Source organism: Anguilla anguilla, chromosome 18 (genome assembly GCF_013347855.1).
Source record: "Anguilla anguilla isolate fAngAng1 chromosome 18, fAngAng1.pri, whole genome shotgun sequence".
In the NCBI taxonomy this organism is placed as follows: domain Eukaryota; kingdom Metazoa; phylum Chordata; class Actinopteri; order Anguilliformes; family Anguillidae; genus Anguilla; species Anguilla anguilla.
The window spans coordinates 3,768,271-4,049,156 of NC_049218.1; the positions used below are offsets into that span (position 1 = coordinate 3,768,271).

The window sequence follows — 280,886 nt, forward strand, 5'->3', positions numbered from 1 at the left end:
CATATGTGTTTGTCTTGTTCTCAGTCCTTCAGTTTTTAGATCATTGTGGCGCAAGGAAAAAATATCTCAAAAATAAATTCGCATAGCCTATACACAACGATTACGCACACACTGTCTCAAGAGACAAATGTTTATTTAGCGGATTAAGTATTGCAATATGGTCGTTCTTCGGCTATTTTGAAAAGAACCAGGAATGAAAGGTCCTTCAACACTTAAGTGTGGATGCGCTTTGACCCTCTTCCCCCAACACTCAACTGCTATTACATTGTTCACTGTATTCAGCCGAATATATAACTTTACAAGTGACATACAAAATATTGTTTTGCCGTTAAAATCTGTAAATATTTGAGAAAAACGATAGACATCGTATTTGGATTGGAGAGGGAAATTTACTCCGTTACATATGTAAAATATATCGTTTGGGAAATTGCCGATTATTCCTCTGGAGAATGAGCTGTCCGCCTGCGCGTCATTTTAAAAAGGAGAATAAACTGTACTGGACTGGATTATTTCCATATTTCTGGAGAGAATAGAGGTACTGTAAGCTACCCACTATAAGTAGCACCTCTCACGTTCTGTGTCGCTATCAAACGTAATGGACTCCCAGTTCGAACCAGAGGGGAGTCCCGGTGGTTCTTTGATCCTGACGGATGTTGTCACTCAGTCTCCCGAAATTCCCTCAGCACTGCATTCCAACCCTGACTACCCACCCCCCACAAAACAGTGTCTGGAAAAATATATAATTGTTAAAAATTAAAATAAAAAATCTGGACTAGAGCTTTTCCGATTCATTAAAATAACACTTCACCTTCAACCTACATTACTGGAAGTAATATAAAGCAGAAGGTGATCATTTTCCCACGGTCCAATGTGTTTTGATGAGCCATTCCTCTATAAACACAAGAGTATACTTCTCAGCAAAGCGTACACAAGATCCCGGAAAGCTAAATTATCTAAATATCAGCTAAACAAATGAGACACTATAATGCGTCACAGCCCTGATCTCTTCTGGGTATAAAATCTGCTTGAGCTTTATTAAATGTAGCTGGATGTGAAAGTCTGACTCATAGGCAGAGTTTGATGTTTAAACGGGGGGGGGGGGCAGGGGGCGGGGGGGGGGGGCGGGGGGCATCTCCTAAGGCCTGACTGCTCCAGTCAGGCTGGGCTCACTGGGCTACAGTGGAAGCTCATGTTTTCCATCCTTGTGCCTCACCCCCCCTGTTCAGAACTAGCCCAGCACCAGCACATACCCTTCTGAGGAGAGAAACTCATTTCTGCTGCACATTTATTCAGGCACAGAACCCAGCTCCAAGATTTCATTCACAATTCACTGCTACTTTACATTTCTGTGGAACCTTACGTCATCAGACCCTGGTAATAAATCCTGGACCCTGTGTGATATTCTTTAACATGTGAAATCATGTCCTGCAAGCCAAGTTTTCCCTCAGTGAACAGACAAGGTCAATCTTTCCAAGACAATTTTCAATCGAATAGAAGTGCTGTGATTGTTTAAAGGTAACGGTTAAAAGTACACCATTGAGCATCGCCATCTTGTGGTAGTTCCTACAATATCTCTTCTTCTTTGCAGAGTATTTATTTGAATCCATTTTAACTCAGTATAATTGTAAAAGGTCTATCTAGAAAACGATTTTTCTTTAAATTTAACTACTCAAATCTTTTCAACCTTTTTGGAAAGCATTAATTAATATCTGGACTATTTCAAATCCCAATTTTACATCATTAAATCAAATAAATTCTAATCTTACAAAAATGTAATCCTCACAACAGTACACTGACTTGCCTCAAAATTACACCAATAAGGAAATGAGGTGTGATGTCACAGTGGGGTGGGTTCTCTGGGACGGCCATGTGATATCGCAGGTAGGTTACCTGGGAGGGCCCTTTGATGTCACAGTTAGGTAGGTTACCTGGGAGGGCCCTTTGATGTCACAGTTAGGTAGGTTACCTGGGAGAGTCCTGTGATGTCACAGTTGCGCAGGTTTCTTGGGAGGGCCCCGTGGTGTCACGGTTCGGTAGGTTACCTGGGAAGAATCTGTGATGTCAGTTGGGTGGGTTACCTGGGTGGGACCTGTGATGTCACAGCTGGGCAAGGTCCCCGGGAAGCAGGGGCGTGATATTCACGGGATAGGGATGTGACAGAGGACAGAGCAGAGACATGGTACCTGTGCAACACCAGCACTACGCAGTGCCTCTGAAGAACACCCAGGACATCACTGGAGGCTCACAATAGAAAGAATCATCAGGAACCACAATACTTGTATCCACCTAATGCTCCGATGACCTAATCTGTAGGTAAAAAGACCACAAGGTACAATTTAGTCAGAAAAATGATGAGCATTGTTGGGCTGAATGGCCTGTTCTCATCATTATGTTATGTTACGTTATTGCTGCAGTATATCGCACTGTATAAATGGATGCAATGCAACTGCTATGTAAAAAAAAGTGGTATAAGTCTCTCTGGATAATAGCGTCTGCTAAATGCCTGTGATGTAATGTCATGTATTCCTTTTTCATAGTTTCCTTCCTAGCATCTTGAGTCAAATCATCCTTGAACAAAATCCAAAGAGGAAATTAGATATAAAGTCATCAGAAAAGAAAAAAATAGTTGTACTGAATGTACTGAAACCATGCTCAGTTGAACATCCATGCACTTGAACACTGCCTTAAAGGATGAGCCACCCAAGCAATTTGTTTCTTCACTTCTGTAACCGGAGCGAACCCTCAGTTCCAGCTAGGACACTATTTTTTTTAAACGATCGGGTTTTAACTGTTCATCTGTTTATGGTAGCGGTTGTTTGGCGCGAGTAACGCCGGGCACCCACCGCACGCGTCGCGTAAGCGTCGCGTAGCAGCACGGCGAAGCAGCACGACGCGGCGCGTAGCGTGTCTCCACTGGTTCCGTTTGTGTCGCGCAAAGGCTTGCTTAAAGCTTTATATTCCTAGTAGCTCTCGCAGTCTGCAGTGGGATTACATCGTGTATTTCACGTTTGTTCACGACTGTTGATTATGGGTTAAGTGAATACTTTGGTGAGAGACCCTTTTCAGTTTGTTAATTTGGTAATATTTCGTTAACTCGTAAATACGTAAAAGTAAACGCTTTCAAGAATTACCATAAACTTAAATCGCAACGTAGCCTGCATAACAATCAAACTCAAACTGTATTCATTTATTTGCTTGGTTAACAAGCGTGCCAATTTCATGAAGAATATGTAATGATCATGATAATAATAAATAATCCGTAATCAACCATTGGGAATCCCCGTGTTGTCTTGTCATTCACGTCAAAACATTCATAGGATCAGATTTAGTAAAATCAGCTAATCATGAAAAAGACAGTAACAGTTTAATCTTGAAGGGATATGAACACCACAACGTCATGAACACCGGAAGCTTTGAAGTACAAGTGCAATAAAGGCTTGCTTACAACTTCATTTATAAAATAGGTGCATTTTCATCGGCAAGACCACTAAATAATCTGATTTTTTTAAAAGCTCTGTGGATTATCTGATTTTTATTAACAAGACCCTTTTGAAAGCACGGCGAATGAAGACATCGGAGAAGTCAAATAGGCTGAGCAATGGTTGGTTGAAAACTACATCCCAACACTAGAGCTAACAAACCCCTGCTCGGTGCATTCACTTCTACGTCATTCAATAGGCTACGTCTTTCTGTGGTGTATTTTCAAATTTACCCCACCCCCTCCGCAAAATAGACAGCGAAACTAAGTTTGCCTTTTCCCCAGGTTCCAGTTATTTATTTATTTTTACAAAACGAAAAGGCTTGTATTTTTTTAGCTGCTTATAAAATATCTGGGAGGTAACTAGGGACACATCCCCAGTAATATAAGGATGAAATATAAATCAGAGCATGTATACCTAGCATTTTAGAGCATATTTCTGTGTATAAACAGGCCAACGTGACGCGCGACAAGCCGAAAAAATAGAACAGAAGCGAAAAACTACGCTTCAGTTCGCTTGTGTCGCGCGAGCTTCGCAGCCGGTACGCGACGCGTTCGCATCTGGTGGAGACGACGTCGCCCGCTGCCGTTGTAATAACAGTACTTCAACTACGCTTCAGTTACGCGCGTAATACGCGCGTAGTGCGCTCGCGGTCGATACGCGTGCGGTGGGTGCCCGGCTTAAGCCTACGCCGCTTTCATAAATATAGTGAGCACCATTTATTTTTGCCGGTTTGCCAACTCAAACACATTCGCTACTCTGCATCTGTTCACCACCATAATGTACTGCAAATAACTTCAACATAGTCATCTGTTTTCAAACATTAAATTTTTTTTGGCATACCACGTTCAACAAACGCAATGTTAGGAGTTGCTACTGACCACTGTTCATTCCGTGTGTTCCATGGTCAAACTGGAATGACGTAATCCGAACGTCACGATTCTGTGCAATTTTCTTGGAAGCGCTGGACAAGAAGAATTTGCTATTTTAGACGGGGGGAGACCATAAAGTGTATTCGGTAATATTTTCTCGTACCCAATTAGATATATGATTATTAGATATAAAGTAGAAACTGATAATATATGTATAATTATTTCTTTGTGTAAACATGTAATGTCATTTCTTATGGGATAACTGAATATTGTCTGGAAATGGTATTGTCCGGATAATGTGTAGTATATAAGCAGTTCGTTCGCTGTAGTGAGGCTGGCAGTCGGTGAGTGTAGTTACACGGGTAGAATTGATGCGCTGATTCTTTTGTTTCATATGTATAAATGTTGGTATAATAGTTGGGGGCACTTTTGTAAATAAAACACTCCGCTTGGGTTGCATAAGTTTGAGTCTCATCGCCAAAGTTCACAGTAAAATCTGCCGACCGACCATCCTTGTAACCACTTCCTCAATCATCATCAGTACATTAAAGTTATATAAAGCTATTTAATGAGCAATTGGGTTCAATATGTATGCAATGTAATGAAATAGAAGAGAAAAACATTAAAATAAAATTTACAAAATTTGCTTGTTAATTTAATAGAACCACACAAGGATTTGTAAGACCACAGGAATTTTATGGTGAAATATATTACCACCAAAATGTGCAGTGGCTTATAATTACAGACAGCATAGCCAAACCAATTTAAGCATCTAATGAACTGTGACCTCTCTGTGCCAAAATCAGACTTGGAACAAGATCACTAAGCCAGTGAACAATGAATAAAAGCCAATGAGAAACATTGCTGCTAATTGACTGTTAACAGATGGGATACTTGCTTTCCCCAGTAATACGACAGACAAAGAGACTGGAGGATGAAGAGGCCAGGTGCATCCAGGTGAGCCTGAACATCAGATTTCAGACCTTCACATTTTCCTTTCTGTTTGGACCTTCCTATTTCATATGAGATAGAGATCTTACACGACAAATAACATGGCATGTATAGAAATCCAAATTACCAAAAAGTTTTTTCAAGCCACTTTCAAGAATTTCAAGTTTTCAGGCATTTTATGCTATAGCTTGTAAATGAATGTGTATGTAGTATGAATGCACACCGTCCAGATTTTAATTTTTAGTCAACCATTAATGTTATTTCTCTTCTTTTGTGGTATAAATCGAGGGTGGGAGACCGTTCAGTGTTTCCAAATTCATATTCTGTACAAATCAAGTAATTCAGTTTCGGGTTTATCCACTAGATGGCGACAAGAAGCTACGGTGGTGGAGACGATTTAGTTCACTCTACACGGTCAGTGGTTCCCAAACTCCGTCTCGCGAAGCACCATGAGTGCTAATAGCTCTCAGAAGAACCTATAATAACTTGTTAGATCTCACGAGGGAGTGAATGAGTTATAAGCATAAGCCAGGTCTGTGAGGTGCATATTGTGTCGTGTTCATATTACGTGAATTAGTATGTTAGAGTTCCAGTTGGGAATACTGTAAAAAATTAATTAATTAAAAAAAAAACATCAATTGCAATGTAATTCTTGCTGTTTTCTTAACCAACATATTGTAGGCCAGTAGCCCAAAAAACAATACGATTGCAAAGAGTCTAATTTACTGAGAATCAAGATCTCTTGGTAAACCGAAATCTGTGGAGCGATTCCTGAAAAGCAGGTCAAACTGCAGACCCCCGCAGGGTAATTCCTCTGTGATAACCACAAGCAGAAAAGGCCTTCACTGCACACCTGAGGAAGCCTGTGTCAATATTGGCAATACCATCATCTCTCCGATGTACCGAGAGTTTGCCGATTCCGCTTTGCAGATCACGCACAACGACTTAACAGACTTTGATTAGGATATCGGGTTTGAATCTTTTAAACGATAACGTAACAGGCTTGTGGAAGGAATGAACTGTGTGTGGTGTGGAGGCAAAAACGTTGGACAGAACTGAAACAGATATGCAGTACTTGCAAACGGCCTTTTGGATCCCTGTGGCTGAGGACCAGATTATTATTATTATTATTTTCTCACTCAAAAAAAACAATGATTAAATGTAATGATTGTTATTTAACGAGGGGCCTTTTGGACTGCTGCTATTTCATATCCAGTTTTGGTGTTGTGACAAGATCAAGACAATATTATATTACTGGCATTTAGCAGACGCTCTTATCCAGAGTGACTTACATAACTTTCGCACAGCATTTACATTGCATCCATTTATACTGCTGGATATATACTGAAGCAGTGCAGGTTAAGTACCTTGCTCAAGGGCACAACAACAGTGTCCTACCCAGGAATCGAACTTGAGACCTTTAGGTTACAAGACCGGGTCCTTACCAATTATTGCCACCAGCTGTCATTATTAGTGGCTCTATAAGCTAAGGCACGCTCCTGCGACTGCTCAGCTCTCAGACCAGGTGGTGGTGTAGTACAATGGGTAAGGAAACTGGTCTTGTAACCCAAAGGTCACGGGTTTGATTCCTGGGTGGGACACTGCCGTTGTAGCCTTGAGCAAGATACTAACCCTGCATTGCTTCAGTATATATCCAGCTGTATAAATGGGTGGATGAAATGAAAGTTTCCCTTTGTCTAATATTACATTTTGTCTAAAGATCTGAAACCATTCAGTGTGAAACATGTGCAATAATAGAGGGAATCAGGAAGAGGGGGTAATTTCTGTTTCTCTGCACTGTACACAACCCACCACTAGGGGCTCTCTGGACTCGCCGGTGCCCGGGAAAGCTTTCCCTGTTAGACCTTTTAAGCTCCGCATCCAGTCTGATCAGGCTGCACTAATACAGGCCTGAATCTGAAAGGGTTTGGGCATGCTGGCTTCCCTGACTGTTTACAATAATGGAAGCCAATTAATAATGAGTGTTGGATGCGTAATACCTGCCAACACCGCATAAGTTCCCAGTGTTTTCACTTGCTAATCACAACCAGGTCTCTATGCCTGATTCAGCTTCATGGTTCATGGTATACGGTTCATATGTGTGAGTCAAAAGCACTTCCTGTTTCTTGCTCCTGTGACAAATCTGTGGTGAATTTCAAAACTCGCCTTGCCTTTTTCTGAAAAACCCAACCTTTATTTCGAACAGACACGGATGATAAGTGTATAATTGCAAGGCTAACTCCTGATTATTTTTCACAGAACAGCCTTGCCTGCCCTTTAAGGTATTTCAGAAAAGTCACCATATTTTGAAGAGCACTGCACATTCGGGATTGTAACAAAAAAAAGGCCCTCCCCTGGAACAGGATTAGAGGGCTCGAAGAAGATTTCTCCCCAAAAAAACCCCCCATTCAAATCTTCTGTTCCTGGGGCAAGAGACTGAGGCCCAGGGTAGCTCTGAAATTCTTCACGCTTGATAACGACGGATCGATTTACAAGACAAGCTTTCGGACGAGGGACAGAGCTCCTTCCCGTCTGCTTCTCCGGGCCAGAGGGTACGTGCCTTGTGTCCCGTTTCATTTCGGCAGTGGCTCCCCAACCCTCCTCCTCAACTGGTTGAAGGTGGGGGGGGCGGGGGGGGGGGGGGGGGGGGGGGCGTGATTGGGGGTGTGGGACAAAATAGCCGAAGGTCAGAAGAGGGAGCCATCATAGCTGAGGTCATAACAGAGCTATCAGGTCACTGTTAACATGTGGGGGGGGGGGGGGGGGGGGGGGATGTAGGAGCTATCTAGAGGATGTGGGGCACGTTCGGCGCCCGTGGTTCACTTTTGTGCTTCAGATTCTCATAGCCATGACCACGCCCCTTTTGGTCACATGGTCTGTTGTTGGCCTTGGATCAGGAGACACTGATTAAAATGAAATGCTCTCAAGTAACATCCAGTAACATGTTGTTGGCCGGTTCCTCATTCCACGTGTCTCTCAATGTTTTCCTTCTTCGTTGCTCTTTCTTGGATTGCGGAGACGCTGCATCTTGTGAACACAAACAGAGCTAGTTACAGTAAACAAGAGTAATCAGCCAGCGCTGGTGTTGCTTACATTCTTCTGTACTCAGGCCAGGCCTGAACAGTTTAAATTTGTATCTGTGTACGTTGTCAAAACCTACAGCGGAGAAAAGAGAGGAGTCCACAACCATTTCTGTTAGTTTGGCACTCGACAGATTGCATAACTGCTGCTGCTTGTTGTGCGATGAAGGAGGCCAGTGGAAAGGCTAAAATAAAAAGCTAAAAAAAAATGTAAGAAAAGTTTAAGGATTTAAACTTTTCCCCCTTCAGTTATATATCTTGAGATCTACTAGAATGTGTGTGCTTCGAGATGAGGTCACCACAAGGTCACATGACACGTATGAAGTAAGCGGCAGAAATGTCAATATTGACATTCGGCATAGAATATCTCGGCCTTCCCTTGAAGGATATCTGGGATCTATGCATTGGGGAGTGACTCATTTTATTGTAAGTGGTGATGATAGTGTATCAATGACAGATAATGGCTATTCCAGATCAGCCAGGACTTCAGACCCTCACAGCCTGAAAGTCAGGTCAGAGTCATTTGTGGATGTCCGACATTCCCTTTTCGTAGTTTGTCGGGACAGGCCGATCTTTTGAATGGGTGTTCTCAGAAGAGAAAACATGCTTGGGTTATCTGCAAGGTTATCATTGAAACTCAGTAAGCAATAAACACATGGAAATGACCTGTTCACCTATTTCCATCAATGCAGTAACTCATTTGTTATTTCAGTAATGAACTCCTTAGGTATGTTTTTGCTGTCCATCAAGACAGGTATTGACCAGCTACTGATTCCTGTTACAACTGCCAGGCCTCAGTGTCAGTACCATTATTACCAGAAACGCACTTACCAAAGTTACCAAAGAGGAGTTCTAAGGATTTAAAAAATGTTGCTTAAAAGAAAGTGGTTCAAGCTGAGCTACAATAAGACTTGTGTCTGGAGGCGACACTTAAAATTGTATCTACATGTTACACTTTGCATAAACATTATTTAAACTGAAAAGGCGAAATTTTTCTCCCGAAATTGCACACATCAGCTATTGTTTGACTTCACACGCATCTTCACACAGGCAGAAAAGTTCTGTCTCTTTTTCATCCCTCCTTTCATCCCAAGCTTCTTCATCCCTTCATCATTTCTCCCTTTGCCTCCGTTCTTTAGCTCTTTTCATCTTCATAAGATCCCGGGGGCGACGCAGACGCAGACACAGACGCATACGCGCGCGTTTAATAACGACAGTCTTTCTCTTTGTCACCGCCATATCAATGCCTCCCTCTCCGTCATAAATCAGACCAAAAGCTGGGGCCCCTCCCCGTCAGTCTTTGATGAGAAAGGGACGAGCGTACTGTAGGAAGCGACGGGCGGAGCGCGCTCAAACAAGATGGCCGTTCACGCGCAGGCCGCCATCTTAGCGACAGGAGCTGAATAAGAGCGGGCTTGCTTGGCGGTGCACAGATGGCGGAGGTGAGGAAATCTGCTGCACAGAAAAACGTAAAGTAGATGAGGACTGAGCCTGATTCACCGACTGAGTTAGTGTGACTGGCAGCTTGTTTTTGTCCGTGACGTGATGAACCTAAGCAGGTGTTTTTTTAATTTTTAAAAAATTTTTTATTTCATAATATTACATATTTCGCTATTCTAGAGACCTCTGAATGTACAGTGTGTCAGCTGAAAAGTACCATCAACAAAGTACCACTTATTAATTCAAGAGACAGCTTTCGCTAAAATATGGATTTATTTACTGGAAGGCTACAATGCATGCCTATCTACGCCACAGCTATCTTGCTTATGACAATACCTCTGTCTTTTAATTATACTCTTAAATATAGGTTGGCATGTGGAAAAAGCATAATTTGTAGGATTTGTCTCCCCCAAGAAATGTTAGATATGTATATCAACCGTAGTATTGTTTTTCAGCTTGTAAAAAAACCCACATTTTAATGACTTCCAACAATAATACCACTTCTACTGTACAATTCAGCAAAGCTAAGTGCTAAATTGCATGTTCTAAAGACTCAGTATTTTTGAGTTGTATTTCCCAAGCTTAAAACTTCAAAAGTATCCAGTCCTTGGCCAGTAATAACATTGTTGGGTAAACAGTTTAAATCTGCTGATGGATGGCTCATCCTGCCAAAGCACTGGTCTAGGGCATGGATGGGCTCCACGGTTTGGTAATGAATTCAGATGGTGCCAGTGCCAACTGTGCCTGGCAGTGCCTAGACCTGGTTGTGCAGGCCGCACTGGCATGGCCCAGGTTTGCTGCCAGGCTGTGGGCCCCTGGTACTAAAATCAGGGATAGGAGAGTTTCAGTCAGCCAGGATGTAAAGAGGATGAACAACAGTTTAAATCATTGCTTCTGCTATAGTGTTTTAATGGGCACATTTCTCATATAATATAAAATCTGGGCTTTTGATGTCGGAGTAGAAATAGGGGTGGGGTTTACTATAAATGAAAGAATAAATGAGGAAAGAGAAAGAGAAAGGAACGTGAGGCTTTAGGCCATGAATACAAACAGAAGGAGAAAACAGGTCTTATCTGAGGGCTTTAACTCGTTAGTTGTTAAAATAAATACAAGACCCCTCCCATTTCATGTTTGTTTTCAAAAGCAGAGACACAAATACAGGTCAACGAAGAGGTCCAAACAGACTGAAAGGTTTTTTTTTTTCCCTCCAGAGAGGTTGAATAAACTTATTTGCGAATAAAAATCTAAATCAAAGGGCCTTTAAAGTTAACAGAATTCTCTACTTAAAATAAGGATATTTATAGCAAACCGATCGAATCAACAAGTGTTAAGTGAGCAAATCATTTTGTTGCATAATATTTTAAATTTAAACACCATAACATGAAAAAACGACCAATCAGATTGTTGAGCCATGGTGAAGGGGGTAGTGGCTGCCATGTTTAATGTTAGTTATCGGATGCTATAATCCTGCTTGCTTAGGAAGTTAGTTACATTTGCAGTCTATGGTAACCACATAGTAACCAGAAATTGGTAACCTTATCTGGACAAACCAATTCTGAATTGTGACATGTACAGAACAACAACAACAACAACAACAACAACAATAATAATAATACAGTTTATGGTGTCATAAAACGATGTGCCTTGTGCCAGTGTCTATATAGGGTTAGGGGTTCAAAGTTCAACAGACTCTGATACATCTGTGTAGCTCCAGGGGCCTCTGCCACACAAAGTCACATTTTTTAAAACATGCTCGCTTGGTGGAGTAACAGCGACGTAATCAAATCACTGAGATCATCTCCGCCAGGAGAGAAAGAGAGCGTGCGGTTTAACGAGACACTCCGGTCTCCACCCTCCCTCATCTCCGCACCCCATTCCGGTATATTCCGTGCAAGCTGGAAAGCCGATGCCTTCTGTTATCGGAAAACACGGCGGCTTAATCATGGCTTCAGTGTAAATAAAAAACAAGCAGTTTTGTGAAACAAGCGGCAATGCTGATAGCTCACACTGAAAAAAAAAGAAGAAGAAACATCTCAACGGCTGTCTGCTCTGTTCCCCCCAACAAACAAATTACACTTAATGAGTTATTCTTAGGTTGGTAAGCATCCAGTTCCTTTCATGTTCAGCCAGTAATTGTCTCAGAATGCTCCCGAGGAAATCGGGGCTGATGCGGGCAGCAGATACGCTCCCGGATATTGCCTCCCCCCCTGGTCGGCAGGGAAAACAAAATTCGGAAAACCGAGAAAACCCCTGACGTAGGCGGCGTTGCGGTTGGCTGTCATGTCCGGGGCCCCCCCAGTCGGTCGCTCAGTTGATGCCTCTTTTATTGTTTCCTCCTTAAAAGGAAGTGGAAACAAAGGTTTGTTTCGGGTTAGAGGAGCGTCGTCGGCCCTCAAGAGAAAACATCGGGCCTTAACGAAAAGCTGGGAAGCCCCCCAACCGAACAAACGTGCAGAGTCCGGCATAGGTTTTCCACTTTCCATCTCTCCGACCTCATTCAGGAAGATCTGAACCAATGACACATTCCATTGCCTTGACAAAGGAAATGACAAAGTAAGAGACACAATGAGCCAATGGGACAGCAAGATGTCTGAATGATGTCACCAAGACGTATCTGGAGAACTCCGTCAACATCTGTGAATAAAGTTAGGTTTCCCCCGTTCTGAAACTCTGTGTACTTTTAAAAGGATAAACTGAACCCAAACAGCAATGCCAGACACGAAGGCACTGCGGACCTCCAATAGGTGGAGACACGTTTAATTAAATAAATCATTCCTTAATCCGAACCAGATGTGTCTCTATCATTTTATCGGCAGAAGTAGAATTAATTCAACGCGAAGAACAGAACACAATTGGAAAGCGCATGTGGTTTTATTTACTCAGTCTCCTCCGGACTGTATTGTTTCAATAATATGCCAACATACACAGGACTGAAGTCATTTCTAAACATTTTTTTGGTCTCTGGTGCTACGCTCAAAAGTGAATTTTCTCAGGAGCAGGATGGACCAGGCTGATGTTAGTGATCCTTTGAAGATGCTTGATTTAGTGGGCCAGTCTCTCTCTCAAAAAAAGAAAGAAATAAATAATACAGGAACATTACGGGAAGGCAGGCTGAGAAAGCACAATGTGAGAAAAATATAGGCAGGAAGGAGAGGATATGAAATGAAAAGCAAAAACCGGAATAAGATGGAAATAAACATAGATCAAAACAGGGCGAAGACCAGAAGGGTATGCATTACTGCAAAACACAGGGTTAACGTGACAAAATAAAAGACACGACTTTGTGAGCTCAAGTGAAAACACGCCACTTGTGAGCTCTCAAAAGTCCCAAACATTCTCTCTTTCATCGCCGCGCACTTCAGACCTTTTATGTTCACCTGGTACCTGGCTCACCCGTTAATTAGAGATCGGCGGGGCGGGACCTCGCAGGCCGCGCAGGCTCGTACAGGCCGGGACGGGGGGCCCCTTCAGCGACCGTGTTTAGGTGCTCCCTTCTCCTCCAATATTGAAAAAAAAAAAAAAACATTTCCTCCAAACAACAGACCCTGGTGATTTCAACAACTTTACTGGTGTTACGCTGCTCTTCCATTTCTCTCAAGTCTGAGTGCGTCTCAAAAACAGAGAGAGCACCGTGTTTAGGGTCTCCCCACTCCACAACCGAACTGAATTGTTTTTTTCTGCGTTGAAGATTATTTATTTATTTATTTATTTATTTACTTACATACATATTTATATTTATGTTATCTTGATAAATTTGATGTATATTTAAAATGCAGCCAAGTTTCTCTGCTGGGAATATATGAAACACACACAGACAGTGCAGTTGTTGGCCTTCTTCAAGCAGGCTTATCAACACTCTGGGCAGCCAACCAAACATTTTCCTCGATTTTATTTTTGTGGAATATCTATTTTTGTTTTCCCTTTCGATATATTTGTTCAAAGTCCTTATCACTGTCCCTGGACACAGTTAGGAGACGGTACCATTGTCCCCATAGCTCCCCACCATTGATTTTTTTTTTTTACTGGCCTGTTCAGTTTATCTGTCCACCACCTTGTAGCTCTGACATGCTCTTCTGATAAATCCAATGAGGAAAGTGCACATGCTTAATAGCTCCTCACAGTGCACGCAGGCATGACAATATAACATTTTCAAATAAATAAGAAGCTTACGTTTCTGAAACAGATGGTGCCTTTAGAAGCTGAGTGAACCGTCTCCCTGTAAATCTTAGGTGATTATTGAAGCTAATTACAAGCCGCACTCTTGGCTCCAGTTGCAAAGGAAACAAAGGGGACACATATGGGGAAGAATGTGGCCAAAATCAACAAGGAAGCTTTACTCATATCTGCCACAGGAAGGGGGCCAGAGGGATTCTGGGCGTCTCCTATATGTCTTAAGTGCACGTGTCAACTTGTCCACGTGATGTCATGCCTGGAACAAATCTGACAAGAATTTTAGAAGAGAAGTCTAGAATGTGTTTCCCCGGCAGCACCTGCCAGTTATTAGCCTCTCGCAATGAAAATAAATTCTAGTTTCAGAAAGTCCACGAAATTGTAAGTCTGCCACATAAAAAAAAAAAATGCCTTCCATTCCATGTACATTTGGATATATTTAATTCGTAATGAAATCCAAATGGATATGCGTGTGACATCTTAACGGCAACACAAACAGTCAAACCACTCGAAATACAGCAAGGCTTCAGTAAATTCATAACCAAACAGGGGTTTGCATCGTTAACTGGGGTAATTAAATACATTTTTAATTTTGGCTTTGCATATCAGAAAGAATGCTCACACGGTATCTACAAGTAGCAGTGCAAGTTCGGGAAAATAAAATAGTGTATGATGTCCTTGAATTGTACCAAGAAGCACATACTACCAGACTAAAATAAAATATGTAAGTTGACATCCTTATGTTTTTATGATTTTTACATTATTGCCATTTGGCTGGCGCTCTTATCCAGAGTGACTTACAGGAAGAAGACAAGTGCATAAATCTGGGTTCAAGAGCAACAGTAACCCTAGATATGGGAGTGAGACCGTACTCAGCGACCACAAATATGAAGACCAACGATCAAATGTAAACTGGTTTAAAAAAAGTGTTTAAGAAGAGACCCTTATGGGAAACAAATTGCACGTTAAAAAACCACATGTCAACGCCCAACTTGTGAAGAGTACACATGTGAACTAAAAAAATTATCCCACGTGTAAGATAAGAGCAGAAAAGGTAACCTATGCTATTTCAAGTCACAAGTTTCATTTACATATGTGAAAGTTTGTAGTTCACATTTGAAAACGTTCCAAAAGATGCAAGTTCCACATGACTTCATGTGGCCAATCACATGTTAAAATGTGACATTTTCTTTTCACATGAGAATAGCAATTAAATTATTATGGAAAATCGCATGTGAAATTGTGATTTTTTTTTACATGTGAAGAGGCAATTTGCATGTGTTTTTTTTGTTTTTGTTTTTTTTGTATGGGAATGCATTCTGAAAAAATAACCCATAAGTGTGTAGGAATAAAACAGCATGGGACCTCCCCCACCAAGTTAATCAAAGTCAATATTACATAACGTTCCCGAAAAACAGTCCCGTGTTCAACCCCAAACTGATGCCTGCCTCTGAGATCCAACACCAACATAGCTCAGTAAAAACGTGCTATCGTTAGCATGCACAAGCGCATCCTCCCAGTGGAACCAGCGAACGGTATCTTATTTCTTTTGGCCCAGCGTCCTATCCGCACAGTTCTTATTTTCCACTCTTGTGACAATCCAGAGATTCTTCTGTAACGTCCCCAACTGTGACAGAGGACGCTCTGAGACCTCCAACAGCATGTCAGCAGCAACTACTGCGCATAAATCATATTTATTCGAAAATAGTGAACCTTTTCAAATGTTAAATTCCATTAAGTTGCACATTATAAACAGGAAGCATCTGCTGTCCATTCGAAAAAAGGTTGGGTCACCAAGAGATCGTTAGACAGGGAATTTGTTCCTGGCAATGGGACGTCAAACACATTTCACCAATCCCATCAAGCTGCACACAAGACAATGCATGCTCTTTCTCTGCAAGTCTTTTCCATCAAAGGTTTTTTTTTTTTTTTCCCAGGCTAAATTGCGAATATAAAGATAATGTTTGGTTGTATTACTGAAGGGCTGCAACAATAACAAAATCACATAATCTATGTCTTATTGGGAGCATCGTTTTTGGATTGAGAGGTCCCGCGCTCGGTGCTGCTGGCTGGTACATTCTCATTGTCCTGCCGTGGAAAATTGAGGCTGGGGTTGTTCTGTGCGTCCCTCTCTTCTTCACCTGTTGTTTCCAAAACATTGTCACAGAGCCCGTGGATACAGTTGTCTACATGATGTCTCGCCAGCCCTTCAAGGAATGCATTATATTTAGAATACCGTCCGTATTTAGCTTATCCCAGAGCCTCGTTTATTTTCCACACCATTTAGCATCTGCTGGGTTTGTTTTTTTCTTTTCTTTTTTTCTTTCTTTATTTCTTTCTTTTTTTTTTTGCCCAGAACAGTGAGAAAATTCATGGAAAACAGTTCTAGTTTCACAATACCCAATTAAGTATTCCTCCCACTCTTTCGGGTGGAGAGTGGTCTGAAGCATAAGACTCGGTATTGTGGCTGCAGTAAGTGTGTGGGTGTGCCCGCGAATTCCATTGATAGGAACAAAGACTTGTTTTAATCAAAGGAGTTTAATTGGGCCCAATAGCATGTTGCTAACTTGTTGCTATTCTGCAATGCTGAAATGTTTTCACAGTCGTTGCTATTAGTTTTTATTACTTTTATTAATTCTTTAGATGTGTTTGGACACAGTGAATGTTAAAGAGAGCGGCAGATACAGTAATTTTGTCAGGAAATTGATATTGATTCATGAATAGCAAAGTGCGTACTCTTTAATGGGTTTCCAATGGGGAGAACCTGACAAACTAAAGCATGGCTTTAAGCTTTTGAGAAAATGTACGCCACTATTTTGATGTCAGGTCCAGTTCCTTGCCTACCTCTTGGCAGGATGAATCATCAGATCCATGTTTCTCAGGCATTTCCTGGCATATGTTACTGTGAGAAATGAAAGACAGCAAGGGGCACTATTTCACTGTGACGGCAGCCCAGAAATTTTGGCCTCCTGCAAAAAATTCTTCGCAGTATTACTTCACGCCCAAAGCACGGATTTCACTTTTAAAATGTAAGACTTGGATCATGGCTAGCAGAAAATGACTTTACTACAAGAATCAATTACTCAGTCAGTCAATCAGTTGGTGAGAAAATGTGCCAAGAGTTATTTAATGTGACAGAGGGGACGCTACTGTCCTTAAGGCCGATTCCTCCATTTACACCCCAAACAAAACAAAAAAAGGGATCAAGCCTGGGGGGTCATTACCTTCCTGCTCTCCAACAGCCCCACCCCCCCACCCCACCCCACCCCACCCTTCATTCCTCTCAATCTCTCTCCCTCTTCCCCAAACAGCGACGGCCTCTCAGCCTCTCAGGACTGACAGGGGAGTTATACGCGGCTGCTCCCTCCCTCCCTCCCTCCCCCTCCCTCTCCCTCTCCTTGCCTCTCCCTCCCCTCCCTCCCTCCCTCCCCTCTCTCTCTCTCGCTCGCTCACTGGCAGGCTGCCACTCCGCCCAGCTGCTCTGTGATAGAGCAGCGACGCTCCAGCACGGTCCCTCACACGCTCTCTCTCCACCTTCCGCACCGAGGAGCTGAACTCACTGAGCAACACGGACGCAGCATGACCCAACACAGGGGCGCCTTCATACGCGCGACCACGCGCGCCAACAGCCGCCCTCTGAACTAACCGACTCTTCTTCCAACCCCGAAACCTAGAACCTGATTTTCAGACGTTTGACTGGAGCTGTACTATCTTTTTTTTTTTTAAAGTGGAGTACTGAGGAGCGTCTGACCGTTAAGGACGTGAAAAGGTATTTTCGAGATGAGTCGTCCCTTCTGAGAACGGGGCGTCGCGCTCAGTGTCACCGACCCACCCAACCTGCGTATCGGAGCGCCCCCCCGAGGATCCCACTAATGAGTCTCAAGAAGAGGCGAGCCGGCGTGGTGTTCAACTGGCACAAGTCCTTCGCTATCCTTGCCCCGTGGAGGAAAGGTACGTCCGCGCTCCACTTTTTCAAAATCGGTCCCTGCGCGTGTCTCCTGGAAGTGCCTTCTGGGATTTCGGAAAGGTATAACGCTACCTGAGGTGTGACAGGGCGCAGTTAATGTCATATACTGCTTTTAGGGGGGGGTCTGACGTTCGTGTCGACACTTCTGAAGGCTTTATGTCCATCAAAGGCATTTCCACACCGCGTCTAGAAACAACTGTTTGCTGTCAGTCGGGGGCATTTTGTCAGCCAAGGAGAGGAAATGGTACTCCAAAAAAAGTGCCTTTCCAGCAATCGCTGTGATGCGCTGTGATGCGTCTGTTGTGTGGTGTACATGCTGATGGTCGGAAAGTGTCAGTTTGTCTGTGTCAGTACTTAACCCAGGGATGGGATTCAGCCAGTAGTTCATTCCAGCATTTTCAACTGCAGCTGTCTGCTTGATTCTACATAGAATCATAGAGTATCAGAAGATTTCATTCAATACATGTTTTTTTATTTTGTTTTTTATTTTACATTCCTGTGGTAAACCTATAACGTAATTGAAATAAATATTTTAAATATCTTGAGGGAGAAAAAAAAAGTATTTCAGTACAGTGCAACACTGCCGGGGAAACGAGATGCGGTCCAGCGCATTTTTTTTTTGAATGCCGATATGTCCGTGAATATCGCGTCACCCCAAACGGAGAGGTGAGACGTAACAATTACAGAAACTGCAGCGCTTGTCATTTGGCGCGGAGTCCAGACACAACAAACCCCCGTTTGTTTACTGAAGTAAAAAACCAAAAAGAATTTAGTTTAAGAAAATATATATACACCGTACATCTTTGTAAACGTTGTCAAAAACATATCCAAGTGTGTTCGTATCTGTCTTAAACAATATAGGAATTTCCCGCTGGAAACAGTTTTGGTGTTTTATTATTAAGGGCAGTGGTTACAATGCTTTACTTGCAAAGCAACAGAACAGAAATGGAAAAAAAATTAGCGGCTAAATCTCATAGGAAAGGGAAAATGACATGCTTTTACTTGTGTTATGAATGGAACTGTCAAATACATTTTAGCCTGGAGAGGCATTTAACTCCTCCATCTTTGGCTATAGTGAGTACATATTGTATTAAATTCATCCTATTCCTATCATATCAGAATGGGAAGGGATAGCATGAGGATAAATGTGAAACACTGCTGTTTAAAAGCATACATAGGGCGCTAATAAAATGCGTTGAAATTAGGACTTTTTTGTACAGAACACAGAATGTGGAGGCACTTATCTTGTGTAAACTCATACTATGCTGTTTAGTAAGACAACTATTACTGGTTTCTCCGCATTCTCCGAAGTAGCATTAGCAAGACAGCAATCTTCATGGAGAGAATTGCTTGACCCTCCTTTGGAGTGGATGGTCTCCTTTTGATCCACACGCATTTGTTTGGTCCCATGAAACCTCGAGTTTCCAGGGGATTCCTTCAGGATGTGTCTGCACGGGACACTTTGCCAGCATTTCAGAAAGACAAATGCTGATAATGTGTCATCACCTTCCTGTGGCAAGTGAATTGCTGCAGCTGCGACGGTAGCAGGAGATGGGTTCTGTACAGGTTAATGTGGCAGATAACAATGGCATCAATGTTCCTTAAAAACTGAACTTTGGCCAACAGTAACACAACGATCCTTTTCTTTTGAAATGTACAAAAAAAAAACCTGACTCATCTCAAAAAAAAACAAAAAAAAAAAACAATGTGGCGTGACAACCAAAATAATGAAACACTTGGTAGTTTGAGTTAAACCTGGCCGTCAATCAAAAGATCCTTTTTTCTTAAGAAACACACATGTCCTCTGACTCAGAAGGTGAAACATGCAGAAGCATTGCACACAATGCATTCTTTATACCTGCAGTCAGAAATGATTCAGATATTGAGGAATTCGAACTTCCACCCAAGGGCAGGAAATATAAAAAAAAAGTGCTTTTAAATAAAAGAGAAATTGGAGAGAAAAAAAAAAATTCACAGGTTGCCGTGGTGAATTACGTGGCGACGTCATACATTTTCGGGGCCAAATGGGCATTGTCACTCCTTGCCAGCACTCCATTCAGGATTTGTTATCTGAGCTCGCTAAGCACTGTCTGACCCTGTATATTTCCAAAGGGGCTGACACAGTCCAGAAGCCAGGCTGATTAAACGCAAACCGCTGCATTCACCTGGCTAGTGTTGGACGTCAGACATCCCCTGGTTTTTATAACATGTCTCTATATCACGAAAGCAAAAAAAATAAAAAATAAACGTTTTATGAAATAGTAATTCATACATTTTGTTGGGATCTGTAAAGACTACTCTTGGCAGAATGATTCATTAAATGCTGGTAGGGGAAGTGTGTGTTGACCTTCTTAGCTGCAAGAGGCTGAAATTCATAAGTGGACTAAGCCCTCTACGGAAAACACTTTAGTAATTTATTTACGTAGCGAACTCCCCCAATATCCATTATTACCGATTTGTTTTTATAAACATTTTCTCAGATGTAAAATGGCTAACCTGAGCATTAAAACCTGCAACCTTCAGACAACAGCTGTACAGCTGCCTAAAATCCTCTGTAACTCAGCCATGCCGAACAGACTTGAAAAGAGTTTTCCTCCTCCGGAACATTCTTGCAGTATCCTGAGGCCCTGGATGATAAAGAGAGTGAGCCCTGTTATACCCCTGGATTGATAAGCTTCTTCGGGGAGCCTGTGATGGACGTCACGTCCAAGGAAGCGGGGGTGGGGGGGGGGGGTGGGTGCGGAGGGGGGGAATCATGTCTCCAGTCATGTTGAAAGACATGATAGTCCAGAGCTGCCCTGTTTTTCGGGGGCTGAGGAGAGAGGTGTGTGCCAGAATTTCACACCTCATCGCCTGGGGCATCTGGTTTTAATCATCCCAGCTGGTCGTACCAGGTTAGGGGGCCAGAAACCTGTTTTTTTTTTTTTTTTGTTTTGTTTTTTGTTTAAGAGACAATGGCACCCGTATTGCATATTTAAGAGAACCGTTATACCTTGTAATAGGCAGCACTTCACACAAGCGCATGCTCTAAGCACTTATTTCCAGTTTCTCCAGATACACCTAATGTTCCTCGTGTTGATTATCAGTCTTATCAGGCAACGATTCAACCTGTATAGTTGCTTGATTTACAGCTAACCTCTGGTTCTTGTTCCAGCTGATTCATTGCCTGCGTGTAGACACATCTGGAATGATAATAAATCTTTGTTCATATCCAAAAAATGTAACACCTTCTTTGTTCTGTACCTACATTGCGGTCTGGCTTCAGCGGGATACATACAGTACCATAGACAATATGAAAAAAAAACATTCCTATATTTAGAAAATATAAATCACAAATAAGGGATTCCTTCCATTATAAAAAGGTTTGTGCGTGTGTGTGTGTGTGTGTGTATGTGTGTGTGCTAGTGCTTAAAAATTTGTATTCCATAAGCCAAATCTTGTCTGTAGCACACACAGAAGCAGTCCCAAAAGTCTGACCACCCAAACGGCTAACACAGGACCAAATGTCGCACATGCTTCTTGGTCATAAAAATAGCTCATGATTGATTGGTGGGACTCAATCTATGACCTTTTGTCTGACATCTTGGGGCACTAGCTCAAATTGAATGAATGCCACAGGCAAATAAATACTATTATAATTGTATGGGAGCACTTAAACCTGTCCTGTCTGTTCAATTCTGAGGGTGTCTACCCTTTTCCCTCAGGGTAATGTTCTGTATACTCACACTAAACACTGTTAAGGCTTTTGGATAAAAAACTTAATCACTTAATCATTTCCATACGGAATCCTTCATGATAAAACCATTTAGCTAGTGTTTTTATCACAAAGTTATTAACTGCCCATAATTGCTTCTTGGTCAAGGTTCAGAATGACTTGATGTTATTATCAGTATTTTTATATTATTATATATCAATTAAATGTTCCAAATACGTAGCGAAATACAATGTTTAGGTTGCATGTATACAATTTTCTGACACTGTTTATAACCAAAAAAGTAACAGAAAGCACAGTTAGGTAAATATCCAAACGTCGGAAGTATTTTAATGCACTGCCGCTCCTCGTACTTTAAGTGCCCTGAACTCTTAGTGTCGTCTGTGGTTGACAAGGAGAGCTGGAGGAGTACAAAGAAAACGTCCTTCTCTTGGCACACAGCTGTCAGGTGACAGGTCGTTACTTGCTGCTACCATTCGCCTCTGTCTGAGTCCTGCTACATCTTCTGCTGGAAGCCTCCCAAAAATTAGGTGGAGAGGGACAGATAGACATCTTCCCCTATCGCTTGTAGATGGGCCACCCCCGCTCCCCACCCCCAGCCCCCCACCATCCCCCCCGCCCCCCCCGCTGGTGCGGCCAGTGTGTTTGTCTTGCGATAGGGAGTAACGAACGCTCAGGGCCGGGGTGGGACAGTCCCGCTGCCCCTTATCCTGAACTGTGACCACAGGCATTCACAAGTGCATCAGTGGTAATCCATCGCGCTCACTTAACCCCTCACGGGTTGAGTACCGTACAATATGGCCGTGTTGCAAAACAGCGTTACACCACTGTGGCAAGGCAGCAGCATTTCAACAGTCTCGACGGACTCGTTATGTGAATTGTTTCCGAAAAACCTTGTTTGTCTCAGTTGACCGGGTTAGAAAATGGTCGCCTTGTTAGGATCACGCACGCCTGTGCGCTCTGGAGGGGTGACTCAGTGGTGCTGAGAATGGGCAAGTCTGAAAAACTGACTCATTTTAATTACAGGTGGGGGACCTCGTCCGAGCACTGAGAGATCATGTAGACATCTGTTTGTCTGCGCACTACTGCAGGCGCTTGGCAACAGTACAGTGACATCACAAAGGGGGATTGTTTAGATACATGTTAAAATACAGGGGTGCAGATTAAAAGAATACATGAGGTGACCTCATGCCTTTGTTACAATGGTTACAATGTATCTTTATGGCTCAAAACATATCTTTAAAAAAAAAAAAAAACCTGATGAGCATCTGGTCTCAATCCATGTTTTGGTACACTTTGTGCATAATTCAAATGTAAAAAAAAAAAAGCAAAACTTGTAGTAGGAAAGACTGAGGGGTTGGTGAAGGGCTATCACATACTTCTCTCCAAATATTTTAAACAGATGAAGGGAGAGGAGGGTTGTTTTCTCGTCAGAATATGCGCTTCATTTCACTTCACCCACTGGAGTGTTTTCAGCCAATTCCTTGATGTTGTGAACTTCCACATTCTTGGTCCTCAGTGGCCATTCCATGTGGATACCGTCACTGTAAAATGGGCTCCATTGTCTTATTCTGCAGCTAATGGACAAAATGTGGCCTGGGATTTAGGATTCTCGTGGAGACACTTCTTAGAACTACACATGTAAAATGCATTATTTTACACTTTAAAACCAGTCGCTATGGCAACCTTCATAAACCTGAGTTCAACCGCTTCTCTGCTGCACTATAACAAAACATAAATGCGGTGTTTTATAAATAATCCTGATATATTGAAGTGGTCTAAAATAAAAAAATACAGACCTATAAATCACCAACTGCAGCTTTTTTTTATGGACAAACTGAACACCTTATTAGCTAATGACAGGCCAAGGCTTTGGGGAAACGAACATGTCCAGCCCCCTTAAAGCACTTGGGCTGTACCAGGAAAGGCGGGGCCAGGGCAACTGGGTAATTCTGCCACTCTCAGCTGCCACTGAAATAACGGGGCGGGGGCGGGGGGGGGGGAATATTTAGCTTTCTTTTGTTTTTCATCACATTCTTTTTTTTTTCTGGTCATCCAGTTCAGAATACCTAGTCATATTCCTGGGCTCATGCTATAGCTGGAACTTCCTCCATGGATTTTGGGAGAAGTCTCCTCCATTGTGTTTCCGGCTGCTGCCACTTGCATTTTGCTTTAATAATGCGATACCAGCATTATGTGGATATAACAAACAATAGAAACGGAAGTTAGTACCACATACGGTGATTGTTATCGATGGAATGTTATTGTGCTTCATGTTCAGAAAGCGCTATATCATTAATTATGTAGCAGCACAACGCATAGTGTGTGGCACAGATGACTTGAACTGCTCAGCACTGCATAAAGATTACGAACCTAGTCACATCAAGAAACTAATGTAAACCAGCCATTACATTTTTAGGTATGGCTGTGGGTCTCTTATCAATGTGGTAATATCAGTGATTTGAAACACACTGGTATTACCACAATATAATTTTTTACTAACAGAGACAGCCATTAAAACGAAAGGCTTCTTTTTTAGCACACGTGCATTTAAAATTGATCCCTCAAGAAAACAGAACTCGTGATCTACAAGTTAATTTTGGTTGCAGTTGTTTTTGGGATGCGGTGCTCACAGGGGTACTTGCGGAAATATTCAAAGAATGTTGTTTCTATGGAGCAGCTTTCATGGCTGATGTTGACATGTAACATTTTCAGATGTTATGGCCGAGTTGTTCCGCAAGGTAGAATTTTTTTTTTTTTTTTTTACAAGCCTTGTAAGTGAAGAAGCCTGGGAACATTCTCTCAATTACATTCCAGCTCTTTATAAAGTTTAATTCCCTCCAGTATGTAGCTGCTGACTTATTTTTTTCTAATTTATATATTTTTAAAATACCTATTCTGATAATGTATTCATAACTTTGGGCACTTGGAATGGAGCATTGTTCGAATTCCAGCTCACTAGGAGCTGGTGGCCATTCTGTTTGATCCTCCTGTATTTGAAGCCTGATCTTCGGTGATGTTAATTGAAAGCCCAAAAAGGATTTATACTCCAGATTGCATTTTCCCCTCACGGACATGAATAGAAATGCCAGCCATCAGCATTTCTTTCCCCACTGTTGACACGAATCGTTGTATTAAAAGGTCAAAGTGTTTAGTGCGAAGAATGTATGTATTTAATCGAATAATAGTGTTATTGACAGCAGTATGTGTCTCAGTGAGATGGGACAAAGCAATAACTTGGAACTATGGCAAGTTCAAGACTACATTTAGGACATTAGGATACGACACAACACACTCAGTTCAGGTTATCATATAAATATCTATATTTCTTTTGTATGTCCAACGCAATTATAAGAATGACAGATTTCTGACAGTGTGAGACCTATCTGACTGAGCCAGTTCTAGCATGCACTGGCCTGATAAAGCCAATTATGGGATATTCAGAACAGAACTGGTTGAGCTTATTTCTAACCTCTTATCTTCTCAAGATGTCATTGGCTTATCACAGCACAGGAAGCTACTGCGTTTAGGTGTAATATCTTTTTTTTTTTTTTTTACCAACTGCTAGTGTCTTTGAGGCATATCCTGAAAAACATGTCTTGTACAATGAACCTTGTTTCAGAAAGGCTCTGTGGTCTTACCAAAGCTACAACATCCATGCGTGCCTGTACACGCACCTGGTATGCCAACAAAAGCCACAGAGCTCTACTGACCCAAAGGAGGATGGCCCTTCAGGCCATCAGTCTCAGGCATTTCCTTGGACACATATTTTTTTCAAAGTAAGGGCTATCCTTACTGAAGCCCTTGGAGAGAAAGATACATATGTAGTGTTGAGAGAGAGAGAGAGAGAGAGAGAGAGAGAGGGAGAGAGAGAGAGAGAGAGAGAGAGAGAGAGAGAGAGGGAGAGAGAGAGAGAGAGAGAGAGAGAGAGAGAGAAGACAGAGAGAGAGAGAGAGAGAATATGAACCTGAACATGTGACTAATATACATGTCTATATGTATCAGTCACATATAGTCTATAGTCAAGCGACTGTGTTTCATAACTTCAGCAAGTGGAGTGTATTTAGCTAAAGCTGTACAACTTCAGACCTCATAATAACATCAAACTGGTGTGATTCCACAGTTAGGTATTGATTTTGCTCGCAGTTGGCATTTAACGGTTCGGAACTCTCATTCCAAGGTAATTTATTTCTTTCTACCTCAAACTCAAAACAAATTCGGAGAGAGTGACAGATCTTTCCTTTTGGTACTACAAGGTCACTGCGGGTGTCCAATGGTTATCATTCACAAGAGGATAACAGCTGAGTCCGAACAGCGGTACTGTATTTAACTTCTGACGACAGTGGAAATAACTGCAATGCACTGGAAGTTTCCTGTGTTTGGAGAAAACAGGAAATATATTCCCTGGTCTCTGTGTTGCGTGAATGCTTTTCAAGTACTGTAGTCTTGAAGTTCTTTTTTTTTTTTTCTCACGTGCAACACAAACGATTTAAGTGTTATGGAGAAAATCCCCTCGGTCAAGTTCAGTCCTACTAACCAATAACATTTGTCACATTTAAAAAAGATATACATGAACTAATAAAGTTTAGCTCTTGATGTGATTATTTATCTATGTGGTTCACATTCCATGCTAGGCGATGTCATGAAAAAATATGGGGCCACAAGCGAGTCAGGATGGGATTGTGGGTACGTCCAGCAACCACATATTAGCACATAACTTTGGCATATTTCTGTAGAAATGTGACCACTCTGTTATTGTATGTGTGTAACCTTTTCTCTGTCCATATGCATAATATGACAAACTTGAAGAGTGAAGAAAAAAATCACATTCATATCTTAGATGCCGATATCGGCAGACATTTTAAAGAGAAATGTTAAACGTTTCATAAATAAATGTTGCTATAATTCAAAAACGAAATTATGAACACATTTTCACCAAATATAATCAAGGCATATGACATTTACAGGATAGAGAATTTACCAACAAAGAGTACCTGAAAATGAAACATGCCAAAGAAATTATTTGAAAATGTAAATAGAATAAACAGGATAACATGAGAGTAGTTGTATATATCTGCTGTCAAAAGGTGACTAGTTCCATACTGTAGAGTTTTAGACAGGAGCATTACATCAAAAAAGACTTGGAAAACAAACCCATTGTTTTAAATAGGAAGAAACCTGGGTTGGATTAGGGGGTAGTATGACCTAACTAGACTGAAATGCTATCATTGTTTTTGCAGAACCACTACTCAGAAACGTTGTTATCACAATAGATTTCCCAGGAGAAATAGGGGTGCGCCTCCATTTTGGTCGACGTGATCAACACATTGAAATCAAAACAAGGGGTTTTCATTTTTAAATTATTTGGTGGGAAACTGAGTAATTCATAAACACAGATTTTAAATGAAAACCCTTAAATGCAGTTCAACAGTTCAGAAACAGTTTGGTTATGAGAACATCCCATGAAACATTAATGGCGTAATACTGTAACATAATTTATTGTTTGGCCCTTGCAAGCCAAATTTTGAGACTATTTCTTGTCCTTTTTTTAGGAAAGCCAATTCACATTACTTCCTGCTTAGCAAGCATTCATGTTTCATCTTGTCAACTGTACTTCCCTCTAATCAGCTTTGAGAATTTATCATACTGCAACACATCCTGCCAATTAGCTCAGAGAATTCATCATGCCAACAATGTTTCCTGCCAATCAGCAATGAGGATTCATCAGACAGTGTTTACACTTCAATAACCTGTTGGAGGACAACATTATGGCATTCTCAAATGTAGCCAGGGAGTGTCTGTGTGAAGTGGAGTTGTAAAAGTAGATGGCGGAGGCTAACAATGATCCAGTAACTGGGAAACATTGAACAAGACTTATTTTTCCCTCTTCAAAGGCGGAATGTTTTTAATAAATGTTTTTAATTAGGGAGGCCTGTCAAATCTTGAATGCAGTTGTTGAGTCTCACTGTTGCTCTATCAAGTTTCAAACTTTCCACGCAGGCATACATTTTAGCTAAAGGACAGTCTTACTTCACAAATTATGCTGTGTTAAAACAAGTGTTAAGCCAGGGATCCCAAACCCCAGTCCTGGAAGGCTGCAGTGTCTGTGGATTTTCTTACAGACAGCAGCTAATAAAAACATCAAGGTGTGCCGTCTTTATCCAATCAATGACTTAGCAATTTAAGTGAGGGAACACATCGAGAACCAGAAGACACCACAGCTCTACAGGATTTGGGATTGATCCTTAGGTCGGTGGATTCTTGACAGAGAGTCCAACACGATCCCATATAGTTCACTACGGCCAAAATGAACTCATTTTCTGATGACAGTTTGGAATAAAGGATTGAAACAGGTCATTTTACATTTAGCAGACATTCTGGAGTGACTTACCCACCTTACTTTTTTCATAGAATCAATTTTTTTAGCTGGATATTTTTTGTTTTTCGTTAGCAGATCAGATTAATTGCTCAAGTGTACCACAACAGCGGCTCATCAGATAATCGAACCTGCAACAACTGAATAGCAAGCCCAGTATGTACTCATTACACTACACTGCTGTCTGGTCACAACAACAAGCGCAGCCTCAGTGTTTTCAATAATAACAAAATGGTCTGATTGACAGAGAACAGGTATCAGATTGCCTTTCAGCGGGAAAGAGGAGATGTTCCATATGGGTGCTCTTCTGTAATGGTGCAAGACGGGACCTAACATCAAAGTCTGACAACCTGGTGTAGGACACTGACAAATAGAGTGTATCCACGGTTGCTTGTGTGTCTTAAGTCCAAAAAAGGCAGTTTTGTGTAAAACTAGTCTTCAGGTTTCAGCCCTTTTCCAAAACAGAATTTCCTCATGTGTTTCGGCTTGACTTTCTGACAATAGGTCTGTTTCATTCATGAAAAAAAACAGACATGTAATTGTGAGCTCAGCGAAGAAAAAAAAAACCCCCACTATCAACATGTTTATACAAGTGAACATTTTTCAAATACCTTAGAAGTTACAGTCTCCAAATCCCATCCTCCTTCCACACACCTTGCTTACCATAGAGATATTTTGTAATTACAAGTTTTTGTGAACGGCAGCACAACAGTAGTTTGGTAATAAAGGTGGATATTGAGGAATAGCCTCTTGAAATGTGTACAGGTGATGAGGATGAGTTTGCTATGGGAAAAGTCCACTTATTTTTTAGAAACTGGCTTTAGGATAATGGTAGTTTTACCTGCTGATCCCTTTTCCCAACCCTTCAATTTGCGACACAGCTCTCAAGCGTTTCCAGTTAGGCAGGCAGTTTTCAGTTTACCGCATTTCAACAGACAGTTAAATAACTAAAAAAAATACCAAAGGCATTTGGCAAGAATGTTGCAGTTGCCTAAGTAAACAGGACAGAACAAATACTGTGGAAGTAAAGATAAAATTAAAAAGAAATACAAGCATGTAAAGCACGGTACAAACATAGCTATATTTTTACCTTCTGCTTTTTTTTTTTTCACCGTAGGGAAGGGAGACATGGTCCTGGACGGAGAAGTAGTCCTAACGAAGATGAAAATCTTCAGTAACTTTCATGAGAAAACCTCCTGCTCTGAGGACTCTGTCTCGACCATCTCCATATCAGTGTCAGAACAGGACACCTCTGAACCCGCCAGCGCTCTGGACAGAAACGGGGTCCCCTCTGTGCCTCAACCAGAGCCATCGGAACCAAAGCCCGACTACCTGTCCGCGTTCTCTGAGCCCCAGCTGCCCAGGCTGTTCAAGTTTGAATCTGAGGACTCGGGGGTGGAGTTGGCCAGTGGGGCCAACTCCCCTTCCACCCCGACGGGCTCTGAACACAGCTTCGTCGTCCACAGCCGGGAATCCTCCTGCGACTCCCGAGACCTGAGCACTTCGGTGCCCTCCCACAATGCCCTGCTTCTGCTCGAACGGTGTCCCGAGACAGAGGAGGCGGAGGATTCGCCCCATCTGGCGGAGGAAGAGGGTCGCGCGGACGATTCGGAAGTTGGGTTGGGCTCTGAGAGCGACCCGTTAGACATTACCCTCGCCGAGGAGGTCAGGGATGAGAATGGCCCCAAAGAGGGAGCCTTGGGGGACACCGCTGAGGTTTGTGAGAGCGGCGCGGGGCTGGAAGCAGCCACACCGGAGGACGCAACGGAGGACAGCACGCAGCCAATGAGCTGCGAGTCCAGAGGGGCTTACGATGACATGACGGAGGTGGACTTACAACAGCAGCCGCTAAGGAAAAGCACCACGACTGACAGTTTGGACAAGTACATGGACGAGTGCTGCAGGCTAAGTGAGGTAAGACTGCGACACTGAGGCCAATAATTACACGGGTAGATTTGGTTTAATGCGGTGTTTGCCCAATCGTGTGTCATGGAGAGCCAAGAGAGTATGCAGGTTTTCAATCCAGCCAATCACTTCGCCTGCTGATTTTACTGATTAGTCACCTCCTCCTTGGCTGAATGAGTGTTAATTAGTGAAATCAGCAGGTGTAGTGATTGGTTGGAATGTAAATCAGCATCATATCACCCCTCCATGGCACATGATTGGGCACCACAGGTTTAAATGTCACAGATGCTACATGCGACTGAGATTTTGCATATATCGCACACACACAGAAAAATGTTTTGTTCAGTAATTAGAGTGTTTTAAATTCTAATAATGTATATGAGATCCCTGCTGGACTAGTGTGATTACAAACAGGAAGGGCTTCTCAAAAAAATAAAAACAGACGGTGGCTTCGGGTTCAATTATGTGCCAACATACACGTAATTTAATTTGTAACTAAATGCGTCTGAAACATAATACCTCTTTTCCACGTATCTAGAAAATTTGCAAACATGGCTGTGAGAAGCCTCGGAGACCGCCGATCTTGTGCAATACGTAGATTAAATCGGAACAAAGACGAGCGGATGACCAGAGTCATTCCACCCATAATGCACAGCAGGAGTTAATCCAGTGCTTAGTTCCTTTCGGTATCTGATGGGCAGCGATGGGTGACATCATGCCTGACTCACCGTCTTTGCTAGATGTGCAGTTAAGTGAACGCAGCCAAGGAGGGCTGTTGAAACTGCAAACAGGCAGGGATTGGAAGGAAAGCCCTTTTGGGTGGTGGACACCAAACATATTTACGCTCCCTGTAATTATCTTAATTGCTACCCCGGCCCATCCCTGCAGGACGGTCAAATGGCTGAATTTGCCAGAAGTGCCAGGAACTGGGAGCACAGGCGGATGTAAGGGGGCTGGGAAGGAAAGATGTTATATGGCTGCCTAATTTGTGACGGACTAACTCACTAGACTTTTAATAAATAAGAAAAAAAGTTATTTTTTAGAAGAAAAATTTGGAAGAAAAAATAAGTACAGAACATAATCCAGTTAGGCCCCTAATGCTTATTTTTTTGACTCATACAGCAATTACAGTCAACATTTTTGACTTGTTAGTCAAACAACATAAAACAAGTACTGCGTAATCCTGTCCTGTTTTCATAGGTATTGGGCCACCCCACAAAATGTTTTAAAAACAAGGCAGTAAATTCCACTTTGTATGAGATAAAGTGTTATAATTTGCACTGTCAAATATATTATATGTATGCCAGTATGTATGTATGCACACACACACCCTCACACACACCCACCCACACACAGCCACACACCCCCACACACACCCACACACACTCAAGTTTTATTACCCGTGTAATGAAAGGTGTATTCATTCAGAAAGGCAAGAAGAAACACATTCATGATGAATACTTGCCGCCGCAGAGCTTTGCGCTCGCTCATTCATGTTGCAGAAAGGGTTTTTTAATAATCCAGATGAAAACTACAGGGTGTACTATACCTGCACCTGCCAGCTGCACGGGCTGCCAAACGTAATAGCCTATTTGATGTCTGAGCATATTACGATGTTGTCTCAGCACGGCCTTTCATAACATACTATTTGCGTGTAAATTGATACTGCTCAGCCTCACATAGCATTAATCTGAATGGAAATGTAAGTGCTTTCATCATCAAAGGGGAAGCGCTTATCTGAGATCGAGCCTTTAGTGCAGAAAATTCGACTTGGTGCTCAACGGTGAGACGGAGACCGTCTTTGGCTCCAGAGCTGTGACCTCCTGTTTCTACCGCCTCTTCTTGTGCAAACTTGAGACTGTGAACTTTTAAAGGCAGCTTTTGTGGTCCTCGCTGAACTGAGATCAGATGAGTCCGAGTGGGTTTGCTGGGTTTGAACGTGGAAGTGAAAGAGGTGGATGACCTTGAGGATGACCTTGTCGGTCCTGTTGCATGCCGCTCTCAGAACCAAAGAGAAGATCTTAAGAGAATGCGGTGAGCTCAGCTTTTGACAGCAAACTGTGAAAATCTGTCAAAAATACTTCAACTCTCTGAAATAGATTTTGAAGTATCCATTTGTTTTTGAAAATGTTCACAGGGAACTTGTCACCTGCCATTTTTCTCTTTTTTTCCACAATCTGGAATGCCCAAGCAAGCATATTCGAAAGCATATTCGAAAGTCCACACCATCACAGCGATGTCCTTTGTAAGTCTGAGAGAGTACAGAGCAGCACCCAAGTACCTTGACGTGTGCGCCACCTGCCCACCCCTTGTTTTCACACAAAAAAGGCCAACCGCTGCAGAGCCAATGCACTGGAGGACAGCATTTCATGTGTAGCTGGAGCAGGCAGACTGCAGGTACTCAGCTGACCAGAGGTGGCGCTGTTGATAAAATAAGTCACTTCTGTGAGATCAGGCAGTGAATATCCTTCAGGTGAAACCCTCCCTCCCTCCTTGGGTGACACGGCAAGGCCAATCATGCATAATGCATTATGTGACTAAAGGACACATAGCCATTACAGCTGCTGGGCGCATCAAGAACCGTTGCTTTTAGGCTCCGACTGAATAATAATACTTACAATAATTCACAAATATATTAATAATACGTACATGTCTGGTTGAATCGAAGGGTGATGGTGCTGTAAACCAGGGGGGCCAATGTAAGGTCTACCTGCAGCCCCGGCTCAGGGGATGAAGGGCGTGGCGAGGCCAGGTGAAGGGCTCCCATGCACCCCACCTGTCTCGCAGCACCTGCTCATCAGCCCTGAGTGAGCGCTCAGGGGGCTTTGGCGATTGCCTGTGGAGTGACACCCTCTCACCTCTCTCTCTCTCTCTCTCTCTCTCTCTCTGTCACTCTCTTTCACTCTCACTTTCACTTTCTATCACACACTCTCCGGCTATATTTCTGTCCCTTGCTCTCTATCCCTCCAGCTGGTCTCTTTCTTCCCTGTCTCCCTCTCACTCTCTCTCTCTCTCTCTCTCTCTCTCTCTCTCTGTCGCCGAGTGGATGCAGCTCCTCCACCACTCAAGCCAGGCGGGCACTACCTGGGCGCACCAGGCAGGTGTCAAATTGCTCAAATTACTCACATATTTACCCAGATAAAGCCCCTTTGATACCGCTGGCTTTCGGGGGGCAAGCGGACGGGCGCTTCAGGGGGCCCCCTCTCTGGCCCACTTTTAGGGCGTAGTGCTGAAAGCCGGGCCCGGGCGCGGCAAAGTCAGGCACAATCATCACTTGTCACCAGAGCTAATAAGGTAATTCCTCAGCGGGCTAAATGGAGCTCTGTGGTCTGAGGGAAAGGGATATTGGCAGGCTCCGAAGCTTTTACCTCTTCAAACATGGCGACTTCAAAGGCCTCCTCTAATCTGATTGGTTTTTTTTTTTTTTTTGGACGGTATGAAAGCAGGAGGACACGGAGTCGTGGTCTGGTTGTGCAACGCAGCCCCTATCTGTCTCTCAGAGCCGGTGGCTTGTGCAACTCGCAGGACCTGATAGGGGGATGAAAGGAATTAAATCTGGTGCGAAAGCCTCCATGGGATTGCGCGTATATAAAAAGTTGGTCTTAGCAGTATTCATTATTGACTAATTGATAAATTTGTCACGTTAAAACACAGAAATAAATAGATGAGCCTCGCAGCCTTGGATCGAATCTGCACTGTGCCATTAACGACTGTGGCTGGTAGCCCCATGGAATGACTCACAATAGGCGATTACATCGTCCCAGGAAATGGGAAGGTTCAGTCGGATATGGTTCCATATTCATGGCTATCCAGCGACCCCTGCTGGTCGACCGGGCACCTGGAGATTGCAGCCAATGTCACATATGGAAGGTTCTTCCTCTGACTGTGATCTACACACTAGCTTAGCTGTAGTCTGTGGTGTGAAAAGAAGCAGCTGGTGACACCACGCGTTTCAGGGGAGAACTGTGGATGTTTACACACTCCTGAATCGGCTGTGGGGTTGGCGCATGTATGTGGCTGTGGTTGCAAACAATCGGCCATTCCGGTTTCGGGTGAAAACTGGATACGCTCAGCCCCATGTTGGGCACCAAATTCTTTTCCAAAACATAAAAACCAAATAAAACAAAACACCAAAACACAGTTTGGGGTGAAAATTTGATATGCTCAACCCCATGTTGTGCACCAAATCCTTTTCCAAAACATATTAACCAAATGAAACAAAACCCCCGAAAACAAATGATTTCTAAACAGGAATGCCTAAAGAGGGACAAGAGTGAAGGTAAATTTCAACGTGGGGACAGGACATTTATCATGTGGAGGTGTAAAGATCACGTCTGACTGTGGATGAATTCTTCCTTACGGGAGTCTCTGTGGGGGTATTTTTCACATTTCGCTGTAGGGTGGGCGTGCGGTGCAATGCGGAGCGTGGTGTCAGTGAAGAATGAGGACGGAGCAATAACTACTCGCACCCCCCCCCCCCCCCACCCTCGAGCGTCGGCTCAACCGAATTCCTCTGCTGCGGAACATAAACACAGACATATATATTATACATCTGCAGAGCTCAGGAAGACACATTCCACTCATTTGAGTAAATCCAATGATGGGGCGGGGGGTGGGAGGTGGCGGGGGGCGTTGGGGCGGGGGTGGGCCTGGCTGGCAGACCTGCCCGTACCATGATACACTTGTAAAGGTCTGATCTGAAAGCCAGCTCAGTTACAGACCTCTCTGAGCCTCTCCTCTCCCACGCCACAATCTGGAAAACTGATGGAAGCCTGATGATACCCGTCTACTATGTTTTTTTTTTTTCTGAAATCAAAAGTTTAGCCATGACGTAACAGGTGGATTCGTTGCAAGCTTCTTGCACAACTGTTTTCTTTGCTAGTGGGCAGCCAGAAATTATCAACACACGAGCCTGTGGGGGAGTGGGAACTGTGGAAAAACACTTAAAGGTGGGGAATGGGTGGGGGGGTGGGGAGTGGGGGGGAGGAGGGGGGTGCTGGCGTACTAGAGAAGGTCAGGATGAGCTATGTAACCACATTTTAGAGTGATGTAATCAAGTAGTTTCTGTGCAGGAAAAGCTCAATGCCCATTGTGATTTGGATAAGCATGTTTGAGCAGAATGTAAATCGATGGCATACAGTAGCCAGAAGTCGCTTGATTGGTCAATTTTAAGGGTTCCGGTGAAAGAAAGAACAGGTACTACATCGAGATGAAGGTGTATACAGATGACTGTTAGAACCTGTTTCTGTTCTAGTCTAGGTTCAGAAACGTCCTTTTGTGTCAACAATTACAGTTTCTGTAGTTGTGAGATTGTAGATTTCGCTGTGAACAACAGCACAAAACTTAGTCAACACCCCTGCTCCAGAGTGTTGGGGTGATGGAGTTTTTAGAGAGTTGCGTGGCAAGGCTACGGACATATTGCAAGAAGCTTTATCTCGACACACGCATTTCACATCTGGAGCCTCGTTCTTTCACAATATTGACACGTCATGTTTAGGAGGGAATTTTTTTTAACACGCGGAGAGTGGAAACATCCAGATGCATGGCCCGAGGACAACTCAGTTATTCCACACTCTATCCAGGGTGGATTATCAGTGTCTTAGCTCACATTGCTTCAAGTCAGACAACACTGAAGATGTATTTTTCTATTTTTTGCCTTCAATTCAGGTAGCCTGAGCTTACCAAGTGGAATACTGAGGTCCCTTCATATCAATTTTTCTTGATCTAGGCAAAATTAATTTCTTATCTCTAAGACTTTTTGCACGGTCAGAAGCCATCAGCCGGGATACAGTCTTTACACAACAGAGCAGGCAGAGAAGGAGGACCTCTGCTGCAGTGTAATGAGTCCATTATAACAGCTTTAGTACCTAGGTTTTGGATATAATCCTAAGACAGAAGAAGACTTGAAAATGTAGGAATTCTTTTCACGCGTTCTTCACTGAGAAAATGGAAGAATCCAAACCTTGTTAATATGTAAATGGCGAGATCTTGAAGGTGAGGTGACGAAAATGACAAAACAAGGAAACCAGTGAAAAAAACAAATAACTTCTCTTCCCAACATCAAGACTGAAATTGCAATAAATCCATGAAGAGGCTGACTCCCACACAGACTCAAGCACACCATAATAAGGTAGCCTCGAGGCTAAGGAGTTCACCCGTACGTCAGCAGTTCCCACGTCTGACCACCGTCTCTCCCCATGTCAGAAGGCAGGGGAAGCTGGGACAGGAAGGGAGTGGGACATTTCTGGACCCCCCATTTCCTCTTCTGTGGGTCACTGGGGAACCCGAGCCGCTGGCTGGGTCTTCCGTTCTTCACATCCAGGAAATTCTAAGTGCGGGCCCAGCTTTCCTGCGTCTCCAACCACGTGTCTGTATGTGTCACCTTCTCTGAATCGCCTCCTTATCTAAATTGCCCTTGCCCCCCCCCCCCCCACACACACAATACCCCTCCACCAGCTGCCCTTGAAAAGGTCCTGTTGATTGTCGTCCGCCCAACTGACTGTTTGAGTGAAAGTCATGTGTGGTGGGAGAAAAGACTAGATGATCAATGGGGTGCCAGATTTGAGAGTCTAGTCTCGGGGGAGGGGGGTGGGGATGGGGGGGATCGGGATCTGGTGTCGTTCTGGCTTCCATCTTTTTCTTTGTTCTTCATGTGAGAAGTTAAATGCTGCAAGGCCATAATGGGATGGATTCCAGCACGACTTGTTTAAGTCTGAAAGGTGCCTGAGTTTGGATTGAGTTTGCCACCTGACATGGCAAAAAAGGTGCTACCATTAAAATCAGTCAAAATGACAATGAAAGTTTTCATTTAGTTTTTTTTTATTAAATTTTTTTACAGTGAACAGGAGACTCTGTACAATGGAGTCTCACTGAATTTACACACAAAGGTTAGGTTATTACGTTCAAGCGGAAGAAGTATAGCGATTTACCATTAATCTTCATGTGCATTTCAGTATTTTTCACTGCGGTGAACGACATAGTGCAATCACTCTGGGGGGAAAAAATCAAGTGCAGGAGATTAAGAGCAGTATAAATAAAGGGATTACTAGTGGATCAATGGATATAAAACAAAAAAGTGAAGTAGATGAGAAGCATGTGGCATTTTATATGGTAGATACTGTTGAAACTCAATAGTCATCCTTAATAGCCACAAAAAAAAAATCCCTTCAAAGGAAACCTGTGGTCAGCTATCAGACCCTCTACAGGCATTTATGGGTTTGTTCCCATTGTCAGACCCCATGCTTCCATTAGCCAGATTCCAACAGGGCAACGCTGGCAAAGGCTTGTGGGAAAAAGAAAATAAAAAGACCTGATCTCACTTCCTGCTTTTGTTGGGAACCTCTTCGGAATGTGATGATTGTATAAATGTTTTCTCAAAATTTCCTTTTTTTTTTTTTTTTTTGTCCGTTCGTGAAACATGAACATCTGCGAGCCTTTTTGCGCCAAACAATGTGTGAGCTAAATAAATAAATACGCATAAGGGCGCCCAGATATTTTCTTTGTGTGCCTGTGTGTTCTCACCTCTTGGCTTTTAAATCATAAAACAATCGGTGGGGTTGACTCATTTCGCCACCCCATCCCGTTCACACACCGTAACCTCCGTTTCTGCAGGATGCCTATTTCAAAACAAGGAGGCCAATACTATTCAGCAGGAACCTAAAGTCACCGCGATGCCAAAATGCCAAGAGTTTGTTTGATGAATTGTTACAATTGCAAAGCTTTTTAAAACGTGCTGTAAAATGGTGACTTGACAGACTTTTCAGTTGGAAGAAGTGCCAATGGACTTGACCTCAAGTTCCCAGTGTATCATGGATATGCCTTAGTATGGTTGTTTTATAATATTTTCAAGGTTAAAAATCCTGCATAGTGTGCCTTTAAAAAGCCGTTCTATTTATGTTCCCCTTCTCAACTCAATCTTCATCTTCATCTTTCACTGGGAGTACCCTCTGTCGTCATAAATCCAACTTTTAAAACTGTACCATCTGCCAGCACAGTACATAAAGGTTATGTAAGAAAGTCATGAGGGGCCTAGACCTGTGATAAACCCTTTGTTTAAATTACATATAATCACCTTAGAACGTAAGATAACTGGTGAGAGTCGGCATGAAACATGCTGCCTCAAAAAAACAAAAAAAAACAATCAAGTAATCTGAAGGTGGTAGTGCAAAGTTTTTTTTATCTCCTTTCAGGAGTAATAAAACAAGAAAGGTCTAAGTTCTGCCTGTACACGTGATGCCATTTTGCAAGCTTCAAAAAAAAATTTGCAATGACGAAAGAAAAAAACGTGCCTATCGGCGAAAGTAAGGCACCAGGACCTAGTTACCCCCCAGTGGTGAACTATCGCCAACTATCGCCATGCTACGAGGGCCACATCTGGTTAGCCTACAGTCCCCGTTAATTTCCCAGAGTCAGTCCCAGTTAATTTCATGCCAGCGCCCGCTCATGATTTCAGGACAGAGGTTCATGCAATTGGAACAGCACAGCGTACATAAAAAAAAAACGACTAATGTAAACAGATTCAATTTTCCCTGAAAATAACAGAAAATGTTTATGGCTGTGACTCAGATAATATAGCATTTCATAAGCTAAAATTTATTATATGCATTCCATTACTGTCTACTTGCAAAAACAGTTATAGAGCTGGATATGATCCACAACCTATCGGAGTGGGCAGAGTCCTCTGGTCTGTCCTTTGAACTCTGCAAAAAGCCATGTGGCTCACGATGATTTAGGAGGATATCAAACATCGCATTGTGACAGGCCGCTATTGAGAGCGCCCCTATCTTCACTGAGAAACATAGAGGGCGACGAGATTTAGTCTAAACAAGATCCCACCTATCAGCAAGTAATGGATGTGTGATTTTAAAAACACTTAGCTGGCCTGTTGATTTCAGATGGTGTTGATAAAGTTTTATTTTATTTGATCTTTTGTGTTTGTTTCCCCAGGTACATCAAGCGAAATCCAACCCCCTGGGGTCGGGCCTGGGCTACCTGGAGCACATCTGCCAGCTGATAGAGAAGATTGGGCAGCTGCAGGAGCACAACCTTCGGCTCCAGAAACAGATCTGCGGGCTCCAGAAAGAGAGCAGGACCAGGAGAACAAAGGAGGTGAGATGAAATGAATGAAAATCCCACCATGACCGTACGGAAATGGAATATGTAGAAAATATGCATTTTCTGTTGCAACACTTCACAGCACAACGGGCAAATACCCAGTTAATGCTGTGTTTAGACATTGCAAGATTCCTTTTCAAAGGGTTACTACTGCAAGATATATTTATCTTTGCATTTATTGCAGTATATTCATTTACTGTAAGGAACCCTACGAAATATTTCCAGCATTTGCCCTGTGAAAAAACAGAACGCATGTGTTCAATCAAGTTTGGACATATCTTTAAAATACTCAAATAACATGCTTATTATAACATGCTTATTTTCCATGTAGCCATCGGTTTTGGTGGTAGCTGAACTAAACAGTGTCAAGTTGAGGACAAATATTTATGGAGGATTTATTGAATTTCAGGAAAAAAATGTTTGGTTCACTATTATTTCTACTTTAATATAGATTGGACCAATCAAAAAGCAGTCAAACAACTACTATTACTACTTGTAGTTTTCCAAGAATAGTCTTTGGTTCTCTTTTAACATATGACTGCGTTACACATATGACTGCAGTACCTGCTACTGGAACATCAGTGCCGATTGTGTAGATTCATGTTGAGAAGACTAAAGCTTCAAAACGTGTGATTGGCTGCTGGTTCATGTCCAGGTTGGGCCAATGCTTTTACAACCCCGGAGCACTGAAGTCATGTGCCCACGTTGTTGCCATGTAAACCCAGCTGCTTCTTTAAAGTGGATTCAGAAGTATGTGAGTCACACACAATGAGTGTCAGTCAACTATATAACAGCCAGAGCAGCTGTGCTTATCCCACTCCCAGTCGAAGCATGTGGTCTGCACGTTTCAGGCTGTCCGTTCCACCCAAGCAGTTCCACCGTTCCACCGTGGTGTTGGGACAGAAACACGCGATGTGTTGACATCAACTGATGATACATAAGCAGGCAGCGGGGGGTCTATGTTTCCCCGTGTATGTTGAGAGGGGACCTCATAGGGGCTCGTAGATTTCAGCCAAAACCCACATCAGAGCAGGATGCTCTGTAACAGCAGCGACAAAACCACCCACAACAAAGCCTCATGATGTCATCGCAGCTGCACCGCTTTGAAGAAGTCACCATCTTGGTTAACTCATATGGAAGTGTTGTTTGTCAGCTGTAGCTTCAAACTGAGCGTTGCATTTTAGACCAGCTATAATCCATTATCTATTTATGAATAAGATGGAATTAGTGCATTATTATTTCCAGTATTCTCTGGAAATAATAATGCACTGAGGACGGAGCCAAGAGTTGTATTTGAACCTGGAATTCGTCGCTGTTTATGCAACATTCTGGCGTGTTTTTGAAGAACAGTTCACAGTACGTTCTGCTAACAATATGGAGCATGCAAAAACAGCTCTTAGCTCTCCTCACACATTGTTTTCCTTTTCAAAAACAGGATGAAAAAAAAAGCCGGCTTTAAATGTTATCCGGGGCAAAGCCAAAGTGTGAAAAAACACTGGCTTTTCATCGCTTTTGTAAAGCGATGGCGGCGTTTTGTGGGCCATATTGTTTTCCACGGGCACATTTTAAGTGCCAGAGGGGGAGAATTTTAACACTTTTTGAATGGGGACTGAATGCCCCTTCAATGCACTTGAACTTGGTCCGTCACAACCTTTTCGGTTCCAGTTAAGCTTACGGGGGTGAAATGTTTTGGTCACAATTCGTGTTGACCGTTCATTTCCTCAAAGATTTTTCAAGTGGTAGAGATATGTGCACGCCGGCCTCATGAAACCCAAGACCATGAAATGAGATTTTTTTTTGTTAAATCTTTTGAACCTTTCACAACTACCTCAGGTGTCCTGCTGCTCTGGATTATCCCACTCCTTATCGCGTACGGGATAGTCACCCATTCCACACCTTTTATGGGACGAGCATCGCGTGAATTCACCGCCGAGGAGCTGTGCAGATGTCATCCCTTCTGTTAAAATACTCTGTAACAACGCTCAAGGTTTTCAGAATGCATTACAAAACCAGCGCTGTCAGCTGAGCTCGAGGACCGGAAAAGCCTTGCGCTGAAGCGGTGGGTGAGCCCAGCTGGATTCCTCACTTCAAAGATTTCAAAGAGAGGGGAAAAAAGAGGGAGAGAGTGAGAAGAGAGAGAGAGAGAGAGAAAGAGAGAGATGCCAAAATGTACTTGCTAAGACAGCCCTGGCTACTCCTACAAGAGAACCCTTTTGATTCTCAAGCTACACCGTTTTTTTTTTTTTCCAACTTTAAAAATCAAAATACATTTGCAGCAGCACTCTCCCACAGCCTGTGGAATGTGTTTTTATACTTTGAAACAGCTCTGAGAGTTGTGACTTTGAGTGAATACTACATTTTGGGCTGCTTTGACAGCCGTGGTTCATCTGTAACAGCAAGTGTCAGCTAGAGAGTGGTTATCTCTGAAACTAGATGTTCTGCGTCTGTTTTCAATAACGTTACTGTGTACATCAGTTTTTTTACACAGAGGAAAATCTACAAAGAGTGGAGTATCTACACATTGAGCTTCATTTTATAATCCATGAAATCAAGTGTTAAATACATACTTTGCAAACACTTCTAATAAATAGTCATGAACCTAATTATCCACCTGAGCGATAAGACGAGGAAAATTAAAAATGATTAACTCTCCAAAGGCTTGTGCGTTGAATGTTTGCCTTTCCTTAATTCAAAACTGCTATCAATACCTAAGATCAAAAGCAAAATAAGGCCTGATGTGTTTATTTGATTTACAGAGAACTTAAGGCCGGCCAGATTGTCTTTTAATTGCACGAGCAAGTCGAAAGTGGCTGGAGGGGGGCTCGCAAACAAAGGGCATTAAAGCAGGAAAAAGGTGTAGAAGTTAGACCACACTGCTTGAGCTCTCCGGGGCAGGTAATTTTACCCCGCTGAGAGTTTGTTCAATGAGCGACCCTAAAGCACTAAGACACAGATGACACTTCAAACAGGGGGACCCCCAACTAGAACGTGTCTGAACTCGTCAGTTAGACCTTTTTTCCCGACGCTCGGCACTCTCATCCTTAACCCTTTCATCTTTGGGATTTTTACCACCCGCAATTAAAAAAAATAGCCCTCGGAAAACTGGACAATAGCCACCCCACCCAGCTGCTCGTGGGATCAACTGATCGTGTTCCTTCAAGGGTCACCAATGTTTTCATTCTTCTCAGCCACTGAATGACACGCAGAATGTGCTGAGACACGGGGGGTGGGGGGTGGGGGTGGGGGGGCGATGGGTTATGAGGGTTTGAACCCTGCCCCATTCTTGAAGGTATTTTGAAGAGGACTGGTCATCGTGCCCAAACAAGATTCCCCTGGACCATGAGTGAGGAGAACCCTTGTAAAAATGTCTTTTCCGGGGCCATTGAAAGCCTTGCAGTAAAGTGGTCTGCTTGATTAACTTGTTTCATTCTGTGCTAAGTTGACAATCCCACGTCCAAAGCTGTCTGCACCTGTGGGGATGTTTCGTGGTTTGTAGGAAGTTCCACCACTCTGGGAAGCCATATGTTGAAGCCAATGACGTTCAACCTGTTAGCATGAAACACTGTGAGCTTGCTCCTGTGGAGGACAGCCAGACAGTGTGAGTAAGGGAAGCACCTGGCAAGTGATTCATCCAAACCCCCACACGTGCCGCCCCCCCCCACCCCCCTTCCCCCCACCCCAGCCCCCACACACACACCCAGGGGCCTGGTGTTGCTGCAGTGAGGGTTATTAGCGAACGGGACGAGGTAGAGTAACCTCATCCCAGCTGAAACGCCAAGACCCTACCCTGCTCCAGAAAGAGCCTTGCAATCCTTCCTCCAGTTCTTATAGTTTATTCGGGGATTCAGACTTAGCGGCTCTGTTGAGGGGGGGTGGGGGGCAGGGGGGTGACCTCACTCTCTGGAAGGTGGAGCGCCTCCTTTGTGCGCTAAGCACACACAGATGGGGGAGTGCCCCGGGGGAGAGCAGGACCACACCGTCTGGCCAAACTTAAGACTCGGGCCAAAACCGAATCCAAACCCCCAACCCCCTGCGTGGACCAGCGATGGCTTTTCAAAGGGTAGAGCTGGGTCAGTACTCCGCCGGGAATCGCAGACTTCATCAGAAGGCCCGTAAAACAAAAACAATCCCGCAGTGTCAATAGTCATCGTGTTCTGTATACCCCTGCTTTTTAAGCAAACGTGAACTTGGCAGCACAGTTATATAACAGCAGAGGGCCAGAGTAAAACAAACCATGGAAAACAGGGGGTTATTATATAAGATGTACAGCGGGAAAAAAATGTCTTGTTTCCTCTTTATTTTCTCCCTTGGAATCTTCAGTTGTGTCTCTCAAACCAGTCTTCGGCCTGAACCTGTGTGTGTGGGGCAGTGGAGATATAAAGAGCAGGCATTGCTCCAAATCACTCAACCGACAACCCAGGATTTAGTGCTGTTCAGAGGATTCATATATTTAGCGCTTACTTACGAGAGCTGTTGATCTGAGGACATCTGTTGACTCGTAGGCAGGAACTGCAGTTGTAACCCAAGAAAACCCTGGGCCAACGTATATACAACATAGCCATGACCAGGCCAATTACCCCCCACTGTTGTGAGCTACCAAGTTTTAAGTAGCCAATGACTTGGTAGGGGATTGAACCTGTGAATATGGGACCTGAACTTGTGCTTATAGCTAGTGCCTGTATTGAAGTGTCTTATGTACTGTAAAACACATCTACAGTAAAGGCAAGGGGACGTGACCTTTACCGCAGATGTGTTTCACGGTGCGTAAGAGGTAACCTCTCTACAAAGGATGAAAAACAAACAAACGCACAAGAGAGGAAATGACTTAATGCGCTGTCCTCAGTACGCGTTTTTCAAAACCGCCCCTTGAAGTCTGCAGATGGAGGGTTCATTACTCCCTCTTATAATGGAAATGCCCCAGATACCCCACAGTTACTCAGAAAGTGCCTCTTTCATCCACGGCCCGGTAACAATGGAACAGGAAAAAACATTCTTCCCTTTCAACTTGTTCCCATTGTGCTGGTCCATTGTATCAGCGTCACCAAAATGAAAACGTCCAGAAAACCAAACGGGATTTCAGAATTTCCCCATGAGCTGGTGGAACTGGCCCGCTCTTTAACAGCGGACGTTCAAGCACATGTCAGTGACTCAGAATGCCTGTCCGGCTGTCCGTTTGTGAACCTGACTGGTCTTGGAACGCAGCTGGTTTTTTGCATTCCTGATTTTTCTAAAAAAAAAAAAGTAATCAGAACCACTGAAGCCATGACCTGTAATGATGACAAGCAACAACAAAAAAAATAATTAAATTCTGTGCAATGGAGCAGAAAATAAACTTCAATAACCCTGATTCTCCAGAAAAAAAGGAATTTTTTTTCTGGCATTCTATTTGGAGATCCATGCCAAATAATGCTGGTGTATGACAGCCAAAGCACTTTTTAACTCCTGCTTGCTAACCAACAGCAGATGCTGGATCTTGACATCAAGTATGTACAGTTAGAGGGCATCCCTCTGAGGCTACGGAGGGAACAACAGATAAACAAACTCAGTTATGCCTAAATAGGCAAAAGTTTCTAAATAGAATTGCACAGACAGTTTGCACCAAGTCTATTTTGAATAGCATAGCTGTCCCTTGTTTGACTGTTGTTTGTGTCTTTTTGGGGAGAATTGGGGGCACAGCAACACCGCAAATGTTGCTGCACACCCCATCTCCCTCCTGATCTGATTTTAAGGAAAGAAAGACTGACTTTGTGCATTGATTACGCAATCTGTTCCCTGAGGGGGGAAAGTGAGAAATGAGCTGATTTTAAAAAATTTGACTTGCATTGAAAATGTCTTGCTTTTGCTCTGCTGTGCATGGTGTGCAAGGACGTTTGGGGTACGGTCTGGGTTAAATGTCCAAATAACAGATTGTCAAAACCCTAACTCTCTCCTCTCTCCCCCCCCCTCCCCCCTCCCCCCTCCCCCAGGACTTCTTCCTCCAGCACTGCTGCTGTGGGGCGGCCAGCCTGGCCTTCCAGGAGCTGAAGAGACACTCCAGGAGCGAGTTCTACAACATAAGCGCCTCCAACGCCACGCTGTCCGACCTGTCCACCATCCCGGAGGTCACCAGGCATCCCGGGACCAGGCATCCCGGCAGCAGGACCGGAACGCCAGGTGTGTGCACAACGGATCAATCCCCCGCTCATCTGAAAACCTCCTCGCTAATTCATTCCGCTTAAACTTGCACTGATTCGGGTCAACAATGTTTGTCTCTAAGTCTGGATTAAGAATAAATGCCAAAGTTGTTCAATAGAGAGAGTATGGTGAGTTAGTCTATCAAACACGTTATTGTCACCCATGTTTTGGTGCCTGTGGTTACCCTAATTATTTGTCTTAAATACTACCTGCTACTAACTAACTTAAACTAAGGCTGAGCTGAATAACCCCAATCCTATTCCATCACCATGCCTGCATTTCAATATTAGGTATACACAAGCATGGGATACTATTCATTAATTGCTTTCCTTCATTTATGAAACTTCCATATTTAAATATCTCTGCTATCCCTCAGTCTCTGATAACAAAATTGTACCATGAGAGGTTGTTCAGGAGGGGCATTGTGCCCATTTGAACAGATTTGTTGACCCCACTTTAGGTCTACCATCACTCCAGCTACCCTAATACCACCCCTCTCCCCATTTTATCAAAACTGTATGCACTTTCTTGTAGTTATACAACAGCCATTTACATATCTGTGTGTATATGTATGTGTATATGTGAATGTACACATACACATGTTTGTGTGTGTGTGTGTATTTGCTTCTAAATGAACCTTAGTAACACACCAAGCTCACTTTCACACAAACATATTAATAATGCCCTCCGGAGAGCCTTAGGTGTTATTTCACCTCACTTTCACCTTTGGATTCACATTCTTCACACCAGGTAGTCCCACCAGTGGTCCCACTGCTCCCCCGTCATTCCCCCCCCCCAAACAAAACGCTTTCTCGCCCGCTTGTTTTCGAAAGCGGCTCGTGTTCTCCTCAGGTGGGTGGACCAGGGCAGCCGGTCCCGTGGGACGGAGAATATTACCTTAGCGAGAGGGGAATTCCTGGTATTCCGTTTATTGAAGCAACACGCAGCGTCCCACGGATTCAGGAATTCCTTGCCCCCTCAGATTGGCAGGAAACCGGAGCTGGAGGGAGGGAAGCGGCCGTCCTCGCGCTAAGATAACAGCAACTGGGGGGGGGGGGGGGGGGGGGGGGGGGGGGGGGGGGGGTGAAGGGGGTGGGGGGAATGGCACAAGGAGAGGGGGGGGAGGGGTAGACGAGTGCAGGAGGTGATTGAGGTCCCCCAGCTCCGGGTGATTCATATCGCTGCATAAATTCCCCCCCCCCCCCCCCCCCCCAAAAAAACAAAAAAAAACAAAAAAACGGGAATTTCCATATTTCCATGTGCTGGTCTTCGGAGGCTAACGAGATGCTATCTTCAACTTTTGGGCATTTCAGAGGGGGAGAACGGATGCCACCCCGTTGTCCCGCTGTGGAGGAAAGGCTTGAATCGGAGGAGCTACACGGAGGGGGAGGCGCGGTACCTCAGCGACAGCACGGAGGCGCTCTCCGTTCCGCACAGGAGGGTGAGTAACACACCTCCCCCCCCAGGCTACACTACACTACACCCCTGATAAGCCAGAGCACACACAGGGCCAAAAACAGATACTCCCAAGAACATCCACTTCCAGTTCCCAAAACAGATACCACTTTTAATTTTCTTACAAGAGCAAAAACATTGGAGCGGCCATGGCTTGTGAGTGAACCAATTCTAATGATCGACAAGAAAATATTAGCCCATATTCCATTACAATGTGGTGCAGTAAATCTACATCATTTGAATTATTCGACATAATTTGTTAAGTTTAGCAAGAGTGATGTACGGCATATCTCCTACAAGAACTAATTTGGAACTCCACTGGAAAAGGCTATATTTCCCAGAATCCACTCAGTGATGTCTCTCTTCAGGCTGTTGAATGATGGAATTTGTCACTTTTTTCTTGGGTTTCTGCAGCTGAGTGAGAACTACACGTGGGGCAGAGTGAAGGAGCTGGTGAAGAAGACCAGGCTGAAGAACCAGAGCAGGCTGGGCCTGACGTCCAACTCCCTCAAGAGGTCCTGTCCCCAGCTCTACCGGTAAGTTCCTCAGTCAATTATAGCAGTCGTATTCCTCATGAAGCCCCGCCCCCCAGCTCTACTGGAACACACTCCCAACCAATACAACACTCTCATTCCCCCAGGGAATTTAAACATCACATTTCAGGGTATTTTCTTGGCTGAGAAAACAGTACGCTCTCAATACATTGTTGTAATGTTGTTTGTCTTCAACGAGCACAACAAATAAATAAAACAGGGCACCACATAGATAAGAGCAATTTTTCTGTGCAGCTGAGACATTGCACTTGGACACCATTGGAAGGGGGAGATTTCTTCGGTGAAGGGTTTTTTTGGAATTACGTGGGCAGCGCGTACCCGAATCCAAGCGGACGGGCCGCCTCTCCCATTGTTTGAGGTTTTTGGGAGTGGGTGGAATCCTGTGGGAGTCGAGGGGCTGATCGCAGAAACAGCCATCCCTCAATCCTCCGCCTCTCTAGGACCGCTGAGATACGGCCTCGCCTTCTCGCGCGGGGAGAGCTTGGCTGGAGGCCCAGAGAGGGATAGCGAAGGGGGCTGTTGTGTCAGCTTGGGAGGGGTTCGGGAGAGTTCCTGAGGATTGCTTTAGAGCAATCAGCGCAGATATGGCAGCTATGCGGGGCTCTCTGTCGAAGGAAGAGCCCCTCCCTCCCCAAGAGAGAACAGCGGGGGAGGAAATCCTCAGAGACCTTTCGGCGAGCTCGTCGTGCCGCTCCACATTTTTCACCTCCCTTCCCTCGCCCCGACTCGACAGGTTACTGTATGGATCTTTTGTTTGGCTTGAGCTTAGGCAACGTCATCATCATCATTCAAAGAAGGGGGAATTTGCGGCTGTGCTCGATAGCGCTGAGCTAAGCTCCCTGCCCTGAGATGTGGCCACACCCCTTTTTTTTTTTTTTGGACGGCAAAAACCCCCCAGCGCTGTCCATGATCTCTGATCAAGCTCTCGGACGGGAACACATTGACTTTGTTTACAGTAGGCAGGAATGCGAACCAAGCCCCGTTTTACACATCCGTGGGACACTCTGCAGTCCAGAACACTCAGCACCGAAGGGAACAGGTGCATGCCTCACTGACAACAACTCATGTCCCCGTGGCCACCCAGCCTTTCCTTGCAGAGATGAAGTACGGCGGTCGTCCAAGAAATAATGTTAGCCTGTCGAGCAATGAGATCCGCTCCGCACAGTTCATGAGTTCCGTGAGATCCGCTCCATACAGTTCATGAGTTCATGCCTACCTCTGCTCTTTATTTCATTATTTATTCAACAATATTTTACTTTATCAGACATTTTGATAAGGTCATGATTCATGACTAATCCATGTAGACATGTTTTTCTGGATGTACCATTGGAGCCACTTGGAAGCCCAGTTACATTTTAGTTTAGTGATCCTTAACACAGAACTACATGGGCCTCAAATGCCACCACAAGTTCAAAAACAAAAAGCAGGGTCCATAGGTCACATATTAATGGCAATTACTGTCAATATTTCATATTGTTTGCAGAATTTCAATTCTGTTTCATTTCTCTACAGCATACTTTGCACAGAGGTGTCCATTTGCATTCTCCCTGCCCCCTCTCATAAACAGCCAATCAGATCTCTCTCTCTCTCTTCCACAGGCCTGACCTGGGACCAGTGGACCTGCCCAAGAGAGACAGGAACTCCATGATAGCGCTGGGCCACCAAACCAAAGCCGAATTCAGTTGGCCTCAGTAGCCCCTAAACAGGTGAGTTACACCACATGACCACAACTCTCATTATGTCTGTGAGGCATGGTGGTGTGAAGGTGTTGTCATGGGCTGTGAATCCTGAGCTAGAGGGTTCACACCCCTTGAGCAAGGTACTTAACCTGTGTTGCTTCAGTATATATCCAGCTGTATCAATGGATACAATGTAAATGCTATGTAAAGAAAAGTTGTGTGAGTCACTCTGGATAAGAGCGTCTGCTAAATGTCTGTAATGTAATGTAATGTAATGTAACACCTGCTTCACTCAGATCCTCTTTGTAGCTGTTTATTATGCGTTATGATGCTCCCTATGCCACAGTGACTTTCAAAACGTCAGAGTGAAAGATTCACATTTTCAGCTTTGCAAAAATGTTCTTCATTTAGAGCAATCGGGAAAATGAAAGGAAGGCCAAGTAATACATTTTGGAAAGTATTCCAAGCGACATGAAGGATATTAAGCCACTGTTTGAGATGCAAATAAATAAAGCATAACTCTACAAGTATTACATCACATAATATTATATCGCAGTATTATCACTGGCAGTACATTAATGTATCCAACATAGTGTTAAGGGGGGTCATTACTGAGAGCATATATGACAGCTATTGCACATTTGAGACCCTTCTATATTGACCCTAATTGAGCAACCTTAGCACCCCCAGAAATTTAATTTTTCTGCACTTTCAGTTTCCTCCATTCTGAGAGAACCATCTCCTGCACCTAAAATGGATGTGGTTTTTCTATCTTTATTGCCTTTTTCATATACATAAATTCTCTTTATTATTATATACATGTATAAATTATCCAAGAAAGCGGACTTTCGCAGCAAAAGGGTGTGAGCAGTTATAAGACTATAAGACAGCTATAAAAACTGATAAGAGCCATTCTTATCTTACTCCTAGATTTACCTTTTTTTTCCTTCGAAAAATATACTGCTTGACCTTTATATTCCCCATCAGACAACGAAACAAAGTGCAGCATTATCCTTTAATCGACTCGTGGAAGCAGTAACTCGCAGCCGGAGCGATGCACCGCACGCTGCGCTTTGAACCAGTGTTTACCTTAGCCGCGAGGAGCGGATTTATAGTCGCGGGGTCGTGTTTTAAAGGTCTGGGGAAATAAAGCGGTGATACGATTTGGGCGAAGCTCATAACCTCTGCCTTATTTTTTTTTCTCAGTCGCACGCAGAGCGGATGGGCCGCGAGGGAGAGAAGGCAGTCCAGAAGACACGGGCCAAGTCAAGTCGTACGGAGGAAGGAAAGAAAAGAAAGGACGGAATGTGGGAACGATGGGAAAGCGTGTAAAGTAACACGTTTTAGAGAGTGAAAAAATATGTAAAGTCTACGAAGAAGAGTTACCTTAAAGCCAAGCACGAAGAGGGAAGGGGGGCTTTTAAAAACGAAGACCAGTTCATCAGAGGTTTTATTGTTTTATATAAACAGGGAAATTATGATGGTTTATTCCAAATGTAGAAGGTATACATACATGTATTACAGTTTTTTTTTTTTAATGACTTCTTGTTTCTAAACTTCAACCAGTATTTCCGGACACCCTGTATCGCACCACAGCAACATCCAGTCCTCAATATCGAGTTCATGTTTTTTTAAAAAGATTTTTATTCAAACTGCTGTGTTGTGTTATACAAATATAAAATAAGCCATAGAGCACACGATCTCTTTTACGTCTGAGCCATTTATTTTTTATATAGTCATACTTACAGCCGTGTGTATATAGTGTGAATGTGTTGAGGCATAATCTGAGTGGAGTCCTCTTCAAAACTCTCACGTCCAGTTTATGATATGCATGCACTTACCCTCTCAGTTGTCATTTCCTAAACACCGTCTGGCTTTGGTAAAACAAAACGACTATGGGTCCACTACATCCTACCACATTTGTTGGTAATTAGAGAGGCATGTGGATCTGATTCTATATTGTTCTTTAAGAAGCTTCCATACCACTATTTGGATCATGCACTTTATTCTGTGGATCTTTTTTTTTTTTTAAAACATCTGGGAGCATATTATTTCTGCAATCTGATGTTCTGATTATAAGATCAATGAGCTTTCCTTCTCAAATTCTGTCTGGCTCGGTTACACACTCATCTTTTGGATCGACTGCAAAAAAAAAAAACAGTAATAAATGTGTGTCCTACAAAACAAATGTAAAATCACACCAATGTATGATATGCTAATATGTGCATCCTTTATAAACGTATCATTTTTTATAAATTTGTATTTGGAGAATGAAAAGCCTGTCTGTTTAAGTGTACTGTCTCTTCAGAGTGATGCAAATCTGCTTTCCCAAATGTTTTTTTCTTTTTTTTTGCCATTTTCCAGTTTGATACAAACATACATTCACACCAGCATGAAACGAGGCAAGGAAAAAAACACAAAGCTCCTTCATCACAGGAAACTTAAAGAACGGAAACTGAGATCACATGTTTACGCCTTTGCCTCTTTAAGAATCGTGGTCACCTTTCTGGGACAAATACCCTTAATGTGACCTTCTAGTCTCAAACGCAATACATTTTTTTCTGAAACGGTTTTGGTTTACAATTGAAGTGAAGCTAGTAGAAGGGGATTTTTTATTTCAAGAATGAGAGGTGACAGTGCTTAAGAATGTATAAAACTCCAATTCAAACTATGAAACTGGTAATGACTGAGAACAGAGCAAAGGCCATGGCCTGTTGCATTCAGACAAACCCACTTGTCAACCTCATATTTTTTGCGGGATTTGGTTTCGCAGGTCTACATCTGCAGTTCAAAAAGTGCATTTTTATTTTAATGTTTTAAAAAGCGGAAGCCACATCACATTCAGAGGGACTGCAGATGTTCAAAGTTGGTCCCAAATGGCTACCACTATCATTACTGCCTCCTGTCCCTTTAAGCATATCTTGAAGTTGGACAGGAGTCATCCATCCAGATAAGATTTTTTTCTTAAAATCATTTACACCCTAAAAGGCATTCCTCTCAGCAGTCTGAGTCGAAGATTAGCATCAGAATGGTTTACATGTTGGCTCGCCACAGGAAGTGCATTAAGTTCCGCTAAATCCTGTTTAATCAAGCGTGAAATAATCCCTGTTTGCTTGAGCACAATATTGGAAACCAGCCTCGTTTAAGCTGTCAATACAACGGCCAGAGAAAATGACTTAGTTATTAGATAACATGGAAGAAGAATGTCTTCATTTGCATAGGCTACATTTGCCAAATAATTCTGCTTTTTCTTTTGTCTGGAAAACTCAGTTTACATATTTCAGGTACAATGTAATTTAATGAACTGAACCTTTAGTAATATACAGCATTATGATTTGAAACCATCATTTAGAATAGAGGGAGTATATATTGACATTGTCTCCCAAACACTCAAAAACAAAATTACGTTCAGAAAATTTTGAGCATTTCTCCAGCGTGAGTTTTATTTAAGATATGTGGCATCAGCGGGAGAAATGCTGGGTGCATTATGGAAATAATGAAACCAAAGAAATGGTTTGCGGGGCACAGCAGGCTAAATGCTCTAAGAGGAGATTTTGACTGTTATCCAGACTTCACTTTGTCACTGCTTTTTTTTTTTTTTTTGTCTTGTGTAATGACTTGAGTTTAATTACGGGCCAATACTAAAAGTTGCCTAGGAGCTAAATCTCCTCAAATGCATTCGACGAATTATGCCAGTCTCAATAACCCAGCAGCGAGAACCCTGGTACAGTAGTCTAGGATATAGTGAATGAGTACATACCATTATCCAGGGCTGATGGAGCCATCAGCGAACGCTGCAGAAATGCACTTTGAGCCTTAAGCCCTGTTAATCAAGGCTTGGATAGCAAGGCCGTAGGGTTACACGCCCTTGTGTAATATTTCGCACCATACCATATCAAGAACCGAGAGAAAGGGTAAATGAGAATGAAAGTGAACAGAGATCATTTTTAAACTGTAAAATTGTATCCCTTATATACGAAGCAGGTATGTATTGTTAGCCTGAGTGCATTGTAACACTAAGTTTAAAAGACATAAATCATACTGCATATTGTCATATTACATTCATATTGTATATTTATCTGTGGCATCTGAGTTTTTTTTTTCTTTTTTGTCCAGTTGAAGGATGAACAAGCAACTGTCCTGTTTTTTTACGCAATGTACACTCGAGCTAAAGAATGGAACATTACTATGTGCATATCACTACTCCAGAATTATTTTTCAAAAATAAAGTAGAAATATTTCTAAACTGCATCTGCTCTCGCATATTTTGCAAATCCTGCTTTTGAAGCACGTCTTCAACATCCATGCTAAAGATGACACAACAGGACCAAGGGCACTGTGTGGCCGAGTAGTGATCCGATAGCAGTCACCCAGGGAGGGAGGGTTTACGTTACGATCTCATTGTGCAAATGTGACTTCTACAGTCAGTCAAACGGCAGTTATTTCGCCTCTGCCAGGTGTGAACTAAGATTAAATCTCACGTGCAATGACTGTGCATATTGCAGATGGTGGGCCGCTGAGTGACTAGAATTGGCCCCATTCAGAATGCAACTCAGAAGCAGCTCTACTTGAATGCTTTTTTCCCCACACTTGTCAATTCCAGCTGCATTTCTGCTTCAGATGACACTTCCATGTGCGTATGTACATTTTTACATAATTTCATCTCAGTCAAATTCAGCGTCGGTACGTATAGTACGTACGTGGAAAAAAATGGCTTCTTCGACTGTGGAGAAAGCATCAAGTTGTAAGGGGGGGGGGGGGGGGGGGGACGAAGAGGAGTGCAAGCTGCTCTCAAATATATTGGGGAGTCATGAATAACGTACGTAAACAGCACTCTGTGACCTCAACCTGATGGTCCAGGGGAGACATATTTCTGCTCACACAGTGGTTCACATTTTGCAGCTGTCAGTGACTTCTATCTTCGATGTTTACCACCAACCTGCTGCAGTCCAATGAGGTGAAGCTAAACAACACTGGGTCTGAAATCACTGAGCTGCTTCTGGAGTTCACCTGTACGACCCTAATTTCCCTCAAAAGGGCAGTAATGGTGAAACCTTACTGGATGCTGCTAATCAGGGATGCCTAGGGATGGGCGGAAGTGTAGTAGATAGAGGGTAAGGAGCTGGGCTTGTAACCTAAAGGTCACAGGTTCGATTCCCAGGTAGGATACTGCCGTTGTACCCTTGAGCAAGGTACTTAACCTGCATTGCTTCAGCATAGATCCAGCTGTATAAATGGATACAATGTAAATGCTATGTAAAAAGCTGTGGAATTCGCTCTGCTAAATGCCTGTAATGTAACGGATGATTGTACTGGCAGTTCCTAGACCAGGGGTGCACAACTCTGGTCCTGAAGGGCCAGTCTGCTTGCTGACTTTTTGTTCCAACCAATTATCTCAGGTCTACCTTTGACAGCTCAAGCACATGCTGGTTCACTCCTGTAGGTGAACACAGTAAAACCCTTTGGGATACACTTGCAGTCAACAGCTGCAAATGTTTGCTCATAGAAATGCCAGATCGAGATATAATTCAGCTAACTAAATAAGAGCAGAAGCTGGAACAAATCCTGAAATGGATCAGTGGTTTAAAAAGCAACATTCTCCATTAAGGATGCTTAAAATGACCTACTCCCCAAAATTACTCTCCATCACCCCAAGACTTGGAACATTCTCCCGGGAACCCCTCTATATAGGGACTTGGAACGTGCCATGTCTGGTTCCGCAGTTCGGGGTCTAAAGCAGAAGGACGATGTGAATAATAAGTGCAGCAGAGAAAGAGATGTAGCTGAGCTGACAAACAATCACATGACGCGTTTACATATATCCCCAATAAATAAAAATGTGGAGGGAAAACTGCTATCACGTCAAAAAAATATATGTACATAAGTGTGCTAACGCTGTACGCTATTGCTCATGTTATTGTCGGTAGGCCTGCCACTACCTGAAGTGTACCGTGCCGGCCAAGTGGTGCCTTGAACGTTTAATTCTCAGTACTCATTCTAGTTGTTTGTCTCTTGAAGTTTTTTCAACAGTTTCAACCAGATTCTTACTCCTTCAATTGCTCTAGACTCACAGCCTCTTCGGCTACTGTAGGAGTCTTACAGACGGGTCCAATAACAGCCCTGTGGACATTTTAGCCCGGCTAGCGAGAGACGTGGCGCACAGGCCTAGGCTAACCGGCTTCAGGAAGAGAAACGAAACCGTGTGAAAAGCAAAACTGCGGCGTACAGGACAGATGACGACCAGTCTTAATGACAAATAAGACAACATGACCCTGAAAAGCAGTACTTCTTTTTAATCAAAGGGAGACGACAGCATCGACGGAGTGTTTGAACCAGCCGTAAGTATTCCTTCCACTAAATGCAATTTGTTGTTGTAAAAACTATATGAGAGCGAGGCATATTTTGAAAATAATGAATGGAGATTAATGGGGATTTAAGCGAATATTTAATTATTCGTTATTGTCATTTATCCTTGACTGCTACAACATTTGGATAGTTCATTTAAAACTGTTACTTGTTACTGTAAACAGTATCACTTCATGATAAATATTACATCCATTGGTCACTCTGCTTACTAACATCTTTTGTTTAGTTGGGCTGGTTTCAAAAAAACTTTGAGCTCTGGACAGTGGTGTTGTAGCCTAGTTAACACATTTGGTTTGTAATTATTGGGCTAGGGGTCTGCGTGAACTGGACTTGATGTGCATGGCTATGGACAACTGATACTTTATGAGAATTGTGTGTTTTGTGGTTGTTCCAATGACCTTCGGTGTGCACTTATTGTACATTGCCTTGGACAAAAGGATCCGCCAAATAAAATGTAATACAGGAGTAATGTGGGAGCACAGTGTAAAAACCTTTTTAAATTATTGTGAATATTTTTTTCTATAATTGCTTTGGTCTAGTCTATATCATATTTAAAAGTCATTATTTAGGTCTGTGTATCATGTGGATTTTTTTTTTCCAGCTGTAAAAATGCATGGGTTTATTTTTGCCTTTGTGCTAAAGCATGAATATTGTCCATGTCAAATAAACGTAGCGATAAACAAATAGATAGATGCTTGGTAGAAACCCCCCAAGCGGGCAGTCACACTCTTTGGTCCTGCTCTGTGGTCTAAGAGGCCACCCACAACTCTACACATCACTGGACTTGTGTGGCTAGACGCTTTGTACAGATGGCAGCAGAGTCCACGGGGGTTCCTGGAGAGCAGCTCAGGACTAAACATAGACTCAGGAATGCATGCAGGATTCACGGGTCCAGACATAGGAAAGGCACGCCAAAATCTCCAAAATCACAGAATTAATCATGAATTAATAAAAAAAAAATCCTAGCCCCATGTAAACGTTTCCTGCTTCTAGAATGTGCAACGTCCAAGCCACTTTACCTTTGCGCAGAATCGATGAATCAACCTTTGTTTAATTCTTTGAAGACACGTTGAGGGAACGAGCCCTTGTTTTACAAACGTGAAGAAGCTACGGAATACATTAAAACATACAACAGTAATAAAAACTGTAAAAATTATTTTTAAATAAAATAATAAATTAAACAGTGTTATTACCATTTTGTTATTTCTAACAATAATTACATATCAAAGAAATGGCTTAATAAAAGTTCACAATGGACAATTAAATTGAGAAATAAAAATAATTTATGAAAGCCGTTACACTCAATTGTGACTAAGGATGAGACTTTAAATGACAAAGTGTTTAAACGGAGTGAAGTTTCAGTTCCTTATGCAATATGAAATTATGTTCCTTATGAAGTATTCAATCAGTTATTTCTGATGATGTTTTGATGTTTGGTCAACCATGTGATCTTTAGTGACACCTTCTGGGAAGAAGTGGTATCACACCATTGCAGGTGTTGGAATCAGGGCATCGTAACCTTAACCAGGTACTTCTTTAAACCTTGGCCTCGATCCACATGACACCCCTCAACCCCTTATTTCCTACTCTATAACAGCCAAGGATGCATAATAGATGTTTATCAGATGCAGAATGGTAGTGAATTATTTTACATGAATAGCAAAGTAAATTGCATTCAAACAATTAACTGGAAGCACTGCTCTGGTACACCTGCCATAACCTGTCACAACATTGTATTACAGCTTGCAAACAGATATAACAATCATAATATGTGGCGTGAGAATTTATTTTGAAATGTCTCTTGTAAAATTCATTGCAATACTTGCATTATGGTGCTGTTTTTTTACATTTGCCCTGAGCAGTATGACTGTTTACGACAGATGTTGGACAGGTCTTGGCTGTGTTGTATAGGCTGTATTGGGCACAGTTCCAAGTACTGCAAGTTATTTGGAACACATAGGTTATGTAAGCATAAGAACATAAACATAAAACAAAGCCTGCTGCGATTGTCAAAAGTATGTTTCAGGCTAAAACTATCTTGTTTTATTATCATGAGTATCAGTACCCTTCAGTTTCTCAGTCATTATTGTACATTGAAATGCTGGACACACGGAAGAGGACATGTTTGTTTTTTTTTAAAAACCTGCGGTTGTGCCTTTGCTTCACGCGGTCCATAGTCCGAGGGGTCGGTTAGGAGGCTAGCAGAACGCGCTCGCCGCCCCCCCGTCTTCAGCACAATGAGCCCATTAAACATGTCACAGGAGCCCAGCGCCTGCATCTGGAGATAAAAAATGAAAAAAAAAAACGGCCAGGATCTCTGCGCTCCGGGGTTGACATACGGGGGGGGGGGGGGCATTGTTCTGATGGGTGATTTACAGCCGGGCCCCTCAGGACCCGGGTCCAGTTGGGTCGCAGTGCGGCCAGTTTTCTGGACCCGCCTTCGTAACCGCCGGCAGTTGGGAAATCGGGGGAGAAGCGGGAGATGGATGACTTGAGCGGGGGGGGGGGATGGGGGGGTGGACGCTGGCTGGGGGGGGGGGGATAAGGGGCCCAGGTGTGGTGCTTTCCTGATCGTGTGCCAGAGTCTCTCACTTACAGGGCCCCTCCAGGGGGGACGGTGTCACTGAGGACTCGACAGGCGTCTACAGGAAGTGCGCAATCAGTGATTGATTTTTCACAAAGACGGAACGAAATGTGAGAACATTTTTTTCTTCCTCGACCTGTACGTACGCTGAGGTGACCTTAATGTGAACGGGAAGTATGCAGCAAGGAATCATTTTTTTCTTCCCCCCCAAAAAAAACAACAGAACACAATGTGCAAGGAGTTGTTTGCTTTTACTTGTGCAAAATAAGTTCCCCTCTGGACAAAGCTGATCTTGAGACCGCTATTAATTATTGACTGTCATCCCTGTCATTAGTCATATAAATGCGCAGAACTGTTTGTATGGGGAACACACAGAACCGCTGGCATCATTGCGGATGTTAGGCTGGACATTTGAAGTCCGGTTTTTCAAGAAAGCAGTCGAGTGCAGTCGTAGCCCTGAGGCTCCCTGTGGACCTCCAGGAGCGGGGTGTTTTGGTCCTGACCATAGAGTGAGGACTATAGAGCGGGTCCAGAAGTACCATAAAAGAAGAAAAACCATTAGACTCACGTAGGAGACCCTCAGATACGGGCTGGGGTGGCTGCCAGCCGGGTAAAGAAAATGATGAAGAGGAGAGGTGGAAGAAGAGTGCCAGAAGAAGCAGTGACAGGAAAGCAGCGCAGTTTATATTTATGGTTTGCCAGTGTGGATTCAGGGTAGTAAGAATTTAATCTTCTCTTGAACTGCAGTTATAGAACTTTCACCATATGAACAATGCTACATTTTGTGAACTGGTTTTAATCAGTATTTACTCCCATGTATTACCCAGTCAGAATAGAGATACGCCATTCACTCCATCTATTACCCAGTTAGAATGAAGAAGTGCCATTTGCTCCGTGTATTACCCAATCAGAATAAAGATAAGCCATTCACTCTATGTATTACCCAATCAGAATAGACATGCCATTCTCTGTATCTATTACCTATATTAGGGTAGCATAGTGTGAGCCCTCACATGCACCTGCTTGATTCCTCCTAATTTCTGTATACTTGGCTTTGTGTAAAAATCCTGTGTCCCATAGGATTAAAGCAGTCCTTACATTACATTACAGGCATTTAGCAGACGCTCTTATCCAGAGCGACTTACACAACATAGCATTTACATTGCATCCATTTATACAGCTGGATATATAACTGAAGCAATGCAGGTTAAGTACTTTGCCCAAGGGTACAACGGCAGTGTCCTACCCGGGAATCAAACTTGCAACCTTGAGGTTACAAGACCAGTTCCTTACCCATTATACTACCCTGTCACCCAGTCCTCCGTGCAGGGTTATTATCCCTCCCTGCCGGATCCAGACGGATCTTTCCTGTGCTGTTCAGGAAGCCTCTAGTCCCCGTGCGTCCGATGATAAGCCGGGGCAGGCTTTCGTAAGAGGAGCGAGGCTCTGGGATGCCTTCGTCAGCCTTGGCCGGCGGTCACAACTTGGGACGACCGCTTACTGGCAGCCTGGAGCTCGACCTTGACCATGACCTTGAGGTCTGCTTCCTTCCTGTACTCTACCTGGCAGGCTGTTTTTGGGCAGAAGGGGTACCGGGAGCAAACGGTCACAGGAAGTCGGCTGCAGCTACTGCTGAGGCTCAGTGATCACAAAACCTGCAATAGCAGACACTTACTATTCATAAGGGAAATGACATACAGATATTGGTGTGCCATAAATTATTGACTAATAAATATTTTTAAAGCTGCACACAAACATTGTTGGTTTTTTTTTTTTTCAGAATTGCTTTCAGATACCTGTTCCAATTCATTTAATGTAAAAAAATAATTGGCTGTAAGGTTGAATTGATGTATGTAGATTTGCAATAAGTTGATTATATGGGCATTTCATTATGTATTAACGTACATTTAAATGATCTGTTAATCATTAAGAGCGCTCGTTTCCATCGTGAGAGGGCATTCTGTGTTCCTTTCCCTCATCATATTTGCTCTAGAAACGGCATCCCGACTTCAATTCAATGTAAATGTAAATCTTTCAAGTCATATGACAAGCGCTTGGTGGATTCCATTCATTGTTGAAAACGTTTAGGGGGGTAAGAGTATTTAGCTGGAATAACAGCATATCATTATGCACTAGCACCTCCTGCTGGTGAGTTGGGTGCCTGCAAGTCTGCCTGTTAAACTGTGTTAAGAACATGTCTTCCTATGACACTTCTCAGTGTGAACCAAAGTTGTGTGGATTTTTTTTTTTTTTTGCTGTAAAAAGCAGGGTTGGTCAATACCAATGGAATTCATTCTGTTTGCAAAATTGAAAAATGCTCATAATATTCTATGAGGAATTCACAAATTGAATTAGAATTGACTCCAACCCTGGTTAAAAGTATGTATACCGGTTTTCTTTATGTTGTGTGTATATCCCATGAATTACCACAAGAGGGTGTCCTCACTCCATTAAACAGGGGGACTGAGTGACTGTTCTTTAAAGGTAATCTTGTTTATAGGTACATTTCTGCTTGTAACCACATCTAGGAGTGATGTTGAGTAGGAAAATGTAAGTAAAATACATATATACTGTAAAAATATTATACATCAAATGAAAAATAACAAAATTCACATTATTTGAAAGGGGCATATAAAAAATATTTTCTGAAAGTATTCATAAAATACCTTGATACAGAAAATAGTTTACACTCGTATATCAAAATACTTTAAATGTTTATGCTGACATTATTTCTATGACTGTGGGAGTACCACCAGTAGATAAAAGCCAAAAAAAAACGTAATCACCTGGGTCCACTTTAGTAAAAGCTTTGGTTCTTTTATTATAAATACAAAATATTAACAATTAAAGACATGATGTTGATGAACATCTCATATTTACAAAAGCACGGCCTAATGCTACAGTAATTTGGAGAATTTCTCCAGTACCTTAACACTGTATCATAATATTGTTCCTTTCTCATGTAAATTCAGTGTAAACCAATCAGTATAGGCGTTTAAGGGAATTCAATGACAGTTCAAAAGGCCAAGTTGAGATTGTAAGGCCACTGAAAATCTTCCATTGAGATGAGAACGTGCAAGAGCGTTTATTATTAATAAAGTATTATTCAGGATTAGATTCCATGGTCTAGAAGTCCCATTACCCAGATCCCAATCCACTTCCTTATAATTTTGATCATCCGGGGGAATAGGAGAAAAAAGGGTTAGGCTCCAGAAGTGGTTGGTAAGTGGTTTTGATTTGTTTGAATCTGTAACACGTACTGTTTTGGTGCATTGGGGTGAGTGCTGGAGCTCACACGTTGTACATGAGAACACAAGAGAGCATGATAACCTGAGCATGCTATTCAGTCCACCATGGGTTGTCCTTTTTCCTGCAGTCTAGAGAGTACCCAGATAATGATTAGCCGTTCAGTGCATTCCCTACTACATGTAGAAAAGTCCAAAATTGATCTTACTGAAAAGCCTGAAATTTCTATTATGCACATCTAATTAATTATTAAAACTGCTGTACATGGTAGTGGTTTCTGAAGAGCCAAGTGTTCCAGGTCTGGATAAGAAGATCAGTCCGCATAATAAACAGGTAATATGCCAAATTTAAAATCAACCAGAGGTTCAGATTCAGCTTTGAACATAGATTAACAGATATATGACAGCTAGCTTTGATTGTTACAAAAAATAGTCACACTATATTGCTAAACATGAAGCATATGCACATGTACGCCTGCATCCAAGAATAAAATATTCACTGAATTCAAGGAATTATGCCAACAAGGAAATAAAGCCATTGCAATAATATAACATTAAAAAAATATGAACACCAATAAGTGCCAGTGGCGGGTTCTGGGCCACACATATGCTAAAGAAGTCAATGACTTCTGTGCACATATAAATGTGTGCCCATATGTTAAAGAATACAAATGCATTTGAGGAAGAACTCTCTTTTTTGATCTGGATGCAGTTATAGATGCATTTGCGTCAGAGTTACAGAGCTGAGACCATATGAAATGACAAACGACACGGATGCAGAAATGTTCCGATGCTGCTGATGCAGGGCCTGAGATTCAGGGATGCGGTAACTATGCTGCAGTAACTGTGCTGATACAGATTCATGCGGTTACTATGCCGATACAGATTAATGTGGTAACTATGCTGCAGTAACTACGCCGATACAGATTAATGCGGTAACTATGCTGCAGTAACTATGCCGATACAGATTAATGCGGTAACTATGCTGCAGTAACTATGCCGATACAGATTAATGCAGTAACCATGCCGATACAGATTAATACTTACCCTCTGTGTCCTGAGGCTAGGTATTTTGATACAAACATATTGTGTGAAAGCTTTCACTAAGAGGGTCGTCCCTGTCACTGTGGTGCTTGGAGTGATATTCTGTTACCCTGTTCCCCATCACTCCCACTTCTGCTCCGAACGAAAGGTCAGTATCTGCCTTATGAAAAGACGTCTTCTCAAATCCTTGTGTGTTGACCTCCCAGACACAGTTTAGGTCTCTCATTGGCTCATCCATGTTGGTTGATAGTTGTCCTCATCCAATGAGATGTTGCTGAGAGAAGTGCTGGATTGGAAGGTAAAAGCTCCTTCTTGGGGTCGGACTGTATGTGTGTGTCCAGGGGTCTCAGAAGTCCTTATCCCAGCCAGACAGTTCATCTGGGGGTTCCTCTGCTTCAGGGGGGAATATATCAAAATGGCTGTGGTCCAATGGGCCCTTCAGCTAGAAAGAACACCACAGCCGACTTGAAGTTAAAAAGCTAGCTAAATAAGTTATTCATATAATAAAATAAAACATTCCTTGAAATAATACGTGCTCACGTTTAGATTTGATAGTATGAACAGAGGAAAAATAGTTTTTGTAATTATATTAAACTTGATATGGTTTTATGTTTGTATATGTAGTTTCGCTGATAAGATCATTGTTGAAACATAAAGAGATAAAGCAAGCTTATGTAGCTTACTGTCACTGCATAACTGATACGGAAGCTCCTGATGCCCTGTCCCTTCTTAACATGAACATGGCATCTATCGTTACTCATAACAATTAACATTAACTGTCTCATAAACAATTTTTCATATTCATGAATTATGAATGGCATGAACACCGCTAATGAAGCTACCATCAAGTGTCTCTGCACGTAGTTACCCAGTTAATATATCTGTTTAACTGAACTTGAGTTCCACTTATCTTTATGTGATATGGGGTGTTTCTGTTCCAGGAGCTGGGTAAGAAATACTCTCTATGCAGAATGAAAATACTTCACCTCTCTCTTTAGAGGGGATGTCAGCTTCTGGCGTCTCAGTCCTTCCCAGTTGAATCCCTGGAACCACCTAGATAAATGGTAAATGGTAAATGGACTGCATTTATATAGCGCTTTACAATTGATGCCTGTCATTCGCCAGAGCAGTTAGGGGTTAGGTGTCTTGCTCAAGGACACTTCGACACGCCCAGAGCAGGGTTTGAACCGGCAACCCTCCGACTGCCAGACAATCGGTCTTACCTCCTGAGCTATGTCGCCCCATAAGGCAAAGAAAGCATCAGGACCCCGGTCTTTAGCCCTGACCCCAACCCGTCAAAGTGCAACATCCCCCTGTGACCTCAGTCAACCTCCTGAGCGCTATTTAACCACAACTGAGCTGGCTACAAATTAAAAATGGCAAACTGCAAAAACCCTTAACTACTGCGCATGACTGGAAGGAGACAGCACTGTGTGTATTTAGCAATGGACGCTAACACGTGTGCCATTAGTTTAAAAGCAGTGTCTTTAGCGAGAGACAAACAGGGGTGTTGAAAAAAACAGAGCGCTTTCGCGCCGTTAAGTGACCTGAAAGCGGACGACGGGAAGCGTCCTTGTCTCGGAAACATCCGGTTTTTCCACTGTTGTGTCTGCGTATTGTTCGGTGATGAGGACGGTGTGTTTGTAGCCTTCTCTCTGTTTTGTATTCTGCCCATTAAACCCTCTCAACACGTCCTGTCTCATCCCTCCTCTGCCATTTCAATTCAATTTCATTCAGAGGAAACATCACAGCTGCTGTGTTGCGTACAAAGCCCTTTAATACAACCAGTGTGCCATTGTTTCTTAGATTTCAAAACCCACATTAAACTGAACGAAACACCCTATGCACATGGTCAGGAGCTGACCATGAAAACAAAAAAAACATTTCATTTATTTTCACTCAGCAGGCCAGCTAACATTAGGTCATTTACCAATTGATAAATGATTAAAAATGCATATGCCTCCTGTTTTTTTTTTTGTTGCTACAGTTAAGAGTAGCCAAAAGTTCCTTAAATACAGCTGTATAGCAGCTTGTAGTGGGTGTTGGATGTAGGTGTGGACAGAAATCCGTTTCTGGGGATCTATTGATTGGGGGGTCCTCAGTCACAGGCGTGTGCATTTTAGGAGGCCTTGAGGTAAGAGTTTGGGGAGCCATGGCGCTTGGCTGTTTGGGTAATGCGGGACATTACTTGTGCTTCTTGATGTCGATGATCCCGTTCTTCTTGTTCCCCAGCCTCTCTGCTGGGTTGAGCCTGTGTGTGGGAGCAGAGAAACGCGTCAGACACTTTAAACCAGCTCTCAGATCTTATCTGAAAAGGGCCGATGTGGGTGCAGGTGTTTGTTTCAGCCCAGCACTACGACACCTCATTCAACTAATTGACCAATCATGGTCTTCAGTCAAGACCTTGATAAGTAGAATCAGGTGTCACAGTGCGGATAAGAGTGGACACCCCTGCACCACAGCCACATGACATCAGCGTAGGGTGCTGACCAGCCAGCAATTTCTGACAAAACTGGCTGTTTATGTACACTTTTATGTACTCTGTAAATTAAGTTACTGGGGCTAATATGATGCACAAAGCAAGCTGCACAATCCTGGCACAATACATAATAACACACATTAGAATGACACATAAAACCATGTGAAAAAAGCTTGAAATTATTCTGGAATGCAGTCTGTCACCAGCTAACATTGCAGAACCACAGAACCATGGAAATTGAAGGAGCAAGGTTCTGAAAGATGGATAAACAGATACTAAAAGAGAGAGAGAGAGAGAGAGACATGCAGACCTACTTCCTTTTACCTCAGCCAAATTTAGTTAGTCACACAACACTGTTGAGTCATCAAGGAAAACTGAATGGCATTTGTGGAGAAACGCACTTGCACAGTCTTCTGATAAGGTCCTCCGGTCGCTTGCTGATGCGCTTGGGAAAGTCAACTTTCTCAATCCCGTGTAGCACCGTGGTGTAGATTTTAATGGGGTCTGATCCAGAGAAAGGGGGGCTGAGGGGGAAAAAAATGGAAAAGAAAAAACGGTTCAGGTTTTAAATCAGTTTTATCCCCCTGATTTTTTCTCATTTCCTTGCGATTCTAAATGCCCATTCACATTTGGAGGCCCATCTCTCATCTTAGATCTTTCTCAGTTCTGGAGAGTTTAGTAATTTTAACAGTCTACCTGCTGAGTTGTGCAGTCACTGCACTGGATGCGAGGCTGGTGCAGGCAGAACGCAGTACCCTAATCGACCACAGGGGTCACTCTTGTGCAATGAGATGGCGACAGTCCCCCCTCCTTGTGGAACGTTATGACTGATGCGCCATAAACCATCATAATTTTTATGGTGATTGCCACTAAAATTATGGGATCGCACAATGGCAAAATATCTGGAAAGATTTATTTCAGATTATATAATCATCATGGGTCGTTGCTTGATTGGGTTCTCGACCTAAACTGTGAATTCAAAACAGCCAAAACAGACTTAGAAAATATCATGGTGAAAAGAGGCCTAGGTGTTTAATGAGGAGTACATCTATGAATAATTTATTATCAAAACTGCGGAGTTGTGAAACGTGGTCATATAGTCAGCCAGATGGATGCACAGAGAAGACGGTAAAGTCCAGTACTCTTCACCGTCTTCCCTCCACACTTTTCAACCCTGTTACCTTGGCAACCTCCTGTGATCTCAGCTGCATCGGTCGTGAATGGTGTCTTGATGGCTCATTCCAATTGGCTCATTTGGACTGAAGGGCCTGTACAGGCCACTGTCGAGAGCCTCTCTGTCATGCATGCAATTTCAGAGCATTGCCCACGCTGCTCCCTCCGTTGACTTTACACCGCCCTTGAAATTTGCCATAAAAACCGCCGTTGCTTGTTTACATTCTGTTATTGCTACACACAAGAGTCTCTAGCATTAATTCATCATTCGTTCCTGTACTTCCTCACTAGAACGACAATGAAATATCTCATGATTTTAGGACCCGTGTGTCTGTGCTGAGGGGGTGCTTTCCTACCTGCCCGTGAGCAGCTCAAAGATGAGGATCCCCAGGGACCAGCAGTCGGCCCCAAAGTCGTGGCCCTTGTTCATGATCACCTCAGGGGCCACGTACTCGGGCGTGCCGCAGAAGGTCCAGGTTTTCTTCCCCAGGCCGATCTTCTTGGCGAAGCCGAAATCCGCCTGGAAACACAGACCAACACGATCAACTGCTTCCTGATGATGTCACAGTGAGAATTCTCACGGGCTGCCTTAGCAGACCTTATTCGCCTTTACGCACGTAAACCACAAACTCTAGCAAAGGTCTGTTTTACTTAATGGCCTAACATATCTGTGCATTTTGGAAATGACAATTCTTGCAAGTTAAATATTCCGATAGTTGATTGCAATTATCCAGTAATTAAAGATTCATTGGGTTCCCTGATCTGAGAAAACATTGAGAATAAATTAAGTTAAAATTGGATATGAGACATGAATTAAATTCTATGAAAGTCTCCCCCTGCAGTCAGTATCTGCCGTGGTACCATTTTCACGTAGCCGTGACTGTCCAGTAGCAGGTTCTCTGGCTTGAGGTCACGGTACACCACCCCCCGTCCGTGCAGGTAGTCGAAGGCCTCCAGGACACAGCCGATGCAGAACCGAGCGACGGACTCCTCAAAGAAACTCCTGCAAGACACACAGCAGGGCAAATAGGCCGTAAGCTACATCCCTTCCCATACAGCTCACTGTTACGGTCAGCAAAGCCATGCACCCTGGAAGCCCTTATCACAGGGATCCCCCAACCTGACCTTGAAAACTACATGCTCTGGCTGGGTTCTTGTTGAATTTTTAAAATTAATCTGCCTCCTATCTAGCACTAAGAAACCACGTACGGTGAGTTACCTGTGCAGTCAGACACATCCATTCATCAAGTAAGTACTGAACAATCAGGAAAAGTAGCACACATTACAGCGGTTCTAGGTTGGAGATATTTTGGGCATATAGCAGACATTCTTATCCAGAGCAACTTGAATACATTACATTTCTACAGCTGTATATTTTTACTGAGGCAATTCAGGGTGCAAAAAGCAGTGTCCCAAATGGGAATCAAGTCCGCAAGCTTGCTGAGACGGGCCTCAAAAAGGCATCCATCCGTATGCATGCTGTATTTTAACTTAGGTAAATGTTTAAGAACGGGGGTTTTAATTTAAAGACATTTTAGGTAGCAAGCAGGTGAAAAAAGAATTGTGGGAAATTTTGTTCTTACAATGACTCTGTACTGAGGACAGCAGTACTATGGTTAAGCGAAGTGGGCCCAAAGCAATCACCTAATGGGCCGTCTTTGGCTAAATCTGCCGGCACTCCAGCGTCTTGCAATTGGGCACTCCAGTGGTCGGCTAGCGGCCGGACCATTAGCAGGCTATTTTCTGCCTTCGACAGCCTCAATTTGACCCGTCTATTTGTAGCCCTAACTGTAGTGCAGAGTGCAAAAAAGCTGGTTGGGTCGACAGCTGATGGAACAGCCGGTTTCTAATTGGGCCCCACTGCGTGCTTGCTAGCTGGGGTTTGTCATTTTGAGGAAAGCAAGAGAGTGCAGAGAATTAATGCTCTCTATAAAGTGGGGCTATCTGTCAATCAAAACAAAAACAAAAAAAGTCAGTTAATTTTTTAAAATTCATTCAGTTAACACATCAGTTAATTGGTATATTCATCAGATGTTGACCTTTCTCCGTGGTGTTTTTATTCCGGTTGTTCCTAGGAAATTCCTAAGTTAAAAGAGGGCGGCCTTCAGTGTGCAGATACACAGACTGAATTGCTCAGAACGTGGTACAGTTTTAAATCCAAATGGAATATGTGACAAAAGATTTCGTCAGAAGTGGACACTTAATGTGCAGCATACACAGGCAGACGGTGGGTGCTGTGTTGACCAGAAGGGGGCGCTGGTGTGCGATGAGATGCAAATCGAAGACCCGCAGAGATGCAATGCCCAATAACACACCCACTGTGACACTGTTGGCCTCAGCCTGGACACACTGGAATCATGGACCCCATCAACATTCTAGAACAGTGTTTTAATGGAATGTGAGGTACCTAGCAGCCCACACTGTGCTTGACTTCAACTCTCCTATGTTCTTCTAAATCTAAATATTTATTAAGTACTTATATTTAATGTCATTTTCAATCAAGTTTGTCGTTTTCAGTCAAGTTCAGTAAAGTCCTTTTTTCTATCATTCTGACACTGTACTTGTTTAAAAAAAACAGACTTTGTGACAGACCTGGGTCAAATACGTGTTAGTTTTGGATTCAAATACTTTTCTACGCTTTACTGATCTTGTCTAGTATATTGGAACCGATTAAATACTCTCAAAAAGTGCAAACCCCGCCTTCTGGTCATATTGGCAGGCTCAATTACACCAGGCAAGATCAATAGAGCACCGAAAAGTATTTGAATCCAAAACAAATTCTTTTTTTACATATTTGACTCAGGTCTGCTTTGTAATACTCTCGCTGTAACAGAAAGAAATCCATGCCCCCACTGCGTGTGCAGTAGTTTTGAGGTGCAGCGCTTTTTAAATTTATTTAAAAAAGAGACCTACACTCACATGTCCCTGAGCGTGCTCCACAGCTCCCCCCCGAGGCAGGCCTCCAGCAGCATGTACACGTACCGGGCGTCCCGGAACGTCCGGAATAACCTGGAATGGGAGCCGGAACGTCGCGTTACTAACGGGAGCAGAGCAAGACACTGAAGGGATTCCGCACACAAAGAGAGTGAGAGAGAGACAGCAGGGAGTCAAGTGTCAGAAGGGAAAATAAACAATTAAATTAACAATCAAAAAGTAATCCAGTAAAAAAAATTAAAAATAAATAAGCATAAATGGAAAAACAACCCGGCAAATCTAAACCTAAAATTGAAAATGGCGTACTCTCTGGAAAGGTGCCATCATGACGTGAATGCCTGAAAGTAGGCAGAGTCATTGGTGCATATTAGGACTCTGACTTTGTAAGGAATTTAGACTGTGAGTCAAGGGCTACTTTATACAGTAGAGCGTATATATATTTGAAATATAGGCATGCAAGTATTTCCACTTATTATAAAGGCACTGATGCCCTTTAAAAGTGTTGCTCACAGGACTAGATGTTGAGTTTAGCCTCTGTACAGGCTCTTTATTGCCACAGGATGAGCATGCGTTAAGCCTTGCATCCAGCTTATTTAACACCTTGAGCTTACCGACGTAATCGGCTGCAAGCCCAACCTGCACTGCTCGCTTGGAAAAGATCAGTCAAAGCTTTTTGTACATTTGATGTTCTGAGGCACTTTAAATAAGGTGACTCTTAAAACAATTTCTGTTGTGGCTCTCAGTTCCTTTGGGCAAGTTTGAGCCAGCTGGTGCCCCCTGGAATGCTTTCGATATATATGAGAGAGAGAGAGAGAGAGAGAGAGAGAGGTTGGGATGGGAGTACTCTTTGCCCCTGAGAGCCTTAGGAGTAGCTGTGGGGCGCTCTTTGTCCTCGAATGTCACCTGTCAGATAAATCACGGATGTGAGAGTGTGACATCACCGCCTTCTAAACTGCCTAGCAACACCCGTCTGGTTAGGAAGACGCATGAAAAGGAACCCCTTGGGTAAGGGAGAAGTAATTCCTACTTTGTGGTGAATGCCCTTTCTCAGTGCTTGACGTTGTGTCAACATCACTGTGAAATTGTAGCCGAAATGTATAACCCATTTCCCTTCCGGAATGATACAGATGGTGAAAGTGCCCTGTTTACTGGGTAAAAAGAAAAAATACCAAAATTGTGTGCTAACTACTTCCCCGGTGGATTGTCAGGTCCTTACATGGCATGCTTGGGTGGGCAAGGGCCCTAGCGCCCAAGTCAACCACATGCGGAATACTGCAGCTCTGCTTCAGTTAGAATGAGCCTATGGGAACACACATCTGTCTGTTACTATGCCAACAAGTAGTCAATTAGAGAGCTCGCAGCTTGGGGAGGTATCTTTGTTGATCCGTCCCGTAGCATTTCTATGTAGCAAAATCTGACACAGATCACCAAACATGTGCTATGCGTATGTTATTTCTTCTGTGAACAATATTTAATCTAGTAACTTGCCACATAATTAAGAACAGTTATAAACCCATTGTGGGAGGTAAGGAGAAAAAGAAAACGTAAAGACGGCTAAAACTATCCACTACAAATACTGTAAGGTATTGAATGTGCTACCTGCGTACACATCACTCACCAGAACATGGTCTCCGCACCTCTATCAATAGTAGCTGCCGCTTAGCAAGCTGTGGGACACAGTCTTGTCATGGCGGCTGTAAATATGAGCCTAAAACAGAGTGCCAGACCAAGAGCAATGCCCGATGCAGCAATAGACATGAGGATAAGGACTGTTATTTCTGGTGTGAATAAAACTGAATGTTACTCTGCCAAGGACTGATTCATTAGCGTATTTTCAAAAGGGAAACTGAAAGGGATGCAAAGTGTTCAGCTACGTCCGTCACCTCAATTCGCTCCGCCATTGTGCGAAACAGTTGGAGGTCACTCTTTTCGACAATGTATTATTCATTTGTTCCAACGTTACAATAAATATCAATTTTCATAATAACCACATGATGACATCCTCATCACAGCCTCAGCAATCCACAGTTGAGTCCTCCTTGCCTCAAATGCTCTTTTGTGCATTGTATGGATATTAATGAAAACGCGTTCATTCGACAATGCACAATACATAAATTATTTGTACCATTTTATATAACAGCGTATTCATACAAATCAACACTTAGTCTTCACAAAGGTGAAGTTTATCGTATACCCACCCCACCCCATCAATACCTAATGAGGACCTTCTCTAAAAAACATTTACCAAGGTGCTGAATGTGATTCAGTTGAATTAACCACAAAAATCTACTTTCACTCTTTAAAATTTTTTTTCTGATTTATCATTCACTCTCACTCCTTAATATTGACTTTAAAATGGAGGATACAGGACTTAGTCATTTGCAGATTCAGCTTGGCAAGGTCAATCCTGATTGCTTCACTAAATATCCAGGGACATACAGTAAGAGAAAATATGCACAGCTGATAAACCGGTCTGACCTGATGATGAAGTGCGAATTAGTCTGCTGCAGGATGTTCTTCTCAGAGTAGATGTGCTCCTGCTGTCTGGTCTCCACTATGTGCTTCTTCTTGATGCACTTCAAGGCAAATGTCGTGTCCTCGTCCTTCAGTTTCACCTAAAGGTGAAATGGGAACTTTGATAAGTAACAGGCACTTTCCCAAAGTCTGCCTCTTTGTCCTCTGGCATATTACATAAAATTTCACGTAGCGCTACTTTCCGAAATCTTTTACATTTTATGTCCAAAAAGTAGTTTACCTTTCAGTTGTCATGTATAAGTACATCTATTGAGAAGCCGAGGATATTTCTGTGCAAGAACTCCGTACTATTTTAAGTATTTGAATATAAACCTCTGGGAAAGTGAAATTACAAGTTTGTTACCCAAGAAAACACTTTCCTGGAAGATCACAGAAACAGCCCTGAAAAGACGTATTTGTAAATGATGGGCAATATCGAAAATTATATCTGGGTTTAAATTTTTAGTTTGTCCACTACCCAAGTTGTGTGTCTTCAGACATTTAAAAAAAAAAAATTCAGCTTTATTTGGCAGGACAGTGTAGAGAGACAGGAAGAACAGGGGAAAGAGAGAGGGAGAGACGCATGACAAAGGTCGCGTTGCCTGATTCAAACTGCCGATGTCGCGGCTCGTAATGAGCATGTGGACAGTGCTCTACAGGCTACGCCACGAGACACCTGTCTTCAGACATTTAACCAAACCACAAAAAAAGCATTTCTTTAAGAACACGTGCGGTAGCAGAGCACAAGGGACAAGCTCACCAGCTCCACCCGGCCAAAGCCTCCCATGCCCAGGGTGGCCACCACCTGCAGCTCCTGGAACGGCGAGCCGGCCGGCAGGTGGCATACCTTCTCCCGCAGCCTGTGGAGCTCCCGGCCCTCAGGAGAGGTGTCCACCTGCGGGGACTGGGGCCTGTTAACACAACCCAGCAAAAAAAAATGCAGTGTCACTTAGGGTCGGTCAACGTATCATTCATTAACTTTACATTTACATCACATTACAGGCATTTAGCAGACGCTCTTATCCAGAGCGACTTACGCAACTTTTACATTGCATCCATTTATACAGCTGGATATAAACTGAAGCAATGCAGGTTAAGTACCTTTCTCAAGGGTTCAATTTCCTACCCGGGAATCGAACCTGTGACCTTCAGGTTACAAGACCAGCTCCTTACCCATTATACTACCCTGCTGCCCACAAAGCTTTAAGTCTTTTAGTCTCAGGCTGGATAATAGATGTAGCCCTGTTGCATTTGTATTATTACTGAATGTTAGCAAGTCCGTCTAATATACTTAGGGCTTACTGGTCATAACAAACCTTTGTTGGGATAGTGTTGGGGAGCAACGGCCAATAATTCAAAACAAAGAATATAAGAAAACCTTTTATTTTCATTCATAACAACTATGTCCTCAAGTCCCTGTGTATTTGTACAAGGCACAAATTTCACAGGAGACTTAAGTTATGATCTACGGCCAAACAGACAGGATGTGCGCAGTGCGCCGTGTGCACTTGATAATATTTTGCCACGGAATGACGAAGCCCGTCACCGTGGGGATCTAGAACGTTCCGCCTCCGAGGGGATCTAGAACGTTCCGCCTCCGTGGGGATCTAGAACGTTCCGCCTCCGAGCCGCACTCACATGGCGTTCCTCTGCTCGTCGCCGCGGGAGAGCTGCTCCACGTACTCCCTCAGGTAGGCCTGCAGCTCCTCGTACGTCCCCACCATCTGGTTGAAGTTGCTGCAAAAAAAAAAAAAAAAATAGCCCATCACGTGTGAAACTATTACAAATTACAGGCATTTAGGAGACGCTCTTATCCAGAGCGACTTACACAACATTTTACGTAGCATTTTACATTGTGTCCATTTATACAGCTGGATATATAACTGAAGCAATGCAGGTTATGTACCTTTCTCAAGGGTACAACGGCAGTGTCCAACCTGGGAATTGAACCTGCGAACTTTAGGTTACAAGACCAACTCCTTACCCATTACTGGTACTACACTGCCACCTAACTAAGAATGCCTTGGTCCTAAAATAGAAACTTCTCTCCAGCTCCGTTATTCAAAAATAAACAAAATAGTGATTTTTTTCCCCTTAATTCTGAGACCGCAACTGTGGATTATTTATATTGCTTTTGTAATTATTAACATATGTACCTTTGGGGGGAAAAATTGACATTGTGAAAGTCCTTTTACTGACATTGTGCATAGGTTGATTTGGGGCTACGTTCAGTGTTGAGAGTCGTGCCAAGGCACACATTGCAGGAAGGTGACAGAAGCACTCACTCTCTGTCCACCACTAGGCACTGTGTGTCGTTCTCCTTGGAGATGATGTTTGCCGAGCGGACATCCTCGCTGCAAAGCAGAATTGTAATCCCAAAGTCACATTTACATAAATAAATAGCAGGCTTGGCCATCCGCTGGTATGCCAACTGTGGGTGGTAATGTGGCCAAGTTGCTAAGGAGCTGCACTGTATGGCCCTAAAAATCCATCTGCCTACACGGTTAAGGGATAAGAGCCTCTGACGTTCTATAGTAAACATATTACACAGTACGTTAAGTCTCACTGGTGTATCTACCATTGCAGTAAGACTGTGGTCTAAAACGATGTTTCTTTTTTACATCGTAAACAGGACACATTTGCACTCTTGCTATTAACTTTATATACCTCTCCGCCATTGGTGCAGAAACAGAATCAGTCGTTAGCTGTGACTTCCCATAAGGCTGAAGTTACAGTACCTGATGAGCGCTTTCTCCCCAAAGTAGTCCCCTACGCCCAGAGTCTTTATCTCCTGAGGCTCCAGGCAGCCCTCTGTGGTTTGCGTGACAGACACCTGCCAAAAGAACCGAGACCAGGTTTTATAACTCGCAGGTAGCAGGAACAAATCCCAGCTGTGGCTCTACTATTGTACCTTTTTTATAAAAAACATCTGAGGAGACTGCGTTAGTAAACCCTGCTGTTTCTCACTGCACAAAGGTGTCCGTTAAACCAAGGAGAAATATCATTTAATTACATTCCCTCAAGCAAATTTCTATGGCATTTTTACTGAAGGGAACTATTTTGTTGGGTGTAACAAGGGGAGCCTAATGTGCGTGGTGGTGGTGGTGGGGGGGGGGGGGGGTGGGGGGGGGGGGTAGTTAGGACAATTCCAAGGCCCCTGACTGACAAGGGACCTCAAAAATATTACAACATAGGATTTTCTGGGGTGGTGGGGCCCAATGTGGTGCCCCTGGATGCATAAGTGGCCAAAAATCAGTCTGGTAAGGGCAACTGATTTGTGCTTTTGTTGTGCCCTGTTGCCTTACCTGTCCTTTGGCTATAATGAAGAATGTGTTCCCTTCTTCTCCCTCGCGGATGATGTATTCCCCTTCATCAAAGTAGTCCTGACAGTAATGTATGGTAATCATTATCATGCAGTATACACATGTGCTCACAGTCGTGCACACACACACACGCACACACATTGATTTTCTCAAGACCAAAAAGAGTGAATAATTTTATTGAATTTTTTTTTTTTTTAAGTCAATCATTATATATTTTCTTAGATGAAAAAACACTTACCACTTCCAGACAGTCAACAATCTTTGCAAGCTTCTCCTCTGGCAAGTCTTTTAGTAGAGATACACTATAGGATTGGGCAACAGAAAATAGCAATTTATTACATAGTCACTCTAGATAAAGAAATATATTCAGAAAAAGAATGAAAAAGCATGCTTAAAAGGCATCAAGCATTGTACTGCAAGAAACCAAGGAATGTATTTTGTACCAATATACTATAAATCAGCGTTGTAAAGGCTTTTGATTTGATATGTGCTTAATAATCTCAAACAAACATGGCGACCACTCTCCCTGGTACAGAATAAGTATCTCTGGTTGGATTTACCTGCGCAGGAAGCTGAAGTATTCTTCATTTCGGGCCTGTGTGGACCTCATCATGATGCTCTGAAACATCTGTCGGTCCAGGGCCCAGATGTGGGACTGGTAAACGGCTGTCAAGAGAGTTCAGCATGCCAAAGACCTCATACACCACCAACTCTGCAGTACATGCAGTACATAGTAACACAGCACGATACATGATATACAATTAAACCATAAACCTGCCCAGGGACTACAGATGAAAATCTGGCACATTTACATGGTGCATCTAAGTTCTCATGTTCATTAATGTGCACTGTCCCTTTCTTAAATAAAATAAACCTTAAACCTTAATATGCTTTAACCGCATCCTAGGGGAAAAAAAATTCTGGATTTCTGATGTTTTTTTATTTTATTTTTATTCTACTTTAAATCATTTCGGAGAAATATAGAAACCAAAGAATGGCCTCTCAATATCCCCTGTTCATAAAATATTTTGGACACATGAAATATTAAGCTTTTGCCACATCATTTCTTTGTACATAATGTAGAATTTCTATATTGTTTTCCCAGTACCTTGATTCAATATTTGAACATAGCTGATGCACCATACAAACACAAACTGAAAATATTAATAGCAAAATGGAAATGACTCTGAAGACAATTCAGTGCATCAAAACTATATTCACCAACTGTGCTTATAGATGAAGGGAAAAAAGCAGTTTTAAAATATGGTTTAATTCTAAGCAAAGCATATGCAGGTATGGACTGAACACTCTTGAGATAAACTTCTCTGCTCACTGTACTTTGAAATGTAAATTGTAGTATTCATTAGTGGGTCTTCAAATATCCATATGACTGCTTTGATGAGCTGTGTGCTTGTGTTTCACACATGGATAAGCCACAAAAATCAAATGCCTCAATTCCCCTACACAGAATACACAACACGGGGGATTGCTTGCTTATGAATTCTCGCAGACAGACAGGCCACAGCTTGAGTTTAACCCTTAGTGTTTTAAGAGAAAACAACAGATCTGTTCTTCCAGGCATTCTATGGTGATAGGAAGAAGGCAAAACACTTGCTGCACATTTGCATGTATTCCTGTACCGGACACACGTTAAAACCAATGTACACAGCCATTATCACAAACAACACTGAGAGCAAATGCCCTTTAAATATTCCTGTCAGTTAGCAGGAAATGTAGGCCATGATTTGTGGACTGAATTGGTGAAATACCCCAAAAAATCAAGACACTTTAGCCCTCCAGGACTGCAGTCTCCTGCACTTATGTAGTTGTGTCAATGGGGGGGGGGGGATTATGTTACATTTAAAAACTATGGTATTTTTACTCAACCCCTAATGGGTGCATTGCAGGTCCCTCTCACCTTTGACTGAGGCGGTCCTCTTGCAGTTGTACAGTATGGCCAACTCCCCAAATGCTGTCCCCGTACGCATCTGCCCAAGTAACTTGCCATTCTGTATGACTTCCAGCAAGCCATCTACAGCATGACACAGCGATGTCCGTCAGGAATTCAACAGCACAAAGCATACAGTGACTTATATTATAAATCATACAATACAGGCCTTTAACAGTAACTTAGCAAGAGTAAACAATAACTGTAACAGTAAAATAGTAGTGAGAGCAATAGCAAATATCAGTAATATTAAACAGTAATAGAAGCAGAAACAGTAAACATGCTAACCATGGCAGAATCGTTGTCTAAGTGCATTTTTTTCTAATTAAATATTCACCAGCTCCCTGCCATTTGGTGCTGCTGCATTATACTGATCTGTCTTTTCTGAGGAATGCAGACGATATATCAGAAATGTGAAAGGCTAAAGAAGCCTTTTGAAAGTTAAAACCATCAAAAGTTGTATTTTATTAAATTGAGCATTCGTATACTGTGGTAAACATAGCGCAAAATGGCAGCTACTTCACCGTTTTAATGCACAGTGTGAACATAGTGTGTGAGGGCTTTTTTTTTTTCCTTCTTTTAAATACACGGTGTCCACCTTCCAGCAAGCAAAGCACCTATAGGACTGCTGTCAGAAACAGCAGTTGCCACGACAGCTGGTGGACCAACGGTCTAATAGGTGGTTGCTGGCTAGCACCACACCGACCCCAAGCACCATTGCATTTTGCAGTTTATAAGCGCAGGCATGGAGAGAGAGAAAGAGAGAGAGAGCGAGAGAGAAAGCGGTGTGAGAGAAGAATAAGAGCTCTATATATGACCTGCCAGCACGTAGAGGTGGTTCCCCGGCTCCCCTTCCTGGATGACCAGCTGGTCCTCGGTGTAGATCTTCTCGTACATGCAGTCCACCATCTCCCGCATGTGCTGGGGCTCCAGCTTCTTCAGGAAGTCGTTGTTCATGATGGCATCGTTGATCAGCTTTTTGGTGCTGGTAGTAGCAGGGGAGAGAGGAGAAGGAAAAGAACCACAATTTGTCAGTCCATGACTGTACAAAATGAGACACGCCTGCCCAAAACAGAATAGGAGAGACGCATGAGCATCCTGAATTTGCTTTCTGACATTTACTGCATAATGTGTATTCTGTAAATAAATCAACTTCTCATAATCAAGAGAATGCTGTACACTGGAGTTTGTGATGGGTTTGTTACTGAAGTGATCTAGCAGCTTTAGGTGTTCACCTTTGAAAGACCCCATTTCCCAATACCCCATTTTGTTATGCTTTGAAAACACTGTGTAGTGTCAAAGTTGGGAAAATAATGGAAACCATTGCTGTTTCAAAATTCATCTTTCTCCTGGGAAATCCAAATACATCTTCAAGAATTGCCCGATTAAACTGCCATTTTGTGAAAATGAAATTGTTGCAATTGCGTTTCCCTGCTTTCACATTCCTTGTGGTAATGGACGCTTAAAATATGCATAAAACATATGCACAAATACAGTATTGGGGGGGGGGGGGGGTGGTGCTAGTTTTTACAAGCTTGCCTATACAGTGCTGCGCGCAGTTAAAACTGATGAGCTCGTATGAAACTGAGACCGCCATCTTTAAGGTGGCTTGTTTTTACGCGGCGGTTCGCGGTGGAACAGGAGGCTTCTCATTTGCACATCTGAAAGAATGGGGAGAGATCCGCGAAGCTGCCACTTGTGAATGCATTAGTCTATAAGAGTAGCGGCAGGGCAGCGAATGCCTTGTTAATTAAAGCTGTAATTATCTACCCTATGCATATACATGGGACTGGCTTTTGTCGTCCCCTTCTACCTTTTCATTTCTCCGGGTGTATTATGTTAATATGAGCTTTTAATTCTTCTTCTGGTTGCTGCCACTACAAAGGCTTGCTGGGACCTTCTTTTTTTTTTACCCAGAAAAGGCAGTCACCCCAGTTACCCCAGTTACCCCAGCAGAAAGTTACTGTTGTAAAAGGGAAAAACCCCAAACAACATATCTACTCTGTGGGCATACCACTTAAAGAATGGAATATGCATATGCATATAGTTTTGAGGTGCAGACCACCACAGGGAACATACGTTTAAACAGAACCACCATAGCAAAAAAAAAAAAAAAACAGAAACCACCATTTTCAAAAAATTCATTTTTTCCCGCATTTTTTGTTATTTGCTGAACTCCTTGTTTGTAAATGCAATGGATCAATACTATGACATTGCTGACTTTGTGGCTCAAAAATATGTCTTCCCTTAGTGTGTGCCATTGGCATATTTGTCATATTGAATACATGAGCTTCAGAATACAGTTACGTCAAACAGCAAGTACAGATTAAAGAATGTGGTTTAAATTGTTGCTCATAATGACTGTCAACAGGTGGACTCTCCCTTTAAAATAAGTCTGCACACACTTATTAACCCCTAAAATATACATTTGACACATTGCGAACCCTGATTCAGCCTTGTGGGCAAAAATGTTGTTTTTTTTCCACACATGAATTAAACTAATTAACTTTTGGGGTGAATAATTGTGCTGCCTTATTTTAACTTCTTCGATTGTCCTGAGCAGAAAATAATTTTGTCAATATATGGCGACACTTCACAGTACGTGGCCAAATATAGCATGAGTAATGTAATGGTTTTTTTCTTTGAGGGGGGTTGGGGGGGGGGGTCCTGTCTTTAGTGTCATTTTGTTATACAGTGGACCTACACAGGGTTGAAGTTAGTGAGGTCCAAAGACGCATTTTACAAATCATTGCCACTTTATATATTGCAATGCATGTTATTTTAAATACATATCAATATATGTTTGATTTTTATATGCATGAAAAACAAATCCATATGTTTCCGATATATCATACAGGTGATTTCCGTTAGCCACGCCCCCTCACCTGGAGTCCTTGCGGACGCGCGCCCGCTCGAAGGACAGGTGCTGGGCCTTGAACCCGCCGCAGTAGCGGGCGGAGGTGGGCTCGGCGGACACGCCCTCCTTGGCCTTGAGCCGGCGGTGCACCTCCACGGCCACGCGGTGGAAGCGGCTGGGGCCCTGGTTGATGACGCTCAGCAGCCGGCGGCTGGGCCGCAGCGGGGCCGGCGGCGACCGGCCCAGGCTGTTGTAGCCGATGGCGTCCTGGAGCTTGTCGATCTGCGACACCTTGGCGGCGAGCTCCTTCCGCAGGGCGCGCAGCTCCTGCTCCCGCGCCCGCAGCTGCTCCTCCCGCTGGCTCAGCTCATCCTCCAGGCGCGCCACGCGAGCTTTCAGGGGCTCCGCTGCCGCCTCTGCCTCCCAGGCCGCCGGTTCCTTCAGGCTGGAGGCCATGCAGCTCTCCTCCAGTCGCGGGGTTTTGATCGAACCGTTGCCCATGGCGCGCCGTTGGCTGGACACCATAGGAAAGCCCTTTAAAAAATAAAAGGCACATCGTTAAAAAGGCATGTTATGTACTACAGGTATCAAGCAGTACTGTTGCCAGCAATAATGCTTTTTATTTGTGCAGTGAAAATCTCAAAGTGGTTTCCATGGACAACGTCATTGGTTTAAAATATATATTCATTTGTAGCCTATTAATTGTATCTATAATGCTAAAGCTAAAATAGTACGTTGTGTTTAGACAGAGATGAAAATCAATGTTAATACGCTAAATTTTGAAGCGAGAAAAATAAATAAGTAAATAAATAAATAAAAATTCATCTTACTAGGAAGCCTTCTAGCTTGTGGAGGATACCCAAAGGTTTTTATCATGGAATAGGCTATCAATGATTATGTAATGTGATCTAATGTAACAATTATCTAAATTTGCATGTGAGGAAGCGCACAAAATTTGCAATATTTTACCGAAACGTCCCGTACACTCAGTGTGTGTGAGAACTCTATAAGCAGGTTCCAAGGCAGATATCCCCCCCCCCCTCCCCCCCTTCACAGCGCGCTCTCTCAAACACTGCACTGTCGTAGTCACGCACAATTCATATAGACTGTGAGGAGAGAATAGCCTATATGTTGCCCCATTGCTCTAAATGGAAAACTCTACAGGAGTATATGTCCACTGGTTTTAATTCCAGTCGTTCACCTTAATTAAGTTGGTTCAGTTAATTGTTTAAATACATTAGCGAATGTGCAGTTAATTTTAAGATAACGCTGTTCGGCACAGGAACGGAAACCAGTACATTTTCAGTTTTACGAAATATGCTCATTTTTTTTGGAAATTCTGAAAAGTTGTAAGACCCGCGATAATAATTTGTCCAATCGATGGCATGGCAAAGATTTTGGGTGGAACAAAAACTAGGGGAACCCCTTACCTTCTAGGAACGGAGTTTCCTACCCATATAATAGGCAGTGTTATGAAAATTACCGATGCGTTTTTTTTTACGATCTTAAATACCAAATTCCACAAATCTGAGCCCAATGTTGATGTAGCCACTGCGTATATACTCATTGTTCAAAGAAGAGTTAAAAAATTTTTAAATCGATATAGCTACTTACGTCCTCCCGCTGTCGTTCACAAATTCTGTTTTATAAATCCATCCGGCTCTGCTGCGATATGATGTAGTCGACACAATAGTCAATGAAGGGTCAAGTTTTTTTTTTGAGAGTTTCTGGTAAGGAGCCTGTTTCCACTATTCCAACAAGCGTTAGCGAAGCTGTGAAAGCAGGTGCAAAAAAAAAAAACCAACTCATGTCCTTCTCAAGCAGGCGATTTTCTACGGGTTTGTCGCCTGGCAGGGAACAAAACCTGCGTGTGCTATCTAGCACCCCCTAGAGGAGTGAAAAGGAATATCAAATATATTCATCTCCGGTGTTCTGCTCAAATCCGCTTCTTATATTTTGCCGCTCCAGACTGGTACTTTAAAGTAAATTAAACGTCCTCTAATCTATAGTTTTTTTCGAGCAAAAGACGTAGGCCTAATAAATGTTCTGTATTGGGCTTCAAAATAGCATACCCATATTACACTCAGTGGAGTAACTTGAGCTAAAAACATTGTCTTTTTATTAGGCAACATTAGAATAATTAAAATTCAAATACATTGTCAACCCTTTTGGAATTATTGATATGATTTTCTCATTGCACATTGCATTTTCATATTTATTTGTTTCAGAACTTGGCATTCAGCGATTTACTCAGCTGCCTTCTCTGGTTAAAAAACACATTGGTAAAGAAAATACATTTCTGGAAAGGAAATAAAAATATTTCTATGTATATATTTACATTGGATTTGTTAAATTCTACATGCATCTAACAAAGATACATTTACACTGATTGAATTCAAAATTTTACATTCTTACTGATCCTCTGTCCTACCACTGAATTTGAATTGCTTTTTTTTTTTTTTTAATCTAGAAGGAAAGTTCCATTTGAACTTATTTTCCAGTACTGAAGAATCAGCAAAGCCAAAAAAGAAAGCAACTAACAATTAAATAGTTGTGGCTGTGTTGACAGGGCTTATAAAACATGTACCTTTTGAAATACTTTGGTTAAAAAATAAAAATGGCACCGTCTGAAATATGACAGTTTAAAAAAAATGTAAATATAATGAATAGTGCACTGTTTTAAACAACATAACAACAACATGCAAGTGATCGGCTGATCAAGAAATTGTCATCAAATGCATTGAAATAAATGCCCTCATTGTTTCTCAGTCAGTAATACTGAAAATTACAGTAATACAAATCATCACACAAACATTCAGAATATTACACATCTTCATCACAACACACATATTGTGTATTCGACTGATATTTAAGATCTAACAAAATACATACTTAGACAGTGGATGTCCTATAGAGTATTTAAATGCTTTGTTTTTTAAATAATTTACTCTATAGCTCTTTATATTATAGTAAAAATACAATAAATGTTTTTAATATACAAAATCAACAGCTCATTCCATTACAAATTAGAATGCATTGACAGACTGGCTTATAAAACACATTTCAGACGGGAGAAATATTTCCTATCATGAAGTTTACATAAATGATTTAATTAATATCGCATGATAGTAATTATTATACATAAAGTTGTTGTTTTTTCTGAAGAAACCAGTGTGTTCATCATAAAACAGAGTAAGCACACGTATAATGGCTACTGGTACCCAATGAAGCAAGACACTACTGCAGTCTTTTTCGACTGTAAATCATTGCTTTTCAAGTTCAACATCTTCAAATTCTACAAGTGTAATTTTGTCATTTCAATGCAATGCTAGTGTCTTTTCAATGGAATTTAGGCAGCAGACACACAAACTGACCTGCCCAAATGAACAATTTGCTAAATATTAAATCAAAAATCTAGAGTAAATAGATCAAACCAGATTTGAATTCAGATTGTCTGATAAAGAATTACATGAAAAACATATTGTACATACAAACAATAATTAGACAGAGACAATATCTCTTGTCCACAGTACATTATTTACAAAAGAAAATAGAATCTACATATCTAATGTCATACGATCTTCTATAGAGTCTTGGCAAGATACCAAATACTGCAATCGATGTGCAAATATCAATATCAGTAATAAGCAAACACGCCTTTATGCTTTCTGAAATTACAAAGATGTCCCTATATAAACTGCGCTAAGGCAATAGGTGACTGCTCATCTAGCTAAAGACATTTAAAAAATGATAAATCCAAATGGATCGTTTGGACTTGGGAACATCTTCAGTAAGTTAAATGTGTTTGCATGTAAAAGGAGTGCTCACTCAAAATGTGTGGGCAGAAGTTAAAAACATTTTTGCAGAGAAGAACAGTGCTTCATACTGCATGCACCGTCCGATGAGGTCTGCACTGGGATAATATAAATTAAAATGAAATTAAATTATAGTCAAAACATTATATTATGCACCTGTTTGCACAGTTTTCAAAGCACCAGTTATATATTGCATTAGTACAAATCAAGTGATTGCTCACTGTTGTACTTTGACTAAAGAAATGCAATAAATAACCATTTTGGATGGTTGAACACATGCCATATCCAGTAGGATTATGTTGGATACAGGAATTATAAATTAATTGTACATAGTATACTGATGTTTATCCTCTAACTACTTCTCCATAACATTGAAGCCCTTGTTATACTTTAAGGTTTTCAAAGAAATCTACAAAAATATGTAAATAAATTCTCAAAAGATATACCTCAAAAATGAACACCTACTTAAGGTTATTTTTTTCTTAAAATCATGTGTTGACTTTCGTTGAAACATACAGTAGTATATACTGCATATATATACTGGAGGAATTTGGGGGGTGGGGGGGGGGGTTAGGCAAATGAACTATAAAAGCAAAAGTGAAGCTTTGAGATTTTTCTGTAAATGAACTCTTCTGGCCATGTCGGCAGCTTGCAGCCCCCCCTAGGGGGCTGGCAGTGTACAATTACTCGAAAAAGGGCATTTGAATTTGTGACATGAAAATATGCTTCAAATGCATGCATTTGCAAAGCTGCCCCACCAAGCTGTGTAGAGCTCTTTTTCTGTTCACATGCGTCCATGCGGGTCCCTTGAAAATTGTGGAAATTAATGCCAAAAAAAAAAGTGCATCACAACTTTGATATCAGTCTTCAAACCATATATACATAGACAGTGTTATCAGTTGCATAGTTGTACGTGCATTTGAGTATTCAACATTGCTTTGGCAGATAGTGAGCTTGCGCAATTGCAGATCAATTTCTGCCATTGGCTACGCTGCATACCTGTGAGAACTGAACTTCCATTAGAACCAACGTTAGTGATTATGTGAAGGTCTTAATTTATCATCACTTATGCATCATATGACAAATATATTTTTTCTTTCTTTGTCTACCTTTGAAAATGATGTATGTGCTTTTATGTTCTACTGTACAAGTTGTAGTTGTATGAAAATATTTCATTGAGGAAACGGACAATCCGAGAACGTGATTCTTACTATTTACAATTTTCCTTGTTTTTATCAATACTGTCGATGCGCATTGTGATAAGTTATAGAGATTCACAATTAAATTATCATGAGATGAGGAATGCTTGAGTGGACATTGTTAATGCATTGCCTTTTAAACAAAAACCAAGTCAAGAAATTAAAACTGGTGAGAGTGATTGCCATGGGATATGAGGGTTTGGTGTGTCATTCTCTAGACCTCTCCTTGCTGAAGCATATTATTTCTCTGAGAGACATGACTAGATGCTCGCATAAGTTATATTTTGGTTAGATTATTACATATAGAAAGTGTCACACACACAAACAGGCCTTATGGTGTCTATTTTGATCTTTTCGTTTAGTTTAGGAAAGCCCTAAATCTAATTGTTACAGCCTCAGATGTGTATTGTAAGGTAAAGCACAATTTTAAAACATGTCTCTCTCTTCCAGCTGATAGCTTATCCCTTGCTGTGATAAGGTAGTTATTTTACTGGTTTATAAATATAGCTATGTCTATGCCTTCCCTGGTAAAGGACCATAATTCTCCCCTGGAATGGTCATGGGCAAGGCCAGCTAGTAGAGTTCCGGTTAGATTGTTAGTTAAAATATATATTTGGTGTTATTAATTTGGATAAGCTGCATATAGCTGTATTTTGGATAATCGCATATTGTTCTTAATGTTGTGGTTGATGTCACTCATAGGATTACTCCCGATTATAATGATATACAAATTCAAAAAGCAAATCAATATGTGAGTAAAAAATATGTTTCTGATGAGAAAACTGGTTACTGAAATGAAATCCAAATATACTACATGAGTGCCACATCACAGGAACATCTGACACATTCTTAGTGTTAGTAAGCACAGGCAGACAAATGCATGGTCTCTATATGAACTAGTGTTGTAAAAAAAAAACAGCACAGTGGCTGTACTTTTATGACTTGTTTACTTAAATGTAAAGCCCTTAAAATTAAACTAATTCAGTGACTTTCAAAATGAGCTTTGATAATGCAAAAAATATCTGACCAAGCCCGCATGCGATTACTTGGCTAATTTGTAAATTTGTGATTACCAAAAATAATTGTAATATATATTAACGCAGATGAGGTCTATCCCTCAGACACATACATATGTGTTTATGTGTAGGCTACAGTATGTGCATTCAGTTCCCATGCATAGTAGCTGCCGTTGATATAAATTCACAACATTCCAGAACACTCTTTTCTTAATGGAATCATTGGGGGTCCAAACACAGGGAAGCTACTATTTTCTTAAATACTAAAAAATGCTCGTCAACTTAATGGAGCTGGTAAACTCATTTAGCTATAGGGCGGTACAATCACCGCAAGTTAAAACCATAATTACGCTGGAGTGACACCTAATAAGTTATTCTCCATTGCCCTGCAGCGAGTTTCCAAAAGTATATAATTTTCACTGTTACTACCGCAAGGGAAACGACTGGACACAAGCATGTGTGCATATGAATGTACATCATACATAAACAAACAAACAACTCAACTGTATTTTTATGCAAACAGTGGAAGTGTCGTAGTGCACATTTTAAATACCTATGTATATATGTATTAATTCCTCAGTCATGTACACATTTGCAATTATGTTGGTAATTCCTTGGCCATGTGTATATGCATTTATGTTGATGTTACGTCACGTCCGGAGATAAAGGCACAGAGTTACGGCCTGATATCCCGGGTCAGTAACGGTCGGCAGTGAGAGAATCAAGTCAGGAATCATCAAAATCAGTGTCTGGTGGAAAAACCCCACGCACGCCATGAAGGCGCTTCAGTTCAGTGAGCTGCGCAGAATTCCGGGATCGCAGCCGTTAGCGTCGAATAAAAACAAACAGGAAGTACGCTATAAAAAAAGTTCATGTTTCTTTCACATAGTGAATAAAAATTTTAAAAAGGCATACAAAAACTCAAGAAATGTATCTGTAACCCCGGTCCTCGATCCCTTTTCATTTGTGATGTCTTCAACAGCCAAATGAATATAAGAAAAGAAAAGAAAAAAAAATGTCTTGAAGTCAATCTGCCCACTGCTGCCCCCCTCTGGAGAGTCCAGAATTACAGGGTTGTACATCCACTGGGTACATTTGAAAATCTTCAAAAGGGAGATAACCCAAAGATATCTCAGAATTTCTTCAAGTTTCCTCGCGCAGCATCAAACGGCTCCTTTCCAATCGATTCTTCCCGTGCCGTTACCTCTTGGCCAGGGAAATGGAGGCTCAGTGTCCCCCTTTTGAGGATAAAAACAAAGTTTATTTTTCAATGCCATCAACACTTTCCAAATGACCATCCTTTGGGGAAAAGCTTAAAGCAAATGATTTTCGCGTTTATTTTTACTTCATATGTGTGGGCCCGTAAGATGAATGGCGATTGAGATATCAGTCTCTAACAGTGAGGTCCACCACTGCTTACTGTATGATGAAAACAAATCCTAGTGGTAGGTATATAGCCTGAAGCAATGTGTAAGAAAGAAACACCATGAACTGAACATTGACAAGTTAGTACCAAAAAATACATGTATTTGGCTATTTTATATTTAACTGTATTTATTCAATGACTTGCCCAAATTCATCATCTTGCTATAAGCTTTGCCCCTCAGTTCACACCTTAATGATTATTTTTTAGATCCATCACATGCTGTTTAAGAAGTGGGACAAAAAATAAAAATAATAATTTTGCAGGCCATATGTAATAATATACCCAATACATTTTATGGGCGATACAGTAAATAGCTTGTTATATAGGTAGCTTTTTCTAGGGCATGTCAGAATGTTTGTTACAAAGTAAAAATGCAATTCATGTTGAATTAAGACATCAAGCATTAACTGTGTAATATAAAAAAAAATAAAAATAATGAATTAATGTTCCTAATCTTTTGTGAACTATTTCTGACTTCATGCCATGCCATTGTTAACTTTCCACATATACATGCTAGTTGTGGCGGTCAAATATCACACACGTGTTATGCAAAATGATTAAAAAGGGTTTCAAGGCTGTGTTGATTTAAATGATTGTTGAGTTACATGAAGCCGTCTTTTTTTACAGACATGGTAAAATTTTAATAGAGTGATTCTGAAAACATGAACAACAAGGCAGGTAAAGGCACTCGATGGTACATGACATTAAAGCACTCGTAAACAGCACACAGTGATAGTCTGACATCGTCATTAATGGCACTTTTCACAAGCTAAATTAAACACTGGATGGCAAGCTTAACTTTCCAAAACAATCAGCATTACTGCATTTCTGGAATATCTCAGCGAGGGACAACAAATCAAACAAATTCCAACAAACATTTAGTAATTTTCTGAAGCATTAACACAAGGAACCATGTCTACTACCGTTCCCTGGAAGTATCAATAGCTGTGAATAAGAAGTCTGAACTTTTTTTTACGAGATCAGCGTGTCCATAAATAGTTTTTTAAATCTGCTATTTCTAACATTTAAATAAGTGAATGAGGTACATTTGCGGCAAAGTAGCAAAACAACTGTCTCCACAGCTGGCCTGACAGTGAGCAGCAATTCCTGTTTTTATTTTTATTTTTTATTAAAAGTTCAGATTTCTTGTTACAATAGGTTAAATTCATTACATTACTTCAAAAACAAAACAAAACAAAACAGCAAAACATAGCAGTGCGAGAGCTTGATTGTTAAAAAGCAATACGTGCGCAGTATTTACATTAGACCACAACATGAGAGTAGTATCTAAAAAATGATTAGATATCAAGCCAGAGCTTATATGATTTGCATTAACGAGAATTGACTTTACTGTCTTGGTGAAAGAACAATAACCTCCAGATTTTTCTTATGTTAAATCCCTCTTGGTCAGATTACAGGGAAAAAAAACAGTCCAAGAAAGAGAACACAACTGCTTAAATAAATCCAGATTTAAAAACTATTGATAATAAAGGACTTTGGGCTGATTTAATGCAAACAAACAGGCCATTAGAGACCTCTACTGTGCGGCATCCTATTTGAGACAGGAGGAATTACCTCCTGTATACAGTGCACACACTTTAGAGTACATGTGAGGAATTAGTGTGGTAGAGCTCGCCAAGTAGGCATCAGCTGCTCAACTACCATCCATAATGAGCCATTCCTAAAGGCAGCAGGCAGAAACGCGGGTCTCCTGTGCTTAAGCTGAGCGCGTCACGTCCCAACGCCACAGAAGATTTTCCCTCGCCTCGTAAGCGCAGCCCATATGTTTTGGGGAGAACGTGACACCGAGTCGACCTTCGTTTGTCCTTCAGCGAGGGTTTTAACAGAGAAAAACTGAACCTTCATCTTTCCAGCCCCACAATTCAGTGCAGCGTGGTCCACAAAACAAAAAGAAACAAACCAAAAAAAAAAAACACTATGATACAATAAGTTAATAGGCAATGTCCCTTCACATTATGCACAAATATCATGCAAATGCAGTAACAGCATAGTTCTTCCTTTAAACAGACATATTAAAATAATGTATAGGAATATAAAAATCCATTACACAGTAAGAAAAACATTACCAGTAATAAAAAATAAACAGTCTGTACAAAAAGTCCTGCGCATTTTTTTTTTTTTAAATGTTGTTTTTTTTCTTTCTTTCTTTTTATTATCCGTAACAAGGGAGCACAATATAAAAAGTACAAAAATAAATATTCTATGTACAATCACTCATGCTTCTCCAGAATTAGAGTCACTGCAAAAGAAACAAGGCGAGAACAAAAGACATGTTAGTTCGTGCAATTCACACAATAGTGAGGGCTGTACAGCTTTCAAATAAGCACAATCTGAAATGAACTTCCCCTTACGTTGTTTCTGAAGCAAATACAAAACGATCTCAACAAGTAATTGATAATTGCTTTAGGAATGTTCTATATAGCACTGTCGATGTAGATAATGACAATATCGATAAACAATTATAGGTACTTTTTTATCTTGTATGCTTTTATTGAGTAACTTTACCAAATTAATTTAAATTATTTACACATTGTAGCCTCAAATGCCTGACTGGGCAAAAATGCATTGTAGAAATTCCATTAGTACGTTGAAATATGATGAAAAGTGCAGCAATTTAAATGTTGGCTTTGGTTAGTCCAAGCAAATCAAAATGCTGGTCTTTTAGGCACTTGTCAACACAAGATGCACATAAGTACACAGCAGAAGGTTTAAACATGCAGGTGTGACTTACTTTATTCCAACAGCCAGGTACAGGTAACCCATCCTCCCCCTGTGGAATGAGAGAGGGCCACAATCAATGCGCAGTTACCACCAATCAACACCAGGGGCCACTCAACACTGTTTTCTCAATCAGTATTGATTAAATTGTTTGTGTGTGTGTGTGTGTATGCGCGCACGTGTGTGTATGCATGCGAGTGTGTGTGTGTGCGCGTGCATGTGCGTGTGAGTGTGTGTGTGTATGCATGCGAGTGTGTGTGTGTGCACGTGCATGTGCGTGTGAGTGTGTGCGTGCGCATGTGCGTGTGTGTGTGTGTGTGCATGTGTGTGTTGTGTGTGTGTGCATGTGTGTGTGATTCTACAGTACATTTGAGGTACAGTATGTGAGGATGTGACCGTATGTGTAAACATATATTAAAGACTCAAATCCACTTTTGCTCAAGCAAAGCAGTGGTCACCATGCGTTATGACATGATATGATAACAGACACGAAAAAGCAATGCAGTTTTGAAAAAAACATTCCAGCCTTTGGTTTCATATAACGCTTAGCGGCATTATATATTGGAGTGAGATGAAATGAGATGAATCCCAAAGAAAATTATACATACTAGTGTCAGCCTTGCTGCCTGGCTGCCTTGCTGTGGACTAGGCCTGCGTTTGGCCTATCCAGTAAGGTCATTTCCCCGGGATTCATTTCATTTTTATTTTCACTTTCAACTGCTACATAGCTCGGTAATTATTTAGATTCGACCAGACAGATTTAGTCACCACTTGCTGACTATGGTCTGCTCCTTACCTGACCTAAGAGGTCATACAGGGGAAGCCTCCAGCTTCATCTACACCTGGGTTAATGCACTGTAACAGGGTGTGATGTATTCTCCTATTGGTCCCAAAAAGGCTCCACATGTCTAAATGGACACTTTAAAAATGGTTTGTCACCAATGTTTGGACATTTCAGTTTGTTGTTTTAACCCTGGTATTGAGGTCCAGACCAAATGACTGTGACCAAGACTGATCGGTTTCACCATGTACACCATGGCCCATGTACACTTTGGGCCTTTAATGAAACCCAGCCTAGTCGCTACAGTACATACTTAAATGACCTGTGCAAAAGTACACTCAAGAGTATGGGAGAAAATTGGAATAAGGAAATTCTAGCAGAAATAGTCACTTTGATCCAGCTGAAGGAAGCATACACCCTTCCACACAAATATGGCATGGATACTCACTCAACCTTGCCCTTGAGGCCAGTAGTACTGCTGGCTTTCTTTACTACCTGATAGTTAATTGATTGATTAATGCCACTGATCAACCAGAGATTTAACTCATCAGGTGTCCCAGGTTTGGAGGGGAAGAATGAAAAGCAGCAGTACTGCTGGCCTCGAGGGCAAGATTTTGAGTATCCCTGGAATTGGGTATGGAGTGGTTGTTAGGGTTACAGTTTCATCCAAGGTTAGGGCGGGATGCTTTGCCACTTGCGTCTTTAACGTAACGATGGTTACACGGCATTTTAGCATGCAGCTGTGGCACGCCTCTGTGTTCACTGGCTGCCATGGTGCCAAGAACATGGTGTTAAATTAACCATTAAAATGCAATGAAACTATGTGAAAGGTGTTGCTATATATTCATTGATTGTTTGAAGCGTAAGTAGTTCTACTGTTAGAGTTAGCAAAGGCGTGACTCATGGTTTAAAAAAAAGCATGTGTTATTTTGTATTCTTCCAAGCCTATTCAACAGCTTTCCAAAGTGTCAGGACAAACTGAGAAAAAGTTCAAGCAGATCTGCAACAGCAAAGCAATGTCTACATTCTTTGGGGGAATAATTGTATGTATTATTAATGTCAAGCTCCATTTAGGTATAAATGTTAAATGACAATTACAGATATGAGCTAGTTAAATCATCAGAAATTAAAATTCTTAATGTAAGGGATTCAATTTTATATTTCTAATGAAAACAATGAGTAGTTCCAACACTGTCCATTCCTCCTAGCCTCTGGGTGGCGGTAGAGCGAGTGAGATGTTAGGGAAGCCATGCTTGCGAGAGACAGAGAGAGAGAGGGAAGGGAGAGAGCACCATACCACAGGGCAAGGAGCATCCAGCCCGTCCAGGCCTGGCATGCCCGGATCACCTTTCTCCCCCTTAAATCCACGGAAGCCCTGTTCGTAAAATCAACCTGTATCAAAATCCACCCGCAGCCCTCTGCAGCCAAAACTGCAGTCCACAGGGAGGAGCTAAAACCTCTCGGGGGGCGGGGCCTGCAGTCGGTGCATGCTCAGACGTGTGGGCCCGAGTTGCCCCCCCCCCTGACTGACAGGAAAGAGGCTCACTGGGACCGGGAAGTGGGGATGTCAAGGAGAAGGCCAAGTCAAGGCCAGGCTTTGGAAAAGGAAATGGCCAGCACTCTGAAGTCAAGGGCTTGGGGCGTGGGAAGAATAATCGGTTATTTTGAATTCGTCATTTTAACCCAAACTCAGCTTCTGGTCTGCAGTGAATCCCATGTTCCTATCAGTTTTTGTCCTGAAAAGGAATCCCTCAGGCAAGTCGTGGTCCCTGGTGCTGATGTACAGTTTTCAGTACAATCCAGTATAACTAAAGAGTTAATAATCATAATAATAATAATAATGTCTAAATTGGCATAGAGATTGATGTATTTATTTAGAATAATTTGAATAAGTATTTGGTATCATATGTTCTTTCTTTCTTCTGGAATATGGCACTGAAAAATACACAATACAGCACACTCTGGCACCGTGACCTTCTGGGGTTTAATTAGTTCCACATCAGACACAAAAGGAAGGAGACTTCAGTAGGGAGCTTTTCAACAATATATGATATGTTTCAATAAATAAGATTTATCCAAATTATGCCTTAACAGCTTGTTTAACTGCAATGAAATGATATGCAAATTTGTGCGGTATCTAAAAAACCATCAAATGAAAAATGAGATTATATTTCAAAAACTGACACGCCAATTATATTGATATAATGGCATCTGAATTACAAAATAGCGCAATAGTGTCCCTGCTCCCCCCTAAATAAACAGAAATCCAAACACAACTGTTTTTAGATACCACTGTTTCGGATGCTAATAACGGTTTATTTTTTTCGTCGCGTGTGTCTTTGGGCCAGCGAACAGCCAGACCGCCAATAACGACGAGACCCACTGACTCTCCTTCCTTTTGTCTCCGCAGCTGCACATTGAACGAATGACATACCAACGGACAGGGTGCATCTAATCCAGGCGCTCCTTGGTCTCCCTTATCCCCCTTGGCCCCCCTGTTGCCTTTCTTGCCCCTCTCCCCCTGCAAACAGTGCATTCAAAAAGACAGGGTTAAGTCCTCCTCGCTCACGAACACATACGCAAATTAATTCTATTTTTTTTTTGTCGTCGAGAAAACAAAGATCCATCAGATCAACTCAATATCTGAATAGAATTCCAATGTCTTTATTGGGAGATACAAAAAAAGAAGGATGTACTTTTCTTTTGGGCTGAATAAAAACATTTGAAGGATAGCTAAAGAGAGGAAGGGGAGGTGACATTTAAAGAAAAACCGTAAGAATTTAGTGATCAGGAGGATTAAGTGGTGGGAAGCAAAGATGGTTTACCCGTTAGAAGTTGGGGGATACAGACCAATGCTATTGGTGAGTGGATACTTGTGATGTCATCGTGATTTTGACAAATAATATCTGATAACGGAATCATAAATCAAATAATAGGATCTTTTAGGAGTTCAAAAAATAACGTTAAAAAATTAAAACATTATGCAAATACTTACTGTTTCTTAGACATTTCTGTGGTACACACTCTGTAGCATATTTAAATGTTGTCCATGTCTGATTAAAGGGATATTTCACTTTGGCATAGACCTAACACAAGTAATTTTATGGAGCTTACCCCAGTCTATCTGCATTTCACAAAATTACTTGTGTTTTACCGAAGTGAAATATCCCATTAACATCAGCCTATGTTGAAGTGATCCATAAATATTGTGTTTGGAACACCTAACTCATTTTCATGTTAGACACTATGGTCCTCCAGGATTTTAGTCTGTAGGAACACATCAAAACCTTCTGGAAAAAAAATTATTTTGTTGCATAAAATATGAACTTACACTTCAAAAGCCAGCCAGCCCTTAACATTTTCTTCCCTCTCTTTTATATAGCGCACAATATAATTACAATATGGGAATGCCAAACAGCTGTAACCACTGGTTGGATCTGATTGTGCAATATATTATATAATTTCTTTGTAAAACGGTACTTTCCTTGGTCAAATTACAGGAGAGTCATTGCTTTACATACTTTCGATTATTGTATAAATTTCATATGTGGAATCTTCTAAGCTGAGACTAAGCTGTCAAAGCTATTGGGATTCTTGTATTAAAGCTATTTGGGCATGTTTTCAAATTTAAATGTTTAAAATGTGTTCATTATAGTCACATACACAGTGCCTATGCCCTGCAGGATGCCTTGCCTATGGTATAAGGTGTGAGATATGTAAGGAATGAACCACGACGGGCTGTCCCGTTATTGGAAATTAATGTACGATGGGGGTTAACCAGCCCCAAAGCACATTATTTTCCAATAACAGGACAGCCGGAGGCGTTTATTCTACTTATACAACGGGTTGTATAAAGAAAAATACACAAATTTTCACTAAATAAGTGAACAGATCCTTACATAGTTCTCAAAATGCATTTTCTTTGAAAACCAATAAATAAATACAAATGCAATCTGAGAAAACACACAAACAGGAAAGATGTACGGCCAAAAACAAGAGTTCCCTCATTCAACTGTCAGACAGTAACAGATCCACTCATCAAGGGCAAAGGTTTCTTTTGGGGTCCAGATTAATACTGAAAAGAAACTAAGAGGAACTGGGAGTATAATAAACCCAGCTCACGTGTAATGCTCTTACAACGTCAATTCAATGTTTTTTTTTTAATGTATTTATTTTTTAGGGAAAGTTTCTTTCTTTCCTAGATAATGTGAGGAGAACATTACACGTCAGCTGGGGTAGGAGATTAAAGCAGGCGGAGTGGGAAGGGAGGTTTTTTTTAGGGAGAGGAACGGGAAGGAGGAGAAGGAGAGGAGAGGAGAGGAGGATTAACCCGGACTACACATTAGAATGCAGAGGAGCAGGACACCAGAGGGGTGAGGGGGAGAGAGAGGGCGACCCCGGAAAGAGCCAGGTGACACACAGCAAGGCTGAGGGGAGGAAAAGGGGATAGGAAGACCTGCGGAAACAAAGGGAAACAGGAAACAGGAAAAAGGAAACAGGAAGTAAAAACAGCACTGCAGCGCCACACCCTGCATTCAGCAACAGCATCTATGCCTGGAGGCCACTTCCTCAACATTAAGACTAGCCTTGACTCTTAGTCTTCTATTTTCTTATTAAACTTTTTTCCATTGAGGGAAGGTCTTTTTGGACCACTAGAGATTCTTTCTCAAATTTTGGAACACTACCTGGTGCAACTCTCTTGTTTTATTTAATTTAATTATATGCTGTTTTACCTGCTTTATATGCATTATACAGACACTTTTTAGCTGTAAGGGATTTGTAAAGTGCACTTCAAAATGAAGGTGAATTAAATGAAAGTTGCATTATAGAGTTGTATTACGCTAGAGTAATACAACATTATAGTTTATTGTAGATCGGAGTAAATGTGAAAGGTGAGGCCAGTTGAAACTACTGACATAGGTGGGAGCAGCACGATTAAACCGATTAAATGTGTTAATAGGGATGGGAAAACACGCAGGCTTCAGGGAGAAGTGAGTTTCTCAATCCATCAAATCAATAAAAAAAGAGTCCAGCATCTTGTCAAAAGCACACACTTTTTATTTTGCAGGACCATTTTACCCAATGCAGTATCGGTGAAAATTTCAGTCATAGAGAATAAATTTGAGTGTGAAATCAAATGATTTCCATAATCTAGTAAGCAGGTGTTCTGTTGCGCATTTTACTTGCAAAATACAAAGCGGCGTAAATGGTCACTGCAAAACCAAGAGCTTCAACATGAAAATAAATGACATAACATAAAGGCCACATTTATTTATTTATTTATTTATTAAAAAGTTCTTCATTTAAAACAAAAACAGAACTAATAAGACCACTGATGAATTACTAAATTTGTCACTCTTGTGCACATGCTATAAAAAAAGCATATTTTCAATGGAGTAACTTGACATCAGGTTAAAATATGTCTTCAAGTTGAGATAACATGAGGATGTAGGGTGGGCTGCAACTCCTTAGAAAAGGCTCTACTATTTGTACTCTTACACACAACTAGTAGATCCTTTTTTTGGGAATTGGAGCCCATCCCATATCTTCATATGATCTCAGGACCAGTACTACAATTTACCAACAAAGGAATGGCCACTACTGATGTCATCAGTCCTCTTTAATTAAAATAAATTCAGATTTATTACTTGTTACTGAATAAAATAGTCAAATCCACTATGCTCCCATTCATTTCTCAAGACCTATGCCAACATGCTGAACAGAGCAAATTAATGTACAAAAGATATTAATTTCAAACGAAGCCAATCATAAACTGACTTTAGGCAGTCCCTAAAGGTGAACAAGTGAATAAAAATAATGATCTACAAGTAACAGCTAATGCAAAAAATGAAAATTATGCAGTAAGTATTAAATTCTTACTTTAAAATGTCTTTCAGATATGTCAGACCTTAACTTTAAAATCAAGAACCTATCCCATATAAACATACAGATAAGCCTCTCATAAAATGCAATATTAGGAGCATGGGGGATTAACTGTATTTCAGTCATCATTTTTTAGTTACCACGTTATTGATTCACTTGAATGAACAATAACATTGCTCTCCAGGAAAGAGTTAAATTTTAAAGAAGAATGCATATTTTATCTTACCCGGTTTCCTTTCAGTCCATGTGGTCCTTCTATACCCTTGAAGAAAGCAATAATAACACATTTGTAACTGTAATTACGTTTAAATATGAACACAACAGTAGACCATGTGGCTGTTGCTAATAAAAGTTGCATTACTGCTATTTGTGACCCCTGAAGCCTCATTTAGCTATAGCCATTTGCACTGGAATAATGGGGGCGGCATCTTGCAGAAATCATGCGTTGCATGCATTGATTTAAAAAAATAATTCTTCTGTATTGTTATAATGTCTAATGTTCAGGTGTTTCTGGTCATTACGATAATGAGGCGGGACTTACAGGGAGGCCTTGTGGCCCGATTGGTCCTGGAAATCCTGTATCACCTTTGATACCCTACATCAGAGATAAGAGGACAGTATAAGGTGTCTATTGAGAATGTACAAAAATAATACAGATAGTAGGGGCGACATAGCTCAGGAGGTAAGACCGATTGTCTGGCAGTCGGAGGGTTGCCGGTTCAAACCCCGCCCTGGGCATGTCGAAGTGTCCTTCAGCAAGACACCTAACCCCTAACTGCTCTGGCGAATGAGAGGCATCAATTGTAAAGCGCTTTGGATAAAAGCGCTATATAAATGCAGTCCATTTACCATTTAGTAATATATATATATATATACAGTATATATGTGTGTGTGTGCGTGTGTGTGTGTACGTGCAAGTGAAGTGTGCTTTACTGACGATTAACTTTAAACAGTTGTGCAAGTAATGGAATCTAGCAGCTGTAAATATGGGGACAGGGCCGAGGCCCTTGTGCACAGTTCTGTATGTTGACAGAAGAAGAAACGCTGAGATGCAACACGTGTTCAGTGCTGCGTCCGCCATCTTGTTCTCACCCTCTCCCCCTTTGGTCCTGCTGGCCCTGGAACCCCAACCGGTCCTACAAGACCCTGTGAAAATCAAAAGAGAGAACGCCCGAAAAATGACCTCGGCAGAAATGCTAGCATCTGAACAGTGGAGCTTTAGAGGGAAATATATGGAGGAATATTTCAGTATAAAAAAAAAACTATACTGCAGGTTAACAAGCTTCAGTTTGGGTTCTGCCAAGTGTTTTTGATTAATACTGGAGGCGCTTTTCCTGTGATCCACAGCAGTTTGAGCTGCACCACAGTTAATCTCCCAATACCACCCCACCCCCTCCCCAGATTGGTAGATTTATATTTTGCAACATTTTTGTTTGCTGTACGCTTATACAGGCTGGAGGAAGATTATACATTTACTGGGGGTTTTCAGACTTGTTGACCTTAAGCCAAACATAATTAAATAAAACTTGCCCTGGTTTCTCCTTGCTGTTGACAGAAATCAATGACAGAATAGTAACATTTTACCACTGTTCTTAACATTGCTCCTCAGGCGTATATTTGGCATGGTGTTAACACAACGTATACTTTGAACATGCAGACGTATCCCAGCATGCTCCGCTTATGGGTCATCGCAAAGGTCAGAGGTCAAAAGCTTTAAACTGCTGATGTCAAGTAAATAACAAAAGAGACACACACATCTTGAATGGACCTGCAAAGGCAAAGAGTTCCAACTTTGGGAACACCAAATTAGGCTACTGGATTCGATTTAAATAATTTGCTTTTATGAGCTAATTGAGTACATCGTGTTTCCAGCTTTTTGTTATGAGGAACTGGAAACCACTTAATGCTTATGTTCAACTTAAACGCAGAGTACAGATGTCATTTTCTACAAACTAATAGATACCAAGGTGCTCCCAGAGATGGAAGTAGACCATGCCAATGCATCTCCATAGAGAGTGTGTCCATAGAGTCAGACGTATAGAGTCCCCCCAGTGAACAGGGACTCGGACAGACCAAACTGTCGGGAAGACAGGCAGACTGACATGCACGCAGACAGACAGGCAGCCAGGCAGCAGAGGGAGGGGGTGGAGGAGAGGAAAGAGAGAGAGAGAGGTTTTGGTTGGGGGAGGGGAGTGGGCGTGCGAGGTATGGGATTGTGAGCCACTCACCACTGGACCCGGCCTGCCGTCTAGACCATGAGCCCCCTGGACAGCATGTACACAGTTAGGGAGCGGAGAGGAGAGATGGGCGGGGGGAGGACGGGGGGAGTGGGGGGTGGGGGGGTGTTGGGGGTGGGGGTTGAGATGGAGGTGAGTGAAGCAGTGACTTGTGGGACTCCAAAAAAAAATCCAGTTTTGATGAGGAGGAGGAAGGGGGTGATGGCATTGTGATGGTATGGGAAATCGACAGTAACTCCTTTCAAAACACACAGCTGATTTGTTTGTGTATTTCCACACGGCTGGACGGGTGGATCATATCGATTTGTACTCCGATCCAGTGGTCAAATTTTTAGTTTTTTTTTGTGTGTTTTCAACATGAAATCTGCAACGATTTTAAGCCCAAGAAACCAGGTGAGGTGGGTAAACTGTGTAATCCACTGCTTTAAATTCACCAATTAAGTGCTGAGTAGAAAAAAAAAAACATTCCTATGCTCATTCTGACCCATTTAAAAGGAGTTACTGTGCCATTGATGATGTGGCTAGTACATGTTTATCAAAGACCTTTGACACCACAATGATAAAACCAGAAGTTAGGAAAGGAAAATCCCTTAGATTCACCTTTAGCTCCTCTCATAGCATGCTACTACACACTACATCACACACACAAATACAGGACCCTCCCCCCAAACCCAAACACACACACACACACACACACACAGACACACACATAAACCATTCATCATAGTTATAAATTTACACACAGAGATTCAAAGCTATTACAGTTATTTTAATAATATTAATTTGCTTCACACTACACAGATGACATCCTCTTAGCTGGACATGGACACTGACATTGAAGCCATTCGAAATGAAGTACCCTGTTAAAGAGAGCAACAGCACTACACGCCCTGGGTTTCAAACCAGTAGCCTTATTGCTGCAAGTCTAATCTTAGTTTCCCAGGGACTATACCTGGAAATTAGTCTGTCAGCTAAGTAATAATAGTAATAAAAAAATAATAACAGTAATAATAATTGCTAGAATGCGACTACACATCTGCAGTTTTGGTTCTGCTGCTCTCTCAGCCTTATGCTGAGCTTTAGTTCAGCAGCACAGCAGATCTAGCACTTTTTAAATGGCGGATGTGTGCGAATATTCAATACTGGGAAAGTGTTCGTAACATGCATGTTACATTGAACTCTGAAAACGTTCCCTGTGGTTTAAATGCTTTGTTAGGGTTTCTGGGAACCCTAACAAACTCAGCTTTGTTTCCAAGCACATTAAATAATTGTCTCAGGTTCCTTGCCTCATCTTTTAGGTGAAATCTCCCTGGTATTCTCAAAAATAATTGAAGCATGAGAGAGAATTAGTCCAAAAAGTAAAATAAAATAAATAACACCAAGAAAAAATGTAAATAAAACAAACATGATTTTCCCCCCCAGAATGTCCCTTGCAAAAGACCTTCAAAATCGAAATGGCTAATCCTGGGATTTGTCAAAAGCACTCTTTGCTGTTGAGATTGTGACAGCAGTGCTTCACAAGACTTTGGCCTGTATTTGATCTTGCAGCAAATCAGCGATACATTAAGTAGAGGCCCTATTGTGAGGTGGGGCCAACTGAAAGCTGGGATGAAGAACCAAAATGGATACTCACGGGCAGCCCAAGATGGCCCCTATCTCCTTTTTCTCCCTTCAGTCCAAGTCCTCCTTTCTCCCCCTTGATGCCAATACCTGGCTCCCCCTAAAACAAATGAGGAGTTTGTTTTCTACGATAGCTTTTCAATTCAATACAGCTTTTCAATTCAATGAAAAATATGGCACAAATTAATCTTTGCAGCACCTAAATTGTTGCTGCTACTCCAAATACTGGGGTTCTCAGTAAAACTGTATTTTTTAGTGAACTGCCACTGAAAGTGCATAAAATAACTTGGAAACCTGTGTGTCCACCATTTTTGTAGTTCTTCCATTTTCACGTAGGCATGTTTTAAACATAGGCATCTGTCCCATCATGGCAACTTCCTCCATGAATCAGAGAGGGCACAGACTAGCACGTCGCTTCTATTCGCTCTGCAGTCCAGCAGCTGTGCTGCACCATTACTGCTCCAGAGGAACTGCACAGTTTGCGCAGCTGCTGCAGCCAGCTGCAGGCCCACTGCAGGTACCTGACAGACCAGAGGGACTGCTGACACTGTGCTTTCTCTCATTTTGGGAAATGCTTATTCATCTTAAGAAGGGAGTGCTCTCGGTTTAACAGTTGAGATGATTCATCCATTGCTCTGGAGCAAAAGTGGCTCTTGTTACTTCTTACCTTTGGCCCTGGAAGTCCTGGAGATCCCTGAGAATCACATGAATAAGTTTAGTTAGGTACTATCCAAGCAGCTTAGCACCAGGGCTACTCTGTATATCACAACATAGCCTATTAAAACAGGTGCTGATCTCCGATATCTGGTCCCTTGGTCTAGAAACGCTACAGTGACTGGGAAGTGACTTTAAGAGTGTCCAGCTCATATAGGCCAATTGTATAGCTTTCAGATATGCAAAAACTTGAGCATGTTGGGAAACGTGAGGTCCTCCACCAAACACCATGTTTGCTTGGGGGGGGGAGCTGCTACTCCACCTCCAGTTTGCACTTACCACGGGGCCAGCTGGTCCTAGTGGTCCTGGAGGCCCAGGGGGCCCATGGACCTGCACAAAACAGAAGATGAGATCCTTAATATTAACAAGTGAACCTTCCATATCTGTTTCAGTACTCATAAAGATTTAGCATCAAGCTAACCGGTACCATTGTCTTTTTAAAGGTCTGTACTGCCAGTGGATTTGGGTCCTACCAGAACAGTCAATTGTACAATATCATAATTAATTATGATTGCACCAATGAGTCCCCTCAGTTATGAAGTAAATGGTTATGGTGTCATAAATTTTGGCGCTTACTATATGTACATGGGATGTGGCATCCCAGGTCAATTGATACACTAACCAACATTCTTTGGGTACCAATATGGATGAATATCATTGATGATTGTCATTATTATCATAATAAAACTGGGATAGCCTCTTGCTTTTCCCATTAGCAAGCATTTGAATGATGATGAAAACAATTTTTTTTTTACATCATGGCCAGATATTCGAATGATCCTCTATGCAGTGCCATCCCTAGGCACAAGGCCGTGTTTCATTTTCAACCAAAAACAAAAAAAAAAAACCAAAAGGCCAAAAGATCCTCACCATGTCTGGCCTCCCACCCTTCTCTCCTGCTTCCCCCTTTTGACCCTGAGGTAGGGAGAGTCACATGGGCAAAATGTTACAACAACGCTCGCAATTCCAAAAAGAGAACTAATTCCAGCGAAGGTGAAAATGAGGACAACACGAGACAACCCTTCTCTGGCACAGACAGCATCACAGAGGGGCACCATTGCGTACCATTGAGCCTGGTAATCCAATGGGACCAGGTGGGCCCGCCACGCCCTTTTCACCAGTAGGGCCATCTAATCCCTACAGACACAAGGAAGTGGGAAATGCGGATTACACATATGGGCAGTGTCGCTCAATTTGGAAACTTGCACGGTTGATTCAAATAACAGTAATTTGTATAATTGGGACATTCACATGTCAAAACGAGCAGTTGGTTTCCAAATTCACAAGGCAGTGGAAGAAATGTTAATGATCCAATCACAACTTCAGTCCATCCAGGCATTAAATGTTTTTTTTAATTGAGTCTCGTGCATCTCAAACTCCCTCAAGGGACTGAAGAATAAAAATGATGAAAAATGGAAATATCTTAAATTAAAGGACGCAATGTTGCCCGACCCTCTCACAGTCATACAGTACACAGTTCTGCATATAATATGATATAATAAAACCTTTGCACACAAGACCACGTCATGTCTGAAACACTGTGGATGGTTTCTGTTTCATGTTTCTTTTTGGTACCGAAATCCAAATGGTTTTTCGTTCATAAAATAAAACCATTCCATTTAAAGTGAATGAGCGATCTGCGCACTCGTGTGGATTAGTGCATGCGTGAGGATATCCATTGTTTACTTATTTTAGACACTCTATTCAAAGTTAATACTGGTAAGTGTGCGAGTGCGTAATTCCAGAGCTCTCAAGACTTGGAACCCCGTCAAAGATCAAAAGGACTGAGCAAAAGCTTGGGCTGTTCATCAAAAACTACATATCCCACGTTAAATCCCCCTTAGGACTTCTGACGTGCTCCAGGTCACCGCCGATGCCGGGTCTGTAATTTGAGGGCGGTTCAAAGTGCTCGACGCGCTCAGCCCCGTCTCGGTGTTTAATTACAGTGCCGCGGCGCTCTTTGGGCAGAGAGCGGCGCGATGCTACCGCGATACGTTTCCCGAAACCACTCACGGGCGATCCAGCGGGGCCCGCGTCCCCCTTGTCGCCCTTCGGCCCGGGGAAGCCCGTGACGCCTCCTTCCCCTCTGGGCCCCTCGGGGCCTGGAGGACCCGCTGGCCCCGTGTCTCCCGGCTTTCCGCGGGGACCCTGGTGGAAGAAGGAATAAACAACCTCTTTGTTTCCACGGTTACCACACGTCACCATTCCCACCAGCATCACTCCTGTGATAAAGAACATTGTCATCATCATCATAATCATCACCATCACAAGAACACTTAGAGCACTGGAAACCACACTAATTCTGAGCAAAGGAAAAAAACCTAAACAATACCCAAGATTGCTACCATAAAAGATAGAAGCCAGTGTTCTACACCAAAACTACGGGACTTTGCCAATTAACCAATTAACTGTAGATATAGGAGACCATTAGATCATGAGTCTCCCAAAAGCGCATTACTGGAGTGAATCCGTTTTCGTAGAAACATCCCGGAGAATAAATAATATACCTTTTCACCATCATGACCGGGGGGGCCTGGCAATCCAACTTCACCCTAGAGGGAACAAATATTTTAAGCGGGAATTTACCAATTGGGCTACAAATAGCAACCTAAACTACAAATAACTTGGACAATATCGCAGTTGAATGATTGCAGGTTGTTTAAGGGGCATCTATTTGTAAGGATAAGCACAATGTTGTTCCTCAGGTATGCCATTTAAGAAGGAACCTGTATTTTCCTTGGAGTCCAATTCTTAGAGATGCTCCCACAGCAATATTTGTACTCAGCTTGGGGGTCAATTATATGTTATACAAAGCATGGAAAAATACAATTAACCAGCATAGAAACAGCTGTTGAGTGCACACATGCAAGGATGTAAATATTCAGATGCCCATACCTTTGTACCAGGTGTCCCAGGAGGCCCAGGTAGTCCAGGGGGACCCTTGGCAGACGAGCAAAAGGAGAGTCATATTATTAACAATGTGGCACAACAGCAGAGGTGGCACTGGCAAGACCATTCACCAACTAATTAGCTTTCTCTTATAATGCTTTGGAGTGCCTTTGTAAAGCACTGGCAGATCATCAGCCATGACAGTTGGACTGCTAGTGGGCTGTTGTACGGTTTCTAGATGGACCTTTGCTGCGTTTGCATTGTTTTCATTGCAATGCATCACCACTGCCACATTGTTAAAAGGCTAACCAGTGAACTCATGTCATATCGCTGCTATATTTATGTATTGCTATATTTAGAATTGAACTGCATGTGCAGGCAGGCTAATTCTTACCATCAGAGGCACGTTGTGAATATCCTGAAAAGAAAAATGACCAAAAATATTAATGAAAATCCATATGCAAACTGTATTTAAAATATTCTACAGTGGGAAAAAAAGTAATAAAAATTCAACAAACCAAGAATTTGTCATTGAAATTGCCATTGTAGTCGATAGTTTCAGATTTCCCTGGTTCGCCCATTGGACCAGGAGGACCCTGCAAAGGTGAAAAGAAATGTCAGTGTGATTATATATTGGAATGATATTTATTTTTAAAATACGTATATACTGTATATATGGACTTCACTTACTCTTGGCCCAGCTGGCCCCTCTGGTCCTGTCACCCCCTACCAACCAATCAAAGAGAAAACCGTTTCTTGCATCTGAGTTTTATATTTCAATAATTATGAGCGATGTTCGCTCACAACAGCAACAATAAAAAGACCATACATTTCTTCATATTGAACATAAACATAAAGACCACTGCTCAATGGAAGGGGCCGTCCAATAGGACGCGCGTAATCTAGAATGACAAAATGGCAAAAGTCCATTGCTTACCGTTACACCTGCATCGCCTTTGTCACCCTGGGAATTGAAAAGGAGATATTTGTTACATCTGGGTTACGTCCCTATAAGGCGTTTTGGCCCTGTAGGCCAGGCCTGGTTAGGGCCCTGTAGGCCAGGCCTGCTTTAGGGCCCTGTACGCCAGGCCTGCTTTAGGGCCTTGTAGGCCAGGCCTGGGTTATGGCCCTGTAGGCCAGGCCTGGTTAGGGCCCTGTAGGCCAGGCCTGCTTTAGGGATCTGTAGGCCAGGCCTGCTTTAGGGCCCTGTAAGTCAGAGTTGTGGTGCTTTAGGGCTCTGTAAGTCAGAGTTGTGGTGAGCACACTGAAGGCCGTGCAGTGTACCTTGGGCCCCAGCGGTCCTGGAGGCCCGGGCAGGCCCGGTTCCCCTTTGATTCCAACTCCTCCTGTACTGGGCTCCCCCTTGTCACCCTGTGACAATAAGAAATTAGATCAAATTTTTTAACTTCTAATTCCCAATGTTAGTGCAGCATGTGTAGCATGTAGTATGGCATGGAGAAGGCCACAATATATCCACAGAAAACATTCTCCATATTTTGGTATAGATGACAAAAATCTTGAAGTTGATCACTGCTTTAGCTAGTAGCTAAAATGATGTAATTATTCACGAATATGCAGACACACACTTTTAGGTTTAATGCATCACTTAATGCACAAAGTAATCAAGTGAAACACTCCAGCACAACAGCAATCAAAAGAAGCTTCAACTCAGGTGTATTATACATGGTTTCTAACAAATACACCATTGAAAATTCAAAGCAATCCAAATGATACATTTCAGATTATTCTGAAACACACCGAGTCCCATGACACATGACAAGCAACAGGAAAGGACATTTTTATGCAGTCTGAATCCATTTTATGCAGTCTGAACAGGGCTGAAGAGACTCCCTGCACAAAAATATCCACGTTCCTGCAGACCCTGAAACCTCCATATTGCTCAGTACATAGACATGAGTCACATGACTGGCACCAGATTTTCAGAGAAATGAAAGCATTGAACTTTGAGCCAAACAAAACTCAGAAGCAGCTGAAGAAGTCTGAAGAGTCCGAGTTTCGTACAGAGGTCTGGGACTCATTCGGTTTTTAATGTCCTTTCTCTTAATGCAGAGCACTTTGGAAAATTAAATGCAACAGGATTATAATTATAGAATCCAATTTTCAGTGTTTGCTGAAATTAATTTCATCACAAAGAATTACAAAGTGTACTGTGGTCTGGATCTTAATTTGGCCAATGATGAAGATTTAGCCTATTTCCACCGACGCACCTGTATGCATTATCACGGTCATGTTGTGGTGGGTAAAGCAAATGGGAAACGTGGTCGTATTTATCACAAACGTGCGATGGAAGCGGAAACAACATGCCCAAACCAGGCCTACCCTATATCCCCTCTTTCCAGGAATGCCGGGGATACCAGCTTGACCCTTAACAAAAGGAGGAATGGTTAAGGTGTTACACCTGCAATGGTGCAGTTATGATAAAACCGTATTCAAAGCACTTTTCAGATAACCGCAATCCTCACACCAAGCTCTTTACCTTTCGACCAGGAATACCGGGAAAACCTGGGTGTCCCTACGGTGGCCCAGAGGGCAAAAACACAGATGGGGAGGACAAGAAAGAAAGAGACAGAAACACGCAAGAGAATGAAAGCCCTTTCCAACACATGTGGTGAGTAAAAACAGCAAAGTCTTCACAAAGTACTTATGTTATATGTGTTGTATGTACACGCACTAGCATGCAACACAGTCCCATATATAAAGAAATAGTGGGCAAGGATACAGAACGGTAAATTAACATAAAAACAGGAACTCTTTAATGTTTTCCTTAGCTTTTGATGGCTAAAAAAGAACACTAGTCAGTCTGGCTGCCTGCACGCATGCTACAATTGACTAGAACTCATGATCATGCCTCCTTTTCAAAGACATCTGTTTAAAAAAAGGCAAGCGTGCTGTACACAAAATACAGAAATCTAGGGCCTGCATCTGAAAAATGACTCTTTAGAAAGGACACTTGTACACACATGCTCTGGAACAGATTTCATTTGGTATACAGTAAATAAACAACATGCTGAGAAAACAATATTTAGACAGCACAAGACATTTCAGCTTTCAGCCAGAAGTGCAACGACGCAATAAGCCAGCGCCCATTTTGAAAAAACGCTTTTGACGACATTAGGAGCAGATGGTAATCACTTGAACACGGAACTATACAGACTATCATCCCATCAAGGGCCCTGAACTGGCTGCCGGCTGATTAACTGCCCAAAATTGGTTTCTAAGAATAGCAAAGAATGCGAGGCAGCCGTTTAATTCAGGTTTCTGTGCTGCCTCCAGTTAAACTGCAGACATTATTAAGGGGCAGACTGATGTACGGTCACAGCTGCGGCAACGGCAGGCGACATGCTGTCTTCGCAACGTTCTCGGTCGGACGTTTATTGAGACGCAGATGCGCCACACCATATAAATTTCAAAATGGATAACTGCTAAAAAAAAAAAAAAAGAGTCAGCAATATTTGCATTTCCAATCCGGGCCTATTAAATCAAATGGCAAGACCTTTCATCTCAGGTGTGCTACGTTCTGAGATAAATAGGAACTGATTTTGGAATAACCGCGATTGCCAATGTGAACATATTTAACTCAAACAATGAACATCATGCAACATAAAGCATGACTTGTTTTTGCACGTAAGGTGAGCAGTAATTAGGTCAGACCAGTCAAAAGCCAAAAACACAACCGTGAATATAAAAGGGCACAACCATCTATACACACTCCACACACAAGCCATGCACGTGTAATTCAGTCTATGCGACTCTGATTTCAAAGCCAACTGCTAAGTTACTTGGCAATTGTAGGAGATAAGATTAAGAATAATCGTAGTAGGTTGGTCAACACTCACTTGTTTTACTACATTCATATTTATGGGAAAATGATTGCTTTCTGGGAAAAAGACAGCCTGGCCTAGTAAGATCTGCATGAGCAGGAAAATCTCATTTGTGTGCCAATACCTATACAGCATGAAGACTTTTCCCTCTTTCAGGAGCTCCCAAAAAAGACCACAGTGACTTCTCAGTCCTTACAACCGCTCATTTAATTTACAGTAGGGGAATGGAACTTCAGAGAGTTCCTGGCTCCTCCCTGCTCTGGCAAAAGGGGGCGGGTCAACTGGAATGCTGACGCCCACAGGCAGCTGGTCAGGGCAGCTCAGGGGCAAACGATCAGGGCAGCTGCCAGGATCCGACGCGCAGCAAGTGGATTTTTTTAAAATGCCGCGACAGGTGCCGCATTTGTGCCACTCAGAGGGTAGAGTGGTGCCCGCTTGCCCCCCGGGCATTTTAAATCGGGGCGTCAGCTCAGCAGCCCCCCCCCCATCCCATTGGGGTGGATCATGTGTCTCAGGTTCCCGGAAGATGAAAGGGGTTTTGGCCCCCGCCCGTCCCAAAGCAGGGATCAGGAGATGCGGGGATGGCCGCTGTTCAATCGCAACGCCATTCTGCCTGAATGCGGAAAACAGGAAGAGGAAGAGGAACCCTTTGATCCTCTCATTACCCGACGGCTCTCGCCATTCCGCACATCCACCATATCTGTCGTCACTGCCCTGTTTGCTATTTTGATGCTGGCAGTCCTCCCATTCTGTAGAGGGCGCCCTTACATAACCGTTGTGCTAACGTACAGTACCATTCGGTTGCCTGAATCTTGACTGAAATCAAGATGGATTCACCCTGAGGTTTGTGATGAGGACACTAATGAGCACAGAAAAATGCCCATCGCCAGCCATAGCATGAAACCATCGCAGTCTTTAAAAACAGTCAATTTGAAGAGATTAAAAACATAGCTGGACTCTGGAAATCTGAAGATTTCTCTTGAGGACTCATCTAGACTTGCTGAGAGAAGTGGCAAGGATATATGCAGAAAGAAAATAATGCTACTGGTCAGAATAGTGCATCATCCTTAAAATTAATATATGAATTCTACAGATGCACCCAGCGAACCTTCACATGCTATTACTATAACAAACTATTACATCAGCTCAAAGGCACGTTAAATCTACTTCCCAGAACAGACCTCCTAAACTGTACACTGTCATCAATACCCCTTTCTGTCTCCTGCACACTCCTACCCAATCAGAGGGAGTGCTCACAGAGCCATCGTCCACGGCAACACGCAGTAAAGTGGGTTTTAAAAGGTTTCGTTAAAACGCTGACCATTCAATCCTGGCCAAGGGGAGTTCGCCATCGACAGTTAATGCTGATGCATAACATCAAAATATTTCACAAGCACAAACCGACCAACCGGCGGCCACTAACTCACAAAACTCTAAGGTGTCGCTTGTCTAGTAATACTGAAATATAACAGGCCCTAAAATGCTGTTTTGCTGAAGCAGGAACAATGGCAGCGTTTAAAAGGAAATTAAAAGGGCATTGGCGAACCATGGCTATTACTCTTACTTGAATAGCATTAAAAGTCTCGTCTGTGAAAGCCCTCTTTCTTTATTAAAAAGCGTTCACAAAGTCCCTGTCGCCGTGGGTACGGCTCCCGTGACACACCGCTCCTTAACGCTGTATTTACCTCGGTCCCGACGGGATAAACCCGCGGTCACCTCCGCTCACCATGGCGACAGGCCGAGCTCGCGGTCGCTCCGCTCTGGCTGGCGGGAAACTTGCGGGAACAGGAAGTGAACGCAAACGCTCCGCTGGCTCGCCAATAACGGTCCCGCCATTGTACCCGCACTCTGAGTCTGGGGGGGTGGGGGGGGGGGGGGGGGGGGTCTGGGGACCGCACTCTCTGGTGGTGTATTAGTCACTAATTAAAAAACCAGACCCTTGTTTCCATACTTGCCCCAGTACTGTGTGTAGCATGGGACATTTCCACATGTCTCCTTCCTCAAATAACATGACATTTCAACACTACCGCTATATGCGTGTAAGTTAACCTGCGTGTATATGCATATTCCACAAAATATCAGATTTTTTTTTTTTTTAACTGGGTGCTTTTTTAGCTTCAAGTGAATACTATTACTAATGCACTTGAGCTGTAAAAATGATTAAACAACACACTTTGCAATTTATTAATATATTTGCAAACGGGGCCTGGAAAATTTGACCAATGTCCGACGAGGGCAAACTCTTTAATGGTTTAGTATGAAGACAACTAAACATTCTAAAATGACTACCCCAGATGAGCCAAGATCTACAATGTTGAGATGCATTCTGCTTTACTCATTTACAGCACATCCATGCAAGTAGTGACACACACCAAATCCACACACAGAAAACAGGGCACCACTCCCTGCACAGCACACAGACTCTACCTTTTCTCCTCTCTCTCCTTTCAGACCCATTTCCCCTTCACTTCCCTGCAGGAACACAGTGATTTGGAGACACCCTTGGAATACGATGGAATATATTGCAATATATTGTAGACATAAGGATTTACATCTTATTTGAATATTTGCCAATATATTGTGAAATTCAGCTGCATTTTTTTTCTTTTGACAAATATAATTTATTTCAGTATTTTGCAGTATAATCCATTTCCCGCCTAAGCAGCAGATGAGGCGGGTTTTAAAGGACAGAGATGAAATCAAAGGAGGGAAGGAATCTCTGATTCTTGTCACAACATGGAACAGTCAGGGACTCGTAATTCTCCCTGAGGTGACCCCCCCTACCTCCACCCCTCCCCTCCCAAAAAAGAAGTCCTGCACCGCTTAAACTTTGGCCTCTCTGCTGAGGAGCCGGACTTTCTAGGTGGTCCAGAGAACGGGTGGAAGAAGGAAAATGAATCTAACATCGGAGCTGAGCCGGAGGGAATTGAGCGAGGCCACAGTGCTTTCTGCTGGGCTGAAGTCAGGCCCAGACACAGGAACTGCGCGCGAACTTTTCCCCATTGCACCCCAACTGAAGATAAGGGCTCTGGCTTTCGTTTCACATATTTTTTTTTTTTTTGCAAGTGGACGTCTGCGCAAATATTTTCAGAAGCCGTTCTGTGTGGATTTAGAAACACAAAGAAACCCGATTCATAAAAAGATCATATCTGATGTTTTAAGTGCTTTGTTTTTGTCTTGCTTTTTTTAGAGGGCTACAGCAGGTGTAAATTTAACGGGCGGCCAACATTACCGACGTACGATCTGATTATTCTGTAAATGAAAATATTCCCTTTGAGTAAAACAGGAATAGGACTGTGAAGTTCTCTCCAGTATTTTGATTGGCACTGCACTACGAACATTCATCGAGATAAAGTAATTACTGGTTCTTAATGAGTGATTCCACAAAGCACCTTTCAACTGCTGGTGGAAGCATTCCATGAAAAGTACTGCTCTGAAGGAAATAACCTGAGGACTTGAAAGCAAATGATTCTTCACACTTCACACAAAGTGACAGGAGGAGATATGTGCTTCATACTTTACGCATCAGACATTAAGGAAGAAATAATTCATACACTAAACAAAAGAGGGCACACGTGCTACTTAGAATCGAGCAAGTGTCTTAGCGCCTTAGTGGAGGTTAGCCAAGGTCTAATCACACCGCCAAACAGCTGAGAATCAAAGGATGCGGCATTGTTTCCAAAACACCAAATTATACTTTCTAGAGCTAAGCTTGTTTACTATAAAAGTGATTCAACTATCCATACTAGCTGGAACACTGTGCAGTAGAAATTAAGACTACAGTGGCGTATTGTCTTCAGGGACTTCACAATGCCGTCTGAACAAAAGTCATTCCGATCCAGGCCAGTGCCAGTGCCAGTGCCAAAGTTTAGCCAAAGTTGAGTTCTCTGTGCTGTAATTTTGTAGTTTACTTTCAAGAGCGTAAACACACACTGCAGGAAGCAAGAGGGTGCTCTTACCTTGAACCCCTGATCTCCCTTTGGTCCCTATCAAAGGGAGAAGAGAAAACACAAACATTGAGCATTAGTCACACACCATCAATCAAAGGAGCTTTCAACCACTGCTTAGCACCAAAGACCGGACTCTAAGCCCCACACCCATACCAAGTAACTCTGCACCTTCAGGTCTTTAACATTCAGAAAGGCTCATCTGAAGCACTGATTTCTTTATTAACGCAGCACAGCATTGTAACATCGCTGTAACCCACCCAGCTCTCATTGCTTTAAAAAAAATAAAAAAATAAAAAAATGAACATAAAACTGAGAAATGTCACAGCGCACCGACTCTCATTTCTCATTTCGTCAGTTGGAGTCCTCTGTTCTAGCTTCTATAGAAATTGTTGTCAGATCAACTATAAAACTACTGACCTGAAGCCAAAGCAGGGGAATTCTCAACTCTGTGAAAATCATACTGATCCCCTTAGGAGGAAATGAACTGTTGACGTTACCTTCTTCAGTCAGGCTGTCATAGATTTATTTTCAATGAATATGTGTTGGTTGCCAATTCAACTAAATAGTTTGGAAGCTGATTTGTCCTTTTTTACTTACAGTACAAGGACTAAACTGCAACTCACTGGATTTCCACCAGGTGATGCCATAAACACTTTCTTTGATGCAAGACTGCTGAAATAGTAATTACATATACTCTTGATTTTCTACAGTTCTCTTTTAAGATAGAAAATAGTTGCATTTGAAAGTTTAGATTTCATGCACAGCTCATGAACTGTGAAGTAGCTGTAATAAAAGATCCCATAACATGTATAGAGTGGTAGTGCAAGTTGGAACTACAGCTGAAAACAAATACAATGTTTGCCTTATAATGAATAAAAATGTAAAATCAGGGAAGGAGCATTTTCCTATGTGAATCACAAACAACTGATTTTATTTCAGACAACAAAAATGTTAGGTGATAATCAAAACGTCATCAACTGAGCACATTTTCCAGTCAATCATTCAACAGGATCGCCACTCTTGCAACTATACGTGACACGTTCGCTCAATCATTAATTGTTAAACAGATTGACTGTCTTGTTACTTTAAAAAAAAATGCAGCTCTCGTTTGTTCACCTTGTGAACAGTGCACACCATCATCAACTCGACATGTCACAAACTGCAAGAAGCAGATTGCCTCCGAATATAAAATGACCCACAGCTCTAAAAGAAATGTGGCATCCATCTTCTATTGTTAGGGCAGAACCAAGATCACTCATACTATCATCGGACACTACAGCACCTGCTCAGCTTCTAATAAATCCGTTAGGCTAAAGTTTTACAGGAAGCCTTTACAGCAGAAACAGTTCCGAAATAGTTGGACAGAGGAAACCTCAAGTTAAAAAGACCAGATTTCTGAGAGATTGGAAAAAGGTAGAGAATTCCCAGGGTCTAAAGAAAATAGGAAACCAGCAGGAATGGCTTTAGCTATTAAATCTGAAAATGACCTGTTGCTAAATTTGTTATTCGTTATTCAAACGGTGGCCTGTCATCGTGATAAGCTAGGCTATTTAGTGAGCACATCAATAACGAATCACTTATATTTTTAGAGCCGTGGAAAAATAAGCTACGGGCAGTTGACACAGCTATTTATTCATTTTACGGAAGCACGTATTTTCACGGGGCGGTCTGGTTCAAATGACTAGTGCCAAAAATTCGACATCGCACAGATGGCGAAGACATTAACCTGTTGGGTTGGGAGTCTCGCCGAGAGCCGACCTGCTTTTCTTGGAACTGCACCGTTAAGTTGATGAGGGGACTTGCCTTTCCAACGCCGCCCGCACCCCATTGAGCTAGGAGGACTGAATCTCGGGAGCAGCGGACAGCTCTCGTGAGTCGCCGCTTCAGAGGAAATACATTAGCCTGAGCTATTGAGCACTGGGCCGGTTGACAGCCGGAGAGTTTAAGAGCGCTTTCCCGCTGTGCTTCAAGGCAAAAGGCTGAGCTGCGTCTGTGACGGATGATGGACGAGAGGCCGCGTTACGGCTTGGCTCACTGGACCAATTAGGACTACTTTAGATTAGATTTTTAGATAAAATAGGATTACTCGTCAAAACCAATAAGAAGGACGGTTGTAGCAAATAAATAAATAAATAAATAAATAAATAAATAAATAGTTTTGGCTACTTCCATCAGCATAGAAGCTTATGTAGAATTACGCTTGGGTCTGCATCAGATGAGTGGCGAGGGCTGGGCTAGTGGGCTACTGACATTTTTTCTAAAGTAATTAATAATTTAATTTCAATATATTACTAGGTTACTGTTTCACGTCGAACATTAGGGTATACTAAGATGTATGTAGCCTACCCATAGACCGTAGAGCCCAGAGCCTACCCCACCCAATAAAGTACCTTTCAGTGACGTCACTGACGTCTCCACGAGCCCTCTGTGCAATTCAATTACGTAACGTTGAACGGTTAACGGTTAACTGACGAAAAAGTTATTTAGAAGTTTTGAGATAGTGGGCAAGCGTGCATTCTAACGATTTTTTTTTAAATATGAGGTCGAACCTGGGTCGAACATATGGGTCGAATGCACTAAGTGTGTTCATAAAACTTTAAAATAGCTATTTGAACATAGGTAACTCGCATGTTAATTAGTTAGCAGCTATTAAAGTTAGCTAGCTGGCGGTGAGAACCTACACAACAAGCCTTCCTTTTTGCCAATGCAATGGTAACGTTAGCAATTACAAACTTCGAGGTACTACTATCGAAACTGCGTATCTAGCTAGTGTCCACTAGACTCCAATGTATTTCATTATGTTGGATAAACAATGTTACCATTACAATTGCAATTTAGCTCTCTTGCTGTATTAGTACTAGTCTGATAAAGGTGTTTGCTGCTTCCTGGCCTAACAATGTTGGTAGGTTGTCGGCTAACATTGCCCTGATTGTGATTGCGGGGGAATCATAATTATTAATCGATTTGTAAAAAGGTGTTAATGTAATTCATTGCACATGGTAAGTGTTTGCAATTTATCCTCAAGTTTAAAGCAATTAATTTTGTTCTAGATGGATATGACAGTTTTTCAAACGTCAGCAACAGCAAGGAAGAGCCACCTTCGAGAATAAGGTAGGATAGCTATCTTTGTCTTATTAGTTTATATATCCGAACACGATTGGAAAATATGGCTGCTTTATGCCAGAGAGGTATGCAGTGATTTATGGTCAGACTGTTGCATTTTTTACATGTAACATCTATGTGGCTGGCTGCTTTGTGAATAACATGATGGTTTATGCCAGTGAATCACTGAGCCTGGGGCAGAGAAGACACTCCCATGCCAGAAAACATTTGATAACTGACAGAGGACAACATATACAATCTTGTGCTTTTCTGAATTGATAACGGAGTTTGCAGCAAAATGATGAGAAAAGGGCATTTAACCAGGTATACAGCCAGGTGTGCAGGCAGGTCTTACCTGAGGACCTGGGGGACCTAGGGGGCCAACTTCGCCACGATCTCCCTATGACAGAGGAGCAGAGATGGATAGATGAGCAGAGAGGAGAGACAGAGACAGGGAGAAAGAAAGGAGGTAGAAGCTACTGAGAAACAGAAAGTCCTGGGTGGTTTTACTAAACTCTGCAATCCTCCTATTTTTCCTGACAGAACACACATGCCAAGTTACCACACATTTTTTATTTTATCATAGTAAACACCATCTTCTGAAGCAGAAAATGGATGACCAGAGTATTAATCTGGGGGGGGGGGATCTTTCAGGCCATTGAATGCCCAACATCTCTTATGCTATGCAAGGACTAATTTAAAAATGTAATCCTCTGCAGATGTGTTTTTGTGAAATGTTGTAATGAATGAAGTGGCCACTGCTAGTCGATTTGAATTCAGTCTGAGGAGTTTCCTCCAGGGGGCAGAATGCAGCCGGGTTATTCTTACAAACGGTAACCACATCAGGAAATGCTCGTAGTGACCTCCGAAACTTACCTTCAGCCCTGGGGTGCCCGGCTCACCCTGAAATCACAGAGGAGGAAGAAAACCATCATTAGCACAGAGGCTGTGAAAAGGCACATCCACCTTCTCAAGCCCTGCTCTGTCCAGCTAGTGAGGATGTAGCGGCTGACTAGCGCCCTGCCGTTGACACAGCTGTAGGTCTACCAGTCTTTTTGCAAATCGGCACAACAGCGGCTCGCTAGCTAGTGGTAATGTAGCCGAGATGTGAATCAGCTGTTAAGAGAAGGCAGAGTAGTTGGTGAATGGCACTGCCATTACTGTTGTGCAGATCTGAAAAAATGCTGGCGTGTGTGGGCAGCTGCAGCTGACAGAGGTCAAGTGGGAGATTGTGCGCTGGGCAGTTAGCTCAAACCTACCAGAAAAACTGAGCAGTCATTCAAAGTGTCTTTTTCCTGCGGTTATTATCCTTAATTACTTCCTTATCAGTTTCTCTGTGCCCAGGCCATACAGTGCCGATGTAATGAACATTGTAATACTGCATACCCCTGCATGCTGTATGTATCAGACATACTATGGAACGTTAATTGAACATCCATACATTTCAATGCATCAGCAATATGTCATGATCTGTTGGTATTCTGTGATTTTAAAAAATATGTGCTTTTATTTTAGTTTTATGGTATGTTTTGACCTGAATGGCTATATCTCAACACAACCCATTTGAGGGAAGTAATTGCTATTTTTGGAGCTGACCAACCCTCCGTTCCCCTCCACCCCAGCCCCCAATTACTGAACTCACTTTCATGTTCGTCCTGTGATACAACCTTGTTTTTGCGTTTTATCTCAGCCTGGGTGTGCTAATTTACTTCTCTTTAGTGTTTTTATGTTGAATGATTAAAATTCCACACACTAAATAATCCATTGCAGTTGAATTTGGGGAAAATCCTTCTGTCCCTAAGCAACATGGAAAACAAAGTCCGTAGCTTTTCCGGCTTTTGTTCTAAAGGTGAAATAGACACGTTCACTGGAGTTAAAATAAAAATCTATATTAATCTCTAAATTTAAACGAAGGAACCACACACTATAGTTATCCCAATGTGAGGGGTTCAAAGCTTTTCCATGAACCCCTAATTGGACAATTGTGAGGTACAATAGCTCCCTCGTACAGTCCGAAAGCTTCACTGCTGTCTAATTGTAATAGTAATAATCATCCAAATGAATGTTTTGGCTTTATCATAGAAAGGAGCAGCTGGTCACCGCTGTATACAGAGCTCCGGCTTTGATAAGTACTGGGAGCAGCAAAGGTTTAATCAGGGGTTCCCAAATTATCCTTTGTGTGGCAAATATGAACAAGTAATGTCAATTTGACAGAAACAGAAGCACACGTTTCACTTCTCTCCTTATGTTTAGCTAAATAATATGCAATCTAGTCTTTTGTGAACAGTGAGAAATAAGATAGAATAGTCAAAATAAGAGGTAACATCTCAATTTTACCTTCATTCCAGGTAACATCTGAAAATAAACAATTAAAAATGTGATTCAGTGTATAGAAATTTCCATTTAAAATCTGAAACCCGTATTTGAATAATAATGATATCACCTTTGTGTTCATTGCAGACTGACACCTGAATTCAGCAAGCATTTTCCCTTCATTATGACTCAAAAAATGAATGCTAGTGTTAAACTTTTCAAAGCAGAATTCATCTAAGTTGTATAAACCTCACCGAACTGTGTTCACAAGGAAAAAAAAAACTCAAGCATTTGCATTTAATTATGAATAAGTGATGACTGGGGCTAAGCTTGGATTCCAATTTTCAACTTGGCACGCCATTATTCATGGCAGCGTCGCATAATTGTTAGGAAACGGCCGCGTAACTCAGAAGTGATTTAAATTCCAAGATGGGGCAGTGCTGTTGTACCCTTGAGCAAGGTACTTAAGCTGAATTGCTTCAATAAAGTATCCAGCTGTATAAATGGTTTGGATGCTAAAAAAAAAGAAAAAGTAAGCTATGTGAGCTGCTCTAGCTAAGACGGTTTGCTAAATGCCCATATGTAAATGTAAACCAGAAGCAAGCTGGACACCATTTTGTGCTCCAATTTCACTTACCCTTGGGTCCTTTCCTGGCTTTCCAGGTTCACCAGGTTTTCCCTAAGAAAAAATAAAAATCAGAAAGACACACACACACACACACACACACACACACACTGTCAGCCTGTCCGTACAAACATACTTATGAAGTAGTACATCAGTAAGCTATAAGTCATTTTATCAGTAATATTAAGCTGGGTGATGAGGCCCTCAAAAGTAAAACGCTAAAGGAAATGTCAGCGTTGAATCCTTCCCTGGCAGCATGAAAGCTGCACCATACTGTTACTGGAACATACCGGTAATCCATTAGTGCCGGCCGGCCCTGGGGTCCCTGGAGCCCCCGGAGGTCCTGGAGGACCTTGCAATCCGGGCTCGCCCTGCTAAGAAATCCAAAGTTACCAACTGCCATGATTTTTATTATTTTTTTCACGCACGTGAGCATTTGAGTGATGTATGTTAATGAATGGCAGTATTAGCAAGATTTAATAAGGGGGGACGGAGGGGGGGGGTTAGAAGGCCGGGTCAGTTTTTTTTTGTTTCTGGAGTACCATGTTTGGAGTAGTGAGCTGTAGGCTGCATTATTTAATCCCTAAGTAGCGTGTCACGTGAGCAGTCAACCGTATACTATGAGAACACTGCAGTGGATCAGTTTATCAGAATCATTTCTGCAGCTGATAAGCCTTATACAAAATTGAATTGATGTCTTTTTTTCGCAGTGTCAATTGTGGATGTTTTTGGTTGTCGTTTAACAATTGTTTTTTTTGGCACACTGAAACGATACCACGATCATACATTAGTCTGGAGATGCATAGGCGCCAGTGTGTGAGTTTTAGATTTTGTGAGTGTAGGTGCTGTCTCTGAGGCTATTGTGATGTGATTGTAGGATAAAATATCACGTCTCTCGCTTCCCGTGCTCTTTCAGAGATACTTAACCTTTGCAACGACAAGAAACACAAAGATCAACATCAAAGGCCCTTTCATAAACCCTATCCATGAATACCTTTCAGTATTACCCTAAGGTAACAACCATATGCAACCAGGAGACTAAACACAGTCAGAACACAGGCAGAGCTCAAAGAACAACAAAGAGAGGGTGACAAGAAAGTAGAAGACACAATTTAAATATAAAAATAAGTAATAATAAATAACAAATCTGTTAAAGGGCACCAACTTAGGACCACATATTGGGGAAATACATTATAATTTTGAAACTGTCTTAAAACAATTTGTTACTTTTTGTACACTGACATCATCTTAGTATCTGAGTTGACATAGCCTAACAGTGGGGGAACCAGTCTTATTTTCTAATTTCATATTTTCAGAACCATATCTTTTCTAAGGACTGCTGGGCTGCAATATTACCCAGATCCTCTAATGAAGATCAATGCAATGTTTCTTACAATATTCAGTATGTAATATGGGAAAGGTCTCAAACAAATGCTATGACCTCAATTTTTGTTTTAAAGACCGTTCACAGACAAAGTATAATATTACAGTAATTTTGTGGCACCTGGTTCATCATAATTCTGCTGCAAGCGATGCAAGCCCAGGTGACACTGAACTTAAATATCCTTAATTCCATATTTATTCATTTTTTTCCTTGGCTGGATGTGTCTAGGCATCATGTATCTTCCTGGATTCAGGTTTTTTTATGGGTATGCATTTCACAATGCTATCCTGAACTGTGTCCAGGGGAAAAAAAGTCAACTAGAACAACCTTTTTAAATTTTTGCTACAGTATGTACCATTGTCTCCAAACATGATATCCTATTCTGGCAAAAAAAGACTGCACACCTGGAGAAATAAGATGGAGGGTGGATGCCAACAGAGTCAACCTGTGCCAATAGGCCATTTCTCTTAGCAGGCAGAGTGCATTCTGGGTACCAGGGACACTGAGGCTCTTTCAGAAAGTGAGGGAGAAGGGGTCAAATGGAACATGGCGACCATCCATTTCTATTGGAATAGTCTATTCATTCATTGTCATTATCGAAATCATAAAGATCCAGCCAATTTTATGTTCACATCAGGGCTCACAATTCAAGAAAAAAAACCCGACCCCATAGCTTTGTGTGCCAAACAAACAGAAGCTTGTGGGGCTTAACTCAACAAGATCTGCCTGAAACCTTTGGAAAATGTTGCTACCTCCAGTGGAATTTAAATGGAGTGCATTGTAATGGATTCCATCTCGTTCTCCCCAGTTTCTTTTAAACCCCTGTAGTCCATTGTGCATTCAAAACCTTTCTCCATCTAAGATCACGAAGGTGAGCATTCCATTTCAAGAACATCCATGATGATCACCAGTTCAATCGGCTTTGCTGTTCCATACTCATTGCAGTTTGAATAAAGTCGGCAATGTGCCTGACATGGCCTCAGTTTAACGTACTGCAAAGAGAACTTGGTGGCATGAATCTGTTGAGTCGTGTTGGATGTTAAGAGGCCTGCTTCAACAATTTTTGCAAAATCCTTCAGTGCAGAGTGCAGGTGTCAGAATACAAGGGAGTCACCAGCCTTATCTTGGTTAAAACAGAGGAAGGTGTGCACATTGCAGATTTGTGTATCTGCCACAGAAATCAAATCACACTGGCTGTACCCTATTCCTGCATTGTGACACATAGCAAAACTGGCCATCTTTGGCACAGGATCTGTTGCACTGGTTGACATTGCCACAGTATGTAATGACGTGCAAATATGTGTAATATATTGTGGCCCTGAGTGATGCAATTTTACACTGCACTAGCATGCTGTTAAGCCATTTTAACAGCAGGTCTGTGTGTCTGTGGCCACAACCAGTCCATGTTCTGAATGCAGCGGGACCATATAGGCTACATGTAGTCATTTACTGTAATACATACAGTGGTTCAACCCATGACAGCATCCTGCCCACTTAAGTCAGCATGTTTCCTTTTTGCTGTGCGTGAGAATATAGTGTGTTTACATTTGGTCTTCCACTTTCCATGGATGCGACGCTGGTTTTTAGAAAACACGCAGGTGCAGTAGGGGAGGTTAAACGGGACTCTTTGTCAACAACAGTTGGCATCCAGGAAAAGGCAGGTAGAGAGAAATGTACCTTGAGCTGGTGCTTTAGCATTAGATGGTTTATTGGGGGCATGTTGCGTACGGTGATGGGCAGCATCTGCTGCGGTCACACAGCACAGGTGGCCGGCGGGGCAAAAGTCACGGGGGGGCAACAAGGTCCCCGGGGAGGCCAGGGGGGAGCCAAGGGGGCAGGAAGGGGGGGGTTCGGGGACAGGGTGGAAAAAATAAGGGAAAGGGTTTGGAAAGAGAAGGGAGAAAAAGAAATAGAAAACAAGTGAGAGTGAACAGCAGGGAAGTGGCAAAGCAGGCAGAGAAAGGCGAGAGGGAGAGAGAGAGAGGTAACAACACCCCCGGCCAGGTTTTAGGGAAGACATTTGCATGGGGACAACAGAGCCCTTATGGCATTTACGGCATTATGTGATATATAGGCTACATCCATTGGCCGTTAAGTTATGGCTTTGATGTTCATCTCCTAAACTAAACAAATTCTGGGACTCACTGGCCTTTTTAGCCACAGTGTTGTATAATAATTAAAACTTTAATATAACGTTTAATGTTAAAATGAAGCAGTGTGCTTAGACAAATTGCTGAAGGACTTGGTGCTAAACAGTAGTCCCCAGGTGCTAGTATTCCAATCATGAAGGCAATGTATGAAAATATTACACAAAAATGAAACTGGGAGCTTGGTTTATGTATGTAACATTCTGCAAATAAACCCAGCAACAAAAGTGTATAAAGTGAGATAATTTCTATATCGTGCTTACTTAGCAGTGACCGAATTCCCCATGCGAATGTACGTCCGCTGCCCCTGATTCAGCGGTGCAGAGATCAGGTCGGATTCAGTCTTGCCACAAAGAGAGCGCACAATGAACGACTTACTGTGGCCAATCCTCCAGCACAGCTGTGTACAATGCGCCGTTTCTGTTGAAATCACCAGCATTATCAGATACAGCTTACGGGAGCCTTCCAAGCAAGGGGTCCTTTTTGCTTAGCCATCGAATTGCATTAGCTCTGTAGTACCTGCCAACTAGACCTGGCCTACCGATGGCCTACCTAAGCAGAGTTTACTCTTGTGACTACAAATGAAATATTGAACATCCATGGGAATCTTGCATTTTGCGATAATGATAAAGGCATATGACTGGACTCTCAACTCAGTTGCCAAAAGAGCAGCACTGCTTTTTTGGCACTCAGTCAGCCTGTGAATTCCTGTGATCAAATCGAAAAAACGATATGGCATTTGCGCATTTATTGGCAGGTTGTTTCGACTAAATGGCTGCAGATGTTAACAGTAGGTAAGCCTGTTTTGTTTTCCTATAGCTGACCTCTCACTGTCCCCCAGATTCAGGATTTCCTATGCCACAATGTGCACCTTGTAGGAGGAAGAGGAAGGTTGCAGAACCCAGAACTTGAACCCAATAACAAGAATTTGAACATTTAAGCATTAAATCGGGGGAAAGGGGGGGGGGGGTGTTGATGAGAGAGCACGATACTCTGAAAAACCCCGTAGGTCATACGTCTGAGCATGTAGCCTTCCCATGTTTTTGTTAAGGCAACCCTGGTGTCTCATGCGGTTAAGCTAGCCCGACATAACAGGTAATGTGTGGCATAGGAAACAGCGATGAATCGAAGGGCCATTTAAAGCAGTCTTGGTAAAGGTGTGCAGACAGACTGCCAGGAGAAAGATCCTTCCCTGTCTGAGAACAGTCATATGACATCTGAAATTCTCCGGACGACGGGCCCTAGCGTGGTCAGTGCGTTTTCCTGCTCCTCAGTAGCCTGCTCACACATCTGCGCTGCACTGCTCTGGGAAGCTCGGGGTTATCCGAGCTTGGAGTATTGCTTCTCTTTGCGGCACGACTGGTTGGGAAGGGAGGGCGGAGGGTGGGGGACCGCGATTTTTGGGAGGATGGGGGCGCCCACAAACCTTGAGCATCAGGACCTGACTGGAGCGCAACGCGGCCAGAGTTTTCAATGGGAGGTCCTGCATAAAGCGGCCCCAGTCACGCGCACACACACAAACACACACACCCGTGCGTACACGTACACACGCACACAGGTACACGCACGCACACACAGAGCAGGGGATGACTGCCTGACCCGTTACAAAAAACCGATGCTATTACACAGGAGGTCCAGCGGTCTCCCTCTCAAGTGCACCGCCCTCTCTAAAATAGTGCTGCTACCTGCTGTGTGCTGTCCAGGTACACTTTCTAATACTTCCATATTTTTTAAGGAAAAAAACTTTTCTGCCTAGTGTTCATGAGGAAAATGGGGGGGGGGGGTTATGAAATAAATCCAGGAAAATACCCTTTCTGTACATATTCTACCAAGTGCACTTTAATCTACAAAGTCAGTGATTCCTGCTTTTCTTGCTTTTGTCAAAGTCTGGACTTTCACGATTGTTAGTCTGTTCCATTTTTTTTAAACTTTCAACTGTCTCCGTCGGCTCAGGAGAGCGTAGGAAGGCAAGTGGGTCCTCCGCAGTACAAGGAGCCGCTGCTTTTTCACTTCGCAGTCCACCAGCCGAGCTGCACTGCCACAGCGCCACAGGACTATGACTGTTACTTTTTGAAATTCTCCACAGGTGGCAACAGGCCCAGCCACCACCAGCGCTGGCACTGTCAGATTTCAGGTTTTAGACTGTGGGGAAGCATCAGTTCACCAGGGGCTAGTGCTTTATCTGGACAGGACAATATGGGAGGCCCAACAGAAATACTTTAAGTGTACCATATGGCTGTAAAGCTTACAGAAGAGTTTCATAAGCATGACTCATACCTGTTACAACCAGACATGACAGAATATCACAGCTTATGACCAATGCCATAAAATTCCAAAAAGATATATACTGATAAATTTACAACAAAGATTCAACATATTCAAAATAATGGGTGCATACATGATCATCGGTCATAAACTGTAAACAACTGTCCTGACTGTTCATCACTGGTGTTATGTCATACTTGTGCCTGTGTTATATTGGCAATTATGGCAAATATTTGAAGGAAACTGTTGCCAAAATAACACAGGTTTGCTGGACATAAATGCTCCATTGACAGAAACAATATCAACAAGTAATTCTGACGTTGTCAGAATTATCAATATATCACCCAGAACAGAATTTACCTACCTCGCATGCATTGCTACGTCTGCATTATATTCTGTGTTTACAGGGTGTTTAGTGCTGCCCGTGCCCCTTACAGTTGCAGGAGTGCACTATGCTTTCTGCTTATTTTCATCATGCTATTTCTCCTTTTGTATTGGCTGATACAATACATGCACTGGTTTGTATTTCATGTCTTGGCACGCTAAGCAATGTATCAATAACTGTTCATTGTTATTCAAATTTGTTTTTCAATAATGCAAGTATAACAGTGATCATGACATATTGGCTGGCTACTACTTTGATGCCTTGCTAAAAAAAAGTGTAATCATCAATAAATTGTAACTTTTGTCAGGCCAAGATTTAAATTAAAACGCAACATTACAATGCACAGATTTGTTAATGTGTTCTAGAATTTTAAAATAATTTCAGCCACATTATAAAGGCATAGCATTTTATGATACAATGTGACATGTAAGAAATTAATTCACCTACCCTGTGAGAATAATCTCCACAAACACCCTAGAGAAAGAGACACGGATTGTGTGATTAGTTTTTCAGTTCTCAAAATGATATTGCATTAATAAAAATAATACTCCTTAGTCCACACAATACTACTGTTCTTTCAGAAATATTGGGCTTTTGTAGACAAAGAAACTGGCAATGTAAAACATTAAAGCTTTAAAACCATTTTTGACTTCCCTCTAGAGGTAATTAAACATGGCCCAACCAGTGAACACAACCTGCGCTGGGACGTGCTGTAAATTTATGGAAGAAAAGTACAAGTGCTAGCATTTATTTTTCGTGTGTTTACTAGAATGGATCTGCTAAGTGATATTGGACTGAACTTCCTTTCAGCTTTTAGGGGTTTTTCCCCAACTATTTAAAACTGAAATCTTAAAGCTGACATGCACAAATGGTTCAATAAGGTAATTGGGAACCAGAGAAAGTGATCTCACCTTTTCCCCCTTAGGGCCTGGTTCACCCTACAGTGCAGAAATACAGCGGGTAATTAATCACTGAGAAAGAGCAGCAAATACAAATGCAATAACAAAAGAAATAAAGAAAAGAGTCTTACTGGAACTCCTTTCGGACCTCGTGGACCCTTCCAAATAAAAGGAAAAAGATGGAAAAGGTGAATCTAATGTCTGAAGTGTTAAGACGTTTTGTGACCATACAACTTAAGCGTATTACAAATGTCAGAAACAAGCAACATTATTATGCGATCTTGGATTAATGCCTCGCAAAATCGGGAATGGTGTTTTTCCCATCACAGTGTGTTGATAAGGGTTACAGACGGCATGTCATGAATGGTCAGGTGGAAGATTATTTAAGTTGATGAGAGAGAATGTTTCCACTTGAGCAGTTTGGAAGTCTCAATTAGCGACGTGTTCTCTGCCACTCTTCCAATTAGCAGAGCTTTCATAGCGCTTGTGGTGCCCTTGCTATCCCTTCCAAGCTTCCTAAAAAGTTGGCGCCCATTTGTTTAGCTTCGTCGGGGGGAATGAAGCGTGTTCATTGCAGGAACATTAATCTTAATTCGGAAACAGCCGAGCCGTGCACTGCGCGCCGTGCCGCGCCGGACCCCCGCGTAATTGGGGTTGGGGGTTGGCCCTCCCCCCCCGGCTCCCTTTCGCGTGAGCTTTGGCGAGCGAGAGCAGCGCCATTCCAGAAGGCCGTCTCCCACGCGCCTCAGTGACATACGGTGTTAATCAGACGCCGCTACGAAACACACGGCCCCCGTGTGACAGACGAGACGGAACAAAGGGCCGATGTGTTTTAAGAACAGACATGAAGGACTCTTAAAAAAAAATCAGCAACCGGGGCCGGTAAAAATTCAGATCGCTCGGACCCTGTGAAGGTGCGGGAGAAATGTGGAATCGCTTTTCGAGCCACTGTAAATTTCATCTCCACGGAAGAAAAAAAGATGAGGCTCGTATCGGGCAGGAAGCTAATCAATAAAATGGTAACCCATAAACCCCAGACGAGGTGTGCTTGTGGTCAGTGGCCCAGAGGCAGCATTCGACTGTCAGGGTGTCTCCATTGATGGTCCATCTGGGACTACTTGTGATTGAAGTAGGCCCATAAATGTGTCCGAATGATGGACTGAATCTGAAACTAACTTTTTCACGCTGGTTCTCGGTAGAGAGAGTAAATGTCTGTTTGTGTAGCTTTGGCCATTTAGTCTGTATATAATACTCAGCTTCTCACTTGAAATTTTTCCCCCCTATAGAGAAAAAAGTCTTAAAGTTTTCCTTATTGTCTATGCCCCCAAAATTGTGTTCTTTAGAATTGAAAAGAAATGTTCTTTTCAAATTCAACAACAAAACAAAACAAAACACAGGCAGGGCAAATTTATTTAAAACATGCACCATGATAGTTGTTAATTTATGACATCCAAAACAGCTGTTTTAGAAATTAAAGTGCTAGAAAATGTCAGCATTTCCCCACAGACCACGTGAAAACATGCATCCCGTGGATATGTTATTGTTTCTTTTGGAATATATCGCTCAGTCGACATGAGAAAATGTTTTCTCGTATTTTGTCAGGTCCCAAGAACAATCCCATTGCTTGCCAGTAAATAAAACGGTAGCATTATACGCTTAACCCAGTGCAACCACAAAGCATGCTACTGTGTCAGCAGGACCTGCTGTAAGCAAATGGCACCATTTAATATATGACATCATTTTAACGAGAAATGCATGCATTTAGCTTATTTAGTGAATAGCGCAGCAAAGAAACAGCAAAGAAGTGTGAAGCACAGGATGCATTTGTGTGTTTTTGTTATTCTCACCAGGTCTCCCTTCAGTCCACTTTGGCCCTGCGACCGAGGGATGAAACAAATTGCAAAGTTAAACGCGAGTGGCAGAACATACACCACACAAAATTAATCTTGTCCAGCTCTAGCACTACTGCCGCTAATGCCTCCATTTACTAAGGATAACATTTATAAATGTCAGTAACACCAATGTTATTTTCATCTTAGCGTAATAATAATTGCCGTGTTACCATAATTACAATAATTACCGGCATCATAATTATCCTCATCACGGTAATTATCACCATCATCTCCAATTACAGCTCAATAATTTTACAATTGAAGGTCTGGGCTCTTGAAACTATCAATTGCGCCTATTCTGCATTTGTCGGGAACTGGTTTGGAACTCACCGGCTTTCCGTCCAATCCAATCGGACCCTTCAGGAAGAGAAAGAGAGGGATTAAACATGGAGTTCAGGATGCCCGTATTGCCTTACTGACAGCTAGCCTGATGGAGGGGGAAAGGGTATTTCCTGGATAGCTGAGAGCCGAGAGCTACGTGTCCCAGCACACTGCAAGGTACTGAGAAAACACCATGCCCGCTGGATTCAGACAGGCCTCCAGACGGCACGTTTCCTGGCCAACGGGGAAGCCTGCTAGACTTACAAGAAGCTTGTGCGGTACGGAATCCTGAAAATGGGTTTGAGCAAAATCCCAGACTAGGAGAGGATGCCTTGTTCTAATGGAAATGGCTAATGTGAATTTGTCCAGTGCTGATTTATTGTGATAAAGGACATGAAGTAAGTGGAGTAATTTCACAGAAAAAAAAAATTGTGATAGATTGCTATTACATATAGCACCTTTCACTTTATTGTGGGTGGGGGAGACAGCGGATATGCATCAGAAAACTCGCCTCACGTTAGCTTATAAGGGAGCAATCTGCAAGCAAGATGGCAATCTTGAGAGTTCCAGATTGGGCAAGGATTTGGGGGAAAAGCCTACTCTTTACAGAAAGTGCCATGGGATCATAAATGATTGTAGTGAGTCAGGAGCAGGGTTTTTAGTCTCATCTAAATAACCCCTTCTGTGTGTGCTTGGTGGATGCTAAGAATCCCCTCCAGGGATCGAAATGCAGTCTTAATTTGAAGGAGCTCCAGGACACTTTTGCGCAACACAGCCTCCCTTGATTGTATTTATATGAACTCATACACTGCATTTGTACAGCCTTTAGCTGGGATTAACTGGGTAAAGATGCAGCAACTTACCGGGAATCCAGGAAATCCTCTTGTTCCAGGCTGTCCCTAAAGAGGAGGGGGAAAATGACAGATTTTCTATCGAATGATTTTCTAAAGAGACCTGACAGGGATCTGCTGAAAGGAGGTCACAGTTAAGGCCCAATTTTCCCTGCTAATAGGTGATACATTGGGGCAGCTCTGTAATTGGGTCTGACAGACAGGAGTGATACTGTATGGGAGACTGGAGGGAGCACCTTTTGTGTGGGTTTACAAGGAAACCTGAGCCCCGCTTTCCCAAACAGAGGAAAGAGGGAGGCGAAATGCACAGACAGGGAGAAACATCGGTCCTCCTTTTGCTAATAAAAATAGGCTGTTGGGGGGGGGAAAAAAGTGTTTGGTTCTAATGAACACAAATGCACCTCTTCCATGTAAATGTTCCATAGCCTCTGGGCCAAGAGGACGTCATTACCTAGGTGTAAAAGTATGGGCAATGGAGCGTCAAACAAAAGAAATCAATATGCAGCCAACGAAGAAAAAAAAATTGTATGTCTGGCTCTCCGGTAGTTTTTTGGGAATTCTGCGTATCTTTTCTCATAAGGGAGCCGAATGGTTGGAGGAGGAAGCAGGCGTCGCAGTGCCAGAATATGTTGATATTTCTGAAAAGTACACCCTGTTACAAGCCATTCAAACAGCCCATTTACAGTAAGAGGTCTGCATGTCTGAGTACGTGGTCTAATAGAACGTAAATTGTGACAAGCCCATCAAGGCTAGCGATTTCTGAAAGCCTTGATTTAGTCTTGTTCTTTTGTAACTTATTTTCAGTTTTTAACACTGGCTTGCAGTAACCATATTTTTTCAGATTCATGCTTACACGTTTTTAAAAAGATGATATGATTTTTTTTGGCATTAGATTCTATTTCGGCTGAGGCCCTGTGCATTTATACTGTATCTTTAGCCCCATTTCCATCGGGCTGTAGGAACTAATAGCAGGCAGGAACTATCCACAGTGGAGACTAAAATGGTTCCTGGAGCGTGTTTGTGTTTGCTTTCCCACCGTACCTCAAGAACTGTGAGGGTCTAGCCAAGAACTGTATCCATTGTGTGAAACCATTTACTGGTCCATTTGTTTGAGGCACTCCTGTTATTGTCTTTATAATTTTTTTTTTTTTGTAATCCTGCTTCGGTTTTGTATTTTTCCTGGAGCCTTTTTGCCTGAGTGGTCGATGCCCAGATCAGCCTAAAGGCAAAGAAATGTTTTAGTACGCATTTTTGCCGACTCAAATTCCCTCTGAACATTGTCCTCCAACCAGATACTGGTCATAGCTTGCACCTCCTCGTTAGGCCACGATTTTATCTGATTTTCTGACATTGAATAAATCTTTTCCACTCCAACAGAAAAAAGGGGGGTAATGCCAAGATGCCAAGTTTGAGATGACAGGCTGTATTCTGCCTTCTTGTTTGGTGACAGGGTGTGACGAAGTAGACAGCCCATCTGACCGCCCCCTGTGCTGTCCATTCCACCACGCTTCCGCCCCCCCCCTCGAAGCTGACCTCTGGAAGGTTGCAGTTAAGCCCCTCTTGTCATCCTCACCTGTCCTAAAAGATCACCTTGAAAGAGCCCTTGCTTGGCGATCCCTCCATATATCACACTGTAACAGGCCTTAGCATCCTTTTGGGTCTGGTGTTCATTAGTGATGCCTTATTACGGGGGAGTTGGATGGAGTATTAGTGGGGGATGTTATGCGATCGTCAATTTGAAAAACAGATGTCAGGTCAGTTTAAGTGGGTTATTGGACCTGTCACTAGGTAACCTCCACCGGCTGAGAAACCGACCGCGGAAAAGGAACTTGAATGAAACGCTGCCCGTTCTTCGCAGTGTAATCAGAAAGGAAATTGCATTTCATAGGTTGGAAACACTACGTCTTTGTCTCGCTGTTACTTGGCAGGAGAAAAAAAATGGCTTAAAAATCCCCCCAAAAAAACAGTGTGGTCAATTCGTCTTGGTTCATGATCCCTTGTTTAAAGTCAATCCAGTCTGGGCGAATTTGTGGTTGGGTAATCTTTGTGGTCTGGGATGATGTTGATGCAAACAAAAGATTTTTCATGACGAAAATGCCATGTGAGATGACTAATTGTGGCTGGAGCAAGTTTGGCCTTTTCAGTAATCCAAAATGGCAACCATATACGAACTTTATAATTACAAATGAAGTTTGATTACTTTCAGTGAAAAGGTTTAATGTTTTTCTCTAAGAAAAAGGCTGGTTCACTTATAACCATGCGTTGATGGTAATAAATTATTACCAGTTTGAAAACCATGACAGAGCCACCATTATGGCTCTGCTGGAACAAAAAAACTCTCTGGACTTTTTGCTGTACATTATCTGGATTGGATAATGTACCATAAAATATGATATTGTGTTCCAAGCTCCCCTGTGCCTTTTGTCACCCATCGTCTTTTAAACACCAGAATAGTGTGCAGACACTTTTATGATACAATGGAAATGAAAGGCACTTACAGGGGGTCCTCGTGGGCCAATGATAGACAGGCCTGGCTCGCCTGGCGCCCCCTGTGGACAAAGTGAGAAAGAGGAGATTACATACTTGGAGCAGCTTCATAATTCCCTTGCCCACAAGAGGAACCACATTCTGTGTCAGACGGCAAGTTTATAAGCAATGTAATACACGAAACCCACCACTCCTAAAGACAGCATACATATGTTCCGCCAAGTAGCCACATATATATTTTTAAGTATTTATATGTATTGCACTCACTCAAAAAGCATTTCACTATTTCAAAAGCAGTAGGCCTAAGTAAATTGACTGAAAGTTGGATGCTCTCTGAAGACACTAGCACTCCAAAATATTGTTTGATGTATCAGTTAAATAACAGAAGCTGACACCACAAATTTTCATTTTTCAGCCGCTAAATGAGGAGTACACATACACGGAGGATGCACCTTTTTATTTGCATTAAAATCTTTTTTGTGACACTTGTGGACAAGCACCCAAAAGACGAAAATATAAACACAATTTATTTGACTAAGTTATTTTGTTGCTGCCATCGGCACTATTTGATGAAGAAAAAAACAAAAAATAATTCTCTATTTCGGGCTTGTACGTTGAGGCACTCACTAGGTCTGAATTCTACAGTGTTTGCAACCGCAGCCTTTAGACCGCATCTCTTGGTCTAAGTGGGTGATTTACATGGTGTCAGCCTTTCCATAGCTCTCAATGGACCCTCTAAACCACAATCAAAAACACAGGAGTCAGACGGGCTGGGTTCAGGTTACTGCCACTTTTCCTGATTGGCTTTTTTTCCCCCCCTGAAACTCTACCTTCTCTCTGTCTTTGATAGGCAACGATCCATCAAAACTCTGGCGATTTTGAGCGCTGTGAACAGGGGAGCTTGGTATTTGTTTTCATGCGAGCACATATGTCCCTCTGCCTCAGCTACTGGGAAAAGCCGACTGGTGATTTCGCTGCTAAGAATTGCAGCGGTCTGATTCTGAGTTTGGAGTTAACCCCCTCCCCACCTCCCCCAAAGTGGTTGGATGACAGATCATGTCCAGATATCCTCCACCAAGTGCTCAATTACAACCGCTGGACTGTGGGATGATGGTGGTGTAGAGGTATACAAGGATGGAACAACCTCATGCACGTAAACCTCAAATCAGACAGGGAGAAAACCGCTCCCCAAAAAAAAAGACCCAAAACAAACAAGCCAAAATTCCTGGATATGAAACATGGGAGGAATAGAGGTCTGTAGATTTCATTTCCTCCCAGTGAAACCCATTTATCCCCCTCCCTCCAAAAAGAAAAAAACAGCAGTGTTGAGCTAGCAGTCCTCCTTGGACTTGAATCATTCATCCATCCATCATGGGTTTTTGTGTTTTTGCTCTTCACTTGGCTCTCATTGCACATGCTTCCCGCGGCCAGCCACAGAGTTTTATTTGCGTAAAAGAGGAAATGTTCAAAAATCATCTGCCGCCAGGTCTTCTACATTATTTCTTGCCGGTGTTTTCCCCTCATTGTTCCTCTGTGGTTGCTTTCATATTTAATTAAGAAATTTAGTCTTTTTCAATCACCATTTTCCGTTTGTCCTGTACTTGTATTAAAAATTACAGTCGCCATAACGAGCAAGTTAGCGGCTTGTCTAATGATGTTAAAGGGTCCAGTTGAACGTGAACAGCGACCACTGGTTTGGTTCTTGAAGAAAATTTGCTGTCTTGCCTGGTACTACCAATGGCATCATTATTCTCATAAGCATATTGTACATTAAGCCTAATTTTGTAGGAAGCGTAGGCAGTCAACAAGACTGGGTAGTTGAAAATACAAAGGAATCAACGAGGTTACTTTTGCAATTGATATAATAATTGACACCAATTTGTCATTGCAGAAGAACTGATTTTCAGCTCATGCTTTTGCTCTACAGTTGTATACCAGTAGAACTTGCATAGACCCATGATATAATCATGTGATGTAGACATACTTAATATTGTGGGTGTTGAGTATAGGTGTGACATGTTAACCATTTCATGGGGGAGGAAGGTTCTCGGCCACAGACTGGTCACATGAAATATTCAGAAGTTTGCAATCTTCTGGTGTACCATATGTGGATATCCTGTCCTACCGCTAGAAACCATAAAGCTTTACAATCCTATTAAACCGTCAAATTTTGAACAGTTATGAAAACAAGTAGAATAACCTCCTGTTAGCCTAAAATAGCTGAACTCTTTGGGGACTGCTGAAGTACCTCATATGACATTTTACTGTGCCGTTTTGTTAGAAATTGACTCATGTAATCTAAGCATGGTGGGAAATGTGACCATAACCATAACCATAACCTTCAAGGACCATTCTGATATAACGGCTCAGGCTTCTGCGTAAATCACATTACCTGTGCAGTGGGCAAGGATTCCCCAAACCCTTTCCCTAGACTCCGCCCCCATCCCTACCCCCTGCTAACGGGTCTCAACTTTAGCCCCGCCTCCCATGGCCCAGCAGTGCGAAAGCCCTAGACTTACCTTTTCCCCAGCGTCGCCCTTTAACCCCTGGTCAGTCACAGCAGACACAGTCACATGCAAGGTGTGAAGGAGAGAGACACAGAGAGAGGAGAAGGGGTTAGAGAGGAGGACGGAGCATGCGGCGACCTCGCACAAGCTCGAAGGGTGGGGGGGGTGGGGGGTAGTGGTGGGGGTGTGGGGTGGGGTGGGGTGTGAGGCCGCTAAACCGTGGGACCGTGTGCACTGGCAGACGTTCAGTACTGTTTTCTCGCAGATGGTTTTGTGAGGGGAGAGAGGATGGGTGGGGTGGAGGGAGGAGGGAGGCAGGGAGAGAGGGAGGAGTGCTGGGTTGGGGGATCATCGACAAAATCTTTCTGTGTGTCTCTGCACTTCCTCTGTGTCTCTGCACTTCCTGTCTGTCTCTGTACTTCCTCTGTTTCTCTGCAATTCCTGTGTGTCTCTTTACTTTGTGTGGCTGTGCCACAGGACCCAATAGTAACTGTTCTCTTTACAATGAGTGACTGTGCTACCGGTCTCTTAAAGTTAAAAAGAAAAAGAAAAAACTCAAGTCAGCAATGTCAATACGAAACATTGTGCAGGCTCCTCACATTAAAGTTCCTCAAGACATTTTGCAGTATTCTGACGACGTGATTTAGCGCAATAAAAAATCTAATCTAGCATAATTGAATGTGAAAGGGAATTATTTTATCTGTATGAAGCTTAATCCTGTTGTGCTGTAATATACTGCCCCTCTAAAAGTACATCAGTCTTAACAAATGACAAAACAAAATTCACTATACAGCAAGGGAATAGGCTGTAAAGGCACAACCTGTCTTTCTCATTTTATACGCTGACTGTGTATAATGCATGTGTTCCCTCTGTAGCCTTTTTTTTTTTGGTTGAGGTCCAGGGCTTTCACTCCAAAAAGCAGTAAAGCAGCCATTAACCTCTCTCTTCTGGGTATTTAGAGGACAATATGATTTCTGAAGTAAATTTAATACCTCAGACACAGTTTCACACTTTAGTTCTCATAGAATCACAAGAGGCCAAACAGTGAACAAATTCCCAGATTTGAAACAAGAAAACATATTGTGGACTACGGTCTTTTTCATCCTCAACAGAATTGAGCATTTTAATATATTCACTGATAACACAGCAATAAATAAAACAGCTTTATCCAGACAGAATACTGCCAAAAATTCAGTATTAAATAAGCATTTTTAGAATCAGTTCAACTATAGTGTGATTTGTCATTAACTTTGAGAAATGTACCCAAGAAAATGTTGTCTTCTTCTCGTGGAACAATTTATATTTCTGTAAGTGAGTGCCAAATTCATATTTGTTATCAAAAATATTTAAAAAGCAAAACCTGCTTAACTGTGTTACTCAAAGTTACAGCCAAAGAGCACCACAACTGTTTGGATATACAATGAAAGTTACAACTTTGACCAACCCAACAGTCCCCTGTATATGGGCATATGTTGAAAATCTTTCCTTCTTACAGCTTGGGCTGAATTGCCCTGTTCTTTTTGATTGGTGGGTCAGTCAAAGATTTGAAATCTGACCGTAATTATTACTGGTTACAATCATAACATGCCTCGAAAATATTACAATATTAACCCACTATTAGATCTACTTTTTCTACACACTAGGTTTTCTTTGTGTGCACATTCCCAATTCACTCACCATTCTTCCAGGAATCCCCATTGTTCCTTTGTCACCCTATTGATCAATGTACAGTAAAGTCAAAAGGAGGGTAGTAAACAATATTTTTTAGGATTTACTTCTACTACTAGGTTAATACAATCAGCTTAACTTTACAAACATAAACTGCACTTGTTTTCTTTGTATAAACATTCCCCATATCATTTCGCCCAAATAAATCTGAGCTTTGGAACTACTTTAGTAGTGATTCATACTTTTTTTCTTTATGTATTTTTTGGCACAGATGATGGTTGGTCTGGCCAAAGTCAGTAAAGTTAAGCTGACCATCAGGTGACTATTTCCAAACTAACTACGGCCAACTAGGGATTCCCAAGCATTTCACATGATTGGTTTAAATACTGCCAATGCAGACATGCTAAAAAGCTTGGGCATCTCAAGGCTGACTACCATCTACACAAGACCTTGAGAGAGGGTGCAAGGAAGAATTAAGTTGTAGTCATACAGTGAGCTCCAGAAAGGATTATTGTGAACCCACTGTGAATGCAAGGCAGCAATTCCAATTCCCCTGGCATACCTGTGAAATTATTTGCCTATAGCACAAGCACTAGAGCAGATTGCATACCGGTAAAGAATACCTAAGGAGTATTAATTAGAAAGTAGTGAAGTTTAATTACATTTTAACCTGCATTTAAAATTTGTGTTAAGAATTCAATTTATCCATTTGAATTTTTTGGAAAAGTCAGTAGTTACCTTAAAAAGAAGCCTTGAAAAGGTTTTAGTTGGTTATTTTGAGCACATGTTATCTATACCTCTACAGTACTGATTCATATATTTGTAATTATTTATTCTATAAGTGTGTATGCTCGACCAGACACATTCCCTGAGTTATAATTTCTCTCCCAACCATTCCTTGTCCTTGTCCTTGTCCTGTCCTTGTCCTGTCCTACCGGTGTCAAAGCAAACATTAGGGTAGAGGCCTTCTACCCCAGCACTCTGGGTGACCTTGGGAAAGGAGCTAAAAATGACTTTGCATGAATATGCCTTCCTCGTTTAGAGAATGCATGACACCGAAGACGAACGGGGAGGAACTTGATGAAAGCTTCGCTATCTACACATGCCAGAAACAATCCACAATGTAAATAAAATTTCACTCTAGATCCCTGTACGGGCCCACAGGCCCCCACACCCCCACACGGTGAGTTCTTAGCAGTTTCTCACTGTTCAAGAAAGCCATAAACTCCTGCGGTGTTGAAAAGACTTGCCGTACGGAGGCGTTCATTCCTCCTCCACACTTTTTTTTTAAAAGTCCCTCGTACCTCGCCGTGGAGTCTGGCGATCTCACAACCCGCCGCGTCAGAGCGCCGGAGCGGGCTGCCGATGACAGCTCTTTTGACGGCTCACTCCGCGCCGCGGAGACGACACTGAGGGGGCGGGGCTTTTGGGGGCTCAGGCCAGACCCATAAGTCAAGGTGACACATCTACTAAAACGTGACCCATTAAGGAGTCTGCAGAGGACTGTCCAGGCTTAAAACTTAAGAGGAAGAGAAGGAGGAGGGCCAGGTCCAGTGCACAGAACGCAGTTGGCTGTGCTGCCTGCAGGCCCAGGATGTATTTAAAATCTGTTGTTTCGGAAATGCCAAGAGAGATTATCTTAAGCAGTGAGTTTGAAGTATCCGTGCACTAACACTGGACGGGTCAAGGGCTGGTCTAGCTAAATCAATGTCATTTTGACCCTAGCACTAGTGAGATTATTCATCTGTCCATTTTTCCTTGGGGAAATGATGTCACCACAGCAGGGGGTCTAAAATGTGAGATTTCCACTTGCTTCTGGCCCAGGATATGGCCAGAACACTAACACATCTGACCTTCCTAACACATCACTCTGGCCTCCTGGAACAACGCTCAAAGAACATCACTGATAAGCCCTGTCCAAGGTGCTGATCCCATCCAAGCCGTCATAGGTTTATAGTCACACATATAGATATATTGCCCTTCGTGCTGCTCTACTATGGTATAGTGCTACTGATGATACCAGGAAGTTCAAACTGTCACTGAGTTGTCCCCCACACCTCAGCAAAACCGTTCCCCAACGTCTGCCCCGTCGCCCCCACAGTGCCCTCTAGCCCGCGTAGTGTGCCGGCCAGGTCTGTTATTGTGCTCCGGAACATTCCGGGAGATCTCAGACGGAAACCTGATCATTCCAGGTGCTTTGCCACACTATGTGTCTCCTTTAATACCTCTTTTGTTGAGCCTTGCACCACAAAAAAAAAAGAAAGGAAGAAAAAAAAACGGAATTCCGTGGCTCTGTTTTGAGTTCCCTTTCTCTGCAGACGTTGACGCTACAGCCTGGCGCTCAGTTACGGGGGCTTTGACGCTCTAAAATTTGTCAGCGCCCGACCTTGGCCCTCAGTGTACGGGGCTCTGTCCAGTCTGGGAGATTTATGCCCGTGCACTGGGGCTATCCAGCCCCCTCAGGTGTATTTACAGGGGTAATAAGATTCGGCTTGTCCAGGCTCACTTTTCAACCGACTGCAGTGAAACTGGCCTGTGTCGCTAGTGCAGCTTTAAAGCCCTACTGATTTTTGAATATATTGGCGGCAACCACTGTATTTCCATGGATGTAGCATGTTCAGGGGCAGTGTTAGGTCTACACCGATGACAGTGTGTATAAAAACGCAGGACATGCTCATAGATGCTCTTGACAGCTGCAGCAATTGGTAGCTGAATATGATTTGTTAAAAAAAAAAACTAAAAAAAAAACCTTACTCTACCTAATTTCTATAATTTCTTATCTGACAAAGAAGTCTATCCTGCAAAAACACATTCTTCTCCTTTCAGAAAAAAAAATTTGGCTTCCCCGTGCAGTACCCTTAAAAACGCAATCGTAAACCTTGGCAAGGATTATATCCCGGCTATGACCCGCCAGCTAAACTCAGATAAAAAAAAGAGCAATTTCACACAGGTGGAAAGAGTCAGCCAAGAACCATGAGCTTGCGAGCTGTGATTGACAGCTGGGTCAAAGTACACGGATTGGGGTGGGGGGGGGGGGTGCTCCGGCCCGCTTGCCATGCAGGGCAGCTTGGGTATGGTGCTCAGTTAGTAACATTAGAATCAGGTTGAGAGTAAACAGAAAGCACAGCCAGACAGCAACAGGACAAGGGAGATGGCCAAATTGAACACTGCGTTCAGTTCTGAATATAAATAATAAAAAATGTCTTAAAAGATATGACCAATTACAATATTTAACAGACAATTCAAAGGCATTTTGATTTTCTAAAATATTATGCCTGTTAATATATAGGTAGGTATCCTTACAACATGATGCAGAATTTGAGTCTGACATAATCTGTTGCAGTACCATTTCAAATTTAAAACGGTAAAATTACCCAGTTGTTTTTGTGTCAACTGAATCTCCCCTGTCCTTTTGTTAGTGCCTCAGAGGTCATTTTCATCTAAGAAGCCGTTATTCCGGTAGTCAGTAGTTCTGTCTTCAATTCAAATCCTGTACGTCTGTATGAGACTGAACCTGTTACTGAAAACATTATCATGTGCCAGGAAATATTGTTTTATAATTCTTTAATCCATATTAGAAGCTGATTTGACCACCTTTGAGAAATGAGATGGGTGTGAATCTGGCTTACAGATGCCAAGACAAGCAATCACGGCTTCTCAGTAAGAAAGGCCCGAGAGAGGCAGAAAGGAAACCACTGAAACAGACGTGACACACGTTACAGGACAGTTACCGGAAAGCCAGCTCGTCCAGGAGGGCCCTGAAAAAAAGGGTGAGAGAAACGGGCAGAAAATAGAGAGAGTGAACTTTACAGCAAAAAGGAGAAAAAAAACGTATATAACACATCGCACGGAAAGCTGACGCAGAGCCCGTCCGTAATAAACACTGGAAAGGGTTGTCTGTCTTATGAATCGTCTTGTGTAAAAAAAATTGGCATTTATTCCAGTTTTATTATGGTCAGGCTTTCATTGACACACACAGGCACACAAAGGAAAAAAACCGCATTTGGCACAAAAACCCCAACGCACTGCACCCCATCCTTGCGATGCATTCAGTAATTAAGTAGCATAAATTAATTTAAAAGTGATCACAAATAAAGTGCCATGCTTCTTACCAGTGTACAGGAAGCCCTTTTACTATTCTGGTTTTAATAAAACATTTTGGAAGTGGTGGTTACATAAACAGGGTTTTCGCCTCTGTTTTTCATCACTGTCAGTAAAGACAGATTTACTTGATTTTCCATAAGTGTTTGGGAAACCTATCCTAATATTTTACAGTATATTATGGTTTCACTGCAGTTTAAAAATAAGTATTTAATAAAAAATGGTGCTGAAATTGTCCACAATTAGGTTCTTTTGACCTACTGGGATGCGCACCATAGAAATGTCTGTTATATCTGACTTTTGGTGACTTACTATGCACCAGATATATAATGGCTCTTTGTCTTTGTTTTTTTTTTTAAATTAGGTCTAGATAGAAAATGCTTTACTATTATGACAATAGAGAGGATAGGAAATCCATGTCGTACAAGTTTGGCTACAAGCAGAAAAGGGCATGAGGCAAATTTCCTAATTTATACAAGTGAGCAAACGTTTTCAGTGTGAAACAGGGTCATAGAAATAGAATCAATGGGTCTTTGTTTATGACCTGCTCTGAAAGCCTGATGCTAATTGCTGGTCAGGAACCTAAACAGGAACCCTTGAAAGCCTTTCCAAAGCAGTCTACCTCTGACCACGTCTGTCCACAATCTCATGGGTAGAACTTGGATGAGTGCATTGAAAGTCTGACACTTAGTCTCCTTTGAAACCCAAGTGGCAGGGAGTTATGCAGTTTTCTTCCATGCAAGTGCGTAGGCTATTCTTGGCCCACAGTCACGAAAAGGAAGTCATTAATCCCACAGCAATCCACAACCGGCAAAGGATGTTATGCAGTAAAAGAATAAACGTGCTTTCCCCCTAATCCTGCGTTACTTTGATCATTTAAAAATTATTTGGAACACAAGATTGCTGACTGAATCCCTGGTCTGTCTTATCCTTATGCTGTATTTCGTGAAAAATACACAGTGGCCAGATTGCATCGCTGGAATTCTTTAAACTGAATGACACGCATAACTGTAGCTGGTAAATATGACCACAGAAAAATTCAGATCTAAATCAGATGTACCAAAGTTATCACGCTTCCGTATTAAGTTCACGGGAAACAAATTGATGACATGCTTTTAATGAACCCCTTCTCTGCCATGCTCCATGGAACCTTTGAAAGATGACCTGCATGCTGGGGGACCAGATAGCCAGACACACCCTCGGGTGCTGAGTGAGAAAAAACTGTGCTGGGTGTCTTCAGGTTTCTACGGTTACCTGACCTTCGGCTGTCTCGATGGGTCAGAGGGCCCCGTCCTGACCCCACGGACGGATGATACCCTTCACCCGAATTACACAGTGGTGATCCCAGGTCGACGCATCTGGGTCCCATTAGGCAGACTGCCCCTGAATGAATGAAGTGTTCCCCCTAGGGGTGGACCACTTCGTCCTCTATGACCCCTCCCTTGGAGTAGGGGCGGGAGATCTCGCTGATGCGTTTTGATTCCTCTCTCGGAGCCAGCTATCGATACTGTTGAGCTCTGTTCTGATTGGTTAGCTGAGTACGAAATCAAAAGAACATGCAATGGGGTGTGAATTTGACCCCATTAGATGTTCTTTTATGACTGATTACTCAAAAGGGCATCTTAAGAATAAATAATAAAATTTAATGGCTTTTTCTGAAATTAAATCCTTGCTTATTTACCTTGTTCAATCTTCTCCATACTGGTCAAGCTATGGCAAGATCATTGCAGTGCTGACACTGAGCAGACAAACAGCTTTTGCTTCATTACACTGGACCGTGAAGCAGGCATGTGTATTTTAGGTTGCCTGCCAGTTCAGAGTGGCATGGAATTAGCAAACGGTGAAGTTCAAAGGTACCCCTCCTTACTGGCTTCTTACTGGAGGGACGTGTTAAACTCACAGAAAGGTCAGTCAGACAGACTGAAAGGGGCAAAACCCTGCTACTTGACCTTGGAGGAATTATGCACTATTATGCTTTAAAAAGGCTAGACTCACAGTCTCAGGAGAACAGGAAAGGGCCAATTTGATGTAGTTTTACAGTTGCAATTACACACATAATTAGGCTGTCTTAGCTTGCCTATGTAAATAAGGGAACGGAATAATTTATACGAATCACTTCTTCCCTGCTCACGGACCTGTCCGCAGTCCATTTAACGTCCCGGCGCAAGAGGCGTACCAGCGCCATCCATCATGGTGAAAGGGGTCATCTCATTGCTTCTAACCACCAAAAACCAAACAGCGGTGTTTAGTTTAAGTGTGATTAATCGCAAATAAACCCTTGATCTTGATTAAATAATGAGGTGCATAATGCGTATGTTCTGAAAATAGATCTCCCATTACCTCTGTTGCGCATTATGTGCACATGTGGAAGAACTAATGACCATTTACCATGGCTCTCCTTAGCAAAAATAATAACCGGTAGAAAAATGAGAAGAAACGTGATCTGCTGGCCAATTCATCTTTGGTTTCGGGATGCAGACAGTTAGCAGGTGTTGAAATAAACCAATTTAAGAAAGTCAACATTGGGAAGCAGAATTTTCTGATTTCTGTTGTAATATTTACAGTGGTATATTGACCTTGAAAGAATATTTCATATGTAATGGATGGATGTAGCTACTGACTCCCCCCATAAAAAGAAAATTAGTGACTAGAACTAAATTTTATCTAAATGGAAATCAGAAATACTCGCACACACTGAATTTCTGGCTGGTTTCACTTATTTTTTTAGTGCCTTTTCGGCACTTTGTAATGCTCAGTCATGCTCACACTGCAGTTCTCATCTTAACCTCTATTTGTCAGTTTGTGAGAGCGCAGACCACCCTTGTGCTCTCCTCTGAAGCATGGAGTGACCCTTACGGGGGGGGGGGGGGTTCTGGTGCACAATGAGATGCTGTTATCCTGGCTGACTGCAACCCACCCATCCCAGGGTGATTCTACAACTAATTTTGGGGTATCAGACCATGGGGCCTATCCTTGCACTGGAGCACTCCGGCAAGTTAAATTTGCCTGTTACTGCATCATAGAAATGAGCTAACAGCCTGAAAGACTGTGAAGGAGGCCTGTTGAAACATTACCACTTTCAGGCAATAAACTCAGACTTGTTTTTGGGTGGGTGTTTGTCTTCTCCATAGGTGTGCAAACGTCCTCACCCAAGGATAAAGGTGTTCCAAAAAAAGTCACATTTTTGTACATACAGTGTTTTGTACATATCCATATTTGTGGGCCATGGGATGGTCTATGCAGGTGAGCCATGCACCCGTTTCTGCTCCCGTCCCAAGCCTGCTTCCTGCTCCGGCTGTCCCGGGCCGCTGTCGGATAATTAATCACATTCGCGGCCCGGAGTGGGGCGCTGACCTTCACCCTCTTAGCACGGGCCACAGCTCTGGCAGCTGCTCCCAATTTTAGCCCTCCAGGGGGCATCGTTCCCGCAAGGGGGGCGTCATTCCCGCGAAAAGAACAGCGGCCGAGCCAGGTCGCCCCCACGAGGCAGCGGATCACTGGGGGTTCTGGGCACCGTCCCAAAATCTGCGGGGAGGGAGGGAGGGAGGGGCAGGCGCGTCCCATCCCCGGCACTTTTTACGCCCCTGCGGGGCTCTCCAGTTGTCGAGTGGAAGCTTGACAGACCGGGGGCGTCTCGAAACGAAAACGGAAGTTCGCCCGGTGTCACTGGTGAAGGGATATTCGACCCCTGGCTTCCTGCTGCTTTTAGCTCCTCTTTAAGGTCCTCTGTGGACGTACTCCGTATTTTTTTTTTTTGAGAGGGGGGGATTTTGGCAGAACTGATCATGGTGTCACGTTCTGTATAAATGTCTTCTGCTATGCAGTGCATCTGTGCTATCTGACTTTCATAATGTGTGCTGCTGTTTTTGGGTAACATCAAAATACAACACTGAGAATTAATTTCTCACTTGCATCACCCCCAAGGTTTCAAAATAAATGATCAAAGTTACCAATAGTCTGTTACTACCATTTCTAACAAAGGATGTTTTTAAATTCAGCCTGTAACAGATGTGCTATCAAAATTCCTAAGATTTTTCAATGCATGCAAAAGCAATCCACCAAAAGCTCACAAATACTCAAACAAAGCATGCATGTGCAGGTACACATGCACAAACACACGTGCACACACACACAAAGATGCTGTCACTTTACCACACTTCTGTCACCAACTGCAATTCTCAGGTACTTACAGGAGGACCTGAAAAAGAGAAAAGGGGAGAAAAAGCATTTAGAGTACTGTCAATATTTAATAATTTCTGAAACAACAATATTGACAACAAGAGCACATATCACATTGTAAACACACTGTAAGCAGGATCTTGATTGATGCTTTTTTGGACATCGAAAAGAGAGAAAGAAATAAAAATCCACTTTATTTGTGATAATAATATATAATGCAATACGGTAGAGGTTTTCCCTGTCCTAGATTGTATAACTTGAGATGGAGAGTCAAATCCTGCCCATATTCCAGTCTGCTATAAAATTTGGCCTCTCCATAAACTCCACTCCACTCCCTCTATCTGGTGTATAGTAAAAATCATGACTCATATCTGACCTTTCTTTATTGGCTAGAATCATTGTCTTCACGGTATAGTTCTTTGATACTGCAAAAATGGTCAAGCCAAGTCCATTTCCTTCTGGCTAGCCTTCGAGACATTCAACAGTAAGTACTTAATCACTGAGCCTGCGTAAAATGAATACAGCAAGGGTCTCAGAAATCATTTTTGTCTACATCCTTGCTGGAGATACTGTTAATTGAACGTCCTGTGGAGGCAGACACTGCATTTTAATTTCAAAAGCATAGCTGGTAATTGTTTCCAGTGGGCAGTGGTGTTGCTGGGGGGGGGGGGGGGGGGGGGGGGGCAGGGTGTTTGCACTTGCAACAACATACATTTTTTTTAACTCTAAATGAAAGAGCGTGTGGTATACGAGTAGACTTTTTCCGAATCAATGGTGACACCTGCTCTTTGGCGAGCATACTGCTCAGGGAAAAGATGGGTCAAATTAAGAAGCGATGGGAAATTTAGGTCCCTGCACCACTGTGCGTACACTCCACGTAGGCCTACCGGGGTCGCGATTTGTGTGCGTTACTTACAGAAATTAAGTACAACATACGAAAACTAAACTAAATACAAAGAAATATTTTTGGGTAGGGGCAAATCTATTTGGGCGGGTCGTCCAAAATAAAGTTGGAATGCATTGGAAACCCTTGTTGGTGCATTAAATAAAGTGACAATAGATCCTGCGTCTGAAAAATTAGCACCCCCACCCCCACACCAGCGCCGCACCCCCCACCCTCTCCAGACATCCCGATCCCAGCCAGCTGTGTTCCTTGTGCCCGACAGCTCTGGCATCCCCAGGAGCCACCTGGTAATGTGCTAGATTGATGAGGACGGGGAGAAAAGGGGGCGTGGAGAGCAGTAATGTGACACTGTGGCCCGGGCCCCCCGAAACTGGAGCATGCCCCTCAGCCACCTCCCCGTGCCCAGCAATTAAATCCAATAAAAATGATGTGGCCTGCTTTTTCTTTTTTCGGTGATGAGATGTGTATATTCTGCGAGGTGGGGGGGTGGGGGTGGGGGTGGGTGGTATATATTGCATTACCGCCATCTCAGATCAGCTCCCGGTCATTTCCTGGGGCTCTTATTCATTATGACAAGCGGTGGGTGAAAAATAACTCCCATATCCCTCTGAGAGAATCATGACAGTTTATGTTTGCGTGGTGTTTTGGCAAATGAATGAAAGCTTGAGCACCTGTCATTATTCAAAAATGACATAGAGCTAAGTACCCAAAACATAATACTCTCAGCCATACATTGATACTGCAGATAAGGTCAAAGGGCAAAATAAGCTGTTGAGGGAACACAGGGATTTGCAGTAATGTTGTTTTCACAACAACATGTATCTGGATATCCCTTTCCATCTTATGATGACCGAAAACAGGAATGGTTTTGTCATTCGTTCTGGTGTGCACCTCAGTTTGGTGTATATGCTTTGTCACAGGGGATGTCCATCATAATTGCTAAATCAAAATCAGTGCCATCAAAAGTCAAGTCAAAGCACTAGCATGTGCGAACTACCATTTCCACTGGCCACTTTAGACAACCTGAAAATGCCTGGAAGCCAATGCAATCATCATAATATGACCAGGTAAGATGGGTCCCACAAAAGATCAGTGTTTATATTCTGAATTGTGATGCACATGGATGACCGATCATTTCCTCATTATGTCAGGATGAATCCTGGCATTCCAGCCTCAGTCCTCAACTGTGAGGGCTGCAAATAAGGCTGTCAGAAAAATTTGTTTTTCGAGGAAGACAGCTACCACTGAAAATGTAATCAAGCAGCCGAACTTACGTAAGACGTAAGGCAACAAGGAGCGTGCGATAGGAGTTCCAGACCATTTGAATTAGAAAGAGCATGAAGAATCTGCGTGAGCACATGATTGCTCCTGTCAAATGGTGTGGAGCCGGTGGGAGGGAAAATACACGAGAGCTTGGGAAGACTGCAGCTTTCTTGAGGAATGAGAAATTGGTAGGGAAAAGCCCCGTGGAGTGTGTCTTCCCTGTGATTTAAAAAGACAGGGTGCAGAGGTCGGGTTTTCATTCCACGTAAAGTCCCAGACTGATAGAGAGGAGCTACGGATAGCGGTCTACGGGCATGGGAGAGCGGGGCACCTTCCTTCCTCCCGACGCTCCGCGTGGACTAACGAGCTAATGAGCACCCCCCTCGACGTGACCAATGACGCGCTCCCATTTCCCATCATTTGCAGACAAATTGTCGTTTTGTATTTCACATATATTTTTCTTTCCTGTTATTGCAGTAATGTTTTTTGTACTGATCCAAAGGAACATGTATCATGTGATTCTGCTGAGGTGGCAGGTTGTGTGCAAATGTCGAAACCAGGCCACGTTTTGGGCGTGCGGCTTGGACCCATCGCACTCCTGAAGTGCATAATTTGGATGCAAGCTGGACGGAAGAAAAAAAAATAATGACACAAAAAGATGATGTTTGTGGTGACCACAAAACTGTGGCCATGGATGGAAGGAACCGTGAAAGACACCAAAAAAGGAGAACCACACATTATTTTCTCAAGATACCATAAACAGTGTACATAGCTAGTTTTTAAGACTCCATATTTTATTTACACAACTGGGGATCCTGAGGCATTTTTAATTGGTGCTTATCTCAAGAGCACAGAATAAGCGACCCACATGGATTTGAACCAGCAGCACTAATTTCAGCTCCCTAACTGCTACGCAACAGAGCCACCAGTTACCACCAACCAGAGGAGACTTCCAGCAGCTGTCATCTCAATTACAGCCACCAACAAAAAGTCACAAAGAAAGATCACATATATGACAAAAATCATATATTGTGGTATCATAATTTTGGTCACTTTCTGACCAATGCATAATATCTGCACACAAAAAATGCCTTTATATCCAAAATGCAGAACAACCAAAATAAGCGAAACCATGGACTTTGTCAGGGTCGATACCTCACCATTACCTAAAGCTGCAGGTAAGGACATGGACAACAGGAGGGCTGGGAAACCTACCTGGATCCCCATTGCGACCTCTCTTTCCCCTGGACCCAGGAGGCCCTGGTTTAAAAACAACCTGTAGTTAGACAAGGGGTTGAACTACACACTGAGGCAATAGCCCTTCCTCAGACTTCAGCCGGTCCGGTATCAACTGTGTAAGGCCACAAGATGCACCTACGTATGTGTATTAACCCGGAACAAATCTACGGTATGAGTCTAGTCAGGTGGAAAAGTTTGGTTTCGTTAACTGTTCAGCATGCAGCCTCATAAAAAAATTATTATTACAATTGGGGTGTTGCAAACTCATGCAAAGCAAACAGTGAGAGGCTAGGATCTCCATGAATTGCGCCCGCCCAAGCCAGCCGTGGGCGGGGGAGAGTTTCGAGGGACTCCAATATAACTCCTTGGCCGGCCGGTACGAAACGAAAGATTACACCCCCGCACGCAAGCATGTGGAAGCGTGTACTCAAATTCCTGCTGCATACTAAGCCCCCCATCACATCCTGTTACCCATCCCGCTCTGGGACATCTATAGACAACCTTGGTCCAAAGGCACATTGGAAGGGAATCTTCAAATATAGTCCGAGTGATGATGCTTAAAAAAGTCCTCTCTCATTGGGCTTTACACACCATGGCTTGCTAATTCGGTGATACAGTCTGTGAAAATCTACGTTCAGTTGCTGTTGTAAATTTGGGGTTAATTTTGAGGTCTTGATGCCTGCCAAGGTGAAGTTTTATTGCTGGTCTTTGTGTAGTCTGCATTAATTAGTAATAATATTTGAGACAATAAGTAGTCTGAATACTGAAAACATCGCCTCTTGTATCCGTAGTCATATTCTACAACCTACAAATGTTGAATGCTACTGAATCTTGTGTCACAGTGCAGTAGGTCTCAAAAAGACATAACCTTTGAGGCCGAGTCAAATAAAAAATGAAAAGTTGTACTTTCCCTTTTTGCTATATCGACGTGACCTTTAGTGTTGTTTGAGTACACTGGAGGCCTCGAGGCAGGTGGGACGCCATCTTAAGACGGCCGCTGCTCTGCGATATACGTCTCCAGGAATAACCTGTGGAATTCCGGTGCTGAAAATACCCGCCGTTCCTCTTGGATTCTCTGCTCCTCCAGTTGTCCCTCCCCCACCCCCATAAACACAGTAGTGCCCTGAACAAATGTGTCGTCTTTCAGGCTTCCGTATACTGTAAGTGTAGAAGAGGAATTTAATTACCCAAGCAAGCCAGAGAGGAGAGCCAAAGGCGCTGCTTGATGTTATGCAAGCTTTGCCAACTAGAAAGGGTAGAGCCATAGGCCAGCTCTCAGTGCTGCTTTACAGTGCACATAAGGGTTAGGCAGCCTCTAGACCAAATTCTTATTTCACTTTGAGCTTTTTGCATCTAATGAAATAATTTGCGGATGACTGACTGTGCGGTTACATGCGTTTTTTTTGGGTTTTTTTAAACGCTACAGTATGGCGTAGGCATGCAGCATAATTATGCTTTATAGTGGGTAAACAACTGGATTTGTTGTGAGTAACTCAACAATTTTTGCAAGTATTGTAATTGTACACATAAATGATATTTCAATAATGTGCTCAGCCTAAAAAGAACAGGAAAACAGTTGCAATCCAACGATATGAGAGAGCCTACCATTACTACCAATTTTCCCAATCAAAACTGGACATTGTACTAGAGTCCAGCAATATTTATATATTGATGAAATGTATCTAAATAATCGAATATTGAAGGAACATACCCTCTAAATATCCTCAGAGGTAAAACACACCCACCCTCTGGTGGCCTATAAAATACTTTGGCTCAGTCAATCATACAATCTTGTTAAGGTGTACTTTGTCATATATTACGGTACATATGATTCTTTTATTCTGACCATAGCAATGCAATAATAATAATGAGTACATGCCTATCATTTTCACAGAGCCAATTGTCTTTTGATGTTGCGAAAGTAAAATCTGATCTCATGGGTAAATTCTCCTAGTTTCTTGTTTTTTTATTGTTCTAGTGTTCAAGAGTGGGAAGGCTATGCTTTTGATGTTATTAAATTAGTGAGAGAAAAACAGGCTATGTTTATATGGATATGAGCTGGCTTGAATTTCGTTTTAAGCATTTGCTTAAATTAGCTGCGTGAAGATCGAAAGAACAAAATGTGAAGACTGACTTTATTGGCAAAGGCCTTTGGATTACACTGTATGATTTATTCTTGATACTCACAGGAAACAGTGAGCAAACTGGCATGTTATTTTGATTAACATTAAAGTCTTTAAACTATCAAACTGGTTGTCGCTAGTTAGTTAGTTAGTTAGCTAGCTAGCTAGCTATGTCCAGAAAATGTTCCTCACATTTGCCACCGAAACCCAGATTGTATTGGGTTTGGACTAGGATTCATAATGTAGCATTTACATTATTCATTTATAATTGGATTTTTGTGAAACTATATTTATGCTGTATTCAATATATCCAGTAGTTCAATGTTAGTGAAATTGTCATATTGTCAGTATCAATATGCGCTTCATTTAGAAATATATCGAAATATTCATGGACCCTTCATTGTACTTGGTGTGACTAAGTTCAGAATCATTGAAATATCCAAAATACATACAGGATACTTTGCAATAACATCAGCCAATTGATTCCTTTCCTGCAAGAGCCATTTTACACTTGGAGGAGTTCTTCCTGCGGTTATGCAAACAGTGATCTGAATTTACACACATAAATCTGCCGAGAACACAGAAAACTGAACTTTTCCACTTCTCTTGTTTGACAAAATGCCCATGTCTTATTCTGATCTGGAAAAATCATTTAACAAATTCCATGCCTTTTCACTACTACTATTGCCATATATAAATCTGCTTGGGTTCCAAATAAAACCCACAGTACGGTGTCTCCTAAAAGACAAAAAGATTAGCTGCCTTTTAAGAGACCAATATCCTTTTTTCACACACCTCGGCCATCTGCAGGAAACCAATAAACACCAACAAAGGGGCTGATCAGATTCTGAGACTTCTACAAAAATATCATGTCTAGACAAGTGGACCAGATCTGTGCTTTGTTGCCTCCCTTGTTCATCTAAAATTGTTATGGGGAAATGTTCCTGGTGAGAGATCCCCACTTCAAAACTGTAAACTTACGTTGAACCAAAGTTGTCAGACATAAGTCCTGGAGGGCCACAGTAGCTGCTGGTTTTGGTGTGTTTTAGCATTTAAAGTGCTTAATTTAAGACACTGATTGGCAAAGAGTCCACATACACTGTCACGTTTTCAAATTGAACAGAAACCTCATCCATTGCAGCCCTCCAGGACTTCAGTTTGACACCCTTGTTTAAAACCAAAGGCCTGACTGAAGTTAGCAAAGATCCCCAGGTGCTGGGGGACTCCTCAGAGGCCTGAGTTCCAAGACTGGATACTGAATTGGGCTTTGTAATGATCTCCTAGTGTGATTGGTTAAAACCGCTCCCATTCTGCCTCAATAGACAATTGTGAGCTTTCTGATTCAAAATGGTGGTATGTGAGATTATTCCTTTCACACACACACACACACTCACACACATTCTCTCTCTCTCTCTCTCTCTCTCTCTCACACACACACATACTGTAGATACACACACACACACTTACGCAAAAAGTGCTTTTCGATCACAATTATTGTCACTGCCTCACCAGAAGCTGAGGTTAAATTCTTGTCAATCTCCAGAATTAACAGTCATTGCCCATGAGAAACCCTCAAGTCATTAATTGCCTTAATTTGACTAATTGCTGGAGTTGAATGTAAAAGACCACTGTACCCTACTGGAGAAAATGGAAATGGAGTCATCAGTTACACTCACCAAAACACGGAAACATCTGACATTGTTGTTTATCATTCCATGTGACAATGGCCTTGCCAAGAGAGCACACTTAGTGAGCGCATAGAGGGACAGGCCTGGAGCCTGTGGCCCCGGTGCTCCTTTGCGTGTTATTTATATCCGCCGTCCGAACAGTGCTGAAAGCGAAGCTTCCTGGAAAAGCATGAATGGCATGACAAGACCTCCTCAGAGCTACCGACCGCACCTCCCCATCTTGTTCTCGCTGGCCATTTTTGGCCCCGGGTTTTTGGGGTGGTCGTCCGACTCCCCCCGACTCGATCATACCTTTGCACGCGATCTAACGTCCCATGCGGAAAAAGAAGCAGACCCACCCATTTCCCCTTTAGTGTTAAACTGTCACTTGTCCAAGGCCCTGGAGGTTTTGACTGAGGAAACGTGTGACATGGAACAGTAAGGTCAGAAACAAAGGTTTCTCCTCTTGAACCCTATGGGGTAACACTCAGCTGATTTCCTGAGGAGGTCAAAGAGATAAAGCAATGGAGGATTCATTCACAGGTTATGTGTTTCTGGTCTACCAAAAGAAGCTGGATCTGTTCTTGCAGTTTATGTTTTATTTCTTTTAATAGTCCGAGGATGTAATTTTTTTCCTGAATTTATATCTAGGATCTATTTAGGCTATATATTCTTAACTTGCAAATTTAAGATGCAGTGCTAAGGTGTCGTGCGACATTGTATCTTTGAGGCATTAGCATTGCGTGAACTTAATTTTAAAAATATATTGGCATTACAGTTGTGTAAAAAAAAAAACTTGGTTATGTTGAGTTAAACTTTGTGTGTAAAATATAACTTAAGAAATCACATACACAAAATAAATGATGTTGAGGTGCAGAGATCCCAACACACTGGCACGGCTCACCCCAGAAATGTACTCTCTTGGTACCAGCCTGAGTATGTGTGATGACTTAAATGCCCTCCATCACGGTGCACTCTGCTCTTATTCAATAGCTGCTGGTTCCAGAATGTCTGCAGCGAGAGACCTGGCATTCTCCTCATTGCTGCCACATGCCAAAAAACAAGGGCTGGTTAAAAACTGAACTATTTTCTCCTAGCAGCCTTGGACCAAAAAAAAAAAAAGACCTCACAGAAAAAAACCATTCTAAATCCGAGATTTAAAAAATTACATTAAATAATGTGCTGCTTACAAGAGATCACCACAAAGCCTACATTGTCTTTGTGCCAGAAAGACTACCATTAGCTTGACTTTGCCATTTATTCTCCCAAATTACTCTCAGAGGAAAAAGCATGCATTAAAATTTTCAAGGAGCTACACCAGTCTGGACAGAAGAAAGGCTTTCCTACTTCAGTCCACTGGACTGGGGAGCAGGGAGAGAGGTGCATAAATCTGGCTTTTGTTGCTGCACAGCATTAATCCCCTAACCCGCCCCCCCCTTATTTAAATTATAGACTGGAGACAGTAACAACTGAATTTTAGCTCTAACTGGAATTTAATCACAATTAAACATTTGTCAGTGGCCCCAGCATCGCAGAAAAACACCCTGTACTACATGTGGTGAAACGCCCTCAGTCGGCCTTCTGTTTGCTTTCTTCTTTCACGTGTTGTGGCCTGTGTTATGGGACATTTCCATACAATTATGGTTGAAAGGAAAATCCTGTGTGGAATTAATTTAAAGGTCAGCTTACAGACATTCGAATGGGTCTTACAAACCCATGTGAAGAAATTAATGAGCTAATGTATGTTAAAATATGAAAGAAAAAATATAGGAAAATATATCACTTAAATTTATGCCAAGCTCATATTTATTTACTGACCATCTGTTGAAGATATTCCACTCATAATTATGTTGCGAGACCAAGAAAATCTGTAGGATGGCCGGAGCCAATGTTTATTTTTCCCCCCTCTCCAACAGTTCACTCGGACTATTCACGTATAATCATTTGAAATGCGTGGTCAGGTCTTTGCATCCAACTTTTGCTTTTAGTAGGGATTTCCCTTTCCTCTTTCATCAGGTAAACAGTGGGTTTGCATTGAAATGCATGTTCCTTTCATTGCTGGCTGACAGGTCGGCTTTGTTTGCTCTGGGCTGTTTGCAGGGCCCGGGGCTATGGATTGGCGGAGCACAAAAGTCAAAAGAGAAAAGCGTTTGAGCTCGCTGCCACAAAAGGCGTCCTTTGAAGAAACAAGAAGCTGGACCTTCGAACAGAGACATAAAGGACAGTTGTTTTTCCAACAAATGACATTTCGAAAAGCCCCTTCCCCCCGGTCGAAGGTCAGGTTGTCTTTCGTAAAATAAAGCGCGGATTAAAGAAGGAAAACGGTATTAGCCCCAGATGAAACATGACAGATGCTAAAGCAATTCGGTTTCGACTCTCTTGACTTTGTACCTGATGAGGAAAATGTCCCATGCAGACACAGCCCATGTGAGGCTGCTTTTTTCTGTCAGGCATATGCGTGTCTTAACAGCAAATGCCAAATGACCTTGCAAATTTTCTCAGGATGTTCCACAGGTAAGCACTTCAGTCGCCATTGTGATATTTAACTATCCTTCCTAGCACCATGACAAATACTGCATTCTGCACTTCCTAAATTGTTAGGCGTCAACCAAATTAAGCAGTGCATTGAATTTAGCACGTAACTGTAATAATTCATTGTAGGTACATTCCTTTGCTAGTGTTTGGATTCCATCCCACAAAAGAGGAAGACAGGGTTTTGTTTGAGAAGACCGGTTGAGAGGGCAATCAAAGATATTTCCTCCCTTCCTATTGTGACCTGTATGATTATTTTTGTTGCCACTTCCAAAAAATTATAGGACTTATCAACACAAGATAACTTTATCTAATGAGGTAGCTTGTCAGAGTGCCTACAAGTAAAGACAATTATTCAAATATGGTACATACCGTACTTACCCTGTTTTATAATACAAATGAAAAAACATTGCCTTCCGTTATTTCGCAATTATGGCTCTATTTTAATGCCTAAGGTCCAAAGCGCTGTTGTCTTTGCCCATTGTCTGAATATCTTAAACTAAACAATTTTTTAAAAATGTCTTCCTCGTTGCATTATGTGCACATTTTTATTATTTTATGTAATGGCAAATCTAAAATTTCATTTTAAACATTTTCAAAAAATTTTGAACAAACCTAAAAGCAGAAAAGACTGACTTAAAAGGCCACTGACTTTAAAAGAAATAATAAATTCACTATTAATATCTATCCACACATTTCTACATGCTGTAAATTGATATTCTTACCATTAATATCCTATTAATAAGTGTAGTAGGTGAATTCTGTCACTGTTTGACACAGGCCTGATTATTGTCATTTACCACAGTGTAGACCTGAAGGCCGAGGCCTGTGACATCATCAGCCGGCAGCACACGGACGCCTGGTCCTTCCTCTGACCGCACGTTAAACGCAGACCAGGGGACCTTAACCGGGGGGGGGGGGGGGGGGGTTCCGTTGATTTATGGCCCACCAACACATTATTTACGTATGGCAATGGGTAACACGCACAGTATAAGGTTAAAACAACAACAATATAACCAACCATGCAGAAAAAACAACCCGAACATGTTTGCTTTTTGCATGGTTAATGCTTTAACTGAGCCAGTGCTAATCGCAATGTGCACGCTTGCCTTTTTTTCCCTCTTTGATTTTCAGGACAAATTAAAAACATAATGGAGAAAAACCACGCTGAGTGAGCAATTTCGGAAGACGACGAAGTTATCGTATTTAAGAATCTGTAAGAGACTATTCAGAGTTTGACCTTTGGAGAAAAAAAAAATCTGGGGCATTTTGCCTTCAGTCTTGTCTTCCGCAAACACGTGTTCAATTGGATTCAGATCAGGTCATTGACTTGGGCAGTCAAGAACATTACAGTTTTTGCCCTGAAAAACTTCAGCAGTATGTTTGGGGTCATTGACCTGCTTCAAAGTGAAGTGCTGTCCAGTGATTTTTGAGGCATTTGGTTGGATCTGAGCAGATAAGATGTTTCTGTACTCTTCAGGATACATCCTGCTGCCATCAGCAGTAAAATCGTCCAGGCAGCCAGTTCCAGTGGCAGCCATACATGCCAAAGCCATAACACTGCTTCTACCATGCTTCACAGTTTAGTAGGGGGGATATGGATCATGACCTATTTACTTTCTCCACACTTTCCTCTTTCCATCACTTTAGTACAGGTTAATACGCATCTCATCTATCCATAAGACTTTGTTCCAGAACTCATGTTTTTTTTAATGTACTTCTTAGCTAACTCTGACCTGGTCGTTCTGTTCTTGGGGCTTAGCAGTGGTTTGAATCTTGTGATGAAGCCACTGAGGTTATGCTGTATGTAGTTTTCTCTTTATGGTAGTCCTTGGCACATCTATGCCAACATCCTGGAGAGTGTTCTTGATCTATTTGTCCATTGAAAACGGGGTTTTCTTCAGAATTAAAAGTGTTCTTTCACTGGTCAAGAAACAGCTGAGCAGCTAATTGTCCCATTACTTTTGCTCATCACTGTCAAAACACAGGACATACTGTCCTCAGTATGGACTCTCTTTGGCCAGTGACTCACTCCCGTGCTTTCCTGGCAGAACTGTGTTACCACACACCGCAGACGCCGCGACGGAGACCGCTACCGCGCACGCAAGCCACCCGCTTTCATAACACTGCCTCGCGGCCAAGCGCCCAATGAAGTGCGACTGGGATTTCGGTTGATGCCTTTAATATAGGGTTACCAGGAACGAGGGGGGGTGGGAGGTGTCTTGCTGGGCCACAGTCATTAAAACAGAAGCTTGGAGAGAGCAGACTTCACCACATTGCTGAAATAAATGAGGGGAACTCGATGCCTTTTCCATGTGTGGAGCTGGCTTCTGGCCAATGAACACTATGCGGCGTCCAGCTTTTAAGGGAAAGCAGACGAGACCAGTTCGCCCATTAGGTAATTGGGAAAGCAGACTCTTTGGCATAAACATCACAAGAATTTTAAGTGTTTAGAGGCTTCGAAGAATGGACCGCTTAGCTCTGAGAATGAGAACAAACAGATTTTCCATCTGCGGGGATTGATACTTATCGCCCCTTCATCGGTTAAACAGTTAAAAATACAGCAGAATAGTCTGCAATTGAAATAAATTTGCCTTCTTTTGTATTATATATACCATAAAAAAGCATGTGTGTGTGATAGAAGTTGTGTGGGTTAAACTCCTTGATACAAATCTAATCTAAGGGGTATATCTGAGTCTGGATATTTAGGAGGGAAGATTGTTGGCAATTTCTTCTGTCTCCTTGAGTCTAGAGGTGTGAACCTGGCTGGCCCACCTGAAATAACTCTGCCCCTGAGCCTAATGCTGGATGGACTGGCTACCTTGACTGATTTCTGGGGACAGTCCCTTGCTTTTCATTTGCCGTTCATACGGACAGGTCATCTTCATAGTTTGAATTAGATTTTGAACCACCGTCAGTAGTGTTAAAAACACTGTGGTACCCCGTGCCCAAACAAACATATGCACACATACACTGGATGGCTATGGCTCTAAACATTAAAGACAGTTTAAATGTGGCTGGGTGTTGGCTTCATAAACATGTCAGCACTTAACCTGAGGTAAATTGTACAAATTGTAAAAAGGTACAAACAATGCAAGCCTTTATTGGTAATTCTGATGCATTTTGAGTTCCCCATCATGCTAGCCAAACCCCTTGAATGAATTTGGAGTGAATTTGACTGAAGAATTCAAGTTTTTTTCTTTCTAATGTAATTCCCATATGCAGTTCTCAGGAAAATGTATATATTTCAAGCAGAAGTTTGGGGGACTTTAATGCTGTTATAAATAAACTATACTGTATATAAAAATATTAGGATATTCCAATAATAAACTGTAATTTTGGTCCAGTGGATAGCATGACTCTTACACCGTACAAAGAAGCCAAGCCTGTCCAGTCAGTTGTCTTCCGTTCAGCTAAACAGGATGTGAAAATAAACTAGGCCCGTTGAAGGATGACAGGTCTACTAAAAAGACAAACAATGTCAACCGCTTAAAAAAAGATTCAGATGAAAGTATTGGGTTCCTTGGAAAGGTGGAGATGTCCAGATGAGAAAAGCAGACTCTGCCACAGACGCAGGTCTCAGTCTAGCGCAGTGGAATTATGACTGACAAGGCTGTTAACCCACAACCCTCCGCTACCCTCTCGGACGCGAGAGAGGAAAGCTAAGACTTGAATCACGCATGGCGATTGTAAACTCCTGCGTCCGAAGACACGCCGTGCTTAGTTAAGGACTGTTGCCGGGCACATGAGTACATGTTCCTCTCCTTCTCCTTTACATCTCAAAATAATCTTGTGTGCTACCGAACTGATATCCCACATCACCGCAGGAGCCTTTCAGTGGCGTTGTGTTACAGTAAACAGAATCAATGAAATCGTCATGCATATGCACTGCGGTTAACATTTCATCTAGCTAGTAACTTTAATTTAAAACGGGCGGAAGTGTAGTGTAATGGGTGAGAAACTGGTCTTGTAACCTAATGATCACAGGGTTTGATTCCCGGGTAGGACACTGCCGTTGTACCCTTGAGCAAGGTTCTTTACCTGCATTGCTTCAGTATATATCCAGCTGTATAAATGGATTCAATGTAAATGTTTTTTTTTTAAAGTTGTGTAATTCGCTCTGGATAAGAGCATCTGCTGAATGCCTGTTATGTTATGTCATTTGCCAAATCTTTTCTAAACAAACTAAATTTCCCTAACTGCGTTCCGTCAATGTGAAGCGTCCAACCTTGCGCAGCTTTCCAGATGTCTGCACTGCCCTGCACTGCGCAGACAGAATCTGCTGCCGCTTGGATCTTCAAGGGATTTCCTCCACATCTGCCTCTCGCATCCGCCAAGTGATCCGATCGACTTTACCGTTCCCCCTTCCGACAGCCGCAGTAACGGACCCATTTTTGAAATTTAAACTCGGCCTCATTACAGGTGTCCCAAGCACTGGCTGCAGGAAAGCAGATTCCCCCCTCATAAAATCTGCTTATTCGAAGCATCCAATCAGCAGCCTGATCCTGGACTGCCACCTCTCCGTGCCTCCCTCCCACGGCCGGCACGCCGGTGCTGCTCGGCCTCACAGGTACGGTTTCGGTTGGCCGCTCGCCCCTCCGGCAGCCGGTCTCCATGGGAGCCGATGGCACGGTGACAGGGGAGGCAGGGGGGGGGGGGGAGAATGGAGACGGCATTCCGGGGGAGTCAGCGAGGAGCAGACCGCTCCGTCGCACTCCCCGCGGGAGCGGGGTCCCACTCTGTTTCCGGCTGAGAGAGCCGGGGCTTCGGCTGTGAGTTTGCCACTAACTTCAGCACTTCCATTCCAGGGACAGCCTTGTCTTACCAACAACTGTTACACCCTTTTTGAAGCAATAGTCATTAATTGGAGTTTTTTTTTTTGTCAGCGGCTTGCATCCAGACAACAATTTGATTGGCAAAGAAATGCACATTTTACATTTGTTTCTTTTCATAAGCAGATTTGGTGCTGAAGAAGAAAAGACTAAAGTGCATTTTTAAGTCAAAGTTAAGGACAACTCTTGATAGAGTTTCTACAATTAGGACATATTTGAAAACTGCCCTTTAAAAACCATGTTTTTGGGATGTACAATGAAGATGTTCCAGAGAAGATGATAAACGCAAAGAAGCTGCTGCAGTGTTTGAAATTGAGTCCTCCTGATTGATTAAAACAATCACAGAGAAAGGCATAACATTCACCCCCCTCCAACAAATGTCAGTACAAAAGCAAAGTTTGTTTTTCTTCTGTCTCTCAGATCATCACCAAGTCCATATGGACTTTTTCAAGTTTCAGACAAAAAATGAGGCACGTCTCGCCAGCCCCCCTCTAACACTAACACTCTAACTCTCTTTCTTCTCTGGAGGAAGTACACTCTTCTGAGCAAACAATCATTCACCCCGCAATAGATTTAACAGTCGCCACTTTCTTGAGACCCTGAAAAGACAGGAAGATCAAACTTCAACCTGGTACAGCCTCGGGCTGTTTTTATGAAGAAGGGTTATCCTTGCGTTTAAAGTAATGAAAATGCCCACAGAGTCCGCAGTTCTTAGCAATGATTGGTGGTTTTCAAATGAAAAAGAGCTTGTGCGTGTCGATTGGCAGGGTCAGTTAGGCCATGTAAAAGTATCTTATCTGCAAAAATACAACAAAACCTCCCTAATGCACATTGCATAAACACAGCACAGATACACATTAACTTTTATGATTAGTAAAATCATTATTTGACTGTGTTTTTTATAAATTAACACTCGACCAAACGCTCAACATTTATGAACTTTCACTTCTGTTTGCATTTTGTGGGACAATTCCCATTATCCCGAGGAGACCCTCAGAACAGCCGCTGCACAGCGATTTGAGGTAGGTAACACCAAGGTGGCCACTGGTCACGCACCTCAGAAAAGCACTGACTTCAAAGCCCAGGTGCCCAGTGAGGCATGACAAAGAATCCAATAAAAGTCAAAATCCAAAACTGCATGAGCTACTATGGGTGCTAATTAGAATCAAAAGGACGAGTGGTGAGGGGCGGTTGGGGGGACTTGAAGGTTTAAAAACATCTGCCGTGCGCGTGTTTCAGATACCCCCCCAAAACATGACCCTACCCCGGTGAGATGAGTGTGCCCGCTCTCACCCACAGCCTGTCAGATCGTTCAGGCGGAGCCCCATGGGGCGGAGCGTGACCAGCTGTGCTTGCCCAAGCGGCGTCCATGAGATGGCACCCGCTGCAAGCCTCCCAGAAGGATGGGCCACTGCATAAATACTTTTTAGCTATCCATAGGGTAGTTTCAGGTTTCCCCAAAAACTTTTCAGGCTTCAGATTTTGTCACTTTATTGTTCTAATAGTTTTTATTTATGCCACTATATATTACATCTTCAATCATTTAAAATTAGGGAAAATAATTATGAAGGCTTTACAATATCTAGAAGGGCTACATATCTAAATACTGAGTCATACAACGCACTGACCCACTTGGGTGAGACGCTATTCCTCAGTCTTAGAGTAATCAGACTCATAGGGACTATGTTCTCTTTTTAATTAGGTGACAAAGGCGTCCACAGACCTGGAACGCGGTCGTGTCATAACTCAACCGTGTCGGGGTCTCACACCGTAAAATCATCTCGGTAAAATGAACCTGCTACTAAACGCAGGTGTTTGTTCAATTCTCACATCCCCCGAAGTTCATTCCGGTGACACGGACACCCGCGAGCCGCGGCCAAGCATTCTGACAGGCCGCAAATCATCGAGGCGCCAGAGGACAAAAGGCAACGAGACTGCCCCGCTGGACCCGGCCATGTGAATCGGGCCAGCAGAGCGTGCATTGCCGCTAATAAAGCCTAGCCACACAAAAAAATCTGCTGTTTTCAGTGGGTTTTATTTTCCCCGTGTTTAGCTTTGTGGAACTCCCATAATCCCTGGTGGAGCCCCACTTCTGTTCGCGCAAGATACCCGGCAAGAAAGGGCCCATCGGGTCACTGTTTGGCAAATTGGAACCATGTCAGCACTTTTGTGGTAATAGTGCCAATATACCACCCACTGATGGGCAAACGTCAGTGCTGATGGTGGGCTGCTAGTGGGCAGCCAGTGGCTGGGCAGTTACCTCACCTAAACAGACTCTGTCTGCAGGTGGGGGGTTACTATGAGCCATATATATGACATACTACTATAAGCAGTACCCCTGAATAAAGCTCTATTTAATAGCAAATTAATAAGGTACTTTAGCCAATTATGTCAAATGCCGCAAACTTTTGGTGTGTGATTATTGCAACTATCTTGTCATATAGCAGAACGGATGTGCAGATTTATTGTTGTACGGACATAAATCATGTCCAGTTGCGTAATTAGTAACCCCATCCCTCGTACCTTCTGCATGCTGTCAAAACACCCCTTCAACCCCACTCCAAAAAAACACGTCTCTCTAGCTCATCATCCGTATCCGTCTGTTACAGGTCTCTAGCTCTCACGTTTTGCGAAACTGAATCGGGCGCACCGGATAAAGATATGGATTAGGTTCTCGTACGCTTGTGCGGTAAATCAAATGTATGCTTTGTGGACTCTCCCCCTCCATACACTCCCCACCACTTCCGTTAAACACTTGCTGCATTAGCTGGTATTGATGGGTGGTAAACATGAGGGCCCCCCATTTTGAGCCTGGTTTGGCACATAGAGACCTCAAATCCTGGATTACCACAGCGTCCTTGACAGGTTGATAGCATCCCCCCCCGTCCCTGGCCTCTGAAAGGCACCCCGTGCTTGGAGTACTGTAAATTATGATATCAAATTTGATGCTCAGGAGTGTTTCTTAATCCGGAAGGTCTTCACCTTTCACCAGGGGCTCCACGGCTACATTGGTAGGGGCGGGGTAAGTGTTTTCGCTCACTACTCTGATTCAGTTCTGGGAAAACCCATGTCAAGAGGTGACTCTAACCGGCTCTTTAAAAGAGGGTGAGGAATGAAGACCACCCCTAAAACAAGTGGGGGGTGCTTTAGTTTTTATGTGCTTTATGTTTGAGATGCCCCAGCTGCTCTTATGGAAAAAGTAAAATATCACATTGCTGCATTCCAAAGCATGATGAACCATATTTACATTTGTAAAACACAAAAATAATTAAGCATTGTGGTTTAATATGAGGAAATAAGATAATCCTTTATTAGTCCCTTATTAGTGCTTTAAATAGCACTTATGTTTATCAGTTTTAGAACAATATGACAAAAAATATCACTTATCTGTTGAATTGTGTGCAAACATCTTTCTCCCTCGTGCAAGGGCAGGGTTTTGGGAATCTGAATGATAACTAAAATAACTACCCACAAAAATAAGGAAAAAGCACTTGCTAAGTCATCTTACATCACAGGCCCACAGATGCGACGGTGATGAACTGACGTGAACGCACATCAAACTACTGCTTACTAGGCTTACTGTTTCCCCATATTTTTCCTAAAAAGAATGTTGCTAATGATTTAATACCCCCCTCCCCCGTCGTCTCTGCAAACACAGGGGGGAAAGCACTGTTTGTTGAAGTGGCCTGTTTGAAGTAGGTTGCAGTGCAGCTCCTGGGTTCAGGAGGGCAAGCTGAGGTTGCTGCATTCCTGGGTGGTGACTGGGACTCGTCCGTTCGCGCTCGCTGCCCCTCTTAGATGGCGGGCCTCGGGAACGATCGTCTGATCCCCCACCCCCTTCCCAGACCATGCCATCCCAGCATGCGTCTGCTTGGCAACTCGCAAAGGGTCCTGTCCTTAAGAGGATCCTGTAGGCTCGTAAAAAGGGGTCCTGGCCAACAGTAAATAGCCCTGTTTATCTTGGGGACATCAAGCAGCCGCCGAGCACCTAGATGAGCAAACCAACTGTCCGTGGGACCTTTTTCTAACCGCAGAGGACCGTTTGAGATCTGTGCTGTCCCCCCACATCCCTCCCCCCGCCACATGCACCAGCTCTCCCATTACACAGCTGGGGAAGCTGTTCCAACACACCCCCCAACCATCCCCCCCCCCCTCCCCCGCCCCATCCCAGCTTCAAACACATCTGATAACCCAGCACCGGAGTCACCCCCCCACTATCTGACTTTTTTTTTTTTTTTAGTTAAGATAAGCTTTAAAAACTGTTGCTACTAGAAATGACAAGGGACACAATCGTGTGGCACCTTTGGAGGCTTCAGGCTTTTGGAGAGCATTGCTGTTCTACCCTTGAATGAGGTACTTCCCTGAATTTCTTCAGTAAAACTAGTTGTCTAAATGGAGTATATGAAAACATGTCACCTGCAAGTCCCTCTGGATGAGAGAGTCAACTGAACACCGAAACGCGAATGTAATTCCCTTCAAGTTTCACCAACTTTGTATAGGCATCACAGAAAATGACTTTGCAATGTACTGTGGGAGCCTGAGACATGGGAAACCGCCATAAACAGTCTTTCAGGATAATGTTCGAAGGATAGACACTGACACACCAAATTACGAGATTATTTGAGCAGATGATTGATTTCAAATTCATGAGGATAATGACAAGCAGCCGTGAGCACGTAGGTCAGTGTACATACACATATATTAAAATGGAGTTGAGTTCTACCTACCTTTGTCATCAGGTGTAATTAATCAAATCTTTGAACACTATCTTGTCATGCAGTTTATTATGTGTTTCCAACAATATAGGATCTTCCAGAAAGGCACATTGTTACTAAGCTCCTTCTGGAAATTACTTTCAGGCCTGTGGGCCAGGGCTTTGTTGACCATTTTTCAGTTTTGTCCAATCTTGAAAATTATGTCTGTGTACGAGTAAGCTCAGCCATAGTTCAGCTTTGTGCGATAGGTGAGCTGGGAACTTTAACGTCATCATCTTAGCTGCAGTCCCTGACCTCTTTCCACCCTCCCACACCACATCTGCCTGGAGTGCTGTCAGCCTCCTCTTTTTCCACAAGACTCTGGCGCGTGCATTGGGCAGACAGACGGATCGTTGCGGCGGTTCTTTCTCTGCGGGGACGGATTTGGCCACGCCACCAATGGCAGACGAGTGGAGACCGGAACCCATGCGGAACCCGTGTGGCCCTGGGTGACCCCTCCCATTCCTGTAGTGCCTGGACAGGATTCCACAGTAACTGGAGACCCATATAACAATGGAATCCCAGCAATTCTATAGCCGACTCTTCTATCTGGATAGCTGAGCACAGAGTCCCAGCTCTCCATTTCTTGTGCAGGGGAAGTGGGATCCAGTGTCCCTGCTAAACGCACAGAGCTAACCCCGCATTCCCCTTGCCCGGAGATCTCAGGCTTGAACATCTTTCCAGAGATAATGGAAGAAATAGGTCCAATCGTGGGAGTCTTCTTCACAAATGGAATTCGAAACACACTTGGAGTTCTTCCCTGACTCAAAAATGCAACACAGATTTAAACTGACAAAGGCTTTTTTATATAAAGAGTCTAAAATGGCGGCTCAGCAAGAGATGAGTATAGATAATCGGATAGACTATTTGTGAGTTACTCTAGTATTGTGGACCACTTTCAATAGCTCCTTGGAAACAAAAGTGTTCCATTGACAGTGAAAAATACATGCAGTATAGTGTACGTGGCGCCAGTCTGGCACTGTTGTCAGGGAACTGAACTGGAAACCACAACGTTGATGGTTTATATCACTTATGAGGCAACATTGCTATAACCCTTGAAAAAGGTACTTACTGTGTCTGTAAATATTGAGCCATATCAGCATTTAAATGAGTTGTTAAGTCTCTGCTAACCATGCTTATTTTGGTAAAGCATTCATTTTCAAACCAGACTATTAATGGCAAATACATTTCAATTCCCATGTACAGTGATCTTTCCAGAATAGTTCAGCTAAATAAGCTCCAGAGAGACCATTCACAGCATAGACTCTTACCTGTCTGACACAATTTACTGATTCACAACAACTATGCTCATTTCTGATTGGGTCTAAATTTCAGTGGATAATTCACATTGGAGTACAGCAAACTATCCACTGTACAGCGGTAATCCTAAACGAATGCCACAAAGTTCACTCAGGCACTGAGCATGCATAACCTCCAATAATAATAATAAAACTCTGTCCTGAATGTTTTTATTTCTGATGAAAACACCACTAAATGTATTCCTCCCTGTCATTAAAGCGGAAGAAAAATCCAAAAGGTTAATGCTGACATAGGGTTGAGGGTTTCAGGAAAGAAAAGAGAAAAACCACAATGGTGATAAATTAAGATATGACCTGAACTTGTGGTTCTTTGCATAGCCAGAAAGGACACATTTATCATTTTGCAATGCACGCTCATGGATAGGCGACACACAAAATCAATCACAAGAAAACTCTGGCGGTCTGAAATTTATTTAAGATAAAAGCCATTTCCTGAAGAGTAAAAAGGTTAATTCTGCTACTGTTCTGCCAGATCTTGATAATCTGATTCTAACCTCATTATAACATGCCCCACAGTTATTAACTTAAATGGTAAATGCCTCACTGTGAAGGGTTATCTGGTAAATTAAATCACATAAGAATTATTCCAGGATGATAGAGGGGGCAGTGTGTGACACATCGCTCAAAAGTTGGTTTAATTCAAGTGTAAACACCTTTTTCAATTAGTTTAACATGTACACTTACAGGAAATTGGGAAACATGCATGCATATATATATCCATAATTCCCTAATTTAAAGTGAATTGTTTGGGTGGTAGAGAAGCTAGTCTGTAGAATTAAATGAATGAGAGGGCGAAGGGGGAGGGAGCGGCCGGGACATGGGGCTAGAAGGACAGAGAAAGGAGATAGCGGGTGACAGGCGTCACAGTCAGCCAAGGTAAACAAAGGGGAGGAAATGCGGGTCTATCTGTTTAATAGGCCTAATAAGCTCTTAAGGGCTCCGGTTGGGGGGGGTCAGGGGGGTCACAGACGTGGTGGGGGGGGGGGGGGGGGGGGGTTGTACAAAGTGCCAGCGGGGGGTCTGGCTGAGCACAAAAACATCCGTTCGGAATCAACTGCCCCAAACTGGCAGGGAGGAGGCAGCGAGTGCCGCTATCTCAACGGCTTTTCCTTTTCGCTAAATCACTATCGCTCCGTTTTTACATTCAACAACACGAGAAGGGGAAAGGGGAATTCATTTTTCCCCCAGAAAATGGCCGTTCCAACATCTGCAAAAGCAACCAACACCCTTTTTCCTGAAGTAACCACCGGAGGATGAAAAACCCACACTGAGTGCAACTTGGATTATTCAATCTGACATCTCTGCACGAGAAATGTGAAGCCTGTCACGTCTTTGTCATCGAAAGACCTCAGGTGACTTAACAGCAGTGAAAGATTAAGGAAGTTCCCCCTTGTCTGTCTTGGGTAGTGTTGTAGACTTAATTTTTGTGCATGTCTCTCCGTTCCCAGTGTGCACACACACAAGTCCTGCCCACTGGATCCTTGCGGTTTTTCTGAAATGCAGTCACCAAATTAAGCAGGGCAGCAGATGCCACTGGGGTGGGACCTGTGGAGGGGAAGCCAATCAGAAGTCCTTCCTTTCGGCCCCCCTCAGAGAACTCCGGTGTCCATTCCCACGAGCGATTAAACCCCTTTCAAAATGATCATGGGTAATCATAGGGGTCCAAGGTCAGAGGTGAGCTGCTGGCGATCCTTTTTGACTGTAATTGATCCCACCTCCCGATCACCACCCACCCACCCCCCATCCCCCCCACCCCCAGGAGGATTGAGGGTGGCCTTTGGTGTCACCAGTGGTGCAATTCCAAACCTTCCTCTCCACCACAATGTTCCGGGAAAGGACAGGGTTGGTTCAGCGAGTGCTCCTTTTTTGTCTCGTCACACACGCTGGCGGAATGCACCGGAGAAACAAAGTCCCTCCTGAGCACGGTTACACCACACCGGCATTCTCACCGCAGCACGTAAGCTGGTAATTATATCACAACTCTGCCTTTGGGGATGTTGGTCAGGGACTTATTTCTGTGTTGCAGTGGAATAAATGCAGGCACACCTTTCGATCCATTTGGCAATGCATAGTGATTGCTGGATAGAGGCCAGTTGTGTTCCTGTGGTGAATGTCTGTCTTTTAGCACTCCTACAGATAAACCCGTTTACCTCAAGTAACAAAATCATTCACCTGAACAGCTGTCAGTACAGAGAAAATCCTTACCCTGAAATTCAATCCAAGCCATCAAGTCCTCCTAAAGGAATATGCTATTCTGCTATTCAATAAAATAAAATTACAAAGGTTTGGTAACAAAGTCACTCCTAAAAAATGGCCCAAGAAAAAGTCTGTATTTCATTGGTACCGTTTCATATGAAGAGCCAATTTTATTTCAATGGAAAAATCATATGTTGAGCCCTGTGGCAGATTAATGAAATCACTACCTGCTGTTAACACAGTAAAAAGGTACCTCACCTCTACGTAATATTATTTCATGTTCAACATCTGTGAAAGTGCTTCTTGTCAGAAAACCAACAGGAATGCCAAGATTCTATAGACAATGTTCAGTCATTCATTTCCGCAATGATTTGCCCTTGCTTTACCTTCCAAAAGAATGGTACTCTGAAATCTTAAGTGTTCTCTTTGAAGCACTTTGAATACTTCTCGCCATTTGTATTTCTCGAACTGCATTTCCTCCCTAGCAGATAATAAAAGGCACTACCACAAAGCGATATTGTTAGCCAGTACAGCTTGGCATGTTTTGTGCAGTTTTTTTAGACATTAAACACAAAAATAGAGACACAAAAATAAATTGAAAAAATAATGGAGGTTCTACATGTGGTGCACTTCAATGCTTTTAAACATAAATGTGTTGAGCATTAGAAAAAATAAGTCTTCCAAGAACATACCTTCATCGATCTTCGTCGAGCCTTGATTGTGGCTCACATTTGTATAATCCCATTCACTGCGTCAGTTTTCGCAGGAAAGGCAATGGCTAGCACAGCATCTTGATAGATAGTCATGTAGACTTTCTTCCAGTGGAATACATTCAAGGGTACACCTTCTTCACCAACTGATTCAAAACAGATGGTCCACTTTTTCAGCACCCTTTCCAAATTCATGTTTCCATGGATCCATGTTTTCTGCTGGAATTGTTAACAACTGCAACATTAGCGGTTTCTCTCTTGCAGTATAGAATTTATACACTTTTTTTAAAACAAATTGCTTGTGAACAAGAGATGTTAGTTCATGACATGCACTTTTTTTTAGTGGCAGAATGCCATTTTCAGGATAGCAGTGTCCCCTTTTGGCCAGTATTTTTGTTCCCCTAATTAGACCAAAGTCCAGTGGTGATACTTGACCCTTGGAAACACGCTACTGAAATTCCAACTACTGGTGCTTCCACTTGGCCACTGAAAAAAGGTCGGTGAAGGTCGGTTTTTTTGCTTTCTATTTCAATAAAATGTGTTGTTTTTGGCAGCCTTCCCAGTCCTGTTAGCATTAAGCCTGCTCTCTACGGGCTGCTCCAAGCGGAGCACTCTGGTGCCCACAGGAAGTCTGGAGCGAGCAGGGGACGCGGACAATGCCGACATGTGCTTTGGGGGAGGCGGGAACAGGGCCACACACTCACATTGTGCCCCCACATGAGCCTGGGCTTGAGCTGGTGGTAAACACCCATTGTCCAATTACCTTGACGACGTCGACAAGGTTGACTACAGATGAGGCCCGTGCGTTTCTTAAACTCAGGACTTTCATTAGATAATCAACAGGCCCCTCTATTCATTATGGCAAAAGAGCTGGCTGCTAGTTCTGCAGTACAACAGCTCCTCCTGAGGAGGAAGAAATTTCAGATGAGAGAAAGGCCACAGTGTGACCACATCCGATTCCAAATTTTGAGACACCTATGTAATATTGCAACAGCAATCATGTTGGTGTCTCTTTGTTTGATGTTAGATTTCCTGATTTATACTGCTCGAAATCTTTATCTCTGGAAATGACTCAGACTTGGAATTACAAGGAAGTTTGCTTAGCTCCTGCATGTGTGCACTTCCTACTGGATGTTGACTTTGTCATTATGTAATGCTGAAATTTCAATGTTTTTCAAATGTAGGCTCCTTTTGGCGCATTGGGGTGGGTAACTGACTGCACAGGTTTCTTGAGGCTTAGGTTGAGAAGCAGGTTTTCTCATGTTCTCACAAGTGGTTTCGGAAAACAATGTGGGCCGAGTACTTGACAGCCAGCCACTCTGCTTTGAAGTCAAATGGTATGATTTGAACAAAGAAATAAAGAAATCTGCAAATCAAAGTTATGGGAAAGGTGAAATATTTTAGCACATTTTTGGTATAAAACCCAAGCCAAAATGTACTATTCGAGAACTGGAAAACAAATCAGAGAAGTGGGAAATATTTTTTCATTCTAGTTTCCTTAAGAATCAAAAGCAATATTTGTCAGTGAATAAAAATAACAGGCATCATAATGTTGAAAGTAATTCTCTGTGAACAGTATGTAAGCCATAAGCTGTCCATCACTTAACTAGCAATCTCATTGGACAGAAGTGTTAAAAGAGACACAATGACAAATTGGAATCAACAAAGTAGTAGCTTTGGTTCCTCCCAGAGGGCAACCACACCTAAGGCTCTGTACTGATTGGGCTACGATTAGCTAATCGACAACAGCATCATTCTTGTGGCTGAAGCAATTCAGAGTCTATTATATTTCATGCATAACTTCCGATGATAAAAAGTTCTCCGTGGAGCTGAAGAACTCCAAATATGACCGATAATTCCTTAAAGGAAAAACGAAAATACTATTTTTATTACGATTAAAATGTTAAATTATTTCCCATGTCAAATTTCAGTTCTCACACAGTACCCAGGAACAATTATTTCCACCACAATAAAACCTGCACTCGGAGTGGGGGTGTAGAGAGGGTCCAGTCCATCCCCGGTCCCTGCATTATCTGAGACATCTAGGTTTTCAGAAATTCTGAAAGATTTTTAAGCCTAGCAGTATGTGGTCTGGGTCCCCAGGCTTGTTTCTGACAATCATGTCCCAGAAAGATTCATTACATCCGTTACAACTAGTGTTTCCAGCAGGAAACAGACCATTTTCCATGTTTTATATCAAAACTTTTCTCTTTGGACTAGAGCCCGCCAACATGAACAAAGTGTTTTGGTTCTACAATAAGTGCCCCCTCTCACATTTTTATATCCGCAATTGTTTGCCTATATATATATTATTTATAGGGTAGCATCAACAGCAAGAGTATTAAAAGTAACAGGTCGTGAATTTATTGATGATATTACTGTTTGCGTGACATCATACGGATGTGCTGTGCATGACACAGATGAAGGGTGTAATCTTCACGCCTGATTTACACCCGTTGCAGAACGGACGCGGCAGTGTCCGCTTCCTTTCACCGCCCAGGCCCATGGATTAGAGGTTTTATAACGGCCCCTCCAGGCCGGACAGCAGCTGGTATGAAAGCTCTAGTCCACTGGCATGGCCCCTGAAAAGCGTCCGCTCCACTCCTGGTGCAAATCAAGGGGGTTATATTTAGTGTAAGTGAATTAAACAATAACGTCTGTAATAATAATAATAATAATAATAATAATAATAATAATAATACTATTTAATGATTTGCCTCTTGGCTTCTCCACTTTCTAGGGATGTGAAATTTCTGTCTGCCACAAAATGTGCTTCATTTAGCCAACATAACATCTGGTATCCCAACTCAATTTAGAGCTCAAAACGTTGGTAGGTGTTGTTGGCTTCAAATACCGTCTGGACAACTACTTTGTCAATCCCCACATCTGAGAATAAAATATGGTATACATGTTTGTTTTTCTATTGATTTCAGCCCAGGAACAAGTGACTAGATCTGTACACACATGCATGGTTCACTTGCGTACTGGATTTTGGAACTGTCTGAGGTAAGATTAGTCACAGAGAACAAGAGATACTTAGCCAAATCACATCTGAAATGTTCACCATCAATGTTGTATCTCAGTTGATTTTTCTGAGCATATCTCCAGTTTATATGCTTTGTCTATTTTCCATAAGCCATAGCCATGGAAATTCTATGGTCTCTTTTCATTATAACAGAGCATATATAGGAATACAACTCTCAGACTAAATCACCATTCTCCTGGTTTTGGCAATGCTCCTGATCCAAGTCTGCAAAATATCAAACCTGGCCCCATCTAGCAACAATTGACCTGGGAGACCAGGGCTGCTTAACAGCCACATAGTCTTAAAAAGCATGTCCTAATAGTGTTCAAAATCCCATCAAAATCAAATAAATGTTTTAAAAAATGCACATCAAAAGGACACTTCATATTCTGGTGAAAGAATACAGCTCTAAAGTTGGAAAAACAGGCAGCAGCCTTTCCAGCCTTATTACATCTTGAAAAGAAGACAGTTGCAATGGTCCATCTAACTGAAAGCACTGCTACTTTCAGCTCTTAATATTCACTACAATGCCCTGCAAAAGTCTTATATTACATTTGATTTGGCCTTTCCCAAGTTGACGGCCTAGCATTTCTAGAAAAGATTTATTCAAACAACATGCATTTCATTTTGAAAAGTGAAACAAAATACACGTTCCATTATTTAGTCCATGCATTATTTAGTGACTTGACTCCCTGGGGCCAAAAATGACAGTTTCAATGCACTCAAATTCATCCCCTGAAATCACTTGCACTAAAGAATAATGGGAAATATATAGAACTTTGAAAAACGCAAATAGAAGCTAAGCTCTAGTCTGATTAACAGTGACTGGGTCTTATGACATGTGAACCCATGCTTAGGGTGGTAGAGTACATACCGTAACAGAAAATCACAACTCATACTGACACGCACAGTGGTTACACAAGCTACAGTATATAAAGCTGCTTTTCCACCACATGGTATCGACTAGACTCTACTCGACTCTACTCGCTTTTGGTACCAGGTACTTCGTTTTCCACTGCAGATAGTACCCTCGTCAGTGTAGCTGGTCATCATTAGCGACGCCGCATGAAACGCGTTGCTCTGACCAATCAGTGGTCTGCAGTGTTTTCACGTCTCCTTTTGGTATCGCCTCAGCTCACCTGGAACCTCGGCGGAGGTGATACCAAAAAATTACCAGGTACTATCCACAACTTTTGCCCGATGGAAAACCAAAAAAAGTCGAGTAGAGTCGAGGCAAGTTGAGCCGGTACCATGCAGTGGAAAAGCGGCTTTACAGTAGGCTCATGTTCTGTAGCAAATACCTGTACCTTTACACACACCTTCCCTTCACTCAGAGAATATCAATTTTTTTGGAATTTTGACTTTTACATTTAAATGTAAGCTATACTGTACATGTAACATAGGAATTAATATATATACTGTAAATGGCTGACCACAAAACTATTAAATGTAAGATTTCATACGCGTTCACATGCATTTTCAATGCTGCCCACCGAGTATTTTGAGGGTGAACGCAATCCATCAGTTGTCGTTCTCCCACAAGGGACAAAAAAAAAACTTGGCCAAGAGAGTTCCACCAACAAGATGCTAACAAGTTGTGAGGATGTGAGTGTTCTTTTGGAGGAGCATCAGAGGCCGGGGGATCAGGTAACGGCAGGCCCTTTGGTCAAGGAGACCTGATGCGTAAACCAGATGGCCAACTCCCTTTACTGTACGTCCCTCCTCCTTTCCTCCTTCCCTCCTTCCCGCTTATTCTCTCTCTAGTTGTTCTCTGTCAATCTCTCATCATTTTGTTTCCTCCTGTCTGATCAGCGCCATCTCTTTTAAAAGGACTAATAGCCTTCGCTTTTTTGGTGTCATGGGGGATAGCTTACATACTGTAAATAGAATCAAGCAAGGTTTTTTCCTTTTAAATGTCTTTGTGTGATTTTCAACAATGGCCAAATAAAGGTCTCTCTCTCTCTGTCTGTCTCTCTTTCTCTCTCTGTCTGTCTCTCTTTCTCTCTCTGTGTATCTCTCCATGTGTCTCGCTCTCTGTCTGTCTGTCTCTCACTCTCTCTCTCCCTTCCCGTCTTTCTCTCTCTGTCCTTCTGTCTCTCTCTCTCTCTCTGTCTCTCTCTCTTCCTCTCTCTGTCCCTCCCTCCCCCTCTCTCTCACTCTCTTTCTCTCTCACCGTGACGTCCCACAGTACTAGCCGTTCTCTGCTCATGCAGCGGTCAGCTGCTCCCCGCGGTGAGGCGGCTCTCTCTGGCAGCTGCTCTGAAAGCTAATCACAGGCGCGGAAAAGCGATACGCCGTCCCCTCTTCCTGTCAGCAGAGATGTCAAGGTGAACTTGGGACTCCTTAAATAACCACCCCCACGACCCCCGTGACCCACCCCATCGTGAAGATTAGAAGAAGCCTCTTGTTTACAAGGGCAATAGGGCCTTTTTAAACTGCATTTACATCTGCATGGGGGGGGGGGGTATTTTTTTTTTAAGCGACAGGATTAATGGGCTTTACTGCACTGGGTTAATTTAGGCACACTGCCCCCCCCCCCCCCACCACCTCCACCTCCACCACCTCCCACCCCAGGCCCTCGCCCTTTGATCCAGTCTAGGTGCTCGGTTGGTCTGTCATCAGAGGCCGCAGTGGGCATGCTCTGGATGGATGGCATGCCAGCTGCCCTACCCGCAGCTCTGCCACTTGAGACGCTCTGAGACGTACGTGCACCTTATGCAATAAAAAGGCACAGTATTTGGACTGGCCTGTTTTCCGTGGGGTGGTCAGTACATATTATTCATTATTCATTTTCCATTTTCCATGTTGGTGACCCACGAGCACAAATTAGAAGCACGTATTATTAGTACTAAATATGGTACCATTTTGTATTTTGAGTCATTCCATTTCGCGATGAAAAGCAGTGGTTCTGAAACATATGGTAATTCTGAGATTTATGGGACACCATGACAGAGCCATATAATAACACGCACTGAATTGATCAAACAGACCAACTTCAGACTTTTTTAGACTTCATGGCAGGAAAAGATCCAACTCGCACATGTTGATGCAAAGATGTGTTCACCAGTTCTCAAGGCTTTTTCCATCCTCCATAATGGTGGTCTCTGGGCCGGAGCATGTGTACCAGAGTTTAGCGCTTTTTACCGAGGACTGTTACAAAGACATTTTACAGAGTAACGGAAGGAAAACTGGGCAAAAACCAGGCCTGAACCCCCAAAAAGCAAGAAAGTGAGGTAAATTTTTTATTTTTTTTTAAATATTGCATTACCTAAAATCGACAATATATTTTGTATATTGTATATTTACACATTGTGTATTTTATATATTGTATATTGTTTTACTTTCTTTTTATCTTGATAATATAACTAAATATATTGCATATTTATATTAAACATACTGCGGTAAATTCCATTTCTATTCAGAGACTTAGTCTCTGTCATTGGGTTGGGTCTCCCTGCTATTCTCCCGGCAGACTCCCTCTATCCCACAGACAAAATAGGAAGCAGAAGCATTCTAATGTAAACAGGGAGCGATGGACGGGAGTTCCTGAAGTCCCATCCTAAAACACACCCTGCCAAAATCACACTTCGCAAAAAGAAATAATGGATTTTTTTTTTAGAATGAGGTATTCTTTAAATGAACTAGGAAAGAGATGCTTAACATGCTTAATTCACTTTTTTTTTAAAAACTCTTAAATCTTAAAGGGCACCATAAAAACGTGTCCTTTTGAAAAGTACGGTCTTGGCACTCTGCGCTGTGTTTATATTGCAGCGGCAGGCCACTGTACATACACCTTCAGGTATTTATATCTGCCACCTCCTCTTCCTGCTGGTAGTCAGTTCCATATGTACGGTGTATAAATACAGAGGCCTAAGAGGCTGCGCCCATAGCGAACAGGTGCCGTGCGGCCGGAGCACCGTGAGACGCTAACGTGCTAACGGGCTGCGTCACACAGGGAGGCGGGAGTCTTATGCAGGTGTGAACGTGTGTGGCTGTCCTGTAGATGGGTGGGGGGGAGGGGGAGGGGGGGGGGGGCGCTGTGCCATGTGAGCTCGGGGCAGGAGGTATGACGGCTATGCCAGGCTGCCAGACCCCCGTCACCGGCTCCTGTTACTCCAGCGGCTGGATGCGGCTTTTCGTCAGACCCCGTCCAGGTAAACTGTCAAATCCCACTTCCGCCCCCTCTCTGGGGGGGCAGGCTTTAAAGGCCTTTGCAGTCCGCCACAAGCCCCCCCTCCCAAGTGGCCCTGCTGTCTTTCCGCTCCCTGGATTTAATCTCTGTTTCAAAAAAGCGTGGCCGAGAATAAAGCTACGCTACGTGCTACGCCGAGAGGAGCCATCAGATCCTCTCGTCCTGAGCGCTACTCCAGGGCCCCGGAGCGAAGGGAAAAGCCATTAGACCGAACTTCTCTTAAAACACCGCAGCTTCTGGAAGTCGGCTAGAGCTACAGCCAGAGCCTTTTTTCTGGAGGATTTGATCAATGGTGCTTTTGGACCATCTCGCTGGTAATGACGTTTTCGCGGTGTTGGGATACACCGAGCGCTGCCAGGCCGGTCGTGAGTTCCCACGATGACAACACAATGAAAACGAACGGGCGTTAATGACACCCACTCGATAGGGTGGATAAGCACCCGCACGCACAAATAAATCAGGCTCTGACATACACAAGCTGTATCCGTCATGCCTAAATACACCCGGCCAAAACAATGCCCAAATTACAAATATATCTCCCTCGATATATTTAACCATAACGTAAACATCCTGCCATCCTCTTCATTCTTCCTGAAATAACAAAAGCCCTGGCAAGAGATGTTTATGTGCTTTTCCCTGAAAGCACCGTCAAAGACAGGCTTTCATTTTAATGGGTGCAGATTTGTACCCGGGTCATTTTTGGGGACTGTCATTCCAACGTATGAAATTTGATGCAGCCACTGATGTTATCTGTGAACTTTTCCCTTCAGCCTTTTTATTTTTCATTAGATTTACACTAAAATTTAATAAGGGCAAAGGCATGAGTGACACTGGCGGTCACCTAAGGCGCCATCCATTGACGGATACAGCAACACTGACGTGAACCGGCCGCTGCGTAGCTTAGCTATGTTTTGACACATTATGTGAAAGATGAACAAGCTATTAATTACCTGCCGAGATCAAATATCAAGTGGAGCAGGAGAGCTGTCACACACGTGTTTCACGCTAAGGAAAACAGAAGTATAAGATCGCCAACCTGAGCTTTCTGAAATACAAGCTTTGTATTACGCCGTTAATTTAACATCAACAGCACAGACTGAACATAATCCGAGGTTTTCTGGAAAAGCCATTAAAAAGTTAAACTCCAGGGAAATTTTGATTGCGTAAAAATGGCACACATTGGCGCTTACCAGCGTGATTTGTAAACATAGTACGTCCAACCGAACACGTTCACTGGGTTTACTTTCGTGTGGAATCAGGGCAGGTGGCATTTAAGCTTTTCAGCATTCCACCAGCCCACCAGGATGAAAGTGTTATGAAGCCGTAATGTTTCCGAGCACGGACTGTAAACACATGACAGCCAACATGAGGTAACCGGTGTGTGACTCACCACTAGTATAACTCATCCCACCCTGTTTAGACGTTTACAGAGCCATGCATACCCCAGCACGTAGCCAAACATACTGTCATTTTGGGTATGTTTTGAACACTGTATTGCCAGATAAAGACAACTGCAATAATGACTGAAATGAAAAATGTTGTTTGCAATATGTACAGTTTTGCACAAAACAAAAAAACCCTTATGAGACATGTTAAAATTAAAGTAACCAAAATCCAATTGAGATATATTCTAGATATATATATATATATATGTAATCTTAATAAACGTATTCAATATTATAGAAATAAATAAATACTTTTTTGCATATTTGGTTTAATTGAAATCCAAATATATCAGTGGCTTGGCTTAAATCAGTGTGTCATTTTGGGGAATAAAATTAACTTGTGTTGACGATGTATGAAAATGAACCCTTTACCACTGCCTGGTTGAAAAAAAAATCTCCCATAGGTACAATGCACGGCTGAAATAAAGTAAGCAGGAGCTGACGTGTTTAAGATACATCGCTCCGCACCTCCGCGGCGAGTCGTACCAAAAGGCAGTCTCTCAGCCGCGAATCGCCAACACGTCAGCCCTGGAATCGAAGCCCTGTCCTTGAAGTGAAATGCACGCGCACACAGAGAGGATGAACCGCCGCAGCCACGCCACTCCGGCACTCGCGGCATTTAGCCCCGCCTCCCCGGAACACGAGGGCAGCAGACAGCACGGCGTTTCAAAGGGAGCTTTGCGCCGGGCAGAGGGGCTTGTGTGTCAGAAAATAACGAGCAGGTAGGCCATTAATCAAGAGGCCCCCCCAGAGCGCTAGTCCAAAATACATCAGTGTTGTTCAGGCCTGGGGGGGGGGGGGGAGAGGGGATGGAGGAGGGGGAAGAGGGGATGGGGGAGGGGGGGATGATTTAAAAAACGACCTGAAAGGCGGGACAGGGTTGGAACTTTGTCGGATTCGCCGCCGGTGATCGAACTAAAATCCAGGCGGTCGCCCGCGTGCGTATCCGCATTAGTGTTCTTCAGTGACATCAAACAATGCCTTCAGGTTTCTGTTTCTGCGGTCCGGCCCCAGGGGGGGCACCAGGGGCCAGCGGGGTGGGGGGGAAGAGCGAGCTATGCCCTGCCTGGCACTGAAAATAAGTGGAGGAATGAGAGCCATTCGAACACTGTGTGCTGGGGGCCGACTGACAGGGGGCAGGTGGGCCGGGGAGTGCATGCAGCGTTTGGCTCCGCCCACCTCTGGGCGCCAGCCAATGAGACCGCTGCCCAGGCCACACTGTACCAGGAGCCTGCCTGCCATTGTTCAGTCCCATTTATAGTAAGGGGCATGATGAATAGACGGCCGCAGACAGGTGGCAAAATTGCTTAAAGGAGCGTTCTTAGGGTTTACTCCTGGGGCCAGAGAAAAGATACATAACTACATTACCCAGTAAGCTTTGGGGTGGATTTGCGCAGGCTGTAATTTAAAGGTGGGCCGAGGGTTTCTGTCTGACATAAAAAGAAAACTTACTACTTGACCTTGCAGCTGTGATGCACCATACAGTCTATAAACCAGGGATAATTAATCACAGCTTTAATCATTCCTTTTAAGACTCATTGTAAAAAGTAAGGAATTGAAAATGTACCATATAGAGATTGATGTCGGTACATCACAATGAGTAAACAAGGCTTTCAATGTATATTTGTAAATGCTTATTCCAACCCAGAATTTGGTTAAAAACAATAATCAAAAAATCAAAAACTAGTTTTCTGTAATTGTTTATTTGGCACTAAGAAAAGAACAATTTGCATTTTGTGTGTTTATTATCATAATCCCATGTATGTTTGTTCTACCTTTCTCTCTAAAATACCAACATGCAAGTCAGGCATCCTATTGGCAGCTAGTTTTTATTGTGAAAAATTATTTATTGTTCTGATCGAATAATTTTTTTTTAACTGTTTTTATTATTTTAATTTCATCCACACTTATTGCAGTTTCTTCTGTCTCTCTTGGGACTGTACTATTGGGTCCCTTCAGTCCCTGATCTTTGCACTTGTGCTTGCAATGTAAGTTACTCTGGATAAAAAATGTAAAAATGCTCTTTCTTCCTACAATCGCTCTCCAATGCTTACTGCATTGTTTGGTCAGTTTTCCTTAATTATATCACTGTATTATCCAAGATAGAATCCGTTTATCTTAGAAGATCGTATCCAGTTGCTTGTTCTTATATCTGCGTATATCACACGTAGCTCATAGTTCAGTCTCTCGCAGTTAGTGCTCTGTGTGACAATTCCAGTTGTCCCAGTGAAGGAGATTGCACGGACTGATTAGATTATACCCCCCTACCAAAAAAAGGGGGTGGGGGGGTTGGTGGGCGTTACGGGACCACCGCCACCAAAAGTAAATACCAACAGATTCTAAAGAAGAAGCAAGTTTAAAGAAGTCGGAGGAGTGTGACAAGAAACTTTCACTGTTTTGTCCCGGGGGGCCGTAAAAAAAAACCCAAATGCCATCTGGGACGCTGATTGTGAAAAGCTCCCACACCTCAGAACAATGACAGGCCCTCAAAGGGTCCCCCGAGTCCCCCCTTAATTGGTTTTGCGTGGATGTCTGAAGACACTTACCGGCCAGTTAACACCCAGCCTCCTACTGACGTGCTGAATTAGCACTGGGGTGCGCACGCTGCAGCCCCTCTGCTTCTCACACGGCCATTTCGCTTTACCAAACACACAGTCTCTCTCTCTCTAACAGATATATACACACACACACACACAGGCACATACACACTCACACACACTCACTCACTCACACGCAGACACACACACACACGCGCACACATACACACGATACACACACTCCCTCAGACATATATACACACATGCTTGTTCGCTTACTCGCTCACTCACTCACACACACTCACACGCATACACACACACATACACACATGTTCACTCGCTTATTCATTCACTCGCTCTCTTTCTCTCTCTCTCTCTGTCTATCTCTCTCTCTCTCACACACACACACATACACACACACACACACATGTTCACTCGCTTATTCACTCACTCGCTCTCTTTCTCTCTCTCTCTCTCTGTCTATCTCTCTCTCTCTCACACACACACACACACACACACAAAAGGCAACACTTCCGCTTTGCCTAATTACTTAATGGCCGACACCTGGGGGATGGAGCTGGGAAACAGGTGTGTGTGGTAGCCGCAGGGCAGACAGGACCAATTAGGGTGGAAGTAGTTCACTGCCAGATCCAATGTGTCGCGTGAACGGGGCGGTTCCCTTCGCCCACAGTAAAACAGCGAATGCAGCTGATCCATACTGCGATCGCTCTGCATGAGCCCCATAAAGTTTGTTCTCTTTTAAAAACGGTTTGCACATGTTTGTGGAAATTTAATTGAAAATCAGTATCACTAATGACGTAACCTCCTGTGACCAGTTTGCAATGCATGTGTTCATCTTTACGGTACATTGCGGTTATAATGCATTATTTGGCACTTATTAAGGTATTGTGATGCATTATCTCTAATTAAGGTGTAATGAATGCTAAATAAGACCCACTTCAGGTAAAGTTACTTAATTACTTAAATTAAGTAATTGTAATTGACTTAAAAATATGAATATTTAATTACTTTATACTCCTTTTTAGAATTGCATTATATTATTTTATTGGTAAGCAAACAACCAGCCACCTCTTTATGGCAAGTTACATACCCTCAGTCGTAGTTTTACAGATTAAATGCATAAACACAAGCACAACAAATGGTTTAAAATGCAGTTCCTTCACCAATTCACACCACTGGCCCACACTCCTAAAATAAAAATCAGCGTTTAAGCAGAGGATAACTTTCACTCTGAGTTAAGAGAAACCGTTCGTTTGGGTTTTCAATTCGCACTGCCCATTGTGAGCAGCAAAGTGGGCTAAGTAGTCTTTGATGAGCTACTCTAGTGCCAACAGCAACAAAAAAAAAGGTGCCCCCTTGCCAGGGATCTGAGTCACGCAGCGAGGTCGTTAAGTGGGCAGGGTCGGATGCGGCTTGTTAACCGATGGCGACAGTGCCTCCCCGCGCCCCCCCCCCCCCCGCCCCCCATGCCTCCCTGCGCCCTCCCCCCCCGCCGCCCCCCCGATGCCTCCCCGCGCCCAGGAATGCCCTAATGACGGCGCCTCGACGCTCTTGCATCACGACCCCACGATGACACAAAGCGCCGCCAACAACTCCGGAGAGGCCCAAAAATACACCCCGCACCTGTCGCCAGCCGAAGAGAGGGGCAGAGAGGCCTCCCGCCAGCACTGTCCCGCCGGCACTAAAAGCGCACGGGGCAGCACGGTGTACAGTGAGGACTGGTCGCTCGCAAAATGTTAAAAGCGGTTTTAACAAATTTAACAAATTTTGCACAAAATGTGTCTGTTAGTTACACTACAAAACAAGCTGTCTGGAGGAACACATTCAGATAAAAGCCATTGAGAAACCTGGCTCCATTGCCATGTTCCTCCTTTCCTTTTAACTTGAAAATAGACTCAGAAAGCTGATCTACACCCTAGCTTTAACTTTTAGCATTTGTGTTTTTTTTTTTTTTTTTTCAAAAATTTCTACTGACGTCTGAATTCTAATGTTCCTTTAGGACCGTGTGTACCGTTGCCACGATCAGACGCCAATGTACACAGGCCTATCGCATTTATAAACCTCGCCACAGGCAAATTGTTATCAGGTGTTTTAAAACCTGGTGGTCGCTTTGAAATGTAAAATTACGGTCATTTAGGCGCTCAAACTGTCACGTCATGCACCGCAGAGATTAGGCCTTCGCAGGTCATGCCTCCTTATCCCACAGTAGCTGTTCCACAGATGGCCCGAGCCTCCAGCAAGGTGACGCCTGTTGTGATACTTTAACTCGTATGACCTGGGTCAGAAAACCACAATGATATGAACCACAGTAGTTAAATAAAATCTTTCTACGGGTACGGAAAATACCCGAAGGTACAGCGAAGCACGTTAGAACGCTGAACCGTTACAGTCGTAACGGTTCCTTAGAGGAATGTTCCTGGAAAAGGAACGGGGGCATTGAGCAGGACCGAGCCTCGTAGGGAGGGCCTCTGATTGGTGGACATCGTCCGCAGCCCTCAACAGACATATTCTAGCCGCAGCCATTTTAGATATGGCCACAGTGAGCCGGACCGCTCTGTTCACTGCGTTCTCGTCCCATTACAAGCCCCCCCCCCCCCCCCACAATGTGGAAACCCAACCAACCCCAAGGGCAGTTTTAGCGGTGGTGATTAGTGGCAGCACCAAAGCTCTGGACCACAAGGGAGCACAATGGAGGAGGGGGTCACTCAGAGAGAAGGGGGCGGGGCCTACCTGGCGGGCAGACGCAGCTGTGGGGGGCCTCTCGAGCTTCTCGAACCTTGGGTAACCGTGCGGCCAGCTTCTGCAGGGGGGGAAGAGAGGGAGTGGGACATATGTGAACAACGATCAGTGACATTTTTCACCTTATTAACATGAATGGCATTGGTGTAGAGTGGTAATATTCAAAAATTGAGCAAGAAAGAAAGCAAACACCTAAAAGAATAAGAAATGTTACAGTTCACACCAAGTGGCACTTCAGTTCCACAACAGCAAGGTGTTTGAGGTAATTGTGATTAATGTATAATAAAAATGTAGTCCTTTTGTCATATTCATTATGCAAAACCTGAGTGTTTAAAATAAACTCATGCCACAGAGAAATAAAAATCCAAAAAAGTCCAAATGTGGACCTCTGGAATTCTACCGTTGAATGCAGCACAGCTAAATTTCTAAAGATTTAAGAACAACTTAAGTCATGCACAAGACAAGCTGAGGTTAACTTAAAATAACTGCAGATCTCCCACTACCAATGAAGTGAAATCCAAGGCACTGTCCCATATCTTTTCTGAAGTGATGTATCAAACAGGTATAAAATCTCTCTATTCAGGAGAGACAGACATATAATCACTACATTACATTTTCCACTTTCTTCTCCCTTAATATAATTAATACAGAGTGATTCAATATAGAGGATATCCTCACTGGTGAATATCAAAACAAGAAATACTCAGGCAAAAAAGTTAATGTTAGTCTGCTGTTGGACATCTCTCTCTCTCACTCGGAAAGTTTGTATTTGTCATGAAGGGTTCCAGGGGCCGGCTTGGTTTATGCTGGCAAGGCTACAGCCCATCTGGAGTACTCTTTACAAAGGCCAGTCTGAGGCTACAAGCTTTCAATAACTGCCCACTATCAAGTCATTGTTTTTTTCCACAGAACCGAATGTAGTCCAAAGCTTTGGAGCGCTGTAAGGGTGGTCTGCTAGGTCTGTAGACCTGTCGACAGCTAAGTGAAAATGAGCATATGTACATACAGTCTACTGAACCGTTGGCAGAATCTGATAAAATGTATACATAACCTCTCACTACAGAACTCTCATACTTCCTAAAAATGCTTTTCTTTTTGGCCTCTGTTAAATCTCACTCCTCCATAAAATATGAAAAAAGTGTAGCCAGTGTTGAACTTACACTCCTGACATAATGCATTTGGTGGCTATTTGAAAGATGAAACTGGAACATTTTCTGAAAGCTGTCTCACAAGTTCATTGTACTGCACTAGAGTAGAGGTGACATGCACACAAAGACGAACACAATAATAGACTTTTATTTTTCAAACTGAACGTTCTTCAGCGTGCTGTCACTTAAGGGCATGGAAGAAGAGACAAAAAAACCAGCATTAAGACACAAATGTAGGGTTCGGCTGTACTTAAATCACCCCGGGCCAAGCCTGAGACAAAAAAAAAAAAAACCCTTCCACAGCCACATTAAGGTTCATATGTGAAAGCCCGAAAGCACCTTTTAAGCAGTCTGGGATAAAGCCCCGTCTGCTGGGGAAAAATAAACAGTAAGTAATGACAGGCCTCGAACGTCCATCAGTCTTCACATACTGCTACGCACCTGTGCGTTGTGTTTGCACGAGCGTTCAAAGCAGCCATTTGGGGAGAGAAGGCCCGTAGCTGCTGCTTAATTAAAAGGTAGCCGCTGTCATAGGCATTGAAGGAGCTCGGGGGGGTGATGTAACGGTACGAATGGGCACTGGCAGCTGAAGCGCTCTTTCCTTTTTTTTTTTTTGTGGTGGGAGGGGTGACAGGGGTGGAGTGGAGGGGGCGGGGGGGGGGGGGGGTGGTGGGTTGGTGGTGGTAAGGAACATTCTCCGCCTCTCTGCCTCCCCCTATTTAATGGTAACTTGATGCCGGAGGTTTTGATCTGGTTTTAACATTCTATTTTAAAAGGATGACAAAACATTTTACAATCCCAAAGACGGATTAAAACTAAGACCCCCCCCCCCCCCCGTCTTTGCCGCTGGAGGGCCCCCAGCTATGGTGCAGCTCAGAGGACACAGCTCCGCTCGCTGTGCGCATCCCGCTCAGTTCGCCGGAATATTCCGGAAGCCGTCGAGAAAATGCGCAAATGGTCACCCAGGCCATCGACCTTGACCTGAAAAGAAATACTTTAAAAGATTTGATTTTTATTTGAATAGCAATGCTGTAGGCCTATCACTATTTAAGACCCCCGCAGTCCTCACATGAAATACTCTATAAGATGCCGTTTCCCCATATCTACCATAGAGTAAGCGAATGCAAGCCTGCATTAGCTAGTGAGTGCATTTACAGATCAACGGCTCATAAATCATGAAATTTATTCAGCTTATTGGTTTCCTTGTACATCACATGGCCAAAGTATGTGAACACCTGACATCCAAAATCTCATACAAAATTATTGGCATTAAAATGGAGTTGGTCCCCCCCCTTTGCTGCTATAACAACCTTCACTCTTCTGGGAAGGCCTTGTACTAGATGTTGGAGCATTGCCACAGGGATTTGCTTTCATTCAGCCAGAAGAATATTAGTGAGGTCGGGCACTGATTGGGCGATTAGGCCTGGCTCGCAGTTGGCTTTCCAATTGATCCCAAAGGTGTTGAATGGGGTTGAGGTCAGGGCTCTGTGCAGGCCAGTCCTTCCACAACGTTCTCAACAACCATTTTTATATGGACCTCGATGTGTGCCCAGGGGCATTGTCGTGCTGAAACAGGGAAGGGCCTTCCCCAAACTGTTAGGGAAGCACATAATTTCATCTAGAATGTCATTGTATGCTGTAGCATTAAGGTCTCCTTCAATGGAACTAAGGGGCCTAGCCCAAACCATGAAAAACAGTCCCAGACCAAGGGGTGTCAAGATACTTTAGGTCATATAGTGTATGTAAAATGAAAACTTTTTTTTTATTATTTCATCATGTTTTTACGAGTGACTAAGGGTTTTAGTTATCACCACAGTACACGATAGTCACAAACCAGGTATCTTTCTTTGTGGTAGCTGTTTAAAAGGCAAGCTTTATTACCTTACGTTCCAAAAGGCAAGAAAATCACCATGCTTACAAATTGAGAAAATACACCTTGTGTAATCTACTTAAGTGCTGGGTACATTTAAAATACTTAGGAAAATTACAGAGGATTACTCCAAATAATGGAGGACAAGCCAGCTGTTCCCCCCATTTTGTATTGTTTAGGCTGTGGCAGGATAAATGCCTGTTTTGCACAGAAAAGTATATACAGGGGATTTAAAGAGGGTGAAAAGATATGAATAGAACTCAAACCATCAATCATTGATTTTTTTTATTTTTTATAAAAAAGATGTGAAGAATAGCTGCCATTTAGAACACTAACCTGGATTTTGGGGACCCCTTCAGGCAGTAAAATGTTTTAGGAATGTTTGTAAAGCAAAATGTTTTTTTTTTAATGATCATTAGTTTTCTGGGAAATGAACCAGACATGTATTGGCAGGTTTGGAAGCAATTTCTAAAAGCGTTGATTGTTCATAAAAATGATAACATTATAAATGTCTCCATTCCAATACATTCTGGCAGCTAAGGTCTTGTGCAATGGTGTCACCCCACCCCCACCACCATCACCACCAGTGTATGCGGAAGACTGTGAGAGGGGTACACAAATCCACGGGGGGAGAAAAACAGTTTAAGGCGCCATGTGGATTTTCGGTACGGTTTCCTCCTCTGTCCCATACCAGCCACATTAGTCTCCTGCACACACACCACCTCACGTCCGCTCTTAATTCTATACCAAACGCAACCTGTTCTGATTCACTCTGACTGTTCAAGCTGAGTCACAGCCTGCCCATCTGAGCGAGCTTCACCTCTTTCCATTCCAGTGCGTGCTCCTGCACTGTCCTTTCCATGGCAGCCAGTTAGGGCAGAATCAAGCCACCCCAGTCAGGCAAATCATGGCTGTACAGAACCACTGCAATAACAATGTCCAGTATGGAAATATACTGTGTGGTACCCATAGCAGCTGTCAGTATGCCTGATGGAACCACCATCCCAACTTAAAATTTAAAACAGAGGCTCTTGAGCTATAACTGAGCTAGAACACCATAATTCACTTATGTGGTGTCCATTAATCTAATTTCCAAGGGCATTTACAGGAGACAACCGTTTTTTTGACATGCAGGAAATAGTCTGCCGGGCTTAAGGAGTGGTTGACTGACAGGAGTGATGCCATGAGTCTCTGTAAGACTGGCCCTCCACGTACAGCCTAGGCTGTTCTGGCAAAGACAGGATCCCATTACAACAAAGCTCCTCAACTCCATCACCTTGACCGTTTTTCTGCAAGATAATTTTACAAGGGTTTTCCAGGCCCCCAATTACAGGTTGAGAGCCAGCTTAAAACCCCCACGTAGCTGTGCAAGCAGCTCAAACAGACAGCACAGGCAGCCAGGGCACAGGTCCACATCTTATTAACACAGAACAGCGCTCTGGCCCCAGAGCTCCACAGGCCGGACTGTGCTTCTGATGCCCGGTTAACGAACAGAGAGAGCCTGCGGTTAACGATGGTCTGTGCTTCTGATGGCCAGCTAACGAACAGAGAGCCTGCGCTTAACGATGGTCTGTGCTTCTGATACCCGGTTAACGAACAGAGAGCCTGTGCTTAACGATGGTCTGTGCTTCTGATGCCCAGTTAACGAACGGAGAGCCTGTGCTTAATGACCGACTGTGCTTCTGACAGCCGGTTAACGAACAGAGAGCCTGCACTTAACGATGGTCTGTGCTTCTGACAGCCGGTTAACGAACAGAGAGCCTGCGCTTAACGATGGTCTGTGCTTCTGATGCCCGGTTAACGAACGGAGAGCCTGCGCTTAGCAACGGTCTCTCAGCCCGAAGCGGCCCACACGCTGTAAATAGTTTACACTCTAAAGCAGTGAAAGATCGGCGGGGACGAGCCAGAGGAACCCCTCGGCCATATTTCTCCCTTTTCTTCACTCGGAACCCGAGCTGAAACTGAGACCAAAACCGAAAAGTCTAAGAATGCGCTGGACCCCCGTTGGCCCGGGAGGCCACTTTGCGGTCAGCTGTTCAACGGTAAACGGCTCTCTTTTGGGGTGAGAAAATGTGTTCAAGGGAAGCCTGCATATTTCAGGAGTAAAAGTACTGATGGCTGTATACTTTTTGTAATTCCTTCAGATTTGTTACCCTACAACGACTGCAAAGGTCTGGGCTGTATTAATGGAATAATAATTGGTCCATGAAATATAAAACTTTGTAGGAGAATGACAATTTTCACATCACATGTAAAACTATTTAAGATCATAATTCAATTTGTTTTTTTTTTTTTTAAATAGTCAGTTTGCCCGTACAGGAAATTTAAGGAGGGTGTCAGTTTTCAGACATTAAGGATATGCATCTAAATTTTCGGTAAAAGAACAAAAGATAAGAATGGCTTCTGCTCCTGTTAATCCTGTTAATGTGTGTGTGTGTGTGTACATACATGCTTACATGCATGCGTCTGCATGTGTATGTGTGGGTTTTGTGAGGATTCTTATTCAAAACAGCAATACACATTAAATTTGGGACATTTCTCACAAATGTCCTTTAATTGTACGTATGAGAAAGAGGGGAAGATATTAATCGAATGCCTGAGGAGTCTGTTTCTTACGTGGAGCTGCACAAAAATCTCATCTCGCTTGTCTTTTCCAAGTGTCCAAACAGCTGGGCGCAGTCATTACAGCCTCGTGACTGCAATTAGACTTTACAAAGTGCGTGCTCCAAAATAAAAATTTGGAGGAGACTGGAACAGAACGAGACGTTTTCCCTTAGAAAGTTATTACAGGTTGAAACCAGACATTAGCGGGGGGGGGGGGGGGGGGAAATCCCACATATTAGCTAAACTTGTGTAGATGTCAATGAAAAAAATAAAATAAAATAAAAAATAAATAATAAGGAAACTGATGTTAAAATTTCCAGAGATCATTTTGATATCCTATCTATTTATAGAAGATACACCATTTGTGTACAACCTGCAAGGCCATCTGTAAATCTCTAATAAGCAACATCTGCTATCGCGTCACATTAATAATGGGTATTTATATAAACAGACTAAAACAAATGAATGAATCACTATGTCCTGCAGCTACATTTGAGTGAAACTGAGTTTTGTATTTATTTGGCCCCAGTCAGGCTCAATAAGAAAGGCAGACGTTCGTGAGTAATGGGAGCTGATGTAAGCAAAGCAATGACTCAAAATATTTACCAGATTTTCTGATCCTTAAAACGTGTCTGATCCTTCATACCGAGACACCATGAAACAGCCAATTTAACAATAAGGTTGATTCACTAATAGTGAAGAAACAATTGAATTGTCCAAAATACAGTTTTTTTCCCGTGTGATCGATTCCAAATGGTTCATTTTTATGATGTAGGTAAATGTCCGTATCTTTGGTGGGTTTTTCCCCCTTTATGAAATAGGCCAATTGCATCAATTGTAAAGCGCTTTGGATGAAAGCGCTATATAAATGCAGTCCATTTAACATTTTACCATTTGCCTACATAGATAACATTTCCACAGAAATAACTTGTAGGTCAACAACAGTAAATGACTATGCTCGCACTTTTTAAGCAGACTAACGCAGGATACCGTGGGAGACAATCCTGCCTAAAGCACAACGCTAGAATGGCTGATTCGAACACCGTCTTAACTAAGGTGAAAGCAGTCATAGCCGGAACAAAGATAAACCAATACTGGAAAGTGAAAACGGTAGCCCTGCGGGACTGCCCGTCGGCGCAGACGAGAATGTTGGTATAGCTGGGGAAGTGGTCAATTAAGAACTCGCGCGGGGCACGGTTGAATCGCGGACTTAAAACAGCAGATGTGATCTGCAGGTCGGAGCTACCGTCTCGTGCTGTTTTCTTATCTTTTTAAACATGCCGCTTCAAAGACTGTCATAAAACGGCCAATCTTAAACGCAGCTGCATTCGTGGGCATGTTATTCCTAAATCAGGAGGGAATATTATCTTTCCTTGCGATAAGAAAACATTGTAGGCTAAACGTTCGAATAAATCACGAAATATTGACACAGCCCGGCAAAACGGTAAAGTATACGTGCGCGAGTGGGGTAATGTTTGTGGGGCACTGTAACTGACGAAACAAACTTCTATAAACCACATGTAGATGAGGGGTGTCAATTCAGTAAGTTTACAACAGTTTTTGACTTGATATACAATTTCCAGACTAGAATTTATTTATTTATTTATTTATTTATTTATTTATTTATTTATTTGTTTATTTATTTATTTATTTAAACAGTCGTCGATTATCAATATCCCCATTCCGTTCAAAACATATTACCAAGTTCTCCGGAAACAAGTAGGCTACTTAACTGGAGCTGTTCGGAGATGATTGCAAGTTATTGGAGCTATACAATGCGCTTCAGCACGGCCGTTAGTTTACCTGCAGATGAGACGCTTATGCAAAATATCGCAGTTTATGATGTGAACTAACCGAACAGAGTAACGGAGTACAGCAATATAGAAAGTGTTAATGAGTGTGTGTATATACATGTGCATGAGTAGATAAATAACCGAAAGTTCTCTTACCTCTTCCAAAATCTGATCGAGTCTACCTATGAGGATGGGTTCCACCTGGTCCAGTGACAGCCACGCTGAAAGTTGCGTGTCCCGTTCCTTTTCCAGATTAAAAACCTTAGACTGCAGTTCCGCAGTCTTCAGGTAAACCAAAACGCAGACTCCAAAGGACAACAAGGATAACGCGCTGCACACGGCTATCCCAGACAGGTCTTTGCAGTTCTTCCAAAACCTCTTTTTGCAAGGATGCTCGGTGCAAGTCCTCCCCACGCTCGACTGTGGACTAACGCTCCACTTCTGTTCCTCTTCCATGTCTGATCTTTTTCTTTCTTTCTTTTTTTCTGATGCAGCTATTCAGTGTTTATCCACCGCGAAATCCCAATACTCATCAGGCGCGATATGAAAAAGGAATATCAATTGGGAGAGGACTTCCAAAGGGGTCGTTTAAAACGTATCTCTCGATCCCTCCCTCCTACCTTTCTCTTAGACCTAGTATCTATACAAAAGTTAGGCCATGCATTCTGTTCATTTAGTTCAATCGATCGCTGGGTAGCTTTATTCATTCACGGGGCAATTCTTAACTGCCATTTGAAGAGCCCTTCAAAGCAATTCTGGAGCGGTACGTGTCCCGTGCTGTCCTGTGTAGGCTACTATCTCTGTGAGATCACTCCTGCACTTGCAGAAACCCGACACATTACCTTCCGCAGCGGAGTGGTCACCACGAGTCTTTTGCTTCAACTGAAGGGCTGAGGCTCCTCCTTTTCGTTTATTTAGGCTAAACGTCGGGGCGGGATTCGCGCGAAGCGTCTCCCACTCTTTGATCTGACACTCTTCTGGGGGGATATTTTTAGGTGCCCGAGCCTAGACTCAATCTACTGTGGACACATGTGTAACCTTACCCTTCTGCGTCCTGTTGTGCTTTTTAGTGAGGTTTATGTATTTGATGCGTCGCCTTGTGCACCTGTATGCTATTGTAAGCCTATGCGTCAGACTACGTTAAAAATGACCATCGTAACTTTTAAATACCATGTATTATAAACCGTTGGTAATGTGGTACTGCATAAGACTTAACCTCTTTTATTCAAATGTTTAGTCTCGGTAAGGCTTCCGTGCTTCTCAGAATCCTGGTTTTCTGCTTCAGTGTCATGTTTAAAACAGTGCTGGCATTCCGTGTTGCCATAGGAGAGCTCCATCCTTAGAGAAGTTAACTCCTTAGTTTCAGATTTTATCTGTAGATGGGAAAGTTCTGGGATTAAACCTGGTTAAATAAATAAATAAAAACTCTGGGAATTTAACTGTAGCCAAAATGCGGTCATATGTTTTTGGCCTTGATGCTTTGCGCTGTCACGAAATAGCTTGATATAGATACGTTCATGCCCGAAGCAGATATGATGAAAAATTCGGTGTCACCGTACACTCTGAAATGTATCCTTTTCTCAGCTCTGTCTCTTAGGCATCGTTGCTCTCAGATATGACCCAAAGCTCATTCAGTACAGATCTGGAAAACCGATATGAAAACTTGGCAATTGGGTAAATGAAGTGGCACACCATTATAAAAATGTCAAAATATTACTCAAGAGAAAACTAATCTATTTTCTACAGTGGTCTGAGCAGGAAGTGAACACCTTTCCTTACGTAATGAATGAAGGGAGTTAAAGATTTCAAGATTTAGAACATGCAGTTGACCAGTCATTACAGGTTACTGCAATAACAAGCTGTGATAGCAATGAACCCTCACATGTTGAAAATGTTGTAATAAGTGCTGGTACAAACAATACAGTATAGTCCTGTATTGACTGAACAGTGACAATATATGAATTCAGCCCCAGATTCAACCTGTGTATCATGTCAGAGAGAGGGCAAGAAAGAGATATGGGGAAGGGAGAGAGAGAGTGAATAAGTCAGGTGGAGAGAGCAGGAGAGAGAGAGAAGGGGAAACGCTGAAGGAGAAGTAAAGGATGCAGAGGTAGTGAAAGGGAAGGAGAGAGAGAGAGAGCGATGGGTTTGCAGCACGAGGCACTAGAACACAGCAGGGATGTGGAGGCCATAGCATGCCAGTGCTAATGCCTCTCTGTGACTCCAGACATTTTTATATTTATTTAAAAAAATGATCTCTAAGTGAAGGATTTAATGGTCCACACTAAACTGTCAAGCTAAAGTTTTTTAAAGCAGAAGCTATGAAACAATAAAGAAATAAAATAATCCAGAGCTATCACACATCTGGAGTCGAGGGGACATTCCAAGTAAAATAACGGACTGGCAACTCGATCCTTACAAAAACATCTTACTCGCAAAAAAGCTAAAATATGTCCTGAGGGATTTTATTTTATTTTATTTATTTATTTTTTGCAAACATCTTTTTTAATTAAAAAACTTTATAGGTTTTGGTGGGAGCACCAGTAATTCCACTTCACTTTGAAAGCAGGTGCTATGATATTTAGCATTTCTATTTATTATTTCTATTTAAAAATCATTTCTATGGGTGTAGCAGAAAGAAATCAAGATAAAATCTTGTTGTCATCTCATGTCGGAGTGGAGAACACAGGTGCATGAAGGCAAAGGCTGAACAGAATGTGTGTGTGTGCGTTTGTGTGTGTGTGTGTGTGTGCGCGCGTGCGTGTGTGTGTGTGTCTGTCGGTCTGTCTGTGTGTCTATGTTTGTAAAATATGACATCATTGAGATTCAAAAGATGACAGGCAATGGATCAATGGAAGGACAAAAGAGGCAGATAAATGTCCATTCAGAAACACCTGAGTCATAGAAAAAACGTTTATGCTTGGAAATGCAAAGACATCAGGAACAACAAGCAGAATATAATGGAATTAAAATAACCAGATAAAAAATGAACAGTAGACATATAAATCACGTGATGAAGTCTATTCCTATTCTGTGATCTACCTGCCCCAAATCTGGAGAGGAAGTGAACACAAGTGCGAGCGGCCCTGTTGTGGTCACCGGTGCCCAGAATTCCTCTGACTTCCTGTTGCCCCGTTGGGGAGGAGGGTATGGCACGGTCGGGAGGAAGAGGCAAACATTACCGCGGGGATCAGTTTACACTCCGCGTTCGCCAACGCAGCCAAAGTACACCGCCTCGGTCACGGGCCCCCTTTGAAGTGCGAGTCTCCGAACCATTAAAATAAATAGCTAGCCAGGGGGACTACAGCTGTTGTCTCTGTTGTGTTTGTTTGCACCAGCATGTTTGCCAGGGCTTGTAATGGCATTCAGCATTTTTCAATTTGTGTGTGTGTGCGTGCGTGTGTGTGTTATTGTGCATGTGTATGCATATGTGTGTGTTTCAGTGCTCCCAATAAATATTCCTGGTTGCTATGGTATAATGAGCTTGTAAATCTATGTAAATGATCATTAAAATGTGACGTACTAATTGGAAATTATTTTATTAGAAATACATACATAAAAGCAAGATTTTTTTCACACAGTACAGCAACTGCTAAATTCATCTGAAGTGTAATGTTTATGGTAAGAAAAGGACAACATTAAATGCAGGCTAATGTATTGAATGTGGTTATGAATGAGTGACTATAATTAGAGCATTTAATATGACTGAAAATACTGGAGAACTAGTGTCAAATAGCGTACAAAGGAGCTTCTGTCTGTTTGAAATAGACTGATCTGAATCAAGAGAAAACATCAACAGTTGCAAGAGGGTTCATTATCAGCCAAAATGCTGTGCTGCAGTTCTTTGACACGCAAACGGAAATGTCTTGCCAAATTTGGGACCCCTATTTGTAGCATCTTCGACAGGGGCCAAACAAAACCGCGCCCGCCCCCGCTCACAGGAGGACAAAAGGACACTTGTCCTCTGAATGTAAACTGCGTTGGTAGCTGGCCCACAGTCGGGTAGCTGGCATGGCTCTCCTGCTGGGGAGGGTTGGTTGAGCGGACAGAATGGGATCCGGTCCTGCCCCCAAAATGAGGGGGGGGGGGGAGGTGGCGGGGGCAGGGCCGCTCTGTCTGCTGTCACGGGTGCACGTGCACGTGCCACTTGGGATGTGCACACTCATGAGGTCTCCATGTGATCAGAACGCGGATCTGTGTGTGTGTGTGTGTGCTTACGTGCGGTTGTGTGTGTGTGTGTGCGTGCGTGTGTGTGTGAGTGTGTGTGTGTGTGTGTGTGCGTGTGCGTGTGCGTGCGTGCGTAACAGAAACAAGCAAACTATGTATACAAATACAGTCATTCAGCTACCTTTGCTACTTCTTACAGAAGACCACCCACTTCCTCTTCCTGTGCATTTGCTGAGAATATCATAATTTGTGGATTTTCGTTAATCTCTCAAACTGCAGGTCTTGTCACTCTTAATAACTGCTACATCTGACCGCCATTGCGCTGTCTGTAGCCACTCCAGCTGTGCGATCTCCCAGCAGAGGAGTCCTCGGCCGCCAGATTAAGATGGCCGGCTGTGGTGGCGATCTTCTAATTATGCTGCAAAAACCGCACGGGTGGTTTGGATCACGGTTGCAAGTTCTACAGGGCCGCAGAGAAACCTTCAAAAAGCTAATGGAGAATTCCCTGCTTTGCAACTTTGACTGCAGTTGTATTTAGGACTGCAGTGTCCTTTCCCTGTTAGCCACAAAGCAAATTATACAGGCCTATATACAGGTTTATTACTAGGGGATGGAGTAGGTTTGGAAAATAAATTTAATGGGGTTATGCCATACCTCCTTTGCCTCCATTGGCCACGATATATTAATGCCAATGTAACTGGCATTTAATTAAATGTTAAATCAGTAATGCTACTGAAACAAATAGGCTTTGCATGGGTAATACACTGAACTGCATATAATATTCAGACACACTACTCATATCAACTGAATTGAACACTGAATTTCTGTACTGCCATTCACATCTGATAAATATATTACGTTGTGTGTTTTTCTGTTCTTCATTAAGATAGCGTAAGCGTGACAGCAGTGTTCAAATAATTTTTAAGGCACAACTTTTAGAAAAATATTGTAGGAACTTCATCAACAGAAAAATCCCAGAATTTGCCTCTCATCTGGACAATTCAAGCGGAGAAAAACGAAAACTCTTGACCAAGGTGTGTCTGGCGATGATATCTGATGTTCCACATCAGATCCTTCATTAAGTGAGGCCACCTTTCCTGTGGTCTCACCTCACAAACATACCGCCCATACAAAAAAACAACAGAAACTCACGGAAAGGAAAGAGAAAATCATTTTAGACGAAAGTCACAGCATATGGATGCAATTTCAACATGACAATTTTCTGGTCAACTGCTCAGTGATTATGCCTTGTGCTAAATACCCTAGCATGCGCAATGACAGTCAAAAACCAGCAAGGGCTTAAGTGTGCTCTCCCTAAAATTAGACTGAGTCTCACTTAAGGAATTAATTGCTGGAAAAGGTTGAAGGGACGGGTTGATATGACCAGTGGTCCTTATTGCAGGTTTTTCTTTTTTGTGTATGGCCTGTCCCACTGGGCCACAGTAGGCTTCTGTGTGGTAATTTTTACAAAGATGGACTAAAGTTGGGTTTCTACTTAGAGTGTGCCGTACGCGTAATAACCAGGCTTGCCAAAACTTACGTCCATCTAAGGTTTCAACTGCTAAGCCTACGCAGAATGTGCAATAAGGACATGTTGACATTTTGATGTGAAATCCATTTTATTACATGGCTTTCGGTGGAAGCTGCTACTCCATCTATCTGAATTTCTATTTTGGAAAAAACCACCCGCTGTGGTCTTGCCCAGACTCTTAAGGGTATTAAGGATGGAGGTTTTTAGTGGGGTATGGTGGGGAACTACCATGAGAAAACAAAACTGATACACTGTTCGGTTGGAATTCCAAACACTTACAAATCATCCATGCAAGGCAAATTGTCAAGGTTTAAAGTTATTTACAAGTAAGGCCATAGTCTTCAATTACTTAAAAATACTTTTTTTCTAGAAAATTTAAAATTCTACTGTGAAGGCTTGTTACATGATTTGGTACTATATTATTTTATAACAGTAAAGATAAACAGCTTGTGTTGTTTAACATACAACCCATGCTGTTCTTTAAACTAGTGACCTTATTGAGGAGAAATCGGCACCGAAACAAACATTCCACAGCCAGTATATGGCTGAGAGAACACAGGTGATGTTGTCACGGCGACTGGCATTGAGATGTACACAAGTTCTGTGTGAGCATGTGATACAAGAGACACAGGAACAGTGATGTATTGGCCACTGGACATGTGACAGATGTCTTGGATGGGTGAGTGTTCAAAAAGAGAGGGAAATGGAGGAATGGGGCTGAGAGCATGCGCCATTCATACTGAAATGAGAAAACTTTTCTGAATTTAAGATTTAAGACTTGGGAACAACACAGTTTTTATACTTCCCGCAATCTACCATGCAAACTGAAATGGAATCGTACCGGACCAAAAGCATGAACCGTATCATAACAACATTCTTAACAACCCCCCCCCCCCCCCCCCCCAACAACCCCATTGCTCATTCAAAGCACATCAGCAGACATTGCAGGCTGCTTAAACCTACTGTACCTCAACAGAGCCCTGGTCCATTGGCATTTGAGATTTCTCCTGGTTAAATTCCAGTTCCCTGGCTAGACGCTGCTTGTTTTATATGACAGCCGTGTGTAGCCTAAATCTAGTCACGGAGGGCAGCAATTCAACAGCTTTCATGCATCTTACATTTTCGTCTTATGAAGGCCAAAGACCAGGGTCTGGAGGATCAGATTTAGCATTAAATTATGCCGTTACATGCTTACGCAATGTGAGACCCACACGCCGCTAGCATTTGAGCGCTAAGTGGCTCCAGCACTTCTGCTGTCACATAAAGCACAAGAACAGTGTCATAAATGATTGTGTCATGAAGCTCGTGAAACTGCATATATGCGAAACTAGAAGAGCCCAGTTAACAATATTCCATCTGACCTCCGCTGTAGACCCGTGATCGTATTTAATCTTAGCCCTGGACCTGCAGTGCTGCCTGTCTGTCTTTCGCATTTTAATTCAGAGGGCCAAACCACCTTATTAAAGTAATAAAAAAAAGATTAGTAGTGTGCTCTGGTGGATTGGGTTATGAGAGTTTTATGGGCAAAATGCGTTTGTACCCTCAAATAATCCAATGAAGCTGATTTTTTTTCTGCTGAGAAAGTGGATAAATCAGCCAGTTTTAGAGTTTTTGCTAAACAAATAAAATATAAAATAAAATAATATTAAACCAAGTTAGTGGTTTAGTGTGAGCTGGTCAAGTCCCGGGTGGTATAGGAGAACGATGGAGACTGTGCGAAGGGACTATAAGCTGGAGTTTGCATGCTCGCCTGGTTGAACTCTTCCACCTACTTCTGCCGAAAAGACAGATATCCCCCATCATCCCCTTGCACAACCTGCACACATGCAGCTCCGTCAGTAGTAAAAATGAATGAAAATCATATCATCTTGATTTGGTTGCAAGGTCTCAGATTGTATGTGTTTTACACTGGATGCACTAGATACATTTTGTTAATCTGGAGGTGGACGTTGACATTAATGGACACGGACACAACGCATGTGTTCACCAGACTTCCATCTTTATGCTCGGTTACAGCCATGCTACATTTTTCAGAGCTACTGTACAAGGGGAAAATGACAACGTCTTCATCTTTTTGGACTGATCCGTTATCTCTCAGTGCTTGACAGCCAGGAGAAAAGTCATAGGTCACATTATATTGGAGGCTGGTATGATTTACGTCCCTCAGATTTATCTTGAAGACAAGCCACTATATTACAGCTTAGTGCATCTTGCAGTGCCCAAGCTGACACCCGAGACATTAGCATTAGCCCGTGAGGAGAAGAAGGTTTCACGTAAGTGGTGAGCCTTCACCATAGCCAGATTGATCGGAAAAACAGAAGTTTAATGTTTCGTATTCACTTGGTATCGTACAGGTTTTTTTTTACAAAATATAGAATAAAATAACCGAAGACAGCTGAAGAAATAAAAACGTAAGCTATAAGTTCAATTACTGTTTTAGACCGCTAAAGCAAAAATATTTTTGTAAAAGTATTATTTTTTTAAATATACTGCTGCAAGGTTATTTCACATGCTAACTAGTTAGGTATCAATATTCATATGCCATTTTTCAAATTGCAGTTTCAAACAAGCTTACATTTGCACCATCGATTGAAAGCTAACTTGTTATTCTTACACCACTGGTGCTATTATGCAGAGTTACTTAACAACCAGCATGGGACAAATCTCCATATTTTATCAAAGTATCACGCACCAAACAGCACTCGGTTTATACTGCTCATGTCGTGTCTGTTTGAGATAAATCATCTGACTCATCAAAGGCTCGGGTTCGACATCTGTGCCTTTTTTTTAGTTTTTTTTTTTTTTAAAGTCCCACTTCATCATCACCGCAGCTATAATTGCGACCCATGTTCCCTGCACCGCGGGGAAAACATTGCACTCGCAATCCTGAATCTGTCCAGCCGGTTACCTTTACAACCAAAGACAAAGTTCACCATAGAGTTTCAGAGGGAAACTGTGGATCCTCCGACAGACAGAATACCACAGAGATGAAAAGTGGAAGGGGGGGGACACTCTCTGACCGTTTGCTTGTTGAACTTGGGGTTTAAAAAATTAAGGTGTCCCTTATACAGATTGCAGGGCCATATCCTGCACCGGACAATTACAACAGCGATTCATCATGCCTGTCCTCTACTGCTCTCTTCCCCCCCCCCCCCCCCCCCCCCCCCAAACCTCTCTATTGTGTGATGGCGTAGGGAAACATCTTGAAAAATGAAGGATGTCAGTCCCTGTCCCCTGTGGCTAATGATTACAAATTATTTGCAGGTGCATTAGAGGAAGATGCAGTTGATCAGTTTGATTTGATTTGAGTGGAGATTTTAAGAGTCCCACGCAATTATGTCCAAAGCTGGATATGAACCCGTTGTCCGCTACCTCAGATAGACCCCGACCCACATTATAATAACTGAACCATCTGTACTGGGAGGAGTTGCTTTACCCCTGAAGTGTATGTATGGGACAACAGCGTGTGACAACTAAGGCTGTAACTGCAAATTCAAGAAACAGTACAGGGGTGAGAGAGTTCTGAGCTTCAAAATGCTCAGTGATTATAAGGATCTTTCTGACAAATGCACTGCAGTAGCTTGCTGGAAGTTGCATGGTGAAAATGACACATGTACACAGTAATGTGCTCAGTAAAATGATCAGTTAAATAAACTCTTACAGTGTACATATGGTCCCTGTTGTACTCATACGGACTCTCTTAGAGTTGAATTAATACTGGACATTTTACTGTGTGGCTCTGCAATAGATCAATGTCCATAATTGTGCAGTGACAAGATGGCACAACATTTTATTCACAGATAAAACTATTTACCCAACTGTCGTATTTTTCCAGCAGCTCAGGCTGTGTTTTGCACACACACACAATCGCCAAACCCAAAAAAATGCCTCATTTTCATCACCCGCTATCAGGACCTGTCATTACACGGTTGGCGCGGCCGCAGGCGCAACTTGTAAAAAGAACGTCCGCGTGCTCTTTCCCCAGCCACACTCGCCGTTTCGCCCGTTCCAAGAGCGGGCGAGGAGGCCGCCCTCTTTAAATAACACGGCGGTATGGCGGAAAGCTTCGCTCCTCGGGGCCCCGGCGGTTCGCCTTCTCCTTCGCTCCGGGGCGCTGTGATTTGTGTGGTTTTCTCACACTTCTATAATTAGCCCCCATGCCCCCCCCCACACACACACACACGCTCCGCCCCTCCCTGTGATTTTCCTCTGGATATTAAAGTATTGCCGACGTCCCTGTCAAATGAATTACAGGCCGGCGGCGCTCGCGGTCGGGGACGTTTCGCTTCTTTGGGTTAAGAGCGTCTGTCAGCTCGCCACGCTTAACCGGAGGCACCTGCCTGCTTTCAGCGCCAGCGCCAGTGCCAGCGCCAGCGCCAGCCTCTGCCCCGCGAGGTACCACCTCGCAGTTGATTGGCTTTCCACGTGCCATGTGCTGTGCATAGAGGAGACGCCGGCTTTGATAATATAATACGGTCAATTTAATAATCCCTCTCTCTCTGCTTTATAATATAACACAGTTTGGAAGAAACAGAGAGCAGGTCTGAGCCAGAGACTGTAAAAAATACTGTTTCTGACTCCAATCCGGTCATGATTCCAATGAAGAATCCGAGCCTGTTTTGCATGAAAATGGTTCTAAACAGAAGTGCTAAAACTGGCATAAAGTGAATCAGACCACATCTGTTCTGTTTCTGACTCGGTGCTGTCATGACAACGGGCCATCCGTGTCTTTTTGTTTGTTTTGCTGTTGTATGGAACCAGCCCTTGACAGGAAGTTCACAGTTAGCGACTCTAAATCTGACGCGGCGAAGCACGGCGGGCCGCGTCTGGCGGCGCTTCTCGCGGTGCGGAGCGTGCGGTGCAGCGGGAGGAACGCGCCGCCGCGCATCTTCCCTCCCAGCATCCTCTTCTCTCAGCCACCGCGAGGCCGCGAGCGTCTCCTCTGCCTGTTTCTCATTACTCGTCTGGCAGCGCAAATTAGAAACAGGTACCTGGGGGTTTTAAGACGTGCGCTCGTGAAAAGCGGGACGCATCTCTGGATGCAAATTCTGATTTGGGTGGCTTCAGTGAAGAAGGAGAAAAAAACAAAATAATCGCTCTGGGATTTAAAATAATTCGGTATGATCTATGAGTTTAAATCTTGCTGAGCACGGAAAAAATAAATGTCATCATATAGTCACTAGATTATGTTGTTTATTCACATAGATACATGATGTATTACTAAGCTCTTCTTCTGCTGTCTTATCTTGTCCATGTCTGAGAGTGCAGAACTGTCCAGGGATGGGATCCCTTGACTTTCTTGGGTTTAGAGCCCTAAATTATATTCTGTCCTTAGCCAGTTCATGTGTAAATGTACACCTAAACCCCAACATGATTAATCTTCATGGATGAAATTCATGGACGCAAACTGAGGTTCACTTGAAATTTCCAAGCCCTCTACAAAAGGGGTGTTCCAAGTTCATCCTGATCTGGGCCCAAACGACACAATAATTCGATGATCCTGTCAAAATGAGTAATATAGGTGTAGGTTTGAGGTACCTAAAATGCACTCGATGTCCTTAATTTTGCATGTAAGAAGACGAGTAATACTTCATCTTTGCGAATCAGCATTGTTGGCTGTCACAGGAATTAAATAAAATATTTTATTATTCATATGAAGTCCAACTTGCTTCAGTGTATTATTCAGAGTACATAAATTGGCAGAGCACATAGTAGAGGGGATTTAGGGTCTCATAAATACCCTCTAGGTTCAAGGTGGAGGAAAAAAACATCTTCCCACCCACTTCCCACCCGTAATCATAAATTATTACCTCTATTAATACCAAGTTGGAGAAGATGTTGTGCATTACAAACAAACCCGTTTTAGATGTTCGGGCCACGTGATTTAATTGCAGCAACCCAACAGCGTGTGATCTCAGAATAAATGATTTATTTTCAGCTCCTGGGTTTAGTAAAAAAATAAAATAATTTTAAAAACTGCAGCCTCAGCACCAGACTGTAGGCCAAAGCTCGGTCTGCTTTTGTCCTTTGCCCTGCAGTTTCAGAATTTAAACCCAAAGTGGCTCTGATTGGCTGCTGAGTCAGAACCCCATGCATGTGTTTTGGGGATTAGATTTTTCGCTTGACCGCAGTGTGGAAGGCACATCTGTGGCCTTGTGTTTTGGAAGCTCACCATTGGTCAAATAAATGCGTAAACAAGCTGAGTACTGAAAGCTGAACAAACGATTGAGATCATGCAATGCAATGTAGCTTTTTACGGCTTTCTAAACTCGTTATTTATAAGTTTTCCACTTGCTGTAGCTCTGTATGATTTGGTTTGCCTGGTCTATTTAAGTGTTTGGCGCTTGAAAAAGTTAGTTAAAAAGTTTTGGCTCCCTCTCGTCAAGTGAATCAGTTAATCTATTACAGATGTACATTTTGATGAATGTCAACATTTCGGGCACAGCTAATTTTCTCTGAATATTATAAAACTATGGGACATCTACAAATTTTTTTGCTAAATACTGGTGTGGATCAGAGGCACGCAGGTTGACTGTCCCCTTCGAAAAAAAGAGCTAAATTTCCGTTGGCGCCGCTATTTTATTTTTCACACGACATGCGTCTGTGTCCATGCGCCAGTGTCAGGAAAACGAATCATCTCGGACCGCGGTGGGGGGGGGCGGGGGGGGCGTAGGTGGGGGGGGGGAACCGTGCCTTCAGCAGAGCCCTTCTTTCCCGCCTCATGCGCCAGAGGTGACGTTCGCGCGCATGACTCATGAGCGGGTGGGGGGCATCTGGGCCGCTAAACTCTATCACCCAAGACAAGTGCGCTCCAAAGCCCCCTCATGCCCCCCCCCCACTCGTGTCTCAGCATGTCCCTTTAAAAGAGAGGAGGGAGGTCCGACACGCGAACCGAAGGGGTCTTTATAGACCAGCCTGGGGCTCGTATGCCTGTGTTGCTGCACGGTCCGGCGACAATGGCGAGAGTCTTATTGGGGGGGACCCCTCGCATGTCAGGAGCTTCTGTCAGCCACGTATGGAAACAGCTAGGCTGGGCCGAGAACACAAGAGAGGGGTACGCTATGTCTGCTTAATATGGGAAAGACAGAAACCCAAAAGGCCTCTGGTGAACGCTGCATCTTGTGGGGTCTGACTTCTGTGACCTACCCATAGCACAGAGGAAAATACAAGTCCTATGAGCATACAGATTACATGCAATTCATGCATTAAAATGCTTTTTTTTTTTTTAAATCATATTTGAGTATGTATGGGGAGGCAGTGTCTTTCAGCCACAGGCAGATCATAGCTGTATTAGGGGTTTGAAACAGATGTGGTGCGCTCGCGGAAGGATGAGGGGAAAGTGGGTGGGAGTGGGTGTTCAGGAAGAAGACCAGACCTGCATTATAGTTCAGGGTATGTTGTTAAGGGTTTGATAGAGCTGAAAAGGATTCCTGCCATGAAATAACTGTAGCAGCACAGGCAAATGAGCTCTCACACTAGGACTGTACCTGGGTAGGTGGGGAGAATCAGGGAGTTTATTTAAATGCTGGGAGCAGAAATGACAGTTGACCAACTGGGATGGCACAGACTGTAGCAACGTGTCGCAAGTTGTTTCCAGAGGAAACCATATTTTCTCCTTGTAAATGCTTAGTTACTTGTTACTTGGTGCTGGGAAACTTTTCTTGGGTTGAATCATTGTCGCCAAAGCAATGGTAGGTCCTCTCAGATGTTTGTTAACTGGCCAACTAGTTTGTGATACTGTGATACAATCATCCAGGTTTGATAAAGTTTCAAGGGAATCTTTTGTAGATTTCTTAAATTTCTGTCTTTATACTCTTGAACATGGTACATGAACCTGTCTTGAGTAAAAACAAGAATATTCACTGAACCAGAATTTCTTCAGCAAATACCCAGCTGTATAAATGGATTGCAATGTAAGCTGTTGCTCCAGATTAAGTGTGTCTGCTTAATTTCTAAATTCAATGAAACGCAGTGGAAAGCAAGCGCCCAGGTGCCGGAGCGAGGGTTTCAGCAGAGGTGAGCGTGAGGATCGATGTTCCTCACAGTCCGATCCCTCAGGAGCGCGGGCTCGAGGAGGAAGCCGCCTGTCACGGCTCTAAAAGGCTCAATGGCACCGCACCCCCCCCAACCCCCCCGCCCCCCACGCAGTCCCGGAGCGGAGCTCAGCCAGTGAAGGAAGCGCTTTGATGCCCTTCAAGACCACTTCCACCCCATTACTCTTCCTCACCTCAACCCCCCCCCCCTCCCCCTACACCTCCCCCCCCCCCTCCTAATTCCAGCCTTCCCTCGTCAACCTGGACATCCTCAGCGGCCTGTCTCCCTTCACACGGCCTCAGCACAAGAGCAATGAGCACAAGAGCGACTGCATCGCCCGCCAAAGCCATTCACCACGGTGGTCCAGGCACGGCGCTGACCGCCCGACGGCTGTGCATTAGGACCCAATCGAACGCACGCCTCCAAACGCACGAGGCCGAATGTAAATCACACTGGTCTTGCAGCGGACATCGGCCTTTATTTCTCATACAACTCAGGGACGGGGGATGGCGGGCAATCGTATTCTGCTGAGTTGAGCTTGTCCTGAAACAAACTTCCTTCTGGTGTCTGTGGCAAGCAGGAGAGGAGCTTTTGATGGATAATATTGTTAGATAGTTAGATATAGCATACTTAGATTAGTTTCTGGTACATTAATTAGAATGTGGCATTTTGCATAGGCCTAGATTTAGCCTAGCCATAATACATTTACTTCATCTTTACTTTAAGTTTTATAAATTCAAGCAAGGCTACCATTTTTGATTACTACATTTTTTTGATCCACATATTACCACATACTTTTCAATATACTGTATGTTCCTTGCATAATGTGTTCAGCTGATTCTCAAGCATGGTAAACGTGCAGGGGCTGGGAAAATCCATTCCCAGCCATTGATACTTCCTCTTTGTGGGAAACACAATGCTCACGCACTTTCGCTGAATGCTTGGACAAAATGCTCTGATTGTCTGTTAGATTTGCGTAGGGGAGACAAGGCGGCTGGATTGAGATGTCTGGCATACCTGTCTGAGCCTTTAATGTGCCTAGGTTTGGTATATTTACGTTATTTTAAATGACCTGGGATTTTTTTTTCTTCCTTTCTCATTCTACATATAAACAACTGCCACAGCTACTTTTCCTCCATTGGAACTGGACACAAATTGCGGGGCGATTTGTTCTTGGCTGGCTTTGAACCCTGGCTTTTTAACTGATCTGTCTTTGTTCATGAGATTTTCTGATTCTGTTGCCATTACCCATAGGTTTCTTGACTGAAACTCTCACAAAATTTGGATTTAGGAGCCCACACCAGTTAACCAGACCTGGGTCAAATACATATTTGTTTTGGCTTCAAATACTTTTCTACACTTTACTAAGTTTGTCTGGGGTATTGGAACCCATGACATTCTCTCAAAAACTGCACCAGGCAAGATCAACAGAGCAAAGAACAGTATTTGAATCCAAAACAAATATGTATTTGACCCAGGTCTGGAGTTAACTAGGCTACTTATCACATTCTTTTTAATTCTTAGCCCTTTTTCCATCCCTTTTGCATAAATCTCTCGAATTTTACCACAGTCTCTGAACATCTAGATTTTTAAACAAAGGGCCAAAAGTGGCATGCACAGAGCAGCACTGCTTTATGTGCGTCTGCATGATAGAATTTCTGCTATTGCAAAAAGACAAGCAGGGGAGCGACACAGCGATACGTAATGCGGCTGTTTCACCCCTAGCCGTGGTGTAACACTGTCAGACAACACCCCGGGAACATAAAAGGTAAACCACGCCCTTTCTGTTCTGCCGCACCGTGACACTTTGTCGTCGGCGATTCCGGAATGCCGAGTCCAGATCTCTCCCCCGTTTAAGGGCGCGCGAGCGAGCGAGGGTCTAATCGCCGGCTCGTGGCTCGGCCTGGCCCGCACGGTCAGCTGAGAAAACAAGCGCTGCGCGCTGCTCGTAATCGCAGAGGTCGGGCGGCCAATCAGACGCTGGGGATGGGAATTGGATTGGCACGGACCGCCGGAATGCCAGTCCAGAGCTGCCCTTCTGCGTCAGACACCGCCGATGTAGCAAATGTCTCAGACACGCTTCCTGTAAAAAAATAAAATTAAAAAAAAATAAAAAGTCACTCGAATTTCACCAAGGACACTTCCCATCGGAGCCTGTATTCTCATTCAGGTGCATTTCATGATGCACAGAAACACTGAGGGTTTTCTTCCCATTGGGAGTTTTTTTTAACTTATGTAGCTGCTATTTGGGGGTTCAGGCCTGGTGTCTGCTCTGCTTGCTCTTTTTGCTCTGTCCTCTTGCCTTGCTGCTCTGTAAAGTGTCTTTGTGACAGTTCTCTGTAAAAAGCGCTACACAAATAAAATTTAACTTAATTGAATTGAAAAAAAAACAAGTCCTTTCACTGCCTGCCTACACTAGGCTTTGAATGCAGTGAAAAGAAATACCGGTGTATATTAGCTGTAAAATAACGATGAGCGACAATGAAAATAATGACATTATGGATCTTTTTTTTTTAACAGAGATTTCCTGTCAATATGATTCATGGTGATTCCTCAGCATTTATGATGGTCCAGTCGAAACCACTCGGCAAAAGCAGCAGGTGGTCTGTGGGTTTTTGGTGCCATCACAACAACCAGGTATAGTCCTCGTTTTTATTTCACTGCCGTAAATCTAAATTTCAGGTCCATCCAGGGGAAATATTTTGATCTTTACCCACCTCAGCTGTCAATGTTTATGTTTAGTGTGGGCTGGGTGATGGCAGTGTAACAAATTGAGGAGAAATCTAATCTGTTTTACAGTCTGAATGCCCCTTGTCCAATAACAGGTGTTTTTTTGAGTCTCATTCAGTTTCTCTCTATCTGGAGGCTAATTTATCCTTTCTAACTTTGCTGTCGACTGTGCCTTTGTAATCAGCATTATAATTCCTCATCTTCGCCTGCCTAGTCATCTCTGTGCTGATGACACATGTTAGGCCCTTATCCGTCTGGTAACCACCAATCACACCCAGTCCCTCCTCCTCTAGCACATCCCAAATAATAATAACTCCAATGTAACACAAGTGATTATGTGCGGCTTAGGGTTGCATGTGACTCTCCTGTGTGTTGCCAACGTGAGCGAGTGTTCTCATTGTATGCCCAGAATAAACTACGACACCCTGGATTTGTGCTTTCATATTACATTTTGACAGCTTGAAATAGGTTTACAAATCATTACTGAATGCCCATGGGTTGATAACAGCTGAATATCAATTAATTTAATGTACAATTTAATAAGTGCATGCTGTGCGCAAGTGGAATGTTTATGAAAGAAAATGATTTCTGTTGGCTATATTTTTATATGGCATGTTGCGAACACCACCAAGGCCTGAATTGGCAAGGTGCCTCAACTTCATAGTTTCAATTTTGCAATGACTGTTAAAACTTATATTTTGGTTGTTTTTAGTTCCTAGGGTGAAATATGTTTACTAAGATTCATAAGAGCCACCCAGAGTGCAGCAGCCCTGGTAGGAAACACAGCGTGTTATTTCTAACGGGGTTCTTGCTCAGGGGATCAGGAAGCACAGATAACACTGTAAGGCACAGATAGCACTGTCTGTGGTGTTATCTGTAACAGTCGCCCAGAAGCCTCTCCTCAGAGAGCAGTTTGGATCCTGCCTTCCCCGTTCAGAAAATCCACCAAGGACACAGTGTTTTTATTCCAGGGTCAGCCGTGTTATCGTAGTTGCTGATAATCTCATTTCAACTCAAGTAGAAGAATTTTTTAAAAAAGACAAAAACAGAAGTTTCAGCCCTGAGACCCCTGTACATATCCTGTACAGGCAACACCTAATCAGTACATTTGTGTGAACACAGCTATACTTTGACAATAGCTTGTATGAACACCTTCCTTCTCCCCACAGCTTTTGGCTTTGGAACTTGTAATCAGAAAAAACTATAATTCATATGGAAAGAAGAAACATTGTGTTCATGGTTATCTTTTTTACTTTTTTGTTACAGTCACTCACCTGATCAGTTAAGATTGTTTAAATAATATATTTACACAGCATCATAGTTTGGAGCTTAAACTAATTTTAATGCTAAATAATTTTGGCTAAGCGTGTACTGTTTAATTTATTACGCTTAGCCTGCTTATTTGATTTCCAGTACTAGCCAGCCAGTATACCACCACGTTTTGGGTCTAGGGCGTTTGATTTGACAGCTTGACATTAGGGGGTCAAGGTCTAATGTGACAAAGCTGTTCCAAATTTTAATTCAATTCAGGCCCCTGGCTCTAAATAAAAACCACTGGGAAACTGTAACACCAGTATTCCAAAATAACAAGGAACCATGCGGTGGAGCTCGACATCAGGAATCGCCTTTGGGAAATAATTACTCACGACCTACCGCAGCACCACAGCGTCAATTGGATTAATTCCAGAACAAACTAATTTAGCCCCAGGAATAAAACTTGTAGCAATAAGCATCATTCACCACCAAGAAGGACTGTAGACAGTAACCCCCCAGCTCTTCAGGTGTGTGCATCCCACACGTGCATGCACCAGGAATTAAACATTATTTTCCTGAATTATAAAATGGTATCTTTAAGGGTTCCACAATTAGAGATTGGTGGACAGGGGTAGTCCCGCATGTGATTGACAGGACTGTAAAATGGGTTTCCATTCCTGGCTCCTCACAGGCTGCAGGACTCTGTGACTGATCCACGACCCCTCTGTGCACTGGAGATTTCACCCTCCCTGGGTCAACAAGCGGGTTAAGTGTTTTCATGGCAGCGATCCATGAATTCACACTTTTCTGCGTGAGGCCAGCTTATTACCTTACCTCTGTCATTGACCCCAGTATGTGTGTGTGTGTGTGTGTGTGTGTGTGTGTGCGTGTGCGCAGGCCTGTGTGTGTGTGTGTGTGTGTGTGTGTGTGTGTTCATGTTCATGGAGTTGAGAGGGCTTCAAGCAGCTCTTTTAAAGATTGCATGGACTACCAAATGTGGGGGTTTCCAAATTTCGACACAATACAAATTAAATTTTATCTAGGAAGTTTATATGAGAAATTTGGTTCATAATAACATAATAACTGTTCATAATAACTAAAAAAAGTCTCCTCCATCCTGAAGGATGTTTGCAGGATTTTTCAATCACTTGTCCGCCAAAACAGTATTACATTAAATATGAATGCTTTCACAGTTAGAAATAGGTAGCCTATATTATAAATAGACTTCTTTCCATCCATATTTCCTGCTAGCCTATGAAATTTATTAAGTTTTAGGTAAGTTGCTGTCATTGGTAAGTCATTGATGGCGAACATAAGGCTGCCAATAACATCTTACCTCAGATACTGTACCTAAAACAAACCAACACTGGCTACATTCTCCAAATGATGAAGTTAGTGATGTAGGAAGATCAAGTGCATCAAAGATTTCATGTCAATTGAAAGTTATACTGTGGATATTAGGTATGGTGTCATTTTTTCATAATAGTGTCTTAATTTGTCGTGGTGGCATGGCCAGCATGTGCTGTAGTTTTTTTTTTTAAAGTTTTTTTTTTAAGCAAACTACAGTCTGGGTCACGGGTTCAAATCCCAAATGGGACACTGCTCTTTTACCCTCCAGCGAGGCACTTTACTTCGGTTGTTCGAGTAAACATACAGCTGAACAAATAGGTTCCAGAATGCAGAAATGATTGTGCCTCGCAAGTCACTCAGGATGAGGGTGTCTGCTCCAGCTAATACTTAATTACAGGACATCCTATCCTGTGGTGATTGTTACCATCCCATAATGCCCCTGGCCATTTGTCCATCCACAATAATTATGTAAATTAGAAGTCTCCAAGTGAAAAAGTTTATCCCTTCCACATAGTAGCTCATTGTTAATATTGACCTTCTGAAATTCTGAAAATCTTTGTGTTGCGTTTGGTGTGTTTCACGCATCTGTAACGCAGTTTACGTTTCCTCTATTAATGTGCTTTCTGTACATCTTTGTTTTATTGTTTTCACTGCTTTTGTTGCGCAGTATGAAGCACTTTGAGCACCACACTTCAGAAATGCTGTAGTTATGCGAGCCGCTCTCCAAGGCACTGACAGTTGACTGAGATTGGGATTATGTCCAATAATTCTTGAACGTATACACCATGGAAATATGGAATAACAGTCACTAATCACTCCACAGAACACTTCTCATTAGTTATCTCATTAGCTTGACAAGTTATCTAATCATTGTACAAAGTAACACCTTGCAGTCTGTTTGTAACCAGTTGCAAGGAGGTGTTAGTATGTTTTCATCTTTTTAAATGTATCATATTGATATGCTAACTTGCAGAAGAGGCATTTCCTACAATATTCTGAATATTTGCAGTTATGTCAGTCTCACTACTAGCCTTCTTTTTATTTAGAAAATGCCAAAATTGGAATGGCGTCACAACCCTTCTTGACATTGTAGGTTCTAGCAGAGGTGAGCTTGAAATGCATTTGGAACCAAACTTTATCAATTTGACCAAATCTGGGGAAAAAAACCTTGCAAACTACAAGTACTGCATTTAGTTGTTTAGCCAATATACACCCACAGCTCTCACTCTGTGTGAATTCTCTGAACTTGTGGTTTTAATCCAGCACACTGAATGAGTTACTCAGCCTAATTAAATACTCACTTACCTCAACACTTTCCACTTTCAACAGTGAGTAAAGCTGGCTGCCTTCAAAATGTGGTGTTATACATTTAGACATAGTCTATGAACTGTGTTAAATTAACTGACTGTAGTAGTGGTGACCCCCAAAGCATCATGTCCGCAAATGGAACCAATCAGGTGGCCTGTGGTTGCTCGTAATGGCCGAAGGGAAGTTTCCTCGCAGTGCGCACAAACGCTCCGCTGCGAACAGGCCGTTCCGTTAAATCTTCGCCGAGAACATGTAATTGCGGCCATGTTGCACATGACTAGGAGCTAAGTAAATGAAAACTCATTACGCTCGCACAGAATCTGTTGATTCAGGTGGCATGCCTGTCCTTAACGGCCATGGCAGCAGCCGGAGGAGGGGCCATTCAAATGGGCTTTAAGGGATTTTCCGTTCTGTTGTTTTACATGACCACACAAAAGGGTTGTCAATTAGCATGCAGTTTTGAAGAAATGTGATGGAGCCTAAACATGGGTCAATGCAAGTTGGCAGTAGGACAGTCGCATTGGCAGATATCAGATTCCAATTGGATTTTTATACACATTTGAACATGGCCCAAAGCTTTTTCCTGTCTACATGTTAATTGTACATATCCAGTCTGTGCCACATGAGAAAAAAAATCTGAATTGGATCACTTTTTACGTGTGTCAAATTAATACATCAAATTAATACATTGATATATTTGTTATGAGACCCACAGCCTACCAGATATTGTATCACTAGTGAGCATTATCAGTCCTCTGATCAGCACTGGGCCTCTCATATACTGTAGTGAGGGGAAAAAACAGCCTCTTGCTTACAGGTACGTGCACTGGTGGAGCGGGGATGATTCAGCTGCAGTGTTCCTTGTGCTGCAGTAACTTGAGAGGTACAGCGAAAGATTCCTAATTAGGGATATAAAAGGTCTTTTTTTATGAATGATTGGCCAAGATGTGCCCTGCAGCACAGCACACTGTAGAAAGGGCAACACATCCTTCACTCTTTATTATCCTGTGTCTGGTGAGATCCACAAATAAAACCCCTGGTTTGCAGCCCTGAAGGCCAGGAGTCCGAGTTCCAAATTGAACCGTTTATTTTTATTTTAGGATAATGGCACATTACAGGAAAGTACGACTTGTGTTTGTGCCTAAATTTGAATTATTTTGGGGGTAGCAATGAAAGGTTGGCAGAATAAACATTTTGCGGCCATTGTCCGTAATTTTGCTGAAGGTTTTAAAGCTGTTTTCATTAAGGGGATGAAAGGGGAACTTCTAATGAGCATCTATCAAGTTCATCAGGTTACGTTCAAAGTTTGTTTTTGTTCTTTTCAAACACTGCCGCCCAAGGGAAGTGGTTAAATGCAACTGAACACAAGCTAGCCTTCTATGTCTAAGGAAAACATTGTGCAGGCATATGCGTTTTGTGATGAAAATGAATTGGTAACATATTTGTCATTTCATTTTTTGTTTTTATTCATCTGTATTGGACTTGTTACTGTATCACATAATTTGCACAGATGATCTAATACATTGCATATTCAGTAAGTATTCTCATGTTTTCTGGCATTATTTGAAATATCATAACTCATAAACACAGGCAGCGACAGTGACATTATCGAGTTGTACTGCAGCTGTAAAGGACTCCCCACAAATGGCAACCGGGATGTTCACAGTGCAGGCTGTGCATCCCATAATCGCAGAGGATGTTCACATCTTCTGTTTCCTTTAGGCGATTATTTACGCTATCTGCCTGTTCCTAAATAAGAAAGCACTTACGGCCTAGACCGGATCAAACAAGCAGAAATCAATTGTATTGCAAAGATAGTGAAGGGTTTGAAGAAACGCCTCTCAAAGGTCAACGTGGCAGGACAGTGGGCCAATCGGAGAAAGGCAGATGACGCATGTTTGACAGTGTAGCCTTCGGGTTTGATGGGAACAATAAAGAAACAATGGCGTTTCCTTAGCACTTGTGTTGATCTGGGGGATATCCGACTGATAGAAATACTGCTAACTGTTTTTTATTGAAGGTCACTTTCTATTTAAAAATATTTTAAACCATCTCAGGCAAACTTTATCGAATGATTTTGGACACTGCTGTCGCAGTGTATAAATAAACTTTCCTGATACATCATTACAAAAGTTTTTTCTTTCTCCAAAGAGTACGCCAGTAGAGAGCACCACTATACAGCTTAATTAACCATAATTAAATTTTAAAAGCCATACATTTTTAAGAAGTTTTTTCAAATTGTTCGCTTAGCATTTGCGCTTGTTTTCATCTTCTGAACGGTCCTTGTTAACAAGTAAATTACTGTATTATTAGTAGTGAGGTGATGCTTAGATTGTGTATGTAAAACCAGAGGACCAATTCAGTGTCATTGTAGAGTTTTCATAACTAGCCTTGCTATGCTTCAGTACGCATTTACCTCTCCTTACCAGGATGATGTTTGTAGCTTGGAGAGTATAGCTAAATTTTACAAAATAAAAAATTGTAAAAATGAGAATATTTTGAAGTACAGGAAGGATTATACAAGAGAATTTCTTCAGTGGCAGTGGTCATTTTCACCAATTTTCTGTTCAAGAAAGGCCCAGTAATAGCAATAGTAATAGCGACATCTGAAGATTTGCATGGCAGACATTAGCGGTTTCGAAAGATATCATTGACTTTGATGCTCATAATATTAATGTGTTTTATTCTAAAATAGGCTTTTTGAACGATTTCCCATTTCAGCGTCTTTGCTCTTAAAACTTTAAAATTAGCCCGAAGGCATCTGGGGGAATCATCATCGCTAATGCACTATTTAATGACTGCACAGGACCTGCGCTCCTGCTTTTGTGATTGTCCTGCTTTTTTGTCCCACTTCCTGTGTAATCATCGGTGGAGTGGATCCATAGCGTGAGACATCAAAGACAGCACACGCACAGTATTCTCTAATGAGCCTCCTTTAGCCGTGTGTCTGGCTCTTCCATAAGGGCCTGAGCTACAGAGCGTGCAGTAGATCATGGGCCATGCGGTGGGGAAGGTCCTCCCTGCTCCCTAAATCGATAAGTCATTGGCCCAGAAGGTTTTGTCATTTGCACTCATTATTGGTCACAATAAACTAGGCGTGCGTGATTTGGAAATTCTGGGGCCGATATCAATAGCTGCTATTTAAAAAATAAAGAAACGAAGACATATATAAGGTGCATTACTGCTTAAATGGGTCCATGTACCAAACGGGGTGGGGGTGGGGGGGGGGTGGTTGGGGGCAGGAATCTCACTTTTAGAACAGGTGTCATCAACTAATTTATGGTGGTCATTGTCTTTGGTAGTCAACTGCAGATGGAAGGAGGGACCAGCATTGGCTATTCTAAATAAAAGAAAGCATTTCTTCAAGGTCACAAACTCGTTCACAGGAAATCCTTTCGTGGGAATTATAGAACTGTATGACACCGTACCTACAAGAGATGGATTTAAACGTCACAGGTGAGATTTTTAAAGGGAGGCTTGAGAGACTTGTACGCGTGGACGTTTAGTCTTAAGGGGTTAGACCTGGTTTAAGAGGTCCCTGCGGTGTAGTAAATATAGTTTAAAGATTCACGGCAGCACAGGCGGGGCAGTGACAGGTTAAAAAGTTTTGAAATATAAGGTTGATTAGAAAAGGTTTGAGAATAGGAACTACAGGGGTATGTTCACACCTCCCAGGTCATTTCACCAAGAATTTCTATTGGTCCTCTGCTGAATTGATAGAGGTAGTATAAAACATTGCTGCAAATGTTTTACAGCTCACAGTAAGCTTGTGGTGACAGACAGTTTAATAGCATTTTTAGACGGGTTTCTTTTCTTTTTTTCCAACACCCCCCAAATCACAACTTAGTTGTAAATAGGTCCAGATAGCACTTTTTTCTCACAGCAAAAAAAAAAATCTTTATTTGTAACCTGACAGGAGCTACAAGGTTTCCACAACTCCAGTCTGAGAGTTTGAAGGCTTTGCCTAATAAAGACCAAATGGACTGAGAACTAAGAGGAGCTGCCCAACTGAGGCTGCAGTGCACAGGCCTTGAAATGACACAGGAGTCATGCAGAAGCTCATGCATATTCCTCAGACTGAGTCAAAATGAACCTCCCTGAATCTTTCTATACTAGACACTCTTAGGGCCTTTTCACGTGTGAATTACAAGTTGCCCAACTATTACTTGTACTATTTTAAGAATTTATGAATATTATCAATTGTAAGTACTAATTGATGAGTGAAAACTGCAAACAAAACAGTTTAAACTTAAATTTGAAGTTTAAACATTTGACTTAGCAACACAACAGAAAAAAACGTATGGAAACCTACGCTAACATGACATGGCCCTTTGTTTGCACATATGCAGCCATGTCAAATGGGGGAGGGGTGAGAAAACCCGTTCTGGGGAGAGTCAAAATAAGCAGTCTGTAATGGACTCAACTAATATTATTTCATGTGCCTTATTTTAGCGGACATTAGTTATGGCAGCTTTTAACCTTGTATTGTTTGTTATTTATGGTGCTGTGAAACATTTGATGAAGGTTTTAATAGGCTAGTTTCTGTTCCCCAGCCGAAGACCGGAACATTTAGTCACTGAACTCTCCGTGGAAGACCTGTGGAAAGACAGAGAGGAAGTTTAGTGGACAACCGGGGAGAAAGGAAGCACTAAAAAGGTTTATCATTGAGCGCTGACAGCTATATTCTCTTCTACCTTTGTGTGAACTTCTCAGCTGCAGCTAGGCTTATTTTAACCCAACAGCAGTCCATTTTAGAGCGGGCAGCCATTTTGGCTCCTCAGTGAAGAGGTTTTTGTTAAAGGACTTCCAGTGAAAGATGAGCGCCAGACAACGTTATGCCAAACTAAGAGACGAAACTCTTCTGCGTCGTCTGCTTTTAACAGACTGATGGATGGTTTTATTGTTACTTTTATATGGAAGCAATGTGATTCTGGGCTAATGAAAAGGAATGAAAGTTAAGGGCTTCAGTGAAACATTAAAATCCTTGGAAGTTTGCTATGTTTCTCAGTGCATATTCAGTTACTAACATTCAGTGCTTGTTTAATATCAACCCAGGTTAAATATGACATGGTGGGTGGGTGTGTTGGGGATCTCTGTGGTCGTGGTCATTGGCAACACAACATGAACTTTCCAGGTGTATATCCTGTCCTCCCTCCAGGAGCTTCAATGAGCCTGGGTATCAAAGAGTTCTGAGATGAATTTACAGCCATGTCAAAATGAGTGTTCGGCGATGTACGCTGAAAAGCAATTATGAGCAACTGCATATAAACTGCACAAGTGGCTTTGTGGGGGAGTATTTCAGGAAAAACCCAATTATCCCACATCACAGGTCCCCAAGATGAAGTCACCTCTAATGAACGGTCCTCCATGGGGAATGCGTAATTTTCCATTTAACAGAGAAACCGCATCCCACAATGCATTACTTTCAGCACACAGTGCAAAGAGAGTTACAGTCGTAAAAAGGCTGTACTGCAGGAAAAGCTCTGGACATGTATGAGCATTTATGGCTGGCGATATTTACTGTATTAAATGTTACGAGCTGGAGGTGAACGTGCCTTTGCGTTTTATTCCTTGATTGACCGTATGACCTGTGCAGAACGACCAGCCACAGAAACCCTAGCTTGTCTGTGTGGTGAACATGAAAAATGGTAGGCCTACACTTTGGAGTTTTTGTCAGACTCTTTGGCTTTTGATGGAATCTCATAACCACAGTCTTCTTGACCTTATGTCATGGTGAGGCTGCAGAAAAGCAACTATAGATTGGTGAAAAAGAGAATTTACCTACAGAGGTAAATTTAATTCTTTCAAAACCATTTTTATTTTCATCGTTCAGTACATCTTTTAAGTATTGTGGTGGATTATTTGGTTGAAATATTAATTGCATTTTTTATTATCAATATTAAATTCACCCTTGATTTAATAATCACCTTTTGGTATGGTGGCTTTACGTAACACAAAACAGACTATAAAGTGACTGAGTAATTGTTACCAGGAATGAAAAAATGCAATAAATGTAATTCATTGACCGTAATTGCTGATATAAATGCTACGATATTAACAAAAATATTTTTTCTATAGCGGTAGGTAATAAATGAGATGGCCATGATTTCCAAGGAATGCATGAATGTTGCCCAACATCAGATGTCCACAGGAATCCATGCCATTCCTGCACTTTGAAGTCAACAGTGAGAAATTAGAGGCAGTTAGAGCATATCTAAGCCCTGATACTCTTGACATTAGCGGTAAATAGCGATGTATAGAGGCATTGCCAGAATGGTTGTGCCCCCCGATCCGTGCATTTTTGGAGAGTCTTTCTAATTACCTGTACAGCTGTGGGGCATTCGCTTGGCAAGACATCCGCGTGAACTGTGTACGCTTCCAGGGCCTTCCAGACTGTCACAGTTAGATCTCACGTTAAGGAGCAGAAATGTAATGGGGAGTGCCCCATTATAGTGTACTGGTGTTTACTATCAGGTGGTGTAGTGCAGGGCTGAAACAAAAACCTGAACCCACATCAGGGCGGCAGTGTAGTATAATGGCTAAGGAGTTGGTCTTGTAACCTAAAGGTCGCAGGTTCGATTCCCCGGTAGGACACTGCCGTTGTACCCTTGAGCAAGGTACTTAACCTGCATTTCTCCAGTATATATCCAGCTGTATGATTGGATGCAATGTAAGTCGCTCCGGATAAGAGCGTCTGCTAAATGCCTGTAAACTAAACATCAGCCCTTTTGGACGCCCCTGGTGTAAGATTGGACACCCCTGCTGTAAAATAAACAAAGAGTGGACTTGTACACCACAAACAAATCAATCCAGCACTTTATCTGGTAAAACCAAAAGTCTTCCTCTTCAACTCCCGTTCTTTGCAACTCCTCATTATCCCATAATTAAAGCAGGCAAATGCCTGTGTGATCTCGATGCTTTCCCAAAGAAATACAAAAAATGGCCGCTTGTGTTTATATTTGTGTGAGATACAACTTAGGCTCCCCTAACATTCACACAGGGGTGTTAATAATTTTGAGGGGCACTGAATGTGTAGGTAACAGTATGGCTCATCTGTTAGCCCATTTAGACCAAACAATGCAAAGGATGTTTTACAATAAGGCGTTCATACCACATCCTTCTCTAATGCATGTCAGATATCGTTCTCTGATGTGGCTACAGATGGGGTGCTGTTATCAGATCAAGTTTAATTAAATCAAGCTTGACTAAGGTATCTGCACTTATGAACCTATACATGTACTGGCTGCAGCAGTGAATCCTGGGATCTGGATGTTTTCATTGTGAGTGTTTTCAAACGTTGACCCGAGAATGGTAGCCGTTGAAAAGTCTGTGATCTCGTTCCAGGAACGATAGAAGAAAGACACTGTAAAAGTAAACGATGGCACTTGGACATAAGGAGAAAATAGACGCCATTTTCAGTGGTCGAGGAAGCTAATCAGCAAGCTGTGGGTCCAAATTCCAGACTCTAAGCTTTTAAGTCTTGTCAGTATGGGGAGCGATTACAATGTATTTTTAATGTATAGATTGTTTTTCTATCAAGTGTGGTTAAATACAATTTTAATATGCACTCCTAAAAAAAGGGTTTCAAATAAGTACACTAGATCTGTTACTAACATTATGATAATGAAAACAAATGATTCTGATTCAGGGTTTAAAAATGTTTTAACTCATTTGTGGTTTTGGTTTTGTTTGATTAAACTTATTTACAATAAAACACACTAGGCAGGTCATCCAGTGTGGTCAATCCAGCTGGAATTAGAATACAAAGCAAAAGTTCAAAGACCAAACATAAATGCGGCAGTATTTCACAGTGCTGAAAAACTTGTACTTTTCACTGAAGTAGCAAGATAAGCAATGGTCAGACAACCACTTGGGTGGTCAGTGTCTACATCTGAACAGAAGAAAACATACAATCTTCGAGGTTGACTTTCCAGTGTGGCAGAAACTAGTCACGCTGTAACTAGTATATCATTTGACACAATTCTTATTAAAACTGTACTCTTGTGTCTATAAATATAACTTTAACATTGTCACACTACAGTGGACTTCACTGACTTACCATTGCAAATTGTTTAGCTTTTAAAGGGACAGTTCAGTACAGTGATATCTAGCCCTATTTGAGACTCATCCATGATGTTGTCGACTGATAGAGAAAACGTTCATGTCCGACCAGCCTTTTTTTACTTATCCCTTATATCGTACAAACCTAGTGTCCAGAGTTAAATTTTTACCTTCTAATGTTGCATATTGGAAAATGCCACACTTTATTAGGATTGCCTGGATTTTTAAGTGTACTGTGTCTATTGATTTCATTGAATCTGTGCCTACTCTGTATATGTGTCTCGCATCTCATGACAATGGGCTATGAGACACCCGAGTTCATTTATTAGTCAGGCCTGGCTCCTGGAAATCTGGCTTTTTCGTGACCGCTTGTCCTCCATCTGCAGTGGTGCTAAAATAATCTTTCAGAGGGGTCAAATATGGGGAAAGCGCTACGGGAGGAGAGGGAAACAGAGTCGCCTCCTTGCGGGAAACGAAGGACATCCCCCAGCCCACTCCTCTGCAGACGCTGTCCCCATCCATGCTGCAGCCCCCCCCCCCAGCCCCTCTCATCTGGCAGTTATCAGGCCAAATTAGAAGAACACATGCTGAGCCCTGCTCCCTGTGCATGCAGCCACGATTCTCACAGAGCAGAACAAAGGAAGCCAGAGCAGGAAGAAGCCAGGGCAGCAGGCAGATGGCAGGGAGAACCCCCCCCCCTTTTGGGACTGTGATATTGGGGGACCCATCCTTCGTCCCCTTCCTCCTCCCCCCACACTTCTATATATACGTACCTTTGTTTTACCTGACCTGGGGTGTCGAAGTGGATGCAGAAGAGACTTGGAAGATCTGAATGGAAGATCTGATCATATCCTATCATATGCCTATAATGGTGTATATTATATAAATGGTATATTCCATTTTAGTGCATTGTGGAAAGCTGTTCCTGTTTTAAATGTGCACCAGCTCCTCCTTCTCTCCATCCGTGCGCACGCTCTGACTGAGTGCGTGATATCACAGCGATTGTAATTATCGGGCGATGGCTGTAATAGGTGCAGTGTGAGCAAAGTAAAGGGGGTGCGGGGGCAACAAATTTTTTTTTTTTTGAGGTTCAAGTTTACAAAACATGTGGTACTAATGATGCGTGAGACATCACGGACTTGCAGGTGGGTGGTGTGGAGGGGCCGGTCGGGGGGGGGGGGGGCGGTCAGGCCCCGACTCTGAAGTAAACAACTGGAACCGCAGCCTGATCGTCGCAGTGCCTCACAGATAAACATTATTACAGCCGTGCCCTTTTCCATCCAGGGAGGAGCTACGTGCGGGGAGAACGGGATTTAATCGCTTTTCGGACTCAGTGCTCCCCGATGACTCATCTGGAGAGAGTTTGCTCCGATTATGAGCGGATAATAATGTCACCTCCAGCCATGGAAGAGACCAATGTTAAGACCATTGTAAACAGACTGGCAGCGCCAAACTCATTTATAGTGTGTGGTCAGATTCGTTAGCGCGAATCTCATCAGCGCCTAAAGCCTGCACCATTACATGTGTTATTGAGCCAAGGTTTCGTATAGTTTTAAGATGTCCATTCATATGTTTCTTATTCACTTCTCATTCTCATTTTTCGTAGACATGAGTACAAGGCAGAATGTACTCATTCAAGACACAAAATCTAATAATAAAGATGGATATTAGCCTTAGGTAAATTAAAGAAAATCAGTGGTTGGGTCAAATTAAATCACTTAACTTCAATGTTGCTGCTTATGTTTGTTTTTTGTAATTGCAATTGCATAGTAATTGCAATTATTACTCATTATTAACATTCAGATTTAGAATACTCAAAAAATATGATAAAGGTTGTGGGACCCAAGCAGTTATTTAATAAAAATGACCAGAACAGTGACTGCTCTGGAATGGACCCGGTAATAACTTTATCATGAGTGCAATGGATTCTCCATTCTTGACGGAAAAATCTGACCCTCAGAAATATACGATGCAAAACCGGATACTTCACTGTACCTTTCTCAAACGCAGTAAAGGATCGCTCCGGTTTTCACCTTCCCTCGATCTGCGGAGGCGTCCGACAGCTTTTACGCTCCACAGGATCAGACACGCAGGCACCCTTCCTCAGAAAAAAATGAGGATGGCGAAGGACAGAGACCTCCCTCCTACCCCGAACAGCGCGTTCCTCTCGACACGGCGAAAACGTCTGTGCGTTGATACCCACGGGCTGAGATAGAGAGAGGAGGCACTCCATGAGTGAAGGCCAGGACCTATTACATGTCCTATCAGATGTCCTGATAACTTTCCCAGCCTGAAGATCCAGGCCTGTTTTTTATTGTCTCTCCCACAACAGTTCCTCTCCGATTCCTAAACCTGCTAATTCCATCAGTGCGGCAGAGGGAGGAGAGAACATCCTCAGCATTCCTCAGTCCAGCCACCCCACTGGTGGAAAAGAATCCACCTTCACAAAGAGTGGGGACAGCTGGCGGAGAAGGACCCTAATCTTAAGAGCAGGGCTGCCGTCTTTAAAAAGTTTACAGGCGCCGGGTATCCTAAACGCTTCCTTCCTGTACTGTGGGCCGACAGAACACCCCTCAGCCCACCTGCTAATTAACATTGTGAAAGTGAAACCGTTGTCCTTTAAAATTCCCTTCAAACTACCTGGGGCCTGATTTCTCAACCTGAAGTGCATCGCACAGCGCTGGAGAACGGACGCTATCTCAATCTGAAGCCTTGCAGGGTTGTTTTTATTGCGGCTGAGGGCCCTCCCTTTTGGGAGAGCCTTCCTTCTTCAGCGGATCGTATTGTGCAGAATTGGGCATCTGCAAAAGCAGAAATCGAAACCATGTGTCACTTCTGTTTTTATCGCTTAATACTTAAAACAGTTACATTGTATTGTTGTTTACAGTTTACGGTTGTTTCATATGGTTCTTTTCTGGTCACATGGGCACTTCACAGGCTGCATTCCGTTTAATCAAATGTCAAGATTTCCAGTGGCAACACGATTAAATACTACAGTATATAAACCAACCATAGAAAGGATTTTATCTTGACCACAAAAGACCACAAAGAACCCTCATTGGTGAAGAGAAGTTGAAAATATCCTGGTGGAAAGCTGGCAGAGGTAAGGTGGACTGTAGTTGCCCAGTTGACCAGGTACAGCTCCTGTGCAGATAAATGTGGACATTCAGTGACCTACATGCCCCGAGTTTATCATGCCCTGGCTATGATTATTTATAAATCTCGTAATGTCAAAACGACCCTGTAAATGCCTGAGATATATAGTTTTTTCCAAGCGCAATGAAATAACAAAAAACAAATAAAAATAGCAGAGGTTGTCGTAAAGAGGTGAGAGAAAACACATCTCAGTTGCAGAGCTTGAAAGCCTGGGCAGCGGTCGGTAATTAAACTGGATTTTAGGCGGGACACAGCACACATTCCCGAGCTCTTTGACGGCACATTCTCAGGACACCGTTGTACATCACCCGGCTGGCACTGAGGGGCTGAACAGCCTCTCTGCGTAGAGCTTACGACCTGCAAGTGATGCTTTCTGCAGACGCCAGGGGTCAAGAAAATGTTGGTGTTGCGAACCCTTTCAAGTGTTGTCTCAAAACTCCTTGCCGATCGACTGTTATTTCAGACTTGGGATATTTTTTTGGAATAGTGCCACATTCCTGAAACTTGCAACCTAAACATAATAGTTCCTTCCTGAGTAGTCTCAGAAATATGACAGATTTGTGTTGCCACCAAACCTTGAGAACAGACTACCCTTTGCCAGTCTTATTAACAGATACTCGGGTGTCTATCAAAAAAGTATTGTCTCTAGGGGGATGAATGGCGACCTCCACTAGCCATTAGCATTCATTCCAAAGCAGTGGCCATGGCTTTGTTCCTCATCATGTAATTAAGATTCTAACTCAAGCCTCTATTGAAGAGTGTATCCTCTGAAATACTGAATTTGAGAAGCAGATCTTCAGACGCCATGAAGAGCAGAGGTGGAAAATCCCTATTATTAATTTACAAAATAATTTATCGCTTTGAGTATGGAATTGTGGGGGGGGGGGTTTCTTGTATTGTGTGAAGCACTTTGCGTTACATTTTATTTGTATGAAAAGTGCTATACAAATAAAGTCTGATTGATTGATTGATTGACTGAGGTGGAAAATCCGTAAAAAGTAAAAGTTCAGTATTTTGATTTTGTTCCAATCACTTGGAGTCACACACTTCTTCAGCCAGGAGGTATAACTCATTAGCGAAATCAGCTGGCTGACTTCATGAGTGGAAGAAACACATGGCAGGACTTTTACTTTCTGACCCCTGGACTTTCCACAGCTGATTAAGGGGAAGAAGCACCAGTTGTTGATAAGGGTCTGGGGTGTGGTGTCAGCGGCCTGTGACATCATGCCCCCCCCGCAAGAGTTAATGGTTTAGTGAAATATAATGGTATAAAAGCAATAAATTGGGTGGTATCCTTGCTCAACGATAGTGAGAAATTAATACCACACACCGCTGCTTTCTGAGTCTGATGTATGTCAGCATGTAAAAGAGCTGTTTGTTATTCATCTAGACCACTTTTTTGAGTTTTTTTATTTAATCCCAAGTGGAGTGGACATTTTATTTACTGTCAGGAACATAAGTGACTCAAAGGAACGCATGCTTATGAACTTTGGCGGTTTATGACAGGTGATTAAACTGTGGTGATCACGGGGGGGGGGGGGGGGGGGGGCTCAGTGAATGCCTTCGAGCGTCCACCTGCCTTTACGCATAAACCCTGTGAAAACATTCCTCATCTGGACGACTAACCAGTCGCTAGCGTTCTCCGCACCAAACGTTTAGCTTAATGGGACCGAGTCACCCTGCAGGGCTTGCTGTGCTATAATTGCTATCAGCTGCTAGCCACATTGTCTGTCTCTCTGGGGCACAGTGCTATTGCTGTCATAAGGCACGAGGCCCGTTTGTGGACTCGGGCCGCTTCCATCCTTTGCTTGAAAGCATGGTGTTAACCCTCCTGTTCTGTTCATTTTTTAGGTACAGCAAAAATGTTCCCGGGTCAATCCCCACACAGGGGGGGTTTGCAAATACATGAAATGAACCATTTTCATTTAAAATGTTGATTACACCAATTAAGGCCAGTAGAAGAAGTTTCATACTGAAAAAATAATTTTAAGTATTTTTCCTAGATTTTCAAACTTTAAAAAGGGTCAATTTGACCCGCAACATAACAGGAGGGTTAAACATTTTAATAAAAAATTTTATTAAAAGTGAAAATGGCTTGAAAGGAAGGCCATGAATAAACAGATAAGCTATAAGTAGTGTGGTTTGAATCACTTAAAGGTGACGTTTTCAGTGTAAGAGGTTAATTCATCCCCTAAAAAGTAAAAAAGTGTTTTGGTGCCTGGACCCAAAGTCATATCACTCAGTGTGAACCATGGCTATGATTTCGGTAGCACAATGCTGACATTAAATGCATCAATTCGATATATTGTTTTTATACATATATATAAATTGGCAGTGTGTTCTATTTTTGTGTAATGTGACCCTCTGTAAATAGGCAAAAGAAAGGGAAGGTCAGACAGCACAGTTTGTTGTGTTAGCAGTGCTAAATGGAGTGACTTGCTGACGTTAAAAACAAAAGTGGGGGGGGGGGGGGCATTGGCCACCTGCCCCCAACGCCCACCCACCCCCACCCCCAGCCCTTCCTGCACCCCTGCATCCATGCACATCCAGGTTTTTTAGTCTCAAAAATATGACAATAGCCACCACAAAAGGGTTGGCTACCTACCTGAGTAATGTCCAGCTTTATTTAGTTCAGTTCTTAAATATGCCAATCATGCAATTACAAGCAAAACTAATATTATGACAGTACTTGATGAGGACAGAGGAACTGTGGTTCAGGACGCTCTCTTAATTATACAGCTGTCATTTCTAAAGATACTGTCCTGGATAAATTCTGTTGCCTGTCTAGAAACAATCTAGACATATTTTTAGTATTCTGGGAAAAAAATACAATATTCTAAATTTGCTTTACTTCCACGGATTGGAAGTGGGGTGGGAGAGGGTATCCATTGTTTTCCCTTATTTAATTTTGCTGTCTTATATTATTTTTACTTACAGTGGGAAATGTATATGTCCTTAAGAACTTTTTTGTTTGATGAAAGACGCCAACATTTATAGAGATGATTATAAAATAAATGTTTTTGTTGAAAGGGGAGGATATTTGGCAAGACAAACAGGATTGGGGGTTTGGGGGGGGAGGGGTGCTTTGGCGGGGGTTGGTTGATGTGGGAAAGGCAGTGGCGGCTGGTCAGCTGAAAATAGATGGGACGGGAAACCTTCCCTTTAAACTGATCATTGGTCTGAACCTGTATTCATTAATTTTCCTTGATTAACCAGTGTGCCAATGATCTAATTAAATGGCAAATTCAATTTAGAAAAGTCCATTCTAAACACTGAGTACACCTCTGTGACCATGTTAGCTTTCAACACAACCTGCAATAAACAAAAAAAAAATCAGCTCAGCAGCCATCAGCAGGTTTGACATGTTGGAAAATCAACAAAATATATCTCACCAAAGACGTAAATAAATTGCAAACGTAATAATGCCAATAACTGAATACAACGCATTCCGAATTCACTTTCAGAACTGCAGCGTTCCGCAGTGATGGCTGGATGCATCCCATGAAGCTTCTTGCGTTTGGTGTTCTTTCACCCTTCTCTAAAGGATACAGGGCTTTTACAATATAAATTATGCTGAATTACTTTCAGCGAATGAGGTTGCATTGACTAAATATAACATTCTGTGTAACATTAAATTAGGCACACAAAAAAAAACTCCTGCTGTGTAACTAGAAAATGCTGTGAAACTTCATGTATAAAATGGGCAGCTCCTTGCTAACTCTTCATGAGTTACCTGTTGCCATCAGGATGATATGCTAGCTCTACTCTTGTTAAGGTTTGTGGAGTTGAAAACGCTCCCTGACTAGCAGGTAAATATATCACAACGTGCACGCTTCACTGCAGTGAACCCCACTGGGAACAGGGCTTATGGTGGCGACACTAGTGTTTAGTACACTTGCTCGTTCTCCCAACGGGGTGAGGAGAGAATCCTGAAATAAATTTCATCTGTGGGAAAATATATGGGACTCAAAATAAAGTATGATTTGAATAACAGGATGGAGCTAAACTGTATATATTTCACATGATGATCCCACTGCAACGGATGTCAAATCCACATTAACCGCTCGTTTCAGCACCTTGAACAATACGGGGTATTTGAGCCCCTGAGTTTTACACCTGCATTAAAATCTAGTGTTACACTGTGTGCGCATTAACACATTTCCCACCTGAGGAGTTTATGGCTTCGTCTTCACCTGCCGGGCAGATGTGGAATAAGTGTGTATTTTTATGGAAGATTTTAATTTGCGCAGCGTATTTATATTAAAGCTGAGGGTTTGCTTTACGGTCGGGTCAGGGTCTCACCATTCCTTAGCACGTCTGTCCTTCAGTCGTTCCCACACCTGTGACAAGAGGAAGTGGGAACAGCTGGGACTTCAAAGCCATGCAAGTGATTGACAGTTTCTGCCCTGTAGGTGAGGTGGTGCTCAACGTTAGGAAAGGATATACAGTGATTTAAAAAAAAAATAAAACTCAATAAAATAAAATAAAATACATTTGTTTTAACACTAGATCTTGCTGTTCTGAGTTCCACGGTTTGCAATAAAATAAGTATTTGTGAATCCGTGAATCTATTTTTTATGTACTTGGACATTTGAATTTTGTACTGTTTTTTTGCATTTTTGTCTGACCTCACCCAGCATAATACATGAGAAATGATAGATTCATACTGTCATTACATGATGTCTGGCTTTCTCTGACACAAAAAATCAGCAGCACATACTATGGAGAGCTAGGCATAATTACATTAAGACAGGATGGCGTCATATGAACTACATACCTTCATAGGTTCAGGCAATGCACTTATAAACATGTCTGCCGGTCAATACAGACCTTATACTCCTGTTCATATGGCTTCCCCCCCACATCTGCCGGTCGTGTTACTCTTCTTTCCCTTAAAGCCCCACCCCCCTCTTCCCGGGCACAGCCTCTCTCTTCTCTGGCCCCCCAGTGGTGGAGTGAGCTCTCCGCTTCAGTCCGGAAGGCAGGATCTCTGTGCCTTACGCTGCAGACTGAAAACCCACCTGTTTGTATGACTTGGGACCAATTCTTTGTTGCTTAAACCTGTTTGTTTGCTCTTATATAACTCAATCTGGATAAGAGTGCCTGCTAAATGACTAAATGTAAAAATTGTTTTCATAGTTGCTTCAGCCTGGATCCATTAACTTAGACTCCCTTAATTCAGTTTTCCAAGTTCATCGATTGGGAAAATACTTTCTTTTTATTGCTTTGGCGAAAGTATCGCTTGATTGAATTCAGGGCAGTCATTCCATCACAAAGGACACAAAGTTTTGGTTTTATTGACAAAGCCACGATAAAGCCTAGTTTAACACAAATTTACTGTAGCATGTGTCACATACGATACAGATGTGCACATGGTAAAACTAACAAGCAGATCAGAACAGCTTTTAAAACAGTCTATATATTCCCCGACCAAACAGAAGTCATTTACAGTAGGCACAGAAATAGTTGTGCTGCAAAGGTGAACTCAACTGGATGAAAGAGCATTCCTCCAAAACTAGGACCCAGGGATGCATTAAAAGACCTTGAGGCCTGACGGGGAAAGGAACTCTCTGTGGCCTCAGCCATGCACAGATCTGCAGCAGGTCTGGCCTACGGAGAGAGCTGTAACCAGACCCGGGTGCTGGAAATGCGGTTTAGGTGGAAATGTTTGCAACTGTCTGACTCATTCATCACTATCTTATCTTGGGAACGGTGGCTTACAGTGGGAGTTTTTTTAATGTGTGTGGTCAATTTCTCACGCTACTGGAAAGGAGGGAAATCTGCTTGTGCCTTGGGTTTATTTTATTTTGAAATAAGTCTAATTTTAATAAGTGTGTATATGTCCTATAAATATAACATGTTTAAATGACATATAGTTGTTGTTGTTTTAAAATCTTATCTCCAAAAAGACCACTTTTTGGGACATATATAATAAATGTTCTAACATTACATTACATGATCAGTTATAGTAGCCTGGTATTTGTGGTAAACTTTGGAATTCCAGGGGAGGCAGAAGTTCAGAGGGGCAGGAGGGGCCATCACCATGCAGAGCTTTAACACCCCAGCGGTAGTATCTTGAAGTCAATCCTGAAGCTGACCGGAAGCCAGTGGAGCACAACCAGGAGAGTAGTGATGGACACACACTTCCTGGTTCTGCTGATAACTGGGCTACCTGCAGCCTCTGGGCTGACCTTACAGGAAGCCCACTGAGTTTTGCACTGCAGTGATCAATTCTGGAGGAAATAAATGTATGGAACAGCCAGTCTCAAGGGAGTTAAGTATCTAGCTTGGCTATGCATATTCTGTGTCCGTGAGTGTCCATTAAAAAATCATACCATAATACCATAACCATAATACTTTCATACTTTCATTGCTATTTACATTCAAGCTTTTCATTACACTTCAAAGGTCATCTCTTTCGAGGTCATAGACTGTTATCAAATCACTTTTCACAGAGGTGAATTACTGGCAAAGATTCATTCGTGTTCACCGAACTGTGAAAATGCCATGAGCTTCTGAGGTCCCACACTGAAAACTGAGTTTGAGTTTGAAGGATCTTACTCTAGAGCACTGGAGCAGGACACATACAGTCTGTCCGGCGGGTACAGTGGGGCTCCGATACGTACTCACACGACCACGGGGGTGTGAATGAACTTCACTGGCACTAAGGAAGGATGGACCAAATGAAGGCCTGGCCTTGTTAGGGGCTGAGCCCCCCAAACTTCTCACCGCGGTAAATCAAGTCTGGTCCCGTAAAAACCAGAGGCAATGCAGATTACATGGCGCTGCCACACCAAAGAGGACGCTCGGTGACCGGCAGCCGCGAGATTTAGGGCTGCTAGCCCCGCCCCCTTTACCTGCCCGGTGTCTGTTATTACAGCGTGATTTAGTGATTTATCCCCCCTCCCTGGTCAGGGGGCTGATGGCTTTTGCAGCCGCCCTGCTGTTTCAGGCCCGGAGAGCTGACCCTGGCCAAGGGAGGGGCTGCCTGTGTGATGCCTGTGTGATGCCTGTTTGCTGGAGGGATTTCATTCAGAACATTGTGTGTGTGTGGATACTGTAGACCGGTCACCACTGTACACATGGTTCTTCTGAGTCCTATTCTCACTTTTTTTTACACAGTCCATCTACCTGGCCCTATCCTACTTTAAAAACAGGCAATTTTACACATCAAAGCGTATCAATGCAGAATTTCAGGAGATATTCATAGTGCAAAACTTCCTTGCCCACGGTGAAAGTTTCCCATCAGGAAAGTTTAGCTATGCAAAGGTTTCTGAGAGGAAGTATTTTCTTTCTTGTCTGTGAAATTGATGATGTTTGATATAAAGTCTGTATGGCAGTTGCTTGATGGAATCAGACCTGTGAGCTGTATGCTGATCCAAATCCATGCAACTGTTGAAAAAATAGCCTTGTACAATAATAGGCAGAGAATAACATTCCCTCTTGCTTGGCATTTCAGGTCTGGTATTTAAAAACTTAATTCATTTTCTGAAACTTTGTCTTTACAAAACACGATGCTGGATGAAGTATACTGGTACATACCTAGGTTTTTAAACTGCAATTTATCTCTTAGCATCTGTTCTAGCTATCAAATCTATAGTGCCGAGAGGCCCAAACGAGGTTTGCTCATAATGTCTGTTTTTCCTATTGTGCGTAGAAAAGTATTATGTCAAGTGTCTTTCAGAGATTGTGTAATTGTTTTCGTCCATTTCCTTTTCTTAGAGTTTTCATGACACATACACTTTGTCTTGCCTAAATTGGTCCCCTGTTCTTGTCAGTTACAATCTTGGGTTTGGTGTAGGTTTGACTCATGGGTGGGTCAGCAGTACAGTATGCTGATTTTACAGGCAATAATACATATGAATGGAGACGATACGCTGTGTTAATGCATGAGCTGGATCAGATTGAAAACCTGTTGCATCATATTCCGCTTCTAACCATTGAATCGATATTTGCGTTGTGTGAGTGTGTGTGCGCATGCAAGTGAAGATGAGGAAGTATAGGAAGCTTGTGGCACATTACAGATGAAGTCAGATCTCACGATCATGGTCTGCTTAGCCAAGTGGCTCCAACAACTCTGCTACTGAAGGAAGCTCTAAGCTGACCACTGTTTTTACAGCAAGGCCAGTTTTACCTGCAAAGTATCGGAAATTCCCTTGACTGTCAGTAAATTCAGTGTCTGTGTCTGACACTTTCATGACATTACCTCCAACATGTCCCTTAGCAGGACCATGAGGCAGTATCCTGCTCTGACCTGACAGGTAAATGAAAGACATCTGCTACTGTACTTCAGTTATGATGCATATGTTTCCTCTATCAGAGTTTGTCTGTATATAAAAATATTTTCTGTATATAGTACTTTTTGCATAAATTTGAGACAAATATGCACTTTTTTCACTAAAAAGAAAAAGTGCACGTACATTTTGTCCTTCAGCTGTGTAGCCAGCAGCTGAAGCACAGTTGGCTCTGATGTCACCAATGAGAGTGTTTCAGCTGGCCACTATTCCAGCATCTCTTCACTCAACAGCAACTCCTACGGGTTAATCAGGCGCATTGCAACCTCTGCAGGCCCTCCAATCATGTCTGTGGAAGCCCAACTCGTGAATTGCGGTGTGTGCCTCGTAGAAGATCACGTGCTTGTCTGCATAGCTCTCGACCCAGAGTGGAGGCTGCAGCACTCGCCACTGAAATATGTGCATGTGATTTAAACCCTGTGGCCATTGCTCTCATTGTAGTGTCTCAACAGAATCCCCCGCCCCCCGCCCCCCCCCCTCAGGAGGCCCTATTGGAGGCTCATTAGACAGGTCCTTAGTGGACAGCCATTACAAAAAAGGAGCCTTTAGAAGAAATCTCAGGGGTGCATCAAGCTTTTGCATTTCAAGTAAAACACAGGACTTTGCACCTCCTCCCCGTCGATGTGTTGCCGTGTCAGGAAGGCACCTTGTTACGCCTACCGTTCGGCGGCTCTGAAACGGTAAGCTAGCCAGTCGTGCCGTGGGGCTACGGCGGAGAAGACTGAAGCTGCTTTTCCCATCTCCTCTTCCTGGGAGTTATTCACACCTTCTTCAAGGGGCTCGTCTTCAATGTCAGGCACGCAACGCCGGCGGAGTCTTCAAAGCGTATGGGGGGGGGGGGGGGCGGAGCAATATCTGCCGTCTTCGTCCAATGGGCAGCCGTCGTCTCATCCCCCCTTTTTGAAACGGATTGTTTATGGTTTGCTGCAGGTTTTTTTTGCGTGTGGGCAGGGTGTGGGGGGACAGGAGTGGGGGGTTGTTTGGCAGGTGAATACATGAGGGTGTTTATTTCTGTAGTGCAGGTGATCAATGTTCAGAGTGTTCCTCTCTGGGGCAGTAGCACTGTGTACAGCTCTGGCCATGGGGTACATTTCAGTGTGTTTTAAGCTTAACAAAAACTATTCGGAGAATGAGATGTCTTAGATTTCACTGCACAAGTCTGCAAATAGGCATTCGTGCAGTTTTTTCTCATGGAAACATGCAATCAAACCACTTGAGAAATGGAGTATATAAAATAAACTGAAAATCTAAAAATAAACATATAAAATCATCACAGTAATCATAATTATATTCATTGAAGCATCGTGTTTTTTCTGTCTTGTGTCCGCATCACCATTATCTGCAGGAAATGAGATCTTAATTGAGGAAAGTGAGGCTCCAAACTTACAGGGCAACACCACTGGATTTGTCTTCCTTAAATTAAGTTCTGAATAGGATCAACGGCATCAAATGGTGTGAAGTATGAAGCCGATGTTGATGCTTTGCTAAAACTGTAATTAAGGTCACTTTCTTGTGAGAGGCACTGTTGTGTGTTAAGGAGACCAGAAAGGACCCCCCCTTAAATGTGTCACATGGTCTCATGTGATGTCACAGTTCTCAGAGTTTCTGACAGAAATCCATTCTGAGCTTCAACCTTTCATCTCCCGTTTAGTTCTACGGGCCAGAAGACGGGCAGTATATCATTTCAATAGAACAGAAAAGCTTTCAAGTAAGCATGTCCCCTGAAACAGGACCCCGGCCATAATTATAGCGCACGGGAGATGGGCGACTCGAAGTCCTGCGGGTCAGTTCGGTGGTGGGATCTGCGGAAGGGAAGCACACACAGACACACATGGACACACACACGCACACACAGACACGCATGCACACGCACACGCACACACACACACATACACGCACGCACACGAAGTGGGGGAGAAAACACACAAAAAAAAAAACAGAAAATGGACGCTGCGTGCGATATTCACTCTGTCATTTTTTCCTTCTGCAAGAGCGCTTGAAATCAAAAGCTTCTTGGGCCCTGAATGCGCACGGCAGCTGTTGCTGATTACGTCCGCGGCGATGGGTTTAGCAGATTTTTTATTGCCGTCACAAACGTGGAAGCGGTGATTTGCATACATAAACATGCCAGAGTCTGTCCACCGCCTGCCCCTGCACTAGAGCATTTTGGTGCAGTCTTAAGGATGAACTTTTGATTCTGCACTGAAATGCAGTACCCACCAAGAGTTTCACCAACATCTCGTGTGCATCATCGACAAAGACTTCGCAATTAAATTTGGGAGTCTGAGACCAGGAAATAGCTTTGTACGCTTTGTCTTTCAAGATAAAGACTAAAATCCTTAAAATACGTACTGACGCTGATTTTCTTAGCACATGTCCACACGAGTATATGTGAATGATTTAAAAGTTGTGACAATAATGACAAGTTGCCAAGAGCATGAATGCCAATGTACACATATACATTTCACATTAAACAGGAGCAGAGTTCTTCCCAAGAACGTCATTGAGAATAATTTATTAAAATCATGTTAAACACTTCTTGTGCTCTGTTTGTATTCTCTTATACAAATAATAAAAGTACAAATTTTTATTTTATTTTTCCTTTAAGTGGTATAATAACTATGTATGTAAGATATATTTCATAACAATTAATAATGAGTTATTAATATGTAACAATGGGGTACTATATGTATGCCATGCATGTGTGATTTAATTCTGCTTTTCAAACCACAGCGAATGTCATGGGTTTTTAATATATTATTTAATTGTATTCTGTTTGTGTGTCGCTTAAAATCAGGTCAACTTTCAAATCAATTTGCTGGTTCTGTCTGTCATTTGTACATGAGTAGTTCAAGTGACAAGCCTTTCTTCAGCTGAAGAACTCTGCTTACCAGATCAAACTGCCACCATTTTAACATGAGTGATTCAGAAAGTGTATAGGATGTGGCTGAAAGATTTAAAGACTCCAGTCTTATTTGAGAGCAGTGGGCTGGATTAGTCATGCATGGGCTGAGCTCTGAAACCTTTTTAACATCTGCAACTATTTCTTTAAAAAAAATTTTTTTTTAAAACGATACACCCTTTCCAAACCTTGTGCCTCTGGCATAGTCATTTGAATGGAGAGTAAAAAAGAAACACACAAATTGTAAAACAAAGAAATTAGATTAGAGTTGATTATTAAAATTAAAAATTATTTTAACCAAAGCTGCTATTCCTGATTGAGTCCTCCGCTCCATTTAGGCCTGAACTAAATAACGTTCAAATCAGAATTATTAAACAAGGCCAGGTCCGAATCTGTGGGCCGATTCCGGATTTCCCAGGGTTTTCTCCAGGTCTGAGGGAAGTGATTCTTTTCAGCGTAAATAGGCCAGATGAATGCCCGACTGAACGCTGTGAGCAGACGAGGCCGGGCGGGGGTCTGCGTGCTGACCTTCGGCCCACAGACACGCAGTAAAGCAGGCCTCGCTTAGCCTCTGCGGGGGTCTGCAAGCACAAACGCTGCGGAGGAGGAGGAGGAGGAGGAGGAGGAGGGGGAGGAGGAGGAGGAGGAGGAGGAGGAGGGGGAGGAGGAGGAGGAGGAGGGGGGAAGTCAAACGGTGGCGTGCGTGGAAAATCTGAGAGAAAAAAAATACCATAAAACTCAAACGCTCGACCCTAGAGCAGTCAGTGGTTGCTCTTTTTCTTGACGGAGGGCTAGAGAAAAGGGTTGGTCCATCATCTTGTCAAAATATTTGACTGAGGAAGTCTAAAATGAATAATGTGCCACGTGCACTCTTTGATAAATAATACTCTGTAAATAAATTAATTTTAAAAAACATAAATAACACAGCATCTCAATGTACAGTATATATTTTATTCAAATAGTAAATGGAGAGATCCACTTTCTGGTATTCTGAAATATTTCTGTAGCTTGAGGTACTCAGAAATTCAAAGTGGATTTAGGTTTTTTTTAATAACTACTGCATTCTGAATGATAACTAAACTGTCTCGCAAACTTTTAAATGCTGCAGTGCGTCTAAATGCTGCAGATATTATCTGTTCCCATTTTGGGTCAGATTGTGCCGCAGTAATGTTATATATATATATATATATATATATATATATATATATTCTCAAAATAAAAATTGCTCATTACATTTATGCAGCTGTTGTTTTAAAGACAAACTCCATTCCCTTTTTAAGACTGGGATTTGCTTGTGACAGGAGTGCATTAATGGAAGAGGGTCTGAATGCGATGCCACAATACTGAGCATGCTTAGTCCAAAAAAAACTTAGAATTTATGTTGATGGATAATGTTCGGTTTTATTCCAAACGTCTAGTTATGTTTTAAATGAATTTCAGTATTTTCTAAAAGATTTCCTTTAAATTATTTTTTTTAATTATATTCTCTTATGTTGTCATCTAAAAGCGACATACTGCATGTTTAATTTACAAATAGACTGCATATTGTTGCCATTTTGAGTTTTATTGCCTGTGTTTTGTTGCTTGCATTTTCTGGGCTTGCTTACAAACAGTGAAGAATGACACGTTAAATGCGTCCCCACAGTGACTGTCCCATAATGCTGCACCTCCCTGCAGTTGCCCCGTGCCCCGGGGTCCATTTTGGTGCAGGACCCCCGGCACTGTGATCTCCTGATCCTCAGGCCTGTGACCCCTCTCTAGGGACAACCCAAATCAGACCATCCCCCCATGGCACCGGTTTATCAGTCTCACTGGTGGTGATCGTTTTTTCTGTGTACATGAGTGTTGATTTTTACTTCCAACTGCATCAGCCGGGAAATGTCTTTGTTATTTCCAAAAATAAAAAAATTACCGAATGTAAATCTCAAGCGTTCGTCATGCTCAAACTCGTGAGGTAATGAAGGTTTGTCCAACCCCAAAATATTCCCGTTAACAAATAATGACACACTTCACTTTGTCCCTTTTAAAAGTCAGTAACCCCCGTCGCAAAAATAAAAAAGGCAAAATGTGTGAGGGGAATCTTAGCGGGTTCAGTCAACAATAAGACAGATGGGGTTTTATAGCGAAGGAACAGGGCTTAGCTTGAGAGGTTGTCAATGAGACATGCTCCTTTTTGACCTCCAGGTCACCTGGGTTGAATTCCAGCCCAGGTTGGAACGGGGATTGCTGGTCAGGGGGTGACTCGTGATGGAAGGGTGGACAGGTGCATTTGTGTCTAATCCACAGCTGTATCTGTAAATCATCCATCTTGGACTTTGCAGTCTTCAGTGCAACCACTGTGGGGATGTTTTCACGATCAAGGACTGGGGTTTAAAATTCTGTATGCTGTAATATGCAAAACCAGGCTGTCTGTCTCCAAACCCTGTTTAACTTTCTTGTGGTCATTTGTCTTCAGTGCAAAGCTTTATATCAAGACTGAAAGTGCTTGGTATACCAGCAGCTTGTTTCCCTTCATATCAGCTGCCTTATATTTACATGCGTATTTCCCCATATACAGTATTGTGAAGTTTTGTCATATATTTTATGATCTTGATAATATATTTTATTTCAATATATTGCAATGCATTATATTTCCCTAAGGGATGCAGCAGTGTGGAGGTCATGAGAAGCCACATTGTCAAGCACTTACACTGACACAAATCAACTGGAACGTTTAACAAAAAATACTTTTTTTGCTAAAAGAAATTCAGTTAATTACTAATGAAATTAAGACGGTGGAAAATGCATTAATATTTGGAGATGGCCTGGCAAGGGAATGTTTTACAGTTGTAAAACATTATTCCTGTTAAATGATTTAGAATTTCTGAGTCTCATTTTACTGGTTAATATACACCAAGAGCAAAGAGTGACTGGCAAGTCAACCTACAGTTCAACAAAGTGGAATTTAAAAAAGGCAAACAATCTAGCTGCTTTTCACTTCCAGAGTGAAGAGATCAACAAAAATAAAAAGTATCTGTTCATTCCCGCCCCTACAGTACAATCTAATATAAGTATTAGATACAGTACAATTTCCAGAGGGATTTCTTTTTAAACTGACCTCAAACATATTATTTTGCATTTGTATTATTGTATTCATGATATTTACCTTGTTTTTCATCAATTTGAAATGGGTTTTCTTAAGTTTCCAATGGTACCTATGGCTTCAATTATGGTTAGGATTATGAAACGGTAAGTCTGAGGGTTGAGCCAAGTTTACGGCTGTGTTCAGCAGCTTGCTAAAAATGCTTTGTTAAAAAAAAAAAAAAATTTTATTAAAAAAAAAAGAAAAAAAAGGTTTCCTAACACTATGAAAAGAGCAGTTGGGAGACTTGGGGCCATTTAAACGAGAGCTTCAGTGGTGGGGAAGAACGCCATTATTCCGGATCTTGTTGAAACGCAGGTGCCACTTTCACCGTCCCTGCCACCACGGCAGGCCTCAGGTCAGCCTGTAAGGGCAAATGGAAGAATGCCACCTACTGGTTCAGAAACTATTGTTTGGCAGGGATCCCTAAAAGTGTGGAATCCACTGTTTGGGGAACTCTGACGTGGCCTACTGTACACCTCTCCTGTGTTGGGATGGGGTAGATGTGTGTGTTGTGTGTATTTAAAATAATATAGCTGTAATGCCTTTTTTCTTGCTTCAGTGTTTAGGTTGTGGAATTGCAGGTGATGGGGTTTTAATGGGAAATTGTAATACATGGGGTGTGTTTTAAAAATGCAGATCTCTCTAATGCAACATTCTTGTAACATTTCAAAACTATACCAATTACTCCATTCCTGTTGCATTTATAAATCCGTATTGGCAAGGATGTCATTGGACTATCTGTGGAATTCCTATTTTTATTTTAGTATATTTTCCAAGTAATGTATATATATTTTTTGGAAGCAACGGAAGAACAAAGAATCCTTCATATAGAAATGACCAATGATTCAACAATGGTTTTAGCTTAATACCTGATCTTGTGGGTTCTATTTTTACCTGGTATTGTTTGTATCTGATATTAGATGTGGGCTTCAAAGGGACGCACACATGAGAGGTTTGCGTGCCGTTGAGCCTTTGAAATCTGACACTGTTATGTGATGTTGTTGCGGCAACTGTCTATCTGAATCACTAGCCAATAAACAAGAGCCACAAATAGTTATACAAACCTGTCAAAAGATAATTGATGAATGAGCTTATTTAAAAATATTTTTAAAAATATATTTTGCCTTTATAATGAATTGTACTATGAAATAACATTGATTGCATAAAGTATTCTTATCAAGTTATTTTATTGTGTTGGATCTAATGTAATAGTCCATAAATAGGTATACACAATTTTACAATAATATTATAATTATACCAGCAAATAATTCTCCCTTGAGAATTTTATCCGGTGTCTATAATTCAAATTTGAAATGTCTTGGTGTTAAACAGATTTTAGATTTTCGGGCAGGTAATGAAATAAAGTAATATTAAATGAAATGAAGTAATAAAGTAATATTACATGTCTATATAATATAAAGTGTGTGTGTGGATTCCGCTGCAGTAAAATTTTGTGATAGTCTTTTTATCATGAAAAGATTACATTTTTCCAATTGTATCGATGCACAGTATACAGTAACGATCTGTGCTATCATAAACATGAAAACATTTAGCTTTTTTTGTTTCCAAGGGTCCATTTCTTGAAAAAATAAATGGCAAAATTATTTGTGACAAGAAAGGACATATGGTTCTAATACTGCCAGTAGTTTTATAATTCAGAAGTTAAGGGGGGTATCACAGATCGTGGGCATCTTTCTGAATGCATAACTTGCAACACGTTGTAATTTACATTGTCAGTTAAGTAATTATGGCCAGTTTTAATTTCCTTTTTGTTGTTGTTGTTGTTGTTGTTTGGTTGTTTATTGACAGCAGCTTAGTGGTAATTATTTCTCGTGTAATTATTTCTCGTTTTAGATGTGACAAATACGTGCAGCATTGAGAGCCATCGTAACAGAGGTAAACGGACCTGCCCCATGTGTTTACTGGCTCTTTCATATGTTTACAGAAACAATCGTGCCATGACTCGGCTCACGTATACGAGACGGTCTGCTTTGGTGACTTATCGGCAATGTGTCCAGACACCACACACAGATGTTCCCAGACAGGGCTCTGTTCAACCAGCAGGAAAAAGGGAAGCTTGTCTACAGACACAGCAATGCCTTCGCCGAAAAAGAACACTCAAACTTCCTCTCGAACATCTGTATCTGAGACAGTAGCTCTATAAGTCATTTTTTTGTCTTTGCCAGAAGCGTGGTTTTTGCTGAAGGTTGTAGCCGCCCTTCAGTGTGTATATTGTGATTTATGTGCTGGATTCGGGTTTTCCATATGGACGTGTGCCCGTGTTGGGCTCTGTGCCAGCTCCCACTTCCGTTTCCCAGAGACGAAGGAGGGGACACGCTTTGTGTCAGGTATACTTCCAAAAAAAAAAAAAAAATATTTGAAATGGAAAGGGTCTGTCTGGCTGGTATTTTGGGCCCAATACTGACATTCCTATATTTTATCTGACTGTGAATACTCTTGCACAGGTGGTGCTCTCTGTGCGATCACTAACAGGTTCAAAGGCCATGTGTACTTTTTTCCCCGCGTGGAAAAAAAGTCGATACAATTTATCTTTCGGCAATTAATATTAGCTTTGATATGTGGCGATGTGAGTTTTTTATAGTTTCACTGAGTGACTGAATAATGACACGACAAAATAAATCGGGGACATGCATGAGTGTGGCAGCTTTGGCTGAGGTGATATTGAGAAAAACACTCACAGATGCCAGAACACTGCTCAAAACATTGCTTAGGAACGAGCACACTTTATAAATGTGTGCTTTTTGCTGTAAAGGTTATAATCTTAATTTCATTTTTTTAAATCAGTTTGTAAATTGACGTACAGTTATGTTACTTATGTATTTTTAAGTTGTGACTTTTAACAATTGTTTTGCACTTTTGTATGAATTACCTACAAACTCAACACTTTCAAGGGGAGGTCGTTACAGTATATTTTTCTGAACACAGAGGAAAGACACTAACTCTCATTATCAGTAATTAATCTTGCAGGAAGAAACGCTGTCAGTAGGAAACAGGCTGTCAACAAATACTTCTCTCCTGAACCAGAAAATCAGGCACTTATTCAAGAATCTGCAATATTTTGGACGCAGTTAACCATCACAGCCTGGTCCGTAGCAACAGGGGCTGTTTATTTCCACACGCTTTTAAGTGATGCACAGTGGCTGTATTGCTAATATATATATATATATATATTTGGTTGGATATATTTTAATTAAATATAATGAATTTAATTACATTACAGGCATTTAGCAGACGCTCTTATCCAGAGCGACTTACACAACTTTTACATAGCACTTTACATTGTATCCATTTATACAGCTGGATATATACTGAAGCAATGCAGGTTAAGTACCTTGCTCAAGGGTACAACGGCAGTGTCCTTACCCGGGAATCGAACCTGCGACCTTTCGGTTACAAGCGCAGTTCCTTACCCACTGTGCCACACTCCGTCCTGGATAATTACAGGAATTATCAACCAGGTTTTGAGGGGCTTAAACTTGTTCCCTATTGCACACATTCTAAATGATCATCATTCATCACAGACGTTAAAGTGATGACAGGTGAAAAAAACTCACTGTTCCCATTAACCAGAAAAGCCATAATAGTGTGGCTTTGTATGAAACTGGTTAAGCAGACACATTGCTGATTATATTTCATAAACAATACATATTCATCATTGAAAATTCCACCTCAGCAGAGATGCCTGAAGTGTTTTCATCATCACGTTGACTTATTCATTTGGTCCACTCTCCATATTATTTTGTGACTAATTTGGGCATAGCAGGATATTATAATATCAACTCCCCTGTTTCCAGTACACCATTGTCCTCCTCTCGCAAAAACAAATAATGTAATGAAGAATAAGCTATTGCACAGCAGTAGATAAAGTGCTAAGGAAACCTTTTCTGAATAAAGTTGAGACATATTGTCACGTGTCTACATTAAGGAATAAACCACCGTTCATTAGGGCAAGCCACTAGATAGCTAATTTGTCCCTTCGCCATTTTGTGTGCTCAGCGCTGGGTTGCGTTCATTTGCGTATATCGTGCGGAACACGGCTGTAAACGGCCCTAAAATCTCAATAATAAAAACCGCACAGCTGACCTGACCCCCCCCCCCCCTCCACCCCCCCCCCCCCCGGTCCTTCCCTCTCTCGTGGAGGCGATGAACAACGCAGCAAAGAGGCGTTTTATGAAAAGACGAGTTGATAGGAAAGAAAGGGAACGGTTGATGACACCGTATTTTTAGCCCCGTCTCCATCACAGGAACAGGAAATGCTGCGGATTGCCTGGGAGCTGTCGCGCTGCCAGCTTTAAATGCCACGCCTAAAAATAATCGGGGCGGAATGCGGGCTCGGCGGGGGGGGGCGAGGGGGGTGGGGGGGGGTTGTCAGGTTGATGGCCCCGGGCCCCGTCGCCACGCCGAGGGCCTATTTTGACAGGGCCGTGCCCCGTCTGAGTGAAACCCGAGCCCGTTCGGCCATTCCGCCTCCTTCCCTTTAATGCCTTATTTTGTTCTTTGGGATGCTTCAAGATGACTTGCATTGCGGTATTGGAGGGGGGGGGGCATGACTATTCCCAGTACCTCAGGAGGGGGGTGTCCTGTTTTGAGGGCTTGGCTTCTGAAGAGGCGCTGCCATCCATTGGTCCGCTCCTAAAAATACCTGCCCAGGGGTACACACGCTCCGGCGGCGTGATGCTCTGCTGTAATGGCTGCCCAATGGGACAGACTGTTCCAGCCAACCCTCGCCCCCCCCCCACCCCCACCTCTCACGCCATCGCCCCTAATACACACCCAACGTCTGCAGACCCCGCACGCACATACGTGTTCCACGCCGGGGACGGGGTGGGACGGGCAGGGGGGCTCATCGCTCCCTGTGCCCTTTGGGTTGTGAAAGCGAAGCCTGTCAATGCGCTAGATTTAAGGCAAACGGCTCCCGGCCGCGGCCCTCGCCCAGGGTGTGGTGAGCGGCAGTGCTCTAAGCTGGCTTTGGCACAGGCTGCGTCCAGCTGACCCAGAACTGCGCTGGATCCAGACCCGTAAATCCCTGGGTATCAGTACCAGGAAGCGTTGGCTCTGACCCCGCGTGCCACGGTTCCACCTGCACAGTCATGCGCTCCGTACTATTAATGCAGAAAGGAGGAACAGAAAAAGGAGCATTTGAATGCAAATATTGCCCAAGTACAAGCCAGCTGTGATTTCACTCGACATTTATGATGTCACAGTAACAAAGTGTAAATATATATATATTTTGATAAAAAAAATTAAGATGTTTCCATTGAAGACAAAATTGCACAACTGCAAAACGTACAACTGCCAATATGTAACGCCATCATCGAACAAAGGAAACATTTTGAATGAATTCATTCTTAAAAGCAAAAAAGCCAAAGCCAAGACTAATAAACCTGTATGGAATTTTTTTTTTTTTAACTGCCCCAGAGTAAACAGGTTGTTGTTGGCTTTTTCCATCTGGATCTGCACTGATCACCACCTGGTTTTAAGGTCAGCTGGGACAGCTGGGAAGCTACAGGACTCTTGATTCTGCCCTGCTAGAGTGCTTGTTACTCTGGGGTTTGAACTACAATCCATGTGCCATTAATTGCTATCACACACGCAGGAATTCAGACTGTATAGCCACTGTATTACTCGCTCGACATCTGCTGGCTACTCAATAAGCTGAATGTGTATCTGATATTTCACGGGGAACGCATGAATGGTACTTTTTTAAATTTTACTTTATTTTACTCAAACGGCCATTGTGTCATGTGACGCAGTATTGCATGTTTGTGTCTCTCTCCTTATGCTGCCATGCCATGAGTCTCGTGTCTGAGTGCTTGTTTCTGGAAGCATATTAGCTGTTGTTGGCATTTTTCCCAATCATAGAAGCAGACTGCAATCACAGTTCCCTGTGCGCCATTGTTTTTTCAGTGCAAACCCACTTCTTGTCTACAAAATGTATTTGGTTACCTAGAGCATTCAGGTACTGTTACTGCTAATTTAAGCATATGAATATTAAATGTCAATGTTAAGCATTAATTTGTGTTAGCAGAGCATAAACAAGCACAATTTGAAAACGTGTAAAACAAATATATAATACTGTTAAATAAATAGTACAGGTCTGTCAGAGACAGGAAATCCTATAGATTTGGAAAAGCTGGCATGCATTTACAGAAAGGTATTCTGCCCTCAAGGTGCAAGGTAGTGATTCACGACTTTTGGACTTCAGATTTAAGTGGACATCAGTTTCTGTCTGCAGAATGGGAGCTGTTGTCCTGGTGGTGGTGGTGGTATTTAACTCATTCCACCACTAGAGGGAGCAAAGAGGAGCCTGGACTGACCTTTGGAAAGAACAGGCACACAGCGGCAGAGAGAGAAAACGTGTACAGGATAGGGAGGGATGCTGGGATCATCATAACAGAGCCATGGTTTCCTTTTATTATGTTGTTTGTTTATTTCACAGTGACAAATGACACATGAAGTCAGCTCAAGGTTGTGGAGCTGCCTTGAACCGTGGACTTTGTTTCCCTTCAGACTGTCTGTGAACTACTCTTTTACATATCAAACCTGTGTTTGTCATTTTTGCCCTGGTATAGGTATAGTGTGGTAAGGAGTGGTCACAAAGTACGGAGGTGTACAGCACATAAGGTTAGTTGGACATCCTACCCAAGAAAACAAACAGAATTTTGTTTGTTATTTTAGGAAAGTAGACCCTTTATCGCATAAATCCTAATCACAAGCTACTTTTTTTCTTTCTTAAACAAATGATTTATTCTTATCTTACAGTGGCAGTTAAAAGCTATTACAAGCAGCAAAGTTGAGAAACTGGTACATAACTCCATAGTTGTGGTTTCGGATCTGACATTCTTCCGTTGGTGGACCCTAGAGTAAGATATTTGTCCTAAATTAGGCAAATATATCCAGCGGTGTAAATTTACAGTGTAAAACCTGAATCATGAATCTGAATCATATTGGGTAAGGACACCTCTACAGCAAATCAGTTCTATGTGGCGGGCTCACGACACAAGTTCCCCCATGCAAGCTTCGTACCCCCTCAGCCGTCGTCAGTTATAGATCTGACAGGCTCTTCCTCCTTTGCCTCGCTAACTGCAGAAACCGCAGTGCAGTCTGGGTAAACGGCCCTCAGCCCTCTCCGCCCTGTGATTGATACAGGGACCCAGCCAGACAGGAAAGGTTGGATTTCCCAGGTTAGTCGGTCGGGCGGTGAGGTGACAGGGAGGAAAACCCCACCCTGTTACACCCCGTGAGGAGCCCCCTGTTTGTTTCTCAGGGAACGGATACGAAATCCCACGATTGTGTAGACATTTATCCTCAAATGAACAATGCTTATGTGCGTTTGTGTGTATTAGTCTTGCCTAATGTTGTTCTCCACCTGAATGCTTCTCTTCCTGTTCTGTGCCCCTGCCCTTGCTCTTGCAGTTCCTGTGATGGGTGTACTTTGTGTATCATGTCACAATGGACCAAGAAGCTATCCTAGATAAGAGTGTCAGCTAATTGGACAAAAAACATCTCTATTTCATTATATACAGTATATATATATCTACCCCTATAGATTATGTAACCAATAACTACAGAGTATAAGTGCTATTAGCATGTCTGTAACGTACTGTGCTCCTGTGTTGAGACGAATGCGCAGACCTCTTCTTGTCTTACTGCTGCTTGGGCTTTGAACCGGGGAAACTTGCTCTCGGTCTTGAGCGCGGTTGTCCTGTTTAGATTGCGAGAGCAGCTGTTGGACTGTTCTGCAAAAGCCCGCACATCAATGCTGACTAAGAGGCGCGTGCCCGTCCCAAGATGCTGTATTTCTGCGGGGCGGGGGGGGGGGGGGGGGGGGGGGGGTGGGTAGTGTGTTCCTGAACCCCCTTCCCTCCCTGCTCACACAAAGCTGCAGAAATAATTAGCTGCTGTTTTTTGATGAGGGCATCTGGTACGTTATGCATATTGCACATGGGAACAGTGCATTGAACTCCTGAACATGTGACTTACTGTCTCAAGATTAAATTTAATGCGTTCGCAAAGTGTCCACAGCTTTACCATTACATTACACTTATTTAGCAGACGCTTTTATCCAAAGCGACGTACAAAAGTGAATGTCATGGTCATTGGAACAACTACAAAACCCAGGTTCGGTAAGGTACAATACTCATTTCGTATAGCTATCTATAGCCAAGAACACAGTTCAGTTCACACAGTGAACATTATTCTGACCCAACTCATGCCAAGTCAAACTAGGGGGAAGAACAAGCTACTATATTAAGACGAATATTTCCACTTCTGTTTCTTACTGCCACCATCTGTAAAAGCTTCATTTTATAAGGCTAAAAAGGAGCTTTATAATGTGGCTTTGTTGTTTGGTGTAGCTGGTGTCAGTATAGTGGATGTTTCAGTTAGGCCTGCTGACCATCCCATATTTCAGCTAAAATGGTGTGTCCCAATCACACTGGCTTTAACCCCCCCCCCCCCCCCCCCCCCCATACAACAAAAAACATCTATACATACATTTATTGTTTATTGGTTCAGAAACAATGGGATGTGTGGAAGTATTTGAAGTTTAACTGCGTATGGTTTGTTGTGGTAATTTTTCCTTTAGAACTCCTTGATCTCTGGTGTGAGCACAGCTGTGTTGCAGAAACTTACAGTCTTCATAGTTTGTTCATGTCTTATGACAACATCATCCACACAAATTACAGTAACAGTAGCTTTGCTGACAAACTTCTTTCACTTGGCTAGGCGTGGCTGTGCCAGAGAGCATTGCCGACCTGACACAAGTCGTCTATGATGTAAAGCACAAAGTGGAAGCAGATATTGAAAAACTAGTTAAATACATCCTGACAAGTTCTCAGACACAGAATGACATATGTTATATTATCTGCACAGAAAATATAGTACTCTTTTTGAGGTCACAAATTCAAACATTTTTTATACATTCCCCAGAAACTGAGTATGGCACAGCAACTGTAAATATTAGTAGAGGAACGCCTAAACAATTTGTCTCAACAGAGCAACAGTTTATTCAAGTGCAAGCACTTACCTTTTGGAGTGTATGATACAGCTAACTTGTCTAATATTGTAAGACTGCCCCTTTAGCAAAAACATCAGAACAAGGTTTCCAACACAGTGACATTGTGAGTAAAAAGGATTTACCCAATATGCTCTATCTTGCTGCATCCAGTTTCCACTAAAAGCTGGTATATTACAAAATATTAGGAGCTGGGTCTGATATTACTAAAATAGACCTTGTTTCTTATATAAAATACTGTCTGTGACTTTGTCTGTTCTGATCTATGTGCGCCTTCTGTTTCTGTTTTGAGTGTTTCGTGAAAGCCATCCTAATTCATGTACTGCCCTCTGCTGGATACTTTTGGTATACCACACTAACTAAATACTTGAGTCTTCTGGCTTCAGCAATGGCTTGCAGAATCCACACCGTAGGCTGCTAGTAGCGAGCTGTCACTAATTGACATTACTTGTTTTAGGGACTGAAGAGGATTCTGAGAATTTTAATTTGTTGGCGCATTGCCACTGAAGCCCGACAGGCAGACATTTTTTTCAGGTTCCTGTCTCCCATGTAGAAGTGAAGGATATGGGATGTTGGGATTTAACCCCCAACTGCTGCCCTTTAACCTCAGCCTGTGAGCAGAGAGGCAAAATGTTGTTCACTACCGAGATGTCATTTAATTCTTCATTTATCAAATTATTTACGCATTTATACGTAGGCTATATATTTATTCCTTGTGCATTTATGCATTTATTCAGAGGGTAGAGAATATAGTATGTATGTCTCCAATGTATGTATTCAGTTATAATTTATTGACTTGACTGACTACATCATCTATCATGTATCATGTAAATGCCAGACACCTCAATATAGCTGACATTTGTAATTAAGCTATCAATTGTTTCTCACAGAACATCTCATTCATGGATTTTCCTTCCTTACATTTTAGCCTTATTACTTATCTGATGACATATAAGCTAGCTTAACAGGTGTTACCATCTTAAAAAGATGACATATAAGCTAGCTTAACAGGTGTTACCATCTTAAAAAGATAACTTGCTAGTTAGCAGTGTACTTCCATTGGATTCATATTCACATATCGCCAAAATATTTTTATGGGTAGAAGCCTGTTTCATCAAGGAATAGCACAATTATGATACTCAAATTAACTTACACTTCTTATTTGAGAATACATAATTTTTTCAAATAATATAAAGGTTATTTATTAAATTCATATTAAACCAATCAAAAGCATTTGAATGCAAAAGGTGGACATTTAATTGCTAACCTCCAAGTCTGTTCTTTAATAAACAATGAAAACAGTCAGTTATTCGTAGTGTACTCAAACGTTTGGTCCACACTGTTTAAAAATATAAAATATATAACATGATAGCTAATGTTAGACGAAAATAACAAGAGAAATAGCACTTTATAAACTCACAGTGAGGTCACGTGATAATGTAGCGTACTACAAATGTAATCAATAATGGTTGCATAATGTATACTACTGCGAAAAATAGCAAGTAGTACACAGTATATACTCATATAGTACGTAGTACACAGTATGCAGTATACCGCTACTGCCCCAGTTCAATCTCGTCAGGCTTTTGTCATTTCCGCCTAAGTCAGGCAAGCCAACTGCAGACCGATGCCTATTCGAACACGCCCAGGATACACAGAAGGACAGACAATAAGGAAAATAGTCCGCGCCAAACTCCTTGGAGATTTACAAAGGGACAATCGAGTCAACGTTTGGGTCTTTAACCGAGAAAAACAGGTACAAATCAGAAATTACACTGATATTCTGTTATGTGGTTTGCAATTTTCAGTGGAAAACGATGTCTCCAAAATATAGCGACTTTCCATGTCGGATACGATTTAGCTAGCACCGCGTTCAATGGATTGAAAACAAAATGGAGGTTGAGCTATTATGGGAGGAGCGGAGTTAAAAAGAGCGGTTATGGCCCTGGGTCTGTGTTTTTGCTTTGAAGACAAAACGGACGTTTCTGAATAACGCAGTTGAAAAGAGACGTTAATTTTATGTCTATACTTAATTCTGTTGTCAATAATTCACGTGGTATTTTGGATTATCAGGTCGCAGTCACTAACTTGCTACCTGGCTAGCTCGGAAATGATTGGATAGGGCGACCGTACTTGGGAAAATGTTTTTTTGTAAAGGCATTTAAAACATTGCCTTTGCATGTTTGGTCTTTTGCTGTGTATTAGAACTGACATATACTACTGATACTTGTGACATTGGCTAGCTAGATCTGAAGTGTTTAATGTTGTAGCTAAAAGCATTTGCTGTTTGCTAGACTAGATGCTGTGCAAGAGAATTCCTTGTTTTTTACGCATTTCTTTTTTGTTACGAGTACAACCCCCACACGGATAACTGCACAACATCTAATTGATGGCTATTACTGAAATGGCCTAATACACACTTTGAAAACATTTCGCAGGCCCGATAGGAAAGCATAAGGCCCCATTCCTACTGCAAAGAACACCTTTACCTTTTCTGATCCCTATGGATAGTGGAGGTTCCTCCCCCTCGCCGCACTCATATGCACACCGTAGCGAATGAAGAGTAAGAACGAGAATAAAGTGGGAAAATGTTAGGATTCGGTTAAACGAGACACTTCACGCGAGCTCTGGAATCAAATTAGAGTTGCAGATCGCAGTTCGGACTTCATTATCTCGCGCAATATTTCAGTATTGAATAAAATGGGAAACGACATTCCTGGAAAATGGCGTTCGGTGTTCGTTAAGTTGCGCTTCTTTTCATTATGTTCACATTAGTCGAGATAAGACCCGATCAAGACGTGCACTGATGTGGTGGCAGCAGCGGATGCTTGCTGTTAATGCAAGTAACGTTATTGCGCTTCTGGGTGCATCAGCTCTGTCGGCTGTGAGATTAGGGTATGGGTTCGCGAACGTAGGTAGCCAGAATCAATTATATTATGTATAATTCCACTAACTCAGTTTTGGTTCTCAGTTTCGGTTCTCAGTTTCCGTACGCGAAGGCACACGTTCAACCACATTTGTGAAAAGCTGTTGCCTCGTCTTTACCGTCAGTGACTCCGTATCTGTGCACAAATGAGTGACTATTACGCTCTAGTGTCTTGCCACAGGGTCCCCGTGCCATTGCTCGTTTGTCTGGAGTGGGCAAAGCATCAGTGGGACATATCGTCCACGTGGTGCCCTCTACCCAATTCGCAAAGTGTACATAAGCCTAGGAGTGAGAGAACTCGAGTAGAACGGTGGCGTAAATAGCGGACCTGAATGTGTTTTGAAATGTCAGATTACGTCCAGACCACAGTGTGACCTCACCTCGCCGATCGGTTTGGCAGATTCGATCTCCAATGCAAACAAAATTCTATTTTGTGCACGTTTCTGACCCGAATACAGCCTAGCGGTGTCGGTATAGGAAAATTCGTTCATTATAACAAAACTTGAACGTCGAATTAGCGTTAGCTGCCAGTGACTGTTATAGTATAGGCTATTGTTTGCAAGCTTTAAAAAGTGGGCCATAGTTTAGGATATTTTGGCTAACGTTTTATTGTCTCAGATATTTTGTCCGTTGATCTTTGTTTGAATTTCACCTGTCTACACAGTTAGTGTATAACAACTAATTTACAAATTAGAACTTAAATAGTGAAGCGACCTAAACACAAGGCCTCCTGCACAACTTTTTGGACCTGTAGTAAAACGTTTGGCAGAATTTAATTTTAGACTTTAGATAGGTTGATGGGATCTGTGGTAGTGGTTGTCATAAATTGTGCATAGTTGAGTTGCAGTGGACATCATGGCCAAAGTTTTATGCCACTTTCACAAGTCTTAGGACACCAAACAAATAACAAGGGGGATATCCATGATGTGCTGGAAAAAAGAAAAAACAGTTTTTAAGTGATATGATGTTGGGTTAGGAAATTAGGATTTAATTTATTGACTGGGAAATTTAAACGAGTCTGGGCATTACAAGGTGATTACAAAGTCAATTAATTTCCCAGCTATGGCAGGATAAGTAGTAATGTATTAGCATTATGACAATAAGTTACCATAAAGCTGTGTATTAGTTTTGATTTTGTTCCAAAGGTCCCCTTCCCTCCCCAAACACACATACACAAGTCTATTAAGGTTCCTGGGGGTAATGTGAGAGGGGATGTTGGGATTTTAGAATGGGCTGTAAGGCACTAATGAGGAATTTGGAGATGTAGGCATGTGTCTTCAGAGAGGCATAAAAATAGAGTAGGCTGACTGAAGCTTACTTTAATATGCTGGAGAGAGAGAGGGGAAAAAAACTATCGCTCTTCTGTAGAAATGAATGAAACATTTTAAATCAATGTAATGTAGGCTAATGGGTAAGGAACTGGTCTTGAAACCTAAAGGTCACAGGTTTGATTCCTGGGTAGGACACTGCCGTTGTGCCCTTGAGCAAGGTACTTAACCTGCATTGCTTCAGTATATATCCGTCTGTATAAATGGATGCGTTGTAGATGCTATGTAAAAGTTGTGTATGTCGCTCTGGATAAGAGCGTCCTAACTAAATGCCTGTAAACTTCAGATAAAAATAAAATAAAATGTACCTGACAAAAAATATATACTTTCCCCCCCCCCCCCCTCCCCAAAATGTAGAAGAAAGAAGAATGTCGGCCAGAGGGGGGAAGAAGAAGACCACCAAACTGTCTCGCTCGGCCCGGGCTGGGGTCATCTTTCCTGTGGGGAGAATGATGAGGTACCTCCGGACGGGCACTTACAAGTACCGGATCAGCATGGGGGCCCCTGTCTACATGGCAGCAGTCATAGAGTACCTGGCAGGTTGGTACTTGGAGTTGGGAGTTTGTACACGGTCCCTTAATAATAATGATGATGTCCAGGGATAAAGTAGCAGTGTGGAGGACCACTAATCTCGTGACTGCAGGTTTGGGAATTTAAGCACTTTTTATTGTCCTCGAACAGGGCTTCGTGTTTTAAATGACTGGTGAATCAAAATTTTATTGAACTAGTAAGAGCTTGTGAGATGTCTAGAACAACAGTGGGTGACCCCAGTGGGAGATAATGTTTTTATTTTTCGGAAGTTAAATTCTACGATCAAACAAAATACTGAAAATTGTTTAACATATCACCATCAAGTGGTGTAAACTGTACAGAAATATGGTCATTGATTTTAAGTGAGGGGAGGCTAGCCTAACACTGTCTCATTGCTTTGCAATAGAAAATGCCAGTGCCTTGCACAGTAGGAACAGGAAGCAGGTTGAATAACATTGTTCATGTTGAAAAGGTGCTCATCGCCCTCTCCCGTCTTTGTCGTAGCGGAGATTTTGGAGCTGGCGGGGAATGCAGCGAGAGACAACAAGAAGGGAAGAATAACTCCACGTCACATCAAGCTTGCGGTAGCCAATGATGAGGAGCTCAACCAGGTATCGCCTGCATCCTGTCTTGAAACCGTGCAGTTAAAGCTGATTGTCTCTTTGAATGAAGACCTTGTGTGGTTTAGAGAAGAAAAAAAAAGAAGTTGAATCAGAACCCTTTCAGTACCGACTGTGGCCAGGGTTCCCACAGGATGATGCGTACACTGTTTGCCATTGTGGCGGATTTAAAGCAAGTTGAGATCTTAACTGTGTGAAGAATGAAGAGTTGACTTTCAAACAAAGTCAACATTCTCAATGTCTTAGCAAAGAAAAAACGTTTTTAGTTTTAGTTTTTTTTTTTTTTTTTGTTAGTTTTTATTTTGGAACCAGTTTTATCCCATTTTATATTTTTTCCCCAGTTTGGAATGTCCAGTCTTTATTTGTGAGCCTGTCTTACAAATTTAAAGGTCCTCCGTCAAATCAAGAGAGCTCCAAAAGCAGACGTTATCCCACGAAGCACGAACTGCCGGCCGCAGCGTCTTTTCGCTTTGCTGTCCCGTCAGCTGAGCTGCTGGTGCCCTGATTGGCCAGAGGAGTCGCTCTTGCACCTTGAGAAAGGGACAGTTGTGCTGGCTGAAACGTCCCCCACCCCCCCAGCATCGTTACGGCTCTGCGGGGCTGCCTGCCACAGTCGGCACTGGTACGGCCAGGATTCAATACTAGACCGTAGGCGTCACCGCACCTGAACCAGTACTTTACCAGGACGTGCCACTCAGCCTCCCCAGCAAACGCATTTGCATATCTTCTTATCTTATATGTTAACGGCATACTATGCAGGGTTTTTTGCCTTGAAAATAGTACAAAATAACTATACATGCTAAGGCATATCTGTGACGCACTGGTAACCTCTGTCTTTACGCACTTTCACTGAATTTGTGCACCTTTGCCTTTGTATTCGTTATTCTAAATTGTGTTCGGTATGTCTGACTGTCTCTCGCCTCACGGCAGACCTGTGTCAAATACGTATTTGTTTTGGATTCAAATACTTTTCTGCGCTCTGTTGGTCTTGCCTGGTGTAATTCCATCCATCCATCCATCCATCCATTATCTATACCTGCTTATGCTGAGCTGTGTCACAGGGGGTGCTGGAGCCTACCCCAGCATGCATTGGGCAAGAGGCAGGAATACACCCTAGACAGGCCGCCAATCTTATCACAGGGTGACTGGTGTAATTGAGCCTGCCAATATGACCAGAAGGCAGGGTTTGCACTTTTTGAGAGTATTTCATTGGTTCCAATACACCAGACAAGATCAGAAAAAGTGTAGAAAAGTATTTGAATCCAAAACAAATATGTATTTGACCCAGGTCCGCTTCACGGTACTGACGTTAGCTTGCTTGTTAGGTGAAGTACTCTGTGTGAGTGGGCGGGTTTGAAGATGGAGGAGGGGACTTGCGTGATTGTGAACACAGGTCCACAGCAAGGCAAAAATAAGAACCTGCATAGTATGCCTTTAACTCTTTAGGGTCAGAAACAGAAAAATCTCAAAAAGAAGAAAAAAAAAATTTACACCTTTTTGATGAACAGACCTTCATTCATGCTTTTAAATGGACGAGAACAAAAATATGAAAATATAATCAAGAATTTAAATATTCTAAGTGTTTTCATTTTTAAACATGTGAAATGTTTAAATTCATAAACACGACCACATTCTTCTTGTATTCAATGTGTTCATTAAGCTAAAGATAAATATGTTCCAGTATCTTTCAGAAGGTATGAATGGGGGAAGAATAGCTTTTGATGTCCAGTATGTCATTTCTGAACAGGAGAGCTGGAGCTCTGAGAGGCATGTCCTTTCTGTATTGGAAATTCTCTTCAGAGTCACTTGGCAGCCCACTAAATGGACACACTGCAGATCAGTCGACATGCAAATTGCCACGTTATAGTGCAAGTTTTTAAAAAATCTCAATGGAATAAATTGGCTTAAATATGATAGCATTTTGTTCTCTTTTGGTTTTTTTGTTCCGTTTTTAAGTATAAAATTTTTAAAAAATTTAATTGCACATGATGTTGGTGCAAAACCTTGGACCAACCTATACTTGAATACTTATTGGTAGTAGGTCCCTTTAGTGCTCCAGCTGTACTGTGATGATGTTATTCAGATGGATTTGGGTAATTTCCCTGCATGGGGCCGCACAGATCTGCTGTAATGAGGTGTAGGCTGAAGGCCCTTTGTTTCAGTAGACTGAGCTGTCAGTTGATGCCATATGGTGTGCTTACCCGGCGGGTTTCCCCACAAGGGGAAAACTGACACCCTGTGGTTAACCCCAAGTGGCGAACGGTTAAGGACATCAGATTGCATATTCACCGTGGATGTGTAACTGCTGTTAATATTGCATTCAACTCTTACACCATGGGTCTGTCTGTCTGTGTTTGCCTGGCTGCGGTCATGAAACATTTTCAACCGATGAGATCCTGTTCTTGGAAAATAGATGTTGATATCATGTTGATCTGTATATCCCCAATTTCTAAACAAATAACAGGAATGGGAAAAAGAACCGTTTCTTCTTTCCCTTACAGTTTAAGAAATGAAAAGCTTGATTAAACTAAAGCTGACTAAATTGTCACAGCATTGCCGTGACTTAATTTGTGAAGTTACTGTTTGCTCAGGCATCGAGGGATGGACTCATGGCAGCTCTCGTGAGAATAGAACTGATAGTTTTCTTTAGTTCATCTGTCTGCAGTGTCTTTGCCAATCTCTTATTTCCCAGTGTCATTTCCCAAATACACGTGTACGAGTAGGAGCCTCCTTCGGTTTGGCTGGTCTTTTTGACTGCCCCAGAGCACACAGGGACCTGTGAACATTGCGTGTTGCATTTTTCGTTCTCCTCGTAGCTGTTGCGGGGGGTGACCATAGCCAATGGCGGGGTCTTGCCCCGAATTCACCCTGAGCTCCTGTCCAAGAAGAGGGGCGGGCGACTGAGGGTGGAGACCCAGGTGACCGTGCCGGAGAAGAAGCCGGGCCGTCCCAAGAGCAGCAAGAAGCCCACCCCCAAAAAGACCAAAGGGAAGCCTGGCCGAAAGTCAAAGGTCACCTTGAAACGATAACCCTTCCCTCCGCACGCAGACTCTTTTATTCACCCCGTAACCCAACAGCTCTTTCATTTACTTTACACGATGGTAACCCCCTCGTCTACCCCCACAACCTAACCCTTTCATTTACTCCACTTTATAGCAGCCCCTTCATTTTTACTCCGCGAGCACGTCCGCACTGCCTGTCTCCATTCCTCACCTCCTTTTATCGCTTACCGTCGTTAAGATGTTTCGCGTCAACTCTGTATTTTATTTTAATCGGTGTGTTTTTAACTTGGCGTGCAGAAAAATGTGGAAAATGACAAAGAAACGGCGGCCAACCATTCGGAAGAAGAGCCCGCGGGTTCGGAAGTGGAGCCCGGAGACGGTTTCACGATCCTCTCGGCAAAGAACCTGTTCCTGGGACAGAAGGTTTGGCGATGAGCGTTTTGTGTAAATGGTAGTGGCATATCCATGATAAGGAACCCTTTGCCTTTCATGCTAGTGTGGTAAGGCGTGTTAAAATGTCCCTTTTCTTACCTGCAAAATGTTCATTTGCAACATTGTGCAATGGGAACTCGCCAACTGGTCCAATACAAGGGCCTGTGAAACATTCCATAATAATATTGTGTTCTTTATGTTGTCAACAATTTATGCAGATTGATGGCTACATTTCAGAAATATACGTGTATGTGAGTTAATGTTGGCAAATAAGTATTTCAGAAAAAATAAGGGAGGTGGTGGGGGGGGGTGTGGCATTTCAAGATAAAACGGTTGTTCTCAGGGCAGGATGATGAACAGATTTCTGAGAAGCAGCCATGTCATTGCTTCCTGTCTGACTGGATCATTCTAAAAGGCAACTTGAGCAATTTGGTCTTCATGGTTTTCCTAAAACAAATGTTGAGCGCATTGGCTGGTCATCATCTTCTCTGTGAAGCATTTGTTTTGGTCTTCTGTGGTTTGGAATTTTGGAATTAGCTTTGGCAACCCTGGTTATAATCTTGAGTGTTAATCTCACCCATGTCTACACAGGCATCTGAGCTGAGCACTTCTTGTATTTTTTTCCCCAGCTTTCTTTAACAGAGAGTGAAATCAGCAAAATCGGATCCATCCAAGTAGAGGGGATCATCAACCCCACAAATGCAGATATTGACCTGAAAGATGGTGTAGGTAAGTGTTGCCACACCCTAAATAGTATGCTAATAAATCTTGGGGTGCATTGTCACTCAAAGTCTACAGTAAGTCAATGAGTTTTACACAGGAGTTTCTAGAACTCCATGGCTCCACTTGCGATGTCTATGTCTCTATTCAACTTAATTTCCATCCTTATAAGGGCAATACATCAACTGTGTAGTAGTGCACATCCAGAGAGCTTGTTCTTTTCCAGTCTTCTGGATATGTGCAATTTGCAATGAACAGTCACATGTTCTAGAAAGACCCATTTCTGATCTGAAAATAAGTTTTCCAGTATAAATGTATACATATCAAATATATGAGTAATGCTAATCTAGACTGGCAACTTTATCAAACCCAAACTGAATCTGAATTTAACAGGAATTGAATTGAAATTGGCCTCAAATTTAAATGGGACTGAGATGACAACTTAGGTGGTAAAAGCTCATCTACTTTGTACATAATTGTTTTTGAACATTTAACTGAACTATGGTTGCAAACAATCTCTGATCTCTATGGAATTCAAAAATTGACAGTGTTTGACCAAGACAGTGTAAAGTGAAAATGTAGGATGATGAAGTGTTTTTTTCAGAAATGTCTACCCTGTGTGCTCTTAAACTCTTATTGGTCCTGTTTGTGGTTGTTATTTTAAGGCAATGCTCTGGAAAAAGCTGGTGGAAAAGAGTTTGTGGAGTCGGTGAAAGAGGTGCGGAAATCACAGGCGCCTTTGGACGTTGCTGCAGGTAAGAGGGGTTTATGCTGTCAGAGGCCCATTCAGAGTTCATTAAAAGAGGCGTCTGCATTTCACAGCAAGCTAGAAAGGTTGACACTACCAGATGAAGGAGGGGGGGGGCGATATGGGAGGTCCTCCTACAATTGAGCTACATCATTGATAAACAAGGATTTAACTACTTTGCATATTTTCAGTAGCTTTTCTGTAGCTTTGGTGGCATATTTGAGACTAACACTAATAACAGTTATAAGTCGAGACACAACAGTTGCAAACTTTGAGAAATAACGTATTATAATTTATTTATTTTATTTTTTTTGTTGTTTTCGTTTGAGTTTAGTAAACCCAGACGATAAGCCCTGATTGGCTGTAATGCTGTCTGTGTGATGTACCTTTCCTGAGAAAGGCCCCAGTGTTCCCCGGGGGGCGGAGGGGGAGGGGGGGGGTCAGTGACAGGGGGGCTAAAGCGACACCTCCTGCCTTTCCGCCTCTGCAGTGGCGGTCAGCCAGGCCAGCGGACTGGCGGCGGAGTTCATCATCCACTGCAACATCCCCCAGTGGGGCTCGGAGAAGTGCGAGGATCAGCTGGAGAAGACCGTCAAGAACTGCCTGTCGGCCGCCGAGGAGAAGAAGCTCAAGTCGCTGGCCTTCCCCGCGTTTCCCGCCGGCCGGTGAGTCCGCGCCTACATTTCCCAGAACCCCTTTCATTTCACAGTTTAAACTCCCATCGGTTTCAGTCTCCATCGTTTATAATTGCATGCTTTAATTCTACTCAGTTTTGTTGGGGGATCTAGGACGTTTTCATTAACCAGAATGACTCGATCGATTTTAACGTAATTTTCGGATTTAATGCCAAGATAAACCTCACTTGTAAGATCCTCTTGTAAGAATGAGTGCTGTGTCACAAGCATCTATCTCCTCTTTGGTTTACTAAAAATGGAAAACGGCTCAATGAACCTGGTTAAGGTATAGTTTCAGACCAGTCCCCCAGACAATATCAAAAATGTGACAAGGTCTCCATTATTCATGAGGTTGTGTCCGCTGAAGTAGGGAGGTAAATTAAATGCAGCAGTAACCAACGAAATGTGCGATTTATGTTTTTAGGAACGGCTTTCCAAAACAGACAGCGGCCCAACTGATCCTCAAGGCCATCTCCAATCATTTTGTGTCTGAAACGTCCTCTTCCCTTAAGAACATCTACTTTGTACTGTTTGACAGCGAGAGCATCGGCATTTACCTTCAGGAAATGGCCAAGATGGAAGGAAAGTAAAGCTTCTCGTTTTTATTTTTTTAAAGCAAGTGTAATAATGTTTCAGGTGGATTTTTTGCAACTGGTATAGTGCGGTCCCAAGGATTATGTAAGTAGATTTTTATCCAACAAAGGTAGTTTTTGTGTGTGGGGGGAGGGGGGGTGGGGATGTGAGTGATGTACTGTTTGCATTTACATAACATTGTTTTCTTCTTAAAAGATTGCTTCATATAGAATAGATTAATTTAATCCATTCGGGCTTGTCATTTTTTCCCTTCTACCCATTTGTTTTTACATTCCATTTACAAAGGCATTGACCCTCGATTTCTTCCCCAGATTTCCTCTGTAGTTTCTGATAATGTTAGTTTACTAAGAAAAAAGTGTTTCTCATTCTGCTTTGAAATAAATCAGATGTTTTACACCACATGTTGTAATATGTTCGAGTATAGTTTGGACTTCCCCCCACCTCCCACTTTGATTGGTCGGAATGATACACATTGTCTTTGGATGGTTTTAATTGAGCAATGACATTAGTCTTGCATTGACCCTGTTAAAAACGAGGCAAATTCTTAAATACAATGTGCATTTGTGAGTTCAGTGACGATGTCCAGGAAACTGATTTCTGGCTGCTCGCTCGCCCCTTCCAATCTGTTAGTTAATGGTGCAACATAGTCGGGGAAAAGAGAGGAGAGAGAGAGAACTGGACATTCCTTCTCGTGCTTGAGTGGAGATTCTAGAGTGTGCAGAGGTATTTCTGTATGGGACGAGGCGGTGATGCAGCCAGGAATCCACTTTGGGGATGGTAGGGTCAGCTGAGCTGTTCTACCCCACAGAGCCAAGCCTAGACCTCTACTGTTTGCGCAGTTGTTCGTTTGATCCTCAGTGTCCCTGAGCAAACCCAGTCCATTGAACCTGTGCACTGTAACTTGAATAAAACTCCCTGCTCAGCCTACAATTTATATGTAGGCTGCAGTGACAGGAAACCTTAGGGGGGAAAATACAGAATGTAGAGTACCTGGAAAGAATACTTAATTACACACATTTAATGCACTGATTGGAATTTCAGGTGGGTTTCAAAAATGAATTTATTAATTGGGGAAATCCTGTGTGAACACGTTTGGGTCTGGAGTACATTCACCATGATAGCGCACCAGAAATGACCGACACATGAAAGCAGACGTTCTTGACGTTATATTTATTACACTGTAAAAAGTACATTGCCATTTATTTATATATACATTATTTTCATGTAATTTTCTGTTACTCCAGAATTAATTCCTGACATTTCTAACAATGCAGTACAACAAAGGAACACGGTTTTACAAAATGATTATCCCTCCCACAGACCGAAGGGGGCCACTTCTTAGCGTCATGACGTCACACAAACGTCTTTCCAATTTGTGTTGTGTAATGTAAGGCAGTTTCCAGTCCTGGATGTCTGTTCAAACCTGTGCTTTGACAAAACTGTTTTGCAAATACACACATAAATAAAAGTGAGTGAGATCCTAGTTGTAAATGGGGAAGATAACAGCATGATTCAAAATGCAGATCAAATCGAATTCCGATGAAAAAGGTCAGGGTGTGATGGTGTGATAGTAAGCCTTCAAAAAAAGACTTTCTATTAATTACGACATTTCCAGTGTTTGAAAAAAGAACACAAAGACAAAAAGCCATTCATTGTTTTTTCTCTGTAATTACTGCCAGAATAAAACCTTCATTTGTGGAGTATCCATAGTGGGCTGGCTCAAGCTGCAGACCTTGTACAGTCACGTTCAGGGGAGGGGAATGTGCTACTGTTAGCATAAACTGATTAAAGCCTGACCTAAAAAAAAAAAAAAACTCCCCAAAAACTTCAGATCGAGTCAGTCAAGGTTGTTTGCTCACCATGTACGTTTAACAAAAACAAACAAAATTCCCATTTCACCTTTCACATAATCATTTAAAGTCAAACTGCTTTATTTGCACACCAACAATTCCAATTCCAACTCGTACTACTCCCAGGTGTCCCTACAGCAGCCTCTAAAGTTAGGCCTTGTGTATTGAAAGCTCTAGATTATTCAGTTAATCAACAGGAGTGAGTCAAGTGGGCAAACTCATTCCACATAGATACTGACGAGAGCAGACATGTAGAACTAATGTTAAAAGTCTGCAGTTACCAGCTATGGACTTCTCTTTCTCCGAACTCCCGCATAGGTTGTTTGGAGCAATGCAAACAGCCACGCCTGTGCACTCAATTACACTTACCGGACAAACACACCCCAGGTACATAACAAAATATATCTGATACTATACTCTTTAAATAATCTTAAGACCTCTGGATAAAATCTAGCCTGATCGCTAAAATCAGAAACATCAAGATCTGTACACACAAAACCGCCATTCATCAGCCACGACAGACTGGCGTGACTCGCAAATATTTGGAATGTTCTAGATGTAGGCTAGTACTAATAATAATGGCATCTTGTTTTTGCTCTTCCAAGCTGAGCTAATCTCTGCCACTCTTGGGGTTAAGTGTTCTTCCACCGCTTGTTATTTTATTTCTCATTCCCAATAAACTGCTTTGTTTCTAGCACAGACGTAATCGACTGCGAAAGGATTTTCCCCCTAAAGAGTAAGCAACACTGAATTGCAACTGCAACCTGAATCAACACACATTTGTTCAGCTGTCGCTTCTAAGCTGAACTTTGGGACTTACACGACTCATGCAACTTTAAAAAATCCCAATTAAACCAATGTCTTTTTTTTTTCTTCAAAATATATAAACTAGGTATGGATTGTATTTATATACAATTAAATCTGTAATCCTCTTAAGAGATGTAACACACTTTGATATGTAGATGAGCCATCTTCCTTCCACAGCCTCAGTGCCCTGATTCCTCCCTGTACACCTGCTGCCTGGATTCTGTACATAAGTGTATGTTAAACGACATGCAGTACCGTGACCAAAAAAATTATTCCATGGGAACTCCCTTCAAGAAATCGCAGAAGAAATGCAAAGCTCAAGCATACTAATAAAGTGGTATATGATGGTTATATCTTTGACACAGTATTTTCCCCTCCGTCTATCGTAAGGAGTAAATCAGGCATGATTTAATTGGTGTGAGGCTGGCCTTTTTTTTCCCCAACTGGCATGATATTTAATACATTATTTGCATGTGACAAAATGTGCAGACATTCAAGGGCAGCTTCATGTTGCAGTGTCATATCTGCGGGGAGGCTGGGTGATTTAAATGGAAACAGAAAGCTCAGCACAGATCGCAGCACCACAGCCCAGGGGAACATAATGTAGGGTGAGCATCAAAGCTTGGGGCTGAGAGACGACAAATTCGAAAAAATGGCCATGCAAGTGTAGTCTATAGTTGCTCTGACAGGAAGTGCTGAGATGTCACTTCCTGTTCGGCGGAGGATGATTAAGTCGGCACGCTGGCGGGCGCACGTCCCCCGCTCTATTTGACTTCGGAACCGTCTGTGGGGTCGGTGGGCCGGGGGGCAGGCAGGAGGGGCACGGGGGAGGTAGCCTCTATGAGGGCGGGGTTTAGGATGATGGGCAGGGACATGGGCGGGACTCCCACTTGCAGCGGGGAGGCCAGGGGCTGCAGGATGAGGGGAGACTGGCTCAGGGGCGGAGGGGCGTCGCCGCCGCTCATCTTGGCCGGCCTGGGGATGGGCGGCGTGGAGGGCGGGACTGGAGATGACCTGTCTGTTCCTGTGGAGGAGAGGAGGAGACGGCGCACCTCAGCACTGGAGAGCACGACGGAGCCGGAGGAAAACACTGAAGTGATGGGAGCAGTGTGTTGTTCTACGTACTCAACCCAAGATTTACTCTAATCATGGAAGAACCACTGCATGGCAGTGTAGTAAGTCTATAGTCTTATGTATTTTGCTTTTTTTTTCTGTAAACAATTACAATAAATGCCTCCAAAACCTGTCTGTTGATTTATTTAACTATGGGTGTTGAATAAACATGATTTCCATTCATCCTGAATGAAGAAATGATGTACTTAGATTTTTTCACATTTTGTGTTTTGCTGATTTTCCACTGAAAACTATTAATTGCCATAAATGCCTCCAAACATTTTTCTGTTCATTTCTTTCACCAGGGGTGTTGAATAAACATGATTTCCCTTCATTCTGAATGCAAATATTACATATTTAGAATTTTAGAAGTTTTTCCACGTTTTGGACATAAGACTATATAGTCTTATGTATTTTGCTGATTTTCCGCTGAAAACAATTAATTGCTATAAATGCCTCCAAACATTTTTCTGTTCATTTCTTTCAGCAGGGGTGTTGAATAAACATGATTTCCCTTCATTCTGAATGCAAATATTACATATTTAGAATATTTGAAGTTTTTTCACGTTTTGGATATAGTCTTATGTATTTTGCTGATTTTCCACTGAAAACTATTAATTGCCATAAATGCCTCCAAACATTTTTCTGTTCATTTCTTTCAGCAGGGGTGTTGAATAAACATGATTTCCCTTCATTCTGAATGCAAATATTACATATTTAGAATATTTGCAGTTTTTCCACGTTTTGGACATAAGACTATAGTCTTATGTATTTTGCTGATTTTCCACTGAAAACTATTAATTGCCATAAATGCCTCCAAACATTTTTCTGTTCATTTCTTTCAGCAGGGGTGTTGAATAAACATGATTTCCCTTCATTCTGAATGCAAATATTACATATTTAGAATTTTAGAAGTTTTTCCACGTTTTGGACATAAGACTATAGTCTTATGTATTTTGCTGATTTTCCACTGAAAACTATTAGGCACTATAAATGCCTCCAAACATTTTTCTGTTCATTTCTTTCACCAGGGGTGTTGAATAAACATGATTTCCCTTCATTCTGAATGCAAATATTACATATTTAGAATTTCTGCAGTTTTTCCACGTTTTGGACATAAGACTATAGTCTTATGTATTTTGCTGATTTTCCACTGAAAACTATTAGGCACTATAAATGCCTCCAAACATTTTTCTGTTCATTTCTTTCAGCAGGGGTGTTGAATAAACATGATTTCCCTTCATTCTGAATGCAAATATTACATATTTAGAATATTTGCAGTTTTTCCACGTTTTGGACATAAGACTATAGTCTTATGTATTTTGCTGATTTTCCACTGAAAACTATTAATTTCCATAAATGCCTCCAAACATTTTTCTGTTCATTTCTTTCACCAGGGGTGTTGAATAAACATGATTTCCCTTCATTCTGAATGCAAATATTACATATTTAGAATTTTTGCAGTTTTTCCACGTTTTGGACATAAGACTATAGTCTTATGTATTTTGCTGATTTTCCGCTGAAAACAATTAATTGCTATAAATGCCTCCAAACATTTTTCTGTTCATTTCCTTCAGCAGGGGTGTTGAATAAACATGATTTCCCTTCATTCTGAATGCAAATATTACATATTTAGAATATTTGAAGTTTTTTCACGTTTTGGACATAAGACTATAGTCTTATGTATTTTGCTAATTTTCCACTGAAAACAATTAGGCACTATAAATGCCTCCAAACATTTTTCTGTTCATTTCTTTCACCAGGGGTGTTGAATAAACATGATTTCCCTTCATTCTGAATGCAAATATTACATATTTAGAATTTTTGCAGTTTTTCCACGTTTTGGACATAAGACTATAGTCTTATGTATTTTGCTGATTTTCCACTGAAAACTATTAATTGCCATAAATGCCTCCAAACATTTTTCTGTTCATTTCTTTCACCAGGGGTGTTGAATAAACATGATTTCCCTTCATTCTGAATGCAAATATTACATATTTAGAATTTTTGCAGTTTTTCCACGTTTTGGACATAAGACTATAGTCTTATGTATTTTGCTGATTTTCCGCTGAAAACAATTAATTGCTATAAATGCCTCCAAACATTTTTCTGTTCATTTCTTTCACCAGGGGTGTTGAATAAACATGATTTCCCTTCATTCTGAATGCAAATATTACATATTTAGAATTTTTGCAGTTTTTCCACGTTTTGGACATAAGACTATAGTCTTATGTATTTTGCTGATTTTCCGCTGAAAACAATTAATTGCTATAAATGCCTCCAAACATTTTTCTGTTCATTTCCTTCAGCAGGGGTGTTGAATAAACATGATTTCCCTTCATTCTGAATGCAAATATTACATATTTAGAATATTTGAAGTTTTTTCACGTTTTGGACATAAGACTATAGTCTTATGTATTTTGCTAATTTTCCACTGAAAACAATTAGGCACTATAAATGCCTCCAAACATTTTTCTGTTCATTTCTTTCACCAGGGGTGTTGAATAAACATGATTTCCCTTCATTCTGAATGCAAATATTACATATTTAGAATATTTGAAGTTTTTTCACGTTTTGGATATAGTCTTATGTATTTTGCTGATTTTCCACTGAAAACTATTAATTGCCATAAATGCCTCCAAACATTTTTCTGTTCATTTCTTTCAGCAGGGGTGTTGAATAAACATGATTTCCCTTCATTCTGAATGCAAATATTACATATTTAGAATTTTTGCAGTTTTTCCACGTTTTGGACATAAGACTATAGTCTTATGTATTTTGCTGATTTTCCACTGAAAACTATTAATTGCCATAAATGCCTCCAAACATTTTTCTGTTCATTTCTTTCACCAGGGGTGTTGAATAAACATGATTTCCCTTCATTCTGAATGCAAATATTACATATTTAGAATTTTTGCAGTTTTTCCACGTTTTGGACATAAGACTATAGTCTTATGTATTTTGCTGATTTTCCACTGAAAACAATTAATTGCTATAAATGCCTCCAAACATTTTTCTGTTCATTTCTTTCACCAGGGGTGTTGAATAAACATGATTTCCCTTCATTCTGAATGCAAATATTACATATTTAGAATTTTTGCAGTTTTTCCACGTTTTGGACATAAGACTATAGTCTTATGTATTTTGCTGATTTTCCACTGAAAACAATTAATTGCTATAAATGCCTCCAAACATTTTTCTGTTCATTTCTTTCACCAGGGGTGTTGAATAAACATGATTTCCCTTCATTCTGAATGCAAATATTACATATTTAGAATTTCTGCAGTTTTTCCACGTTTTGGACATAAGACTATAGTCTTATGTATTTTGCTGATTTTCCACTGAAAACTATTAGGCACTATAAATGCCTCCAAACATTTTTCTGTTCATTTCTTTCAGCAGGGGTGTTGAATAAACATGATTTCCCTTCATTCTGAATGCAAATATTACATATTTAGAATATTTGAAGTTTTTTCACGTTTTGGATATAAGACTATAGTCTTATGTATTTTGCTGATTTTCCGCTGAAAACAATTAGGCACTATAAATGCCTCCAAACATTTTTCTGTTCATTTCTTTCACCAGGGGTGTTGAATAAACATGATTTCCCTTCATTCTGAATGCAAATATTACATATTTAGAATTTTAGAAGTTTTTCCACGTTTTGGACATAAGACTATAGTCTTATGTATTTTGCTGATTTTCCACTGAAAACAATTAATTGCTATAAATGCCTCCAAACATTTTTCTGTTCATTTCTTTCACCAGGGGTGTTGAATAAACATGATTTCCCTTCATTCTGAATGCAAATATTACATATTTAGAATTTCTGCAGTTTTTCCACGTTTTGGACATAAGACTATAGTCTTATGTATTTTGCTGATTTTCCACTGAAAACTATTAGGCACTATAAATGCCTCCAAACATTTTTCTGTTCATTTCTTTCAGCAGGGGTGTTGAATAAACATGATTTCCCTTCATTCTGAATGCAAATATTACATATTTAGAATATTTGAAGTTTTTTCACGTTTTGGATATAAGACTATAGTCTTATGTATTTTGCTGATTTTCCGCTGAAAACAATTAGGCACTATAAATGCCTCCAAACATTTTTCTGTTCATTTCTTTCACCAGGGGTGTTGAATAAACATGATTTCCCTTCATTCTGAATGCAAATATTACATATTTAGAATTTTAGAAGTTTTTCCACGTTTTGGACATAAGACTATAGTCTTATGTATTTTGCTGATTTTCCACTGAAAACTATTAATTGCCATAAATGCCTCCAAACATTTTTCTGTTCATTTCTTTCAGCAGGGGTGTTGAATAAACATGATTTCCCTTCATTCTGAATGCAAATATTACATATTTAGAATATTTGCAGTTTTTCCACGTTTTGGACATAAGACTATAGTCTTATGTATTTTGCTGATTTTCCACTGAAAACTATTAATTGCCATAAATGCCTCCAAACATTTTTCTGTTCATTTCTTTCACCAGGGGTGTTGAATAAACATGATTTCCCTTCATTCTGAATGCAAATATTACATATTTAGAATTTCTGCAGTTTTTCCACGTTTTGGACATAAGACTATAGTCTTATGTATTTTGCTGATTTTCCACTGAAAACTATTAGGCACTATAAATGCCTCCAAACATTTTTCTGTTCATTTCTTTCAGCAGGGGTGTTGAATAAACATGATTTCCCTTCATTCTGCATGCAAATATTACATATTTAGAATTTTTGAAGTTTTTTCATGTTTTGGACATAAGACTATAGTCTTATGTATTTTGCTGATTTTCCGCTGAAAACAATTAGGCACTATAAATGCCTCCAAACATTTTTCTGTTCATTTCTTTCACCAGGGGTGTTGAATAAACATGATTTCCCTTCATTCTGAATGCAAATATTACATATTTAGAATATTTGCAGTTTTTCCACGTTTTGGACATAAGACTATAGTCTTATGTATTTTGCTGATTTTCCACTGAAAACTATTAATTTCCATAAATGCCTCCAAACATTTTTCTGTTCATTTCTTTCACCAGGGGTGTTGAATAAACATGATTTCCCTTCATTCTGAATGCAAATATTACATATTTAGAATTTTTGCAGTTTTTCCACGTTTTGGACATAAGACTATAGTCTTATGTATTTTGCTGATTTTCCGCTGAAAACAATTAATTGCTATAAATGCCTCCAAACATTTTTCTGTTCATTTCTTTCACCAGGGGTGTTGAATAAACATGATTTCCCTTCATTCTGAATGCAAATATTACATATTTAGAATATTTGCAGTTTTTCCACGTTTTGGACATAAGACTATAGTCTTATGTATTTTGCTGATTTTCCACTGAAAACAATTAATTGCTATAAATGCCTCCAAACAGGTTTCTGTTCATTTCTTTCACCAGGGGTGTTGAATAAACATGATTTCCCTTCATTCTGCATGCAAATATTACATATTTAGAATTTTTGAAGTTTTTTCATGTTTTGGACATAAGACTATAGTCTTATGTATTTTGCTGATTTTCCACTGAAAACAATTAATTGCTATAAATGCCTCCAAACATTTTTCTGCTCATTTCTTTCACCAGGGGTGTTGAATAAACATGATTTCCCTTCATTCTGCATGCAAATATTACATATTTAGAATTTTTGAAGTTTTTTCATGTTTTGGACATAAGACTATAGTCTTATGTATTTTGCTAATTTTCCACTGAAAACAATTAGGCACTATAAATGCCTCCAAACATTTTTCTGTTCATTTCTTTCACCAGGGGTGTTGAATAAACATGATTTCCCTTCATTCTGAATGCAAATATTACATATTTAGAATTTTTGCAGTTTTTCCACGTTTTGGACATAAGACTATAGTCTTATGTATTTTGCTGATTTTCCACTGAAAACTATTAGGCACTATAAATGCCTCCAAACATTTTTCTGTTCATTTCTTTCACCAGGGGTGTTGAATAAACATGATTTCCCTTCATTCTGAATGCAAATATTACATATTTAGAATTTTAGAAGTTTTTCCACGTTTTGGACATAAGACTATAGTCTTATGTATTTTGCTGATTTTCCACTGAAAACAATTAATTGCTATAAATGCCTCCAAACATTTTTCTGTTCATTTCTTTCACCAGGGGTGTTGAATAAACATGATTTCCCTTCATTCTGAATGCAAATATTACATATTTAGAATTTCTGCAGTTTTTCCACGTTTTGGACATAAGACTATAGTCTTATGTATTTTGCTGATTTTCCACTGAAAACTATTAGGCACTATAAATGCCTCCAAACATTTTTCTGTTCATTTCTTTCAGCAGGGGTGTTGAATAAACATGATTTCCCTTCATTCTGAATGCAAATATTACATATTTAGAATATTTGAAGTTTTTTCACGTTTTGGATATAAGACTATAGTCTTATGTATTTTGCTGATTTTCCACTGAAAACTATTAATCACTATAAATGCCTCCAAACACCTTTCCGTTCATTTATTTCACCATGGCTGTTGAATAAACATTATTTCCATTCATTTTGAATGAAGAAATTATATATTTAGATGTCTTTCACATTTTAGACATAAGGTTATACAGTTGAGGCCAAAAGTTTACATACATCTAGGCTAAAGACATTCAAACTCAATTTTTCACAACTCCACACATTTCATGTTACCATAGATTTCCTGCGTTAAGTCAATTAGGGTATCTGCTTTGTTTCCATAAGAGGTCATTTCAAAATAATAACTAAGAGACAGCTTTATTTCAGCTTTTATGTACTATATCAGATTTTAAGTGGGTCAAAAGTTTACATGCACCAAGTTGACCGTCTCTTTAAACAGTCTGGAAGATTGTTGATTTTGAATATCTTTAGCCTTGGTGTGTGTAAAGTTTTGGCCTCAGCTGTACAGTGCAGAGACAGTCCAGCTGAGCTCACCGTTGGCACTGGGTGGACGTGGTGGCTCCTGGGGTGACTCTGGTCTGCTGGGGGCCTTTGGCTCGGCGGGGGCTGCTGGCACCGGGGCGGGGTGGCAGGGGACTGGCGGCTGGGGGCTGTCCGCTGGCACACTTGAAACAGGCTCTGCATGTGCAGATTCAGGGTCGTTTTAACATGCATTCAAAGCCACTGAAGGAGTGTGAGTGTGCAAAGCCCTGCCTGTCTGCAGCAGGGTCGGGGTCAACTGCATGCTCATGAGATCATTTCAGCCAATCAGTACACAGAACCTTATGGCACTGATTCATTTCTTTCATTGAATTTCAATCCCAGAACCCAGAACTGACTGAAACTGAATTGAGGCCAACCCTCTGGTCTGCAGCGAGCATACTGCCCTGAACACACAGTGAATGTTACCACCATCACAAACTCCACTTCTGGAGGGCTGCAGTGTCTGCTGATATCTGAGTGTTCTCAGCACCAGTGGTTCCCTTCAAGCCACTGATTGGCTAAAGAGTCCACACACATTCTTCTCAAGGTCTTAATTGGCAGCTGATTGAAAGAAAACCACAAAAACCTGCAAACAACTGTGACCCCCTGGTAATTTAGTGTGACACCCCTCTGGTCTCCAGAGAGGACGGAGAAAGACAATTCCAGGACGGTCACATATAAAAAAATGAGGGCACACATCTACGCACCCACCAGCGGAACAGAGGCGCCGCCCGGTGGCGAATGTGCGGTACTGTACCTGGCATGACGGCCTGCTTGAAGAGCTCCTCCCGCAGGCGAGGCAGGAAGCAGTCGATGCGCTCCCACGTGATCTCCCACAGGTCGGAGTAGCCCGTGCGCGAGTCGGCGCTGTGGAAGATGCCCGCCGTGTCCATCACCAGCAGCATGTTCTTCAGGGACTCCGGGATGGCCTCAAGCTGGGGGGGGGGGGGGCCAATCAGAAGCTCCTCGCTTAATAAGATGCTTTCACCCACTAGGCCTTCCATAGCTTTATATTACACATTTCCACAGATGGATAGAATCAATCAATCAATCAATCAATTAATTCCTTAATTAAATTTTATTTATATAGCGTATTTCACATCAATTGTTAAAATACGCTCCACAGACAACCCTGGCCTAAACCCCCTACAGGAACAAGCCTAATGCAACAGTGGCAAGGTATAACTCCCTGTGGCAGATGGGAAGAAACCTCGGAAGGAACCAGGCTCAGGAACAACATAGGTGTGATACAGTACCTTTCTTAAAAGCACAACTGCAACATCAGTACTGAATGCAGTGCCTTGTTAACAGCACAGTTCATTAACCTCTATGGCAGAATTCATTATCTATTGCTCTGTTGAAAAAAAATAAATAAATAAAAACATTTGACGGAAAACTGTTTTCAACTATAAACTATGACATTTTTGGTGAAGGACCCTCTGGAAAAATATTTTGAGCATTAAAAATATGGAGAACGGCATCAACATTAAATTTGTGTTTTTAAAGACGTACAGCCGTGACAGTACGGACAGTAATGATGAAATGAAACCACTGCCCTTACCAGCAGGTCACTGGATCCGGCGTGCATGTACTTATCCATGAAGTCCAGAATCGTGAGCCACAAGGCCGCAAACGTAGGCAGGGATAACAGAGGAGAGAGGTGCTGCAGGAACACCTGAGGAAGACACAGGGCAGTTATCTCTATGTGTAAGACACAGGGCAGTTATCTCTATGTGTAAGACACAGGGGAGTTATCTCTATGTGTAAGACACAGGGGAGTTATCGCTATGTGTAAGACACAGGGCAGTTATCTCTATGTGTAAGACACAGGGGAGTTATCGCTATGTGTAAGACACAGGGGAGTTATCTCTATGTGTAAGACACAGGGCAGTTATCTCTATGTGTAAGACACAGGGGAGTTATCTCTATGTGTAAGACACAGGGCAGTTATCTCTATGTGTAAGACACAGGGGAGTTATCTCTATGTGTAAGACACAGGGCAGTTATCTCTATGTGTAAGACACAGGGGAGTTATCTCTATGTGTAAGACACAGGGGAGTTATCTCTATGTGTAAGACACAGGGGAGTTATCGCTATGTGTAAGACAGGGTAGTTCTCTATGTGTAAGACACAGGGGAGTTATCTCTATGTGATAAAGACCAGGGTTCACCCCTACAGACTGAACCCCACGGCAGCGTCTCCACGGCAACTGACCTTTGACAGGAGGGTGCAGGCTCTCATCCTGGTCTCCTCCATGCCCCCCACGTCCGCAGGGCTGATGTTGTCCAGCAGCTTGGTCAGCAGAGGAAAGAGCACCTGGGGCCAGGGCAACAGCGTGTAAGAGGCAAAAAAATGACTACATTTCCCATGATTCTGAGAGAACATTTCACCTGCTGATCCCATGTGATGCATTCTGCTTTGTGACCAAAAAGAGCAGAGTCGAGCATTTGTTTTGCCACACTGTAGAGAAGGAGTGGCCAGGTTTGTTTTGTAGGAGAGCCATGCCTATCACCAAAATTTTCCCTTAGTGAGTCACAACATTTACATTTTAGGCATTTAGGTGACGCCCTTATCCAGAGTGACTTAAAATCAGTGCAGAAAGAAAAGACATACATTTGTAAATCACCAGCATTCCAAGTAGAAATTATAGAGAATGTACAGTTTTATTTGTAGGGAAATATGGGATAGATAGGGGAAGGAGGGGAAGAGAGAAATTGGAGTGGAGAAATGGAGAAAAGGAGGGGAGATGCAGTATTTCCTAAACAGATGGGTCTTCAAGGTTAGCCTTGCTCACAAATAAGGAAACACTGATAGGAGCTAAAACAGCTAATACAAAGGTAAATAGCAAAATAAGGTGGTAGGATGTGTCATAATTGTGTTATGTCTCAAAGGATTTATTAAAGCTTACTGCATTCTAAAATAAATACTATGAGCCTCACCAGGTCACATAAGGGTGTGGAGTCATAACACACCTCAACACGACATTTAAATTAGAGCCAAATAAATCACAACTATATCTACCTTCACATATTACTGTTAGTGTTTCGACAGTTCAATTGAAAGCTTTGACAGCTTCAGCTCTATGGTGCAAAATTAGGGTTACATAATTTATTATTATTATTTTATAAACTTCTTTTGTTCAATTTGCGAAAAAAAAAAAAAAAACTAGCAGACACTTGAGTTTTATGCAGCTGTACGTTCATAATGCAAAGACTGGAGGAGAATTAAATCCAGGAAATGCGACGAGCCTCCCCACCTTGTTGAAGCAGGACTCCCACTCCACAGCGTCCAGCGTCTGCAGGTCGTGCACCAGCAGCGCCCTCTGGAGGTAGGTGAGGGCCTGCATGCGAACCTGGCGCCGTGCGTCGCAGCACAGCCAGGCGATTCCTGCGCGGGGCGGAGACGCGCGTCAGCGACAGAACACGCCGGAAGAGCACAAAGCCACAGAAGAGCCACAGAACAAGCACTTGATTACATGAAAGCTCTATCTTTGGTAAAGCTCTGAGTCTGGTTTGTTAGGGCCGGTTGTGTTGGGTTTGTCGTGCTAACCGCGTTAGGTTTGATGTGGAGAGAGTTTCTGACCTTGCAGCAGCGGGCACCAGCAGCTGGTCCACAGCGTCTGAGAGTCGGCCTCGATCTTTCTGCCTGCCGCCTCTAGGTGTCGCTGTTCCTCAGCCCAGGAGCTGTAGATGCTGGCAGCTCGCGTGTGCAGGGTGTGCATCAGGTCCAGCAGCTGAGTCGGGAGAAACCAGCAAGTTTATCACAGCTGTAGCATTACAGTCCAGCTACTAACACTGACACCAGCACCTCACACTATGGGTCCAGCACCTCAGCACTATAACTGTTCCATACATTTTCATACTGTTACAACTCATGTACACTTTAATTTGCAAATACAAAACCAACATGTATATACATAATTATATAGGTACATATCTTGATACAGTGGGAAAACATGAGGGGTTCAGGTGAAAGTCTTTATTCTGTGACAAGATGAGATGCGTTCAAACTAATTTACCTGATCAGAGAAAAATCAAACTCTTTCAATCCAAGTCCCTGAAACGGCCTGGCATTTCAGCCAAGGCTTTTTTCGAGGAGCCGACTTAAATAATTACATCACGTTTGCCTTAGCTGTTTAGCCAATATACCATCAGCATTAAGATCAAGTCCTGCTGTCATCTGGTCGGCTTTGCTTGATGCCTAAATCAAACACCCGATTCCTTTCTGCCCAGACCACTACAATATTACATAACATACCTCAGCTGTGGCTGTAGCTGAGGTGAATGCATTTTATTTTATTATTTTAAACTGAAATTTAGCATTTATGTATTACATATTTATTCACAGTGCTTTTTATCATTATTATGTAATGTGTTGTCTTTTAAATGTGTTCGTATTTGAATATTTAAGAAAGACTAAATATATGAAAACAAAAAAAAATCCTGAATAAGGCAAAGTTAATTCACCAGCTCTAACCGATGGGAGCTTTTACATGGCAACCTGAAGAGTAAGGATATCTTCTGTGCAAAAGATCAGAAATACGTGATTAGAATGTTCTTAACTGAACATTCTAATGCTGATGTCACAATCACTGCTGACAACTGAAAGCAACGCAGTTCTAGAACACTGGCTCATGAACATTCCAAAACAACCTAATCTCCAAAGGGTTAACCGGGCCACTAGATGAGGAAGAAGGGAAAGGGCTGCTGTACTTACGTCTTGACTAACCTGTAATGACACCGTGTGGTAGCTGGCGGGCACGCCCTCGTCCTCCTCGTCGTCGCTGTGCGAGCGGGAGGGGCGCTGGCTGGAGGCCTTGGCGCGCCGCGCCGCCCCCTCCTTCTCCCGCGGCTTCTTGCGCAGCCGGCTGGACTTGGAGTCGCTCTTGTGGCTCTTCTTCTTCTCGTGGGTCCTGTAGCCTGCGGGAGGGCGGGGATTACAGGTCATTACAGCGGCTGGGCGGCATCCACACAAAAACAACAACCACAACAAGAACAACAACAATCACACCGGTTTGTGCAGTATAAACACACACCTATATATGAAACATAAATAAGCATATGACAAAAACAAAAGCCTAAGTTTGCTTTGTTGAGATATATAGTAGACATAAATTACTTAGCAGAATTAAAATATAAAAAAGCAGAATTATTCAGTAAACTCTAATCTGCGGTAACTCCCTTACATTAATTGACCTCTAAAAAGAATATAAGCTGCTCTGATTTCCTTCTATTTTTTCCTTGCATTTATTCTGAGTATTTCTACCTCGTGCCAACAATTTCTCAACAATCTGATTCACATATCAGTTACCGAAACGAAGATGTCTTTAAAGGGTCATTATTTTCAAATGCGATGTTTGCTCTGTAATGGTCCATTGCATAAAGTCAATCCACCTTGCCATTTGTGAAATGGCTTCACATCCCAGTACAAAGGACATAAAATGGCACACAAACAATAATTGTAACGCAGGTTATTTTCTACATTCACTGTCCAACTCACCACAAGCCCTTCTTTAAGAACAAAGGCCGTTTAGCGTCCGCTAATAAAGGCGTGTTTGGGGTTTACTCGACTGTGCAATTAACGTTAGCTCACAAACGGATTAAAGGCCAAGTTTAAATGAAATCTTTGATCGGCCCAAACTAATGGCAGCTTGCAACACCGGTGTTGATGGAAGAGCTTCTAAGAGCCCGGGGCAAATGAAAAAGAAAAAAAAGAATCAAAATGGCAGGTCTGTGATTAGCACAAAGAGGGTGGATGAAAACGTCTGGCGGTAATCCCTGACTGGGAACGGAAACAGCCTCTGGAGAGGGCCGTGGTGTGGGAGGAGCGCTGTGACGTGGGGCTGAGGCCTTCTCACAACGCAGGGGCCAAAGCAAAGGGTTCTCATAACGCTGGGGCCAAAGCGGAGCCCAGGGGCCCAACAGAGGCCCAGGGGCCAGAGCAGGGGGCTGAGGGGCCAAACAGAGCCCCAGGGGCCAGAGCAGGGGACTGAGGGGCCAAACAGAGCCCCAGGGGCCTGAGCAGAGGGCTCTGGGACTATAACAGAGCCCTGGGGCCACAGCTTTGGCTAAAAGCTGCTTTGGCCATAATAGCCAAAATCGTACAATGCGACAGCACAGCCCTGGGCCCACACAGCTCACCTTCACAGCTCCTGATGGTACATATGATTTAACCGGATCAATAATGTACACACATAGTTTATGGTACTGTCTATATTCTGTTCTAAATTATTAAAAATTTTCATTTGGGGAATGTATTTGATTACATGGACAAAAAGATGAGTAGATAGCCTTCTGATCTGCTGATCTGTAAATGCCTGGTATGTCCAGGCAAACACTTTCCCCTGAACGTCAGGGAAGTAAGCCCAGTTAAACATTTCATTTTCCCTGAGCACCAGCTGCGGTTCACCCTCCTTCCCCGCTCTCCTGTCTTTAATCCATTTCCCTTTCTGGCTCTCCGTTAGTTAAATCACAAAAGGCCTTTTAACCCACCTGAGCAGCCAGTGTGTTTCTTTCACATTTTCCTTGGCTATATCTGGGCAGCAGTGTACTGTAATGGGTAAGGATCTGGTCTTATGACCTGAAGGTCACGGGTTCGATTCCCCGGTAGGACAATGTTGTTGTACCGTTGAGCACGTTATTCAAGCTGCATTGCTTCAGTATATATCCAGTGGTATAAATGGATGCTTGTAATATAATGTAATATATTTTTTTAACAGAAAGAGCAGAGATGTCCTTTAATCAGGGCAATCGAGCATAAGCTGGAGGTGTGTGGAAACAGGGAAACTGGGACACTGACCCCCGTTCAGGCTGGCCTCCACGAAGACGCGGATGGTCTTGACGCACAGCTCGAAGTTCTCGGGCGTGACGTGGGCGGCGTCCCGGACGATGAAGGACAGGGACTCCACGCACTTGATGAGGGACTTGGTGTCGTGCAGGCCCATGTCCTGGCCCAGCGTCAGGCTGTACTGGTTGATGAGCGGCGAGGCCAGGGGCTTGGACCCGGGGGCCAGCAGCCTGCCCGTCTCCAGGTCGTCCTTGCCCACCTGACACCAAACACACACCCTGAGTCCTCTTAAGCAAGAATTCACAATGCCCAATTTTGCCCAACTCACAATTTTAACAAGACTAAGAATGTCGATTAAGACCGTCATACTTCTCAGCACAGCACCTTCTGAGGTGAACAATAAACAAATTCATGGCCTATGCCGACAGTGGGAAAACAGATCCTAGATCAGCATTACTGCCCTGAGATAAGATATGGATTTGGGGAACAGGTTTCACAGAGATGCAGACTCCAAACTGAAGAGTAAGACTTAGTAAAAGAGACTTTTTTTTAACGTTAGCTGCTGAAGGCCTGCTCACCACCAGCCATCCGCTGCTGGCCACGTCCATGTCTGTGACGGAGCGCGGGATCCTGGACTTGCCGTGCTCCGTGTAGACCTCCGAGTCGGAGGTGTAGCCTCGGTCGAGGCTGACCTCGCTGGGGTGGTAGGACGACAGCTCGCTGTCCGACTGGGCACCTGCAGCCAATCGGCAAGGTAGAGGATACAAATGCAGCACACAGCGAATGCAAACGCGTTGGAAACGATCACAGATTTTTTATAGTCTACAGCAGCGGCAACCAACCCTGTCCCTGGAGATCTACCACCTGTAGGTTTTCATTTGAATCCTAATTTCGCACACCTGGCTCTACTAAAGAGCAGCTCACCAAAGATCTCTATGAGTTGAATGAGGTGTCCTCTGTTAGGGCTGGAGTGAAAACCTACAGGGTAGCAGATCTCCAGGAACCGAGTTGGTTACCACTGGTCTACATCTCCATTTCAAACGGCTCTGCAAGGCGTTTTCTTGCAGGCACTTTCAGCTGCAGTGAGGTCTGAGATCGCGTTTGTTTATTCCGCCATTTTCTGTGCTGAGCGGGATGTGAAGCGACCGCGCCGGTCAGAGCAGCGTACCCGTGTCGTTGTCCGGGCTGGCGGTAACCTGCAGGGAGGCGGGAGGCTTGACCCCCGCCCCGATGCACTCCAGCAGGGAGAAGAGCGTGAACCAGTGGTCGCCGCAGTGGATGTTGGCGGCGTTGGTCTTGAGCAGCTCGTGCAGGCCGTACGCCACCTCCCGGCTCACCCGCGACAGCACGTGAGGCTTCATCATCAGCAGGAGCCTTAGAGAGTGCAGGACCTGAGAACACACCAGCACACACAGGCACTGTGAGGACCTGAGAACACACCAGCACACACAGGCACTATGAGGACCTGAGAACACATCAGCACACACAGGCACTGTGAGGACCTGAGAACACATCAGTAACACACAGGCACTGTGAGGACCTGAGAACACATCAGCACACACAGGCACTGTGAGGACCTGAGAACACATCAGCACACACAGGCACTGTGAGGACCTGAGAACACACCAGCACACACAGGCACTATGAGGACCTGAGAACACATCAGCACACACAGGCACTGTGCAGGACCTGAGAACACATCAGCACACACAGGCACTGTGAGGACCTGAGAACACATCAGCACACACAGGCACTGTGCAGGACCTGAGAACACACCAGCACACACAGGCACTATGAGGACCTGAGAACACATCAGCACACACAGGCACTGTGCAGGACCTGAGAACACATCAGCACACACAGGCACTGTGAGGACCTGAGAACACATTAGTAACACACAGGCACTGTGAGGACCTGAGAACACATCAGCAACACACAGGCACTGTGAGGACCTGAGAACACATCAGCACACACAGGCACTGTGAGGACCTGAGAACATATCAGCACACACAGGCACTGTGAGGACCTGAGAAAACATCAGCACACACAGGCACTGTGAGGACCCATCAGCACAGACTGGCTGATGTAGATGGGCATAAATGAGGTTTATGCCCATCTACATCCTCTTTGAATTTTCCATCAGCAATGCAAAGTTAATTTAGCAATGCTAACAGTGCCTACATAACAATACACTATAAATAGCTATATAAAGTGCCTATATAAATCCACCTGCTGTGAACTGCATGTACATATGGCTAGCGTCAAATTGTCAAATACATACGTCAAATTTAAAACAACAGAAGGATAATCACAATAAAGCTAAGACAGTGGATACGGAGGATGAAATCAAAGACGCAACAAAAATGTAGGACAGCTACGGGGCAGGGAAGGAAAATAGGCTATGCTTCCATTAGACCACCTGTTAGGACAGTGACAGGTACACACTGGTTTTAAAGGGCATGGCCGGGGGAACACTGTGTACTCTTGCAATTATGCAACTGCCACCGGAGGATCCAAGAGAGAGGAGACACTGAATACCAGCAAACAGATGGCCCAAAAGGTATTGTAAACACCCTTGGCTATTTAGACTTCAGGAGGCAAAACAGCATTTTTTTAAAAATAACGGTATGGTTACATCATCAGCGTTGCACAGTACCCTCAGTCACGTAACACTCCCAGGAAGTCTTGGCCACCGGGATCCATGTCCGGCAGGGTATGCGCGAAATGTAGAGACCGCGGAAAGGCTCGGCGTCTTACACTACACACCAAAACTTACATAACCTCTTTGCCTAGATGATCCCAAATCTTTGAGGAAGAAGGCTGTAAAATCGTCCTTGACCTGACCTCTGTACCCAGACCCCTTGCTCCTCCAGTGAAGGTCTGACCGGGTGGTGTAAAGGTGTAAAGGCGTGAAGGCGTAAAGGTGTAAAGGTGGTGTAAAGGCGTAAAGGTGGTGTAAAGGTGTGAAGGTGTAAAGGTGGTGTAAAGGTGTAAAGGTGGTGTAAAGGTGGTGTAAAGGCGTAAAGGTGGTGTAAAGGTGTAAAGGTGGTGTAAAGGTGGTGTAAAGGTGTAAAGGTGGTGTAAAGGCGTAAAGGTGGTGTAAAGGTGTAAAGGCGGACTCACCTGGGAGCTGATGTCCTCGCGGCGGAGCAGCCGAATGGCCAGCCGCAGGAGCCCCACCACCGCCCGCTCCACCAGGAAGCAGCTCTCCGTGGCGTGCACGCACAGGTGGCACAGGTGGTCCCGCACAGTCTGCCACACGCACGACACGCGGTCCCTGTGCACACGCACACACACGCAGAGAAACGGGAGACGGAGACACACACGTCAGAGACACACACGTCAAAACACGCATCAAAAAGCACACAGAAGCAGACACACGGAAAAACAGACAGACGGATGCAGACACAGGCACATACGTATGCGTGTTCAGGTAAGAGCTCTACACACAGGGCAGGGCAAACGCAGGTGAGCTGGATTAAACTGCTACACTGTCACTGGAATTCAAAACACGGTTGAGCTGTGAGGGACATGTATGCTCAATACACCGTGTGATCTTTTTGGAAAAGGAAGATGGAAATCCTTGCCACGTCCCATACCAAATGTAATACTTCGGAAAGTATGTCTGAGTGGATAGAGTTTAGAGAGACTTATATCTTTGTAGAGTACTGTACCTGTTTTCCAAAACAATGCGCAGCAGCATCTCCAGGCAGAAGGCAGCGTCCTCCTCGTCATACGTCTCCTCGTCTGGGGTGACCGATATGAGAGCCTGTGCATGATAGCATAGCGCTAATTAGCCTACATGCAATAAGGGCGATAATGACCCACAGGGGCTGCAGAGGGTCAACGGTGACTGAAAATGCAACGAGGTCGGACGACCGCCTGCGTTTCTCCCCCCCGAGAGGAGAGAGTACAAGCCCCCTCACCTTCATCAGCTCCTGGAGAGACTCCAGCTGCAGGAATTTGCTCTCCGTGATCAACTTCTCTGGGTCACATTGCTGGAAAAGGGACAGGAGGAAAGCATTAGCATCGACATCAAGAGACAGCCCACAGCAAGCTCCCACGTAGGCAAAAACCACACTGCCAAAACTCTGAGCAGGGCATTATATTTATTTGGGACATAAACATATAGGTATCTGTATGACTGCAATTTCCAACTTCACTAGTGTTCTCAGGCTGTGTTTTTCAAAAATGTTTGAAAACCTGAAATTTTGACTTCTCAAAGTTCAAATTCCACGCTGACCATCAAGAGCAGACTTGATGTCTTCTGACATTCAGATCAACAGCACTTGTGTGCTGAACATCAAACTTCTACATCTATGGCTCAAAGAGTAGAGCAGGAACTCAAAATGAGTGGGCTGGTGTAAAAGGTGTGGGGGGGGGGGGGGTTGGCGGGACCTTGATGCACAGTATGGCCGCCTGCTTGGCCTCCTGGTTTTCGGTGGAGGGCCCCCGCAGGCCCGACTGCTCGGCTCCGCTCAGCGTCAGCCAGTTCACGAAGCTCAGGACCGCCGACTCGCCCCTGCGAAGCGACACCACACGCCACGCCCCGTCACGCTCCGCTAACACGCCTCACACGCGTGTCACACACACACGCAGCCTCCACAACACCCACGCCGTCGTATGAGAAACAGCAACACTCAACGCGTGATCCTTCCAAACCGAAGTGAAACAAGCTAACATCATGCATATTTTATTTCATTACGCTGATGTTTGTATAAACATCCTAAGGAGGCACTGGAACTAAAGACACTCCTCCCATTGCCGCACAACGACAATGCGCTTGGCCCTTTGCTGATCTGCTGGTGTCTCGCCGATGCTCCAGGGGCTAATCCCGAAAGTACTGAACTAAAGCCCTTAATGGCTGCTGCAGTCTTTTTCACTGGGACCGCGAGCTCATCCTGCTGTTTGCACACACAGTCGCCTCCTCTCCGCACAGACACACAGCGCTGATGTTGCATGCGCTGACTGAGTGGGGGCCGGTTTACCGGTTCGAGGGCGTCTCTTCTCTCTGGAGGGAAATCTTTCCGCTGGGCTCCACAAAGTCTTCAACCTGAAACAGGGGAGAGAGAAAAAAAAAGCCACTTCTTACCCTCGAACAGAAAGACAGCAGATGGCAGCAGAGCACACCAACACACGCACATGCAAAAACAATGAGTCACGCCCGCAACTTCAGCCGAACCACCAATGAAGAAAGCCTGCCGTTTACTGGGGTGTGGCAGACACAGTTAATTATGCGTTTTGGCAATCCTTGCTGACGTCATGGCTTCACACTACCTGCACTGTAACTAAATCATAGCTGTTACTCCACCCCACATATAAATAACACCGGTTACCTGTTCCCTGTATGACACGTACAATAAACCTGTTGCCCAGGTCAAATGTTTCACTGCACAAAGGTGATGTTTACAGGGGTGAATCAAGTAAAATCTGAGTCCTCTCAGGAGCAGCGCTTGTCCATTTTCCCTGTACTTTAAAATGTCAGTTTTGCCCTGGTTTTGAGTAGACGCTACATCTCAGATCAGGCACAACTGTCCAGTGGTGTAACAGCAGCAGTGCCCCTTCCTGGGCTCTGAACCCGTTGACCAACGGGGTCAGATAACCACCTGCCATCTGGTGCCCTGTAACACGGCCAAGCCGAACAGCGCAGGGCCTACTGTACACCACAGATGCTCATCTTTTCAGCCGCCGAGCAGCCTGTGTGTTTATGTACTCAGCTAATGGGTGTACCGTTACACGCGTGCTCTATACGGACAGGTGAACATGAGAGATCGCTGTGTGTTACAAGGATTTTGGATTTTGACGTTTGTATTTTTATTTGTTGTGTCTTCCAGTAATGTTTCTGTACTCCTCTTTCTCAGGGTCAGGGAATCGCATTCATCTTTTCGGGTGTAAAATGGGCTTTGGGCTTTTCTGGTTTGTTGAAAAGGAAAACACACTTTGATTGATTTGTTTGCCACTGTGACAGAAGCAGGAACCACATTTACCCTGAAGTTTTGGTTAGCCATCAGACTCCCAAAGAGTCTGGTTGGAAAGGGAAGCTCACTCACCTCAGGACAAGATAGTGGTACAGGAGGGGGGAAACTCTGAGCTCCAGGGAGAGTGGGGTACAGGAGGGGGACAACTCTGAGCTCCAGGGAGAGTGGGGTACAGCAGGGGGACAACTCTGAGCTCCAGGGAGAGTGGGGTACAGGAGGGGGGGAAACTCTGAGCTCCAGGGAGAATGGGGTACAGGAGGGGGGGAAACTCTGAGCTCCAGGGAGAGTGGGGTACAGGAGGGGGGGGAAACTCTGAGCTCTAAGGAAAATGGGGTACAGGAGGGGGACAACTCTGAGCTCCAGGGAGAGTGGGGTACAGGAGGGGGGGGAAACTCTGAGCTCCAGGGAGAATGGGGTACAGGAGGGGGGGAAACTCTGAGCTCCAGGGAGAGTTGGGTACAGGAGGGGGGGAGACTCTGAGCTCCAGGGAGAGTGGGGTACAGGGGGGGGGGGAGACTCTGAGCTCCAGGGAGAGTGGGGTACAGGAGGGGGGGAGACTCTGAGCTCCAGGGAGAGTGGGGTACAGGAGGGGGGGAGAGTCAGGGCGCCGGACGCAGGTGAGCTCACCTCCACCATGGCCTTGGGCAGGAGCTCGGCGCGGAACAGCTGCAGCATGGAGTCCATGATGTTCTTCCAGCCCTCGCGCAGGATGTCGCCGTGACGATGGGCCAGGCCGAACACGGCCTTGGCGGCCACCTGGGCCTTGCCGTTGCCGCCGAACACGGTGGGCAGGTTCTCCACCGACTGGGGGTACGAGAGTTCACGGGCAGAAACGACAGACACGTTAAAATCAGCTGGGCAGGAAGGTGGAAATCGCATGCAGCCATTTCTCTTCCATCCACACGGAGCTGTCAGTGCATGTAACAGCATGCCAGGTAGAGGCAGAGAGCCCTTGTGTGCTTAAGACCACGCTTGATACAGTGCTGGATGCTCACGAGCCTGCAGCTAAACCATGAGCCTGGAACATACACTGCATATTGTCGTATATTAAACAGTTAAATATAAACTTAATGATCAGTTTCTAGGTAATACCGATCTACACTGCAAATAGATATCCGAAATCATAAAGCAGTGGAATCAAAAGTAAAAGACTTTACACATTAAATCAGATTGCATTTAACGTTTCCATTTCCTTCCAATGATTTAAGTATGGAACTATTTTCACAAACGGTACTGAAACCATATATATTTTCCAGCTCACCTCGCTGCTCAGCGTCGTAAACTTGCAGAGGGAAATGATCAAGTTGTCAAACACGTCACTGAAGCCGTAGTGAGCCGATATCATTGCGCACTTCCTAACATCAAAAAAAAACAGATAACATACTGCATTAGCATCCCCCTGAAAAGCACTGAAGACATGCATTTCAAATACAACTACACAAACTGCACCCACACATTTGAAATGCCCTCATTACACAGACACGGGTGCGGGGCAGTGTAACAGGTAAGGCGGAATTCGCCCCCCTACCTGAAGCCGGCGATGGCCTTCTGGATGATGGCGTCGTCCAGGCTCTTGTCGAAGACGTAGGACAGGGCGGCGATGGTGGGGCCCCAGGTCATGGAGAACAGGTCGTGGTCGTAGCTGCCGGCCGGGACGCGGAGGAAGACGCCCTCGGGCGTGGCCCCGCGGTGCAGCAGCACGCTCCACATGTAGTTCTCCTTCACCAGGCCCGTCTGCTCCTCCGGCATCACGATCTCCTCGTTCCTGCACCGGACACAAGCCGTTAGCCGTTAGCCGTTAGCAATGCAGCGGGATGAGCTAACGGGTCGCACCGCAACAACAGAGGCGGCAGCGTAGCGTAGCGGGTAAGGAACTGGTCTTGGAACCTGAAGGTCGCAGGTTCGATTCCCGTGAAGGACACTGCCGTTGTGCCCTTGAGCAAGGTACTTAACCTGCATTGCTTCAGTATATGTCCAGCTGTATAAATGGATGCAGTGCAAATGCTATGTAAAAAAAGTTGTGTAAGTCGCTCTGGATAAGAGCGTCTGCTAAATGCCTGTAATGTAATGTAAAAAGGCTGGCGGGAAATTCTAATCCACGCACACGAGGGGTCGACGATGCCGACGTCGCGGGGGGGGGACTTACTTGATTGCGTTGTAGATATCCTCCAGCATGTCCTGGTCAAAGTCCTTCGAGCCGTTCACACCTTTCAGATTCTTCTTGAATTGCTAAACGGGAGGAAAAAAAAATCAGACGAGGGGAAATGAGGTTCATTTCGCTCGAAGCTCATCGTTACCCACGCACCCGAAAAAAAAGAACCCGGCAGGCTTCCCCCGGTACGGCCTCCGGCAACGGCGCGTTTATCGACAAGCTAACGCGGCGTGTTTGTGCGGCGGGTCCCGTGGACGTTCGCCACGTTAAACACAAGCAGACAGGCGTTTGTTGGGGGAGGAGGGGGAAGGGGGGGGGGGGGGGGGGGGAATGCGGTGGGACCAGGGCAAATAAACGAGGCTCTTCCCTGCTGAGCGACGGGATAAACTGGGTGGCTGGTGGCGTGCTCTCTTAATGGTGGGTGGAGGGGGGGGGGGGGGGGGGGGGGGAGCGTGAGCTCCTCCTAAGAGCGGGATGAAGGGAGAAATAAACAGGCGGGCGGGTCAAGGATCTGGGCTCCCGGTGTTTTCATACCAGCCCGCTGCAGACGTTAACAAGCCCGCTTACAGAGAGAACGCAGCTGGGCCTCTCTGCCCATGGCCCCTCAGTACCCAGCCGTGCGCTTTACTGCACGGACACAAGGACATGGAGAGGCATTCTGTGTGTCACTGCAGGAGCTCACCATGCTCAGTGCACATGTACTGCTAAAAACAGACCAGCAATGAGCCACAGAAACACACACACACACACATGCACACATTACATTCTTTACAGTGCACACGTACACACACATTTATTAAGGATTTTTTTTTTTAGATTATGTACCATCATTTACAAGCCTTGGAAGAGGCAAGAGATAAGTGAACCAACATAAAAGATCTCAGAACTGACCAAGAATAAAGAGCACACAAACAATTTTCAAAATCCAAGGGCCCAATAAACCGTTTACAGTGGCAGGCCTTGGGAGACACCGCATACAGACACAGCGTGCAGTTCAGACACGGCAGGCCTTGGGAGACACCGCATACAGACACAGTGTGCAGTTCAGACACGGCAGGCCTTGGGAGACACCGCATACAGACACAGCGTGCAGTTCAGACACGGCAGGCCTTGGGAGACACCGCATACAGACACAGCGTGCAGTTCAGACACGGCAGGCCTTGGGAGACACCGCATACAGACACAGCGTGCAGTTCAGACA

The 280,886-nt window shown here is 42.7% G+C and overlaps 5 protein-coding genes across 29 annotated transcripts in view; 2 read left to right on the forward strand and 3 right to left on the reverse strand.

Moving 5' to 3' along the window:
- The first annotated feature begins 17,450 nt into the window (after positions 1 to 17,450).
- si:ch211-250c4.3 (uncharacterized protein LOC100535981 homolog) lies at positions 17,451 to 53,179 on the forward strand. Its single transcript, XM_035400973.1, has 8 exons — positions 17,451 to 17,943; positions 29,165 to 29,961; positions 38,899 to 39,060; positions 45,033 to 45,219; positions 46,554 to 46,681; positions 47,110 to 47,231; positions 48,848 to 48,955; positions 50,135 to 53,179. Exons 1-7 carry the CDS (start codon positions 17,865 to 17,867, stop codon positions 48,942 to 48,944), a joined length of 1,572 nt encoding a protein of 523 aa, XP_035256864.1. The 5' UTR covers positions 17,451 to 17,864; the 3' UTR covers positions 48,945 to 48,955; positions 50,135 to 53,179.
- A 7,496-nt stretch (positions 53,180 to 60,675) lies between these two features.
- LOC118217808 (cGMP-dependent protein kinase 2) lies at positions 60,676 to 79,923 on the reverse strand. Its single transcript, XM_035399857.1, has 18 exons — positions 79,424 to 79,923; positions 77,357 to 77,523; positions 76,509 to 76,622; positions 75,151 to 75,256; positions 74,829 to 74,892; positions 74,573 to 74,650; positions 74,006 to 74,100; positions 73,553 to 73,621; positions 72,906 to 73,004; positions 72,028 to 72,178; positions 71,232 to 71,368; positions 68,739 to 68,828; positions 66,681 to 66,822; positions 66,176 to 66,339; positions 65,048 to 65,170; positions 64,356 to 64,418; positions 63,154 to 63,220; positions 60,676 to 62,609 (listed from the first exon to the last, which is right to left on the reverse strand). Exons 1-18 carry the CDS (start codon positions 79,918 to 79,920, stop codon positions 62,514 to 62,516), a joined length of 2,322 nt encoding a protein of 773 aa, XP_035255748.1. The 5' UTR covers positions 79,921 to 79,923; the 3' UTR covers positions 60,676 to 62,513.
- Positions 79,924 to 87,467: 7,544 nt separating this feature from the next.
- On the reverse strand, positions 87,468 to 188,496 carry col13a1 (collagen, type XIII, alpha 1). Of its 17 annotated transcripts, none has more exons than XM_035400383.1 (40): positions 187,702 to 188,496; positions 180,122 to 180,191; positions 142,644 to 142,651; positions 138,084 to 138,110; positions 134,362 to 134,397; positions 132,697 to 132,723; positions 130,189 to 130,239; positions 127,703 to 127,738; positions 126,849 to 126,875; positions 126,474 to 126,500; positions 124,758 to 124,784; positions 124,639 to 124,665; positions 124,175 to 124,201; positions 120,608 to 120,676; positions 117,837 to 117,920; positions 117,559 to 117,600; positions 116,946 to 116,963; positions 115,485 to 115,511; positions 114,964 to 115,008; positions 111,516 to 111,542; positions 104,999 to 105,085; positions 104,652 to 104,678; positions 104,405 to 104,440; positions 104,233 to 104,310; positions 104,109 to 104,132; positions 103,721 to 103,765; positions 103,333 to 103,377; positions 102,839 to 102,973; positions 101,891 to 101,962; positions 101,696 to 101,740; positions 101,105 to 101,155; positions 100,779 to 100,805; positions 100,125 to 100,211; positions 98,483 to 98,518; positions 97,347 to 97,400; positions 96,796 to 96,849; positions 96,481 to 96,516; positions 91,669 to 91,746; positions 89,604 to 89,642; positions 87,468 to 89,111 (listed from the first exon to the last, which is right to left on the reverse strand). In XM_035400383.1, exons 1-40 carry the CDS (start codon positions 187,999 to 188,001, stop codon positions 89,109 to 89,111), a joined length of 2,061 nt encoding a protein of 686 aa, XP_035256274.1. In that variant the 5' UTR covers positions 188,002 to 188,496; the 3' UTR covers positions 87,468 to 89,108. The 17 variants fall into 17 exon arrangements, with proteins under 17 accessions (XP_035256274.1, XP_035256273.1, XP_035256272.1 ...); XM_035400382.1 differs by lacking the exon at positions 91,669 to 91,746 and adding an exon at positions 92,806 to 92,892 and having other exon boundaries at positions 117,837 to 117,917; positions 120,608 to 120,673; positions 187,702 to 188,495; XM_035400381.1 differs by lacking the exon at positions 91,669 to 91,746 and adding an exon at positions 92,806 to 92,892 and having other exon boundaries at positions 120,608 to 120,673; positions 187,702 to 188,495.
- Positions 188,497 to 244,091: 55,595 nt separating this feature from the next.
- Positions 244,092 to 254,469, forward strand: LOC118217642 (core histone macro-H2A.2). Its single transcript, XM_035399578.1, has 9 exons — positions 244,092 to 244,249; positions 247,105 to 247,287; positions 247,783 to 247,889; positions 250,715 to 250,909; positions 251,198 to 251,323; positions 251,962 to 252,061; positions 252,718 to 252,807; positions 253,291 to 253,465; positions 253,899 to 254,469. Exons 2-9 carry the CDS (start codon positions 247,116 to 247,118, stop codon positions 254,062 to 254,064), a joined length of 1,131 nt encoding a protein of 376 aa, XP_035255469.1. The 5' UTR covers positions 244,092 to 244,249; positions 247,105 to 247,115; the 3' UTR covers positions 254,065 to 254,469.
- A 752-nt stretch (positions 254,470 to 255,221) lies between these two features.
- Positions 255,222 to 280,886, reverse strand: part of gbf1 (golgi brefeldin A resistant guanine nucleotide exchange factor 1) — a 102,898-nt gene continuing 77,233 nt past the window's right edge. For 7 of the 9 annotated variants that reach the window (XM_035399575.1, XM_035399572.1, XM_035399571.1 and 4 more), the window contains 20 exons: positions 279,680 to 279,762; positions 279,062 to 279,298; positions 278,795 to 278,888; positions 278,161 to 278,337; positions 276,544 to 276,608; positions 275,954 to 276,077; positions 275,482 to 275,553; positions 275,230 to 275,324; positions 274,679 to 274,832; positions 272,724 to 272,946; positions 272,134 to 272,291; positions 271,568 to 271,814; positions 269,486 to 269,688; positions 268,352 to 268,502; positions 268,026 to 268,156; positions 266,984 to 267,085; positions 266,331 to 266,444; positions 265,527 to 265,704; positions 264,782 to 264,925; positions 255,222 to 257,749 (listed from right to left, as the gene is read on the reverse strand). In XM_035399575.1, coding sequence (XP_035255466.1) covers positions 257,490 to 257,749; positions 264,782 to 264,925; positions 265,527 to 265,704; positions 266,331 to 266,444; positions 266,984 to 267,085; positions 268,026 to 268,156; positions 268,352 to 268,502; positions 269,486 to 269,688; positions 271,568 to 271,814; positions 272,134 to 272,291; positions 272,724 to 272,946; positions 274,679 to 274,832; positions 275,230 to 275,324; positions 275,482 to 275,553; positions 275,954 to 276,077; positions 276,544 to 276,608; positions 278,161 to 278,337; positions 278,795 to 278,888; positions 279,062 to 279,298; positions 279,680 to 279,762 — 3,012 coding nt within the window. In that variant the 3' untranslated portion in view covers positions 255,222 to 257,489. The remainder of the gene's footprint in view (positions 257,750 to 264,781; positions 264,926 to 265,526; positions 265,705 to 266,330; positions 266,445 to 266,983; positions 267,086 to 268,025; positions 268,157 to 268,351; positions 268,503 to 269,485; positions 269,689 to 271,567; positions 271,815 to 272,133; positions 272,292 to 272,723; positions 272,947 to 274,678; positions 274,833 to 275,229; positions 275,325 to 275,481; positions 275,554 to 275,953; positions 276,078 to 276,543; positions 276,609 to 278,160; positions 278,338 to 278,794; positions 278,889 to 279,061; positions 279,299 to 279,679; positions 279,763 to 280,886) is intronic. The other 2 variants (XM_035399577.1, XM_035399569.1) reach the window with 1 other exon arrangement.

Excerpts from the sequence above, each read along its gene's own strand:
- si:ch211-250c4.3 (XM_035400973.1), top strand. The coding sequence starts at position 17,865 with ATGAGTCTCAAGAAGAGGCGAGCCGGCGTGGTGTTCAACTGGCACAAG. Across the intron at positions 45,220-46,553 it reads CAGCAGGACCGGAACGCCAG|AGGGGGAGAACGGATGCCAC; the intron begins GTGTGTGCACAA and ends TGGGCATTTCAG. Across the intron at positions 46,682-47,109 it reads TCTCCGTTCCGCACAGGAGG|CTGAGTGAGAACTACACGTG; the intron begins GTGAGTAACACA and ends GGGTTTCTGCAG.
- LOC118217642 (XM_035399578.1), top strand. The coding sequence starts at position 247,116 with ATGTCGGCCAGAGGGGGGAAGAAGAAGACCACCAAACTGTCTCGCTCG. Across the intron at positions 247,890-250,714 it reads ATGATGAGGAGCTCAACCAG|CTGTTGCGGGGGGTGACCAT; the intron begins GTATCGCCTGCA and ends TTCTCCTCGTAG. Across the intron at positions 253,466-253,898 it reads CCCGCGTTTCCCGCCGGCCG|GAACGGCTTTCCAAAACAGA; the intron begins GTGAGTCCGCGC and ends TTATGTTTTTAG.
- col13a1 (XM_035400379.1), bottom strand. The coding sequence starts at position 188,001 with ATGGAAGAGGAACAGAAGTGGAGCGTTAGTCCACAGTCGAGCGTGGGG. Across the intron at positions 132,724-134,361 it reads TGGGGATTCCTGGAAGAATG|GGGTTAAAGGGCGACGCTGG; the intron begins GTGAGTGAATTG and ends GTGACTGACCAG. Across the intron at positions 96,850-97,346 it reads CAGGACCAAAGGGGGAGAGG|GGTATCAAAGGTGATACAGG; the intron begins GTGAGAACAAGA and ends TCTCTGATGTAG.
- LOC118217808 (XM_035399857.1), bottom strand. The coding sequence starts at position 79,920 with ATGGTGTCCAGCCAACGGCGCGCCATGGGCAACGGTTCGATCAAAACC. Across the intron at positions 74,651-74,828 it reads TTGTTGACTGTCTGGAAGTG|GACTACTTTGATGAAGGGGA; the intron begins GTAAGTGTTTTT and ends CATTACTGTCAG. Across the intron at positions 65,171-66,175 it reads TTTGAGCTGCTCACGGGCAG|CCCCCCTTTCTCTGGATCAG; the intron begins GTAGGAAAGCAC and ends TTTCCCCCTCAG.